Source organism: Anser brachyrhynchus, assembly GCF_964034855.1.
Source record: "Anser brachyrhynchus genome assembly, chromosome: 2".
Lineage (NCBI taxonomy): Eukaryota > Metazoa > Chordata > Aves > Anseriformes > Anatidae > Anser > Anser brachyrhynchus.
In genome coordinates this window covers 25,781,323-26,069,680 of record NC_137695.1, presented here as the reverse complement: position 1 = coordinate 26,069,680, position 288,358 = coordinate 25,781,323, and the positions used below count along the sequence as shown (strand labels likewise).

At 40.3% G+C, this 288,358-nt stretch overlaps 1 protein-coding gene and 2 long non-coding RNA genes across 8 annotated transcripts; 1 reads left to right on the top strand and 2 right to left on the bottom strand.

Annotated features, from left to right (window-relative positions):
* The first annotated feature begins 90,219 nt into the window (after window positions 1–90,219).
* On the top strand, window positions 90,220–273,599 carry CALCR (calcitonin receptor). 6 transcript variants are annotated; one of them, XM_080577825.1, is made up of 15 exons: window positions 91,130–91,228; window positions 179,813–179,943; window positions 183,924–183,993; window positions 190,544–190,631; window positions 200,457–200,610; window positions 203,410–203,520; window positions 212,248–212,360; window positions 216,347–216,438; window positions 225,046–225,172; window positions 239,650–239,803; window positions 245,081–245,141; window positions 245,244–245,310; window positions 247,494–247,712; window positions 255,733–255,774; window positions 263,968–273,598. In XM_080577825.1, the coding sequence occupies exons 4-15, from the start codon at window positions 190,584–190,586 to the stop codon at window positions 264,187–264,189; spliced, it is 1,410 nt and encodes a 469-aa protein (XP_080433951.1). In that variant the 5' UTR covers window positions 91,130–91,228; window positions 179,813–179,943; window positions 183,924–183,993; window positions 190,544–190,583; the 3' UTR covers window positions 264,190–273,598. The 6 variants fall into 6 exon arrangements, with proteins under 6 accessions (XP_080433955.1, XP_080433950.1, XP_080433951.1 ...); XM_080577826.1 differs by lacking the exon at window positions 183,924–183,993; XM_080577827.1 differs by lacking the exon at window positions 179,813–179,943 and having other exon boundaries at window positions 91,134–91,228.
* On the bottom strand, window positions 194,014–200,050 carry LOC308188620. Its single transcript, XR_013945649.1, has 3 exons — window positions 199,798–200,050; window positions 195,782–198,162; window positions 194,014–195,270 (listed from the first exon to the last, which is right to left on the bottom strand). It is a non-coding gene; the product is annotated as an uncharacterized lncRNA (long non-coding RNA).
* Window positions 204,464–206,674, bottom strand: LOC308188622. Its single transcript, XR_013945650.1, has 3 exons — window positions 205,516–206,674; window positions 205,334–205,387; window positions 204,464–205,190 (listed from the first exon to the last, which is right to left on the bottom strand). It is a non-coding gene; the product is annotated as an uncharacterized lncRNA (long non-coding RNA).
* Window positions 273,600–288,358: the final 14,759 nt, after the last annotated feature.

The window sequence follows — 288,358 nt, the reverse complement described above, 5'->3', positions numbered from 1 at the left end:
AATCAGTCCTCATTGCTGTTTTATCTTTTTGGGACATTGACACAGTGCCCACACCCTACTGTATGCAAGGAGGTTAGTCTCTCTGTGTGCAGAGGAAGCGGTGTTGACCTACTGGAGGCACTACCAACAAACTGCTGAATAGATTTGCTGGTTGGGTTGGGTACCATGCCTCTCATGCCTTAGGGAGCAGAAGATGTTGTGTTACGGACCACGTAAAAGTGGACCCGTGGTCCTGCTCCTGAACACATTTACCAGAGTTTCTTGGAGAGTAGGATCTGGATATTGCATTTCCCATGCTCTTTCCTTGGATCAGCAAGTGGACGGTTGTGAGCAAGCATCGGTGGTGCAGGCAAACAGGCACTACGAGGCAAGAACCACAAGCTGTGCAACTTCAGATGTTGATCCCATTATAGGAAAGGGGTTGTATCCCCAAACACAGACTTTGCAGACTTACAGGAAGCCTGCGGAAAATACCACAAGTGAAATAACAGCAGATGCAAGGAAGATCTGGATGGACACACTTCCAAGTTCCTGAGTAAGAAAAAATAGCGCATTTTGAAAGCACCTGATATCTAGAAAGTTCTGAATTCTGGCCCTTTTGGAAATCAAGCCTTATTATTGTGCAGCACATTCTCAAAATCAAGCAAAATGGTTGTTTAACCTCAGCTGGTTTGGATGCTGCAGCAGAACTGAGCAAAAGTAGAGTTTATTAAGCAACTTCACTTTTTCTCCATAGTTGTAGGGGTAACATATTACCTGTCCATCTTTATAAATGTCTCATCAAGCTAAGATGGGGCTTATCAGTGATAATTTCAATTTGTTCTTGAAATGACAAACTAGAGATTAAAAATTCCTTTCCATTGCATAAATGCTGTTGTTAACAACCTTCTGCTGGGAAATGGTAGGTCAATGTTAGGTCGAGAAGCCTTACTAGTTTCAAAATGAAACAATAAAATAAGTAGTAGGACACAGTTGCCTGAACAGCTGGGATCTGCTCTCCAGGACATGGGTTACATCCTAACCTTGAGTTTTGACCCTCGGATGTAATGACGATATCACTGCCCCTCTCATGGTAACATTTTAGGTCTTCAAATAAGGTCTCAGAGTTAGAAGAATCTCATTTTTAAAATCAGTTGTGAGTGAATGTGGGGAATCACCTTCAAGAGAGAAAAATCCACTGACAGGGAAAAATGCTGCTGCCACAAACCACGACTGCCCTGGGAGCCTCAAGTGCTGAGCTGGCTCCTCTGCAGGGGAGAGCTGGCAACAAGGGAAAGACAATTGTGACCTTGTTACAATGATTCATTATTTTTCTGTGTCTGACCCCTTCAGGGGCATCTCCTGTGATCCTTCCCACCTAAGACCTTCTGAAGTATCACATCAAGCAATTTACTGGGCCGATACCAACACAGCTTTTCTGTTTGGTGGCTGGTCCAAGCATTACAGTATAGGTCCATTTTTTAAAGCATAGATATTTCAATAAGACCAAAAAAAATCTGGACCAAACCAGTAACATACCCTGGTACTGACCAGCAGTACCAGTGGGAGATGCTGCCAGGTGGGTGGACCAGGCATGGGCAGAGGCAGTGTGCATCTGTGCACCATGGGCAGTCAGCTTCACGTAGTGGAGAGCTTCTGAAGAGTGGCTGGATTCATGTGGCAGGGGGCAATCATGACTCTGAGAGTGGCAGGAAACAGGCCATCATCACACAGGGGTGTTTTAGTCTTTCTTCCCTGTGCCTGTGATGTTTACTTACCTAAGCTTAGCAGTTATCATTCAGCACCCGAGAATGCATAAATAAAACATAGCCTGCTCTTCATCCCCACCTTAAATCTTAATTTTCCATTCTGTGCACAGTATTATCCGTGCCCAACAGGTTTGCAGGGCTTTCTCTGCTTAGCAGATGACTGACAGCACATAGTTTTCTCTTTCTACGTATACTTGTCATGCCATTTCAGCTGTAGAAAAGTCACTTTCCACTGCAAACACAGAGGAATATGCTGTTAATTTGAAAGATTGTCCTAGATAGTTTTTCAACTGTACAATGGTAGGATAAAATGTTTTCAAGGATCCAATCAAACCTTTGCAGAAAACTAGCTCCAAATGTTATCCAAAAGAAGATCAAACATTTTATTTTAATTATAGCAGGAGCAGAAAGGAAATGAGAAATTCAGACCTGCTCCACTGGGCACACAGTGTTCATGTGAGCCAGTTTTTATTATGTTCGTGATTTCAGCAGAAGATGGGGAAGGTCTATAAATGAATTTTGAGTTTGCTATCAAATGAAAGTAATTTTACTGGGCCAAGACCTTTACTGTACTATTTAAAAAATCAGGGTCAAGAACTCTGGGAAAGATCTGCTTCATTCAACCACAGCAATGCACTTAAACTGTGCCCACACAGCCAGCGTAGCTGCTCCATGTCCCTGCAACGCCAACTGTCCTGGCCAGAGGCTGCCTGGGGTGCCCCACCTGTGCAGTACAGTTCGAGCTTCATGAAATCTGGGGATGGAGGAGAAAAGAAGATCAATGTCAAGATGCAGCAAGGCTGTGTACCTGGACTCGGTGGATGAGAAATTGTTTCATAACCCATGGTTTGCATTTAGCATAAACCTGCAGCGTTAGTCATGTCCTGGCCAGTGCTGGGAATGGCGTGAAGCCACTAAGTCTTGTTTTCTGATGTTGAATGCAAAGCTAAAAGTCTCCAAAGAGACTGTTTTTCAGTTTGTTTGTTTTGCTACAAGGACAGTGTGAGGACTGGCTTCGGTTTCTCCATCCTTCAGGAAAGCCTCAGTGGCATTAAGGTTCATAGGAGAAAGGAGTTCCCACCCTCACTGGAGTTTGCTTCTTGGCACGTGCTCTTACATTATCAGATGCACAAAAATACAGGAAACATTTACTCACCACACCAAGGCAACTGCCTGTGCTCCCTCCTGGAGACTGAACACTGGCAGTTTAAGTTAGACCCTACTGCTGAGAATTTCTCATGGATGAGGAAGAAGCAGATCAGAATGAGAAGTGGTTTATGATGAATCTGACCTGCCCTTCAGCTGGGAAAAGATCACATTCCCTTGCTCTTCTTTCTAGTCACAGTTCTTAGAAACAAGTCATTCTGGTTTGCCTTTTTTTTTTTTTTTTTTTTTTTGCATTTGTGTCGGTCTCACTGTTCATTGCTAACACTAAGTGGGTGTTAGAAATGCAGCGTCACCACCTACTCACTGATGCTGAACAGCTCTGGGACAAAGCCTGGGAATGCTACTGTTCTTGGACCATGATCCTTAGCCACCGTGCCAGATTCACAAATGGGGATAAAGCAGTTTAACCCAGCGTGCATTTGCATCTCACACTGTAACCGGGTTAAAAGAAAAGAATCCAAAAATATTATAGCCACTCAGACTGTTACACACTCAAACTGCCCTGGCACCTCTGTAAAGACCTCTAGAAATAATACATAAAAAAGCAGGTATTCCACATTAAAAATGGGCTCTCAGGATGAGTGCAGCATGAAGACCCTGTTGGCTCTGCCTGCAGTGCTCTGAGAGCCTGAGAATTACTACGCGCACCGTGCACAAGGAAATGCACTTTAGAAGCCTGTTGCCTCAAAACGTACAGCACAGGCACGATGTGGTGCTGGGTACTACGAGGAGGGAGCTTGACTAGGTTATCTTGCAGACTTTTCACCTGAACATCTTTACTTGTTGAAGGATGGAAAGATTTTAAATTTTTCTTCCCATTGGGGTTCACTGCTTGGCCAATGTCCAGCCCTGTGGGCAAGAGTCCAGTTCAGATTGTATTTGCATCTAAGCAAGGCTGGCCTATGACTGAAATACAGATATATTCTTGCACTGACATGTCGAGACATTATCTGAATACCTAAGTGTTTCCTGGGAACATTATGACACTCGACTGTGGCAACACATTCTCCAACAGCCAGTCTTCAACCTGCGTTTTAGAGGAGTTGCTTTACTCATATTTTATCCTGGAGGTATTATGAGATGTTACAATTATATTAGGTCAGCCAAGCTTTCTCCTCTGCCTTTCCGTCTTTGCAAACAGTTACATTAAAAACCAATTGTGCCAAACCTCCATTGAAAGATATATTTAGTGTTGGAATAAGTTCTGCAGCAATGGACATGTATTATTTCTTAAGAAATGGCAAATAAAGAAAAAAACAATGCTGTATTTCATTCTTTTTCACAGCACGTAAGAGTACGGCTCTGTGTAACTCTGTTTAATTTGTGAATTGCTGAAGAATTAGTGTTCCCTTCTCGTTCATGAAGAACAGTAATCACACAGAAAGGGTAAGAGCAAACAATAAGGAAACAGAATTTGTGTTTGCCGACTTGCCATCTTGAACCTGGGCGACTTGCAGTCCCGGCCTTCAGGCCCTGGAGACGATCTGCGTGCACCCTGCCCACTGCAGGCACCGTGCAGGCTCAGTGTGTGGCAGTTCTTGAAGAATGAGATGAGAAACGAGCCCAAGTGGATCGTACAAAGCTCAGAACGTTTCAAACAGACAGCTGCCAGTCTCTGCACTGTCTGCTGTTTGTCACTGGTGTCCTCTGCCACCTGGTTAAGACATCAAAAGTGATGGCTCTGCAAAGCTTGCAGATTTTTCTCTCTGTGTATGCACGTTGTATTCTTCTTTCCCTGAACTTTAAGTGAAAAGAGCAAAACCACAGATTCACTCCCCTTTTAAACAGTCAATATGAAAAATATTGTTAGGCACTCTGTCCAAACACACGTAGTCTTCTATTTTTAAGTTAAAGGTTAAGTTTCAGTTTGGAGAAAGGTTTCAGAAATCTGGGATTTGTAACATTTATCTTGAATCTTTTGAATAATACATTCACTGTATTAGCAATGGTCTTATTTCTACAGGGCAACATTTTCAGAGGTAGCTGCCTCAAGTCAGGCTATGCTATTATAGGCTCATAAAGTAAAAGTGTTTTTGGTTTCAGAGATATCAACACATTGCAGCCCCCTCTCTAGAAGCAAGAGCTCTGTGATTGAGCCTGCATTTATTTGGGTACCTATATCTATATTTAGGAATGAATTTTTAACAGCCAAGTGTGAACATTTGTAAATGTAAAAAAATGCTGCTGGCAAGAGGAGGAGAAAATCCAAGTTTCATAGAAGTCATCAGAAAAATGTAATTGACAGACTGACCTTATTATTTCATGGAAAAACGTGTAGTAAGGGACTGATTCTGCCTAAATCTCGTAGTGATGCAGATAGTGTGACAGGAATGCCCTATCTGCAGGATAAAGCCAAGGGTCAGTGGAGGACACAGTATTTCTTCCCTGATTTCTCCCCGTGTGTCACCTGTCTGAGGGGGACTGTGAAGCAGAGGTAGAGGCAGGGCAGAACAGCTTTTTTTCTCTGTCCTAACTTGTCTTTGTCAGTCACTGAGGGGGCAGCATGCTGCATCTTTCCTGAGAATTACAGACACTGCTCTGGATGTGCATATTGTATCAAATTCCTGCTAACCATATGCCCTGTCCTACCGACCACATCCTCTCCTGGTTCTCAGCTTCAGCACAGGGACTGCTGCTACTTCCCATCTATTCCATCTAGGAGATTCATTCCTAATTTGTTATTTATCTTGTAATATCCTCCAGGAAAGTCTGAGTGACCCCAGAAGTAATAACATTGCTCTACCGCTTAGCAAGGCTCCCCCTGACACGGCTGCATCCCCCCCTGTTTCTTCAAGCCAGCTTCTTTGGGCATTAGGAAGGGGATCACTGCACCATGCATGGCTCCAAAACGACGGATACTTGCCTTCCTCAGACTAAGAGCAAAACAAAGCCCAAGACGGGATGTGGCTCCTCCCTGGCGATGGTAAGTTAAGGACAGTGTTGGCACAAGAAAAACAAAGAATAAATAAATTGCAGACAGTTTAGGATAGAGATTCAGAAATAGTGTTGATCTTGAGGGCCAGGGAGGCTTTGGAAAAGCTGCCCAGAAGGAAAAGGGGGGTAAAACGTCCATATGAGTTTTAAGACAGACTTCAGCCCTTTTATAAAATATATTTTAAGATATGGGAGTTTTTGTTTTGTTTTGTTTTGTTTTTGAGTGGGCAAAAACTCGGTCTCTTCCAGTCAGCTGTGCCATGCTTGGAGATCTCCCTTCCATCTCAGTCCCCCCATTCACGTGGCCTTCTTCCAGCTGCAGGTTTGCCTGGTGCTCCGGCACAGCCTGTGTTCGCATGCACAAATGTCACATTCTTCAGACAGCCAAGGCTGTCACAGACCTGGTAACCACACATATGTGCCTTGCTGCTGCTCACCTTTTGCTCAGCTTTGGCATCCCTTGGAGGAGTTCCACTGTTAAATTAGATGTAAATCCACAGGCAAGGCTTAACTATCATTTTGTGCCCGCGCCTCAGTTACTTCTTGTATCTGGGTCAGGGTAAACCCATTACCCTGCATGCTCTGTACATGGTAGGAATATTTGCCTAACAGAAACTGTAATTCTTTTAATGTTTTTTTTTGTTTTTTTTTTAAGCGATGTATTGATTTGCCTAACCTTGGGGTCACTCTCACTTCTAGCAGTGTGCGTGAACCCATCAGCATCACATACAGCAACGTTTCAGGACCAAAAAAGGGACTGACAGGTGGTGACTCCATCATGCCAAATGAAGGGGGCTTCTCCTAAGCTCAAGGCTTGCACAGTGCGGGGCTGTCCTGCTTTCCTGAGGTAGGATGTGCAGGCGTTGTTTCTCTGACCCATGCATGCTCACCTCTATCCAGACCATTCCCAGTGGGTGCTTTACAACTCTCAGCTTTGCAAGCTCAAATCTAAGAGAGATTTGCTAAGAAACTTCAGCTCCCATTTAAAGTTGAGCAGCCACCGGCAGGGACGACCCATTGAAGCCGGTCTTGCCAACCAGGCCTGCAGGGGACTCACGGCAAAGTTCACCGCTGGGAGGTGTGAAACCAAGGAAGCTTCACTGTCTTCCTTGGGGACTTGCCAATTGCACTCCATTTTACAAATGACACTACTTAGATATATTTAACATTTGAAAGTTTGACCTAATATCTAAAATGTGTCTTCACTGCTTTGGTTTAAACTGATTTTTTTTTCCTTGCTCTACCCCCACAGGCAACCTAGAAAACCACCCAAATCTCTCTTCATATTACTCAATTATGGGCTCACTTAGATGTCTCTTTTCTATACTAAGTTAATCTAATTTTCCTTTTTTTTCCTTTTTTTCCTTTTATTTTCCCTTTTTTTTTTTTTTGGTTTATATTTTCTAAACTTCAAATAATTTATACTGTTCTTGGAATGAAATTTCCTCTGGAATCTTTCTGGGTAAAAAAACTTAGTTGCCTAAGCTGTAATTCTCCAGACCACAGTTTCTTCCACTATTGAAAAGCTTATTTCCCTTAATGACATTTGTCCATTTGTCCTTCTCCAGTCATCTGGGACCTCACTATTTATGTAACTTCTTCTTTTTCTTCTTTTTTTTTTTTTTTGGTTAAAAATAGTAATTATTCAAGCAGATACAGTTTGGCCATTTCCATTAAGGAATGTTCGCCTAAACAGTCTTTAAGCTACTCCTTCCCTCTCCTGGTGTGGCCTTGCCTCCTAAATATTCATCATCTCTTTAAACATCAATCACTATTAATATTTCTGTGAAAGCCACACCAAAGAGGTCCTTAAAGTTTATTCCTCTTCCTAGTGATTCTTTTCTCTCCCTTCCTTTCATAAGAGAGATATAGGTGTAAATTTAGCTTGTTACTTACAATCTTAGGCATTTAGCCAACGTTATTTTCAGCAAATGTTGCTCCATTCTATTTTAGATTAATTTTACCCCTCTCTACTTGCATCAATCAACTGTAGATACCCATAGCTACCAGTTCTGCTTTCACTTTTTATTTCCCTTTGACTTTCTGGTTTTCCAGTATATGCCTTGTGCAGCCTGAGTAGCTACTATGGCATGATCCTAATTTTACCCCAAGGGAGGGCAGAATGGTGCTGCTTCTTTGAAACTGCTTCATCTCTGCTGAACTGTTTTTCCAAACGGGATGCTTCTCCTGGGCACCTCTCCTCCCAGCTTCTGCAGGCTGTTGAATTTGTCCTCTTAAATTAATTTGTTGTGTTAGCAGTCGTTCCTCCATTCAGATTCATTCCTCTGTCTTAGAGTCACGAGCAATACTAGAGGAAGATCATTTTCCCTCTGACTGCTTTTTGTCCATTTTCAAAATAGTCTCGATCTGTCAAACTGAAAACCAAGCCAGCCACGGATGCTTTTAGAGCCTTCAAGCTCTAAGACAGAGATTGTCCCCCAGGCAATCTAGGGGATCATTGCATTGTCTGTGTTGTGCCATATTGCTTTTACAACGAGCATCAGGAAGAGGGAGCTTGCCAAGAAAGCAACAACAGTTTCTCGTTTTTTTTTGCAGCTGTAAGTGCGACAAAGGCATCGCATAGCTGCCTATGCAGAAAAAGTACACAAAATGTGAGTCCAGTTCTTGGAAGGGCTACAAAATGCAGGACATTTGTGCAGATGAAGGGAGGGGATGGCACAAAGATTTCAGCAGCAGCTGCTTACTCGGGAGCAGCATCCCCCTTGCAGCATGGACCTCCCTGACACATGACAAAGCCAGGCAGTTTTCCTATGGCAGCACACATGTAAATGAAAGGTGCTCAGCCTGGTTACCCTTTCTTTTCTCCCTCTTGCCCCTTTTCTATTCCTCGACACTCAAAGTAAGGAGTTGCTTGTTTCTCTATTGCCTTTAAGCATGCAGGGTGCACACAGCCCGGCTGTGGGACAGGAAATCTCCATCAGATGCATTTTTTTGCTCTGTTGTGCACATATCTGTTACTGAAAGAACTATCCTTCATTTGGCATGATGGAATCACCACCTGTCAGCAATTGCGAGGACATAAGAAAAAAATACATTCAGAAAGTGTCACAAACAGCAATAAGATAAATTTGGAATATTTGAAATATTTTGTAACTTTCTTCTTTCCCAGATAGTCTTATCTTTCTACTCTTCCTCCTCCACTTCCACCACAATATCCTACTTCTTGGACAGGTGTTCCCTGTCTCCAGGTGGTAAGGCAGCCACTGCCAACATGACATGAACCCTCTCCTGTTCAAGTTCTTACACAGCTGTAAGCGTGTGGCATCTCAATACAGCCATGAACACTGAAACACAGTGCTGATGCCCCACAGGTTATATTTAGAGCATTTCCTAATTTATTACATTTCCTAGAATCTGTATGAAGGGAAAAAGTGTAGAAATTTTATATATATATAATATATAATATATATATATATTCTGTTTTCAATTGTAAAAACTGTCTCAGAAAACTAATGTTCTTGCAGCGTCCCCGTGCAGGACTATACCAGCAGGCCCTTATCACCTGCTGTCGAGACGCCAGCAAGTCTCCTCTGACTGAACTATTTCAAAGGCTGCTTCTCTGACTTTGGCAGCAGTGTCAGCTACAGCTGATCAAGGAACGTAACAAAAACCACAGTCGTGCTGAGCCAACCCTGCTGTGTGCAGAGTGCCTGAGGTCAGTGCATGGTACAAGGCAGGGCTCCACCGAGTACCTCAGGTGGGTTTTCCTTCTGATGAGGGCTGCCTGGTGCAAGGCCACCAGCATGGGAAAGACCTTTCCCACCCACCCCAGGTCTGAAGCCTTCAAAACCCCTGCTCTTATCTCTATTGTTTCTACTGGCAATCGATATCAGATAATTTTATAATAATGCAGTCCTAGAAACCTGTGACTTTGCTCTTTTATACCATTTCCAGGGAGAGACCTGGTAGATGGAGACCCGCCATGCCTCGCCAAGACAGGGTGGTGCCCACACATTCCCTCTCTGCCTTTATTTTTGCAGTTCTCCCTGCTATTGCCACCGTGCTTCTCAATGTGAATGCAGCTCAGGTATTTTTGTTTGGTCCAATAAATTATTTGTATAACCACGCATGTGTGTATGCGCACAATGAACTTACTGGAGTGGTTGCTGCTGGTGTTTGTTCAGCTAAATATTATTTATGCTTTGGCATAAGAAAGCATTTTATGCCCATTATAGTCTTCAGCTCCAACCTTATTAGAATAAGCATCCTGACATTTAGAAAAAGAATAAGCATGCCTATGAATACAATATCATCATAGACATCAGAGGAAGTTGAAAATATTTAAAAGGAAGATGAGCAGCTGCTTTAAACTGGAAAGGTGGGAATTAGTTCTTTTTTATATGATTTTTAGACAATAATTTCTGACATTGTGTCTTCATTGTTTCTGCACTAGACTATCAATCTTAACACTCAATGATTAGATCCCAGCTGGGTCTTGAGCATTGCTTGTAATTCTTATGTGTAGAATAGTTCCACAACTTGAATGATTTTGCTTCTGTAAACTTCTTTAGGTGTATCTCACTCTCAATGTCTGTTTCTCCCTAGTAAGTCTCATCAAAAGCAGCAGCACAGACACATTACCCTGAAGAGCTGGAATCAGAACTGTTTCAAGCTCTTTCAGGAGACACCCTAAAAGAAAGCCCAGAGTCTCTCTGACTCAGTACTCATCAATACTTCAGCCCTGTGAGCACTGGGTAGTAAATATCTTGCATTTACAGGAGTTTCTTCTGAGCTGCAGCATGCCGGGGACAACTTTCCCACTGTGTCTGCAGGGAACGTGACATTGGTGGCATCCCACAGCATAGCACGGGGAGCTCTCATGCCTGGGCTTCCTGCTCTGCTCCAAACACAGCCATACATAGCAATAACCCAACCTAATTCCTTTTCGTTACCAAGATCTCCCTCACAATAAAGGTAGAATGAAAGTGTAAAGGTTGGAGGACAAGAGGACATTGCAACAAGATCAAGGATGCCATAGAAAGTGGCTTCTTTATGGGAGGTGGGAAAGCTTAGCACCATTTTCACACCACAGAGATAACTATTTGAATGCTGGAATGCAAGTTTCAACCATGATAAAGTGAAACGTTTAAAAAAGAGGAAGTTTTAAAAAGGTTTTTTTTTTTTTTGGAATAAGAAAAGAATAAAACCATACCCAACAAAGCATACTTTTTCCAGCGTGTATGGTGTAGGAAGAGCCACGCCACCAAAGCGAACTCTCTTTCCTAGCCACCACAGCTGCATAAGCTCTCATTTATTTCAAAAAGACAAGATGAAGGGCTTAATCTTTTCCAGATGGATACAAATTGGGCTCAATAGCAAAACGTCAAAACTGTCAAGTTTCAAAAGCAAAACAGTGAATTTTAAAATCAAGTGTCCATTTGCACCTTACTGAGCCTTGAAGAGATCTTGGATCTTTAAGGTCATCTTCTTACTTAGGTGCTTACTACAGGTTTCTGCCTCCCAAGGGGCATCTGCATGGCGATGCTTTCAGAAGGACCATGTGGGCAGAGATCTACACAGATCACTGAACTCTCCCACCAAGCCACACCATGCTCAGTGAGTCTATTTCCTTCCAACTTTCGATATTCCCATTGCACGAGCCTTGGTGTTTCCAGTGTCAATGTTTGCATAGTCCCTCCTGCATTTTACTCTTTTCCTGTTCAGCAGTGCCACACACGTGCAATTTTTTTCCTTTTCACATCCTCTACTAAATATCTGTGCTCTCATCTGTTTTACAAATGCAAATTTCTGGCACTGATATTAGTTTACATCTGAATGTATATTTTCTTTTGAATGTATAACATACATTGAATGTTGGGGAAAATAAGCAACTAATCTTTTATTTTTATCTGTCTACCTAAATTTTTGCAGAACACAGAACGCAGATAGCAGATATCCATGCATTTGGCAGGACAAAGGACTCCTATTCTTTAAGAATGGGAGAGAGGGGAAAACATGCTATTTCCTCCATTTCATGAACTATGTGCTGGTAACACACTGTCTGCCACTTCCTCCCCACAACTCTGCAACTGCAGGGTCTGAAGCATTGACTCAGGATGCCTCATGCCCTGCAGGTTATGGCTGAGCTTTTTGTCCTAAGAGACTGACTCAGTCATGGGGGGGGGGGGGGGGGGGGGGGGGATTAAAAAAAGCCAACCCAGAAATCAGCTACGATTCCTTCACGTCAAAAAATGAAAAGCCTGAAGCATTACTGTACATGATGTAGACTGAGATGAGACACTGAGCCTTCAGCACAGGTCCTTCATTCATTTATGTGACAACCTGTGACAGCAGAAAGTTGGTATCAGGAGTAAATCTGTTTCAGACCACACAAAAAGCAGACTTTAGGCCTGGTGTCAAAACAGCATTTTTACTTGACATGGAGCAGAGTCTAGGCTCCACATTCAGGATTTATTTTGATCTTTTCACATATAGCAGGTGATTGAAGTAACTTGTATGATTTATCAGATCAATGACTTCTGCAAGCTAGATTGATTTATAAGACATTACCTTAAAAATACATTATTATCTCTACAGATTATTCACTTTCTAAGCTGGTTGGAGTGGACCATAAAACAAGTGCAATTATTAATTCCCAGTGTCACACATATAAGAAAGGGATTTTTTTTTGGTCTATTTTTTTTCCTTTGAAATAACAGGAAAAAAAAAAGAAAAAAAAACTGTACAAACCTCATCCACCTAAGGTTTTATAACAAATCTGGCACTTTACCCAATTACACTGCAATTTTTCCCGTCTTCAGAGCTCATCAACATGTTCATACCAAATATAAGAAGTTAAACCTGCCACCAGATGTGTGACCTATGCCTCAGTCTTCTCTTTCCCTACTATTATTTTCTACTACCCATAGCCTCACAAAACCTATGCGCTTCCACAGAGCTTTTAACTACCAGCCTGAGGCAAGCTGGAAGAAGCAGAGGAAGGAAGGCAGTAGACCAGGAAGGCAACAAGCCCATTTCCCATTGACCAAACGAGCAGAGTCTCATATATTTTCCACCTTATCTGAAGCCTCTTTGAGGTGGGGGAGACTGAGATGTGAAAGTTTTTTATTTATCTGGCCATACGTGTGGGTCCCTATAAGCCTGCCCTGTGTCCCATTAAATGCCTGGTGTTTACCAGAGCGTCCATCCATCTGCCCTAGGCACCATGACCTTAGCTGAGTTGTGGCCTGTGAGTTCCTTTAAATACCCATTCCTCCTCCAGCAGAAACATTGGACTTCTCCCTGAAAGCAATTCAAAGTTTTCCTTTCTAGCTGTATTAACTTGTATACATTATAGTGAATATACATATTCACGCTTTTATTTTTGAAATCCTGTGATTTCTTTCCCTTCCATTATTAAACCTTGTTTTTATGTCAGCCACATATAAACAGTCAATGTATATACACTATATCATCTGGTAAAATGAGCAAATTGCCTTTTTAAAAAGAAGATGATCCCCGGAATAAAATAACTAAAAACAGGGTTTATTGTTCAGGAAGAACAAAAAGGAGCTCTGTGAAACTCTGGGGCATACAAAGAGTTTCTCTGCAGTTTCAAATCACACAATGTATGTATATATGTGTATGCATTCACATACGTATGATTTATCCTGCCTTCCTAGAAAGATGAAATGACATAGTAAATCCATTTGGTGCATGAAAGATTACACTTTGTATTAGCATGTAGTGCAACCTCACAGACAATTATCACCATTAAAAGAAAGCAATTCTAAGAAAATCTACATAAAACACTGTTTTTCTTGGACAGAAAGCAACTATTCCTCACTAGCAGCTCTGGAAATCTTCCCAGAAAAAAAAAAAAAAAAAAAAAAGTCACTTTATTCCCTCATCCTGAGCAAGACTTGCTTAAAATTAATGCAAAATTTCTTTCCTGGTCTTCTCCACGTCAGAAACATTTGACTGTGGGCTATACATCCTCTATAGCTTAGCATTTCATTCATTATACAGGCAGCTCAAGGTTCTTACATTCCTGAAAGGAAGAACTAATTGTTCTCTGCTAATCCACACACAAACCCCAGATCTTCCTCTTCGTCTTTTGTAACCAGTAGCAAAGCTAATTTAATTCAGAAGTTTTTGGCCCTGGGTGCTCCCATTGCTTCCCTGGGTGTTTCACTGCTGCCACCACACTCCCCTGCCCCTTCACCCTCACCACTACTGCTGCTGGAGGGAGGTGTGCTGGCAGTCAACTCAGGCACTCAAGCTACGTTTTTAAAAATAAAACTCAATAGATATTTTAACCAATATCAGCCCTTGTTTCCCAGAAAGGCCACCGGTAAAAGCAACATTACAAGGGTCTTATCCTGCAATGAGGAGCTGATGTGGAGAGAAGGTAGCTGAGAGGCTGAAAGCCTGAGTGCTGGATGGTCCCTGGCAGTAGCTGGAAAGACATGTCAGGGAATGAAGACAAACGACAACTACATTTTAAAAAGTAGGCCCCCGGAGTAATGCTCAATGAACTGGATTTGTTAAGTGCTATCATTGTTTTTTGCTGTGCTTCATCTCTAATGGACTGTAGGAGCTATTCTTGACACCTGCCTTGTTAAAAGAACATACCTGTTAAACAGGAACATACCAAAATGCAGCATTCCTAAAATAATAGCATGATGCCATTTGTATCCCAGGGGCTACAAACTGTGGCTGAATTTCCCTTGTGATCTCTCCAGTTAAAGATTTCAAACTTACTTGCAATGCTAAGATTTCTGGTAAAACAGAAAATTCTTCCTCCCATCCCCCAGGTACAGGGATGATCAACAGCTGTATAACAAGTTTCAGAGCTTTATAAGAGTTTCACTATGTGACCTGACTTTACTCGGGAGTCTGCTCAGCTGAATCTGCTGAGGATGCATTGGCAGATATCTGGGATTTGATTCAGGAGGCACAGCAAAAAGCACTTGCTGAACAGCCTGACTCACTGGAGGGAGGTGAAAGAGACTATGAAGGGATGTAGGTAAATTAGACCTCACATATTATCATAAATGCTCAGCACATAAAATGGACTTGATGGGAGAAATATTCCAAGTACAGCTTTACGTGAGTCATTATATTTTATCAGGTGACTGATCAGCACATCCCCGAGGCTTTTCTGTGCCTTCAGTACGTCCTGCCTGTGATTAGACATAGTGTCATTCAGATAGAGAATAATTGGGTTCTTATTCTCTTCCCACATACATCAGTGCACGCCAGGAGGCAACGGAGTTACAGGGGAGGAAGAGTATTAGCTCTAATTCCCAGGCTTTCATATGAGTAGACCGCTACTGAACCTTTTCAACAAAGTAGATTATTTTCAAGTTGTATCTGCAGGATTATTTCCTAAGCTGCCCTCCTATCTCTCGAAGAAATAGCACTACCCAGCATAGAGTCAAACAGGAAAAGGTACGCTTAAGCAGCCACCTGATGCTCTCTGAATAGATCACTGTCTGGGTAGATATAGAAAATCCATTGGTTTTTTGAAAGTGCAGTCAATATGCTTCTGCATTGAAGGTGGATCTCTAGGAGCTACTGATGGGCAAAGTCAAAGTGGAGGCGATTAGAGAGTGTGCTTATGAGCAGGAGTCAGAGGCTAATAACTTCCCTCATGCTGCGAAGGACTTTGTGCTGCAGGGATAGGATGAGCTCTGCCTGAAGACCCCATTTCACTTCAAGTGCTCCTATTCCTCATATTCCTCTTCATGTCTGTTGGGTGTGTCAAGTCACACAGCTGCCACCAGGTCGTAAGCTGTCTCCTCCTTTGCTCTGAATCAAACCCACCACATTTTAGGAGCTACACCCTCAGCAGAAGGGAGGGAGCAAAAGGAAGAGCTCTGAAAGGAAAATCAGTTAGAGAAGTGCTTGCAGTGATTCATGAGGGAAGAGAAGGTTGCAAGGCACACGGAGATGCCAGGAGGATGCGGATGTCTGGAGGAGGTCAGGCACTGTGGACTCACCCCAGGCACGGTGGGGATACTCAGTCCATGCAAATGGGCTCCAGAGCACTGTGTGCTGCACTGAGCACACAGCTCTCCTGGGCAACCCAATGCTCAGCAGGCAAATGTATTTCACCTAACTTCAAGGAAGCACCCTCAGTGTCCCAAGACCTCAGGGTTACAGGGTTTGCTGCCATGGGTCCCGGTCTGATGCTGCTCTGCCTGAGGGCAGTGAGTTCACATCTGGAGCATCTGGGTTTTGTGGGGAGGTGGGGAAGTGACTCGCCAGGTTTCAGCACTGCTCGGCAAAGTTCAGCCCTGCTCCAGGACCAGACCTGGCTTGCTTGTGCAGGACCCCCTGGCTGAGACACAGAAGTGCTTCTGGATAGAGAGGGACCTACACCCCATCCCCACATCTGCCCAAAGGGGATCTTAACCCTATTTTTCTGAGGAATCAGGAAACAAAAAAAAAAAAAAAAAAAAGAGAATTAGAAAGCCTTTTTTTTTTTTTGGCCTGGGATTTCCTGACTCATCCACAGCTGGGGTATGTCAAAACACAGATTCTTCGAAGAAAAGGAGATTTCTGCAACCAATTCAACAGGAATTTTCCATCAGCAGCTCTGTCCTGGCAGAGCACAGCACTGACGGCCCTTTTCAGACGCATTCTTGATATCAAGGGTCTCCTAGACTTTTGGGAACTTTGGGTTTATCCTCCAAGATACAGGTACAGTTCTCAGCTGGTCTCATCATTCCGATGCCAGTGTCAAAGTGGTAGCTGCTGAGCAATGCCTTTTTTCTCTCAGCTCATGCAATGCAGATACGTTGGTGTGGAATACAAGTCCACGAAAAAGGCTAACCAGTGCTGCTTTGGAGTCACGGATCTGATAAAAACGTTCTCTTCATGCCAAAGGAAGTCTGCCTGAACACAAAGCACATTCATTCTCAGCTTTAATAACTTATACATATTGTGATATTAGCCTAGCTTTGTTATAAAAAACACTGAAACACTAAAGCAGAGTATCGAAGATTGGAAGATTAGAAAAAAAAATCTATTCTAGTTTTCTGAAAAATGTCTAGGGGTCTATTTTTTAAATGACCTTATGGATTTTTCTCCCAGCCTTTGTTACATTGCATTAATGTTTTGAGTATTTCTAGAGTTACAAAATGCAGGAAAAATCCCTCATTCTCTTACAAAAGCAGACATTTTCTCAACTATTACCAGTAACTAGGTGTCAATAGAAACACTGATGCTGCAGGTCTCTTGATTACACCAGAAAAGCAAATTGAATTTTGTGTTCTTACAGACTCATGAAGAATATATATATGCACATACATATGCATATATTTATATATATGCAAATAATAGATGTTTCAAATAGAAAATGCTTTGAAATCTATGGCCACAGGTGTTGCTACTATCCATAATGAACAGAAATTTAAGGAGAGGAAAAGAAGATTCACACAGCTGTTCCAGAAGCTTAATGAAGGGCAGTGCTGTGATGGAATCTCCTCAAAGGGCACAATGCTGAAAGGTGTAGAGTGCAGGAAAGGAAAGGAGTTAAATGCACAGAGACTGTTTAAAGCCTTCTGTTTTAATAATCATGAAAAAAGAGCATAATCAGAGAAAACATTATTGTAATAATCTTTGCTGAATGAGTAAATGCAACCTAGTAAAGCACTGGTGCTTTAAAAAACAGTCAGAAAAGTTTGCTCTATTACGTGAATCAAAACCAGCCAAAAGTCCCCAGTCTTTTCTCTAATAAAACTTTGTAACTTGGTGTTTGACAAAACATTCTCGAAGGGTTAAAAGCCTGAACCTCATGGGTTCTGTCCGCATGAGATTTGTCTAGACAAACCAACCACTTCCTTTCCTGGAGGATGTTCATGCTCCAACAGGAAAAGCCACAAGGCCTTGGTCATCTCCTTCTGTGTAAAATCCCACAGCGGGAGGTGGGCTGGGGGTGGGGAGAGCCCCTGCATTGTCTCCCGCCAGCAGTACTGGTGCTGGAGCTTGCTCCTTCTCTATGTACAGCAGATCATCTCACCAAGCTCACCAATACTGCATTCAGTCCACTGTGATCCTTTCAAGACAATGTCAAAAAATACAGGAATTACATTAAAACAACATTTTCCATAGCATTTCCAGGGAAATCCACCCTCTTCACTTCTCAGTTGCTCCTTTCCTTACCTACTCTGCATCATCTCTTCCTTTAAGTGAAGAGATAGGGCTGGAACTGTGAGTCTTCTGCACCCTTTTGCTCTCTCTTCTTCCATGCCCTGTCAAGAGTAAGGCTTTCTTTGGTGTACAAGAATTTAATATCCATAGTTTTGAGTGTTTCTACTATCCCCGATCAGCTATATTGCTTTATTGTCAATGGGGACCAGAACATGAACCTGCAGTAGCAGGTTAAGTTATAAGACATATAAGATACATCACGTTGCAAGTGTGGAGTGTGACTTTTGCCCTGGAAAACGACACCATTAAATAGTGTTGTGGTTGTTACAAGTGTTTTTACTTCTTCTCATAAAAACACCTTTTCCTCACTGGGACACAGTAAAGTCCTGTGTCACAGTCAGTGCCTCTGTAGAGGCTCTCTGCACTGCAGGCAGTAAGCTGAACCCTCTCCACCACTGCAGCACTTCTTCTGAGGTTGCAGAGTCTCCATCTGCTTCCCCTTATCTGGGTAAGCAGGAGTCACAGAGTTAGCTGAAAACCACTGGGATGCACAGATGCAACTGAGGTTGTAACTGAGCTCGGTTGTTCCAGGAAACAGAATGCTGTATGGAGAAAAGACAGAATGTCAGAGCCTCAGGTAATCTGCTAAAAACAAAACAAAACAACAAAACAAAACCAAATGAAAACAAAAACAAACAAAAAAATGGGAAACAAAAGAGAGCAGATTCATCAACATGACCCCAATAGGACAGATCTGTCATCAGATGAGATTTCTACTTAACATATTCTTCTCATCCAAGAAATACATGGTCTCCTCCCTCGACTAATTCAAAGCCACTATGGCCTTAGCAGATGGAAGGTATCAGCACTTGTGCTTGGTGTTTCCCCAACAATTTCAGAGCAAAGGGTCTGTTCCCTGTTGCCTTTCTCTGCCACAATGATTCTCAGTAGACTGCTGAACTATTAATATTTATGAAAAATTAAATCCATGGGGAAAATCAAGGATTAGAAGTCCAACAGTGACCAATTCAGCATCCTGGTGCTGCTTTATGTACACAACAGTACAAAATTCTATTATCACTTAATTGATAAACAATTTAATACACCAGGAAAAGCGCTGGGTAACAAATCCAGATAAATAATCTTCACTACCATGAATAAGTGAGGGGATGAAGTTATCTGGCTCGCCAGATGAGTGGCTTCGCTCTTTGTTATGATCAACGCTTGTGCATGTTCCACCTCCGACTTGCTAGCTACTCCATCTCCATACTTCAGTTTTGCAAACGGACCTAAGAGCCAAAGGGAGAGAGTTCAAAGATAGTCTAGTCATTGCATGAACACACACAGCTTTGAGCATGGCTCAGACCTCAGGACAATGCCTCTTATGAGTCTCTCCTTCCAAAATATTAGTTGATCTTGTTGTTGATTGCTGCAGCTTTCAGAAATGTAGGTGTGCATGCAAGGACACCTTTGTGAGCATGGCAAGTCCTGCTCGTCACCAAGCAGCAGAGGGAAATTTTTTACAGCAGCTCTGAGTTCTCCTAATGGTTATAAAAGGGTGTCTTGTTGGTGCTGTACTGGTTACCTTCAGAGAACAGCTCTCATGAGCCTGCCCCTTATCTGAACAGCATAATTAACACCAGTTTGGGGGATGATTGAAGCTTTTGGAGTCAGTGAAGAAAGGGAGTTCTATCAGCTTTTGGGTATTTTCTCCAGTGTCCATGAGCTGACCAAACATGACCACTTAGAGTCACAAGTGGGAGGAAAGCCTCTTATGGACTCTGGACAAACACGCATTTCAGACTCATGAACGGGATCGAACAGGTCTGATTTGTTGCCTTTTCTTCTGTAGCTGCTTATAATCAGGACTACTCACAGAGAGAATAAATGTTATGATTATATATTCTTCTATTAATTAAAAATGAGAAACAGCAGTGAGTCATCTTCAGTCACAGGGAATAAAAAATAAATCAATAGTTATTAAAACCCAAACCACTGTTTGTCACACTAACGCCTTTTACATTTATCTCCTGCATTCCCTCTAAAGCACTTTGCTGGTTTCCTTGAGGACTTCCTCACAGCTCACAGCTGAGGAGGATTTCACGCTTCCAGGATTATAACCTCATTGAAAGCAGAGGAAGCAGCAAGAACCAATGAGCCCCTAGGCAGGAAAGATGACATTTTCATGAAAGAGGTCAAAGAAATAAAGGAGCTTCTGAGCTGGGAGATGTAAATGTTCAGCGGCACAGGGGAGCACCACCTCTAGGCTGGCCATCAGATGAGCCAGGCTCACACTCAGCATGTGGGTGCTGCCAGCTCCAAGCAGGAGTCACCCTCCATAGGTGAGAGCCAGAGGTTGCTGAACTCAGAGGTGTGTTGGGAGAGGCAGCACAGGCCCCTGCTGTCCTTTGGCTGGGCACTGGGTCACCACTCCATGCCCCGCCTGTGCTCCTGGTGACAACACATGGCCAACATCAAACAGAAGTTACCACAGAATCATAGAATCATAGAATATCCCGAGTTGGAAGGGACCCACAAGGATCATTGAGTCCAACTCCTGGCACCACACAGGTCTACCAAAAAATTCAGACCATGTGACTAAGTGCACAGTCCAAATGCTTCTTAAACTCCAACAGGCTTAGTGCAACGACTACTTCCCTGGGGAGCCTGTTCCAGTGTGTGACCCACCCTTTCAGTGAAGAACCTCTTCTTGATGTCTAGCCTAAGCCTCCCTTGCCTCAGCTTGACACCATTCCCCCGGGTCCTATCACTGGTGACTGAAGAGAATAGATCGGCGCCTGCCCCTCCACTCCCCCTCGCGAGGAAGCTGTAGACTGCAATGAGGTCTCCCCTCAGCCTCCTCTTTTCCAGGCTCAAGAGGCCCAGTGACCTCAGCCGCTCCTCATAGGTATTCCCCTCTAGGCCCTTCACCATCTTTGTAGCCCTTCTCCGGACACTCTCCCTCAGTTTCATGTTCTTTTTGTACTATGGTGCCCAGAACTTTACACAGTACTTGAGGTGAGGCCGCACCAATGCAGAGTAGAGCGGGCAGCTGTGTGCAGATTTCACCTAGTGCTGGGCAATCAAGCCTTTGAGGCAGCCAGATTTTGGGCTGTGCTTACTATGGATGTCCCATCTTCCAGTAACGTGGAAGTCTACAATTTGGTGGGAGCACAGGGTGAAACCTGGCTTGCTCTCTGGCCTTGCCCCAGGGAGGGCTCAGGTGCCTCCATGTCTGGCCGCAGCTCAGGGAGAACGAAAGGAAGGGTCATCTCCTGCCTTGTTCAACACAGGAGTGAGAAACCATTTAAGCAAAACAGAATATATAAGATTCACAGTTAGAGAAATGGGCATAATATTTTTAAACCACTAGGAGTTGTTGTTGAAAGGTATTAGCAAAGACAGGGACTAAGTCTAATCTGAACTGGAAATTTCAGGAAGCTGTTGTGTTTTAGGTTGCATTGAAACAATTTTGAAAATTCTGTGAATGCTGTACATTTCATGCTGTATCTCTGAACAGGTGAATATATGATGGGCTGGAGAAGCTAGGAAAAAATTGTGTGTGGATTATTTGGTAATTATTGACATGAGAATTCTGTTCTCCTCAGAAAGGAGCTAGCCCTCTGCAGAGACAAGATAGGAGCATATACTGAATACTAAATTGTTCCTGTAGGTCAATTTTATTGCTCCTAAGCATTCCCAGTAATATAAAGGATAATAACAAAACTGAAATCTAGCAACAAAATTTCCCTCAAATCCTCTCAGTTTTCCACTTGAGTTTTTAATGCTTCTTTAATGCCTAAAATTGCCTGGAAGAGTAGACAGTATAAGTATTTTCTGGTGGCTATATGACTGTTTTTTCACATTAGTACAAAGTAGTTTAAAAGAAAACTGCCTGTTTTCCTACCTGGCACATTCTGTTGTTTGTTGTTGTTTTAAGGGCATGCTGCCTTCTTTGTGTGCTGTGCTTCATCCACAGCAATAAAAATTCTTATGGTGAGTTTTGACCTCAGTGATATTCCTATAAATTGATTGCTCTCCTGAGCATCTTAACACCTCCAGAGTCTTAACACCCCCAGCAAAACCTGGGGAGTAGTCAGCCCTAAGCAGCAAGAAATAATAAACACATCTAGTTCTCATTGATTTCCACTGGTCACAGTGATTATATTTTCCCTCTAAACTGGCAGTCTCCATAATTTGATTTAGTTTCAATTACATGAACTAGAAGCTCCATATTATATGAGTGGAATTCACATTGGCTGTAACTAGGTGTTAGCCATGATCACTTTGAAGTATTGTGGTTATGCTTTTCCAAGTGTCTCCCTAGAGTAACATCAACTACCATTTGATATCATTTTGCACACCACTATTTGGATGGGCTAGATTGTCAGTCTTTAAAGCACAGTGGGCCCAGAAGCTTGTTTTTTAACAATATGGCAATAAGTCTACTGGGGACATCATCAGCACATGGTGAGACTAGAAAACAAAATGTTGGTTTGTTACTGGAATTAATAATAGTAATAATAACTATACTGATAATAATGTAAGATTGTATAAGCTGTATTCCCTATCAGTCTCAAAATACTTTTACAAATGCAGGTGAGATGTTTCTGCTCCAGTGCAAGGTAAGAGTTCATAACTAGCAACTGAATATCTGCTTTTCCCTGTTTAGTCAGAATGACACCATCTCCCTCTCTCATTGTATTTGTTGCTTTTCTTTCTTTCTGTCTAAAGAAGGTAGCTGCACACTTCATGGTCTGAAAGTTCAAGCTCATAATGTGTTGGACTTAACTGGTAAAGCACAATCCAGTCCCACAAGATAGTCAGCATTAAAAAATAAATATGTGGTAGGGATGCTATATAAAATTTGCAGCTGCTTAAACCACAAAGTCATGGGTAAAAATATCTTGCAGCAGAGCTGAGCTGTATTAGCAGTTTTCCTATTATAATGCTGAGACTGCCCTAGAGCTAAGAGATGCTAGGTGCGCATATTATAAGCAAGGGCGAAATCTGTACTGGAGACATTTGGCCTACCTCATCTACTTAAGATTTAATGGCTGGTTTGTGTATCACACTCTGGTCTTCTGAGGTCACTACTCAGCATTCTTGCTGACACTACCAAGGAGAGAGACTCATGCAAAGCTACTGGAAATAACACTCTTTTCTTTTTTCTCCCTGAGACACTAAGTTCAAGGGTACTTGCAAAATTCCTGATACACTAATTTAAAAGGGGCATATATATCCGATGTTTCTGTTGGGTCAAGGCATTAGTCACCTGAAACATGGGCTGTAAGTCTTGGGACAGACAGACCCTCCTCATTGCCCTGGTATTAGCAATGGGAGCTGGTCACTTCGGTGAGATACAGCGTGGGTTAGGTGCCAGTCCTGCAGAGTCAGAACCACAATTGACTATAAGTGTCACATTTCTGTCCATTTCTTTCAGAGGAGTCACAGACATCAGGGAGTCTTGGTATCAATTTAATATCCGGAAAAATAGTTGTAAGAGCATTCATTATTATTGGTGTTATAGCAGCACCTAGAGACCCATCCCGGGACTGGGAATCCTCTGCCCTGGCAAAAGGCAAAGGGGATGAGCGAGGGTCCCCGTGGTGAAGTAGTTGCAGTCGTAATGGAAACGACAGGTAAAGACTGGAAGGGCAAGGAGGAGAGCAGCAAGACAGAGAATTTGCACCCCCTGGGAGGTAGCCTGGGCTACACCCAGATTTAATGTCACCTAAACACAAGGGGACCTGTGACCTCCTTGTGGGCTGTGCTTGTTGACATGTGTTTTTTTAACCCTGAGGTTTCATAATACAGGGTTATGTTGGGCTTAACTTGTCAGGCAAGGCATTTTTAGAATTTGCTCCTCCTCAGAATTATTGTTAGTAGAGGGGAAAAATCCAACATTACTACAAATCCTTTAATTTCTATTCCCCAAAACAACAAACTTGCAGTTCATTGAAATAATTTGGTCATTGGAAAAGCCACAGATGAGGCTTTATGGAAAGTAAGCATTAAGATATCAGTGTTTATTGAAATCAGCTGGACTTTCTGAGTGTTGGTAGAGCAAGCTGGAACCCTGCCATTCTGGATTTTATCCAAGCTACTGTAAGAATAAATCACTCTTTCTGCCTGCTTGCCTGGAAGGGACAAACATTCATCAGAATGTTTCAGTTTTGCTTAATTCAGCAGATAGACAGAAAACCCAAATAATACTAATTTTCTGATACTGGGGTATTTTGATTCATGATAAAGACACAGACTGTGTTTGTTTTAATTTATTTCCAATGTTGGGATGCTAAATACTCATGTATGGAAAACTAAACAAGAAATTAGATGCTTAATTACAGACACCCATGAAAATATTGGCTGTTTCAATACTGATCTTATACTCAGTTCTTGAAAATTAAACTCTGTATCCTACCACTAACAATACGGCTTTGTGTGAATTTATAGATCAGAGATAAAAAGTATCTGGCTTAGAGTTTATCAACTTTCATTAGAAAGAATATTTTCCAATTTTCATGAGTGTGGCTTTATTCAAGTTAGGAATGTAATGGGTCTTAGTGGAAAGTGAGTAAATCCTATATATGGCTGACTGCTTTTTCAGGAATCAGCATTTCTAGAGGAAATACTTACGTTGGGGGGGGGGGAGGGGCACTTTTAAAATTAGTACTACCAGGAATTATTATTTATTTTCCAAAGTATTACAAAATAATAAGAAAAATGCAGTGTCTTCTTTGATCCTGTGGGGTAACGGACATCCTCTGGTCTAGGGGGTGGGGGGAGTGGGGCACAACACTCAGCTTCTCTGGTACAGTCCATTAAAAAAGCTATATTGGCACAAATTATCAAACTCTAGTTTCCACATTTAGATGATTTAACTAGATGAGAAAAAGAAGAATACCTTGTAATTTTTCATTTCCTAAACACACACTTTCCAATCCTCGACTTGAAAGGTCACCCTCCAAATGCATTGGAATAAGAAAACTGTATAGCCTAACCACCCTAAACAGTTTCCCAAACAAACTGTGTTCCCAGGGTGTCCCATTTGCTAAACCTAATGCTCAAGTCACCGAGGAAAATCTGCTGCGAGGAAACTGGCTCAACTGACCCACAGCTGGTTTGTAGAGTGTATTCCTCTCTGTAAGCACTTTCCTCTGAGCGACATGAGCTGCTTCTGTTTGAAGAATAAGAAGGGCCTTCCGGAGGGTAGTAAGTGCTGTTTCAAAGTGTTTTGGGTGTTTGTTTTTTTTTTTTTCCAGGCAATGCTCCCTGTCGTGGACACACTCTGCTGGCTGGAAGAGCCCCGCGGCCACCACCAGGTGTCCCCACAGAAGAAGGCTGAAGGCCCCCGGCCCGTTCCCTCACCACCCATCAGTCTGCTGGCCTTGCCCCTTCCTGAGATGAAGGCAGGTTTCGGGTACGTTTTGGGTATTTCAAGGCTCCTGGAGCCTTTATTTTTTTATTCCATTTACTTATTCTTGTGTTTTCACAGCTGCTGAGAAGAGCTCTCTCAGCCAGCGTGCAGCCTCCCTCCCCATGGCATCCTACGGTCAGGAGACAAAATGGGGCAGGTGAGGAGGACACGTGCCTGTCTTTCTGTGGGTCTGGTTGGAGATGTGGAGGAATCAGCAGGGCCGCTCAACTCCTGAAAGAGGACCAAGTGCTCTTAGGCACAGAGATCACCGCCCTCCCTCTGCTATGGCCCGCTGAAATGCGCTTCCTTGGGAGGGATCCACTGAAGGTCCACTCCGGGCAACTGTGCAGGATACTTGCTTAGATCATCGCTCTGTTAGTGTTAAGCAACACTTCTAATAAAGTCAGCACGGAAACTTACATTAACTTCATGACAGCTAAGCTCTAGGTTCAGTTTCCGAAGTGGGCATTGCTCTTTCAGTCAAAGGGAGGTACCTTAGTACATTGAGGTACCTCATACTCCTTATAACCAAATCCAACTTTATATGTGGTACCAACTGATGAAGTTGTGATTAAATTTGCTTTCATAGATTTAATAAATGTCAGGTTGTCTTATTATTTGTTTTAAATTTGCTTGTCCTTCCTCTTTTAGCTTAGTAGTTTGCCTATTTACATTTTGCTGAGTTGTGAATGTTAGCATCTTTACACCTATTTATGTTAGAATGAATTAGTTCTTCAGTTAGTGAATAGCACAAAGAATTGTGCAAAAGCACATGCTGGTCTATGTTTGAAATAATCCTTAGATAACTGGTTATCAATTCCTATTCCTTATTCTTTGTATTGTAGCAGATTTTCCCTAAATTAGCCAGGTCAGACGTGTGGAAGGACAATGAAGGAACAAATTCCTGCAAACTGGCTGTTGTGGACATAGTTGAACCCTTCTGCAATAAAAACTGAAATTGAAAAAATGGAGGCTCTACATATACACATTATCTTCTGTCCCAAATAACCTGGGGCATGGGAACATCTGGGGGCTTTAATTTACATAAACCAGGAATAAACCAGGAACCTTTTAAAGTTTTCGTCACAGTTGTGAATGACCAAGAGGCCTAAGAAACAGATGTCTGAAACTTAGGAGTCTGCCACTATTTTGGAATGGAGAAGTAATTGCAAAGTGAGAAACAGGACCTTTCTTGCTGGTGATCCTGCTGTCAGCAGGAACTGGGTTTGCAGTTGTCTCTGCACTCCTGTCTGTAGTTCAAAGGGCAATGCCAGGAAAAGACTTTTCTCATTCTGATGAAGCTCACTGCTAATAAAGTAAAAGGTGGCTTCTCTGAAGAACTGAAGGTAAAATGTTTTCGATTGCCAGTATTTCCCTGGGTGAGTGATATCCTCAGGATGGGAAGGAAGGTGCATGGGATCCAGATGCACAGAATGAGATCATTCAGGACAGAAATAACAGCACAGCAATGCCGTTTGCCAAGTGCAAAGATGTGCTTGTGGAGATTGCATCCTTTGATCATGGGAACATTCAAAAGCATATATGAGTACCTTGAAATAGGTTGGTATCAATCAGGTTGCATAATACCATAATACAGTGTTTTATTCAGGACATAGAAGTGACATTAGGATAGTGGAAAAAAAAGGAGAGCTAGCTGCAAGTGAGCTCACTCTATTGTAGGAATATGATTTGCTACAACAAAGAACTTTGCAAAATGAATTAAAGCACATGAGGCACAGACACAATACACAGTCTTTGTGAGATGCAGACTATGGACAGGAATACTGGGCACTAGTTAAAAGTGCTTGGAGTCTTCAAAAGATTGTGTGATGTTTATGAGAAAATTGGTACCAGGTGGGACACCTGTGGAGAGATGGTAAAGAAAGCATTAGAATAGGTTGTAGGAAAAAAATCCAAAAATAAAGGAAAAAGAATGGTTTGGTAGATAGCAGGAAAAACATCTGTGATCAATACATAGCAAGACTGTATAGCCTTCAGAATCAGAATTGAACTCTGGATGAGAAATACTCTAAAGCCAAAGGGAAAGTCGTGAGGCCAGCCGCTTAAGAAGAAAGGCAATGCTTTCCTAGCTTGGGGAAAAGATGAAACAGGATAGCAAGATTAGTAAAATAACCACATCTTATAAGGATATCAATGCATGGGGAGAGGATATTAACCAAATCTATGTGTGATAAAGAACAAATAAGGAAACCTTTTCATTATAAAAAACTCAATTACAGGAGAGCAAGGAGGAAAACTTTTATGTGCCCACTACAGGGAGATGGCTAAAGTGAATAAACAGATGTTTTCCAGACACAGTAGCTATTTGTGGTAGAATTAAATTTTGAAGTGATTCAAGAAGCAATCAGGAGCTCAGGAACAACAAAACACCAGGTGCTGATAATGTTGCCACTGAATTATCAGAAACAGAAAGAATATGCCAATTCCTTTTCATGATTTAGAGGTTTGAAAAAAGAATTCCAAGAGAGTGGAAGCAGGCAATCGGCTTGCTGTTTTGAAAACAGGGAAGAAATCAGAGAGGAAGAACATCCCCATCTTTTCACTCATCTGCCTGCAGTATCCTATTGCTGAATTTTTTTCATTATCACATTCATTTTACTGAGGAGTATCAATATGTGTTTTGGAAAAACATATGTTCCCTGAATCATCTGTTTTCATTTTGTCATCTACTGGAAAATAAAAAATGTGAAGATGATTAGAATGCCTGTATGATTTTCTTAGATTTTTAAGATGGTTTCTGGGCTGAAATGAAAGTATATGGAAAACATGGTGCAATTACTAGAATGATAGAAATGTGTATTTGGAGTGCAACATACAGTGTAGAATATATGGAATTTTATCCGTCTCATTTTGGAAGTTTAGAGGGAGCAATACAGTAATGCTGCTGCTGTTTTATGTGTTTCCTGAAGGTTTCTGGTAGTACAGTTACCAAACAACTCCTCAAATACCCAGCTTTTGCAAACATAGGTGCTGCAAAGGGAAAGTGAAGACTTAAAGAACATGATGAGAAAACTGGGACCAGAGTACCCAATAAAATAATAAAACCAAATGCACCATGGCATTTGGTTCAAACAAACAGGACAGGGGAAATATGCCTTTAACAAAAAAGAAAGCAAAAGTCTGTGGGAGATGGCAAGAATCCCTAGAGGCTTTAATTCTATGATTTCATGGTATAAGTTTTTTTTGTTTTTTGTTTTGTTTCGTTTTGGTTTTAATTTAAATCATGGTGTATCTTTATATCTCCATATAAATCTTGCAGTTCACTGGACATACTCATAGATCCTGTGTATATATTAAAAGACTGTTACTTCAGAGATAATTTCATTTAACCCTATTAAAATGCTGCAAGCTGTCTATTTGTATGAAATTGCACTAGATTTCTAGCCATGTGTTGTGCCAAGAATAAACAACTTTCTGAACTATTAATCCTTGGGTTTGCAATGATTAAATGTGTAGTTTTCCTTATCCAGTGTTCAAGTAGCTGTAGAAAGTTTCTGTTATTTAAAACTCATCCATCGACCAGGCTTACAGTTAAATTTAAGGATATTATTTTTTTCATTTCTACTCAGATTCCTCCTGGTAATCCAGAGTCCAAGTTTAATGTTGCCGTACAAGGTTGGTACTGGTTTAACTGAATAATCTAGTCAAGTTGGTATTATGAGGAGTACAAATACATTTATTTTTCCAGGCTACAGGACTAATCCCACAAACTGCATTGAAGATTATTATCCTGCCTTTTTTTTGTATGATTACAGTACATGCAGCATAAACCTATTAGCAAATGCAGTGTGTTGGAGCACTGAGCTCCCACCTGCACCTATAAAAAGGATTATCATTTGGATGTACTTAATATCCTCAGCCTGGCTGAGAGGTGAGAGCAGCTTTCCTTTAGAAGAAACAAGGGAAGACAACAAGAGACACGGAGGAGACTCTTTGATGAGCAACTGCTTAGAAAAAACAGCCAGAAGGATGGAATATTATGAGCACCTTCTTTTACCCCAAAAATACAACTTAATTTCTCAAAAAGGCTGTGAAATTGGATGTTGTATGCTATATGTCTTTCTCCTTCCCAGCAAAGCAGATGCTTTATTCTCACCATATGCACCCAAGCAGACGGAAATAAAAAGACCAGAAGGGGCTTTTGAAATTATAAATCATTGAAATAATTATAACTATAAATAGTAAGAATTAAAATTGTAAATAATATTTCTGTAATGTGCTGGGAGGGAGAGTTGCATCTCCAGGAGGAATAAGTCCTGGCCAAGTGGGGCAAGGTGGGGTCCCGGGGACTGTGGCCGAAAGCCAAGCACTGGCGATCACCTCACTGAGGATTTTTCCTTCCCAGTGGTAGTGAAGAGCAGCCAGTTGTATGGGTCTGAGACGTGTCTGAAGCAGGATGCTGCTCATACTCCTCTCTTGTGCGCTAATCGCAGTGATTACCATGGGGAGGGGTCCAGAGGGAAAGGAAAGGTCTTCTTTCCTGAGCTCACAACCCTCCCAGCACAGGCTGACAAGGTGAGGAATGTGAATGGGAAGGGAAAATAGCTACTGGTGAAAGTTACCCAGCAGAGTTTAAATGCCATAGAAGGTCTGGATGCTGGAATGAATTTACATTATCAGCCTGGGGAGAAAGAGTTCCCATGCAGGGAGCAGACCTGGGGCAGCATCTCTGCCGGGGCTGGTGCAGGTACGAATTGCACTGAAAGGACAGTCTGGGCAAAGCACATAACCTGCTCTTGCTGTGTCAGAGAGGGAGTGTTAACCCCCAGTGTTTTCCTTGGTGTCTGTGTAGGACCTTTCTCTCCATCAAAGAGCTCTTTGTCAGCATATTTTGCTTGTGCTATGTTTGCGGTATTTTTAAATAATAACTTGAAAAAAATTTTATTTATTTTATTTTAATCCTTTCCAGAATGCTGTATCAGGAGCAGTGAGGGGTTTGCAGACTCCCTTCACCATCACATTTCTCTTTTCTCCAATGGTACAATTACAAAATACAGAAAACACCGTCAAGTGTCCCATAATGCTTTACAGCAGGTGGGAAGCCAGAGAAGGTAACTCTCTCCAGTTAGAAAGGCCAGTTCCTGCAGGCTTTTTCCACAAAGGCAATTCCAGGCTGAGATCAGAGATGCATCGTGTTTAAACTGAGGATGCTGGAACACGCAGTAGGAGCTTAGATTTTTGGGGTAGGGGTCTGGGGAGCACTTGGCTGGTGTTTGGTGGAGGAGGATCCCAGACTTGCACTGAAGGCTGGAAGGGTTCATCTGGCCCATCCTTTTCCCTGAATCAGTTTTGCACAGGTACTTTTCAGACTGACTATTCAGGGGCCGCATTTCTGCCCTGCCTGAATGCTTGTGGTTAGGTGTTGTATTTCTGACTCATTTCCTACATCAAACAACAGAAAAACAAAAACTCCCTTGGCCACGTAACTGGGGACCTGCTGCTCCCCACACCCCTCAGTGGTGAGGGAGGGAGAGAAGAGTTTCCTAGGAGGTGATGATCTTTAAGGTCCCTTCATTTCATGATTCTAGGATTGTGTGAGGTGTGGGTGGGAGAGCAGAGCTACCAAAGGGTGGTGGTGGAGTGGGAGGGGGAAAGGCAAGGGCCTTGGCCTGCAGCATCTCTGTGCCTTGCTGCACATGTAATTCTGCTCCTGCTTTCTGCATGAAGGGCTTCAAGTCTCCTGGATTTCCTGATAGCAAAAAAGACAGAAATTAACAGTGTATATTTAGACAGTGAGAGAAAGCAGACCAGAATCGAAGGGATACATTTTCTATACATGGAAAACTTTAGGACGGAAAGCTGTAGTCATTCTACCCAGCAATGAAATAGCTTCTTCTGAAAAGAAAAGTGACAACATAATCCAGTTGTCAAAAGGTTAAGGGAAAATGTAAAGGGCAGTACCGAGAAAAGTGATCCAGCTCTTTAGTGGTAGCACGGTGGCTGGGAATACCACTGCATTTAACAGAATCAGAAGAGCTTTTCATTGCAGTATTACTGCCTTATTTGTAAGGCAAGCTCTATTGCTCCTATTTACGTTGATTTTAGTTTTGCTTCTAGTTATCTTGAAAAGCAAAAGTACTGATTTTCGTATATAAAACAGAATTCTAATAGAAGAAAAAAAAAAAGTGTCTTTTTGTTTTCCCAGTGGAAAATTCATTTTTCAGAAAAAAAAAAAATAAATAAAAAAATCTAGAAAGTTAGATTCAAGTCATATTTTTGGCTGAAAACTGAAACATCTAGGATTTACTAGGGAATAAAGAAATCAAAGTTGCCTGCAGAACATGAGCAGTAGTTTTGAAAACACTATTTCTCTAAATACTTGGTTTCCCATCAAAATCAATTTTTAGAGAAGGCCTTTGATCCCCTGAAGTACATAACAGGCTGTCTTGTTTGGCCAAGTGCCGGGTCCTGCATCTGGGGCGTAAAAACCCCAAGCAGCGCTACAGGCTGGGAGATGAGTGGTTGGAAAGCTGCCTGGCGGAGAAGGATCTGGGAGTACTGGTTGATAGTCGGCTGAATATGAGCCAGCAGTGTGCTAAGGTGGCCAAGAAGGCCAACAGCATCCTGGCCTGCATAAGAAGCAGTGTGGCCAGCAGGTCTAGGGAAGTGATTGTGCCCCTGTACTCGGCTCTGGTGAGGCCGCACCTCGAGTACTGTGTTCAGTTTTGGGCCCCTCGCTACAAGAAGGACATCAAAGTGCTTGAGAGAGTCCAGAGAAGGGCAACGAAGCTGGTGAGGGGTCTGGAGAACAAGTCTTATGAGGAACGGCTGAGGGAGCTGGGGTTGTTCAGCCTGGAGAAGAGGAGGCTCAGGGGCGACCTCATCGCTCTCTACAGGTACCTTAAAGGAGGCTGTAGCGAGGTGGGGATTGGTCTATTCTCCCACGTGCCTGGTGACAGGATGAGGGGGAATGGGCTAAAGTTGTGCCAGGGGAGGTTTAGGTTGGATGTTAGGAAGAACTTCTTTACCGAAAGGGTTGTTAGACATTAGAATGGGCTGCCCAGGGAGGTGGTTGAGTCGCCATCCCTGGAGGTCTTTAAAAGACATTTAGATGTAGCCCTTAGTGATATGGTTTAGTGGAGGACTTGTTACTGTTAGGGTAGAGGTTGGACTAGATGATCTTGGAGGTCTCTTCCAACCTAGACAATTCTGTGATTCTGTGATTCTGTCTGATGCCCCTGTCAAGTCTTGTAGTGCCCCTGTTGCTTCTCCTGCTTGAGAGACGTTTCCCAATGCTGAGGCTGTCTCATCTCCCTCCAAATGTTTTCAAATGCCCCATGTAGCTGCAGACCAACACTGAAGCTGTGGAGAACAGCTCTACCTTCAGACTATTTACTAACAGGGAATGGGAGTTGGGAAGAATGTTCTGGAGGTTGTCTTCTCAAGACAACTGTGGGTTCACAAGATAAATTACACCTCACACTTCATCCTCTGCATAAAGATTACAGATGGTTGAGCATTGCACAGGAGATTTCAATCTGTTCACCAGTGGTGGCTTATGGCTTGATGGGCATGTTGGAGAATTGTTTCAGAAATGTGGGGCTGTGCCTTGGCAGAACAGTAAAAGTTTTGGTAAAGAATCAATGGTTTTCTAAAACTGACCTGTGAGACCATCTTTATTAAGAAACGACACACACACACAAAAAAATCAAGTTGTTTTTAAGGTTCCAAAAGGCAGTGTACGTGGAAAGTACAGAGTATAGACCGAAGTGCACTGAAAGTAGGGCAAAACTTAGAAAAAAAAAATATTAACAGATGGTTAACAGAATATGGACGATCTTCTATAATTTCTTTTTCCCTTGACCTTTCTCACACTAATGCACGATCCAATTTTGCATTTCTTGCATCGACTTATTGAAGAGGATGAGTCCTGAAAGGTCTTGTTATTGATGCTCAAATGCCAGAGGTCAGCAATTTATTTAAAAATTCCTTCTGCAACATCAAAAACAAACCTTTTGGGTCTTAGATATAACAAGGGGATGAGATGGAAAATGCCCAAGTGAAACCACAGTCAAATGAACCTGAATTTTAGCCAGCATTTTGGGAGTGTATTCTTGGGGTTGTGTTGGAAACTCAGTTGTCAGCTCACTTCAGAGAAAACCAGAAACAAATTAATTGTTAAAGTTGGCAGGCTATGCTGACTAGAATAACCAGAGACTTCTCAAAACCCCCTCTTTTTTCATCTTACTGTTATGCCATGTACCTTAATTAAAAAAAAAAAAGTGAGAGAGATGAGCTGTTACTTCATTCTTACAGTTTACCTTTTCTCTTTCCCTACCAGACTTAGTCACTGCAACTGCAAACTCTTTGTGAAATGAATATAACTGCAATTTGACTGCAATTACATATAACATATGTATATATATATAACATACATATTGCATAATAACTGCAATTGCAACTGCAATTTGAATGAAGGTCAGCAGTGGAATAGGACCAGGAAGATACATCCCTGGGGACATCCAGAAGTTGACTCAAAACAGCCCTAACAACCTGCCCTAGATGTCCCTGATTGGGGGGGCAGTGGGTTTTGGAAGTCCCTTCCAGACTCAGTTATTCTGTGATTTTTTCTCTCAGAGCAATTGATGCTTAATTAAATCACAGGTTGTATGTGCCAGATGGCTTCTCTACCTACTGTAAAGTTTGAAATTAAAGAAAAAAATAGGTGTGATCAACAAAATTGTCAATTCTGTTGGTAGTGCAGATTAGCGCTGCTGAACAGATACACTGAATTTTGAGATTCAGACCTGCAGTTCCCAAAACAAATGATACCCATGCAGGTCAAAAATTTGAAAATGTTGCTGATGGAAAAGCAGAGCCCAAGTCTCTACTGAAGAGCCCCAGAGGTCCCCCAATGGACTCTCTGCTCTTGTGGTTCCCTCTTGAGCTTCCCTTTGCCAACACCCATGCCCTATGCAGGCTGTGGTATCTGCCCACCTACCTCCTGCTGCGGGACCTGGGCCTGAAAGATTTACTTTGTGCACTGTAACAGCACTACCGAACTCTAAAAATATGTTCATTTTGAAGAAAATGTATTTTTTTATTTCATAAAAAGCACTGAATTAGCTTCTCCTACCAGAGTTATTCCTAACAGCTACTCAAGCTTTGCATAACATTACAGTAATTTTAAAATAGATGCATCTGCCTGCCAGCAACAGAGTGAATTTTCATGCTGAGAGCCTGAGAAATGGACATGAATTAGTGTGACTGCCTTCAGAGAAGTGACGTGCTGCTTTGCCATCCCTGTTCATCCATTTGTGGTAATGGATGAAAAAAGGAGTCTTCAAGGTAATAATAACAAAAAATAATAATAATAATAATAAAAATCACTCAAAACTAAAAGTTTGATTTACTGGTTTGGTACCTGTTTCTGAATAAGAGAGAATCTATAAGAAGACTCTTGGTTTCCATTAATTTATGCAAGCTTGTGAAGTCTTCCAGATATTGATCTCTCTGATGTTGTACGTATAGAAAGACAGGACAAGTTTCTACTCCTGGGCAGTTTGTATTTTTAAGCTTTGCCTAAATGAGGAACAAATAACATACATTACCAGTGAAGTGACTGCAACTTTTTTATTCAAAAATCTGTATATACAGTCTACATCGAGTCTCTACTGTTGCAAAACAATGATTAAAAACCTTTTCTGCATTTCACCTGTCCTTGTTACCCCACTGCCTTCACACCCACCCCAACACAGGCAGCATAACCCTGATACATTTTCTTGACAGACCAGGAGGGTTTTCCCTGTGTCTGTGGTTTGAGGGCAGCAAGCAGCTGCATATTGACTATCGCTGCCTTGAAAGCTGTGTTTGAAGAATTTAGGGGCTCTGAAGGAAGACTTAAAAAATTCCATCCATCCAGTCCATACGAAAAATTCATACCTGTGTTTCAAAAATACAGGACCTCTATTGCTTATAGTTGAGCTCCTCAAGCCTGTCGGGCAATTCTTTCACACTAAGTATGTTGCTGTATACTTTCTACCACTGTCTTCAACTGTTTCTGAAACTTGTGCAGTTCTTGCCAGACTACTGGCCCTATAGGATGTGCTGGTAATTTGTCTTGCCGCAGGTGTGATATGACAGTGAAGTTAAGACAGAGGGTGGAGGAACATACATCAAGCAATTACTGGGAGTAGATGTATTCTCCTCTTGGTTGCATGTGCCAGAAATCTGTTCCAAATTAGATTTTTGTGGAATCCTAGGACAAATGAGACAGATGCAGATGAAAGTGGATTCTTCTGTATTATCTTGGGTACACTTAAGCCTAATTGGCAACTATCAAATTTACTGTCATGGAACATATACAACACATCTTTAAGATTTTGTTTTACATTTACAAATGTTCTTATCCTGTTAATGATTTTTTTCCTAAATAAACTTGTATTTCATTTGAGGGAAACCCATACCCATGTAGCAGAAATCTGGCAGTCAGAAACACTGTATGAGGAAGTAATATGACACAATCCCACTCCCTGTGTAAGGAGCCATTAACCTCTCATTGTAAGCTGTAATTTCTGCTAAGAATCCAGTGTATACTTAAACATAGTTTCTTATAAGAAACTATCACTTTAGTTGACCTCATTGATGAAGATTTTTTTGCAATACCATCAGAGGATCAGAGGTTATGACTGATCATCAGCTTAAGTACTCTTATTTATTAAATGACAGTAGAAAAGACCCAAGAACTGCTCCAGCTGAAGTACAGAATTCCCTTGCTAGAAATAAAGCTTCAGTGAAATTGCATGTGTTAAACATCATTGCCTTTATCTTACAGAAAAATAAGCTGTGATTTTACCTTCGGGGACCTCAGACATTATGCAAAAAGTATGCAAACTGTAGCATGTCAGGATAGGGAGGGGAAGAGAACAAGGCAGCTTGGTGGCTCCAGGTGACCGTTGCTTAGTGCTGCCAAAGCACATGGACATTTTCTTTCCTTTTGGAGGGAATGCTGGGGGCCTCTTGGTGCCCACCTGCATGCAGCTCTGGGGCTGTGTAGCGTGACTAAACCATGTCACGTGTTTGTGTGACAGCTGCATCTACACCTTTCAAGAAACTGTAGTTGCGCACCGATTTACATCCACAAGCATACAGGTTCACTTCCCCTCTTTTGAAGGCTCGGTATGCCCTAGAAGTGACAGCTCTAGGAGTACCATCACTGCTCTGGTGGGGAGTGCTTTATAAAAGACTCACAGGTGCAGCGCTGTTTCTACAAGCACCAGAACCAACTTAATGTATGAGCTGAGCCACCTCTGCTGGGATCCTCGCTCAGAGCATCCAGGGAAACCCAGGATATCTGAATCAGCAAGTAAGTACTGAAGAAATTAGGAGTGGTTGTAGACTGCAGGGTGACTGTACATAGCTCTTTACTGCAGCCTGCAAAACCTTCAGGAACATTTAGAAGCCTGGAGAACGGCATGCAGTGAATATAATAGGAAAAATGAAAACTATCAATGGTATTTTACTTGTCCATTAGTAAATGTTACTTACATAAAGTGAACAGCATTTTATAAGGTTTGTAGGTTCATTTATAGCATCTTAGTTGTTACATGATTATCAGTACTAGAAGATTTCTGAATCTAGATTTTCCAATGGAGTCAAAGGGAATTGATTGAAAGCAGAAAGTGTGAAGCAAGCTGAAAATTATGTATTGGCTCCACTTAACACCATGCTATACATCTGTGATAATTAGTGACAAGTTCTGTGCCCAACCACATGGAAAATGAGAATATATAAAGCATTAATCATAACGTGGTGGTTTTGGTTTTCTGGACAGTTTAAACTCAGGTAGGCAATAGATTTTCAAATTTTACAGAGTGATTCAAATTAGATTTTTAAAATATATTTTTAATAAATGTGTATTTAATTAATCTTCATAAGTGAATCCCTTGTGAAAAGAGGTTAAAGTAGATCTGAGGGTAACAGTATTTCTGCTTCTCACACAGAAGGAAAAGCAATATGTGATATAAATTAACACCATAGCATTAACAGCCATAAATAGAAGAATATAAGAACTTCTCCACCAACATCACACAAAAGATCATCATACTCAACTTTCAGGTCTCCACCAGTGAGCAGCAGTGGAAGTTTACAGACATTTTGTAGAGAGGTAAGTCCAACCAGCCGCTCAGAAGTTTCTAAACTAGAAGCTGAATGTGATCTACTGGGTTTAGTAAGTGTCAAAGGAGTTATATATTTTAATACTCTTGGCCACTGAAATATCCTGGAAAAATGAGCCCCATAATTCGATTGTACATTTTATAGGAAAGTAATTCCTCCTGTTGGTTTTAAATCTGCTGTTAATTTCACCGGGTACCTAACTCTCATAATGCAAGACAAAATGGATGGGCATTTCTTAATAACCTTCACTTTACTATTCATGATCTTATAGTTCATTATTGTAACTTTCATTGCATTCTCTTTTACAAACTGAAGAAATGCAATCTATTTTATCTTTTACTGCAAAACTAAAAGGAAAAGAAAGAGACAAAATGAGTACTCCAGGAAGCCTCTAAATTTATCTTTGGTTAAAACACTGTAGAAGAGGATATGTGAACAGGAGCAAGAAACTCAGCAACCCAAAGCAACAAATAATTCTAAATTTTTAACAGTAGCAGTTTTAATTGCAAACAAGTCTTATGAAAACCGGCAGAAAAGGAGAAGCAGTTTCAGCATATATGCAAACTTCCTATGGCTGTCTTTCCTTTGACTTTGAGGAGCTTGCCAAAATTTATTCACAATCATCTTGCTATCTAGGTCATGATCTCTTAATCAACATTAAGGAGTAGAGATAAATGTCAAACAGGTCCCCTGCACACTCAGCACTCAGATGACAACTGAGAGGGGTTGCAAAATGCTTTCTTATGAACATAATAGATATTAAAACAGAAAGTAATTGCCTGAACCAACCAACTAACCCAGCACTAAACTTTGGGTCAGTAATAATGACATGACTTTAAAATGCCATGATGGCAGAAAAGGAAAATAAATAAAAGAATACTCTGAGACGTTCATTTCGATTTTATCCAAGGTCTTTTTCTAGGGGAAGAAGAGGCTTTGGAGCTCGGTGACTGTTGATTTCTAGACAGCAACAATCTGAAAGAAAGAATCATTTATTTAGAAGGCAGTAAGCTGTCATATAGGGATAATTTTGCTTTCGTGGGTACTGCAGGGTACCATAGGATTGCACCCACATAGACACTTAGGCTATGGATTGCACTAGGAGACTATTAAAACCTGTTTGTTTAAACAGGAAGACGAAACATTCTTTCATGTTTCAATAAAAAGAACATTATTTCATCATTCTTCAATGTTTATATTAATCCTAGAAAGCTGAATTCTTCTTTCCTTTTTCTAATTGGGTTATTTTAAATAGATGTATTTAATTTTTGGTTGGATTGAAAACTTATTTTGAAGACAAGTCCTCTCCTTTGCAGATGGAGAGGACTTCTTATTTTTCCTCCTTCTGAAAGTTCTGTTCAAATATAAAGACAATGATGAAGCTACAGACTTTGCTCTTAAAAGTTCTGCTCTGTCACTACCTGTTTGATGCATGAACATCATAAAACTCTTTGATGTAGCCTTGATGAGCTCCAAATGTTGTTGGGCTCATGCAAGCAAAATGGATATAACTTCAAAGCAGAAATTCTTCCAGCTCTGTTTGTCTATAACAGATGAGGATCACTTAAAAAGAAAGAAAACAGAAGAATTTTACTCGGAAAAAAATATGGGGTTTGAAGATATATTTTGTTATGTTTACTTGTGTGCAGGTTCTACAATGATCTATTTGTAAGGAACAAAACTCTTCTATTCCAGCGGTGTTTGGTTGCAAAGGTATTTCTGTGTGAGTTTTATGTACATTTTTAAACTCAAATATATTTTTTTATCTCTCCATGGAAGTCCCCAGTTGGGAACATGCTTCTGTCTTTGCAGGAAGAGAAATATCTAGTGGTTTGAACATGAAAGTGCAAATCAGGATCTGCAGTTATATCGTCTGCTACTGTTTTGCTCTTGACCTATTTTGAAAACGAGTTCACACTCTTAAATACACATATCAAGAAAATGTGTGGCTGGACTTTCCACCTGCATTAATACCTGACAAGGGTAGTGACATCTACAGACAGTGGACAACTTCAGATAACATAGTTATCAAAACATATCACTAAAAATGAAGCAGTTGTGATTTTAGATTGTTTCTACAGCTGAAGCACTCCAATCAGTCATATGCCTTCTGAAGTCCTGAAAGATCAAAGATTCTGACATTACCTTTAATATGGGGAAAAAAAAATAATCACATTTTGTTTGACAAATTACTTCTATACGTTTGAAGGAAATCTGTTTGACAAAATTCAAGACAGAACAGTTTTTTAAATGAAAAACTAATCTGAAACAATCTTCTCTATGCAATGAGATGTTTAATAATGGACATACTTCAGTTAAAACAATCTATTCAATGGGAAGAGACTGTCGACACTATGGGAAAATGTCCTCTCAATCTACCACTACTTGGCTTAGCAGTAGCTATAAACCATTATTCACTATAATGAAATCAACAACTGATTATGCCATGAATCAAGCTTATCACTTTGCTTTCTCTACCTGCTAGCTGAAATACAACGCCTAGAGAAATTGTACATGCACTAAACTGACGTATCTCAGGATAGTTTTGTTTAGTGAGTGAATAGCTGGGTGGGTGCTTTAGGGATGGTCCCAATCAAGTGGGAAGGAGAAACAAAGTAGATGGAATTTTTTCAGTGGAATGTTTTTCCTACAGCTTACATTAATCTAGTGAAAATCAAACAGACATATTTCCAGCAACATGTTTTCAACACAAATTTATACAAAAAGAAAAGATGAGGAAGCACGGAACATTTTGAAATGGTGTGCTCCAGTCTCTCTCAATTATTTAATTCTGCATTATCTTTTTCAAACTGTTATTTGACCCAATAAGGGGGAAATGCTGAGTATCTTTTACATTAACCTTTCATAATTTGGTACAACAGTACTTGTAAATATCTTGATTGATTCGACATCATGTTTGTTCTCCAAGACTTCTTTTACAGGATGAAATAAAATTTCCCTTGAAAGAAAAAAGTGTATCTTAACTGAAGTTTCATTAGAACGAGGCTCAGTTTTTCTGGCAGCTGGGGGGGATACAAAACATTAATGTATCACTAACATCATCAATGTAGCATCTTTGAGTGACCATTAAACAGTTCAGTTATGAGGAATTTTCAACATTGTGCCAGGCCAATGTCTTCCCACTTGCATGCAGTAGCCAGCGCTGCTACTCCTCTCTGCACGGTGGGTTAGAGGCTCCCAGAGAAAATACTTGCATGATTTTGTGCTCCGTAGACATGGTGTTCCTGTCTTGTCTTACTACATGAAGCAAACAACCTAGGTAAAAAGGGTAAAATATGAACTGTTCTTACAAACTCATGATATTCAGGACAAAGTAAGTCAATGCAGAGCTTGACCTTTCTGATAACACAGCCAATAACTACCATTTTCAGAGGCACAAAGCTGAACTGCCATGTAACACACATAGAGATGAAAAGGAAAATGAGGGCTGTGGGAAACCTTGTCAACAGATGAATGCCTAAGAGGAATCTCCTCACAGCAAGGCAGCACACACCTCCCTCCTTGTCTACAGCCTTCATGTCAACAGCAGCATGCCAAATCGATTACCCTCGCTAAAAGGGCATGCAATAGTATTCAATTCTGCAAGAACTTACTCTAAATTGTAATGATCCACACATTTCAATTTCTAGAAAGCATTGTTGGCATCCTCCTCCATGCTGAACAAATAATTATGTAAAGAGGGACCTCCCACTGTCTCTCTCAAACTAAGAAAACTCAATAGTTTTATCTGAGGTCTACAGAGAGGTTTTAATGTGGTTTTATCTGGGGGCATAGGCCCACTCTCAGATAATGGAAATGAATGTGGAAAATGAAAAAGTAAGTGTGCCTAAGCCTCTAGAAAGTGAGCTATGCTGTTTTCTGTAACTGGTATGAGCTGGAGATGAATGCTTTCTTTCATAAATGTGACAGCAAATCCAAGACGCTAGAAGTTGATTTGCAATTCACCTTCCATGGCTGTTGCTGTGATTCAGACGTGTAATACTTGGTTCACTCTCAGAGCTGTATTGTGTGCTCCAGAGCTGGCTGATTTCGCAAGTTTTCTGCCTGTCTGTGGATGCCTGTAAAGTTACTTTCAGCCTGCAGCTGCTAAGGAGCAGAGCTCTGCTTGGGGCCATAAAAAGTAAGAGAAATCTTTCCTTTCAGCAAGAGAAGGAAATTGCTTGAACAGGTGCTAGTAGGCTACAACCTGCAGGAAAAACTGAGCCTGTTTCTGTCATATTTTTTTGTGTTTAGGGTCCTCTTAAAACATCCACAAATTTTTCAGAGCTCATTTATGGTTCTTTTGTGCAGCTGACATTCTGAGCCTTGCTGGCGAGTTTTCTCTGCTGATCTACGAAGAGTCGCAAGACCACCGATAGATTTCCTCGTTTGAAAGTGTCATTGTACACATTGTTAACAGTTGTTTTATACCTGGTGAAGAAAGCCAGGGGCTGATAAATGATTATTCTGTTACCTACTGTCTATGTTTGAATGCACTGTTGGAAGCAGATGTTGCAATAGCCTTAGCAAAAAAATGATCTTACTCAGCACTGAAGACTTTTCCAGATTACTTAGTCAAAATTCGTGAATGTCTTTTCACTCAACATCATGCCAGAGAACTGTTGCAGCTCCCCAGATCCCACCAGCATTGGTAGAGACCAGTGTTCACTGTGGTAATTTTTACAGCTTAGTGGATGACCTAAGCTGACTAAAGTCTTTCAGCCACATAGATTTCTGATTGCTGTTCCCACATTTGCACAGAGTTTCTCCGTGTCTTTGTGGGCTGGATAGATATGAGCTTAGGTCTGTCACTGCTATCCTAGGAGAATGGGGCACTTTAGTACTTCCTGTCTGCAGAGCCTTGTCTCCTGAGTTTAGCATCAGCAGGCAGTGCCCAGAGGCTATTATTTCTTGTGTTGTTACAGTGCCTAAAAATTCAAGTCAAGAATCAGGCTTGATTGCAATGGGAGTTGTACAAGCACAGCTGGAGAGTCTTGCTGTGGAGGATTTATGGACCCTTGTGGCAGTAATCCTGATTGTAATCATTTACAGACTAACACTAGCAGAGCCTGTGGCAATTTAGCCTGTGGAACATACAGGCATGGTGTGGAGCAACTTAAGAAAATGGCATAAAGGGATATTCACATGAAGCATTTAATCCATGTGCCAAGGTTGAAGAGACTAATCTCACTTTATAGCCACTGGATAGTGGAGAGGATCCAGGAGTCAATTCAGAGCACTTAAATTAGGTTCCTGCACTGAATCACAACCTGAAAAAGCTCCTTCCCTGGCTCTCAGTAAAGAAAGAGTACTTCCAAGCTGGACAAAAACATTAGGCACCAAGCTTGGGCAGATTAAACACCTCCAGAAACAGTTTCATTAACAGTAGATCCTAATAATGTCTGATCCAAAGCACATCAACACTAAATAATTCTGATTAAATGTGCACTTTTATCAAAACTGCAATGTGCTGTCAAGTAAGATGTAACAAAAAGATTTAAAAAAAGTTGAAGCTTTAATGTTTCTTTTGTATTTTTTTTACATTAACAGTATATTAAATGCTGATTTTAACTTGATACGTACTGTTATAGGCATACAATCTATTTCACATTTGAACGTCTAAGTCAAATTAATTGAAACTCTTTGAAATTAACAAAATAAAATGCTTCTGTGTTCCTACAGCATTTAAAAATATTTGTATTTACCCATATAGATGTTAATTACCTATAAAAGATAACCTCTATATAATATATAGAGATTTATATAATAAATCATATTTCTTATTTTAGCTTTTATCATATCATTCTTTACCATACTGGAAGTTTTGCAATGCTGGCCTGTTCATCACAAGTTGGAATTAATAGAAGGTTGACAAGAATGAAAGGTTACAGCAGATCAGACTTAAGGTCTGTACAGCTCAATATCCTCTCTCGTATTGTGTCCCAGAGCAGGTGACTGAACGAGAATACAGACGTAGGCAAGCACATGACTGTGCTAAGCGCAGTTTGGGGGCTGAGGTCTTACAAGCCCAGTGGAATTTCCTGGATTTTTTGAACACATTTCTATTCTACAGAAATTTCTGCAGAGCAGACTTCCAATTCTAAATCATAATTTAAGAGAAGATTGTAATCAGCAATCACATCAACCACTTTAACAGGTCATCCTTTAGTAGCTAGACTTTGGACACAAGAAAATGTTTGTGCATTTAAACGTTTGTCTTATGGGCAGTGTGTGAGGACATTTTGCTGTGTGTATCAGTCTTCTAGAATTGATTTTGCCTCATGTGACCTGCAGAAAAGTACAATGACAACAACAACAAAGAGAAAAAGAAAAGCATGTTGTTTGATTTCTCTGTTAAAGAGAGACAGGCTTGAGAGGTTGGCCTGTGAGAACCTCATGAAGTGCAACAAGGCCAAGTGCAAGGTCCTGCACCTGGGCCAGGTCAATCCCAAGCAGAAATACAGGCTGGGTGGAGAATGGATTGAGAGCAGCCCTGAGGAGAAGGACCTGGGGGTGTTGCTGTATGAGAAACTCCACATGAGCCAGCAGTGTGCGCTTGCAGTCCCAAAAGCCAACCATATCCTGGGCTGCATCAAAAGCAGCGTGGACAGCAGGGCAAAGGAGGGGATTCTCCCCTTCTGCTCTGGTCTCCTGAGATCCCACCTGGAGTGCTGCGTTCAGCTCTGGAGATCCAGCACAAGAAGGGCATGAATCTATTAGGACAAGTCCAGAGGAGAGCTATAAAGTTGATCATAGCATTGGACCAACCCTCCTGTGGACAGGCTGAGGGAGCTGGGGTTGTTCAGCCTGGAGAAGAGAAGGCTCCAGGGAGACCTTACAGCAGCCTTCCAGTACCTAAAGAGGGCCTACGGGAAAGCTGGGGAGGGACTCTGTGTCAGGGAGTGTGGTGATAGGACAAAGAGTAATGGTTTTCAAGTAAAAGAGGGGAGATTTAGATTAGATATTTGGAGAAAATTCTTGACTCAGAGGGTGGTGAGGCACTGGCACGGGCTGCCCAGGGAAGCTGTGGATGCCCCATCCCTGGAGGTGCTCAAGGCCAGGCTGGATGGGGCTTTGGGCAACCTGGTCTGGTGGGAGGTGTCCCTGCCCATGGCAGGGGGTTGGAACTAAATGGTGCTTAAAGGTCCCTTCCAATCCAAGCATTCTATGATTCTAAAGTCCGCAGAGGGAAATCCAAGTCTTGGCAGTTTCATAGCATTCAGACAGTTCCTAAACATGATAGGGGGTTGTAAACTTTTTCACTAATTGCAGACAAAAAAGTCCTTTGTATGCCTTGGGTTTATAATACTACATTGTATCAGTGAAAGACAGAAGACCAGCAAGTTTTGGAGGTATTGTGGAGTCTAGACACTTAGTATTATAAAAAATAGAATAGGGGCTTTCTAGGGTTGAAAAAATGTGAAGCAGCTAACTCTAGTTTTAGGCACAGAACATAACGCATGTTACAGTGTGCACAGGCCATCTTTCAGCAAAATAATTTTTTATCTCAGATGGTTATTAAACCTTTGGGTTGCTATTATGAATCTCACACAGTCTGAATATACTTTGAAAATATTTTCAAATGTTTCTCTACAAGTCCCCCAAAGTTGATGGCAACTCCAAAGGCTGGCTCGTATCTTTGAAACTACCATGAGCAGTACTGAACTATCTGAACCAGCTGCTGGATAAAGCAGGTGGAATGAGATAAATGTCTCATCTGTAGAAATACAGTGTGGTTTTTCATACTTCTTAGGGATGTTGTCTCATATTGGCAAGGTTTCACATAAGTGCTGCATCATTATTTGCTTTTGTACCTATTCTGTGTGGGTCATCTACCAGGATTTTGTATTTCCATATTATTAATCAATAAATCTGGAATGCTATGTATAAGCAGCAGATTTCTGCTGATAAGAAGAGCTTCTCTTGATAAAGATGCTCAGGTTTTTTGGATAATCTATCAGGCAACAATAACTGTGTTGCTGTTGGCTGTAGCTGGAGACAGGCAGGGAATAGACCTGGGGCTGAAGTGTTTGTGTGAGAGTCAATTCTGGTTTTCTTTGGCTCCCCAGAAGCCACAGACTGCTCTGTGTGAGCATCAAGACTGCTGAACCTGTGTGAAGTTTTAGCCAGACTAGCTTTGTCTCCTTTCATAAATCTGCAATGTACTGTGTTATTATTATTACTAATGGTAATGTGTGCTGCATCTGACACATTTATTACTGTTATTACTAACAATGGACGCGATGAAAATACTAATGCAAAAGGAGAAATAAAGCAACAAGTTAAACAACTGTGAAACTGTTCATTGTGTCTTCAATACTCCATTAATCCCAAAGAAGTTCTAAAACTCGCTGCTGGATATTGGCTATGAACCAATATGACAGATGGTGAATAAAAATAAGAGTGTTTTAAAAGAACACTGACAGCAATATATTTCACCTCTACATTTTAGGCCTGCATCTCTGCTCCTAGCCATGGTAGCAGAGTGTAAATATATATCTCTGTGAATAACTGCAATCGAAGGAGGTCCAAACAGCACTGAAAATAAAAGTGGACATTGATTAGAAACAAACTCATTTCGGAATTTATTTTCCAAAGTGGTACGGAGCTTATTTTGCATGATAAGACTAATATGAAATTTAATTGTTACTGAAAATTTTAATGGAAATAAAGAGCTGTCTTTGGGATACTGATTGTGATGTGATCCCCAAAGTGACCTCTTACAGAAGATGTACTGCCAATGAATGTTATAATGTTTATATGAAGGAAGAAACAGGCATTAAAGGCTAGTTCTTCTAACTACCCTGTGCCCCCTCTTCACTTCGGAACACATTCTGCAGTTCTTGTGTTACTGATGCTGCTACTGCCAAGTCCACGGTTGACATAAGAGCACTTTGGATTACTTTTGTCCTCTTCCAGTAATTTTTAACTTTTTCTAATTTTGTGGCATTATGAAATATTCTGCAGTTGATGTGCAAATCCTTTAAGAATTTTCACATTATTAGGCCTACTGATAATGTGTTTATTTTAGAAATAATAAAATTTTTAAAAGATCATTTTTCTAACTTCTACCAAAAATGTTCAGGAATCCAAGGAGAAAAGAGTTAAATATTTTTTAGTTAAAAAATGAACAAATTTCAAAATTTTGAAGTTCTGTTTAGATACTTTTTTGGAAAATTATTCTGATTTCTATTTCTAAATTTTTTATTTTTTTTTTCACATTGCTAGGCTGCACAAAGAAATTGCCCCATGTCATGCTGTCAGGATTAGATGACAAAAACATATTTATGGAAGAAATTTCCTCTCTCTGATGAAACAGCCACTGACTGGTTTGCATCTAGCTTGCTCCTTTCAATTTTGCTATTTGACTCGGTGATACCGAGATCTCCACTTTTAAGTACTGAACTCCTCTAAGCATGTCCCTTATCTATTTCTCGAAGCATCTGTTGCTTTTCAAAGATATACTTATCTAATATGCCATTTAGGATGCTTATTTATCTGTCTCTACAGAGGGATCTGGATAGGCTGGACCAATGGGTTGAGGCCAACTTTATAAGGTTCAGCAGGGCTTGGTGATGGGTTCTGCACCTGGGCCACAACAACCCCATGAAACACTCCAGGCTGGGCAAAGAGAGGGGGCTGCCTGGTGGGGGTGGCCTGGGAGTTTTGGTCAATAGTTGCCTGGGTGTGGGCCAGCAGTGTGCTCAGGTGGCCAGGAAGGCCAACGGCATCCTGGCTTGAATCAAAAATAGTGTGGCCAACTGGACTAGGGAAGTGATTGTCCCTCTGTACTCGGCACTTGTGAGGCCACACCTCGAGTCCTGTGCTCAGCTTTGGGTCCCTCACCACAGGAGGGACATGGAGGTGCTGGAGTCTGTCCAGAGATGGGCTACAAAGCTGGTGAAGGGACTAGAAAACAAGACTTATGAGGCGTGGCTGAGGCGACTGGGGTTGTCTAGCCTAGAGAAAAGGAAACTCAGGGGGAGACCTTATTGCACTGTACAATTACCTTAAAGGAGGCTATAGAGAGTTGGGGACTGGGCTCTTCTCCCAAGCTCCAAGTGATAAGATCAGGGGAAATGGTCTCAAGTTGCACCAGGGGAGGTTTAGGCTGGATATTAGAAGTTTGTTTATTGAAAAGTTTGTGAGGCATTGGAATAAACTGCCCAGGGAAGTGGTTGAGTCACCATCCCTGGAGGTCTTCAGAAAATGTCTAGGTTTAGAACTTAGTAGCATAGTATAATGGCGGACTATACTAGGACTATAGTCCACTACAATGGTGGACTGTACTAGGTTAAAGGTTGGACTAGATGATCTTAAAGGCCTTTTCCCACCTGAACAATTCTATGATTCTATGATCTCTGAGTTAGATAGGGAATATTGGTGTGGTAACTTATGACAAAGATAAACCTTTTGCTAGGAAGATAATGGGCCTGGAGGAGGATGCATAACTCCATCACACCTTTCACTTTACAACCATATGGCCAGAAAATGAATAACCAGAAATAGCTTTTCAGATGGCTTACACATGCAGCTTAAAGCAGAAAGGTATGGAGATACCCAGAAAACAAGGCTTTACCTCTTGAAGGATAAACAACAGACATAGGACAAACACCAGGTTGCAACGAGACCCAGCTGGCCACCCTGGCCATGGGGACAACCCTACAAGCTCAGTGTAAGGTCAGGCCAGTGTTGCTCTCAGGTGTGCTCTCTGTGCTTTGCAGATGGGGGACAGCACAGAGCCTGGTCTGAGATGTCAGTCCTCAGCGGTTTAAGAACACAGACATCATCTGGAGACCTACAGAAGGTGAAATCAAGATCTCTGGTCTTTTTTATTTTCTCTTTAATAGCTGAATAGATTAACAACTGGACAAAATCCTGGTGTCGGGTTTGATTGGCTGAGTGTAGTTAAGGGCACATAGCCCACACTGTCCTGCCAATCTCAGTTTTAGACACACTATGTCCACTGCTCGTTGTACTGCTGTATTATTATTATTATTATTATTATATGTTTAGGTTTATTATGTACCAGATACTTTATTGCTAATGACTTATTTTATGCTTTGTTTTTCTTCCTTTTTTTTTTTCTTTTCTTTTTTTTTCCCCTATACAACTTCCTTAGCAGTCCTCATTAAAGACTAACCCAGTAGCTGTACAGCAGTACTGATGAATCTTCCAGGGAAGCATCCAAAATTAAGGTTCGTTATTCCAGGTTGCTTTACAAGACAATAATTATTTTTTAAAATCCTATTACAAGTTAAGCACCAAAATGATAATTAAAAACAAATTAAATATCTCTACATGTTCAAAAGCTGTAAGAACTTTATATTGTGACTGAACTGTCAACAGTAACCTTTTATTAGCAGCTCTGTGCACTGTAAAACTGCCACTCACATTGGAAACAGAACAGATGCCGTACATCTTGAGCATATGGGAAACAGAGTGTCACAGATTGTAACAGCAGAAAATCTCAATATGCTTTCATTAAATGCCTTTCTAGTCATAAATTGATTGTAAACAAAACATTGACCTTCGGGATACAATTTATAGCCTATTAAATATACCAAAGGTAGTTTGTCCATGATACAAGGACCCACATCATAGTGGTAAAGACTTTTAAAATAAACACAGCATAAAGCAGCTGTTCTACTAACAGAATCCACAGATGTTCCCGGTCCAGAACAGTGGATCCAAACATGATATCTGGTCCAAAATTTAACATCAGCACTGTACTTATTTACAGTGGGCAACATGAGAAAAGCTGAGTGAAATTTCTGCATCCTGTGAAACCTCTGCAGATTTTGCAAATCTGCCCACTCTGTAATTGTTTGACCTTTTGAATGCATCCATCTAACTACCTGGATCAACAGCCTTGGGAAAGCAAGATGCCATAGGGAAGCAACCTACTACAGCTGAAGTCTTCTACTTCTCTGCATCTATTTACATCAGAAACGATCTTGGTACACATCACCACCTGGAAGACACATGGCAGCAGCCTACCCACCCTCTCTTCTCCAACCCCTCCTTCAGATCTGCAGTTATTCATAATTCAAGCTACATCGGCATGGGTTCTCGCTGCAGCACACACAACTCTTTGAGAAGATGCTCCAGTATAACTGCTTGGGCTCTGGGCAAGAGAGGTCACAACACAGTGAGGGAGTAGGACACCAGGACCCCACCAGGGACCTGGAGAACAAGGAGCAAGCAACTCCATCCATATTGCAAGGATGATGAGAATTTGGTGTGCTTTTTTTTTTTCTTTTTTTTTTTCCTCCACTCAAGAGCCCTTAGCAAAAGGAAGCTCTTAACTCATGTAAAAACAGATATAAAGTGAACACAGTCACATAGACAACATGGGCAGCTGGGGATTAAGAAAGAAGCACAAAATGAGAGGCATGTAAATATCGGCATACCGATACACCTGCATGTCTCTAATTTGTCAAACACCACTCACTCGTACTACAGCATCATGACATCCTTTCCACAAGCTGATAAATATTAGAGGGGTAGCACACCACAGGTGAGTTAAATCCTTTCTGGATTGTGTAGTTCAGGTAAAAATAGAACTCAGTTATCAAGTAAACCTGATCTTACAAAACTGGGCTTTTGTTTATTACAGAGTTAAGACAAAAATCCAGGCTTTTGGCCAGACAAAATTATCCAAGCTTTAATAATGCAGCTAAAATGATCCTAGGTCTGTACCTTTATTATCTGGGTTTTGCAAAAAGCCTACAGAGCTTTGCAAAGTTTTTGTGAGGATAAACCTAATATGCAGAGTCAACCATTCTGCCTCAGAGGAAGAGAAATTTTGCTTTCACATTCCTGATGCCTTTAACAAAACAGAGCACATCTTTTTCTCCCTTCTGCTTTCAGCTATATCTGTAATTCTTTCTTCTCTTCTTATGGTGGTTGGCAATAAAAGACTCTCTTTTTCCCCTCTGTGCTGACTGAAGTGGCATGGTGCCTTCCTTCTTTGCCCTCACCACTGCTTGAGCACTGCTGTGTATTAGTGGAGTGTAAGACAAGCCATTAGGTATTAACTGAACTTCACAGAGTGTATCAGTAGCAATATTATGGAGTAGAAGTATGGAAAGAATGAAGATGAATCATACAGTCTCTGACCTGCACGTAGTCCAAAGCAGAACTATCACGAAATGAAGCAGGCAACTTCAGTAAAACTTTAATCCTCTTCACTAGCTTCAGCTTTCTGGAGACACATGCTGCTCATTCATGTGGCTGTTACCCAAATGTCTGTTCTGTTGATTAACCAGTGATCTGGACCTCCAGCATAGTCGACATAATGTTTTAAACCTATCTTTGTAAAGAATGCTCATTAAACAAAATGGTCGTGCAATCGTTCTCCATCTAAAACAGACCGATTCTCTAGAGCCTTATTTGGTACCCTTTTTTGTTCTGAAAATAATTAGGTCCTCAGAGTGAAGTGCCACGCAACTTTGGTATGGACAGCAGGATGACTCTTTTTCTGGTCTGTTTTGTGACCTTTACAGCAGAATGTGCGTTCATAACAGAATGTAAGGAAACAACAGATTAGATCACAACTTCTCACGAGGCAGCTTAAGCCTTTTCCCTGCACCGTTGCATCCAGCTCCCACTAGATCATTCAGAATCAAACATTTGATTAAAAGGATGTATCCAACACGAATCTATTAAACTGTGTCAGTAAACAAAAATTCAGAATCTGGAGCCTGAGGAAGAAACTTTCCTTCTCTGTGCCCCAGCCTGCTTAAGTCAATAATTTGCATTGATTTCAACGGACTTAAGTGGTCAAGTAATTTTCCTGCCAGGAAAATCACCTCTCGGCCCTGAAGAACTGAGCTTCTCTCCTTTAACTTCTCCGAACTGCTGTCCTGGACCACAGCTGCAATCTTATCTCTTTGGACAGGGAGGGCCAGGAGCTTCTTTACATGTGAAACAGATGTTTCACATCTTACAGATGGAATTTGACCCCTATTCTCACAACAGGATAATTCGTCTCCTCTGTGTGTGTGTTGGCAGGGTGGATAGGGACAGATGCTATTATTCCCAACATAAGAAGGGAGAATTTAGGCACAGAGAGATTAAAGATAAATATTTATCAATTTGAATATCCTGTTTGAAGCACTGCATTCTGAATTTGCATTGAGCTTTGTTCTATTTAGAAATATATATGTTCAAATTAAAAATTGCAGAGTCTCCAGCTGCAGCTGTGATGTCTCTGTGCTCTTATAAGTCATAGCTCCCAAGTCAGACAGCTGGAGAATTAGTAACGTAGAGACTGCCTGAGAAAACTTTGGTCTACTGATTTATTCAGGGCCACACAAGACCTCAGTGGAAAAGTTAGAAATAGGCTCCAGTTCTTTGGGGCAAAATCCATTGACATACAGGGACATATTTTCCTTTAATAGTACCTCGATCCTCTGCTCAATATCCATTTTCTTGGACAAATTAAGCAAGATTCATTTGAACAGACCTTGCTTCACTCCCAAAACAGCTCTACACCAGGCAGGAGACCTGAAGTTCAAAACCACAATGACCATGTATGATGCAATTTCCAAAATTTTTGTTTTCTTCATCTTTCTATGCTTTTAAAAATATGTTTTCTCTCTCTCTCTCTCTAAATGTCAATAGCTGTTAAAGATAAAGGAGTTGCAGGACATGGGCCATCTTTTGCTTGTTTGTCAGAGAAAAATGTAGAAAATTCCCAAATTTACTTATATTGATGAATATTGGTCTCAGCAGGAGCTTTCTGATTCACTGCTGCTTGAGCTAATGAATCCTCAGAAACACATTGTCATCCCCCCTGAGGACCAGCCCTACAGAAAGAGATATTCTGCAAACAAGTTACATACATAAGTGCCAACAGGAAAAAAAATATGAATTTGGGAAACTCTGGGTTTTCTCCATGGAAAGGCAAACTAACTGTCACTAGAGAGCCATATCTCTTCCCTCTGCTGACCCTTTCCTAGGTCTGTCTCTTGCCCCTCTTTCTTAGGCAGTTTTTCTGCATTAGGTGAGCCTTGGGTGCTGAGATTGACAGATCGACAAGAGTTGAAAGGCTCTTCTTATTTCTGCATCTGAATGAAGTACAACTGGTGGTGTGCTCCAGCAGGGAAAGTCTTTCTAAGCTTTATTTACTTATTCATTTTTTTTTTCTTCAGGGAAATTTCTGTAGGAAACCTAGTATGTACCTAGTCTGTATGAAATATGAGCAGTGATAACAAAAATTATATCCCAGGGTCTTCATTTCCGTGCTTCGATTCTTTGCTCTGAAACTAGCAAAGCAAACAGAAAACAACCCCAAAACACAATCTCAACCTTTTTTAGGTAACTGAGATAGCATACTTTCCACCAATGGACATATTAAAAAACGGCTAGAGTATCTTCCCAGAAATTATATTAAAATATTAAATCTGTGGTTGATGCTCAAAAACAGAATTTCAGTTAAAGTACTTAAATTCTAGAAAAGTTATATAACTGAAAATGAGGCCTAGTAGTGAGAAACATTCAGTAGATTTATAATAAAGCTGGATCTGTAATAAAAACTCTATTCAACTCTTTTTTTTTTTTCATAAACAAAGCTAATATGGGTTATGAAAATGATTTGTAAATTCATGTTATATTTCCTTTTTTTTCTCTTGAAGTGACACTTTGACAATAAATTTACCTAACTTTGAAATGTTAAAAAATGAAGCAAAAATGTTTAGGAGAAAGTTTACCTTTCCTTTTTTCGGAGTGAAAGATGAGAAGTTTATTTGCAGGCTGGATCTTCAGGAATTGTTCTTTTCCTGCTTACCAAATCAGAAAAAAATCACCCACATGATTCTACATAAGTGTCACGCCTGATCACTGCCTCAATTCTCCTCTTTTATTTAAAATAAAATGGAACCAAATAGATCCACTCATTGGCCCAGATGCAATAAACATTTAAACTTGTATAGATACTCTTTTATTCAAAAGTACCTACACGGTTTTATCAGATGACTAAGTCTTCTTGGCGTTTGAACCTGAATGCTGATGAGACAGATTAAGTACAACAAAACATTGTCTCAAAACGGTGGCCTCCTATTGTTATTTTTCATCAGACAGAAACACTTCATCAGACAGAGAAATGAACACTTAGTCAGAGTCCAGGATAGCTGATGAACCTGTGACAGTCTAGTATTGCAGTGATTTCATTCCTATTAAATCAAAAAGAAAAAGGCTGAGTCCGTGATGTTATTTGAGAGATGTTTCTGCAATGAAGGCACAGCTGTTCTTGGAAAGGTTTCTGTCTCTCTGGAGCCTGACTTATAGGAGTGGCTTCATGTCATTTAATTCTACTAGAGAGGGAAAACAACAAAATAGAAATGCACTTTTATTAATAGATGAGCTTTGTACCTTTAGAAGGTCTTTGTGCTTTATCTGTTGACACAGGGTAGAGATCAAATATTTGGCAGCTATGTATTCCATTTGGTCAATGGGGCCAAGTAATCAAAACAGTACCACCAAAACAGAATCCATCGAAATCTTACCTTTCAGCCAAAATTCCAAGTTCCTTAGAAGCACACCACATGAGTGGTTTATTTTCCTCATTGTTTACAACAGCTGCATCAGGGGTTAGTAATATGTGGAGACGTGTAAGGTATAAAGAAGAAGGTACAAAATCATGAATGAGAAGAGGCAATTGACCTATTGGGTCAATGGATTCATTAGACCAAGAGTCCTTGGAAAAGCTTCTTCTCCAAAGTGCTGGCTTCAGCTGCTGCGTGCTGCTTCGGGGAATTCTGGCAGCCTATTTCATTTTTATCAATTAGCAATTAATTAGCAGTTTCTTACAGAAAACATCTGATAAACAAACATAAAATAAGCTCATGCAAAATTCCCTGAAGATGGCCTCCTCTTCAAAATGCACTTGAAAAGAAAAGCTAGTGTAAGATCTTAAAAACAAAACAAAACAAAACAAACAAAACAAAATGAAACAACAACAACAAAAAAACATGAAGCCAAAGAAAACACTCCGTGGTTTCAAATGATTTATATGAAGTGGAAGGCTGATGGACTTTCCACCTTTGTCAGTTATTGACCTATACCTGACAAATATAAGAACCTCAGAAAAAGCAAAGGCAATGCTGGAACGGACCACAGTTACTCCTTGGACAAATAGGAGCAAAAACCCTTTTGAACCTCAGGGACAGTGCCAGTGCTAAATGTAAAGCAGAGGAGAATTGGGTGTTTTAAGGGAAGCCTAATGGACTCTTTGCTATAAACTGTTTTAATGACTACCTGAAAGGTAGTCTACTGATTTCCTCTTCCCTGTGTACTCATACATGTGACTTGTAACCTTGTAAAGTCTTCTCATCCTGTCAGACACACATGAGCAACAAGAAACACAAAGCTTACACAAGAAATGTAAAGCTATTTTATCTCTTCAAAGCAAAACAGCCTATCCACTACCTCAGCTACATGGTCCTTCATTTCTGGTGCAACGATAACGTTACAGGATGTCAAATTTGTCTGAATGGCAAAGTGTAAATGTTGGGACCAAGTATGGTATTTTACCATATTTCATAGATAGGTAAGTGGAGCTACAAGGGGAGCTATAGGAACTGTGACCAGTCCTCACCTTTCTATTTTCTGAAGAGACACGTGGAAGTTCTCATTCTTTCTATTGGAAGCTCCCTTACTGCTGATAGGAGATAGAAGGACCTCATTCACTCATGGATTCATCACAGTTACCCAGCTGGAGCAAGAGCTGGGAGACCAGCCCCAAATGTATATTTAGAAGTGGAGGGTTGGACTGACACACCAGTGGCTTCTAGGTCAGATTTTAGAATGTCTCTGAGGGAGTCCTTTCCTTCTTTTAGGTGTGTACATCCTTCTGTCTGCTGTCTGCATAGAGCAGCCATTGCCCACTTGGCTGCAGAGTAGGTTAAACAAGGCCTTGTCAACACTGATGCATGTCCGTGGCCTCGTAGAGGTTCAGCATATTCTTGGTGGTGTGATTTTATTGGTTTCTGCAGGCTCAGCAGCCTCTGGAGCCTAGCAGTTTGGGGACATTTTCACACACCGCTTTCTCAACATGCTCTTTTCAACTCTGGCATGCTGTTTCTGGGGGGCTCTTCCTTCATCCAGACTTACAGCCACACACAGAAAACAAGACCTTCAGGACATCCCTTTCTAGGTGCGTGGGCTTGCTGGAGATGTCTGTAGCCATTCATGAAGTTTGTCTCCCTATTAACACAGATGTACAATACCTGCAGGACTCAGCACTGCTGTTTGAGGAGCAATAAGCTGCAATTTCACCAGCGTGGTGTGCTGTGGGTGAGGTGAGAGAATACCAGTGAAGCACTAGGCTGCTACTGGAGACAGAGGGAGCTCCCAGCAAAGACAGAGGCAGACCACCAAGGACAGGGGAGAGCAGGATCCTGCTGGCCCTAGAACTCGATCTCTCTTACCCAATGTCTATGCTGATGATGCTGAAGTGCTCCTCTTCCTTAAAGCTCAGTGTCCCAGCTTAAGCAGCAGTGCTGGCTTGTGGCTGGAAGAGCAGGCCAAAGCCACAACTGTCAGAAATCTCATGCAGCCAAGCCACCAGGCTTTATATCCTAAATTACAGCTCAGCTGCTGCTTTGAAGGATCCTTTTGGACTGCCATTTATGCCCGTGAATTTTATCAGCTTAGACTAATGTTGCTGAACTCATCATTTCTGCCTTTTAGAAGGAATGACTGTTAAAAGGCAGCGCAGCTGTGAGTACTCTGGAGGATCTAGCCATGCCAATACTGACAGAGGAGCTTCAAGCAGTAGCTTTCAAGTCCCCCTGCCACAGAAGAGGGAGGAAGGACATGCTTTACCCAGGTGGATGATCAGGCTGTACATGCAAAAGTCATTATCTGCATACCAGGTGTCTGGGGAGATTAGTAATTCACTCGAGTGTGTCTCTGGCGGCTGAAGAGCACATCTGAATCCCCTGCTATGCCTCATGACTGCACAGTCAGGGATGCAATCAGGAATTTTAAGCTAAAGCCTCTGGATGGTAGTGGCAGACACTTGTTAGTCTCAACTTACTGTATGTGATGCTGAAACCTTAAGACATACAAGCCTTACATTTAGATTCCATACCACTGCCTGTAATGGAATATTAAGGGAATTTAAGGCACCTAAAATCTAAATTGTCATCACAAACACACACCCCTTGGTTAAGAAAGGAACTCCCTGGACACCTCCCTGACTAAAGGAATGCGAACTCCCTGACTTTCACACGTGAAAATGGAGATCCCTCATCTCAAACAGTTTATCTTATACAAGAACCCATCTCATATATTTCCTTTTCAATGTAAGCCTCCTGATTCTCTTCCTAATCATTAATCTCCAGTGCCAGGTTCCCTCTTGTGTGTTTTCACATTGGCCCAATGAACCTTACACCTTCTGCACTGCCGGTGCAATCCACTGGGAAGGGAAAGAGTGCCCTGCATGGACAGCCTGCTGATCCATCTGCAGGGTAAAAAGCTGTCTCTGAACTACCTCAGATAATTAAATCAAACGCCCATCATCCATACAGTGGTTGTCTATTGCAAAGCAGAAGCAGCAGTGTTGTGAGACACATCCTCAATATGTATGGGTGGCTCTTTCATAGGGGGCTGGATGCTTTGCTTCCACCCTAAGACATCAGTGTTTCCCTGTGTATTTTATAGGGAGCCACACTGCTTCTTCCAGGACTCTGTATTTTATCTAAATCCTCCAGTGTATCTGTCCTATGCTTGTTGATGTTTGCCTAAAAACACAGTCACAGCCCTGAAGTATGCTGATTGAAATGGTGGATAAATATCATTACTTTAAAGGTCATCCTGTTAGGAAAATTGCACTACATGAACAAAAGATGCCTGAAGACAAAGTGATCTTCAGTCAGTTTTCAGGAACGAGAAGGACAAGTTAGCTGGGCTTTTTGATGACAACAGTTGCACCTTGCTCTCCAATCTGTTTGACATCAATCCAGAGTACAGCGATCTCCCACGCTAGCTGAGGAACAGCATTTCTCCTCAGTGCCAATGTCTGTGTCAAAATACATAAATCTTTTCAAGATTCAAGCTTTAATTTCACAACTGCTTCATCAGAAAGAATATACAGTCAATCAACCTACCTCATATGGGAATCCCATGCAGCAGCTACATTGATTGTGATCTCTCTTGGCTTTGGGAAACTGTTCCATGTGATGAGGTGACACTGTAAAGATAACAAAAACAAGCTCCCTCTCTCCCTCTGGTTGCTCTCATCTCCTTGTCTGAGTGAATGCTTCTAGCACACCTGGAGCCTTTGAACTCAAGTGTCAGGTTAGCTTGATAGTTAGATGATGTCCTTAAAGCATTGTTAGTTCACTGTTCTAACCACTAGAAATTCGCTCTTAGGGAAGAAGCCCATCTGTTAAATAGACCTGGAATCAGACGTTTTCCTTCAAAGCACCACTCTTAGCATTGGAAGCAGTGATCGTGTTGCTATCACCACTTGGGTTGCAGAGCTGAATTACATGCACTTGTGTCACAGCTCTTCTCTCCTCTCTGGACCCCATCCTGCCCCAAGTTCTTTATAAACTGTTGCTAACATCCCTGCTGAGTGTAGACATAGCATGATGGCATCTGAGGACTAGAAATGACCAAACTTTCTCATCTATTTTATTAACAAAAGTGTTATTGGATGGATATAAATGACTTTAATATTAATGAATGGATGAATATTATACTCTGATTTTATTTTATTTTTTAACTAGACCTAATAAAAAAGAAAAGTTTCAAGATTTTTTTAGCAAGAAGGAAAAAAAAAAGAATCTATCAGGATTTTTCTTCTTCAAAACATGTCCAAATATGCCTAGAAAGATTAACATTAAAAAGAGTGACTTTATTTTTTTTCCTTTCAAGAAGATTCTCAAATCTGTGCTCAGAAATCTGAGTGTTTTCACAGATCCTGTTGCAGACTAAGCTGCTATGAAAAAGTTATGTTATACAATAGACTATACATATATCTATACATATATATATCTATATATCTATACATATGTATAACATGTATATAGCAGTTTACTTGTCTTGTCCTCACTTAAATAGGAGCAATAAAAGCAATAGGAGTAATAAAAGTGTCCCAAAGGTTCTAAGCTTCACCGTATTTCAAGCTGGATTTATAAATTAATGACATTTTATAAAGAATTCTGAACAGTGCTTATTTATTATTAACTTTTTGCCATCTAATAACTGCATGTGGATCTCAGTTTCAATTTTCTTTCTGTATAGGAATTTTTTCTTTCTGTATAGGAAAATCCATTTCTTTTCCATCCTTTTACTATTACATTAGGGAAAATATTATTTTAAAATACAATATGCTCTCCTGGCTCCAACCATGAAAGGAACAAGAAGAATGCATATAAAACACACTGCTCTCTAAGAAGTCCAGATTCGTGTCTCCTTTTATTGAGGACTTATTTTAGATTTGCTATGGTTTTCAGGAAAGGCAAAGCACCAGCCTATTCAACAAAAGCAGTTCCACAGAACTTTATTCTCATCCCATGATTTCTGACTGATGTGAGTACACACACCTACTACTCAGAGCTCTGTAGAAGGTCTTTGTATTGCTGTATTTTTTAGCCTGTTATATTATATCAGCCTGCAGGCAGTTGAAGTAATTAAAGAATGAAGCTGGTTTTGGAACTGTTCTGTTGGTGTCTAGAGACTGTTGGCAGCTTGGCAAGGATGGTGTTGCACCTTTATCATGGCCTAAACAGCCATAATCAAAAAAGCCACACTTTTACTAGAGTAACAAGGAAAGAAAACGTAAATGGGGTTGTGAAGGTTAAAACAGCAAGAAACGGGTTTTCATTTATTGAAAAGAATGGATGAGGATGTGGATAAAGGGAACTTTGAGTGTAGTGATCACACAGTTTCACTCAAAGAAGCTCCAAACTCGGTATCACAAGAAATAAGAATCTAAGGAGACCCATAAATGAACACACAGCCCTTGTCTGTCAGAAACTGGGTACATATGGACCCATATCCAAACATATGTATGGATAACCTATCTGGGAAACCAGTCTCACTTAGATCTTTTCTTTTGAGGCCCTTTCCCACAGCCTTATTTGTCTTTCTTTTCAGTCCTATTTATCCTCCATCATACCCACTCTCAGGTTTCTGTTCCCATTTTCTGATCAAGTCTATTTTTCTCTCTGTTCCCTTTCCTACTTAAGAGTCTTTCTTAAATGGAAAGTGCGTGGCTGTCTAAAATTTTTCTTCAAATCAGGTTACCTGTCTGCAAAATGAAACAGCAAATCTGTTGAGGTATAATTATATCTACTTTTGCTTAGTTAAAATGAATAAATGTGTTCCAATATGGTTAAAATGGTTGACAATGGGATATAAATCTCAAGAACAGAAAGTAAGAGTTTTAAATATCCGAAGAATGACAGAAGAGAGAAGTGGGCTCTGCCAACAGGTTGCAACGTAGGGCGAAGGATTTACATACAATTTATTCTCAAAAAACAGAAGGGGAAAGCTGACATAAGTAAAAGGCATTTGTTTGGTGCCCTCTAGAGATTTAAGAGACAATATTTGGTGATGATGATGATTTGGAAAAACTCTTCTAAACACAGTGTCATACTTGGTAAATAATGCTCCATTTTTATCTTGTGAAGGGACTATATGTGAAGGAACCTTCTGCCAGAACTTGACTGTTTTTGTAGACAATGCTACACTGAAGGTAAAACGGAGTTTCCAACCTGAAATCTCCAAATGACTTTTCTGTGAATGACAGCATTACTCCTCAAATGAAGTGGGACTACTCAACACCTCTCAGGCTTGAGCTTAGAGAGCAGGGCTGAGGAGCTTTATCAGTTTTGCAAATTTAATCTTCTGTAATCCTTATGGGCTAAACCCTACAGAGGGTGTTCAGTGTGCTCCTGAGCAGAGATCAGGAAGACACAGATAACTGCATCTGATGGAGACTATGGCATTGTCAAAGCCTGTCAGCTAAAGCTAAGCAAGGAGGGTGACTTCTGTCTAACAAGAGAAAGCAGATTATCCCTCAGAAAGTATGATAATAATGATATCAGGAAAACACCATAGACTTGATTTGAAAAAAATCACATGTTGGTTAATGAAACTATCCATTTATTGCTGTCATGGTCTAGCCTAGCTGTAGCTTCACAAATGGGAGAACCACAAGATAACTCAGATCTAATGTTAATGGATTATTGCAGAAGTACTTACTGGCTTTGTATTTACAATACATATTGTTCACTTGAAATAATCTATGTTAAAAGCACAGAAGTGTAGCTAGTTTGCATGTTAGCTTGTTTGTGCAGAATATAGGCATGAATGTTTGCAAACTGATCCTATATTCTCTCCATGCTAGGAAATGGATTTTATATATTTACATATATGCTGCTGAAAAACAGTACTTGTTACAGCTAAGGAAGGAATCTTTCTGTCAGTGTCAGCATTAATGGCCAGCTATAACAGACTGTTGCCAGCAAGCTTCAGTGTTTTTTAAGTCCCAAACTTAGTGTCCAAAGCGTGTAGTGATTTGAATCAGCTCCTGTAGTGAACGCTACAGGAAATTTACTGGAGTCTTTAAACTGCAGTACTTGTCAAAGTATTCTCTTTAATTGTCTGCCAATTTTACAGCTAGTAACTCATGTAATGACCTGATAAAGAAAAAAGAAAAGGCATCCATTTTATTTGCATACATTTAAATGAAGAAGGAATTTTTCATGCACTGGTCCACAACTTCCTCTAAGAAGGAAAAAAAAAATGTCTTGCTTCCACCTTACCCAGTATTTTCCTAGAACCTGGCTATAACTCGGTCATTGATTCTTAGGACCCTAATCAGAGATAATAAGAGATTATCGTTGGCTTATTTGATAATAGGAGTAATTTTTATGGTAAATCTGTAAAGTCTCTTTTGCTGCCAAACCTAATAAAAGCTCAAAAAGAAAAATATTTCTTTTAGCTGTAGGCAACCAGCCATAAGCATTTGAGATGAAGACGAAACGTGTCCAGATTAAAAATGCTTTATGCACTTCCAGTGAGCTCAGTCCCAATTTGATCATTGCTAATCAAATCTTTACTCAGGAATATAACTTAATGCCTTATAAGTGGGTACAGCAAAAGGTCAACCAATTAATACTAGACTGAGTTTCACTTCTTAGTCTAAAGTCATAAAGCATATAGGTGTTCAGTCACTATCGGGACATTGAATAAGAAGCTCCTGACTGTAAATGAAGCAAGCAATGAACAGTAGGAATATGGGCAAGGAAAAATGTGGTATTTGAAGGTTAAGGATCTCCAAAAAACAATGAGACTGATAGTAATATTCTGTTAGTAGTGATAAGAAGTGGGTTTTTTAATCATCTGAACTCAAAATACAATTATATGTTCCTAGATATCTACTAATGCCTTTATACATTACAGCAATCAATAGGTATGATTATATAGTATCATGCATTAAAACATTTGGGTTGGAAAACTGAATTCCCTGCCATCAGACCCAAACAAGAAGGCAGAAGAACATGAGTGACACTTGGAAAAGAGCTTACAGCTGAAAAGAAAGCGTAAAGTTTTCAGAGGCTGAAGCTGACACCAAAAGTCTTAAAAGTTTGCCCTTGCTGATAACACTCTGTTCAGATAATGGTCATTCTCAGGAATTTCTTTAACTTAGGTAGAGATGAAATGGAATATAAAGCATGAAGTGGGATCTGCTAAACTGCTAGCGCTAAATTTAGTCCTTGCAATTAAGTTTTTGGTAGTATGCCTGGAAATGGTAGGTAGAGGCAGGAGGCTTTATCAAAATGGACCAATTCCCTTACTCCATTTGGGGAGGTTAACCTAACAAAAAACTATTGTATAATCTCATTAACTGTAAGCAAAATGTCTGACTCATTATGCTCATCCAGAGGAAGAAGCTTCTGATCAGCTATTTGCAACTTGGAAGCAGAAGCAGGGCAGACTTGCTTATCGGTAATCTCTTTTTTATTGAACTTCCATATTCTCTGTAATGCGTGTGCACATCTCCATAACTCATTGAAAGCAAGGCTCAGACCTCACAACTTAACATTAACAACAGCGTAATCAGCAAGCGACGCAGAGCACACGACAGCGTGACAAACTGGAACACAACAAATGACATTCAGCATTTGAATATTTCTCACATATGTCTTGAGGATTGCCTTGGGCACAAACTGTAACTTTGCCAGATATACACCAATTACAATGGGAGCCTGCAGTTCACTTGTATTTTTTCCTCTGCTGTAAAAGTAGGAGACTGGAACACTTGCTGAGATATCAAAATCCTCAACTTGTAACAGAAGACCACGCATGCTCTACTCCCTCATTAAATGAAAGACTAAATACCTTAAAACACTCCTTCAAGCTGAGTCTGCCACAAAACATGCAAAGTAGAAGCAAGGCTGCATTGTGCTAAAATTAGAGCTACAGCAGAGAGCACCAACATAAATCACAGTTCTGCATTGCACGTACACCCGATGTGCTTCAAAGGTATATAACAATTACTCCCTTTCTTAATTGGGGTACAGAGTTACTGTAGAATAGAAGCTTGAGAGATGAGGAAGTAAAGACCATTCAGAAATATGATGTTCAAAGACTGTATATTTCCAGATTTTTTCAGCATTTTCATTACCTTCTTGTCTGACTCTCCATGAATATCTAGATTATTTCTATGAACAGAGACAACTGTCTGCCATAACAAATTCAGTCAACACAGGAAAGGATAACCCTCCACTCCCCCATTTTTTCTTATGTTCAGTGCCTTTCCTTCACACTCAGATAGTTACCATCAGGATACTGTTGAGGTAATTACAGGTATAAAACACATTATCTTGCCTTTACATAAGCAAAGAAATTTCACATTTTAACAACTTTCACATTTTAACAACTCCTTTCCCTGTGGCAATTTGAATTAATTTATTCCCTCATTAGTCAGAACTAGAGACTGCATTCCTGTGTATCCATTTCCTCCTACAGGACTTGTTTGCAAGTTCACATTGCCAAGGGATGCACTTCTGACTCTGACAGAGCCACAGCCAGCCTTGAAGTCTGGAGGAGCTGCACAGCAAATCCTTCTGTAAGGTGTCTTTTCTCAATAATTTCAGTGACTTTCCATTTATTTTCCATGTTGCTCAATTTCTTTATCTCTGGAAATCATAATAGCCCTGGCAATAATCCTAGTACTGACACACAGCAGTACTGATACTATACATTCTGCTATCTTTTTATTTTATTTTTTTTTTCAAGTAGACTTTTTAAAATCAATAGCTGTTTGTGGAAGATGCTGGATTGCTAACATCAGAGAATATCTTTGATTTCTCCACTTAACACATATCGTATAATAAATAAATAAATACAATTTTCATATAGCCCGAGGTATCTAAATAGCAGTTAGGTACTCAAACACCCAAGTTGCTTTGCAATTACAGGATATACATGCATATAATAAATCTATACAATTGTGCATCTGCATGGCACATGCATGCCATGCAATTGCATGCCTGTCCCTTTTGAAAGCTGTCTGCAGTTTCAGAAGAAAATGCTCTTTTGCTGTGGAATTCAGGCAATGATTTGGAATGCTTTTGAAAGTCTAGAGGAAAATGTGAACAAAATCTATCCCGCATGGTCCCTAAGTAAAAAAGGACTCTTTCAGATACTAAAGAAATATGCCTGAAACTGTTAAAAGTAGGTACAAATGCATCCAGAATCAATGGTGCTGAATCTAATTGAATAACAGAGAGCCTTAGCTGGTGTCTTACTATACTGTATATTCTGCTTCTTGCTCTATTTCCTCATTGTCACAATCTCTTTTAAAATGGCAGCATGAATGAACCAGCTGCTGTGTTATATCAGACCCTTCTTTGTAGCATTTTTAATAGTGTATATAAGGTTTCTCACTGAAATTGGCACTGCTGCTCTAAGACCTACTTGAAGTTTTGCAGAGTATCTTGATTATACAAGTATAGACTAAGCACACATATTTCTGTGTGTCTAATCTCCATGTGCCTAATCACATCCTATACTCCTGGCATTCTTGATTGGTAATCAACTTCATTAAAGTAAAATTCAAGAAATTATAGGAAGCCCAGTTGTTGGATCAAGAAGAAGAGATGCAAAAATACTGAATACCTGATGAGTGGAAGAACCTGTGGGACAAGTAAGATACACAAAGGAGTAATTCACCCTCAATAGAAAATGTGAGGAGTGAAGTAATCTCATTGAAGCCAGAAATGAGATCAAGGAACTAGAAGGAATATATTTGTAAGACATCAAAGCAGGAGTTAAAATATCCATGGTTCATTATTAAGATTGGAGCCTAAAGTCCTTTGAAAGGTAAAGCAAAAATACTGGTTAAAATGTCTAATTTCTGCAGAACCTCCGGAGGCAGAATCCATACATTACTGTACAATATATGGTCCTTAACACAGCTGGTCTGTAACTGGTCAGTCTCAATTCTGAGCAGCAATAATCACATGAAATAATAACAATGATATACAGAAAATCAATCAAAGGGCGGGTTGTGGTGTGCTAAAGAGAGGCCAAGAAAAAATTAGTCTGTCTTTTCAAAGACTGCCAACACTGTGACAGGCAATGCATCAATGTTTTATTAGGAGCAATGTGATTCTAGATGATCTACGGTGAAAAACACCAATTTTGAAAGTATTACACAGCTTTACCATAAAAAATGCATTTTATGTTAACAGCTAAAGAAAAAGAAACAGTAAATGAAATTACTCAGTACCCCATGGAGATGCAAGTAGCAAATTCATCCATACTAAAGGCACACCAGGGTACCTTAAGTATCTCTGGGGCTTTTAAAATGGGCAAGCAGTGCTCCTGCAGCATTACTGGCTCAGCAGGCAGACAGCACCAATAAAGCCTACAGCCCCCAGCCCAGCCCGCAGCCCCTCAGCGTACAACAAGCTGGGGGAGACTTGGAGCTTCCACAGTTCAGAGAGGCTCGTGCTTCTTGGGTATTGCAGTCCTTCCATGGAAACGCAATCAAAACCTGAGCAAACAGTAATGTGGCATCCTGGTCTAGCAGTACTGTGGTCTGCTGGTTTCTGTGGAATTTGCCTGTGGTCACCAAGCAGAAGCTGTGGGGAGATCAAGCCACATGGCATCTTAAAGAAGACAGTTTAAAAAGAATGCATTGCGGAGTGGCATTGTCCATGTATATCTGTCAGTGAGTCACAGCCTTTTATTTTCACCTCATCTTATTGATTTCTCCAAAGATAGAGCAGAGCAACTTGATGAGAAAATTTCTTCACTATATCTTTTATATTAAAACAAAGCAAGCACCCCTGATATATAAAATGAATTGCAAATGAATAAATCAATATGTGAGGAACAACCAGGTAATAAATAATTGGTTCTCAGTTAATGCGTATATAAACTCATGAATCAACAAAACACAATAATAAAATCCACTGACCCCTGAAATTAATTACTTCCTTCCTCTGCAATAAACGTTCAGGTATTTGCATACCATTAAACAAGTAGCTTAGAAAACTGCAACAGGAACAGGCAGGAAGAAAAACATGGTGTAGATACAGCTGTATCTGAGGAGAAGACGAGTCAGTCAGACAGTATTGTTATCCAACACTGTAATAGCTATTTGAAGATATGATAGCAACAAAAGCTGTTAGGTAAAAAGAAGCAAATCATTGTTTGCAGCAGTTCAAGGCTGGTGTCCTTTCCAATTTATATAATCTGAGATTAGTTCCTTTATGTTTAATGTTACTGTTTGCATTAGGGAGCAAGATTTGTCCCTTTATTGATTCAAGTATGTCAAGTGAATAAGCAGAGGGCAGAAGCTCTGAAAAGTTGCGTTGTTCGTTCTGATTTAAACAGGAGCATGAGAAATCAATCTTTTTTTCCTTTGCAGTTGATGAGGCTGTTCAGATTTACAGTTGTTTGATGATCTGATCCTGAAAGCCAAAAGGAAATAGTTGAATAGTGAGAAGCAGAAGAAAGTAAGTAAATTTTGTGATGCCTTGCAGTATAGTTTCAGCCATTTCAACCCAAAAAATGTTGATAAAATATGACCTGATCTGCAGAAACAGAATCTATATGTATTCCTTTGGTCAATGCCGTCAAATCTGCACCTAGCTAATAGAATCAGCTGGCAGAAGGATGCTTACACAAGAGAGACATGAGAGATGTGGCACACAGTGAGTAAATATAGCAAATGGAAGCTAAAAGATGTTTGATTGTTAAAATTAATGTAACGTAAGAAATAAGGCTTTTCAAAGGCATACCTTTTTGTCAGTTCACCATCTTTTTTTCCCACATCAAACACAATAACATGAGCAGTATGATGCCATCACGGCATTAGATCTCGCAACAAAGTGGGATTTAGAACATGGTGGTTCAGTCAGCTTTCAGAAAAGAAGCATAGATAACTAAAATGTACTGAAGCTCAATCTTACATGAAGTCAAATATTTTGTGCCTCTTCTAAATAGTCAGAAAGTTTTTGTTTGTTTGTTTTTTGTTTTTGAAGGATGACAGCAATATTCAAGTACAATTGAAATGTGAGATTTTACAACTGTCTAGGTAGTGTTGTCAGAAATACCAGAGTTAATTAAATTTAAAAAGGGAATCATAGAAAGTTGATAGTGACATTATTCTGGTGTTCCTTCTCAAAGTGGTCAGCTGCTTCCTGGCCTGTACTGAGTGGAAATCTGCACAAGGGGTTGCAGACTAGTCTGCATACTTGGAAAGGCACATTATAATTGAATCACATTGAATATGTGAAAACTGCTGTGTCTTATTAGTATGGAGCATAAATTAGATTCTCGGCATCTATGACTAGAGAGAAAATGTGAATGAGGGAAGTAGTCTATAACGGTCTGTTTCTCATACTATTTTGTTTACGAAATGCCTCTCTTAAAAAAGGATGAGGGATAAACAAAGCATTACTAATTGTCCAGTCATTTTAAAATTTATAAACATGTAGTGAAAATGACTTTCAGAAAAAAATAGTTTTGAAGCTGTTTTGAAATTGATAATTGTTATTTAAATGCTTGAATAAACCACCCTTGTAAGGCAACATTTGTTAGACTGTATTTTGTAGTAGATCAGATAATACAGGTGGAAAAAGGAGGAATGTTTTCCTATGTTCAAAGAGAACCACGTGCCTCCTTCAAGTCTGAAACAGAAACAACACATTTCAAGCAAAGTACAGATTGTTCTGAGTACGAGAAATGATGTTAATGACAGTAGACAGTTTGAGAGACAAGGATAACTAACATTTGTGAAGTAGATAAGGTTTACAGAAAAAAAATAAGCATGGCAGACCTAATTTGTAGCTTCTACATAGTAAGCTGTGTGGGACCACAGGATGTAATAGCATATATAATATCCATACAGAGCTGAGCTCATAAGATGTACATTGCCCAGATAAAATCACCTCTGCATAATTCTATTAGTACGTTATATATAATATAATTCTATTAGTACATGTTCCATAAAAGTATATGACAATAGTTATCATAACCTAAGCGTTACCATTAAACAAGATTATATGATCTCACTTATCTGAAGTCTGTGAAAACAGCCTTAACTTGGAGAAAAAGAAAAAGGGATTCCCATCTAATATTTTAATTTTAAAATATGATTATGCTTATTAATATATACATTTATTAATATATATTTAGTAATAATAAAATAAGCCCAACAAGATAGAACCCTCCTTTGCTATCTACCTGACTGACTGACTTTGCTATCTACCTGACCGAATGACATCAACAGTTTCCATATCTTTAACCCATATCCAACATTTCACTTTCAAAGTAATTATTAGTTGCTAGGGCAAGGACAGAGGCTGAGATCTGGATAGCATTAGTTGTTATTTATACATTGCTGATCTAGCAAAGCACTTTATTCCTGACTGAACATTTAAGACACATGATAAATCCCAAAACTGGTTGAGGGCCAAAGTCTTAAGCACCTTTTGGGATCAAGGTTCAGATGTACAAGACATTTTACTGACACAGCAAAGATGGGTCCTGGCCTCTCGAGGCACTCTGTAATAGAGGAAATGAAGAGAGAGCACCAGCTGTAGGCAAAATTTCCAAAGCAAAAGAAAATACAGTGACATTTACAGATTTGTATAGTTTTTTTTTTCTTAATATTTTCCTGATTATGTTATTTTTTCTATTACCCTGAGATAGCAGTGTGTCCTGAACTGAAAAATAAGTGATAAATGGGGTTTGATGACAGCATTTTGAAGGACAGAATGGAAACCATAATGGCAGAGGGCTCATTAGAGGACAATAGCGTGGAGAAAATCTCAGAAGTACTTGTGGAAAAAGGATGTGAAAGCGTGTGAAATGAAATGATAAGGAATGAACAGAAGGTGACTGAGAGCACCTAGATAGAGCTCTGAATACAAAGCTATGCAGTCTGAATGTTTCCCTCAGTACACAAGGGTTGAGAAGTCAGGCTCTGTGCCTTGTACTGCTGGCAGCAGGGAGTAATGGGATTTCTGTCCTGCATACCGCCACCAGATGTGTATTTTACTGCTTAGCTTCCTACAAATTCCTGTCCTGCACTAAAGAGAATTCTTTGCGCTGGGAGAAGGAGACTTGCTGCCAGAGCAGTTACATCCCTACCGATACATCTAGGTGTTTTAACAAAAAGCCAGGTCCTGTAAAAGCAACTGTGTTGTGCAATTCCACAGATGCTTGCAAGATTGGGCAACAGCTCAAGTGTTGCTGCTTCCTTGCTGAAGCTGAAATCAATCAAAATCTCTTAGTTAAGCCTTTGAGCCTGCTGTTCAGGCTGTAGATGCTAAGAGTTGAATCAACGCATTAAGCCAAAAATGAGAGAACACATACAATAAAGTGAGGAACACTGAACAACTGCTCAGTGTCTTAAACCAGCTTTGGAAAAAAAAAAAAAAAAAAGACCATAAACCAAAATAAGCCTGATGTCAAAGGGGCTCTGCAGTTCAGCAGAATTTATGCAAAGAGCACTGACTACCCACGTCTCGGTTCATTGGAGTGGGCCCCATTTATTGGCATGCAAGAGCTTGTCAGAGGGCTCTGGAGTGCAACTGATTTCATAGGAAGGTAGGCCTAAAGGAGGTCAGATCACAGCTTTGATGTACGTGTTTCACTTCATAAGTTGTAACAGAATCTGTACTAATTGGCTAGGATGCTTGTTTGGAACAAACTTTTAAAATCAGGAGAGAGGTGTCCTATCTGTGATGTTTTGACTTGGACAATCACTGTCAACTGCATTTGTTTGGAAAAATGCCTATAAACTTACACGTAGTTCAATCTGACAAGTCTGACTCATGCAACCCTCATGAGAAACGAGATCCAGTCACTCTGAATTAACTTGAGCAATACCCAAAATAATCAATGTAATCCCGTGCTCTATCCTCAGTTTCGTTGTGTTCAGGGCTGAATTTTAAAACCTGCAGAAACATTCGGTTTACACAATGCCTTCTGTATGCTGTGCTCTGCCTCTCCATGCAGGTGCAAGCATTCCCCACAGCAGACCTACAGTGGGATGTTGCTGCAAAGGGGAACCAGCTCTCAGGAAAGCTTCTGCAGCCAGACAGAGCCACATTCACAGAAATACACCAAACAGTTCTTAGGAGATATGAGGGAATGCGTGTAACATAGTCGTGTTCTCATTAAGCCCCCTGGAGTGAGGTAGGTTACAATGAAATTGTTTGAAAGCCTCTGAGGTAAACACCGACTGGTTTTCTGGTCGCTTCATGTCCTGCCTAGAAACTACGGGGAGAGGATTTTGTCCATAAACCAATACCTGTTTATTTAGTTGCTCTCCAATCTGTGGAACAACACCCTGAAAAGGATACATTTCGCTGCTTGTAGGATGCACCTGTGTTTCTGACACTTCAAAAAGAGTAAGTTTTGTTTGCCTTTAGTCTTGGTATATGTTTAAAAGTTAGGCTAAATTTGTGCCTGTTCATGAAAACAATTCCAAGAAATGTAAAATCTAAATATGTAAGAGCCTTAGAAAAAAAGAAAAAAAAAAAAAAAAAAGAAGGCTTTAAACAGTAGGCAAAGGTAAGATGTGGATTTAGACTTACCAACTCCTCATATTACCAATGCTGACAGTAATGTGCAGATTACCCCACATAGACCATACTTCTGTGAAGAGTGAGTTTATCCTCAAAATTTTTCATGGCACAAGGATGTTACAGTGGATCAAGCCATAAACTGGAATAATATATAAAATGCTGGAAGTGTTAGAGCTGCATTTGTTAGAACAACATCAACAACAAAACAAAACAAACAAACAAACAAAAAAAAAACAACATCAACAAAACCCGTTTGATTTCTGTTGGGAACTGACCAGCTGATTTTGCCATTCTTTATGCATGCATTACTTATTTATTTATTTATTTAAATTTAAGCATGCTGTTGGGGCCCTGAAAATATGAGGCTAGATCCTGTCCAAATCTAGTGTAGTTCCAGTGAGAAAAGACAAATAACAGTCTGTCAGCCACAGTCACCAACAGTGGAAATGTGACTTGGAAGAGAAGAAGAGGAGCCATACTTTTATCTGATGAATGTAGGCCCTGATGTTTAAAAAAAGATGCACACTTCATTCATTAATACCAACTCGTAAATTCTGCAGTGTTATTTTCTGTTCATCTGCATTTCTGTATTGTTAAAAAAAGGCATTTCAATACAAATACTGCATATTAGACTCTGGAGAGCGTCAAGCTGATAGTGTGTGCCTGCTACTGAGGCTGGAGGAAAAAATTACAGGTTTCAAACAAAAATTTATAAATAAAAGATTACTTCTAACAGAGAAAGAGGTTGATCAACCTTAGTTTTAAAATAAATAGAAAAATGAAGTGAACAAGAAGGTGGGCAATACATTCAAAATTAGCCAAAAGTCAGAAAGAATTTATGAAAGATGGGTTAGTACTCCTGGGAGCATAACAAAATTAGACACCACAATACCATTTGATGCAGTGGCAAAAACGGAGAACAAAAATGAGCACATAGTTGTACTATTTAAGATTCAGAGTCTATGTGCTTCTTCCTTTTTTTTTTTCTCCCAGAAGTGTGTACTTTCTGGGTTTATCCTAAATGTCCAGATCTAACAATTTTCATGCGATACAACAATGGATCTGTGGTAATTAAGTTCCTAGAATATCTGGTATTCTGTAATATTTAATACATATTCTTACTTCTTGTACAAAAATAGAGAACTATGACCATGAAATCATTTCATATTTTCTACAGACATACCATTATTAACATTAATATTGGAAAACTTTAATACAGGGACTGCCAAAGGTGTTTGAAAGACATACCCATTTTATAGCAAGAAATGGGCTGCTAACCACTGCTTTAGATTGTATGATTTGAAATGCTTAACTATTTCCATTTATTTCAACTCAGCTACAAGAAATATAGTGTATTCAAGCTCACGCTCTGTCTGCCAGGCTTTATCACAGCATTGCAATGTAAAGGTTCCAAATACTTCAAGAAGCTGATTTAATCCAGTCAAAACATACAGTTGCTTTGATTTTTATTTTATTTTTTTCAATCTCTTTGGGAAGCACTACAATAGATCTTTTGGGGAGATGGAAGAGTCTCCATCATCAGAAATGTTTAAAAACATTTTAGACTAGACAAATACCATGGAACCATAGACTTGTGGAATAATTTAATTTGGAAGGGACATCATCTAGCTCAAGTCCTTCTTCACAGGAGGGGTAACTTCCACTTTAGACCTGATTGTTCAGAGTCTATACTGGTTGAGTTCTGAAGATTTCCAAGGTCAAAGAACTTGCAGCCTCTCTGAACGATCTGTTCCAGGGTTTAACCACTTTCACTGTGAAAAATTCTTCCTTACAACCAGTGAGAATTTCTCTTTTTTTACAGCTTGTGACTGTTGCCTCTTGCCCTCCTGCTGTGTCAGTCTGAGAAAAGTCTGTGTTTGTCTGCTCAGTAATTCACTTTTAGGTTAGTTAGAATTAGTTGAAGACAGATATTAGGTCCATCTATATCCTTTTTTCTTTTCTCTTTTTTTTTTCCATTTTCTTTTTTCTTTCTTTTTCTTTTTTTTTTTCTTTTTTCTTTTTTCTTTTTTTTCGAGGAGTTGTAAAGCCAGCTCCCTCAGCTTGCCCTTGCAAATCATGTTCTCCAGCCCCTGGACCATGTCAGCAGTCCTCTGCTGGACTCCCCACTTTGTCAGTTCCTCCTTTGTGACACCCCCCCAGCCCACCAACAGGAGGCCAGTCTGGGCATGGCATGGCAGTCCCAAAGTGGCCTCCAAAGTGCCTCCTAGCACTCAGCCCTTCCTTTGGCATGCTGGTTATGTTTTTGCCCATGCAGCTCAGGACGTGCTTTCATTGCTGCAAGGAGTTACACTTGCTGTCCACCAAGCTGCTCAGGCCTGGCTGCTGTCTGTCCAGGTTGCACACAGATGCATTATTCTGCCTAGCATGAGATATTTTTGTATGTATATTCATTACGTATATCTATATATTTAAACACTGATTTTGACTTAATTTTTTTTTTTTTTGGGTGGTGGTGGTGGTGCTTTTTTATTGCTTTGTTCAGTTTCCATTCTCACTTTACTCTTACATGCAACAGAAAAGCAGATAAACTCTCCTGCTTTGTACACAGAAATGGGTAAGGCTTTTACATCCTCGAGTGAATAAATTCTTTTCATCCGTTTTTACCCTTGACTTGAGTGCTGCTTTGCTTTACAGGAGAATAAGTTAAACTATAGCCTATTTACTACATACATGAATCTAAGCCTCTTTAACTGTATTTCGAACTTTATCAATGTTTCCTTTAAAGCCGTTTTTTCCTATAACAGACCCCCTTCTTACCATTCACTTCTTACAAGTTCTCAGACCTTTGGAAGACCTCAGAACGTTTCGTGTTCAGTAATCAACGGTAAGCAACAAAATGACTTGCTCTCACGCAAGGCATAGCTGAGTCACAGCAAGTTTTTATCAGTGGCAGCTCTCTCTCTCTGTTGAAGGTCTTTAAAGTCATCAGCTTTTCTAAGCTGTGCTGGCAGATAGGGCTATTTTTTCCTTTGTTTAACATACAGTGCACAATAATCTGGGAGATGTTTTAAAAAAGATAGCTATGGGATGAGAATACCAGTCTGAGTCTTCTGAGTGTTTTTCTATGCCTCATTTCTAGCCAGTGGAGAAGTTTTGGAGAGGTCACCAACATCAGATACGGATACCCCAGGTACCAGTTCTGAAGACAGCATATCACTGCTGTGGTACAAGTTTTCAATTTAGTCTCTCAAGTGTAAGATAGGATTGGAGAGAACTCTTGAAGTAACCAGGACAATAAAAGACAAAGTCTTGAAGATATTTCCAAAGATCCTACAGGACTGAGGCCATTGCGGAAGTATCCAAACATCTCACATGATCCCTCCTCTAAGTTGGTGGGGAGCTTGGTAAGCTGAGTTTAACAAGGGAAAGAGAGGGAGCAGAGAAAGAAAGGGTTAAGAAACTTAATGCATCTCTTCCCATCTCCACTGGAACAGTCAAAATGAGTTCATTTCACACTTGAGAGGCAGAACTGTAACCGGAGAATGTTAAACACTTTTTACTGAGAGCCTCTTCAGATAGGCAAGCACCTGCAATAATTCACAGAGTTAAATGCCTTCTGTTCCTATTGCTGCATCCGTGGGGCTGTCACAGCCCCACAATAATTTTTTCCTTGACTGGTGGGTCAGAGTGATAGGCACTCCCCTTGGTACTGTGTCTCTAATCCTACAACTGACAATAAGCTTTCGCCTCTGAACAGTTACATTGTGGGGCATAAATGTTGTCCTAGTGTGGGGCAGTTTCCAGTCCTAGTCTGTATGAAAGAGTGACCAGGTAACTAACCAGCTCGGATGCCAGCTCAAAACCGTGTCCGTTTATTTTTTACAGCAGATCCCTCCACAAGAAAACTGAAAGGAATCTGAAGGAGTCCCCCTGCTCATCTTGCTGCCTAATCCATGACTGGCTGACAAACAGACACAGCCCATGATGAGCATTCTCACTCCTCCCCCCCAGATCATCCGGACCAAGGATCTGCTGGAAGTCATTTTGCCTCCTTTGTGGCCTGTATGCTTTGTTTTACTTTGCTTTGTAAACAGGACTGGAGAAGGAGGGAGATGATGATTATTTTGCTCTGAGATAGAGTTGGGGCCCAGCAAGGGCTCACACCCAGACCTAGGAGCTCAGTGTGTCCTGCAGTGCAGACCATTTTAGCCTGTATAACCAATTCTTCAGACCTTCCAGTGAGACAGATGTGACATCAACATGGGCAATCTATTCCTCTGCTTCACCTGCTTACCATCAGAAATCATTTCCATCCCTAAATCTTGGTTACTTAAATTTAAAATCATGATATCTTCTTTCCTGCAACAAGTAAGCAAGCGATCATAATCTGCTTTCCTTTTTACTGTTTTCCTAGGTCTTCTCTCAGTGTTTTTTAGGCTAAACAAATTTCCCTCGTGGCTCTTTGCTGGTCTGTTTGGATCTGACTGCTGTTTGATAGTTGCATAGAGTTCTTCAAAAAGAAGCAGCTGTCTCATTAAAGCTACAGCCATGGTCCTCCTTGCTTTCTGTTTAGTTTGAAAGCTAAATGACCGTGGAAAGAAGATAATTCTTCACTACAGTTAGCTTCCTAAAGAGGACTAAGCTGGCTCTTCTCATTGTTTGCAGAAAGGTTTGAATTATTTTTTTCTCTTAATGAAACTTGCTTTGAGTTAAAACAGAAAATATTGCAAGTTTAGTGGTCTCCTTTTGGTCAACACCGAAACCAAAATCCTTTCACCTAAGCTATAAAATCATTTGACTTATTGTCATTATAATGAAAAATCAAAATATACCTCTGAATATTTTAATGGAAATTTTAAAAAAAATCCAGGTATTTCCTAGCATAACTGATTCTCAAACACATTTCAAATTTCATTCTTTAAAACTTGAATTCTCTAAACTTTCTAGAATATTATATTATTTTAAAGATTTATCATATCTCTGCTAATGACTTGGGAATTAATTTTCTTCTAAACACATCACACCTTATGGAAACAAACAAACAAACAAAAAAACTATTGCCCCTAAATTTCTGGTCATTTTCCATTGAATCAGAAAATACATTTAGCAACAATATTTTCCCATTCTCCTGCATAATTATTCCTTAGCCAATCTCTCTTCAGGCCTGAGGTCCATCAGATATCAGCCGGCATAAAGCAGCATTGCTGTACATTTGAGATACTGTATGTTCCTGTTTTCCTCCAATTTTCACAAAAAGCTTTTGCTGTTAATGTTGATTCTGTAGCTAACTGCCCTTTAAATTAATACTTCCACATTTTTTGTACTGCCCGGAGGCCTCTGGGGTCAACTTGGTGTAAATAAGGGTGGCTATTTTAAGCTTTTATAGAGGGCGTTTCAGATCGTGGAGCGATTCCCCTCCCTTCCTGGGGGTAAGGTGCTGAGGGATGCTGGCTGCTGCCAGGCTGCTGGCCGCTGGCCAGGACCCGCTGCCTCTCCTCGGGGCACGACTGACAGCATCCCGCTGGTGCCGGAGGAAGCAATCCAAACCGGGCAGCTCCACAGCACCTGCAGGAAGCACCTGATTGCCTCTATCTCATGTCTGAGAGGCAGCAGCTCCCGCTGAGCTCCTGCTGGCAATCCTGAATGCAGCCGCTTTCTCCCCTCTGAGTGGCAAAATGGGTCTAAATGCAAATGGAGAAAGGTGTAGCATGTCACCCCCTTCTGCTTCAGTCTGCCTTGGATCAGGGTAACAGGAAAGTGTCAAACTGCACTGATTCAGCGAGTGAGTCTGCCTTCTCACTATACTGATGCAAAGTAGACAAAACTCCTGTGAAGTCACGACACCTCTACAGAACAATAGCATGAAGCAAGCTGACTAACCCCAGTAAAAAACCTCAATCCCATCCACAGAGCCTGGCACCCACCAGCACTGAGGAAGAGAGAAGCTTGGCAGAGATGTTTTTTCAGCTGGTACTTTCTGAGATGCCACAAGGAGCAGAGCAAGACCATTACACAAATGTTTGTTGGCATTTCTTTTTTTTTCTTTTTCTTTTTTTTTTTTTTTTTCTTCAGACAAGCATCATAAAAAAGACAGTTCAAATCCACTCAGTTTTTATATGGTTTGCTTGCAAGTATGCTTATGGAGTACCTCAGTTAAATGTTTATTCCTAATCCCCAGATGTATCCATTGTGACACAAACTGGTTGCAGTGCCTAGTATTTTCCCCCAAAGTAGCTCCTGTAACAGCAAAATTTCCACTAAGAGCTGTATTAAGGTAAGCTGACAGGTTCTGATGTTAGATGGAGACAAGAAAGAATTCTGTTTGTGAACCATAAAACAGAAATGCTACAGAGCTAATTTTGAGGTCTTGGGCATCAGGGGAGGACAAGGAAGGGAGAGAGCACATGCTGAAGACAGAGGTACCAAGTGCTACATTTGGATTTTCAAATGCAAGAAGAGTTGGGAGACCTCTAGAGGCAAATACCTGCCAGGCTGATTGAAGCATCTCGGGTTCTCCTCAATTTATGCTCTCCCTTGTGGTTTCCAAGCTAACTTTGCCCACAGCAGGACACAGAGTAGTTGGGTAGTTGGGTCAGGAATCACAAGTCACCTTGGTGTCAGAAAATAAATAAATAAATAAATTGGGCCATGAACAAATACGATTTTCTCTCTTAATTCCTAACTTTCTCAAGAGCTTCTCCTACCTTGAAGGCAGAGTGTTTCTGATCTCAAGCAGCTCCAGAGGATGCTAAGGGGAGAAAACTGCATAAAGACAATTACAAACAGAAGATTTAGAGTACAATGACAAAGATTTTCTGGGGACATCATATATAAAAATGAAAGGTGATGTACTTTCAGTCTATGAATGCCAAATTAGAAAAAAATAAATTAAAAAAAAATAAATAAACCTTACCAAAATCTGCAAAATAGATGCAGTAAATAGAATCAGTAAAAGGCTTTTAGGTTCCTGGACTGCTCCAGGATCCCCTATTGCATGTCCAGACTAGGAACCTCAGAGTGGTGAGCTAAAGCAGGCAAGAAGATAAACAAGGAGCTGCTGTATTCTGCCTCTTCAGTATGAAGCTGCCTTTAACTGTCTGGTGAGGAAACAGAGAAGACAAGGATGATTTTTAAATCACTGCCTGTCAGGAATCTTTTTAAGCGTTACAGGGAAATGCACCCATGTAGTCAGCTTCCACAGTCCCAGGCCTTCTGCTGAAAGGAGAGGTGCCACCTTTACTTCCAAGAGCATGAAAATTTTTGGAGGAAGAAGCAGCTCCATGAAGTCAGGTTTCTAGATTAGCTTTGTACATCTTCCTGACTTTAAAATGCATATTTGGCATCACTTTTATTCTCCACTCAAAAATCATTAAATCAGGAAGCAACCTAATTCCTAGAGCACCAGGCAGTGGATGAGAAAATACACATTGTCGTCAGTGCTGTAAGGAGTAAGTGGTGCGTTTAAACATAGCAGTTATTTCTCTAATTTCCAAGCAATAATGAATACAGTAAACAGAACCTAGAAAGAACTGGATTTTTCAAGCAATTTGGTTTTTAAAACATTTGATGCATTCAACATTCAGCTACAGCCTGCTGTAATTGCAGACGGCACTGCAGTTAATGCTCAGACTTTCTTCTATTCAGATCTCAGATGTTTCATGAAAACATGGAACAGACCATTAGTAGCCAACATGTACAATGCTGTTTAAGTAGATTGCTAAGCATTATCTAGAAATTCCCTGAGAGCAGCAAGGAGAATATATCATTCTCCAGAGGCAGCAAAGACATCTTTAGTAGCACCTTTAAGTGCTGCAGAAATTTGGTGGTGTGGAGTGAAATAAATTGGTCTTATAAACAGAAAATAGATGTTCTCCCAAAGCTGACAATAAATGAGGTAAAGCTCTTTTTAGGGAAAGGAAGAAAAGGAGATAAATAGTTGCAAGAAGTGAATTTATTTGTAAAAAGCACATCCTGCAGTCAACAGTTCAAGTTGTGTGGAGAATTATAGACATTTCTAAACTCTGAAATACATGAACATATGCAATAATGTTATAATATTTAACTCCGTTTTACATTATTAATACTTGACATCTTATGTCCTGTTTAATCTGCCTCACCCAGAACATTAATATTTGCGCTACTTGAAGAGAAAAATTTTCCTACTTGTTCTGCTCAAGTCTTGTGACCTAGAAAACATGGCGAGTCTCAGATATAGGTGAAAGCCATCCTCTTTTTTTTTTTTTTTTTTTTTTTTTTAATCAAGACACTAAGTCAGAAACAACATTATCTGGAGCTGCGTAAGAAAATAACTAAGCAACATGGGAGGCAGACTCTCTGATCTCAATTTCAGCATCATTCTGGCCTTCAGTATTAGAAGATAAAGGGTGAGGAAGTGGTACAAAAAGGGACAGCAGAGAAAGGTTACATGTATGTTCAGTTTGGTTAGCACGTAAGCAGTGAAAAAAGGTAGAATGAACTTGCTTGAGATTATATCTTTAATGAATTTATTGTTAACTTTTTGAAATTCTCACTGTAGCAGGAGAAGGGAGATTCCTTCCAACCCTCCATGGAGGTTTACAATTTATTTGAATTTGATTCTTTTTTTTTCAGAAGGACAAGTATCTCTCTGACATCTGTGCAGAGTGCTTACTAACTTTCAACTCCTGTCTCCAAATCTGAAAGACAGCAAAGAGTGAAACAGTCACAAGAGCTGAACACTACCAAGACAAAATAATCTTCCCAGCTTCAAAGTTTCAACTAAAACTCTGCCACAAATCCCCACAAAACTCAACCTAAGGCACAGCTGAATAGTTATTCATCTAGCAAGGAAAGTTTTAAAACAAATAATTAAGGAATAGCAAAGGAGTTGGGATCTGAAAACATGGCCTGAATACAGAGTGAGCTCTATGTATAAAAACTTTTTAAATGGCATCTAAAACTTTTTAGATGCCATTAATATAAAAAACAAAACTGCACTCTTACTCGTGAGAGAACTACTCCAATAAGCAACTGGACAAACTGGCTTTTAAAAATCGATCAGGTAGCTTTGCCTGCAGGAAGAACATGCTAAAAATGAGGGGAATATTGTTCAGAATTTAACCCTGCTGCTCAGGAAGGAATTCAGAAGTATAACATCTGCCATCAAAGCAGAGAAAGGGAGGAAGAAAGTGAGACTGAACAGAAGGGAAAAATGCTAGAAAGAAGCAAAGAATAACAATATATAGCTACAGAATTTCCTACCATTAAAATAAAATTAAAATAAAATAAAATAAAATAAAATAAAGGAAAAAGAAAAAAGAAAGGAAGAAAGAAGCTGCACAAAAACAAAAAAAAAGCCAACACCAAATAGTTTCTTAATTCTGAAGCAGTTCTGACTTACACAGCTTTTATACCAGCGTAGCTGATGGTAATTTGCACACAACCACTCAACATGTATGAAGTGCCCTGTCACTGAAGCCAACACCTACAAGAAGGTGTTGAAAGGAGGCTAAGGCAAAAAATTACCATGCAGTCACTCCTCCAAGCTGGTGTCTTAGTGACAGTTTTAGCGTGTGCAGAGAATGCCTTTATGCCAGGTGAATTACAGGTCTTTGGAAATGGAGAGAACAATCTTGCTTTTTACATGGTCTAAACGAGTCTCAGAGGAAATCATTGCGTCTACAGTAAGAAGTGAATATTTGGCACAACAGCTACTTCAGATGAACTTCCCTGCATGACAAGCCCAAACAGCTGAGTTCCCGGCATCATCACACATCATCAAATCTCCTAGAAATAATGAGAAAAAGTGTTTTGATTCCATCTCAAAGTTAGGAAGCAACAAAATGTTGACTGATGAATTGGTTTTGTTTCCATGTTTTGAAGTCAGTATTAGACTGGGCACGGGCTTCAGGAGAACTGGGAGAGGAGACTCTCTGTATGACCTTAAATTGAGTTCTGGTGGTAAGTTACAAGGTCTGTCACTGACGCGAACTGTGGTCCTACTATTTTAAGACAAAAAGAAGTATCATTCGATTCAACAAAATGAATTTTCATCCTGCATTACTTCTATATCAAGTCTCAAAAATGCTCATTCATTTTGAAAGATACACTTCTAAAGCAATATTGTCATGGAAATAATATAATGGAAATGTTTGAATAATGTCAAAGGTGTCTGGCTGAGGCACTGGGAACAGTACTTGTATTGTTGGTCCAGACCCCCTCCCCCCTGACAGCTAAACCTGAAATATTTGATATGTTCCAAAAACTCAGAAAGAAAACAAGTCCTAGTGGATTTTCTACTAGGGAACAATAACTACAAAATGACTAAATTCCATCAACCTGGAGTTTGGGAGAACGTGAAGGGAATACGATTTCTCTTCTCCCCAGTCTTCCTTCTCAACATATTATTTTGTCCATTTCTGCATCTACCCTTTGTATTCCTCACAAACTGTGAATTTGGCAACTTCAGTGTTGGTTTGCTAGGACTCTTCTTTCAATAACACTATACCTAATAAAGCACACGTACACAATTAGTTTGAAGCATTACCAACAAGTTGGTAAGATATGGCCAGTTTTGAATCAAAATCTTCAACCAATTTCATTTGCCACCTCATTGCTAGAGATAGAAAAATCAGTACTCAAAAGTATAGCAAATTTCTGCTCTGCAGTTCTGTATTTCTCAGTTCTTTCCTCTATACAGAAGTGAAGGGACTGCAGAAGTTATGCTCTTGTCCTGTTCTCTGTAAGGCACCCAAATGTACTTTTAGGCAACTAAATAAGTGTTGTGTTTTTCAGAGGTTATCTAGCACTGATCCACAAAGATTTCACTGTCATCTTCCACTAAGTCATCCCAGCTGGACATTTTTCATTTTGCTCCATTAGACTGATGGCTATATCCTGCTGGGGCACTTTCACCCTCTTTACAATGGCTGGTGAATCAAAAGATAATCTCCTGCCCTGAATGTTGTGAACACAGTAAAAAAAACCAAAATCCTTCCCAACAGAACATGGATGTGGTCGCACTATACAAACCTCCAATATTTGTGTCTTATATCATTTGAACTAAACACATTCTTGTGGTATGAAAATTCATCTTGATACAATGGCATTCCTCTGGGCACAAAGATCTCTAACAGTTTCATAATAACTACTGAAAAACAAAAGGTAAATTGAACAAATTGTGTAGCCCCCTCTCCTGTAGTTGTCTCTCCTAACCATTTCCTCATTCTAAATCTCACCCTCCAAGGAGATCAAAACCTGAGGCAAAAACAGCTAAAAGGGCAGAGTCCAGCACCTTACAGGAAAAAGCTTCCTTTAATCAGTGAGCAGCTGAAAGTATATCTCAGGAATGACTTAGGGGTAGTACTGTACAGTAGAAAGAACTTAAAACAGAAAGTTCAGCCCACTGAAAGTCATGCACATACTGTTACTAAATGATATACAAGGTACTGCTGATGTGTGATCAAAGTTATTTTGGGAAGAGGGGAATTATATTCTGTCTGACTTTCCTTGGAAAGGATTAGAAGCACCTTTGCATTCATTTGCTAGATCTTTAACAAGAATTGGGTCATCTGAAACACATTTCATACCACACACCATCTGATACTCTTGCAGAACTCTGTAAATAGCAACACTGTTGGAAAGAATGAAGATCACAGATGCTTCAGTTTTCATTATAGTTTAATAAATATGGAAATAATATTAGTGTTAAACACTTTATTTGGCTATTAAAAGTTCCTGTTCATCAGTTTCCAATTCAGCTTCTGAAGGCCAGATCCTGTAGAGACATGCAGTTAGCCCAATTCCATGCCTCAACAAGATTCATTAATGGTCACCCAATGCTGAAAGCTGGAGGAGTAAATTACTGGGAAAATAATCTCTGAGCTTTTGGTCAGATACAAGCAAATCAAATTAAGTGAGGTTACATTCAGATAGATGATGTTAACCTGCACAAAGGATCAGGGTTTGTATTGGATTGATACGCTTTCAAACAGGTCCTATCTCATCCCCTCATCCCAAATGCTGTCCTTGGAATTCACCCTCTTTAGAAAGAGCGTATGAAAACTGTAACTGTTGAATTTGTACTCTATCCTCAAACTAGGACCAGAAATTTTAGGCACCTCTCTCACACATTTTCTCATGTGATTTGCAGCCTTCCTTGAATATGCTGCCATCACTGATCACATTTATTTTGTGTTCACAGTTCAGCTGGTAAGATTTAACTGAACGACAAATAGCAAATTATGGATCGATAATATTGCTCCAAAGAACAAAGATGCAGTGGTCTACATGTGTGTGCCTGAGTGGTGCAGAGAGAGGTGAGAGCCCCTGGTACACTTGCTATCTGAATTTGACTGATTTTCACACTCCTTTATAAAACTGCAAGTTAAGTGATGGAAATCAAGCTATGATGAATTTGAAAAAATGAACCTTGTTAGACCCCTACGAGGTGAAGCACAACTCAGAACATAACAGTACTGAAAACGAGGCCATATTTTTATTTTTAGTACATGGCTGCAAAAAAGTAACAGTTTAAAACAGATTTCAGTTTTCAAAGTGTATTAAAAACACATCCCACAGGAAGTTATGGCAGAAGATTTATTTTCCAATTGCAATTTATTGGCTGAGACATCTGTAATTTATGTAAAAAATCAATTTTTTTCACTTACTGGTCTCTGAGAAAAAAAAAAAAAAAAAAGAATCATTTTGCCAATTTCTTCTAGAGCCAAGGTCCAGAACTCAAACAGAGAAGATATTGTGGGCCAAGATTGAAATGCATTGGCAAACCTCTGAATGAAAACTTCCAATACTCTTGCTTAGTATACAGCAATAGCTAAAATGATTGTTTTGGACCTACAAGGGTGACAACTCCTGCATCTCCTCCCTTTCCAACTTCCTGCATCTCCGCCCTCTCCAACACTTTTTTTTTCTTTTTGGAATAACAATGTGTTCAAAATCATGATATAAAGGATTATCCTAGACATGACTAACTGCAAGGACTTTAGGATGATAAGAGGAACTAAGGAGAGAACAGTGGTTTAAAGCCATAGAATATATCGAGAATGGGAATAGAAAAAGTACCAAAGAAAATAAGTTTTCCTTTAGGAGACCTTGTTGCATTTTAATGTCTAGAGCCAGACACCTCTGTATGTACATCTGTACATCTCTCCGCCTAACTGGCTGAAGAAGCACCAACCTTAAAGTGCTTTTTCAGAATTACGGTGCTGATGTAGGAGCTCTGTATATGACTTCACTTATGGATCAGGAGAAAGGGAGATGCAATTAATGCAGACCTCAGAGGCACAGCTAGGACTGCCATACAAAGTGAATCATTAGGTTCAGATGAAGGTGAGAAAGAATTTTACAGTCAGCCATTTTCCTCAAAACTTGGGTTCTGTAATTTGTGGCTCAATCTGAGCATCTGGCCCTCAGTGGCTATGTGTAGTTTCTGTTAACAGTTTGTCTGGTGAGGTTTAAATGGACAACTGTTACTGGAAAGCCAGTGCCAAAGATGGTGCATCAATAACATAGCTGGAATAAGTGTGTACTTGGTGCTTGTGTCTATGTATGAAGAGAGATGAGAAGAGAATAGCACTGAAGATGAGAAGGTGAAAGTGTAAGTTATGTGAACCAACATGATAAGCAGACACCTTGTTTCTAGTGCTTTCCTATTACTTCCTTTTTTCAGGCTAGCATTAGTCCACAACACGTGCAATCCCTTATTTGCCTGGTCATCAGAACCTAAATTTAAGTCAGTTGAGATGCAAATACTCTCATTTACTGCCTTTATGTGCTTTGTATTTACAGATCTGCTCAGAGTTAGGCTCCACATTCCTTACAGCAAGGTTAAATATAAATGTAATTACTGGTCTTCTCATGCTAATCAAACTCTCGAGATTAACATTGGTTATAACTCTGATATTGGATGAAAGGCAGAAATTTAATCCTTATTTCACAGTTTATTTGCAGATGGAAGAGTCAAGAAAAAGCAAAGTCTATGAGGCAATACAGAGGTATCTGCTCTTAACCATCTGAACATTTGGCTCTTCAGCTCAGCTGCACTGTCTCTCATTATTGTATAAATATGTTTTTGGAATAGAAATAAAGAGCAGAAGCATGAAAATGATTTGGATTTCCATTGTAAAATGAAGTGCAAACCAAATCTAGAACCAATGCTTTGGAAATGGCTGCATCTGGTCAGTCTGTTGATTAGAGCTAAGTTCACAAACTGAGTAGCCCAGAAGATGTAAACTGTCCACCTATGTATGGTGCAGTCAGCTCCTATGTAATTTACACTTATGTTCAAACAGCCCTGAATTGTAAAGCTATCTGTAAGTGATGTAAATTTGTTCCTACTTCTCATATTAAAATGCACAGCCAGAGAAACAAGTTACCAATTTGAAATGAATTATACCAATTTCATCTTTATTTAAAAGTTCCGGAAACAAACAAACAAACAAACAAAAAACTAAAAAACCTGAGTATTTCAGTGATACGATCAATAGCATCTGTAAGGGACGGAAACATAAAATAGTTAAAACTGCTGTCTGAAGTTAAGAAAAAATCCAGATTTCTTTTGTAATGTGTCTTTGACATTGAATAATAAACCATAAAGGTAGGTGAAACATCTTCCTGTACTATACAATATTAGGAGAAACCACGTGTAAGGCACCTGCCTTCACATCGCTCAAGTATATACATGCAAATATAGCCCTAAAACTCTGGTGGATATTTTTATTGATCAAAGACAGTAGCATTTCCCGCTAAGGACTATGGTTAATGCCTCCATCTTGCAACTGTCTCTGTATATGAGTAACTCTATGTCAGCCACTCCTCCCACTGCTGCAAGAGAACTTTCTTGGAGCACACGAGGAGATGCAGTTGTCTGGAGGGGCAGGACTTCACTTTAGACATGTCAAACTGAGTGACAAACTAATGACGATAATGCGAATGATTAAGACTACACTTACTGTCAAGAGCTTGGGTTTAGTCAGGTATGTGCCCATTACAGTTATATTTTCCAGGTGATGTGATTTTTTAAAATACCATGCTGGTCAGACTTAACAGACATAATAAAAATTTCTGTCTATTAATAACAGCAGGCAGCAAAATAAAGATTTGAGGTAAAATTCACCTGTATTCATAGTACCAATATGAGCTTAAGCACTGCTTTACTTTTACTTAAAACGTAAGTAAATAAAGCCTAAATGATACTTATCCCTACAAAGATATGTTTTTTTTTTCTGTATAAAAGTACATAGATGAGTCTTGAGTATTAATAGATAGATCCTGACATTCTCTGCAATTCCAAATAATGAGGTTTCTCATATTAAAAACACATTAGTGAATCAACTAATGTAAAGGTTATGTTGATGGGACCTTGCAAATATGCTTGATTTATGAAATATGCCTGCCAGTGCTTTGCAGAAATATGGCAGGGCTCTTGAAATAGTTTCCAGAGAAGGCTTGTATAATCTTTAATGATTTATATACTTACTGTACATACACTAGGGAAGACATTTCTAGCAGCTGTTGGTGCAGTTTATTCTCCTGAAAAGCTCTTCTTTTTGATGCCTGGCTGAGATTCTCCCCAGGTTCATGTACACCTAGTCACTGGCTTAGGGAAGCCCAGAGCAGCAGCTTCTGAGCGAAGCTGGAGAACACCTGCTGAGTCCGAGGGAATCGGATGCTAAGGCTTTGGAAACCTTCCCATTGCCCATCATCCTGTTTGCTTTCCCTTTCCTTCCCCTGTACAGAGCAAGCAAAGCACACTGTGTTGCGGCCACCAACATTTATAATTACTAAGTACTCTGTTAATGAAAGCACATACAGCTGTCTCTTAAATTAAAAGTCTCCTCTATATAGAAAACTGAATACAGTATGAATAATCGTAACTGAAATTTCTACATTAGGAAGTCTACTCATTTTTTTCCTTGTTGAAATGTGAATACAACTAATGTTCCTGCATTTTTCATTCCCCTCTTCTTTTTTTTTTTTTAATTCTGTTTCCTAATTATTGATTGAAGAAATTATATAATAATAATAATAATAATAATAATAATATCTTTCTCTGTTAGAGGCACATGGCTCTTTTTTTCCTTATTCCAAAATATTTTGGAGATCCTCTAAGAATGTCCTGAGATCTGAACTGAATAATCAATACTTGGATAAATTAAGTAACAAATATTAAAACTAGAAATTTAAGCAAGGTGAGTGCAATTACCCATGTTCTATTGTATGTTAAGAAACTAATTGAAATAAACTTATTGTGATAGAAGAAAATTTGAGATGTTTGATGTTGAATAAACATGTACGTCTTGCTTTTCAGATTTTTAAAAAGAAAGCTAACAAAGTTAGACTTAATCCACTAATTTTAAAAAGGGCTGTCTTCAAACAAACAAACAAAACAATAACACTTCCTGGATGACTTGATGGCTTCTGGGATTAGCAATAAAACTCACAGAAAATTCCCATCACTGAGCTGTTTGTGACCCAGATAAGGTGTCCTCCTGACACTTCACCAAGTCGTTTCCCAATCACACCATTTCTTCTCTCAGAATATTTCTAAAAATCATTTTTTGTGTCCATACCATTGTAGGAATTGTCCACATGTGTTCTTGTTCATTTCACACATCTCTTCTGGTCTTTTTAACATGAATTAACTCTATCACATATCCAATAAATAAATAAATAAATAAATAAAGCCATTCCTGCATTCCTGAAGTCTTCTTTCTCCATAATTATTAACTTATTTGGGAGAATTAGAGCTTCACATTGGAGGAGGTTTCAAAGAGACTAGAAATAAGTGTCTATACTGTAGTATAATCAGAATTAATGCTTACACAAGGACGGTGGTTCTTACGTTTCATGAGAATACACCTGGGTCAAAATGACAGTGTCAGACACTCTAAGTATTTTGTCCTGTGGGAAGTTGCTTCACCTACTACAGAATTTCAAATGCAGGTTAGTGATGATTAGTATTGTCTATATTTGCTGAGAGAAGGAAAATAGGGGGAAACGTATTTTTAAGACGTCTTGCATTATGTGGCAGTACATTTCATGCCATGCTCACCCCGTAGAACTCAGACACAAAGTGGTGCAGTGCATCCCAGCCTGATTCCTGAATAACTTGCACCTTGTGCCTCAGCTGGAACATCTCTGTTCTGCTCCTCTGGTTTTACACACCCACATTCACCAACTGTACATACATATCTTCCTATAACAACTTGCCTAACTTACATTTGCCTTTTATGGCACGGCACCCCTAATAATGTTCCCCTAATAACCCTAGTCTAAGTCATTCCTATGCCTTCCGGCCACTTGAGCATTTCTATACTTCTCTTGGTATCACCTTTCATGTTTGGAGCAGACCTCTTCAACTGGCAGTAGCTCCAGAAAGCTGTTTATTTGTCGTTCTTCAAATCCCTAATTCTGAATTGACCTCTTTTTTTTTTTTTTTTTTTTTTTTTTCCTGAAAATTAGAAAGTATCTGGTCGGGGTTGCACAGCCTGAATGGCAGCTATACTGACTCCATGAATTTCATGCTCACAGAGCTGACATTTATAGGCAGGCAGGGTTAGGAAGCCTGCACTGCTGCTGATAGTGCTGTAACTATTCTCAGAGTTTTCAATCAAGTCATTTCTAGGAGTACAGAGTCGTAATTACACGATCATATGCAGAAGACTTAATATTCTCAAGAAGGCTTAACGGGCTGATCTAACTTGTGCTGAAGCTAATGGCAAATTCCTATTCTCTTCTTTCCAAACTAGATTAGGCCAAATTTACTAACGCTTTTGTTTAAATGTAGTCTTTCACTCTTTCCATTTTGTCATCCAAATTAAGTGTGTAGTGCTTACTGAAATGCATTGTTTATTATCTACTTATCAAAGGGTACAGCATGCCTACATGGTCATCTAGAGACAGCTCAGTGCTCACTTTTCCTATGCTTCAAACAAACCAGGTGTGAAGACACTGTGCTCCAGGCAGTCCCTATGTGGTGTGCCATGCCACTTAGGAAAGATACACAAACCGTGAGGAGAAAATGTTCATCTCCAAATAGTTTGCAATGCAGGCAGCCACAAAAGCTTGTGGGAATGTCTCTGTACAACTTGTGAAAAGCTTATAAATCCAGCTGGGAACTTGGATTTTCATTTCAAATTCTGCACCTGAGAAACAAAATTAGGACGGTGTATATTTCACAAGTGGCATCCTTACTTGTAGTACAATTAACTGTAGACAAAATACATTAAAAAAAAAAAAGGTGCTGCAAACAGATGTAACAATATTCACCTTCTCTGAGCTGAAATACAGAAATGCACAACTTCCCAGACTACATGGAAAAATATATATATTTTTGATAACAGAATGAAATTACCAAAGTCTTAGAACCAAGTTTTGACTTTCATAACTGTTCCTGTATGAAGAAACTCCATCACCTCACAACATCAAACAGTAGCTCAGCCACCTCTTTTATACCAAAGCCAGTGTTGTAATGACTCCTGAGCACAAACAGAAATAAAAACATCAAGGCACCATTAATAGTAATTTTCCAGTGGTTATTTATGGGCCTGATCAGCACTGCACATGCATGCCAAATAGTAACTATTCATGCCTGCAGTCCCATGGGCACAATGGAATTGCTTAGAGCAGAACAAGAAGTGTTGCTTCTGTGTGCAAGGTAATGGTTAACAAAATGGGAGTTTGTCTAAAAAAAACCCCAACCCTAAAACAAAACAAAAAAACCCCAACACCTTAGAGAAGCTATTTCCAGATTATGGGATGACAGATTTATACTTCAGCAGATGAACACTGCTCAGTAAGAAAACAGAGCAACATAAAATCTGTTTTGAAATAAGTATAAAAACAGTCGCTGAGAATGTGACTTTTCCAATCATAGAACAAACGCTATTAGCCAGACAACACATAAAAAACTGAAACAGAGGGACTATGGCAGAAACCGCTGGAAAAGAGCCCATCACCTGCCTTCATGTTCAGCTGCTTTCTGTATCTTTTAAAGCAATCTGCACCTAATTGGTGACCCACCCTCTCAGCCTCCTCTAAAAACTCGGGAAAAGAAAATATTCCAAGCTATCATATATACATATATAAAAGCTACTTTTCCTCATTGAATTTGTTGTTAGTGAAAGGAAGAAGGATTCTCCTCCTCTGGCTGCTGGTTTTGCTTCTCAGCTCTTCTTCCACCTCCTGCACTGGAACCGTCCCGCCTGAGCTCCCCTAAGCGCACCCGGGGTGTGAGAGGGACGTGGCCGCTGCTGGCAAACAGTGGTGCTGTTTGGGGGATCTAGACCTGATGGAGCTAATGAAAATCTCCCCTAGCTTCATTGTCCCTGCCAGAGAAAGCTGTGAACAGTGAAGTAATCATGGCATTATGAGAGCTCATAAAAGCAGCTCTCACTGACTCTCCTTGCTGTCTTCACAAGGGAAAGGGTGAACCCCCCAGTGAAAGTTTAAACCTGAAAGGGATGACGATTTAGATCAGTATTCGTTGAGCATCCCATCTTTTATTAGTTTTCCCTGTCCCTCACCCGGGGACATACCCCGAGGAGGACAGATTTCCTTGATGGCAGCATCCAGAGCTACCCTTTAAAAGAACTTCTGAGAGCACTTCAATCGGAGCTAACTTTCCATGCAGCAGAAAGCTAGGCGACGACTTAAGGGCCGGTATCAAAGTCCCTTTCCTTCGGGAAAGCCTTCCAGCCGGGCGGTGGCACCTTCTCAGCCGGTTCGGTTTGCCTCCTGACTCCACCTGCCGGGAGGACGCCCTGCTACCTGCTGCCGGGGCTCGGCGGTGACCCCACAGCCATCCTCGCCCCCCATCACCGTGACTCCGGGACGTTTGAGCACCGGGGAGCTCGGGGCAGGTACAGCGGGGGACTCCTGCCCTGCCCTGCCCTCCCCTCACACGATGCTCTCTCGCCAAGCGGGCTGGGGTGGGTTTGGTGGTTTTATATTTTTGGCTCGCTTTCCTCCGGAGCAGCGTGGGGAGGCTGCGGGCGGCCGGGCAAGGGTCTTTTCCCCGACCTCTCCTTTGGTTTAAAAGGCTTACATAACTTTTGGAGCCGAAACGAGCATTTAGATGACTTTGCCGGCCGGTGAACGCCGCGTCCCCCCGGCTCAGGGGACGAGAGGCAGACACCCCCCCCCCCGCCTCAGACCCCAGCCCTCAGCCTGAGGGGCGCGGGGCTCCCTCAGGGCGGGCACACAACGCTTGGGGGTAGGGGGGAAGCCGCAGGGCTCCGGGCCGCCCCCACCTCCCCCCCGGGGCCCGGCCGCCATCTCACGCCCCCCTCCGCCTCTGCCCCGGCCTCGCCTCAGCGCCCCCGCCGGGGGGAGGTGGCGCGGGGGAGGCGCTGCCGCCGCCGCCACCGGGCGCTCTCCGGCCGCCCCGCTCCGCTCCGCCGCCGGGCCCCGGGGAAGGGGTGGGAGCGGTGCGAGGGGGTGTGGGCACGGCGCGGGCGAGAGGAGGCAGATGCTTGCCGAGGGACGGCCCCTCCGGAGGGGCTCGGCCCTGGGCAGCGCCTCCCGGGCGGCGGCTGGAGCGCTGCGGGGTGTCGGGGAGCCGGACGGCGCCATGCGCCCCTCCGAGGAGTGAGGGACCGAGGTGACCGGAGAAGGGACCGAGGTGACCGGAGGAGAAGGACCGAGGTGACGGGAGCGCTGCCACCGTAAGTCCCGGCAACTTCGCCGCGGGGAAGACCGGCAGCGGGGCGGGAGAGGGGATGGGGAGCCGAGCCCGGGCGGCGTGCGGCTGGGAGAAGGGAAAAATAAAAGGAAGAAAATAATAATTTAAAAAAAAAAAAAAAAGACGGGGTGTTGGAGGAGGTCGGAGCGGTGGTTGCCGGCAGGGAGCGGCGCTGCTGGGGCTGGGGGCAGCGGAGCGGCCCCGGGGGTCGGGGTCTGCCCCCGGTCTGCCGCCGGGGCTGCCGCTGTCACCGGGCGCTAGCGGTGTGCCAGCGGCGTTCGTCGGGCTGAGGGCTGCCGCTGGTGGCGGTGGATTGATGGATGAGGCTATTAGTTCGTGTCCAAGGACAATATAAACGCCTGCCAGGTTTGTCTGTAAATTGCTTGTATTGATTTCATTCTTGCGGGCTTTTTGACGAGGTGAAGGTGGTCGACGATTTGTAAAGGAAAGCAAAAAACTTCTGGTTTATTCTAGTTGCGGAATGTTATTTGTAGCTGAAATGATGAACGGAAGAAAAAATCATTCATAAAAAGAGCAAATAGATGTGTACCCTCAGATCTCTTAAAGGCAGCGTTGTCAGTATCTATCAGATGCCTCCCTGCCACGCTTCTGTGTACATTGGCTGCCACTGAACTTAGGGGTAACACAGTATTCCTCGCAGGACGGTGTGCTTCCCCGCTGGAACAGAGTTACGTAGTCTGACTAAAGGACTTTAGAATGAATTGAGGAAGTCATCGCATTAATACCCGCGTTGTCATTCCGTAGGCACTGAATCAAGTAAAGCTCTTCCTCCTGCTTCTCTCCCCCTGGGTGCCGGTAGGATGGTGTTCGGGTGCAGAACCCTCCTGTCTGGCCGCCCCAGGGCTGCCCAGGGTGACATCCTTTGTTACCAGCAACCCAAACTGCAGGTGGTGTCAGGCCAAAGGGGGATTCAAAGTCGCTGCTCAGAATCCTAAGCATAACTGTGAACTAGGCAAATTAATGCTAGTATTTCCTTTGAAAAAAATCAGACATTTGACAGACTTTACAAGTCGGTAACCTTTGCTAAGTTACCTCTGTGGTGCTTACTGTAGTTGTCATACAGTGGCTGACACAAAATTATTCTGGAAGTGCTAAAACGTTGTGTTTCAGTACCTACCTGAAAGTGTTAAAGTGTGCTAACTTTGTAAATCTTGAGTAAACTGTGGCCCTGTTAAGACCAATGGCAAAATCCCAGTTGAAAAGAGTGGGTTTCACCATAGCTCTTGATTTTCATTTATAGTGAGCACCAGCCAACTTTGGTTAGAAATTCAAGTGGCAGTGTTTAAATTTGGATAGTGATAGTACTTCTAGCTCTCTGTAGCAGTGCTTTAAAATCCTGAGTGATAGCCACACCAGGCCTTAATGATTTTAAAAATAATATATATATAATAAAATATAAAATATAATAAACTGTTTTGTGTTTTCAAGAGGAACAGTCAGTTCACACTTGTCTTATAGTCAGATTTTCATGAATAGTTTCATCAGAAAGGATCATAAGCAAGTTAGATTGCAGTTTGCATATATACCGCATTTCAGCAGAGGTATTCATGCAGTATATGTTGCTTATGGCAAAGACATTCACAAATAAACTGCTGAATAATTGACTTACTACAGAAACATCAAACAATAAAGTTATATGTTAGGGTTTTGTTCTCTACAGCTCACAAGCTTGAAGGGGAGATGAAGAAACAGAAGCATCTTTTCTAAAAACCTTGTTGAAATATTACTGCATAATCCTGTAAGAAGCTAAACGGGCACTTGCGTATATGCAAGTCCTGACATATAACACTGGCACGACCAAAATAACTGCCAATAATTTCCATTAATCTTGTATAAGCAAAAATGGAAGAAGAAAAAGCATACAATAGCTTAGGGTTCCTGAAAAGTCTATACAGAAGAAGGGCTGTTCTGTAGTTATTTTAAAAATGATGCATACAGATACAGTTTTTGGAAAAAATGAGTAACTAATTGAGCTACGCTTGCCTGGAAGTTGTTATAGCAAGTACCATGAGTTTCAGTTCTGCAAATGCCTACCAGTTCTATATGTTAGTAAGCTGGTAAGCTCATTTTTGTCTTATTTCTGATAATTGGTGTTCAGGTCCTAGCTATTGCCACTGAAGTCAATGTTGAAGCTTGTGTTAATGCTAGCATAGGTCACACATGGGCCTTCTGGGGTGATCCTGTTATGTGCCGAGTACTTTCAATTCCCATTGCTTGTGTCAGAGTGGCATCTAGGCAGGTCGCTGCCCAGAACTACAAGCACAGAGTAAAATTCACTCCCTTGAAAAATTTGCACGGTAAACAGTAGAGACTGAGGCATCTTGCCGAAGGCCATGCAGTAGGCCAGCGGATGACCTATGTCTGAGCATGAGTGCTTGGTACTTAACAAGGGTACACTGAGCTCTTTTTAACAGGATTGAGCGTTAATTGATCCTTACATAAAGGTACCCAAAAGTGGATGACCAGTGCCTTAAGGTCCTATGTTATTTCCCTCTGATCTTGTTTACTTCAGTATTAACCTCAATGTTTACTAGCAATAGCCTGCCAAAGAACAGCACATAATTACATATTGTTTGTTCTGTGCTGTTTTTTGGTCATATACACCCACTTTCCATTTGACTTTACTTTTAGTCACTTCCCGACTTAGGAGGGAGTGGGTCTGGCTGCTGGTAGCCTCTGTATGCAAGCACCATCCCAGGCGTGACTCGTGCCCCAACAGCCCAGTCTCGAGAGGCAAAGCACTGGTGGCAAAGCACTGGGTGGCTGATGTGGCTGTGTCATTGCGCTGCTTCAGGTGGGATCTCGGCATGGTGCCATGCTGTAGATGTGGAGTTTTGTATGGGAAACGCTTGCTGCAATACAGGTGCTGTAAGGAGTAGTTCTGGTGCAGAGAAAGCCTCGATGTAAATTTCCATAAGGGGTAGTTCTCATTCTTCTGAAGTAGGTGAAGCAGCTGTGAAAGACCACATGGCTAAATAGCACTGTTAATTAAAAAAAAAAAATGCTTGAAGGTCAATAGCACGTGTTTTGTGCTGAAGCTTTTTGTTAATGTTTTTTAACAGTTATGGCTACAGGAATGCCTTTTGATGGTGGGATTTGGCAGGTGGAAAGAATGGAGAGCCTGTGTACAAGACAATGTTTGCAACTGTCCTTCGTGTTGGATAAAATTTGAGCTGGATTTACCTATGAGCTGGAAAGACACGCTGGATTGCTCACATGTAGCACTAGCTGATACAATATGCCGATAGCAGTGAGATTGGCCATATCTCAGTTCATCAGCAGCACTGGGCTTGGTGTTCATCCAGCAGTTACACCTAGGAAATCCATGCCTTATGCCAAAGGCTGTATTTATGGTCGTGTTTCAGCTGGACACCTTTCCAATTACAGCAATATCCGTGGATGAGGGACAAGTCTTACTTCAGTTGATCTGCTGAGCAAACTGATGCCATGCTGCTGCCTCACCAGTGAGCCCATGAGCCATTCAGTTGGCTCCCTGCATTGGAGGTGATTCTTGGTCAAGGATATGGGTCCCCAGGGTGGGGAGGACTTGGGGTTACTGATTCCCCTCTGGTAGAGAGCTCCATTGGTCTGCCTGTGCTGACTTGTATGGGTATACACAGAGACTTACCATTAAATCAAGGAAGAACAAGAAGTTTTGGTATTCAGCCACAAGGCAAAAGTGGAGTGATTTGACATAGGTGATAGGAAATAGCGCTGTAGATATAAAACAGCTGAGAGCAATGCAGCCTTGGATTTTTTTTGTGGTTCCCCAAATGTCTTCTGGCTTAGCATCATGTTCTAGAGAGGCAAACTAACAATGGCTTTTAGCAAATTGCAGACTGAAGTGATGTAGTCCTGAAAGGCAGTTTCCTGAGAGGTGGATCAGCTTAAGCTGTGCACCACAGACCTGAGGAATCTACAGGGAGGAGCTCTCTTGGGTCAAGGAAATGGAGTGATGGTGCAGTACTGGTGTTCTTACCTCTACGTGCAGTACAAAAACAAACAACAACAACAAAAAAAAACCCTGAAAAATAAAATTCATGCAAATGCATCTTATCCACTGTACCTTGAAATGATTGTAGTGCACCTGTTTTATCACAGTAGTCCTGTGTCATTCAGTAAAGGTAGTAGTGAATGGCATCTACTTTAGAATAAGCTTTTGGACCTTGGCTTTTCCATCATTTATTTCAGTTATGCTGGATAAAAGACTCGGCACAGATGTGGCAGAATTGACTGCTTATACTACGCTTCTGGTAGTCTTTTGAGAAATATACCTGTATTTCAGTTTCACGTGTCACAGTTTCGTGTAACACTGTTTAGCAAATAATTTTCTGCTTGGTCATATTCAACAACTTATAAAGGAACTGTGTCACTCTGTCCAAGGCTTTTGATGAATGTTACTTACTGTTACTAAAAGTTAGATGAATAATACATTTGATAAATTTTGCAGCATTTTTGAATCCATTGTTTAACTATATTTTATTTATAGTAGCTCTAGCAGCATGTACTTTAAAGGGGTATAAAGATACGACGTATGCTTGTTGGTGGCTTTGACACACTAACTTTAGTTTGTGATGTCTTTATTAGCTTGGACAAAAGCACAGGTTAGAAAATTGCTGATATTTAAAAATGTGTGTTTGAAATGCCTTTTTCTTCCTGGATTGCTACTAAGTGCTGAACTACCCCTCTGCAATTGGAAAAGCAGATTTTTATTCTGTTGTTTTGTCCTAGAAATTGGACACTTCTGTAGGCAATGCCAAGTGAGTTCACAGACATATTTGGAGGTTGCTCGAGACAAGATGAATTGTGTCTTGTCTTCAGAGGTGTCGTCTCACAACTAAGTTGACAATAAAAAAGCCTTCTCTTTTAAATAATCTGAAGTGCTTCTGAAAGTGCAGCGTTGCTATTAGAAAGGTGTCAGTGCTCCCCGGTTAAGATTGTGCTGAGATCTACTTGTAAAAGAAAAAGAAACTGAACTTCTATTCTACTTTTTTTATTAGTGACTGGATTGAGACTCCCCATTTGGCACAGTATTCTTCAAAGGTCAACTGAATTTTCAGTACGTGTGTTTTTATGGAGAAATATTTACTTAGTTTTCAGTGCTCACATAACAAAAATTGCTGTAATCCGTGGCGCTGCTTAAGGCTTGATGGAAGAATGAGAAAGGTAATCAAAGACTGAATAAATTCGTAGGGTGAATTAGCCACCTCTGTTTCTCCCAGGCATGCTCCAGAGTGAGACAGCTCCTGTGACTGTAGCATTTCAGCTCTGGTGTGTGCAGATGGGTGACTCCATTTCTGGTAGTTTTGATTTCTCTCCGGCCGGTATCGGTAACGGGTGTTAACTGCTTAGACAAATCGCCCATAACTCTGCAGTTGTATTCTGTTGCTATTGTTTGTATCAGGATCCTCCCTGCAGGATGTGTGTACCGCAGCAGTTTCACGTAGCAAAGTGAGCTGTCTTGATTTAAGTGATCTGTGAAGAAGAAATGTGACCCCCAAAAGTGATGTTTCCATTTAACTTTACCTCTCTTATGAAGCAGTAGTAAATAGGTGATGTTCTACATAAGCTATATGCTTTTGTGCAGAGCTATCACCGTGTGACTTGTACCAGCTTGCTTTCTTGATCTTTTTCTTCATTCATGTGTCTGTTGGCTTCCTTATGTGTGGCTGAGTAAGTGCTTCTTCCCTGGGCTCTTCTCATACATTGTTCTCCCTTTTCATCATTGAAACATGATGGGGTAATTTGCTGTATATCAGCTAGCAAGCAGATGGTAGGCATCTTTGGACGACTGAATGCAGTTCCTCACAGAGGAGGAACAAATGATGTCCCTAAAGTTACAGCTCTTTATGTGTTAAGGGCTGTCATCTCTCATCCATTGGAGCATGGTGAACAAAGGATGCTCGATGCTCTTCAGGTTGTCATGACAGTCCTTCTTCAAACTGTATACAAGGCCCGAAACACCCTGCGAGCGTGCATATTTCTGACTCTTAAACAAGATGTATGCAATCTCGTCCAACCATAAATATTCAAGGGCAGGGGAGAGGATGCTTTGACCTTCACAGCTTTGCCCAATTGCTTAGAGAAACTTTTTCTTTACTTTGGTAGTGAGAAAGGTATCCATGACGGCTGACTTTCCTCATGCACCTAAAACCTGGATCTCTGCAGGTAATAACACCTGGTGACACTAACCAGTCCAGCTCCTAATGAAATCCTCATTTTCTTTTGTCTTCAAGTCTGGACTCTCCAAACAATATGAAGGTATGAGTGAACGAGAAAGTTCTCTGCTGTTATCCTCAGCTGTGCTGCAGGCGTTTAAACACTGAACAGTGGATGGTATGGGATGCAGAAAGAAGCAAGTGAAGTAGATTAGACAGAAAAAAAAATAGAGAGGTGAAATAGTGAAAAATATAATTAGATAACAGAAAATGTAGAGCAGGAAGTGTTCTGCAGAAAAGGGAAAACATTCAAGAAAGTGATGCTTTGAATGGTATATGTATCTACTAAACTAATAGAAAGCATTGTCTTCTGTTTACTTACGTAGTAGCAGGGGAAATTAAATTTGTTTTCCAGTGCTTAATTTTACGTATGCAATGTATTGATAATGACAGATCATTGATGCTGGTTTAGTTGCTTATACAAGCATCAGAGTAAATTATTGAATCTTAAGATTTTATATGGCAACTCTTCCAGGAATTGTATTTCTGGCAAAGGAAAATGGGAAACAGGATTAGTGTGAGGCTGACTCAAAGGGTAGTTTAGTCTCACCAGTTGAGAGTATCTCCAGTTAGTCCTGTGCTTTGCATCGGGCTGTTTAAGAACATTTGTTGAGAGTAACCCATAGACAACTGATCACGCGCTTCTGGCTGTGCTGAGTTGTGATGCTTGCAGTCTAGGAAATCCTTTAAGCCCTGGTCTTGAGAAAGGCTCAGTGATGGGGAACAAATGGGTGCAAGCAGATTTCCTTTGGTGTTCTGAGGGCCACTTCCCTTACTACAGGCTGCTCAATGGCTTGACTCATTTGAGCCCTTGAGTTGTTCGTGTTACAATACAATATTTTCCTCTGTTTGAATGATGCCAAGTACATTTTGGGTTGAAGCAGCATCAAGTAATAAATAATAATCATTGTTACCATATGTTCACACAGATAATGCAGCCCCCGTGTTTTCTACTCTGCAGTTTATTTGTTGTTTCTATCATCTGATGGTATTTGATGGTATGTGCTTCCTAAAGACTAGAGTAATCTCGGCACTGAAAAGAAAACATGTATATTTGGGTTTATCAGTATTTAAATTCTTGCTAACTTTTTTGGCAGTCAGATCTGCAGTGTTTTGTTTGCAATGTGTTCACCCAGTGAAATGCCTAATGTAATCAGAAGTCGTCACTGAAAAACCTGTAGGTTGTCACTGCATAACTGTCTTTCACCTTGCTGTGCCTCACATAACTGTATTCTCTTTCACCTAGCATCCGTGATAACTCACTATGAGATCTATATCCAAACTAAAAACCCAAGATGTGCCCGCTTGTCATTTCTGTAGCTGTTTGAGTTATCTGCACAGCGATAGAACTGACACAAATCTTTGCATTTTAGACCAGTGCTGTGGCCTATCCAAGCAGGCAGCTCAGCACCACACGGCCACTTGCTCGCTCTCCCCAGGTGTGATGGGGGTGGGAATCAGGAAGGTAAAAGTGTGAGAACTGATGGGTTGAGATACTGACAATTTTTACCAGGTAAAGTGGAAGCCGTGTGCCCAAGCAAAGCAAAGCAAGGAATCTGTTCACTCCTCCCCACCAGCAGACAGGTGTCAGCCACGCAAGGAGAGTCCTTGGCTCTGGTTGAGCACTGCCAGCAACAACTACACATCCGTGTGTTAGCAGCATCATTGTCATCCTACGTCCCAAACACAGCATCATACAAGCCTGTATGCAGAAAATTAACTCTGTTCCAGCCAAAACCATGACAACTTGTCCATGGTGAAATATAAAGCATTATTTCCCCTTTATGAAGAAAAGAAGTAGGGTGTAATGGCCTGCGCAGTGTGAGAAATTAGTATGATTAAGCCAGCAGGAGGTATGTATGTACTATGCACAGAAAGGATCCTGTAGAACCCCAGCTGTTAACTAAAGGTAACTTCATACTGTCGCAGAATATTGGGACTGTGTTTTATTAGTATGAACGCCTGTCATTTCTCTACTTAAATAACTGTCAACATGTGGTCATTATCTTATTTATTATAAGGCAGGTCATCAAATATGTTACAGCCATGCCACATGCTACATCAGAGAATACCATTGATAAGAGACTTCCTAAAGTGATGAATTGTGGTATCGCTCTCATATGTAATTCCACATTGAGAAATCAGATGGGTGTAATCATTAAAGGCAGTTAGTTATGCCAATTACTGTAGTGTGGCATTTTATGAAATATATTCAAAACTTTTTTTTTGTTAAAAATGATCTTTTCTTTTTCAATGAAAAAGGAAACTAATGAATTTTATGAAATGCAAATTTTTGCTTCTCACTGTAAAATATTTTTGTGGATGATGGGAATTTCAATGATCTCTCTATAGGTATTTATAGCAAAATACTTTTTTAAATCGAAGGAAACAAATGCACCACAATGTAATAAGCAACTTGCACTTTGGGATGGGCATAGTTTAGATGGACAAAGATGAAACAGCTTGAAAGAGATGCTGGGAGAGAAAACAGTCCTATTTGCAGGGTGTACTTACAAAAAAAGAAAAGTCAGCTGTCTTCGGAGATACCTCTGACCTAGTGTGCACTCCTTGCACTGTGTGACTATAGAAAGGCAGACTCTGGGCAGCACTGCATTTCCTATAGAAGCACAGTCCACCTGGGCAGTCCATATGCACGTGGTCATGCATATCTATGTATGTACGTATACACATATGCATATATAATTATCCATATGCAGTGTATAAAATAATTTGTACAGATTCACACTTTTTGTCAGAAGCCTCTGGTTTCATCTACTTAGTGTTTTGTTGAGCTTTCATCTTTTGGGCTAAGAAATTTCACCAATCTGTTGGATTTATGTGGAGAATTTTAGCCAGATAATTATCATAATCTCTGAAAACCTCATCTAGCACAGGACTTGTTGTTTTGCTTTTGTCTACAACTTCTGGGTGCTCCATTTCTCTGAGAAGTTCTTGTGCTGCCATGTGGTGGGAAATGGACTTGCCAGTAGAAGGTTTCTGAGTCAGGATTGATCCTTGTGCCATTTGTCTAAGAACACCCACGCTTGTGCAGCCCAGATCTTCACAGAGCTTTGGTATGCAGTCAGATTTCTGAGGCAGTGTTAAGGCAGTCTACGCTGCCTAATTGAGGGCAGAAAGAACGAGATCAGCGCACAAAAGATGAGCAGAAAGTGGAATGTAGGGAAGTTTGAGGAGTGTGGGGAAAATGGGAATGATTTCAGAGGTGGTAGAAGGATGCTGAAATAGGGATTGGGTGTTAGTACCGAGAGCCAGAGTGGTTTGGGACAGGAAACATTTGAGAAGGACAAGCTTCTTTGACAAGAAGTTAGATGATGAGAGACAAACTGATACGTGAAAAACACTGACATTCCCAGGAGGTGGCATTTAGGGGCCAGTAAGGATAGGTTCTGGCAGAACACCAGGACAATAGGAAGAAGATGTATTGGAAGAGACAGAATTCCCTCTCCACCTCCCTTTCTTGCTTCTCTCTTCCCCTCCCCACTAAATATACTAGAGTCACGAAGCCAGGAAAGTGAAATAGTTTAGAATGGGACAAACTGAAGGCCAGGGAAAGAAAGAGTCCCTCCATATAGTCTGCCACATGGAGTGGCAGAAACCTTGTAAGGAACAAGGTCTGCTTGGAAATGGTACTAAAAGAATGGAGAATGGAATTAATTGAGAGGAGCAGCTAATGTCTGGGAGAAGACAGGAGTAGAAGAAAAGAAAGTTCATAATGGAACAGATCAAGGTGAGGGAGGCAATACTTGTCACAACGCCCTGGTTGTGCACAACCTTACTGAGTCTTACCAGCCTTATGCTATCAGGAGATATCCGTGAAGATTTCTGGTTATGTTTTATTTTCCTTCTGGACTTCGACATGTACAGGATGTCAACCTGCCACTGCTGCAATTCAACCCTGCTGATATAGATCTTTGCGGTGGGCTTTAGAGTTTTTAGTGCCTTTCATGAAACATTTTCACCATGCATAATTAAAACACTGATGTACTGGTCTTAAGACGATTATATTTATTCCGTATATGTTTCTTATGCCCAGCTTTAGAGGGTTGGGTGCAGACATGGGAGCTATCTGAAAACCTAGCTAATTTGAGCAGTCCTAGTTTATCACATTGAGCGTGTGATCAAAACTCACTGGCTAAGTCCTGCTGTCTTTCTGGGAATAATTTAAACCAAATTCATGGACTGAATCTGGAGAAAAATTTATGTTCCTTTTACAAAGAAAGACAAGAAGTGTACATCTTCTGAATGTCCAGAATGCTTCTTTTAATGCATGGGCTTAGTTGGTGGAACTTTTTTTTTTTCTGAACTTCAGTCAAAGGAGGAGAAAAGTCCTTTGTTTCCCATATTCTTTTGTACAGACAGCTGAGAACATTTATAAATGTCTATAAGGGCAAACTTACTGAAGCAAATGGAAGAAGTGTGGATGGACAGTTGGAATAATTTGAAATATCCTGTTTCAGAGAGAGGAGATCTGCATTCAGAGAAGAAATTGTAGGAAAGTTGAGGATCTACTGAGTCCTTTGATGTAAGCGAATCAGCCAGCTGGAACAGATTGTTAAAAAGACTGTTTCTGCAGAGGAAAATGAGATGCTGGAAACTTCTAATAGGATGAGGCAAAAAAAGAAAATGTGTGTGTTAATGGAGGACACTCAAATGTCCTATAATATCACTAGAATGGCTAGAGCATAGGAGATCCAGAGCAGATGAGAGGGCACCTCAGTAATGGTGATTGTTGACCTCCCACATTTTATCATCTACATGCAATCACTCGTATGCAGTCTCAGAGAAACATCAAACACATTTGAAGAGAAACATACTATAGGGGCACAAACCGAGTAGATTGCCAGCAAACATGGGAGTGTTGTGCAAGGAAAAATGAAAAAAAGGGTTTTTGAGAAGATGTATGCAAAGAAAACTGAGGAGAGCAAAGCCTTCAATGCGTGCAGCTGAAAAATATCTTCGGGGAAAGCAGTCATCGGCAATGCTCCTGTTTTTCTTGTTTGTTTGTTTTTGGTTTTTGTTTTTAAAAAAAAAAGGAGGAAAGGAGGCTAATAATGGTGAGACATGCAACCTTTTAAATAAAATCAAAAGAAATAGTCATACAAATTACCATCAATAGTGCGGTACAGTTTTGGGGACTGACAACAGAAAAAAGTTGAACCCATGATACAAAACAAAACTATCAGGATACAGAATATTCTATGTAGATAAAAGTATATGAATAAGGACCTAGGTATCTCCCAAGTAGATGCTCCTGCAGAATTAATTTTTTGATATGAAGCTTAGCTATTAGTTAAATCTGATTTAAAAACAAACAAACAAACAAACAAAAACAAATAAACAAAAGCCCATCCAAAACATTAAGGGAAGTGAACTGGAAAAAATGTTCCCTGGCAGGCCTGCCTAATACTAAGTATCCATGTGGTTGAAGGCAGAGGAGGTCAACTGCTTGCTGCAGAATCTACCTACAAGGCAGCACCAGAAGTGCGTGCTGCAACCTGATAACTGTTATCTCTACTTTGAGCCTCTTGGTAATAAAGACATTAATTAGAAAAATAAGGAAGACATGGGAAAGGGTGTACTTGATGATGACAATAGAGAAGAAAAATGATAGGGTATTCCATGTATGCATACTTATTAAAGATCTTTAAGGCAGTGAATCAGGAACAAATCAACACAAGAACAATCACGCAACGATACAGGAACAAAACAACCCACTCATGCTAGATGACGTCACTTCCAAGCCTTCTCTAACAAGCATATTCATTATGCTAGATGCACGATTTGGTAGTGGAAGGTCAGATAGGACAAGGAGGGCAGCTAATTAATGCCTTCCAACACACCATCCAGAAGGCAGTATTTCAAAAATTCCTGCTGACATATCATCTGCACAAGATACATCGAAGAAGAGAGGCCTCGAAATAGCAGAATATCTTACTCTTTTGCCAGAGCAAATGGCACTAAAACTGATGGTGTTAATCACATGATGCTGGGGACATTTCTAAATCACAGTCAGATCCAAATCATTAGTGAGCAGATGGATGAGAATAGTTAAGCACTGGAACAGATTGCCCAGAGAGGCTGTGGAATTTCCATCCTTCAGTGTTTTGAAACTAGCCTGGATATGTCCCTGAATAAGCGGGTCTAACTTTCAAGTTAGGCCTGCTTTGAATAGGGGGGTTACTTGGTTATCTTCAGAGGTCCATTCCAGCCTAATTTTTTCTACAGCTCAGGGAATTACTTTGGTCTGCAAAGGAGGCATCCAAACATATCCAAAAAAAAGTGAAAGGGGAAAGGGCTGAAAGCACTTAGTCACCCCAAAAGGACTGGAACTGGCAGGTTTGCAGGGCTATCTGCTAAATAGAAACGATGGGATCTCTGTACGAACTTGAAGGGGGAACCCAATGAAGAAGGATTCCAATGGAAAAGGAAGTGTGAGGACAAGTAATTAAAAATAACAGTAACTGTCCCCAAGAAGGCTAAATTAAGGTTCCCCATACAGTTTCTAACTTCAGTTACCTATATAATCTGAAGAATCTTTAGTTGTCTGACTTTATTACAAGCATGTAGTTTGATTAGTGTAATTCCAAGAGACTCTGTATGAAATAAGGGTATTGGTAATTTACAAAGACAGGAAAATACTTTTTTTTTTGTTGTTTAAAAGATCTATTAACATCATTGAACACAGAGTTTTTGTTAAAACTTTCACCTATTCAAAGGGGGAAAGTAAAAACCATGTAGAAATGTGAAAGCCTTAGGCTTCATTTAAGCAAATAATAATTTTGGAGAGGCAAAGCTGATTTACATAAGATACTACTGAGAGCAAATTTTAAAGTGGTCTTTATAATGCTGAACAGCTAAAGCTTGTCAATCTTAAAGAAGGTGGCAGTATGACAGCCAGTCTATAAGCTTTCACATTTAATGCTAGTCCATGAAGAACTCTCATTTTCTCTGTAGAACATTAGCATTAGCCTGATACTTGAGGTACACCTCAGTTGTTCATCATCAGTGCCCTTTTAAGGCATTTTTTTAAAGAGTCGATTGCACAGACTGCAGCAGAAATGAAGTAGCGCTAGGGCATGAGTTAGCTTCCAGCCATCCTGTCAGTGTGCCCAGTGTGCCACCAGCTAGTCTTGCTGTGTCTGGAAATAATACAAGATGTGACCTATTATTTGAGTAGTTAGGATGTGGGATACTGTAAAATCGAAAAGATGTTTGTTTACCACACTTAAGACACCTCTAGCGTTACTTAGAGTTTGTCATATTTGCTGTAATGTATGCAGAACAAAGAGAGGAGGATCATGCAGGTGAAACCCTGTTTGGTACAGTGACTTCCTCAAATCCTGCTCAGTCCCAGACAATGGCTTGTTTTCATGCAGTTACATGAAAACCCTCAGTTAATGTTTGCACAGGGGATAGTAAAACTAGAAAGAGAAGGATAGTATTTTAGAAAGAGAGGGAAAATATTTCAGGAAAACCTCCACACATTCATTTGAGAGACAAATCTCGTGGGAAACTGCCTTTCCTATTTCTCCTCCTTGCTTAACTTGCATACTTATTCCTGAGCAGGAGTCTCTTCAGTTTTGATGTTTCAACAAGGCATCATCTGAAGTCCCTTGGAAGGGTCAAAGCATGAGGACAAGAAGGGGGTGAATGTGGTGGTAAGTGTTCTTAAAAGATGATAGTTCAGCTGCATCTTATCATTTTATTAAAGTGGCACTTTCCAAACAATTTTGCACTATATCCTCATGCTAAGTGAGCATAACTCTTCAAGCAAACATAACAAGAAGCACTGGCACACAGGTAGGAGGAATGCAGTACTTCTAGAAGTATTGTACAAGCTAACTTGTGCCAGGAGTCTCTTTCCCGCACTACTGGAGGTAGGTCAAATTTGAGTTTTCTGCAGCTAGGAGATACTCTTTAAATCATGGCCTGCACGCATGCTGCACATTCTCCTCTCAGAAAGAAGTTTCATGTCTCATCCATTTACACATCTTGTTTTGCCACCCTGCTTAGAGCCAATCTACTTGGCTAGTAATTGAAAAGTATATGTTTTGCATTTTTCTTCCCATAATTTCTGCCACCCTTGGGCAGAACTTTTTCAGTGACTGGGAAACAATGACTGTATAATGGGCATTTCCATAAATTAGTCATACATTCATACATTTAAATCAATGATTATATCGACTGGAGTCAGACCATCTGTCCTTTTCTGCCTGGAAGTAGAATGGTAAAATACAATAAAAATGCATGACACAAAATTAATCTCCTCAGTGTCTAATGAGGAGACTGGGCTGATCTGAGGTGCTGCCAGCACTGAAGCTGTGTGTGGTGACCTCAAAAGCTGTAATCAAGGGGAGCCTGATGCCAGCAACCCTTTCTGCATTTTTTTGGCCAGGCAGACATGTGAGATGGGCATGTGCCTCTGCCAGCTAAGCTGCTCCAAGCCCACCAGCTCTGAACCAGGTTGCTTTGGTGCTGGTTGGGTCAGAAGCCATGTTCCCAGGCCAGAACAGCACTGAACCCAAAAGACTGCATCCTGCCACTCCTTTTGCTATCGCAGGCTGGGTGCAATGCTCGGACACACGTGTTTACCTGCTCTCGAGTTCAGCACAAATGTGACTGCTCGTCCCTTTGCTGTGTTGCTGTGCTCCTCTGCTACCACTGTTGTGCTGGAGTAGTGGAAATGGCATGGTAAAAATAACAGAGTTCCCATGGAGTGGACACTTAGAACAATATCAATAGGCTCATCCCAATGTGGGTGAGAGGAAGAAACTGTATAGTGATGGATATATGCTGTTACTGCATCATTTTTTGCACCAATTAATTTTTCCAGTTACAAAAAAGAAGTATCACTATGCCTACTATGGATATCCTAGTTCTAAACTACATAAACCAAGTCTGTCACACACTGTACATCATGCTGCTATTATATTAAGGCCTGAATTCTTACATGAAAACAGTTGATTCATGTAAAGTCCTCTTTGTACTTACATATAATCATGGAGACTTTATAAACTTATGGCAGTTTTGGTATTTTGCACTTACACAGTTGCAAGGGGCATTAGGTAGAGCCCGAGTAGTTCCCTATGTACCTAACAGTTTCCTACTAAAGAACAGGGACGGAGCAATGCCAGGCCCAGGCTGGGCGACGAGTGGCTGGGGAGCAGCTCAGCAGAAAGGGACCTGGGGGTGCCGGTGACAGCAGGCGCAGCGTGAGCCAGCAGCGTGCCCTGGCAACCAGGAGGGCAAACCCCATTTTTGGTTTCCCGTGATGGCAGGGTGCAGAAGGGCTCAGAGCAGTGCCAGGGGAGGGCCAGGCTGAACGTGAGGAGAAATGTCAGTGCCATGAGGGTGGTCACGCACCGGGATGGGCTTCCTGGAGAGGCGGGTGGTGCCCTGTGCCTGTCAGTGCTCAAGGGACAGTTGGACAATGCCCTCGGTGACACGCTTCAGCTTGTGGTCAGCCCTGAAGGCTGACTCGATGGTCTCTGTGGGGCCCTTCCAACTGTGCTGTGCTGTGCTGTGCTGTGCTATTCTATTCTATTCTATTCTATTCTATTCTATTCTAATATTTGAAATAAAAAGCAAAACCAGCAATAGAAGAACAATGTAGTGGCAGAACCGCTAAGTAAGAGGGCTGAAATAATCTCACCAAAAGAAAACAAAACAAAGCAAAGCAAAACAAAACCCACGGGAAATTTAAACTCAAAGCTGAAACCATTTTAACTTTCCTTTTTGATCACAAAATATGAAGGACAGCCTAAAGCACAGTATGTTTTTTCCCTAAAGCATGATATTAATTCCATCATGTTTGCTTGTGCATCTCTGCATGTCTGCACATGTATTGCATCTTTTAATTATTTTCAGTGGGAAGCCTGGACAGTGCCTGTTAGCCCAAAGCAGAGAGGAGAATGGAAAAAAACTGGTGAGCAGATTGTTAAGAAACAACCTTGTCAGTAAGAGTACAGGCACCAGAAGGGGAAGAGTTAAGGGAAGAATATGAAGGATAAATGCTCATGAAACATGGCTATTGCTGCTCCTACTTCTACAAGAGGGGAGAAAGAAAAAAAAAAAAGTAGACTGTCAGAAAAAGAAACCCAAGAAACCCAAAGCCCAGGCTTTGGGGAAACCCTGAGCTTAAGGAGGACAGAGAGCTTTTATTTATTTATTTATTTATTTTCAGTTTTAGGGAGCTTTTCTACAAAGCAGGCTTTCTCAGTATCCTCAGACCTACTGATTTACCTTTCCAGTCTTTTACTGGAGGTGGATGCGATGTCCAGTAGGTGGCATCCTTTTAACACTGTGCTAATCTCATAATAATTTTCATCTTAAAAGCATTTTTCTGTAGAACTTAAATTGATTATCACAGAATGAGCACATGCAGAAGTTATGTTGGTATGATGACTATAAGTCAAAACTCTCTGATTTGGAACCCTAAACTGAAAAAAATCTGTGTTTGGGGATCTGAATGAGAGAGAGAGAGGGAGAGAGAGTATTTTCCCCCATTGGTTCAGAGCAATTTTCTGAGGGAGTTTATAACAAGCTGCAGCTTCACAGCACCTACTGGAACCACTTCTGTGGTTTATAATTTGAGGACTCTGGTCTAACTTAAGGACTAATTTTTGGAATGTGGTGATTAGGACATCATGTTTAAATTTGAGCAATAGATGATAGAGATTGTGACATCTTACTGTTTGCATTTAATTTACCTCTGTTACATCTTGTTCATTTTTGAAATCTGTTCATTTTTTTCTTCCTAAGAAATAATCTTGACAATGCTAGCTGGGGAAGTGGATGATGTTACAGAACCACCTCTGCATATGTGTGTCTGCATATATTTCTACACAGAAATGATGTCGATGGATAGTTTGAATGGGCACGTGGTTCAATCTGCTAGCACTTGGCACTGACATCAGTGTCAGGTACCAGCTGTCCATTCAATTAGCCAGTACCCCGACTGAAACCACACAGATAATTCACAGACTGACTGCAAGTGGAAAACAAATTTGCTCAAAGTGTTTGGGAATGTGTAGTGAATCAGAATACTGAGTAGCCAGGGGTGTCTCTGCTCTGCTTGAGAAAGCATTTATGGACATCTGTTCTTCAAGTCGAACAGTCTTCTGGTTTGCCTCCAGGTTCACCTTCCCTAGAAAAGCGAAGTGTGAGAACCCTGCTCCAGTTCAATGTGACTGGAAACAACCCTCAAAAAATCACGGCCAGTTTCTAATAATACAGGGTCTGAAATAAATAACTTTGATAGCTGAGTGGGTATCACTAGGTCTAACTCCCTCTTTGCACAGAACAGGATTGACAGATCTGTATCCAACAGAGCATAGACTGTGGTTTTTGAAGCATTTTGACTGCTCTGAAGTTTGGGATTTGCCACAGGGATAAAGGTAGTCTTGTGCTTATCTGCAGCAGGTCAAACCACACCCTAAATGCTAATAGGGTGACGAGTCAGTTATCCAGTTAATTTGCATCAGATTACCAGGTCAGTCAGAGGAGTTAAGTTTTAAAATGCGAGGCTGAGGTACTGGGCTGTTTTCATTCCTTCTGTTATTTCAGTGAAAAATTGTTCTGAATGTATAAATCGTCCCAAATTGTGTCGTTTGTTGTTTTAAAGGGCATACAACTCTTTTAATACTCTTTACATGTGCTTACTCAATACTGTGTTTCTTACATATAAATCCTCTAAAGAATCCATCTCCATCATTTCTTCCACCCTTGTCTATTCAGCCTGAGATGATTTGTCTTTACAGAGGCAAAACTCCCAAAAAGGCAAAAGTAAAAAATGATGATGGATTATTGCTGGTGAATATACAGAGCGAAAGAATATTTCCAGGGCTAGGAAAATCTCTTTTACAGCTAGAGTATGGGGAAAGGTTTTCAGATGGGAGTGCTGAAAAGCAGTACCACATTAAGTGAATGTGTCTGAGGATTGCAAGGATGATATTCTAACCAGGTGTGAGCTACAAAGTCATCCTCATTCCTGAGTCTGCAAACAGACCATCTCAGGTTATCTGCTACCAACCATAACTTTCCCTAGTTGTACCAGACTGAAACTCATGATAGCTTCATACCTGCCCTTCTGAGGCATGAGTGGCATGTGAGTAGCAATGTATGAACCATGCTGATTTATAAAACTTGTGCTACTGTTTGGAAAAAAATCTCAGAGGAGCTTTATGACTAGGGTCAGAGGAAAGAACCCAATAAACAAAGTCGGACTTGGATGCACTGATGAAGGCTCCTAAAATAAGCAAGATGCTGGAGGAAAGTGAAAGGGCAAAATTCCTTCTCCGCGCCAGCCTACAGCAGGGGTGGGGTTTCAGCATCTGAGATGCACGTTGGGGGTGCAGAGGGCAGCCAGGGCAGTGCTCCCATAGCTGTCGCAGCACGTGCTGTCACCGCAGTCAGAGGTGTCTGTCTCGGCACTTGCTGACTGATGCTTGGGGTTGCTTTAATGACTCATCTTCTCTGTTGATATTAAAGCAGTAGGTGTCTGGTAACAAGGGCTGCCTGCAGTCATAACCCAAGTTCTGCTGCAATCGTTTAACAAGTCGGCGGTCTGGTTGGCGTGTCTGTCACAGGTCAGAGTGTGAGCACGGCGCAGGAACCTCCATAGTTCCCCAGGGACATCTCCAGTCTTCCTACGGTGGAGTTTGCTCTGGGGTGTAGCTGAGAGAGGTGCAGAACAAAGCACTGCCAAGCAAGTACCGAAGGAGGTCCATGTAGGGAAACTTCTTTTCTTTCCAATACAAGGTACCCTTTACTGCTGTGCTAATAAGGGGTGCGTAGGGCCGACACCCCATATACTGAGGCAAACTGAAGTCTGTTTTGAAGAAGGGAACAGTTTTTGAAGCACCTCAGTGCATTATTATCTCAAATTCTATAGGAAACCTTTATTCGTGTGCATTATTACAGTCTGCTTAAATGAGATTGTTACTGCTTTTCAGAGCTTTTCAAAGACCAAACCAAAATGGCGTTTCTCTCCCAGAAGATTTACCATCTGAGCCAGGAGAAAGATGTAGTCAACGTTGATCGAAACAGAGCTAGTTAGCATGATAGGCAGTAGTTAATAGCAACTTATTCAGTAATCCCACAAGTTTATTTGGAGTACTTCTTTCCTGCCAGATGTTTCAGAAAATGTGACAAAGTTTAATTATATAGTTACAGAGTTAATTAAGAAATTATAGCAGGCACTGAGTGAAATTAGGAACTGTAATCAGGAGGGAAAAGGTTTTTATAGAGCATCTTTGAAAACAGAACTGCGAGCAAAGCCAAGAGACAAGAGAGGAGGGGAGACAGTGGGATGAACTAAGTACGTTTTTGATACAAAGTAGGCCAGTCTGAATGGAGAAGACATGGCAGAAAACTAATACTAGATACTAGCCATCATGAGTGCTAAAGAAATCCTAATATTAAAAGAGAAAATATGGAAGAGATCCAGAAGATAGATTGGAGCTAGTACATGGAAAGTTTTGAAGTGAGAATAGTAGTTTTGAAAAGGATCCAAAAATGAATTATGAGTCAGTGAAGTTAAGGAAGGATAGGGTAGAAAGGGTATTGGGCTTTAAGATGTGTCACAGCAAAAAAAAAATCTCTCCAGACTGCTGAGCTGTGGAGAGTGAGCCTTGAGAGGGGTTGCAATAAATAGCTGTGCTGGATAAACTAATAGAAAATGAGGGAACTGTGCAGTCAGTAGTGACTTTATGGCTGCAATCCAGTGTTTATTTTCTCCCTTTTTTTTCCTTCTGTCCTTTCTGGTCTACTATAATACTTTAAAAACACATCTGTATTTAGTGACACCCTAAGTAGATTTGTGATCATTGGATTGTTGAACTGGCGTTTGGTTACACAGTAGATTACTGGTCTTGTTTCTAATTTTCTGTTTCTGTAAATGCCCCCCAAATTTGCCTCATGCTTTATATCCTTTAAAATACTTTTTTTTTTAAAGAATGGATACTTCAAGAGTGTAGTGGTATCACTTCACAATCAACATTTGATCCTATATTTTGCTTTTGAACCTTATGACTTGAAGCACCTTTCAATTGCTTTTTCTTGTTACAGAAAATGGTGTGGTCTCGACTCACAAATATAGCAGCTATTGATGGCACAGCTGCAAAGCAGCACATGGTTTAGAGATATTTACTTGAGCTAGCGCTTTTTTTTTTTTTTTTGGTAATATGAAGCACTCTGGGCATTTAATAATTAATACTGGCTAGACTAAATTAGGTATGTGATGATCTTTGTTTTAGACGTGGTCTATCTGGTTCTTGCTTACAGATCTGACTTGATACTTGGTCACTCCTTGAGTATCTAATGGTCTTCCAGCTGAACTCAGCTCTAAGACCAACACAGAGTAGATGAGGCAAGTCTTTAATAACTCCTTTGCTCCAGAGTGTGTAATTCTGAATAGAAATGATTGATCTCATTATTGATTTATTGATAAGGAATTGCACAAGGTGTGGGTTAACTAAAGAACTGAATAGTTCAGAATGCAGCCTTCCATACTTTATACCATGCTTATCTATTAGCCACATTTTCTGCAACTATCCTTGACTACCAGGTTGGCAACAAACATGAAAACCCATTTAAAACTATTTCACCCCAAACAAGCAGAGGTAATGAGCTCATTTCTATGGAAATCTCTCCAATATTATTATTGTTGCCTGCCTACCAACTCATTTATGAAAATATTTGTACAAATTTAATAGCTTCTCATTTATGAAGATTAAAAAAAATAACAGCATAAAACCACATAGGAGGTAATTGATTCACAAATAAAGTTGTCATTCTGCATGATAATTGATCCAACCTCAATTGAGAAGAAAAATTGGTGAAATCAGTTTTAGTGGGTGTAATGTGTAAGAAGGAGTTATCAACTATAAGACCAACAGTTACGTCTTATGTAGTGCAGTACTTCATCAGTGTGAATCTGTTAATCTTCCTGAATGTGATCCCACTCACTTTTGACAGAATGCATAAGTGATAATCTAATGCAAAGTACCTTTGCCTTGAATAGGACAATCTGCCTGAAACAAACAAACAAAACCTCCAAAAAAAAAAAGCAAAACCAACTCTAAATATATTCCTATTTGAATTTATACTCCTATTTTTTCTTTGGTTCTAATGGTAAAGATATGCAGTGGAAAATTGGTTTCGAAAACAAGACGGAGTGAAGCTCTAGACACTAAGAAAGTGTCATGAAACACACAGATGAAGGGGCTTGTGTATACACTATTTTGGTTTTCCTTTGGGCAATGTAGTGCCAAGTATTTCTTCAGCCTTTCCTCTTATAAGCAGAATTGCCTCTGCCATTAATGAAAGCTATGTCTCTGCTCAAGTCTGAAAAGGTAAAATGCTGAGCTGATTTGTCACCTGATGTGTCAGACAATGATTTTGTCGGTGTTTGTAGGTTTATTGGGTTCAAAGTAGTTGAAATCACTCTGGAAAATCAGCAAAGAATACAAAAGTGTATTATTTGGTTCATTAGATACTAGTTTTTATCCAGAATCAATACTGAACCAGTAGTGCAGGGACTGTTGATGGGTAAACACAGAGAGCAGTTAAAAATGAGATTCTGATCATTTGTTGATGGTAATTAGGACAATACTTATCTTTACTTAGGAGATTGGTAAATCTCCTGTTCAGGAATAATTCCCAGCATCGGAACTTGAAAAAAGTTTCAGTCCTCCAGTGCCATTCTCTGATACAGTCAACAGAAGGCAGGAAATTTTTGAAACTTTATCAGAAAAGATTTTATGAAAGATTATAGAATCCATCTCCTGTAATTACATTGCACCTTTGTATGTTCTTTGTCCATGCAGTTTCAATAAATTGTGAATTGCAGTCTTCTTTCTCTGTTGCCCTAGATCCTGCCCTAGAACATGAAACATTTCATGTATTTGAATGCTTCTAACTGAAGCATGTGCAAAAAATATTGGCAACAGTGGTTTGTAAATTATAGTGTGACATTGTTGTGAAGTGTTAGAAGACCACACTTTATCTCAAAAACACTGGATAGAAATTAACATGATTTTGTTAATAAAAGGTGTAATTTATGACGTACATTATAACCCTTTGAAATTAAAAGTTCAATACCAACTTATACAAACAGCTGGGAAAGAAATTCCTCTATGTAGCAGCCGTAGTGCTTGCTCTATTTTGTCATGTGTGTTCATAATACAGAGCTAGTTTCAATACAACAGAATTAGAATATCAATTGCCTGTTTTTATCAGAGCACATTAAAGTGTTTAGCCAAAGTGAAATTGATTGCATTGAATTGCAAATTTCGGTTGAAAATAAACTCAGGATCACTAGAGAGAAGTTAATGTGCTCTTTAACTTTACTGTGCAATAATATGAGCTTGAAATATGACTGCATATTCTGCTAAAATGGGTTTAGATAGTTAGCTCTGTGTATTCAGGTTCGTATTGTCTTTAAGTTGCCACTTGAAACTTCTCTGGGTTCTGTTGTCACGGGTTTAGGCCATGCATGTTGTCGGAGGGCAGAAGCAGTTCGTTCAGTTGTGTTGAGCCACTATCCCTGGAGGTCTTCCGAAAACATGTAGATGTAGAGCTTAGTGACATGGTTTAAAGGTGGACTTGGCAGCACTATGTTAACGTTTGGACAAGACAATCTTAGGGGTCTTTTCCAACCTAAATGATTCTATCATCATTTAGTTCATGCATACAAAATTCACCAATTAACTTTACTGCTCGTATAAAAATAAGCAAGTATAAGGAGGCAGCACATTTTATTTTAATCTAGTGTACTGTTCAGAAATCTTCAAGACACCGTGCCCTTACAAGTTGCTGGCTCCTGCTCAGCTGTACAGAATACTTTGCACTCTCAAGGTGCCCCAGCCAGCTGAGGGAATGGAGTATGCTTATATGACGGAAAGACAAATCCCACTGAAGGTATATTTTGGGCCTAAAGTAGATTTTTCTCCAGGGTATGGAAAGGGAGTGTTGGCTGCCACTTGACTGACCTGTCTTAGAAGGAAAATGAATCATTTCAAGATGGTAATCAACCAGAATGACTTCTCTATTGTGTTCATTTGTAGCAGCCAGCAAGTAGTTTTACACTTAGACTATTAATAAAAATGAGCTGTGGAAAAACATGGAGGGTTAATGTCAATATTTTTAAGGTTTGGAACTGAAGAACTTGCCACTTCCAAACCATTAATAATGTGAAAAGTTCTCTGTAAAATAGAAGTACAGAAGAAACAGAAGTGATCCGTCCTTCCCTGTTGTTCGATGATGCTTTGGCTTTTTGTACGTCTCAACTTGGCATCAGGAGTCATCTAAAAATACATCTCTTGAACAGTTTAGCTAGCTTGACTCTTTAGGAGTTATTCGCATGTTGTATACTGCTGTAGGACATTATAAAAATAATTGTGTGGACTTTTAACTGTTTTTGTGTTTGTTAATTAAGTTGGCGTTTATAGGCCATTGTGTAAGACTATAAAAGGTGATGTGTGAAAGTGGCATTTTTTTTTCAAAAACAAAAGAAAGCCATACCAGTGTCACAGAATCAAAGGATCATAGAATATCCTGTGTTGGGAGGGACCCACACGGATCATCAAGTCCAACTTCTGGCTCCACAAAGGACAACCAAAAACCCAAACCAAATATTTGAGAGCGCTGTCCAAATGCTTCCTGTACTTCGACAGCCTTGGTGCCATGACCACTGTCCTGGGGAGCCTGTCCCAGTGCCCGACCACCCTCTGGGTGCAGAAACTTTTCCTAACACCCAGCCTGACCCTCTCCTGTCCCAGCTCCATGCCGTTCCCTCGGGTCCTGTCGCTGTCCCCAGAGAGCAGAGCTCAGCGCCTGCCCCTCCGCTCCCCTTGTGAGGAAGTGGTAGGCTGCCATGGGACCATGAGTCCCACCCATGCAAAAGAAACCACCTGGGGAAAATGCATGAAAATGCAAAATATGAGTGTTTTTACAGGAAAAATTAAAAGTATTTTTTTTCAAGATGGCTTACAGATATTTTTTTCAAAAAAATAAGGCGGTCCTTTGTTTGACGTAGGTTGACAAATGCTGACAAAAAACCCACAACACCAGCAAAGAATAAATGAATCTTCATCTTTTCTCAGGATAAGTGGAAAGCAGCCTGGAGGTTGGAGACTTAAAAAGTTATCATTAAGACGACTGAAAACTGAAAATACTAGATGTGGTTTTTATTTTACCTAGCACAAAGGTAAGGTGGAGCTTTATACAAATAGTAGCCAGAGGTCAATAACATTACACATACAGATTAGGCATAACAACAGAAAGGAGTGACAAAAGTGTGTCCTAAATGAATATGTATACATCAACATATTTACAATTTACATGAAATCTTACAATCAAATATTTGATAAGGCTGGAAAATTACGGCTTTTCTCCTTTGATGTCTTATGAGTTGTTCAACAGCTATATCAATTTGTGTGCGTATATGTATATATAAACACATACATGTATGCATATGCCTATATATCCACTTATTATTGATCCGAATACATAACTTACAAAAACAGCATGATTTCTAATGATGTGTAAATTCAGGATTTGATGAGCCAAAGTTTGTATTATTTGCAGGCAAACTGCACCGTGGAGTGGTCTTGCTATCCCACAGCAGCTTTATATTTCAAAAGTAGTTGTCAGTATACAGTTTTAGATACTGTAAAACATTGTGCTTCTGTGGTTACTTGACCAATACAGTCAGCTTGCTTCAACTCAAAATATAGTACATACAACTTTAATACTCTTTTCTTCTATTTTTCCAGTTTAGTTAAAGTGGAAAGAGCTATGTTATTCATTGCTCATTCTGAGAAAAGCACAGTATTCGAAATTATTACCAGCATATTAAATTAGTTAACAGCCAGTTAAACAAAACCTAATTAATATATCTGACTTGCTGGAAAAGTTACTCTACAGACAAGATGAAAGCATTCCTTACAACAAGAAAGTCAATGGCAACCAAGTTGGCTGATTAAGTGATGACGATGGTACTTATGCCTGTATTCAATTGATTTCAGGCTATTTGAATTCACGCTATTAAGCCCTAATATCATCCTTGGTTTCTTAAATCAGAGAGCCACATCCCTACCGTGGTTCCAGACTCAACACTCAGGTCTGTTCATCTTCAGAGTCCTGTTTTACACACAAGCCCTGCTTCATGGCCGTAATATGAGGTGACTCTTAACTACTGTTGATGAGGCAGTCAGATGCAAAATCCTAGCAAAAGTAAAAGCTCAGTTTAGTTTTCAATAATTTAAGGCAAAACACTTTTAAGAAAATCTATTTTAGAATGGAGGATCTGTGAATCAGAAAAAAATAGGAAACAGGTTGCAAATAAAGTGATGAATTTTAGACAGGGAATTTTTTAAAAGTGTTTTCAGTATGAATGTAAAGCATGGAGCTTTTTTGTTTAGTTTTCAGGTTTTCTCTGATGGGTGGCCATGGAACTCCTGTGACACTCAAAAAGTAGATAAAATTAGTTTTAATTCTTACATCCAGAGAGCCTTATTGATGCATTTACTGCTGCTTTATGGCAGTTACAAAGAAGTATAAGGTATCCTGTATAAGTTTTAAAAACAGGTATGCAAGTCTCTGATTCTGTGCGTTTTCACTTTAATATTGTGAACAGTCTTCTTATTCTCTCTAGAACCTAGTTAAGTGTGATTCCTGTTACATTTTTGTATTTTCTGCATCTCATTGCATCTATACTTATGATGTGGTCCATACCACCTGCGGATGGCCTGCACTACCTTCCACTGCTTCTGTACGGGATGGCTCCCCATCTGATGTGGGATCTCTTTCTTGCTGACAGCTGTGTGTGAGGAAGCTGTTACAACTGAAATTACATGGCATGTGGAGCCTGGTTGGAGCTGTGGAGGTGGCAAAAGTTCCTGGAAAGCGCATTTGGCTGAAGAAAGTTATTTAAGGTTGCACCAATACTTTCCTAACCAGTGTCCATATGGAGTACAGTGTGGTGTTCTTGTGGAACAAGCTGTTCTTGTTTCCAGCTGCTAAGTCACATTGAAGTCGGCTAAAAATACTTTACTTTCCTGGTATTAGTTCTTTCCATGAGAGCAACTGATGTGGGGTGAAACAGGATTCTGAGAAGGCGCAGAACCGATTTTTGAGACTGCAACTGGGGCAGGAATGTGGCTCCCTGGTTTCAGAAACGAAGGAAGGTGAGGTCTGTGAAGTCCTGAATAGGAAGGAATTTCATATTTCAGATCACACATGGAAAGGAAAGATCTGTGCAGATTCTCTTTTTGTTCAGATTTGTTCTGGGAAAAACAATCCTTGGGAATTAATTGCGTGAAATCAAAAGCGCCTATGTAGTTTACATGCTGAAAGAAAGGCCTTGTTCAACCCTGAGCAGTTGCTGTTTTGGCTGGACTGCAGTCCAGGAGGAATGGTTCCCCTGCTCTGCTTCAGTTTTGAGTTATGTCAAGACATCTACTGCTTTACGACCATTTTACTGCACGTAGCTCTTGGTCATTCGGTCCCTGCAGCACTAACAGCCAGTCCGGTTCACAATCAGAAGGGAAGTCGTGGTGTATTTCTGGTGTCTGTTTTGGGTGTTTGGTTGTAATTGAGTCTTAATTAATGACAAACTGTTCACATCAAAACTTCAATTAGAAACAACATGAGCATTACTATATCGCTTTGCAGTTGTGTTCAAATGATGCACAGCTGTACAAAAGTACCTTCTGAATTTCATTTTAGTAAAACTTGTAGGAATCATAATTAGCCTCTTGAAGTCAGCCTTTCTGAAGTACTCTGTTGGTATAATTTTGGAGCTCCCTGATTACGTGCATGGGGCTAAATTTTCTTATCTGCCAGAGGAAACCGTTCTGTCTCTCGTGGTAAAGGTGTCCTCAGACCGATGTGGCTGTGAAGCCTTGAACTGTAGTGTTCCTTTGCTGGCCAAGAGACTAAGCCAGGATAGGTTTCACTGTTCCCTGTTCAGGTCTTGCATCACATTGTCTTGCCTAGGAACACTGGTGCAGCTCTAACAGAACTGACATTCTTTTGACTTAGAAAATCCTGTTTGCTATTCAGAACTGAAGAGATGTATGCAAACAGGGTGCCTTCCGTAAAAGCGTGTGACCAAAGTGTCCATAAATTGGAGTGTCTGTGTGTGTAACACTTTCCGCGCTGTCAGGTCTGCCTATATGCTCTGCTCATGCATATCTCTGTATGAATTGTTCCTCTTCATTTGACAGACTCCTAATCTCCCCATGTGGGTTATATTTTCTTGACTCCAGTCTCTATTCTATTCTCTTTTCCTTTTATTCTCTTATTTGTTAGCCCCATTGTAAAGCATTCTATCACATCAGTACTGCATTATACTCTTGTGGTATAAAACATGGCTAAACCCACAATATTTTTTGGTTCCAGCCATCTAATTACACAGCAGCTTCACATGGACCTCTTAGGATAAGTTTTAATCAAAATAACAAAAATATCCTTAGGACTTCTGCAGAACACTTCAGCAGCTGCAAAAGGGTGCTGTTTGTAACCTGTTGCTTCACACTTGCAGGGACATAACTTTAATGATAATTCTTCCCCACCCCACCCCACCCCCCAAAAAAAAAAAAAACTTAGTTAATAATGTTTTTATTGTGACCATTAAGATATCTAGATTTCGATTGATTTTTTTTCTGGAAATGTTACTACAAAGTTACTTCATTAATCACATTTCTGTATCCCACATGGCATCATCAGCCTTAAAAAATATAATTTTGTTATTAATGCAATCTGGGAAATGGAAACTTGACCATATTCCAGTTTAGGATCAGTAAAATTACAATGAAAAAAAAAAAATGTTATCCATAACTTTCTTTTTATTGTGTGTCAAAACTCAGTCTTGTAACAATTTATTAAGTTCTTAACAGATAAATATTATGTGGCAGAACAATTAAGAGAAAAATAGATTAGGATTTCAGATTAGGACTATATAAATTTGCTTAATGCTGGCATATTATATTGGCTACCAGTGTAATGGCTATATAGAAAATCTGACTTTTTTTTTTTTTTCTCGACGTTGGTAATATACAGAGAAATGATGGTGTAGGCTAAACAGTTCTGCATACAACTGTCATCATATATATACATATGTCATATATACAGCAATCATTATATTAAGAATTGTAGTTAAACTTGCTGTTAGACTGAATTCTTTGTTTTCAGTTTGATAATAAGAAATATTTTTTCCTCTCTGCAAACTGTGTAGATTAAATTTCTTTTGATTATAGTAGAGATTTCTCTGTAGTAGCATTTATGTTCAGGTTGGACCGGGTCATATAATACAGACTAATTTATTTGAAATGGCACAAATATTAAAAAATAAAAATAAAAAATGTGGCAATAGTTTCCTAAAATCTCATTGCAAGGAGGAAGTGATCAAAAGAAAAATTCATAAGGAGAAGATAAAAAGCAGGAAGTCAAAATTAATAGATGTAGAATGTCTAATACAGGTAGCCTAACTTTGAGAACAGTCTCTAGGGAATAGGTTATAAAATCTTTGACATTTTGTAGAGTATAATATTAATGGAATAAAAAGAGACCCTGGGGCTCATACGTTTCTAATGAGTGTTCCTAGTGTAAAGTTTCTGTCACTCATCATAGTCATGCTTTTTACTGTGTAATTATAGATGTTGCTCTGATAAGAATACAAAAGGAGTCTGCAGGCTTTGTATATGGTGGTACCAGGGAAATGAGCATACCTGAATTATACAAAATGCCACTTGCTGAATTTATCATGGCGAGAGGTTTTTCTTCCTACTTTTTTATATAAGGATCATGGGCAGCATAGACAGGAAGGCTCCTGTTTGGGTTCACGTTTGTGTGCTTGTAAAGCTATACAGAAGAAAAATGACTTTTCTAACTTATGTCATGGGGTCCAATAAAAGCCTAAAAGTTGTTGTTAATGACTAGCTAAATGTGCAGGGCTGGATAATTTGTCTAGGACCCCTGTGTGCTTACATGGACATAAGTGAATATATTGGATGCCATAATATCTGATTGGGATTAAGAACGATGCAATTTGTGTTGTCTTCTTGACCTGCTTTATCACTTTACACAAGTCATTTAATTATATTAAGCCTGTCAGTTATTTCTTGAACTGAAATGAGAGTCAAGAGATTGTGGAAAGTTCTGAGAGCAAAACTTGATCTCATTTGTCCATTCTGCTGCCTTCTTGTTTGTCCATCTAATGATCTGTGCCTTATAGGGGAAAATTTTGCAGGAGCTTCTGTACTAATTATAGGTGACATAATTTAATATTGGTATTGATTTTGTCATAAGAGAAAAATCACTTGTGCTGAAGGTAGACATCATTGAGTTTTCAAGTGTCATAGGTGTAACAGGATTTTAAACACTGTACAACATTATAATAGAATAATTTTTGAGAAGTCAATTTTCTTTTGTGGTTTCATCAGACATAAGAGAAATGAGGTCAGAAAGTTGCCGGACAGTTGAAATTATTATGGTGGAAAATGTTGTTAATTTTGAATATAAACAGAAGTTTATAGGGAACAAAAAGTTCTGAATGAGAAATGTCAGCAGTAGGCAAATGAAAAACATTTTGATATTCCAAAATAAATTTTTTCAATGGTTTGGTGAATGGAATCAGCTCATAGAGGAAAATGCAGGCATGGGGAAGCTGAGCTCAGCTGACATGAGACTACAGCACCTTAGGCAGCTGTAGAAAATTGTCAAAGGAATCAGACAAGAAATGTGTCATTTAACAACAGAAATATATACTTCTTTTTTTCCCCTGTGCACCCCACCCAGAAGTATTTAGATTTCCCTAAAGGAATCATGCTATCTCCCAATGGAAAATCAAAACACTTGGTGAAATAATGATTTTCCCTTGGAAAATTTGAGGATGCGTTCATGACCCTTTATCAATTTGAAGAGCACCTAGTATTTTTTTGGGTAATTGCCCCCACAGGGCTGAAAAAACTTGAAAGACTGGAATTAAGGTGCCTACACAGTATGCCATAGTTAAACATGGCTTTGATTTGACTCATCATCATTAGTAAACCACCCAGGTTATGTATCCCACACTCCAGTTACTTCCTGATATGATAAAAAGTTGCATGCTTGGTTAGTACTTATACAGTTCTGACAATTAAGTAACTCAGAGCTTTTAAGACTTGTTAAATGTGGATACATCTCAGATGATGCTCCTGGGCACTGCAGCAGCGTCGCACATCAAAGCAGGAGCACAGCCTCTGGTTCGCTTCTGGCCAACATAGACCTCTCCCAGGGATCACAGGGTGCAGGTTGGGAACTAGCGAGGGGCAAGGACATTCACAGTAGGCAATTGGGAAGTGGGCAACCTGTTTTTAAAGAGAATTCAATTTAATAGTATTCATGCTGGATGTTGCTCACCTTAGTACCAGGGAGCTGTTTTGGGCATTTTTAAATTGCAGGTATAAACATCGTCACGGTGTTTTGAATGTGCTACATTTTGCTTTGTGTGCATTCACAAGTTTCATTAATAATTTTCTCTTTCTGTAGACTGTACTTTTGAAGAGAACAACTTTAGCATTGTTCTACAGCGTGCGTGTGTAAATCCATCTTTTTAAGTGCATCTCACAAATATTAATCAGAACTCAAAGCCTTAAAAGCACCCCATGAAATGTAGCATTCTACACTTCTAAATCAAGGACTACTCTGGCAGGAGTTTTATCGTAACCTATGAAAGGCAGAATGAATGGGCAGGTTATTTCAAGATGGAATAAATCTGACCCTGGAATCCTGCAAAGAAAATGTGTTGCCTTTAGTGGAAGTGTATTTCACCACTCAGGCAAAAATAGTGAGAAGGATCCATTTCTCTACGCCATATCCATATGGATGTCTGCCTTCAGGGAAAATGAGATGATGGGGAGACAGAAAGGGTAAAAGGTGGAGAGATTGTGCAAGAAGTCTGCCTGCCACTGTGACTTCTCTTCTTGCTTCTTTTCCCTTGTATTCTCAGTAGGAATGATCTCTGCTTGCCAGAGACCCGGGAACTGGTGCTTTTTTTGCTGCATCAAAAATGCATCTCTGCAAGCATTTATGTTGAATGACCTTCCATTCAGGTGCACTGGATAGCCTGACCCAGCAGTGGTTTTTCAGGGCTCCCAGGAGCTGAGGGGCTGAGAAAGCCATGTGCCTAAGGGCTCCCTGTCTTTCTCTTCTACTGCCAAGTTCAACTGGACATAGCCTGGGGCCTGAAAGCCCTGGGTGTACCTGTGAGAATCAGGGATATGGGATAACTGCTGTGAAATCGCGCACTGGGGTGTAGCTGCTAGCAGACTAAGCTCTGGGGGGTGGGGGAAGGTCCAGCTGGCCCAGGGGGCAACCTGAGCAGCTCCTGCAGCTGCTGAGGACAAGGAGGAGGATGAGCCAGTGTGAAATGAGTGTTGATTTCAGCCAGCAGCTGCTGGGTGCAACCAGATTGTTTCCTGTAGGAAGTGCCATGTGCTGGGGGTGTCAAAAGGGAATACACTCCGAGTTCCCAGTTCATAGGAAATTAAAAAGAAAAAAATATTTTTTTTTTCTGATTCAGACTAAAACTAAATAACCCCCCTGAACTTTTTCACAAGTCAGAAATCCTGCTGTACAGCCAGCTTCACTCCACAGATTGGAGCCTCCTGGGAGAACATGTATTACTCATTTTTGAACTGATATCCAATTTTGCAGGCCAAAGAAAGGTTGAAAATGGAAATCTGATTTTAGACAACTTATCCATTGTAATGCTGACCTTCTAAATCAGCTGATAATTTCTGCATTAGATCAGCTCTTTCATCTTCGCATCAGGTATTAAAACTCAGCTTGGAAAGAAATGCAGAAATGCTGATCAGAATTTGTCCTGATGCTCTTCAGAAAACCAAATTAACATTTGGATTAGGGAGCTTGATACCTATTCCCTGAATGTTCAGAATACTAAAACACACCTCATACTGTGGATGTTAAATGTCAGTTCTAAGAATAATATCTAAATCACACGAAACCTAAGCAAAGGAAACATCCAGATGATGGAGAGCTGCTTTCGTCTTGTGACAGAAAGCTCAATGTTTTTTAGGCAGAAACTGTAGATGTGGAACAAGCTTCTTCAATCTGTATGGCATCTGAGTAGGACCGTCTTCAGAACTTCTCAAATGCCTTTCTGGCAGGTGTGTTTGCAGAGCTCCCTCTGCGCCAGCTAAGAGAGGAGATTAATTTTTACACCACTTACTACTCAGGATTCATTTTCAAACTTAAACTGCAACATTTATATTCTTGGTTTTAGCCATCCCTGGTTCAATGCCTGAAGTATTGGCCAAGAAAACAACTATTCCCGTCAATAGGAGCTTGTCTGGTATTCATCTGTGTGCCATAGATGCTTATGACAGGGTTTCTTTGACCAGAGGATTTGTGTCACCATCTGCTGAATTTGTAATGTAGTTTACAGGGAGTGTGAATTTTCACAGTCCCCTGTAGTAGATGGGGGACTGGAGTATTCACCAAGTTCCTGAGGTCTCAGGTCAGTCCTCTTTTCTCAGCTGGGAGAGTATCGTCACGCCTGCAAGACAAGCAGCTCTAGGCAAGCGGCGTTCGCCACAACTTAATGTTAGCACAGAGTAATCAGCCAGCAAAATCCTGGCACTGTCAGGAACAGCATGGTAGAGGAAGTTAAGCTTACCACAAGGTACCAAACTCACCACTGGAAGTTCTCATTCGTTCATTCAGAAGTGTTGGGAGTTCTTGGCATCTATGGAGGAGGTGAACTCTGGTGTCCTCAGCGCTGTGGTTGACCCTCTGCCTATGCTCCCTGGTGACGTGGTTGGAGGCTGGGGACCTCTGGTTGCTGTAAGCACTTGGGTTGGCCTTGCAGAACTTCCTTGTTGTTTTCCTAGACCCCTGACTACTTGCTGACCAGCAGCCCTTTGTGCAAGTGCCTCTGGCTTCAGACAGAAGATGATACTGGTAATTTAACATGGAAAACTGTTAAAATGTGTCTTGAAGCTGTTATTTTAGGTGGCTTTTGCTCCTTGATAATCTTTTTTATTTGGGGGTAGTCTCTCATCAGCATAAAAAGAAATGTTTTCCTTCCAGAGGTAAAGAGACAGAGAAGAAATTTTTTTGTGCATGCATTACTGGCTGCAAGGTGGCAGTCAGGAACATCCAGATAATAAACAATAAAGGGTTCTTGCATATCTTCAGAGAGTGGGTGAAGTTATGGTGCTCCAAAAAATTTCTTGCAGAGAAAATTTGCAGATATTCCATCTTTTCCTAAAATCCTTGAGATACTGTTATGAAATGTCAGTGCAAACCCTGTTACTCCCCCTGCAGAAAAAATCCTGTAAAAGCTGTAATCTCTTAAAGCTTTGAAACTGAAACCAAAGTTGTGTGCAGTCTTTAGGGGTCATTCTTAGTCTGCTGAACCTCAGCTCTCACAGGACTCAGGCTTCATGGATGATTCAACACCCGCTGATGTCAACCGAGAAAAGTCCATTCAAATCCTTACATAGCAGCCTAATGACATCAGAAGATGACAGGTGCTATAACTCTTGTGCAGACAACAGCTGGTTCAAAATGGAAATGTACTAATATCTGATAAACTGCCTTTTAAAGTTGTTTTCATATCGGAGAGTTAAAACTGCAGCCACTTTCGTTAAGGGGCTTTTTTGTCGAAAATACTTGGAAAATTACTTTAAAAAACAATGTGGAATTATCGCAGCGAAATGGTTCTAAAACATTTTAATTTCTCAGAGACTTGCTTCTTGATAAATAACTCTATAAAGAAGATACTGAAAAGCCAGCACCTTGATTAAGAAATCAGATAAAAGCTGCAATTTACGTCATCGTAAACACAGAACTGAATATTATTTAATGATATTATTGGAAAAAGTAGTATTTATCCATTTTCTCTATAAAATACAAATAGCTCATTTAATAATGGGAAGCAAGCAATTAAGAAAAAAAAAAAAAAACAAAAACAAAGCACTGGATTGGTGTGACTTTGGATCCCTTCCTATCCTTTCAAAGACAGTCAGCTTCCTAACCTTGATTGTGAGAGCTCATCCAGAAGTCACAAGAAAAAGACTAAGAGGAACAGGTATTCAGCAGCAGTATCTTTTGTCTTTATGGAGATAACTGAATTGCCTCCATATAGGGTATTCACAGGTTTTTTTGCGGAGAAGAGTTTAGGAGTATGCTGCCCACTTCCAACTCAAGTTTTCTGCCTTTATTTTGCTGGTCAAATATTTTATTAATGGAAAGACATAAAACTCTTGGGATAACTTCACGTACACATTACTCAGAAATTCTGCTGTGGTTCTTAGGAAAATACATTTTTAGGATTATAGTTCTGAAGTGTTTATAATTGTAGTCCTAAGAGCTGCTCAAAAGCCAGAGCTAGTTATACCTTCTAAGTATTAAGAACAGATCCTTCAGTGCTTATTGAAGAAAATTGCTCAGTGGTTTCAATGGGAATTTAGCCTCATCAGTAAGCACTACAAAGTCAGGCCCCTAGAGAGTGCCACTTCATAAATCAATTACAATTAATTCATCAAAGAAAAAAAAAAAAAACACCGCTAATTCTGATTCAGTTTAGAACATCCAATCTCATTTCAAATCATTGGTTACCTAATCATGAAGGAAATTAAAATATTGTTAGAATTAATCATGTGTGACTCAGCAGTCCATAAGACTCTCAGCTAACAGATCAAGTTAAAACTTTCCATTGATGCAATATGCCAAACAAATATGACGGGGGATTTTGCTAGATCAGATCATCTGTTGTGCACAAGCTGTTGTGAGGTAAGTCTAATGTGACATTATCGATAAGACATGAGGAGAAAGCATTTCTGATAAAGAATGTAGTTACCCGAGGAAAACAAATGCTGTTTAAGATTAAAATTCAGCATTTCCACTAGGGACCTGTGTTGACAGCAGAAGTGATGACAGCAGTTATCTGTCATACCAATGCCATTATAAAAGTGATGGAGAAGCTGTCTCTGCTTTGCAAATGAATTGCGCTTATTTTTTAAAAGAAGTACTAGGTGATGTTTAACACAGGAGCTGTATTATCCAGTATTGGTCATATTGCTTTGGGACTGGTCATAATGCTTTAGGACTATAAAGCAGTGGTTGGTGCAGCCTTGCTCAGATAGGAACCTGTTGGGCTGCTTGTCCTTAAAAAGCTTTGTTCACTTTCCAGAGTAACTAGACAAAAGCAGTAGTTTGAGTTTCTATCTGTAAACAGGACAAGAAATCAAACATATTGAAACTTGTATCCGCTGTTTTTTTTTTTTTTTTACAATAGTTTCCCATGAACTGTCAGAAAGTCAGTATCAGCCTGTTTATAAAAACACATCACAGCTGTGTAAATAAAATACCTTCCTCTGGTAATTGTATAGGCATCGGAACGAAATAGAGCGCTGCTGAATTCTGATTGTACTATAGCAGACTCTGTTTGCTGGGGAGTGCATCTGCAGCCTAACTAATGCTAAGCTGTAAGTTTGACTGTAAACAAACAAATAAAATAACTAGTGTGCTGTGGAGCTGAACAAGGTTAGAAATGGTAACTTCTGCATTTCTCATCTAGTCCTATTTTAAGTGTGGAGCCATTCTACTGCACACAGAGTTTCTTGTGTCTAATGAATGACATTTCTTTTGAATGAATTCATCAGGTAATATTTCAATTATATCTTGATGTTCATGTCTCACTGAAGAGAATGGGATTTGTTCTCTCCTTTTCTGCTGCTGCTGTATCTATTAGTTTTCTGAAAAAGAAGTAAGAATGTGACATCATGCCTAAAACTTAAGTTTACTGCACAGTAGTTGGAATACTCAAAAGTAATAAGAAAGAAATGTGCCTAGAATTTGTATTTACTAAAAATGCTGCACTTGTTAGTTACTATGTTTTCTTGTACTGCTAGTGGGATGACAGCATTGTGGTTGTAGTTCCATTGAATACACATAATTGATTTCATAGGACAAACAAGATAATACAAGTCTTCCTATGAATGCATGCTTTCTTAATTAATTACAATTGGTTCTGACTAGCTGGCTTTATTTTCTTTGCTGTCAGTAACAACAGAACCTCAGAAAGTGTCCATGCAATAGAGGTGCAGTGGGTGTCTGTATGTCCTTTTCCATGTCAGAAGTCTCTGATTTGTTGTTTTGTTTTAGCATATAGCAAACAGTAATGAAAAATATTCCAAGAACAGTCCCATTCTTCAGTATTTCTGACTATGCTTAGCAAATGAGATGAGACCCTCACACAGATTTTTTTGAAAGTATGCTCAATGCATACTCTGCATAATATCTGTATTATTAGTTGTTCCTTACATTTTACCAAGGAGGTCAAAATTCAGATGTTCATGGCAATGAATTGCTTTGTTTGCTATCAGAAATAGCTTAACTCTGATGAACCTGATGCAACCCTGGCCAAAGGACACATCAACAGCTGCTGTCTGTACGTGCAAGTAGCAGGAACATGAGACAGACATTTTCAGTAGAGCTTTTCATCCCAAAATTCTGTTCCCGGAAAATAGACTGTACATTTATGGCACTATTATATTCAGAGATAACCTTCCCAGGAATCTCATGCATAAAACTTTTTTCAACTGAGAAATTTTTACAAGTATATTATGCAGGAGGTACACTACCTGCAATCAAAGCTATCGTCTGCTCTTTCCCTCCTGGGGTAAGAATGGACCCACAAACCGCTGGATCTTTATCATACTCCTGGACAGCGTTAGTTGGACTCCAGTGGACTTTTTTTCGTTCTGCAAAAGCAGCCTGTGCTACTTGACGTAGCTCAGAACAAATTGGAGAGGGAATGAGAAACTGGACTGAAAGGTCTCTCTTCTCTCCCAGTCTTCTTTTGGAAATAGTAGAGGACCTCCTGCTGTCTACTCAACTGGAAAGTAAAATGCATTACTGAATGTCTGGATCTCTGTATCACAGGGGAACAGGATACACTCCTTCTCCTATTTGCTTTGTTTGGCAACTGAGAAGCCAAGTAGACAGGTTTTGTTCTATTTCTTGGGAGTTGTTGTTTTGTCAGTTTCTGTGGAACAAGAAGGAGCAGGATCTGCCTTCTCCCACTGCTGAAAACAGGAACTTCAATTCCTTTGTGCTTCCCTTTTAATTTTCTAAATGTATGTTTATGACATTGTAATTTTCATTGTAACTTTCCTTCTTTCTTATGATGCTCTAAGGAAAAAAAAGTTTTGAAATTATAAAACTCTACAGTTTTAAAGGATGTAACTGACTGAATGGCGCATACATCTCTAATCAAAGACTTGTGCCAATAAACACGGATTTGGCAGTCCAGCTTTCAGCCATACCTGGGAAATGCCAGTCCACTGAAGTCTCTTTCTGCCAGCTGTGCTGGCTTTAATTAGCAGAATTTTATCACTGTCCAGAGCTATGGGCTTAATCCCACAATCAATGAAGTCAACAAGAGTTTTCTCATTGCTTTTGGTGTTGGTTGGTCCCATTATTCCTGCAGAAATACTGGCTGGTCCAGATCCCTTGTAGGAGTAATCTGAAAGCTACTAAGTCAGAGAAAAGATTCCTGATGACAGCAGTGGGCTTCAAATAAGGTTTGAGCACTTCCAAATACTTATGCCAGGAAACTGCTTACAAAGTATAGAAACTCATTTAACAATGGTTAAAATATTGTTTGACTGAACACCCATGTTTTAGTGAACTTCCATTCTTTATGAGTTGAAAGGATATATTCTAATACTACAGCAAACACAGACTGCAAGCTAGCTATTTAGTTTAAAATGATACTTAAAGCTTTTCTATATAAAGTTTTTTTAGTATATTTTCTATATTAAGTTTTTTTTTTCTATATTATTCGTGAACCTGTAAAGTCACTGAAACAAGTAATTTGTCCTTGATGAAGTAAGTGAAAAGTAGTGACTCCCTACCCCCCCACAAAAAAAAAGTATGTTTGGAAAAATAGATTGATTCCCTGCCACAACGTGCTTTTAGAAAGATTTATCATGAAACTTAAATTCCTCTAATACTTGTGTTGCACTCCAGCGAATGCTGTGGGGCTTCTTGTATGAGCAAATATTATTTCTGTGAGTAATGGCTGCAAAGACTGAGCCATCTGGCATTGCCTGACTTCCCTTTGCTTCTTACTGCTTCAGTTCCCTTATTGTGGCAGCTAAATGAGATATTATAATTAGAGACCCACCAACACTGTATTCATTATTAGAGGTCAAGTTCTGGTTGCACTTTTCTGACAAGTCTCCCAGTACTGTCTGTGGGAATGTTATTTATGCCAGGATTAGGGCCTGTATTTGACTGTTAATTTCATGGCACTGTTTTGCACAGCCTGATAATAGGAAAGCTCATAAAATGAAGATGCACACAGCTCTATGACTAAATTCTGAAATGCATGTGAAAATTGTTTTTCTTTTTATAATTACAGCTGGCATTTCAATGCTCTCTGCCAACCGTCAGTTTCCTTCATCCACATACTCATTTCCACATACACATTTCTTCCTGATACTGGCATGCAAATTGATTTGATCACTTCCCAGCAGGTCTGTAAAAAAGAAGATCTTTCATAATATATAGCTGGTCCTGATGGGACTGCTGAAATGAAACGACTGATGTATGTCCATGTAACTCTGTTGACTTTCATTCTGGCTGATGTTTGCAGAAGATACAGGTGTAGATCTGTGTTTTCCTTCCGTATAAACAAACAGATAAATATAGTGTGCTTTTAATGCCTTCTGAAGAAAAGCAGTTACAGCTGTTTTTCCTACCAGCTACACTTTGCAGCTGTAGGAATTATTCATGACTCCAAAAAGTTCCCATTTTTACCATTGCTTCTGACACACAACGAACCTATCCCTCCGTTTCCTGCATCTGCTGCAGTGAGAAACCTGCCAGTTCTCGTACTGATATCTTTGTCTTAGCAAGTAATTTGACACAACAGGAGCAAATGAGCAGATCAAAGCAGCAGTCGGTGCTTATGTTTGTCACATTTTCATGTTTTGGGATTCTTCATGTTTATGCATGTTTGGGGATTTTACTGTGGCCTAGAGTTATTCTAGTCCCCTGACCAAACTTGTTAGCATACAGGGTTCAAAGTTTTTCGCAGACCTTTGCTTGATTGATTGCAGGCACATCTCTGTGGTTTTGCACTCTCTCTTTTCATTTGTCTTGTACAGGCAGGTGATTGACAATGGGAGATGAATAATCCAGACACCACTTTTGCCCACAGAGACTTCACATGTTGAAACACACCTTTTTTATGTTCCTGCCCATTCCCTTTCCAAATAGCACCATGACGTCTCATGATGACCCCTTCCCTATTCCTGTTTGGAGCAAAATTTAAAGGCAGTACTGGGTTGGGGTGTTAGGGGAGATGACGGACGTAAACCTGCTGATGTAGCAGCTATACCTTGAGTGAACTGACTCCTAGCCTACTGAATCTTCTTTGGTGTGACACGCCAATGAGACTTGGTCTCTGAGACTTCTTTGCTTTTCACTGATTGGAGGTGTTGGGCTTTAGAGGGGTTTAAGATCTTACGGAGAGCATCCTCCATGAGACACTTGACAACAAGCAGTGGCTTCCAGACACAAAGGGGTCATAAAGTGTGGATGAACAGCATCAGTAAGGTTGTAGGTATAGACCACCATCTATATTGACAGTAAGTGTAGTTGTAGGGAATTTAAATAAGGATTTCAAGCTAGGACTGTAGAAGTTGGAGGAAGAAGTAGAACCAGAGATTCAAAGAGTCAGAGTCTGACAGCTGATAACAAATATGACAGCAGATATACAGCACGTGGTTCATTTTGTAGCACCTGAATGACCCCAGAGTGTGGCAGAAACACTTGTTGGTGTAAGAACATATTAATGGCACAGGTTCAGCATGTGTGGTAGGAGTTTGTGACAGGAGTTTGTGAGAGCCCACTGTTCGGATTGGGGGCATTAGATCCTCCTCAGGGACAGGTGTGCATTTCTTTTACACTTAGAGCACAATTTCTGGTTTAGTTTTCTTCTAAAGGAGAAACCCAAGCAGCTCTGACCACCAAACTGACATGCACTAAGTGTATATTCAGTGGATTTGTTTCAAAACTGTTTTACTGCTCTAAGTTGAGATACTAATGCAGATGTGGCCAGTGAGACCCTAAAGTGCCTTTTTTTTTTTTTTTGAGTTCCCCTTCACAGCCTTCAGTGTATTATCCTTTTCCTAACTACTTTTATAGTCCTCCCCGCTGTTCTTGTCCTCTCTTCTTTGTGCACACTAGCTCTTCCACCCCCTTGTCATGCATCTTCTGTTTGTTCCTTTTCCTTATCTTTGTCTTCTAGAGCAACAAAGCCATTCTGGAAGTTTTATTATTTTTCATGCCTTTCTCAATGCTTATCTCTTCATCCCCATGATAACGTTCAGCCATAGTCTTTAGGTACTTGTCTTTGCAGAGCCATTTTCCTCTCTTCATCCTGCCCTCAGACCATGCCTGAATTCCATTGTGATTTCCAGCTGCTTCTGTAGTGCTCAGGCACCTTTTTTTTTTTTCCTGTGGGTTCTCTCAGGGAACACTTCATACATAAATAGCTCCTCTCAAGTACCCACTTGATGGTAAAGTACATCCTGCAGCTTCTGCATTCAGTCATCTGCAATTATTTGGTCTCATCTACTGCTACCTTAGCTGACATTTATCTTTTCTCCACTGCCTGTATTTCATAAAGAAAAGAACAAATGTGAAACACATCTCTTTACTGCCCTCTCTTCACGGGGTTCCTTTGTTCAACGTGTGCTTGCTGGTTTAAACGTTTTGCGTAGGGCATCCCAGTTCCTTCATTTAGACCTGACAATTAACTGCTTGCTTGCTGTGTTCAAACAGCACGATTGTTTTAATCCTTTACCTGTAAGGCCTTGATTCTGCCTGCAGCACACAACCCACAGAGCACCCTGCAGACTATATCCAGAGTATGTACCCTGCAGTCTGCAGCTGAAAAAAACATTAGGGCGATTCTTTTTTCACCACAAACAAGTACAGTGCAAACTCTCCCATTGACACTTTGCATCTGATATTTTTATTGGTTACTGAATACTTGTGTACTTGTCATATTGGTTGAATGAACTGCCTCATGGCTGTTGTGGAGAAGCCCTTCTGTATTGCTGGACCTGCTGGACCTCTCATAGGCAAGTAATATAAGTAACAGCACAGTTAAGAAAGTGATAACCTTGGACAGTTCTGTTCCTGTGGCCAATAGTAGGTGTTCTTACTCTGGAACATTATTGGCCACTCTGGAATTCAGTAAAAAAAAAAAAAAAAAAAAAAGCTTAAACTATTTTTATTGCCTAAACGTTATGATGTCTGTTAGCTTTTAATTGGTAAAAGAGTTGCCTGTTTATGCCCTAGATGTAAATTGTACTACATGTGCTAATATTAGTGCATTTTACTACCTTTAAGGATCTGTGAAAATTCCTAAGAACACTTTCTTATGCTCTTTCTAACCACCCTTTAAGTATTTAAGTTTGATAAATTGGATTAGTGTTTTAAAATTCATGTTTGGTGGTATGGGAATATATCTCATTTTCTTTAGGCAAGTGAGAAAATTAAGTCTTCTCTTTGGAGACTTCATTAGTTATAACATGGGTGTGATGATATTCACCCTTTAATAATGCATATAATTTATTTTAACTTGACTGTGATGGCTGAGCTATCCAAACTGATGATTTATAATGCATCTACTTAATTAGCACTTCCAGTCATCTTTGTGAAAATGAACAATTCAGATGAGTCTTGAAAAAAATAAGGTGGTTCTAATTCAAACTTTGTGACCCAAAGGAAACCAGAAGAATGCTGTACTATTTCAGTAAAGCCCACACAATTATATGGTAGAACTTTACCTTTAATGCAATCAGGAGTCATACACCCACAGAATCAAAGGTTAGTTGAGGCTGGAGACCTCAGGAGATCTCTAGTCTAATATTGCTCCTAGTACAGAGCCATGTGGTAGTCCACTTGCTATAGGCATGCATGCAGTACATAACCCATTAGCTGCTAAACTCTGAGCCAGACCATCCAAACATCTAACTGTCCTCTCACCCAGTCCATAAAGTCGTAACCTGGGTACTAGAGACTGTGTGGAAAACCTTGATAATGAAATGATGCTCAAAATTTGGGCTAGGTTCCGTCAGTGCACAAAGAATGTGCAGGCAGGCACCACTTCCTGGTTGGGATCTGCAGCTGAGATGCTTTATTTATACATAGATGTCTGTTCGTTCTTTCCCCCCTTTTTTCTTCCTAACTAAAAATTGCTCACCCTATAAATTTTGAGAATTCCTCTATTTGTGTAATTAATTCACTGTAAATGGTCCAGCCTTCATGAATCTGATATTAGTATGTGCGGGAGCACTAGAACTGAGTCTTGGATTTTAGTTTGTGCACATTTTCTGGTTTACTGTTTTGAGCAATAATATAAGCTGTAGGAATTGTCTAGGATTATGGAAGTGGTTCACCATCTCTTCTGAGTAGGTGACCTCACTACATATGCCTCACAGCAGCATACTCCCATGGGGAGAATACAGAATAACCCAGCCTACAGTCTACAAACTCAGAAAGTATGTGCTTAGGTTTCAAAGTCCACAGGATAAAAGGAGGAAATTAATTATGTTTTTCCTATTTCTTTTCCCCATTGAGCCACATAGCTATTCGTGAAGTGCCTACCACAAATGACTTTGGGCTGTATTAAGTATTCCCTATGATCTGTACCAAGAAAATCTCAAAGAGTGTTAGTTGATAAGGGTCAAATTCATACTAGGATACCTTCCATCAGACATGAGAAAAAATGATTGCAAGAGAAAGAATGCTTGTACCCGTACCCTGGCCCTATTTCCATTGCAAATACAGATATAAGCACAGTGGACTCTGACAGAGGATTTGATAATTTTTGAATGTTGATTGAGCTTTGACCTAAGACAGACACCAAGTAGTTCAGACATGTCAAGAATTATATAGTCAAGGGCAGGCACAGGCCAACAGTTCTAGGTATTGTGGGAACTGGTGAAGCATTTAAGAGTATGAAGTTTAGGTGCTTCTAGAAAGTACCTTTTTTGGGGGGGGGGGGGGGATGTCTGTTATGAGGAAAACAAAAACAAAATACCTTCATTAGAACTGGATACTGAGTATCTAAATCTTTTTCTGACTCTTGCCTTATTGTCTGGTTCCTTTTTCCCCGATGTAAGTAGCAATGGAGAAAGAGTGTATGCTTGTAAACAACACCAGAGTCAGAATCAGAGAAAATTTTCCAGTTCTAGGTGAGGACACCGGTGCCTGACATCAGCTCATTGTTTTCTTTCCCTAGCTCTTTCAGTGTTTTTTCCTGTTAGTGCATCTCTATGAACTTGAGCATGGAAATGCATTTACAGGTCTCAGCAAATGACAGATGTATTTCTAAATTTCCAGTCTTCACTCATAGCACAGAAGATGACAAGATCCTATGTGTACAACAGCCCTGACTGGGAAAGAGATGAGTAGATAAGGATTCAGACCAACTCCCACAAAACAGAAGCCTCTGCCAGGCAGGACTCTGGAAACCATGAAATCCAACAAACGTTCACCTATCTTTGAAAATGCATCACGTTGTTATTATTATTATTATTATTATTATTTCATATTTAGTTTTACAACAGTGTGTCTTTCCATCAGTGTTGTAGGTTACGGACACACATAACTCAAGGGTCAAAGGATATGAATAGTGGCTAAAATTTGAAGATTGATTAAAGATGTAAAGTGCTGAGTCTCAAGCTAACACAAAACTTGTTTAGTGATAGTTTTGTGTGATTGCAAAGCTGAACATTTTGTCATTATGAAATTCCATAGAACATTGTTAGTGAAAATAATATACACAGAATGTTAGGACAGCAGGTTGGTTTTGTGTATTTCATCCTTTCAAAATGTTGTTGGATGAAATAATTGCTAGTAAATTTGTCACAGCTTCTGTTTTTAAGGACACAACTGGTAATTTAAGGTTGCTACAATTAATGACTTTTAAGCTTAGGACTGTAGCTGTGTGATACTGTTTAAAACTTTGCAGCTGCTGTGCAGCATCATAATTGTTTTCTTCCACCTGCCTGCCCCATACCTTTTAAAAAATCCACAGTTAAATATCTTGTGCCAGGAAGAATGATATTTTTCTTTCTTTATATTAATAGTAGAATGAAAAACATTGTATTGACTCCCTTTATATTCTTGCAGTGTAGACATTCCTTAATGCCTGATCACTGGGATTTTTTTTTAACGTGAAATAAAATCTGCTTTTATATACTAGCCAGTTGCAAACTCTGAATTATTCGCTTGGTTTATTTTAGCCTAGATATTTGTGTATAACCTGTGGACCTTTAAAGCATCAATACAATTGTTTAGCTTAATAGCTACTTGCTATCTCTGAAGACAGAAAATTATTTCCCATTTATTTTAGAATTGTGTAAGGTGTGATGGTCCAGTTCTTGTCAGCCATTTGAGCCCTTTTCTTGTTCACTCTTTCTTAGGGCTGAAGGTGTTTCACCATGAGGTTGGGATTCAAATTCTTTCAACTGTTAGGAACTGGCACAAAATCACTGAGTATTGTGAGACACTTGTGTCACTGGGAATTTTAAAGTTCGTATTTCAGATACTTTTAAGATGTAGTCCTATCTGCAAAGTAGATACTAAAAAAGTAGAATTAAACCTGTGACATGTATACACTTCATGATCCTAAGTACAATGGAGTTAGTTAATTGCATTCAAGTTAATAATTTTGAGAGATGGAAACTTGATATTTTGGTAGACTTTTAATGTCATTTATAAGCTGCTACTGCTGCTAAGGGACACTCTCACATTCTGTTGTATTCATCCATCGTTTATCAAGGGACAGCAAAGATAAACAAAATATGGTGTCATGGCTGTGCATTCAGCCATCACAAAGCTGCTCTGCTACAGTTGTCATCACAATATGGGATAGAAAGAAAAGCTACACTACCACCTCTTGTAGGCTAAACGCCTGTTGCTGATGGGGACTTGCACAGCATGCAGTCTTCTCCCACAACATGTGATATAGAGCTGACAGTGATGCTAATCAGGAAAGCCAGAGCCCCATCAATCCTCTGGGCCAGCTGTCCACAAAGACCTGTGCTTTCATGGATGTTCCATCCATAGTAGTATGAATCCTCTTGCTCTTTACCTTTTTCTTAGAACACTTTTAGAACTGAAACTTTAATTTATGGGTTTGTTTCTACACAGGGGTGGCCAGTGTTATCTTAATACATCATAGTAAGATATCTATTTCACTGCCAGACCCTTTGTAAAGCAGAGTGAATACTTCAGTAATTTTGTGAGGTGTTTTCTAATGGTAGTTGCATATTCTCTTCCTAGTGTTTTTGTCTCATATCAGATTTTGGGATCTGGTTTTCATTAAGCAAGAAGTCTCTCACAAGTTTTAAGATAAATATATGCTGGTGTCTCATCACCCTGTGTACTGAGCCAGTCATTTATCACATAAAGGCACCTTTCGTATAATCACAGGATAATACCAGAAGTGCTTACCAAAGTACTGAAAATATGTAGTGAAACTGAATGTAAAACTACAATGAAAACAGACGTGAACAGAATCAGATGAAATGCTCAGGGAATGCAGAGGACAAGTTCCCTGGCTGAACTGAACATACTGATGGGAGAGGGCTGTTGTCCACTTAGCTTCACTCCCATTATCAAGGTATAGTTCTGCACCTGGTTATAATACTGCAATGACCTTGTGCTAAGTGACCTTAGCAAAGCAACACAAATTACTATTTGTTATTTAAGAATATGATTCAACTGATGTTGTAAACATAAGGCCAAAAGCAAATGACTTTAAGTGCTCAGCCACAATGGTGATAGTATTGAAATGGATTATATGAACTGTTCCTCTGACATGAGAGTGCCAGACAATGGCAAAGATAAACAGAACCAACAGACAGATTAGCATTCATTGGCATTATGATTGTGGCTTTGGCAGCATTTCTGCTTGTTAGGTTTTACCTGAAATACAGAATGATATGGCAAATGTGGAAGCTGAACTGTCATTTAGCTTAGTGTATCTACAACATAGCATGTAATCTTTCCCGTAACTTTAAAAAGGGTAGGTTGTGTTCCTGTCTTTCCTGTCATTCAAATCTATTACCCAGCAGAAGGTGGTGTAATACCTAAATCAGGTGAAATAGCCACCATTTGTAGAAAAGCCTAAATGTTTGAAAAGTCTTCTGTTTGCAGAGGAGAAAGCATTGGGTAGATGTTCATGGTTTACAAAATCATGAAGGCAGTTAATAAGATGAATGCCAGACTCCTGGTCACCAAGTAGTCAGGGCAGAAGACTGTCTTGGTTAAACAGGGAACTCCTCCTGGAACTAGGGCAGGAAAAGAAATATATGATCTCTGGAAGCAAGGTCAGGCTTCACAGGGAGATTAAAAAGCTGCAGTTCATATTTGTTGGGAGAAATCAAGAAAAGGCAAAGCTCGACTTGAGTTGACATTGGTCAGCGTGGTGTCAGACAAGAAAAAGGCTTTTTTTAAGTACGTCAACAGCAAGAGGAAGTCTAAGGAGAACATTGGTGAAGATGGTCACCTAAAAAGAGGGGATGAGGAAAAGGTGGAGAAATTTAATGCCTTTCTTGGCTCGTTTTTTAATATTAATTATAGATCTTGGGCTGCCTGCTTCTTTGAGTTGGAGGACCTTGACTAGGGGAGCAGTGACTTTCCATTTGTGGTCATCAGAATTATAAGGGACCCTAGCTCAACGTTCATAAGTCCATAGGGCCTGATGGGATTCACCCCAGAGTACTGAATGAATTAGCAGACATTAAGCTGGACCTTATAAAGAATTTACCAAAGATCCCGGGAGTCTGGGGAGGTCCCTGCTGACTGGGAACTAGCCAACATTATACCCATCTTCAAGCAGGGCTCTAGAGAAGACCCAGGAAACTACGGACCTGTTAGTTTAACCTCAGTACCTGGAAGAGTTATGGAGGTTATCCTGGGGGATATTGAAAGGCATTTAATGAACAAAGTTCTTATCAGATATAGTCAACATGGGTTCATGAAGGGAAAGCCCTGTCTTAGTAATTTGATCTCCTTCTGTGACATAGTGGATGAGGGGAAAATGGCAGATGTAATATTTCTGAATCCTTGTAAGGCCTTTGGTACTATCTTTCACAGTATCCTTCTGGGCAGATTGTCCAACTGTGATGTGAAGAGGTACATACTACATAGGGTGATGAACTACATGGGCTCGATGGTGGAGCTCAAAGGGTTGTAAGGAATGGGGCTACATCTGGTTTACGGCTGGTCACTAGAGGTGTTCTACAGGCTCAGTTGTAGGGCCAGTCCTGTTCCACATTTCTATCAGTGACCTTGATGCAGGAGTGGAGTGCATCCTTAGCAAGTTTGCTGATGATGCTAAACTGGGAGGTGCTGTTGACTCCCTGGAGGGACAAGAGGCCTTGCAGAGGGATCTAGAGAGACTGGAGCACTGGGCAGTCATCAGTGGCATGGAATTCAACAAGGGTAAATGCCGGGTGCTGCAGCTGGGACAGAGCAATGCCAGGCCCAGGCTGGGCAACAAGTGGCTGGGGAGCAGCTCAGCAGAAAGGGACCTGGGGGTGCCGGTGACAGCAAGCACAGCGCGAGCCAGCAGCGTGCCCTGGCAGCAAGGAGGGCAAACCCCATTTTGGGGTGCCCTGAGCACAGCACAGCCAGCGGCCAGAAGAGGTGATCCTCCCTCCTGCTGCACTGAGCGTGGTGCAGCCCCACCTCGACTGCTGTGTGTGGGTATGGGCTCCACCACAGAAAAGGATGTTCAGGGCCCTGACAGCGCCCAGAGTGGGGCACCAAGTCTGTAAGAGGGCTGGAAGGGCTGTCCTGTGAGGAGAGGCTGGGGACACCTGGGCTGTCTGGTGTCGAGAAGAGGAGGCTGAGAGGCAGCTTCATGGCTCTGGGCAGCCTCCTGAGGAGGGGAGCTGCAGAAGAAGGAGCCGGCCTCTGCTCCCTGGGGAGTGATGGTAGCCCATGCCCATCAGTGTTCAAGACGTATTTGGACAATGCCCTTGATAACATGCTTCAACTTTTGGTCAGCCCTGAAGTGGTGGGACAGTTGGACTAGATGGTCTTTGTGCATCCTTTCCAACTGAACTATTCTAATGCTAGTTCTAAGTCCCACAAGACTGGAAATTATGAGCAGTAGTTTAAAAGAGATAAAAGCAATCAGTGAACTTGTGGAAATTCACAATTGCCATAGGAGTTTGTGAAGAGCAGACAACGTTGGGAGGTTCAAAAATAGATCAGATGTGGACAGCAGGTTGATAGACAGTACAGGGAAAGGAGAGACAGGGAGGAGGCGATCTACTGTAAAGTTCCTTTCTCAAACAACTGTGGATACTGGGAGGGAAGGAGAGAGGGAAAAAGAAATGAGGAACAGACTGCAGAGGTGAGCTAGATGGATCATCAGTGTGACCCCATAGGCCATTTCTTGTGGTCTGATGTCTACTTCCAGCCTGAATTCACTTATAGGCTTTTGCCTAGGATGTGAAGATTCTTCCTTCATGGTATCTGTGAGCGATGACCTTTCCTGTGCAGCCACAAAGCAATACCTCTGCTGTAGTCTGCCACCAACTGACTTCTTGGATCCGAAGCTATTGTGTCTTCTGTCAGATGCAAATGAACCCCTCTTACTTTTGCTGCATAATAGCACATGATTTTCCATAAAGGCACCAGGGTACCCATTTGAGTACTTTCTAAATATACACCTGGAGTGCTCTTCCTAATGTACCTCCAGATTGCTGCTGTGGAATGCTAAGCAGATTGTCCCTCAGCCTATCATTGCTGGATAACAGAAAACTAATCTCTTTCCGTTATTTTAAAATTCTGCTGAGTCTTTCCTTTCCTAAATCTACACATCTTATTCTTTCACTGCATCTCATGAGAGAACATTTTAAAACTCAGTTTTTATGTTGCTGTCCTCTGAACATTCGTCTCCATCTTTCTTAAAAAAAATCTGTGCTCAAAAGGAGGCATAGTACTCTGTGAAAAACCTCACACACTGGTGAGGAGGGAGTTTATAATGAAAAAATGAGATAATAATAGGCTCTGGAGAGACTCCTGCAACAGTGATATGTCTTTCTGCGTTGACAGGAAACCCTTTGTACCAGCTCCTTGAATCTTATTTTTTGTGTATGTCTGCATCCATCTTACAGTGCTATCTTCTAGACCATGTTTCTCAGCTTGGCCTATGAGAATGTTGTGGGGGACTGTTAGAAAAGTGATATTCAAATCAACTTATTTGACACCAGCTGCTGTCTTTACTGCTAGATAGCCAGTTAGGAAATTAGACTGGCTTGATATGATTTCTTCTTGACATACTTGCACTGACTGCTTCTTATCAGTGTATTTATTTGTTAGGTAGTTATAAATTGTTTTTATAGTGTCGTACTCCAGTATCATTGTGGATATTGAAGTTAGGCTGACTTGTATAATCTCTCCAATGTCGTATTATTTCCTCTTTTTATGAACAGGTCTTCTATCCACTTCAGGGACATCAGCCCTGCTCCTGTATACCTTTAGGAGTTCAGCCTCCTCAGGATCACAGTTTCTTTTCCTTCACTTCTGGGGCTTTTCTAGCCTGCCCTGTCTTAACAGTCTCATGATAGTCTCATTTCTCAGGCATTATCAGTTAGTCAGCCTCTCCTACTTCTAAATAACCCCAGTGTATTTGAACAATGCACTTAGTCACTGGTAGGGTGTTGGGAGAAAACCTTCATACTGCCCCTCCTCCTTGGGAGTGGTCCCTGGTGAATACCCACTTTGCTGATCTATGAAACCTCCTCTCCCGTGATTTTTATTGAGGTTGGCAGAGATTAGGGTGCTGAGACCTTCTTCCTCCTACTCCATGGTCCCTCTCTGTTGAACTGTTTCTCTTGTGACGTACTTGTTTGGCTGCACAGATCAGATGTTCCTTTGTATGTTTTTACTTTGCTGAACACAAGGGGTTAGTGGTTTATGACTAAGTCTCCTGGATATTACAATAATAAAAATAATGGTTAATAACAGAGTAGGAATCAAGGAATCAGTCTACAAGTTTAAAACAATATATGATTGTAACTTCCTTAGTATATTAGCTCTCATAGCTTCATAGTAAAAGAAAGAGCAAAATACCAACTGTGAATTCAAAACAGAAGTTGTTTTTTTAGTTATTTCAATGTGGGCTATAAGTATGCTGCTGACCATAATACATCTATCTTTATTTAAAAAATATATACTCTGAGTTCTTTCAGAATTCTCATAGATCCCAGTAATACTTGGCTGATCTGGATAAATTCAACTGTCCTTCTAGCATATGACTTTAGCTCTGCAAACCAGTTAAATCAGTTATGAAGTGACATTTCAAAGCTTTTATAGAATTTAAAATAAAATCAACTCCTGGCAGTATTAAAATATTTCACTTAAATATGCTACTGCATTAATTTTCCTGGGAAAATATGTTTTCTTAGAGTTGGTCCCTCTCATAGCATTTCTTTTTAATCTCATTCCCTATCTGCACTTTTACTTTCAAGAGTTATTGTGATAATATTTAAAGTAAACACTCCTTCTGAAATCTATCACTGTAGACATTTTTTTATATGTTTTTATGGAACTTCTCCCTGCTAGAAACACAAACTTTTCCATCCTTTGCTAAATTTTATAGATGGCATAAAAATACTGTGCTACACCATTCTAAGTAAAATAGTTTTTCTCCCTTTTTTTTAAAAAAGCACAAGTCCACCTTCCCAGAAAAAGAGAAAGTTAATGATAGTTCCGTATCTTCTAAAGTGCTGCAAACATCAGAATACCATGTTGATAAGACATGTTTCCAACACAGCTGTATCTCCTCTAACAGTCAGCCAGCTATAGAATAATGTTTCAATTAAATTGTTTACAATTGCAGATTACTCTAAATTAATTTATTCTGAGTTAAAAGCACAGCAAACCTACGATGGTAGCCTAACAATTTCTATTCTGCTGTGATAGTGTTTTCTCTTTCTTCAGCATCACTTGTGCTGTTTTTTAAACCTCATCTTCTGTTGAAAAAATAAACCTGTTGAAATTCCTCTTTTGTAATTCCCTAATCAGTTCTTTTAGAGATTAAATAGCCTATAATGAAACTACTTTGGTTTGGTTTAAGAAAAGATTGTTATTCTGTAATGCAATGAAACAGTTGGATAAAATATCTTTGTAGGACTGTTTTAAACATTTTTGATGAAGTGTTTCTATGTTAGGAAAATTTTACTGCATTAACATCAAAATATTTCATGGAAATACATATTTTTGATGGACTTATTTGGGAATTGCCAAGCGTGCCCAAGGAGTCAGTCACTCTCATTCTGTAAATTTGTGCAGGTATGTGGACAATGGCTAATTTGGATTGGCCAATCCACCACAAGTTCCTGGATTTTCCTTTGTGAAATATAACCTCTCTCTGTATGGAAATTGTGAAGAATATTATTTGTGTAATTAAAAAATACTCGGCTGAAAATATCCTTGAACATTTGAATTTACTACCCATCCCACAGATTTACATTTCAAAATCCAATATATTCCTGAGGTTTTTTGTTTGCTCATTTTGTTTTTTATCTGAAAAATACGTGTTTTTTTTTTTCTTTTTCCCTGTGGGTAGAAAAACACAGATTAGAGTTTTAAAATTGCTATGTGTAGGACAACTACAAATAGCATGCAAATTTATTTCAGAATGAAAGTGTCATTGTTGACAACAAATTTAAATGCACTGTCATGGCAGTACTAGGAAGGCTTCTTTCAATTTCCCCAACAAATTAAAGAGAGAGAGAAAAAAATATCCGTGACTCAATAGTGGAGGGAATTTCTCAAAATTACTTGAGGCAGTTCTTTACTGGTTTTAGGGCAGTGCTTTAATCCAGAGTTCCATTTTCAATCCAATATGTGATTTACATACGTAACTAACATTAGTCAGCTGCCCACGTTTGTTGTCCAAAGACTGAGTCACTCCAAATCAGAAGTCACTTTTGAGAAGCCCTGATTTAAGTTTTAATTCTTTGCAAAGAAAGACTTGGGGATTTTCACTACTGCTTCCCCAGGGGTGCCTACCAGAAGGCGGCACTTCCAATTCCTGGTCAGCAGTCCAAGGAAGGCACTAAGAACGGCTGAAGTGAGTCACTCACCCCTGTGACTACCAGCAACAGCCGTGACGATTAATAGTTTAGGGTATGTTTGCATCACTGTTGTGCCATACCTAGTCTCTTGGTTCGTCTGGCTGGCTGCAGGTTTCCTGGTGAAATGCTAGTCTAGTCTGAGTCTTCGTTTATGTTGTCTTTCCAACAGAGGTGTTAAAATACAGGACTTCAGAAAATTGCATGGTGTGTGCTGAAGTGCGCACCCCACTCCTGAAAGATGGGGCTTTTGGTAAAAGTGAAGACTGGAAATGTGGAAAGCATTTATTTTGTATCAGGTTGGCTGTATAGACCAGCTTTTTCCATAGCAGCACACTGAAATATGCTTCCCTACCTATTTATGCGCCATTTCCCCTGAACCCGTCCTTACCACAAACCCCTCCCTGCCAATGCATCCCGTCCAGGCAGTGATAAACCAGCTTGCCACTGCCAGACAGTTGTAAGGGAAGCTAGTCATGCCTGAGTCTCCCTTCATGAACTTTTCAGTCTTTCTTCTGAAACAGACTGCCAGCAATGAGGAAACTGTTAGGGAATGAGAGCAACATCTCCAAGCAAGCTGAAAAAGGGCACCAGGCACAGGGTTCAGAGGTAGATCTTCCTCCAGGCTTTTTGTATTTATTCCTTGTTACAAAGGGATGGGATCTGGGTTCCAGTTTGCAGGACATTTCAACCAGACAGTAATACCTAGTATCTTTCCCTTAGCCATGAAATAGAGGCCAGACATTTTTACATTTATTTCTTTTATCACTGTACTAAAAATAGTGATGTGTGCAGCCATACTTCTTTTTTCTGCGTGTGTGGGAGGGGAGGGTGGGCAGAGGTAGGGGAGACTTCTTAAGCACCTTTAAGCAAATAGTGAAGAAAAAATACCATTTAAAAAAAAAAAGGTCAATATCCTACACTTACCCATTTTTTTCAGCCAAGACTATACAACTGAGTGAACTCAGTTTTGCAATAGTTTCACTGAACTAAAAATCATACTCTTGGTGAATTAGTGATTTGTCTGATGAATTTTATACAATTTTGATAAACTTATTTTCAGATACAATTGACTTTCTTTTCTCCATTTATGTCCTTTGGTTAAAAAAACTCAGTATTCATCTCAAGGCAAGTTGATGACTGTGCTTTCTGCTCATTATTAAAGAAGAATTTCTTAATCAGTGCTTAGTTTCAGAAAGGTAAAAGGTTCATGGTATTTTCTTTCAGCGGTTTCTTTGACCGTTCCATTCAGCAGCATTCTTCTGTTTTCACAAACATCCCACTGTTGAGCACCATTCTGGGCTCTGCTTACCAGCCTAAAATGAAAAGCTTGAAATTCTCTATTTTGTTCTATGTTCTGCTATTGAAAACAGAAAGAAAAAATGTTCTGGAAGTGTTTTGGATTGCCTGGAAAACAATGGCAAGGTGTCAGTGTCTTCAGTATTCTCTCAGAATAATCCTAAAATGGTGATTTTCTTTCTAGGAAGCAGTAAAATGTACAGGAATTATGCAACTTTTAAAAGAAGGTATCACAAAATACATAAAAAAGCAAGCATGTGGGGGGAGTTTGCTGTCCTCATGACCTGTATGAGCAATCACAGGCTGCCCATTCCCGGAGCTGTCACACAGCTATGCCGCTGAACTGATACAAGCACCACACGTGTGCTGCCGCTGGCCCAGTCCCATGTGGACATTCCTCCATTCCCACCACAGGGCTCTGGGTGAGCTCCTGGCCCCCATGGAGGCGCAAGTCCTCCAAGCATAGCATGTCCATGAGGAAGTCATTTGGCTGAATGGAGCTAGGAATGGGCATTGGGGTGCTCATCTGTACTCCTCCTGAATCAAAGTGATGAAAATTGACACTTTTTCCTTAATTTAGTCACCCCTCAAATGTACACGGTGACAATAAGTAGAAGATATCAAATCCATTTCCTTCACTTTTGTCCCTTCTCCCAAGTGGTCTCTCACTAGTGTCATATAGGATCAATATTAACTTCAGATGAAGTCAGTTTAAATTTTTTAATAGACTTCATAGCTCTCCTTGCAGTTCGAATGCTCTCAGCTTTGACAAAATCATGCAAATCTGTGCAACTGCTTTGTCAACAACCCGCCTGAAATGTTTTAGCCATTTCTAAATTTATCATTTTTACAGCCCTGTGGGCACCGAGTATATCAAACTTTTAAGAAAACTGGTATCAGGAATGTAGTTAAAAGGAAGATTTCATCAGCTTTAGCACTGATAAATAGAAATACTCCTTTCTAGGCTTACCCAAGCTAAAGTGAACCTGAAATTGTGTTTATTGCTTTTCTAAAATATATTCATTTGGCTGTAAATATATATCTGCAAATTCAAGCCCCTCAGTCAGGCCTCTGTGCACCACTTTGCCTGGTGGTAGAAAAAGTAATAATAATAAAAAAAATGTCCTGTAGTACATGGCATTCACTGAACACTGTTCTTAGTTCACTGTCCGTCTCAGTAACCAACTCTCCATCAAATCTTGAGTAAGCATCTCGGGTGTGTAAATAGTCTGTAGAAGACCAAAACACTGGCTTTAGCAGGCTGATGAAAGGAATAGACCTGAGAAAAAAGTTGTCTGTTTTCTTGGAAAGAGGAGTACTGGATACTACTATTGAAATGAAATGCAGTACAAACTGAAACCCAGATCTTACCTCCACACAGTATGGGGATATGAAGAACTTGGACTGAGATCTACCCTTGAATCCTGTTCTTAAAGCTTTTTTATTTTTTATTTTATTTTATCACAATTTGGAAATGCAAATCTTTATTTAGAGACTTAACACATGGAAGAGAAAAGCGAAATGCCCATCAGATGCCATGAAGCAAATTAGACCCTAAGTGCAATTGGTTGGTTTTATTTTCAGCAGAAACCTAAGCTTTGAGCGCCAAATTCTGACCTTTATTAATGCTCAGATCACAGTATCACAGTATCACAGATTTCTAGGTTGGAAGAGACCTCAAGATCATCGAGTCCAACCTTCGACCTAACACTAAGTACTCCACTAAACCATATCGCTAAGCTCTACATCTAAACGTCTTTTAAAGACCTCCAGGGATGGTGACTCCACCACCTCCCTGGGCAGCCCGTTCCAATGCTTAATAACCCTTTCGGTAAAGAAGTACTTCCTAACATCCAACCTAAAACTCCCCTGTCGCAACTTTCGCCCATTCCCCCTCGTCCTGTCACCAGGCACGTAGGAGAACAGACCAACCCCCACCTCTCTACAGCCTCCTTTAAGGTAACTGTAGAGAGCGATAAGGTCGCCCCTGAGCCTCCTCTTCTCCAGGCTGAACAAGCCCAGCTCCCTCAGCCGCTCCTCGTAAGACTTGTTCTCCAGACCCCTCACCAGCTTGGTCGCCCTTCTCTGGACTTGCTCGAGCACGTCCATGTCCTTCCTGTAGCGAGGGGCCCAAAACTGAACACAGTACTCGAGGTGCGGCCTCACCAGAGCCGAGTACAGGGGCACAATCACTTCCCTAGACCTGCTGGCCACACTGCTTCTTATACAGGCCAGGATGCTGTTGGCCTTCTTGGCCACCTGAGCACACTGCTGGCTCATATTCAGCCGACTATCAACCAATACTCCCAGGTCCTTCTCTGCCAGGCAGCTTTCTAACCACTCATCTCCCAGCCTGTAGCTCTGCTTGGGGTTGTTGCGCCCCAGGTGCAGGACCCGGCACTTGGCCTTGTTGAACTTCATACAGTTGACCTCAGCCCATCGGTCCAGCCTATCCAGATCCTCCTGCAGAGCCTTCCTGCCCTCGAGCAGATCGACACACGCACTTAGCTTGGTGTCATCTGCAAACTTACTGAGGGTGCACTGGACGCCCTCATCCAGATCATCGATAAAGATATTAAAGAGGACCGGTCTCAGTACCGAGCCCTGGGGGACTCCACTAGTGACCGGCCTCCAACCAGATTTGACTCCATTCACCACAACTCTCTGGGCCCGGCCATCCAGCCAGTTTCTAACCCAGCGAAGCGTAGATGCTAGGTTTTGGACATTATTTATTTATTTATTTATTTATTTATTTATTTATTTATTTTAAATTTGGGCTTGTTTAGCTATTTTCCACAAATGCTTTCAGACACATTGTAAACTGTTCCTAATGACTAGGGGGAGGCATGCTGAGAAGAACTGTGCTTTGCCCGAGCACGTCTGAATTCCCAAAGCTTCACTGAGCATCTTCACAGGCTAACTGTTGCTTTGGTGCACAGAGTATTTCTATCTAGCAAATAAAGCTTCCCAGTGACATGAAATTGTGGGAGCAAAATGGTTGCCAGAATTCGTCTAGAGAAGCGATTAAGAATCGGTATAAAAATGGTATTTTGAAACTGTGCTTGCTGCTACTTCTCAGTCCTAGTTGATCTGGAGTTGATCTAACACAGGGAAATCGTGTCTTAAATTGCAGAGCTCTGACAGAGATCCAGGACTGTATGAGAGTGTGGTAACTTGATTTATTATTAGCATCCTGAGTTGCCAGTAGTTTAAAAGTTGGCTCAGGTTAAACAAATATGAATAATATGCACGTCTCCTAGTTAAGACAGGCAGGTATATTTAACTATGAGACTTACCATGCATGCAGAAAGCAATGATGGTGAGGAGAGATAACTGAACAGAGCCTGAGTGCTGCTGTATGTGAATGTTAAATATTTCCATTTCTAAATTAAGCCATCTGTCATTTCCTCTACTTATCTATTAATTGGTGCTTACAAGCCCTCATGCTACATGTTCAAAGGAAGATCTCCAGAATAAATATGATGACAGAAGAACACGAAGTACACAGTAAACAATGCTGAGCTCAAAAATATAGAGTAATAGCCCAATTCATGGTCAATATAGTCCTATTAAATTTGGCTCCCATTGGTTTCAATTTAGGAAAGCATTAAAATGCAGTCCTATATCTGTGTCCCTTACATAATTTCTGGCTTTCTTAATTGCAGTGAGGCTTCTGTGCATGTTTACATTTAAATATGCATTTAGATTTTCTCATGAATAATGTTCTCCTGAATGGGGCTGCTAGTCAGAACATACAGAAACTGGCTTCATGGTACCAGAGTCCAAAATCCTGCTCTGTCCTTTACAACTTATACTGACTTAAAAAAGACTTAATCCTAAAGCAAGGGATGTCTGCATGTGGGTTTTCGTCTCTAACCAGTGAACTGTGAATCTTCAGGATGAAGAGAAGAGTTGAACTCTTTTTGTCTGTGAGGGTGGTTTGGCTGCTGGAACACAAATGAAATGACTTTCCAGATCTGCTTTTACATTAATCAGTGTTGTCAACAAGGGTTTATGTCTGTACTCATGGCCGTTGTCACACTGTGAAGACAAATCCATTTCCCTGGACTCATTTTTGTCTGTGGCACAGGCAGTTTGATCAGTGATGATGGGTAGATGCTAGCCTCAGAAGAAATATTCTCACTGAGTGTGAAACACAGGGTCTGCTGCCAGTGACTTCCCTGGATACTGGAAAATGACCACACATACAAAAAGCCTGGCTTTTTACTGCCTTCATGTTTTCTTGTTCTGATAATTAAAGGTGGGTGGATTGATGATGTGTGATTTCTCTACTCTACTCAGAAGGAAGATGAGTGGGGCTGTACCTATGCTAGTGATTTTCTTTGAAAAGTCAGGCATTTTTGAGGCTAATCCTCCCCCCTCACTGCCCCATAGTCCTGCCTGGTTTCGTTCTCAGTTGTAGTTTTGGTGTGCATGCACAAAGCATCCTACATAAGGATGTACACCTGCAAGGTCCCCAAGGTCATACCTAATATCCATGTTTTCACTAAATGCTTATTAAGCATCAGCAGCTGCCAAGACATAACGACACACTTTTTGTCCTCCATAACAGGATAAAGCCATGTATGCCTTCCTGTTAAAGCCATGTATGCCTTCCTGTTAGCCCTTGACATCAAGCTATCAATCCTTTGAGACTACTGCTTCAGCCTCCTCCACCTATCCTTTTGGTTGGAAATATCCCTTCTATGCTGAGCCACATACTGATCCCTTTATTCCTTTTACTGCCTTTTAAAATTGTCCCCCTTTTTCTATTCCCCTTTCCTGCACTGGTGACACATATGGTCCCTACAGTGTCTCAGAAAACTAATAAAATGTGACCTGGGTCCTCAGGGAAATGGTACTTCTGAGAAATCTGTGCAGTGAGAGAGCCAGAAGTTTCTCTAGAAGCTGTATAACTCTGTGGTAATTTCAGGAGGCTGCTCCTCATGAGCAATGGGAGATAAAAGAGGACTGGTGAGCAGTGCCACGTTACAGCCAAGGAAATTAAGGCTGCATTCCTGAAGATGGAACTTTGCACTGTCCCTTTGGGCTGAAACAGCAGACATGCCCCTTATGGAGAGATCAAAGATACTTTTGGACGGGAGCATTGCACAAAACCTCCTGCTGGTCTGCACTCCTACAGCCTGGGTGCCAGAACCACCATGCAAGACAGCAAGGAGGAGAGCATGCCTTCCGGTGCCACCCCAGGATACCATCTCTTCCCAGCTCTTGCCCAGTATCTACAGAGTACGTTTAGGGATGTTTGGCTCGCACCCACCACAGCCACTGGCAACAATGTGATGAACCAGGACTCCAGATCCCAAACCAGGTAAGTGAATTACTGTTTTATGCACGTCTGGGTTTAAAGAATAGGCAGTGCACAAGGCTTCAAATGGAGTTAGGGGTGGGCTGGGCTCAGAGCTGTGGCAAAGAAAGCTGTTTATAACCTGCATAACAGGGCTGCTGTGCTTTGTCACAGCATAGAAATACACACTTAGAACCATAAAATTCCTCTAGAAATGTAAGCTGTGAGAGAAGTCTGAGCTTGCAGTGCTGAGCAGATGGAGGGATACAAGTATTACCCAGCTGTGGTAACATTCTTTTCTCTCTCCACAAACACATACTGTTGGAAAGTCCCAGGGTCACCTGCCTTCGGTCTGTGGCTGAGTGCAGGCAGAAATGGTGCAGCCCTGCTTCTTCACCCATTCCCAGTCGCCAGAGATTGCCTGGCACTGAATTGTTGTGGCAGTGGTGCTGGGGGTTTCGTGGGAGGACACTGCTCATCTGCCCACATGAGAGAGGAAGATGAAGGCAAACTTTTGTGTGGACAGGAATTGGCTGTGTGGCAGCCACAGAGGGCCAGTGCAGTGTTGTGCACAGTATGTATAGCACATGAGCACATCAGGCTTCATTCTCTGTCCGCAGCTCGTGGAACATAAGGAGGCTCTTGGCTCACCTTCCATGCAGAGCAGGCTAAAAATCAAGGTGGGGAAGGGATGTCCTTATAGGACTGTCTTACGACTCTCACTGATTAGCACCGACTCTCCACCGTGCTGTTCACCACCACTGTAATGCCTGAGACCTCTCATTCCCCCTCCCCTGCTGCAGAGGACAGCAGGTCACGAGATACAGCGTCCTGGGGCACAGCAGGCTACCAGTTACCCACTCCTGTTGTGGGGGCTAAGGGAGAAAGGGTCACCCTAATCAGAGCCCAAATCCATTTGCCCCTCACATGAGCTGTTCAGGGCAGAAACAACTGACACCACCCTGCCCAAAATGGGTCCTTGAAAACCTGGGGGCTGTGCTGCAAAGGTCACTCAAGGATGGACAGACTTGTTTTTCTCTCCTTTTCAGGTTCCTCAGATGAAGAGGAGGGTTGTAGGAGCTGCACTTTTCCTTACCTCAGCACATTGTCTCCATGCTGCTGCAGGTAGTCAAGAGGGCATGCACCAGGAGGCCATGCTGGAGTCTCACAGCTGAGGATGCACTACAGAGGGAAGAGAGAAAAGTGGGAGAACATGGAAACTGTGGATGAAAGGTGCCCAAACACAGCTGGTGGCAATCCTCAGTCTACTTCAATCCAGACTGGCAGAGCCTCAGGAGCAGCTGGATCTTCAGAGGCAGCAGCAATGGCAGCTTCCTGTGGACGCCTCTTTGGCCTTGTTGTTGGGACAGCGGCTGAAAAGTTATCACAGGAGCTTGTCCCAGTGCTGAGGGGAACCTCAGCAAGATTTGATGGTGACTTTGTGAGCCCATGCCAAGCCTTTACATAAACTTACAGGTCAGTGTGGTGGGAAAGCAGAAGCCAGACAGTGGCTTTGGGGCTTCTGTTTTTTGCTGCAGACCTTCAGTTGTTGTGCCTTCTTCTTTAATTAAGCCATAATGGTCAGATTGTTTTAATGTTAGCATCCATTACGTCCTGTTGTTGGTACTGTTTGGCTACATTACTTCCAAGTCCCTTTTCCCCTGGACTTCTTCTTTAGTTCTCTTCTCCTTCTGATTTTTAAATCTCTAACACTCACTTCTTCCAGTTCTTAGGTAAGGGCATGTTCCCTTCCCCTTCCATCTGTCTCCTCCTCTTTGATAAAGTTTTTGTGTTCATTTGAACTGTTTTGCAGTACCTTCTCAGTTTAGGTACAGCATTCTTCCTGTTCAGATAAACCTTCACCTAAAGCCATGTGCTAAGATTTCTTTTCTGTTGCCAGACTGACACCACAATTCAGCTGAGGTTGTGGTAGGCAGACCCTCTTACTACCTATCGAAAGCAACAAGTCTATATGCAGTGTCCAAACAGAGGTCTGGTTCTTGTTCCCAAACTGCAATCAAAACAACCCAAAAGTAGAGGCCCATCCAGCACCCATCCTTAAAAAATTGTCCTCAGCCCTCTCCATAATCTCACAAATACTTTGTACCTCTCCACGTTGCTTTTGCAGCAGCTATCAAGAAGGTTAAATTCCTCCTTGAAGGCCTGTGACCATAAAGCTTCTTCCAGCTACTTATGGAAAGCCCATCCACTTCATCTCCTTGATCAGGCAATCTGTAGCAGATGCCTACCTCTTCTTCTTGGCCTCCTGTGTGATGATGATACATAAGTTGACAGTTCTCACAGTGAACATCTACAGGTGGAGAGGGACATCCTAGCTGCCAAAAGTCACAAGCTTTCATCTCCAGTCATGCTAGAAGTCTCCATTCTCAGCCTCTGGCCATACCTTCTCCTGTGTAATGTGGCGTTGCATCTCTGGTCCTTGCAGAACCTGTTAATCTGTGCATCCTTGCTGGTGCTAGTCAGTCTGCTCACTGTCCTCAAGTCCTTCCTCTAGCAGCTCAGCAACTCAAGCAGAGCACGCCTCCATCTGCTGAGGCCACCAGCCCACCGGCTGGTGGGTTCTCCCTGTAGGTTGGTGTGTGTGTGTGTGCGCGCACCTGCTTTGAGTATTGGCGTCCTGATCTAGGACTCTGACTTGCCAGAGGTGTCACTTCTGCCACTTGCGTCTCTTTAAATGGTGCGCACTTCATAGCTTCCTGTTACACTATGTCAGTAATGTGTGCATAACTGATGGAAAAAAGGTGTTCTGGGGCATGATATATCTTATTATTCTTTGGATTTGTTTATAGTAAATACCTCTTTCATTCCTAGAATTATTGCTGTCATATTTAGTACTAAAATTACATACTAAATGATAGAGTGATGTATTTTTACAACATTCAAAAATAACAGGGTACCAGACTTACAAGATATTGACCTAAGTATTCTGTGCTGAAATATACTCCAGTGATTCTATTCTTAAAATGTGCACTGGGTCTGATTGTGATGGTCCCAGGGGAAGGACGGAGTTTTCATGAGTGTGTGGTGAGAGCGAGTCTCGTAGATGAGGAGTTGGTTGGACCTATAAAGACATATTTCCCTGCTGTGCTAGAGATTACAAGTACAAACTGAGACAAATCATCGTAAAATACCATTGACTTCAGTGGGCTAAGTTATTAGGGTTTGTTCTGGAAAAAGGATTTAGGCATTTTAAGAATGAGCAGCCAGATTTGTTGCTCTCATTTCACCTATTTGTACCTATTCAGAGGGCTCTCAGCACTCCCTTTTCACCTGAAACCTCATCTTAACCTGCTGAGACACATTCTTTTCCTTTTGCAGGGGTGCTTAGGTGCAGGGAGAAAGGCCCTAAGAAGCAGGATGTTTACAACACAGAAACCTGTGGGCTGAACGACAAGGCACAGATCAATAGCTGTTGAAAACTTAGCTTACAGACATACTTTGCTAATATTATCCCTCTCCACAGGTTCCCACAAAGTTCACAAAAGTGTCAAAAGGAGGGTAGTATCCTGAGCAGATCTAATTTTAGTCCTTTCACCTCATTCCCCTGTCTGCTCCAGTGCTCTTCTAGGAGTAGGCTAAGGGAAATTATCCTGGACTTTATTTGGAAACGAACCTCATAGAAGAGGATTGCAGGTCTGGCACAAGGAAATGTTTGTAATGCTGTTGGTGATTACATTTTATGAGATGGCTTTCTAAAGCAGGTGACTCACACCTTACATTGGCTCTGGTTCTGGGGCAAGACGTGAATTCTAATTTATGAAGTAACCTGAATTCGTGAAGTTGAGAACGCTTTGTCTGGCAGGGCGACACACCTGCACAGGGATGAACTCTTCCTGTGTTGGATGCAGGGGAGGTATATATGACTAAATTTATTTTGGGAGCGTTTCTCACTGTGAAATCCTTTGTGAGGTCTATGGTTTCTTTTTCAAAGACCTGCCCTTTTCTGTGTACATGTTGATTACAAATTAGGGGAAGTTCAGCAAAATACTGTAAACAACTTTGTCAGTTTTGTAGTTTGAAGCAACTCAATGCACAACACGACAGCTAAGAGTTGTGACTATGCATTTGATTTAATTCAATGTAGCCTCTGCATCCTTCAGGCCTCCTGAGGCAGCACAGTAAATATAAAGGCATTGTGGATAACACTGTTTCAAGCAAGTATGAAATGAGTCCACTGTGTGTAATACTAAACAACTTGAACAACCAGAACTGAATGTCACAGTTAAGTTGTGTAGTTGCAAGCATGTGATGAGCTATGAGCTCTGTTTGTTTTATTGTACTCTTTTCCTGTATTTTTTCCACTTGTGTCTTCCTATGTGGTCTGTGTTCTGTGTGTGAATCAGCACTCTCTAAAACAGAGTTTTGTACCAGTTTGTGTCACAGATATCATGTTGGGGCTATGGTCCAGATTTTGAGACCTGTGTCATTACATTAATGGAAATTAATAGCCCACTAGCTACTAGATATCCTGATCCTGCTCACATCGCTTTCCTCCCTGAAGCAGAAGCAGTCATGAGCTAAATGTCTTTATCATTTGGACAGATAGCAAATTGGAAAATTAATAGAATGAAAAGCTATTTCCAGAAACAAACCGGTTCATTTAATTTATGCTCCAGGATTGTTTTTCAGATCTATGAGTACACTGAGCTGGTGAAATCAGAAAGTGATACTGAAATGTGGAGCCTTTTTGGGGGGATAAGGCAGACTTTTTGTTTCATTTTGCTTTATTTTCAAATATTCAGAAGTTCTCTAAGGATTATTGGCTCATATTCTTGCTGTGTATTCATCTGAGTGTAAAATAAGACCACTGGGGAAGCAAAGTAAGCCTTAGAGGTAGCATAGCTAAATGTTTGAACACATCCTTCCTTTCACTGATCTACCTTATCCCACTACCCAGCTTTTCCCCAGGGAGGAACCATGCCCCAGAGAACCCCCTGGGCAAGGCTGAGTGGGGCAGGCAGTCCTGCTGTTAATGGGCTTAAAGAGCAAGAGCACAGCAAAGAGCTGTTTGACTGGAGACAAGTTCAAACTAAATGATCTGCCCACATTATCAATTACAAATATTTCACTGGCTGGCTTTGTCCCTCAGGGCTGTACATGTAGGAAGTAAACAACTCCTCGATTTTTCGAAGATGGATGTAGACGAGGACTTGACATCATGCACAAGTCCAGAATTTAGAGAATTTGGTGATTAGTAGCCAACAGTACATGGAGCACCCAAGTGTGTGTGATCATGCACAACAATATAACATCAGGTTTTCTGGAAATGCTTAGGTTGTTCCTTTCTTTTCAACTTTTCATGGGAATACTAGTGCTCATCAGCCTCATCATCGACAACAACAATGGATTAATAATTCTGCACCAAAAGAAGGCAAAAATATTACATTGGTATTCATAAGGGTAATCTTGACATCAATTTGCAATATCTTTTACTTTTTGGGACCCCTTATTTCTTGTTTTCCATTTTTATAATTTGCTTATGGATTTGATTGTTGAAACTGGAACCAAAACACTCTCAGCAGATTAGTTTAGAATTAGCATATTTGAATAGCTTCATACAATGAAGATTCATTTACTAATTTTTGAATTAATTTTATGGAGTGCTTCCAGCCAATTGGAGAGGGTCCCTTATCACTAAGGATTTAGTCAGATACTATATTGCAAATGCCATATTTAAATAGCAAAGTAGGATTGGTAATAATATCAGGTAAACTTCTACAGTATTTCATTATGTTTACAAACCCACATATAGTTAAAAAAAAATTCTAGAAGGTCAGTAATCAGTATGATAGTGCAGCAATCTGTTGTATATCTGTTCTTACAAAAATGTATTTGGTTAAATTATAATTTGAGTCGATTTATGGTTTCAAGTTCTCAGCTGGCATAGATTAGTGAGAGGGTAGGGGAATTTGCACCAACAGAAAGTTTTTCTGATGACATACAGACAATGAAAATACTACCGTCTTGAAAATACTGTGGAAGGAGAAATGAAAACATAATTCTTTTAACTTAAGTTCATGAGTAGCTATTAAAAATGGCCACGTGATACTGACAAAGACTTAAACTAAACAATGTTATTAGCCATAGTTCAAAAGTAGTTGATATATGCGTTTATTAAGTGTAGTTAATCAAAAAGAAAGACCACTTGCCACGTCTTTTGGTCAAATTAAAGCCAACCAGTTCTTTCACAAAGTTAAAAAAAGAAAATCCAAGTTGTGATTGCTGCACCTGCTGCAGGAGGACTATTCTATTTCAGTGTTCCTGTAATCACTTCTCTTGTCTCTTTCAGGGAAATATGAATTAGTTTTGCTAAATTGATTTTTGTCTGGGAACTACGTGACGAATTGTTCAGATGAATCAGAAATCATAGTTCAAATGCTGTAACATTAGTAAGAATGAAATTAATTTCTGAATATAGTCCTTGTTTAACCACTCAGATAAACTTTTATAAATATGTGTAGGATCTGTGCTGTGCTTTAGGAATAATATGCAGAATATTTTTTCTACTATGCAGAACATTAGACTTTTGAAAATATTCCAGTTCTTTCATAACCAAGAAAAAGTCACCTTTTTGAAAACTTTCTGTAAAAAGGGAACATAGTCTGCATATTGTGTTTGAAAAGTCATCCAAAAAAGCCCTGTGTGCTGCTTCTGGCTTGTTCTGAATTGATATAATTATACTCTGCAGCTTTCTATTTTTCCCTCTTCCTAGCAGCTCAATGCTTTTTTTTTTTTTTTTTTTTCCAGTTAAAATGGGCAGGTTAAATTTATAAGCAAGGCAAAAGAAAAAAAGAAACACAACAACAACAACAAAACTAACTTTTGCAATCTTGACGGCTTCTCATGTTCATAATATTAAACAGATAGAGAAGTGCTTTCAGATTTGAGGCCTTAAAATGCTCTTGGCTAAATTCTCTTCAGGCTTTACAGATTTCTCTGAACTCCTGCTGAGATTTGCTTCAGTACTGAGTAAAGACATTAGGATTTGCTCCTTGTCATGCAGTCTTCTTTGTCAGAATATAAAATGGCATTAATAAAAACTACAGGCAAGTAATCAGAATATGAAAAGCTAGAATAGGTCTTCATTATAGCATTTGTTCTCTTAAAAGGAGAAGCTGAGCATATTCCCACAGAACTGATATGAATGGAAGTGCTACCTTCCACGCTCACGGTTCTGGCACAGGTTAAGTCTATGGTTTTGAGGACTGAGAATAGAGATAGTGAGAATGAATCAAACTCATGGTGGCATTACTAACAAGAAATTCATTTTGCACTATTTTTATGTTTCTTGGGACTTGGTATTGTTCAGTCAAACCATAAATAAAATGAACTGACTTTTGTGTCTGATTTTTCAGTTTTTTCTAGTTATAGAACCAAGACCTGAGGCCACTTGTTCTTGGTCTCTGCTAATGTGAGTTCAAGGCAGCCTGGTCTTGCAGTTTCCCTAGCAGAAACGGCAGGATTCACACCACTGTTCAGCCCCATTGGCAAGTGCACTTAAAGTACAAGTTTTCTATTGCAGTCTGTTCAAGCAGCCACTGCTGCTATTTAATATAACAACATATGTTCCCTTGTTTACTTGAAATAAATATACCCAGAGCTTGACTGAACTGGTGGCTCCTAGGAGAACACTTGACTGATTCATGAAATGCAATGGCTGACTCCAGAATGGATGTTGCTTTTCTCTGGAGTAGGGCTGTCACTTAGCAGCGTTTGCCTTTCACTCGTTGCAACTTCTTGACATAAAGTACATTTCTGAAAGGCAGAGGTTGGCTTTGAAGAGAAAAATAAAGACTCAGAAATAGGAAAGAAGGTTAGGAAGGGTTTACTAATTCTTGGTATGGTGCTTCAGCTTAATACACGCTTATTAGCAAGCAGGAAAAGAATTGCTGTATCATATTTGGCTCCTGTAATTCTCCTGAGATGGAGCCAATTACAGATGAAACTGTGTTGCTGAGTTTATATGCTATAGAATTCTAATCTAATGTTTCACCTAATTAAATTCTAGAAGGATAAAAGAAAAGCACTGCTCCCTGGAGATAAGGGAGGGTGCATATTTCTAATATTCATGTATTCTATGCACCACTGACTTCAAGACAAAGATTGAAGTAACTGGGTAGAAGTTCTGATAAAGCTGTCTCCTACCTGGATAATCAAGAAGCTTTTCCTATGCCTGTGATCAAACAATTGTCTCATCTTTCTTGCCATACCTCACCATAGTCGCTGTAAAAGGCAAAGGATGTGAACCCTGGTCCCAAGCTCAGTGAAGGGCAAGCACAAGTTCTGAGTGAAGGAGTTAGATAATTCTTTGAGGTTAAGTCAACAACCTGTATAGAACAAATATTCTACAGATGACACAAATTCCAACTAGCAAGAAAGGCATTAACTGGAAACCAGGTTTGGGGCAGTCTTTCTTGAGACATCTCTTGAGAGATTTACAGCTAGGATCTTCTAAAGCACGTAATGTCCTCCTGTCTCATGTATGGCTTCCCATGCATCTGGGGGGAGAACTGGGAATGCAGAACCAGGCTTCACTGAAGAATACTGAGGTGAGTTATGTGTCTAAGGAAAATTCCAAGTATTGGAGCCCGGGTCTCTGGTAACAGAGGACCTGGAATCGGTCTTGGAACACGTCTTTGCTAGTAGAGGCTCACATCAGCTCTGCCTTGCAAAATCCTGCTCTTCCAAGCCTTGCATGGCTTGCAGGTGACAGGTGACTCTCCCCGGGATTATGAGTAATATCCAGGTAAAGATGGCATCCTTGCAACCTGAACTTCTGCCACTCTTCAAGCATATTCAGCAGTGAAGACAAATATCAGTTACAAATGTAGAAACCCAGAATAAGAGGATTCCTATGCATTTGTGGTAGTTTGTGGCACACTGCTTATCTGTACATTTATGTATCAATAGAGTTGTGACTCAGATTTCATAGGTACATAAGTATAGATATATACATAAGTATAATACATAATTATGTATACATAAGTATACATAAGTATAGATATGAGCAGTATGTCACAAAATAATACAAATATGTAGGAAACAACACATAGATACTACAGGTTTATTCCAGTATTATTTTACCACAAGTTAGCAGCACAGTCTTTACCTCTGCTCTTGATTTGATCTGACAGAGTGAAAAGAGCTGTTCACAAACCATTCGAATATTCACAGATGTCTCACAAGTGTACTTGAAAGAACGTGCTATACTCAACACCATGCACTTGCACCTGTCAACCATGAGATGAAAGCAAACCTGAAAGCTGCCAATATCTTTATGTACAACTATTTGCCCAGTCGCTGTGATATGTTGTTCTGCTTTCTCATGTCTTCTTCATCTGCAGCAAATAGAGCTTGAAAATGTTATTTTCATAAAAACAAAGCATCCAGAAAAGGCTGCCTACTCATGCAGGCTGGCTGCAGCATGAGCTGCTTGTCCGCAGCATATTATAGAGCACAGAAAGGGACCATCTCAAGTAAAAATAGCACTAGTAAATGGTGATTTATGTCTTAAAATATTTTTCTTTAAGGTTTTGTTTTCAAAATTTCATGAGATTTAAACAGACAGAAAAAGCTTGCTGTTTTTTTATGTTTCACCAAGAGAAATCTCAGTTGACTGACTGAAGTGAAGTTTAAAACCAACTGGAGGCAAAACTAATGTATTTGTTCAGATGTTTTCAGGCCATCTGTTTAAGTTCAGTGTTATAGTTACCCTTTTCACTGGATCTATTCTAAGACAGGACCATTTGTTCAAGAAAGGAACAGCAACAACAAGAAAGTAACATAAGAAAGGAGATTTTTTTCTTTTCTTTTTGTTTCTTTTCTTTTTTTTAAAGAATGCTGACAGTCAAACTCTACTTTTCAGTTCTTCCAATCCAGACACTACCATGTTTCTAATATTCCAGTTCAATATTCTAGAAACAGAATCACTTCTGAAGCCCATAAGTAGACCTCTCTATAATAAACAGTGCCTTCAGAAATTGCTAGCAAACTTTTACAAACTCTACCTGCCCAAATAACAGATACCAAGAGAAGGGCTTGAACGTATGAGAGTCAAATGAGAATGAACTCATTTCATTTACATTTAGTAATGAACTGAAATGTGAACTGTGCCTAGACAGGTAGGACTAAATTTTCTCACAGGGATTACAGTACACACCTTAGGCATACGTCAGTGTAGCAGCTTCTGCATGCTCTGGAAAAGCTAGTACTATAATTTCAACCATAAGAAAGACTGATGAAACCCCAAGTGGCCCTGAAGAGCCTTGTAAATGGAAATTTGCAAGCTCTTTTCTGTGCCAGTACAATATCCAACTCTATTTATCCCAGAGGAATGAAAAGATGCCTTTGAAGTTATGTTTGATCCTGTCTTCACCTCTTTGCACATTTTGACCTCTGAAAAATGTAATGCCATCATTGCCACTGCGCCCTAGTTTTCAGTGTTGCAAATCCCACTGTGGCCACTAATGCATTGTAGCTGAAAATAGATTCATGAAGCACAAGGGTGAATACGTCAAAAATCATGTAACGTATAATCGCAGTACAATGACTTCATCACCATTAAGTATCAAAGCATAAATAAGAATGTTGCCAAGTCATGCATATCTTTGTATTTGTTTAAATTATCTGTAATATCATGGAATAATACACCTTGAGAATTAATACTGAGAAATCTGGGCTGCTTATTAGAGCTTCCTTCCGGCAACACTCATAAAAATGTAATTATTATAGAAATTGTTTCCAATAGGAACATAATAGAACAGGTGAAATGAATGAATACAAACTGTGTTCAAATAGCTCAAAAGGGTATTGAAAATCCTTGATAGAAATCCGGCTTCTATCGTGCACAATCTTTTTTTTTAAAATGAAATGGGCTGTTTTACTGTAACCAACAAACAAATTACTGATGGATCCTTTGACAATAGAGGTTGGTGGTGCAGTGCAATCATTTCTTCGTGTGTGATCTACAGGTAGCTTATTTGAGGGATTTCATCTTATAAAACTGCATTACAGTAAATTGCTGTAATCTATGTGTTGTCTCCTAAATAACTGCATATATGGGAATGTAAATATATTTCTAGTCTGAATCAGACATAACTGATAATGGGTCATTCTGTTATTTCTAAAGTTGCTTGGGTATTTTTATCAAAATGTTTTTTCCTGCCTCGTTATTTTGGTGGCCTATGCCAATTTGTTGAAATAAAAAAACCTTCAGGAACATAAATATTTCTATAGCTTTCTTATGTGGAAAAGTCTATCAGGTTCAGAATGGACCATTTACAAGGAAACGGAAAAGACTTCATGTCTTTGCTTAGACTAGGATGTGTGAGATTGTAAGGGTGTACTCTGAGTCAGATACAACAAGATGTAGGAAATATATCCCCTACATCTGATGCATATATGCTAAATACATAGGTTTTAGCTAATCCTCTTTGCTGAAACTCTCACTATTTGTATGAACAATAAATTATTAATTGAACCAATTGAGAGAGACTGATTTTCATGAATATAGGATGTAATGTTGTGGCATTCAGCAAAGCCCAATGGGAGACCTCAAGTGAGGGGAACGTGGCTTTATTTTCACATGAAATTATGTTTAACTCAGTCACATTCTAATACCACATATTCACAAGCAATAATATGTGTGTGCCCAACTTGTCTGTTCAGCATGCAGACACCACATGGTAGGCAGGTGGTCTGTCCAGAATTTCTTGCAATTGCTTGAAGGACAAGGGGTGGCAGCTGTTGAATCCTCCTCACTTCACCAGGGTGCTTCTTAGTGTAGAAACCCTTTCCAATAATAGGTGTGCCTGTTTGTACCCTTTAGGAGTGAACAGCAGTTTTGACTTTTCATCACTGACTTGTCCCACCTCTGTAAATGATCCAGGTTTGTACACCAACATTCGTCACCTTATATGGGTTATCTTATGGCTCCCACTCTGTTCACTGTCATCTCCGAGTTTTTGCTTTACTCTGCATGTAGGCTGCCTTTGTGTTAGGATGTTCTTTCAGTCTGTTCTTTGTTGCCTTGGTGCTGGTTGTCCTGAAAAGATGCATGTAGATGTGCTGGCATCTTGGTGACCTGCTAGTGTATGCGCCATCAGCACAATCCATTCCCATAGCCTTTTTTCTGTCAGTTGTTCTTCCCACTGCTTCCAATCCCAGATATTCCCATTCTCCATCAACTGATCTTAACATTTCTGTGATAATTCTCATAGAATCATAGAATTGTAAAATGGTTGGGTTGGAAGGGACCTTAAAGATCACCCAATTCCAACCCCCTGCCATGGGCAGGGACACCTCCCACCAGACCAGGTTGCTTAAAGCCCCATCCAACGTGGCCTTGAGCACCTCCAGGGATGGGGCATCCACAGCTTCTCTGGGCAGCCTGTGCCAGTGCCTCACCACCCTCACAGTAAAGAATTTCTTCCCTGTACCCAGCAAGGGCAGTACTTGCATAGATGTTCCTGATGTTTCTGAGAAGATGCTCTTTTGCAGTTTCATCAGAGCTATGGGCTAGTGTTCATGTGATCAGTGTTGAAATTTGTAGATGATGTAGAAATAGACATATAAAGGTAACAATTTGTATCACCTAAAATAAACATTGAAAATAGAATGTGAATGAATCATGTTCTACAAGTACCTGTTTATCTCAACTGATTGTGAATTGATCGATGGATGCATAGCTTAGATACAGCCATCTCCCTGTGAGGTTGTAGTGCTTCTAATATTCACCTTAAAAAAAAAGTAAAAAAATAAAAAATTTAATACCAAGCACCAAGTTTTAAGATTTTACAAACATCTTTCAGAGAAGACAATTTCATATTCCTGGGTCCATCTCTTCATTTCAGGCACCCTTTGAGAGTGCCTTCAGAGACAATGGAATAGGACATGCCAGGGGAAGGGGGATAAAATATGCTTTTATAAATAAGATATTCCTAAAAGATCAGGCCCAAACTTATTAGCATAATCATTTGAGCATATTCACTTTGTTCTCTAAATTTTAAATTGCTCAGAAATGTTACATACTATAAAATAACAGCTACAGGAGGAGAAGTAGCATTTCTTTTTTGTATGATGCTCTACTTTCCCTCAGAGAGAAAGAGACATTTTCCCACCTGCAGTTTTGGTAAAGCATAAAGCAATACAGTACAGCTTTATCTATTTATTACTACTGTAATTTGTATCACTAATGATGTCAGTCTGGTTCTGGGAAGAAGTTTTGTTGAAGCTGATTGTGCTTCTTCTAATATCTGATTACTCTGGATAGGTCTGCAGTACCACCACAAAAGAAATGCTGGCCAGATCCCACTACCTTTGCTCATGCTGAGATGATCTTTATGCCTTGAATGTTGACATTGAAATTGATGTGTCTGCTTGGGAAGTAAAAGGCTATTTAGCATGAATCATTGTGTCACAGTTCAGACTGCAGATAAGTTCTATTATGTTGATTAATCATCTTCATTAAGCATTAGATTAAGCCTGCACACTTATCTCTGGATAAAGACACTGTCATAGATGTCTCACAATAGAGAGGAGAAGCTTTGGGATGCAGTGGTGATTTGGATTATCTGTTCCTGCCAGCCTCTTTTTTTTTTGTTCTTGAGAAGAAATTTCTTGCAACCCTGCATGCAAGTTTTTTTTTTTTTCCTCTTCTTGGTCAGGACAGTGCTGCTGGTCCACTTAGCTGAAGCCAAGTCTCCAACTTCCACATTCATCTCCTAAAGAAGGAAGGGTTTTGTTTTTATCTTTTCTGCTTGTGTCTAAGAAGGATGTACCAGCATTACAAGCGTTACTAAAGTCAAAGATGTAGGACTTCAGAGGTAACATTAAAAATTTAAGCAAGAGAATCTGTATTTAAAAGAGGAAGGGATATCAAATCTTAGAAACATTAGGCCGTCACATTTCTGCCAAAATCAATTACTGTCACAGAGGTTTTCCTACCATTGAGATAACGGTGCCTGCTGTGATTGCCAACTTTTGACACTAATTTGCATGTCATTGGTATTATACATTTCTAGGCTATTCTGTTTGCCAAGATTTTGCTTGTTTTGAAACCAATGCACTGACTTCCTGTGCCAAGTATATCTGTCTCCTGTGTGACATAGTAAAAAGCAATAACATAAAGTCACACATATGTTACAATTAGGTGAATTCCAAGGGATTTTGAATTAAAAGGATTTACGATAAGATACATACTGTGGCTAGGTTATAGTAACCAAGATGGTCGTCTAGCACACTTTGTCACAGTATCACAGATTTCTAGGTTGGAAGAGACCTCAAGATCATCGAGTCCAACCTTCGACCTAACACTAAGTACTCCACTAAACCATATCGCTAAGCTCTACATCTAAACGTCTTTTAAAGACCTCCAGGGATGGTGACTCCACCACCTCCCTGGGCAGCCCGTTCCAATGCTTAATAACCCTTTCGGTAAAGAAGTACTTCCTAATATCCAACCTAAAACTCCCCTGTCGCAACTTTCGCCCATTCCCCCTCGTCCTGTCACCAGGCACGTGGGAGAACAGACCAACCCCCACCTCTTTACAGCCTCCTTTAAGGTAACTGTAGAGAGCGATAAGGTCGCCCCTGAGCCTCCTCTTCTCCAGGCTGAACAAGCCCAGCTCCCTCAGCCGCTCCTCGTAAGACTTGTTCTCCAGACCCCTCACCAGCTTGGTCGCCCTTCTCTGGACTCGCTCGAGCACGTCCATGTCCTTCCTGTGGCGAGGGGCTACAAACTGAACACAGTACTCAAGGTGTGGCCTCACCAGAGCCGAGTACAGGGGCACAATCACTTCCCTAGACCTGCTGGCCACACTGCTTCTTATACAGGCCAGGATGCTGTTGGCCTTCTTGGCCACCTGGGCACACTGCTGGCTCATATTCAGCCGACTATCAACCAATACTCCCAGGTCCTTCTCGGCCAGGCAGCTTTCCAGCCACTCATCTCCCAGCCTGTAGCTCTGCTTGGGGTTGTTGCGCCCCAGGTGCAGGACCCGGCACTTGGCCTTGTTGAACTTCATACAGTTGACCTCAGCCAACTCAGCCAAGACCTTTATATTTTATTCTGGGAAAAATACATATATATTTAAGCCACTTCCTTCTCTTGGCTGGGAAAATCCTCCAGTGTATAGTGAATGGATTAAAACATGCTCAACTTTTCAGTGGGAATGAAGAAATTAGGCTGTGGAACAGCAGTCCCCATGTACAGGGCCTTTCACACTTAAACTCCAAGGAAGGTATTTGAGAACTGTTCATCATGCTTTCACTAATCTGGACACGCATATTCTTAGATATAGCTAGGGTTTAATTAAGGGATCAAGCACTCCAGATTGTGTGCTTTAGCCTAGCTGTTTTTCTCTTCAGATTAAAAAGTGTATCTATACATGCAGTGATAGTACTGGCGTGGATGGGATTAACTCCCATTTATCTGAGATAACGGATGAGTGTCTGTCCCATTACATTTCAGATTGTTCACACCTATGTCTCCAAGGCAAAGGTTCTGTGTGGGACTGCAAGACTGGTACTTTTTTTAAAGCTTGTAGCATTGATTTCTTTTTTATTTTTTTTACAGGCTTTGGCATTCAACTGTGATCACTTCTGAACAGTGCAATTTGGTTGGACAGATATACTGGCAGGAAATTGAATAAAGCATGTCAGTGCATTTCATAAACCCACTGAAGCAAGATTTCTCTACTGGCGGTTCACTTTAGCCTGGATATACAGGAAAAAAATAGTTATCCAATTTATAACTGTATAACTACATTTATAAACAAACTGATCTTGAGACCTCAAACAGATGAATTAGAAAGAAATGTTAATGAAAAAGAGAGCAAATTTATTTAACAATCTAATAAGAAATGAATGCCTTGAGGGACTCTTTTCAGCTCTCTTTGATCTGTTGCCAGAAGGAAATCCTCTCTGTCTTGCTTCGGGTCACCTGCAGGTGGGAGGCTCTCCATCCTGCTGAAGCATGGTGGTGCCGTGCCAAATGGTGGGCAACCCAGGGTGGCCTCACTGTTGGCATTCACCTCCATGGCATGGGTTGTGCTCCTTCACCCCCCTTATGCATCTCTTTCCTGGGACTGCTTGGTATGGGATAGAGGACTGATCAGCTGCCTCCATATAGGCACGAACCTATACATACATAGATATGCATTCTTTAGATGATGGTCCTAGTCTTCTCTACTACACGGTTCAGGAAGAAACCAGGGCAGGAGGTAAATTTTCTAGACGATGAGAAGAGCTGGATCATCTTGTCACTAAGTCTCCTCATGATACACATCTCTTTCCCTCTGTATATAAAGCAAAATAGTTGATCTGGACTGTTATTTCTTTTGCCAGCAGTAGGGCTGACTGCATCTTAGAAATTAAGTCTTTCTCGTATATTCCACCCATTGGAGACAAAACAGTTTTTAGTCAAGATTCGTAATTCAGAATTTGTTGCTCTAGCTCAGCTCTATGTTTCCTTTAGTCTGGTGGCTTTTCTGAAACTTTTACTAGCAGTAGGTGTTTCAGTGCAAGCAGTGGTTGCTGTTCTGCAGGAAAACAGTTAAATGTGATTGAGAGATGTATAGAAGGAACTTGTACTGTTTTTATTCATGTCATGTCCAAAAGAGCAAGAGTCTTGCTGACATCTGTGCCTCACCCTGCAAGGGCAAGTTGTACTACAACTTCTGCATGCAGAATGGAGAATGGATCCCTTCCTTTCAAATTAGCCCCAAATCAGTCTCTTTCCAAAGTCTTTTCATGTGCCTTTTCCAGCTTCGCCAAACAAAAATAAGGTTTTGCACAGTGTGAGAAATTACATCAGTCAAATGAGACCATGAGATTTGCCAGTCAGCTAACTAAAACCCACCTGAATCATCTGAGTAGCACATTTCTTTTAAAGGGTGCAAGTGGGGAGACTATCTGGAAACAAAGTAAGGAGTAGTTATGTCACTTGCACTTTTTATGTCATTCTTAGTAAAAATAAATAAAATATCCGAAGTAAAAAGAAAGATACTGATTCCAGATAGGTATGCCAAGTGTCACTGTACTTGAAAAGAAAAACAAAAACCATGAACAGGAAGAAGATTTAATTAGCTTCTTTAAGAGTATCCCTGTTACTTGCAAACAATTTTGTGTAGATACACCTCAACACATCTGTTAATTCAACAACGTTACAGACAAAATGCTAGCTAAAAGCATAGATAGGTATGTGTGTACAATTGTGAACATTATGTAGTTTGCAGATGGGCGTATAATCTCTTTTGACTGTACTTTTATAAGTCAGTTGAAAAATTGACCCAAAAAGTAAAAAGTACTCTGTACAAAATTAGAATAATAAATAGAGAATGCAATATTTGACTTCTTTCTTGGGAACCAAGGCTTCTCTGATGGTGTTGCCTGGCTGTACGTGTATGGACCTGTCTCTCTGCTGTTGATAACTTTTGAATCTATTTGTCCATTTATCTAAAACTGGATGTATCTCAAGGGTCAATAGATTTCCTCACAAGTTTCAGAGAAAACTGCCACATAAGTTCTTTGTTAGAATACAGGCTATCTGCATGGAACACAATAAATGTCTCTGCATAAAAAAAATCTGTGTACGCAGATTGTGATCAATCTTAGGACATGAATAAGAACCAAAACTTCATTAATTCTGGGACTTCAAGAAAATATTGTGTGCAGTTTGCTTATTTTTGGTATAATTTTGAGGAGTAGAATAAGGATTGTTTTTCTGTGAATTTTAAACAGCTTTAGTTAATTTGGCTAAATCAACAAACTAAAAATTTGCATATCAGCTGCTCTAAAAAAATAATAATTACATTTGATATTAAAAAACAGTTTTTATTCCACTTTGTGCAAACAAAGTGAGCCTGTCTCTCAGTTGGCTTATACTTACTCGAACATTTAACTTTTTTTCTCTCAGCTGTCTCCCTGGTATATTTGTTAGCTAAATAAATGACTTCTAAAGATTATGCTGGAATATTTTTTTCCAGGGATGCATAAAAGTCAGATTTTACAATAATTTCTTATATTGCATAAAACATAGCAATGCTATGTGTAGCAGATGTTAAGTTTAGTTAAATAAAAGCAGATTGTTTAATGACAATTTCGACATACTTTGGTCTTAGTTTTACATTTCTTGTTAAAACTCACAACTCTGTGTATCATGTCCTGTATTTTTCCCATTCTGAAGAGGTGTCTGTAAATGATAAAAAAAAGATCAGAACAATACCACCTTTCCCACCGTCCTTCCTTCCTCAGTCAAAGGCTCTAGTTAGCACCATGCCCCAATATCACTCTTGTCCTGAAGTAGCTTATTGCTTTCCTTGGACAAGGAGAAGAATTGTGCAAACCTCAAGGCTGTTGGAATATGAGGGTGACACGTATTTTACATCCTCAATGCCAACTGTGCAAATTGCTTTCTTCTTTCCTCGTGGCTTTGAGTAATGAAGGAGATACTCATGTTTTTGTAAGAAAAATGAGTTAACACCTCTCTACATAACACAGAAAGCTGTGGTTCAGGTCTTCTGACTATACTGGGGAGGAGGGCATAGGGAGAGGAATTTTCAAAGTTTTATCTTGCTTCAGTTCCCTATACACTAAAAAGGGACTTTCCATTTCCCTGAACCATTTTCCTTCGTTCATAAAATAAATGGGAACCAAATATTGGACTGGTAATTCTGCTGTGGTACCGTTCAAAGACATTTGCTGTCCTTGAAGAGGCATACAGTTATCTAACATAGTTCTTTTCTGAGTGCCAAAAACAGCAAACCCAACTAGACTTTGGTCCCTTCTGTTGCCGTAGATGGAGAGCCATTGTGCCGCCAGCTTTCATAACTTCAAAGAACATGGTATACAAGTCCCGTAGGTGTTCTGCAAGAATGCATTTTTGATAATAATTACACAATCTGTCCAATGTGTTGGCATGCATCCCAAAGCAAATGTTTACTGCTGGAAGCCCATAAATAGAGTTAAAATGATGCTAATTCCCATGTTCTAATACCTCAAATGATCATAGTGACCAGAATCTTGGGGCAGCCTGCTGTACATAAGCAAGACATATTTCTGACCATCTCTGTCAGGTTGTTCTTGAAAGTGAAGTTGTTGTTAGGAATACTTCCAATAGTACAATAAACCTTTTGTTTTAGTTCCAAGGAAAGCAGGGATTTAACATGACTTTATTAAAAAACAAGTGTCAAGGCAGGAATGACAGTCTGCACATATGAATATAGAAAGCAGTCATGTAAATTCAGAAGAATGTAACTACCAGTATTGATAGAGTGTTTAACATTACTATCACAGTACTACCTCATCCCCATTTTAGACTTTGTTTTCAGTCTCTGAGCTCACTGGGGAGTTTTTCCATTATTTTTTACTGACTTATCTTGAAGTCAGGTGCAACATCCTGTCCAAGTCATAGATAGTAAACTGGAAAAAATCCTTTATTTGCACCCAGGCAAAAAGAAACAGCTTATCATCAGTGGTGGGATTAGAAATCATAACTGTTCTTTTTGATACTACACTGTAATAATCTACAAGCTTTCTCGTCCTATCTCTTCAGAATAAGAAAGATTATTTCCATGGCTGACATCAAACTTTGGCAAGCTGCCAATATAAAATTTTGGTTTCTGAAAGCCATTTTCTAGAAGAAAACTAGGATTCACACAGACTCATCTGTCTGTATGAGAATCTTGTATCCCCAGAAATAGCTTATCCCCTGCTATTAGCAAACTGCAGGAACTAATCTCTGTTTTGGCTTTGCAGCCTCTGTTGGGCTTTGATGGAGCTTTAGCTCATACAATGTGTGGAAAGAATTTGGAGGGGGAAAACAAAGTTCTTGCAGACCAACTTTTTGTAGAAAGTCAGTATGAAGATCTTGTTAAAATTTGTAAGACCTCAGTTAAACAGGATAGTTAGATTTCTCCCAAGCCCTCGTTATTAACTGTGGTTCAAGCAAGGCATAGTTGTGTGGGCAGTGTTGTGTGCCCCAGCTTAGAAATGCAATTATCAGGGAAAACATTTTCGGAAGAGTAAAAGTGTTTGTCTCTTTGTCAGCTTTGCTCACTGCGGGAGACCGGCCTTTCTTTGCAGCATTCTTCTTTTCCTCTGTCTGCTCCAAACTGCTTTTCGTTGAAATCAATACCAAATGTTGACTTTGTTTGAATGGCACCATTGGCCTAAAGTAAGGCCGAAGTTAAATCAGCAAAAAATCTTCTTACAACTTTAAAATTGATAGCAATTAAAAAGTTGTTTAATTTCATTTACATTTTTGGGCCAAAATTTTATTACTGTTTAATCAGCAGTATGTAATATAATTAAGGACTGAGACCTGGAATTAAGTCCTGAAACAGCATTCAGAAATGAATCTACTTCAAAATATTTTTCACTTAAAGATCAGTTCAATTAAGTGCACATATTCATCAATATGGAAATAAATAGAACATAATCTTATCCCAGAAAATTGGCCATATTTCAGATATTTTGCATGTCTTTCAGTCTTTGTTCCACCTTCACAAATTCAGAAGTTCAGCAGACGGAGGTGGTGTTCAACCATTATGAATGCTGCTGGACAATGCTCATTCCCAAACTGAGATCAGCTTAAAGAATTTAATATTAAAAATGAAGTTGCCAAATAATTTCATCCTAAAATGTTATTTCTATAATTTAAATGCCATATGAGATATTTATTATAAATGTCTGCTTGAACCACTGCTACCTATAAAGGCAGAAAAACTCCCAGTAAGGCCCCAATGTACATTATGCTGCCAGTATCACTTATCTTGCAATGGTTAATACCTCCTGTTCAAACAGAAAGATGCAAACTTGCTGCCTGAAAAAAACACAGTCCTGCTCTTCCAGAAATGAGTCCTACCAGTTAAGCAGTTTTTCCAAAGAGCTGTCACTGCAACTACTGTAAAAGGGACTCAGTACAAAGATAAAAGGGACTCTTTATAAAGATAAAACACTCAGGAGTTCTGCTAAGATGGAGCTCTGTATTTCTGAGTATCCAGCATCAAGAGCAGCTCCAAAATAGCACCATCATGTGTGAGGGACTGGTAGTCATCATCTTTCCTTTGAAAATAAAAACTGAAAGAGCAACTTAATGACAGTTAAAATCTCAGCACTGAGTATACATCACAGATTGTTAACAAATCCAAACGGAAGTTTCCTAGAAGAAAATCAAGACCCCTTAACATGCAAAAGGACTTTTTAAATCACTTTTGTCTATCTGCCAGTAACTCCTTAACTACCCCAGAGTAAATTTGATGGCTTTCCAATCAATATTTATGGAAAAAATAAAAATAAAAAGATGCATCTTGTAAAAAGATACAATAAGCAGACCCATTAAGTAACCATATTCACAATGAAAATGAAAAGACTGATTTATATATATCTTAGGATAGGTAAGGTTAATAGAGACAAGAAAATAGAGCACAGATAATACCAACCTGTTTGTAATTCACTGTGTTAGATAGTCTAATACGTTACTAAGATTCCAAAATACAATGATAGGAAAATAACACATTTGACATTGTTTACCTGGAAATGCTGCTGAATTCAGGTCTTATTACCGCAGGCCCTGCAGGAGTACAGCAATTAGAGCATTCAGCTGACCCGTACAGCAGCATGCAGAAGTGACAAACATGCCATGAGATGACAGTGGTTCATGTGCAATCTGAGCATCAGTCTCTTACCGGTTTTAATGTCGTCCATTTCAGAGAAATTACCTTAAATCGAGAAAGGAACACATAAAGTGCAAATAAGCCCAGTAATATTTAACTGAATAATTCAGTAAGTATTTGGTTTGAGTTGATCAACATAATCGTTTAAACAAGTCTGTTTATGAAACATCTTTCTCACATTGTTTCTGCTCAAGTGTATAATGCAGGACTGTTTGATCACGTGTAGCCTGATATTATATTCAATGCTACCTGTGTGCTAAAAGAATAAAAATAATGAATAGGCCTTGGTTTGCAGGAAGTCTGAGACCTGTGCTTACTGAAATCAAAGGGAAATATATTCCTCCAGTTTCAAAGGGAAGGAATTCAGCTACTTCTATCTGAAAAATAAGAAGGTTCAGATGTGTATTAGTTAAAAATTACTGAATAATGCACATGCTTCAATACAGGAACGAGAAAAAAATTAAAGCTGATCTTTAATAGTCTCTAAATTTTATTTCGCATTTTTGTGTTTAGCATTTACTTACATTTGTAAGAATTTGGTATTTTCATGATGGGCATATATCTGAAAAATTGCACACAGTGATTTTTATCAACTCCTAGGGCCAAATGCCTAGGAATTGCAATGCCTGGAAGTTCAGAGTATAATAAGCTCAGCTGAACCAAGTGTTTGCCTTGTTCTATATTTCACAGAAAACGAAAATTTTTAAAAAAAAAAGTATCATTACTCTGTTTCAAAAGAGATTGAAAACATCCTAATCTTCCAAGCTGAATCTTTGCTTTCATACAAGCTTTCCTTTATGTCTTTTGTTGTAATCAACAGAACTTGATCACATAAAAAGAAATTTTCTACTCTTTTAGCTAGGAGGTATTATTCAAAATTTACTTGGTATATATGGTATTTATAACTTAAATGGTACCTTAAATAAATAGCTTAAATAAGATGGAAATATAAAAATAGTTAATTTTGTTATTAATTCAGGTTAGAGACTAATACTCCTCTGAGAAATCAGGGACAGAAAATGCAATTGCATAGGATTCATATTCAGAGCTTTGACACATGCTGTTTTAATGTACATGGGGTATCAGTAAGACCTCTTTTGAAAAAGCAGGGCCACTAATTGCACCACTTTGCTTTCTACATCAAGACAAAACACAGATGATTTATTTCATATGCAATGGAGCACCTTCAATTAAACATCCTGATGGAAGTTCTACTGTCCTGGTATAGAGGCAGTTGGTCACTGTCCACCCAGCTCTGATCCCTTAGTGAGGAAAGAGTTTCAGTAGGGAAGTCTTCCCAACAATAGTAGTAAACATCACGCAACTTACCCACAGTCAGGCGGTATTCTTTAACCTTGAGGAGACTTCAGATGTCATCAGAAATCACAGCACCTTCGTGTGATGAAGCCTGCCTCACTGTTCAGGGTGTAGGTGGCTTTCAGCTGCCCTTCTGCTTCTGCTGTCCCTGCAAGGCTTATGGCTGCCTAGGCAGAAAGGGATACCACTTACAGTGTGGTGCTTGGTGGACTAGGAATCAGTCACTTCACTAACATACAATACAACAGCCACATGTGTAATGCTTACATCTCCTGAAATACGACCATAGCAAATAGGTGGGATGTACGTTAATGCTGTACATTCCTCTTAAAGACAGGAACATTGTCGGTATCAGGATACCAACCTGTATTTCATCCTGTTGGCCATTAGCCTAAGGAGTTAGTTCGGTATTCGTTACTAGAAGCCCTGGTAGTGTCTGGGACCTATTGTGAGAGCTCCAAGCATCTGTCTTTCTATTGTCATCTTCCATGATTTATGCACCTGAATTTCCCTATGGAAGTCTGGTGTGATGTTATTTTGGTTTCAGCCCAATCTTCCTGATTATGCAAAAGCAGCTTTTGCTATGGATTCTCATTTATACATGGAAATCCTCTCCTGACTTTTGCATTTTGTCAGCCAGAATCCACTGCATGTGAGCGTACAGTACAAAGGTGACAGATGCATGGCTCAATGTCTCCCCATCAAATGTTTGTAGAGGGAAAAAAAACAAAACAAACAAAAAAAAAACAATGTAACTCCATTGGCTAGTGTTTCATGATGTACATTGCAACAAACAGTCAGACACACTTAGCTTAATGGTGCACCTATATCTCAAGGTCAAAGTTCAGAATTTTCCATCTAGATCCTTGCAGTGGCTCATTCCAAAAGGACAGCGTCTGTAGATCTCCCTTTCTTTCTTTATGCTCTGAAGATGAGGGCATGGGAGAACAGAAATGTGGTACAAGACAAATAGTGGAGAAGCTGGTCTGTCTGTGCTCTGTGACTACTACAGGTGTGTGTCTATGCTGTGCCAGAAATTACTATACACAGAGTGGGATACAGATTGCAATGCTGTCAGGGCTGGAGGCAATCATTTGCCAGGACTACATGGCTGGAGACCTATGAAGTATCTTTAACAACTGCTGTTACAGACAAACATATGGGTCAATAGCAATAAATAAAAAAACAATGACATCTTTTACTTCAACTTGTGTGTATTTTGATTTGTTGTTAGCTTACAGACCTTGCTCTAAATGGAGTGACATATGCTATTTATCTCATTCGATTAAAAGTCCAATTAGGACATGCTCTCCAGTTTTCCAGAGCACTCAAATTTCACCCATTACTGCTACCAAAGGAATCATGAAAGAGTGTTGTTGCATTTAATAGAGCTTTTTACATTTAAATAAGCTTCCAAATTTATGGCAGAAAAGGGAGCAGACATGGTTCAGTGATCTCTGTAGCAATATTGCCAGAAGACAGGTTAAAAGCTTGGTCCACTACAGTAGTTGTTTGTATCATATTTACATCATATTTATATGTGCAATTATATATTTCATTGATAATTCTTTGATGGTTGCATGTTCTGTACATACCCATTGATTTGAAAGCACGGTAAAACCCTGTAGTTACTAGTGAAAAACAATGAGTATTTGTGCTAATTGATGTTAGACTATAGGTATTGCCTGAAGTCTTGTAGGCAGTTGCCCACAGTTTTTGACCTCTGTTGAATTGCATTCTAAGCACAGAACATGTGTGTACATTCTCTCTTGTGGTATTGCAGAAAAGTTTTGTGGACATTTTCAGCTGTATTTCTGCCCTGTTCTGTAGTTGAGGAGAAAAAGTAGCTTGAAGAGAAAGTACGTTTGCTCAGGTGAAATCCAGTCATGCAAGGGGACAGCAAACAACACCTGAGTATAGCACTAGCAAGAGCAATGTGCATTTTCTCTGCCTGTAATAAAACTGTATTGGTAAAGAGCAATCCCAAATACCTCCAGTGGAGCTTTTCTAGTACTCGGTAAGACTTTTTTTTTTTTTCTTTCAGTGACATGACTTAAATAAAAAGGCTCTGACAAATCTTTTCACTGCATTGGCCTTCTCTCGCAATTGTACTACATTGTTTTCCCTGAATGGAAGCTAATAGTCTAGCCTAAATATTTTGTGGGCACATGAATTTATAATTGTCATTGGCTGGGTCTGAAAGTAGGTCATGGTGAACAATCTGCTCTATTCCTTGTATTTTTTACCAGATATCAACCCCCTAAAATCTGTATTATTATAATAAACCATATTAATGGCAGAAATATATTATCTTAATGTGTCTTACACTGACTTTAAAGACAAAAGTGATGTCTGTGGTTCATTTCCTGTATAGGCTTTTTCCCATGTATTTTTGACTTTTTTCTTGCAGAATTCAGGTCATAAATTCTTTCATGAAAATAAAGTCTTGTTTGTGCTGCTCATTATCAAAAAGCAAGTTCATGAGACAGTCACAGGTATTACCACTTTTGAGCCAACATCTGTTTTCTGTTGCACAGTCTAACACTAATGAACTAAATAGAGCAGGATTACCGATCTTTTCATTAGTTAGACTGACATTGGTAGTACTATACCAAAAGATAGTTTTACGGAATGTAGACTAGATTATTCAAGAAAGACATGCTATGAAACCATGTTACGTTACTGGCAGAAGCAAAATGAGCAGATTATTTGATTTTGGACCATTGTTTCAACTCAAATGTCAAATAAGGAGCCTACTCTAGTAAAATTACTCAATATAGACAAATGGTTGGGCACCAGTTCTACTTAAAATTTCAAGAAGCAACCCTCATTTGTCACATCATAGGAACAGCAGGATTGTTCAGATACTCTGCCATTAGTATTGGCATTTTTGTTTTCAAAAAAAATGTGGGATTCCTCACTGACTGCAACTCAATCTGGATTATTGACTCCATTCATTAAGAGCAGAAGTAAAGTCAAATGATTTAAGCATGATGTGATTCCTGGAGTAGAAATCTATAACCAGAGCTCAATAAGCCTAGCCTAATTTTGTAGCAAAAGGCTGAGGAATTTGCAGACACACAATACAGCCATTTATATATGCTGTTAAACTTCTGAGATAAATTTCAGACAGGTGTTTTACTAAATAGATATGGAAAGCAATTAGCACAATATTCACTGACAACAAATTAAATCATTATAATGTTGCACAAGATTTTCCAGCCTCATATGTTATGGACCTCTGTGCTGTTAGTATGGGCTTGCAGTATGAATATATTTAAAAGAGGTGTGAATAGCATCTTCTGGAAAGGATCCAGCTGGAAAAGAAAATAAAGGGTAGGGAGAAAGTGCTAAATTTAAGGAAGGGTACTAAGACTACAAGGGCTGAAAGAAGAGGTTTTAGGACATAAAACCATGAAAAAACAAGTTCTACTGCTTGCTTCTTTGCTGTGAGCTGTGCTCTTAAATATGAATAGTTGAGATGTTTTTTCACAGCTGAAATATCAGCTTCTCGTGTAACTCATTCTACAAAGAGATTGCTTTTGTAGACCCTTTCATTCCTTGCTTCCCAAACAAGACCACCCATTCCCTGTCAGATCCAGGCAGCAGAGCTATTCAAACACAGAACTTCTTGAGTGCTAACTCTACTCCTGAGTTCATTTGTCATTTTAGTGACATCTTTGCCTTGTAGCTCTGTGAAACACCTGCTCAAATGGGATCAACATATGAGGCTACAAAAGTGGTATTATTCTGCTCATGCTGAAATCAATTGAGTTAAGCAAAAAACAATTAAACTGTGTGAAAAACTTTTCTCTCAGTAAAGGAATAAAGGAAGAAAACATCCAGATGCTGTTTGCAGTCCACAAATAGTAATATGTGGATTTTACATTGCTTTATTGCTTGTGCATATGTAATGTTTGAGCAATCAAACGCAGGACTAGATCTTACTCCAAGAAACCAAAGAGAGTTGGGCCTCTCACTACCTTGGTGACTTGGATGACCCATCAAAAATAACCTTTTAGGTACTTTTCAAACTGGTGCTGTCTGAAAAACATACTGCATAGGAAGGTGAAGTGCCTCATCAGGATGAATGCATGGCAAGCTTTAGGCAAAAGCTACAAGCTGCTTATAAGCAAATAAATCCTGAACTCTGCATCACCAGCAGGCCAAATCAACACTGGAAGGAGGGCAAAAAGCCCCAAGACACAAACTCTGCAGAGCCCATAAAAGCTAAGCTGTCTTAAATTCCCTGTATCTTGAGTTTTTATACAGCCCTTCAGAAGTATACACACACACGTGGATTCAACGAGACAGTCGGGGTGTCAAGCAAGGTCAGCCCTAGCTGCTGTTGAATAGACTGTGCTGACTTCTTTCCAAAGCCATCAGAAATCTTTTCTGGATCTTAGTGCTCATCCAAATAAGCTTCCCTTTTGTCCTCTGTCTGCTATATAAAGTACTTTCCATATGAAGGCACTTTATCTGGCAATGTAATTTATGGAAGAGACCATCTATTATTTTTCCACATGAAGCTTTTGATCATGGATGGATATTTGAAGTTATTAACAGCACTGAGAGGCTAAAGTTTCAGGTCTTTTTACTCGTTGCCAGTGAAATAAATGCTAACATTGGCAACCCATGGTTTAACAGGAAAAATCTTGCTGAGAATTACAGACTACTTCCAGGTTTTTATTTTGAAAAGCTTTACAAATTGGCTGCTATATTGGAGTCATTTCTTTTCCTATTTGTCTCTATCATTTGTAGTCCAGATTATCTTTTATCTCAGCAGCTGGATTTGATAGGAATATTTGGGGCAACCCTATTCCTAGCTGTCCAAAAGTGTCCAAGTGCTCTATAGGCTAAACTGAAGAACAGCCCCATGGCACCTGCATGTGTCGAGGCTGTGCTCAGAAAAGCAAAATTGCCTCTGTATTTTCAGCTGACTCAAAACTTGGAAGCTAATCCTCATTAGTGACTTCAGCTGACATTTTGGATTTGCTTCTGAATTCCTTGCCTAATGGAGCCAGAAATTCAGTTTAACAGCCCCAGCAAAATAAATCCCTGCTAAACACAGGCATTAGCCAGTGTGTATCAAGATTTTACCAAAAGCAAACCTTGGCACAGGGAAGCATTCAGAGTTAGTTTTGGCAGCCTTAAAAATACATTATGTTGGAAGTGATCATAAATGGGCCTTGTCTGATTTGCTTGAGAATTGCAATGGCCCCGCAGGCTTCCAGTCCTAACAGTGGAGCAGGTACAAGCCAGACGAGATGCTGATTTACCCACCACCATGTGTCTCATTGGCTGTGGCTCACTAGACGCTTCAGAGCAGGCCTTGCTCCCCACCCATGCCCTAAGACAAAATTAGGCTATGCATTTTCTGTCTGACTAGAATCTCATGTACAGAACCGATGCATGAAAGGAAAGGAAAATCAGAAAATGAATTTGAAATAACCACAGTAAGTGGGACAGTGACAGTGCCAAGAGGCCAATGAAATGATCTGTATTACATGTAACAGGTTCTGAGGAGCCACTTTTGCCAATATTGACAATAACAAGTCATTTCCAAGTTCTGCCATGCCATTTTCCTTTTGAAACTGAGTGGGTTAGCTTCCCATAGCTGTCCCAGAGCTCCATTTAACAAGTATAACGGAAGAAGGAAAACCCTGGGCTCACAGAAAAGCAGTCCTGCTGGCTTGCATCTATGTTGCAGGTTTTGTTGAAGGTGGTGAAAACCTTTACATTCAGGAGGATCCAGCACTGAGACAGCCCCCAACATAGTGAGCAGCAAGAGCAAAATGTCTATCTGCAGTCTGAGAGGCTGCCCAAATTCTCATTGTAACTCTGAGTTCCTGTTGTCTTCAGATTGCAGGACAGAAAGAGTTCTTAAGTACAGTTTAAAGTAAGCAAAGCTTCACTAAATCCTCAAGAACTCATTTGTGGTAGCTCATCCTAGTAGAAAGGCGCAGTCAAACATCTACAAATCCAATGCCTGTAGTCTGCCCATCACAGGGTCCAGCATTGTCCCTATCTGTCCGGCTGTGAACGGGCTTATTTCTCTGTTGTACTGCGTTCCTCCTACTTCATGATGTTTTTTTGTTGTTGTTGTTGTTTTTTGGTGTTTTTTTTAGGAACATTACATCCACCTGTATTTTCTGGCACCTGGTGTGCCAGAAAATAAAGTAACTTCCAAAGACCTGAATACCTGGGGACCAGTAAAGCTTCTGTGAGAGGTGGTTGGCCATTGATAGTCCAGTGTGTGCAGATCTGTGCAAGGTCTTTGCTGAGACTCTGAACTCCACAGGTGGAGTTTATGAATATTTAAGAGCAGAAGAAGTTTAAGGTTTTTTTAAGAGGTTGCCAGAGCTGCTGTATCTATGCCTTGGTTACAGGTCTGGAAGGACGTTTGGGACAGAGAATCAAGTCTTTTTATAAAATTTTCCAGGAATATGTGAGTGATTTACACAAATAATGGCTTCTCTCACTGTTCAGGTAATTCCCATTCCGTCATCTCTTTTCCGTGCTAATTTACAGAAGAAAAGATGAGCTGTAAAGAAAACACTAATCTCCTCCCTGCAAGTCGATGAAAAGACCCGTTCCTCCCCTTATTCTAACCCGAGCAGGTGTGTACACTATGAGACTTGCCTGCATATTTATCATGGAAATAAAGACTTTTTGTGTGTGTTAGTCTGGAATTCATCATAGGATTTTAATTTAAATGGCTAATAACTACCTCTTGGTAAAATAGCAGTTCATAGTAATTTATCATGTGTAAATTGCTCTGTTAAACTTTTGTAATGAATGCATAATGCCATAGTGAAAAATATGCAGGTTTTTTCAAAATCGAAACTAGGAATTTAGACTGCTAATATTCAATCTAAAGCTTTACAGTAACACTGCTGCAATTCCTGGCAAGGACAACATCGTAGTCAAGCAGTACTGCTGTGTTATTTAATTATTCCACAGCAATTGATGGAGATAATTTTGTTTTTACTGACTTGTAAAAGTCATGACCATGTTTTCTTATATGTGCATCATTACATCATCATATCTTCATCTGTCATTACATTGTTTGTAAAAATAATGTAAAATGTAATGACAGCTTTGGGTCACATCTATTTATTGTAGTTTAGGTATGGTAACAGAAATATCAGTGCTGCAGTAGACTCAATAGTTTAAGAGTATAGGTAAGGTAAGATTTGCCACCAGAGGTAATATCTCACCAAGCAGACCAATTGGTGTATCTGTAAAAGTTGGCCAACGCCTCAAACATGCAAAGCTTTCTTCAGAGACTGTCACAAGATGACTTGCGTGCCCCGAAGTTTCTTTGTCTCAGTTAGGTCTTTTAAAACATCTTGTTAGAAACAGCCCTTCCAGATCAGTGGTAACATATTCTGACTTCAAATCACATTCAGGATTTCTAATCATTATTAGCAGAGTTGCTATAAAATTAGAACCAGACTTGAGAAAAAAGTGTTAGTGTTTCAACACAGGCTCATTTTTGTCAGGATAGAAATGAAACCTACATCCAGCTGTTACAGGCTATGCCAAAATGGGAACAAAATGCTCTAAATGTGTGTCATGTGCATTTGATTTATAACAATCCACTCACATGATTTTTCACACTTCATATGATTTATATAAAAACAGTGACATAATAAGAAAGTATAATATTTTACTTGCTATTTTGCCCACCCCATAGAATATTCACTTACTTCAAATAATCTATAGGAATGTATGGTTATGAAAAAAATGACCAGTGGGAGTTTGCCTGGGGAAGGATTGAATGGAAAACTGAAAAAGAATTGGCCACAAGTAAATATTAAATAGATGTTTTTCTTTCCAGTATATGCTGAAGCTGAAAGAAAACTTTTAACAAATTTTCAATGGATGGAATAATAATTAAAAAAAATGTATCAATCCAAAAAAGTATTGATCCTAGAAGGAAGAATGTCACATGTTTAGTTGTACTCATCCACATAAATGAAGATTCTGTTAATGTGACGCAGAAAGAATCTGGGAACTGGAAAAAGTTCAACCCTTATTGTGCAGTTTTTCTTGCTTCTCTTAAATTTTTCACATGTACTTTCGAAATGCATCTAGGACTGCCTTTTCAAGATATTGTTATTCTACTGAACGTGTTAAAATATTTCCAAACGCATTGACTGGCATGGACTGTGCTGTACATACAGACTAGGTCTCATTTACAGTACAGTCATGATGCAGGTCTGGGAGAATCATAGGACAACCAAGCAGGTGTTTTTTCCTTAACTCACTCACAGAGTTTTGACTTAACCTGTTGTAATATACTTCAGTATATTTAACAATGCTCGTTTAGCTCTACCCCTCACAATTCTCTTTGAATTTTCTCTTTATACTAACATTATTAATGTTAGCCTCAAATGCTATTTTGCAGATGATAAGTACTCTGAAAACTAAGAGAATGATAGATATGGATTCATCCCAACGATCTGAGTTAATTTTTCAGGATATTTAAAAGATTATAATCTGACATAAATGTATGCAACTCCACTGAAGTCACTGCTCTGCTGCATGGTAATATTTGTCCCAAGCTTCTGGAGGTGTGCAAGCTGCAGTGTCACCAAGATTAGATTATAGCATACCTCCTGTTTCTGCAAACACTGCTGTAGATATCTCCAAAAAAATTGCAAGCACTTTAGAAAACACTTGTTCTTACTGTGCTTAAAAGACTAAGATTGTTCTATGCTACTGTGTGCGACGATAAACCACAGCTTCACAGCATAGCGAAATGGCAAGGAAATATTGTGCTTTAAGGAATGTTTATTGATGAACTTGACATTTGTGCAGTATGGTTGCTTTCATCCATTGTGTGGCAGACCACTAGCCAAAGCTGCTTCATTTAATCCCATTATTTAAGCACTCATAAAGTAGCAGAAATGCTACTCTATAGACCTTGCTCATATGCTTTGTTTCACATCTTTTTCTCCTTCTTTTTTCTATAGCTAGAAATTATTTGATTTTAACATGACAACATTTACTGGCACATAGTAGGGTTTCTTTAAAAATTTGATGATGTTGTTTGTTTGTTTAAAAAGTTTATTTAAAATGTTTTTATCTTATTATCCACTACTGAAAAAAGAGCTACTAAAATGATAAGTCATACTTGAGATATTTAAGGATTTTATTTAACATTAGCAACACAAATCTGATTGTAAAAAACAAACAAAGAAAAAGGCCTCAGCATCTGCTATGAACAAAGTTGCTGAGAATCTGAATTAATTCTTGCATGAACCGTCATGGCTTTGTTACAGTGAGATTATTTTAAGAGTGTATACTTTGAGTACAGACTAAAGAGGATGAGCTCATTTTCCAGAGACAGTGTGATCCACTGCCTGTACTCCATTATGGCTTGTGTACAAGTGTAATTGCACATGTTGCACACCGCAAAAGTACCAGATTCATTTTTCTTTTAATTTCTATTTCACAAAAGCTTAAACTGACCTTTAGCAGGGCATCTGTTCTCCTCTTCCTCTCCCTCTCCTGCCAACAACATCTTTCTGCACCCTTCCTTTTACCAGTGCTTGTATCACTGGAGCCTGTGGGAAGTCCAGAGTGCTGCAGAGGCAGAAAACATCACTCACGCCAGGGCACTCCAGAGTTCAACTTCTGCTGGAGTAGCTGTGTGGGACACGTGTTCACAACACCAGCACGAGGAAGAACTAGGGACATGTGGCTGAGGCACAGTAACCCCCAAAGCAATAGGTTATGATATTTATTGCAGCTGTAAATGCCTATCATTTATATTTAAAGATCAATTCTACAATATCCTATTCTATTCTATTCTGTTCTGTTCTGTTCTGTTCTGTTCTATTCTATTCTAATTCCATTCCATTCCATTCCATTCCATTCCATTCCATTCCATTCCATTCCATTCTATTCTTTTTTTTTTTTCTGTTTTAAAAAACAAGGAAACAAGGATGACTTTTACTTGGGATAGCTATAGCTTCATGTCCAGCCAAAACCGGAGATCCGTTACTATGATTACAAAATAGGATTTTATACATTGTTCCTACACCCATTCCTATGTAAAACAGAATGATTTTACCAACTTCAGAGAACTGAAAGTACAACAAGGGACAGGGAGTCCTGTGGAGGCTAACCTCCAGAAGTCCTTCAAATACTCCTGTTAATGGAGGGCTAAAATATGTCCTGGGCTAAAATATGTCATGTTTTACACCTTCCCAGAGTACATTTGAAAGAAATGACAGAATCCAGTCTTTGTAAGTACTGCAAACCTTGTGTACCAAGAAATCCGCCAAAGTACTTTACTAGTCCCTTTGTGAAATTTTCATTCCTTCCACTTTCTTTTAAGCCTCATAAAAGCTCTTGACCAACAGCCAGGAGGGGGATGAGGGATAGCTTCCTAAGTACTAAAAAAGTAGTAGTTTTCTTGGCTACTATTATGTGATACAAATCCTGTCCCTTTGCATCAGCCATTAGAGGATACAAAAGCACAGTATATAATTCTCATTCAAAGCACGTTTCTTGTATTTTTTGTTCTTTCAAAATACAGTTGTCTGTCATCTAGTCTAATAAGAGCCATCTTCCTCATTTTCTGTAGTGTGTATGATCACCTTGACCGCCCAGATATGTAGTGTGTGGGCTTTTCAAAACTTGTGATTACCCCAAAAGTAAGTACAGCCAAGTTTGCAGCTACTTTCTCTTTCTTCCTCTGTTTGTTCAATTTATTGTCAAGGATTTGGTTAAAGAGAAGCCTAGGGTAAAACAGACCCTTCCTGTTCACTATGTTTCAATAGGAAAATGAAGCCTCAAACATTGCACCTCCCATGTAATCCAAATGAATCGATGAAGTAGATTTATTTGGTCACTTGATCTGTGCAGCTCTGAAATTGCCTATTTGCCATAGCTAATAGTTTCCACTTGTTAACATAGCACTTGTTAACATAACACATAACACCCACTCAGCTCTACACGTGAAATTCACCGTCCCCAACAGGCAAGATAATGGAGATTAATGGCCTGAGTAACAACTGGATAATCATCAAACCAATCATCATTTGGCTCCCTGATAATGAAATTATCTATCTTCAAGACTACCAAAGGAATGAGATAAGATCTAACAACTGACCTAGATGTCTGCAGTTTTCATGTAGCAATACCTTTAGGTGCCCAACACCAAAAATCGAGAATATGGAACCTATATTTCTAAGGTTTTCGTATGAAAACTTCAGGAGGATTAGACAAAAATACTGATCAAAGAGCTGTGTAAAGGTAGCCAATACACCTTCAGCCTTGCCTCAGCTTCATAGATGCTTGACTAAACATTGTAAGGCGCCTCATTTCTCCACCTGGGACAGATGGTCACCAGCTTTCTGGCATGTTAGGAAGAACTGAGAGAAGCTTACCATTTCCTTCAGAAATATGGCCTGTCAGAAGATCATGGTGGCAGTTAAACCACTGGTAGATCATTGCAGGCTAATGGTTAGAGAATGTGCTTGGAAAAATAGGAGGGATTTTCTCTCTTTCTCACAGCTGGGATCACACTCATGGTATTTACTCTGCCTGAAGGGCCTGTAACTACTGTGCTGCGGTACTGGTCTGCACAGGACCTGGGATTATAGAAGTGTGATTGCACGGCTGACTCGTGGCCCAAAGCAATAGCCTAAATTAGGAAACTGTTGGTAAAATATCCAGTTGGAAATAAGAGGAGAATTTTAATACTTTTTACCCTAGACTGTGTGTTTGGCAAAACAAAAGCAAACTGGAAACTATGGTAAGGCACATGGAAAATAAGCACGTGATTGTTGACAGCCAACATGACTTCACTAAGGGCAAATCCTGCCTGACAAATTTGGTGACCTTCTACAACAGGGTTACAGCATTAGAGCATAAGGGAAGAGCAACTGACATCAGCTACCTGGACTTGTGCAAAGCATTTGACAGTCCCACGTCATGCTTGTCTCTAAATTGAAAAGACATAGATTTGATGGATGAACCACTTAGTGGCTGTATGGTTGCATTCAAAGAGTTGCAGCCAATGGATCAATGTCCAGACAGAGACTAGTGGATGAGTGGTGCCCCTCAGAAGTCAGTATTATTTGCCATCTTTATCGGTGACATGGACAGTGGGATCGAGTGCACCCTCAGCAAGTTTGCTGATGACACCAGGCTGCGTGGTGCAGTTGACATGCTGGAGGGAAGGGATGCCATCCAGAGGGAGCTGGGCAGGCTGAGAGGTGGGCCTGTGCAAACCTCATCAAGTTGAAGAAGACTAAATGCAAGGTCCTGCACCTGAATTGTGACGATCCCAAACATGAATACAGGCTGGGCAATGAGTGGATCCAGAGCAACCCTGTGGAGAAGGAGTTGGGGGTATTGGTGGACAAAAAAAAATGAATATGAGCTGGAAGTGTGCACTTGCAGCCCAGAAAGCAAACCGTATCCTGGGCTGCATCAAAAGAAGTGTGGCCAGCAGGTAAAGGGAGTTGATCCCCCCCTCTACTTCACTCTCACTAGAACCCACCTGGTGTGCTGCATCCAGCTCTGGGGCCCCCAGCACAGGAAATACATGGGCTTGTTGGAGTGAGTCCAGAGGAGGGCCACAAAACTGATGAGAGTGCTGGAGCACCTCTCCTGTGAAGACAGGCTGATATACCTGGGGTTGTTCATCCAGGAGAAGAGAAGGCTCTGGGGAGACCTTACAGCAGCCTTCCAGTACATTAAAAGGGTCTACAGAAAAGCTGGGGAGGGACATTTTACAAAGGCATGTCGTGACAGGACAAAGAGTAATGGTTTTAAACTACAAAAGGGTAGATTTAGCTTAGGTATAGAGAAGAAATTCTTCACTCAGAGGGTGGTGAGGCACTGGCACAGGCTGCCCAGAGAAGCTGTGGATGCCCCATCCCTGGAAGTGTTCAAGGCCAGGCTGGATGGGGCTTTGGGCAACCTGGTCCAGTGGGATGTGTCCCTGCCCATGAAACTAGAATTTGGAACTAGATGAATTTAACGATCCATTCCAAGCCAATTCTATAATTCTATGAAATGGACCTGCAACCTCCTCCTAGGATCCAAATTCCCTAAATGTTCATCAACAGGGGCTGCTATCTTGCCCGTGTCTTCTTGAGTAGCTTCTCCCTTTTTTTTCCTGCTCCAGCATTGATGCAGGCAGAGCAGGCTGATGTCCTCCTGCGCTGGGTGGCAAGATTCTCCCCAAGAGGATCTACAAGCCTCTGTGCTAGTTTTGAAATCCTGGAGACCTTGGGGTTAGAGGTGGCTACACAGCTATTCGCCTTGAGAAAACTTCTCAGCAATGGTACGGAAGCCATCAGAAAACATGCAGGCCAAGAAAGGAAGTAGAAAGTGAATTTTCAGAGTCTTGAGGGGTAAGACAATCACAGAAAAAGTAATATTTTCACGTCATTCTTCTGTACTTTGTCACAAATCCTCCAAGTCCTGTTTTGTGCTATTAAAATCTTTTCTTCTTCCAAAGGTATTGTGAAATATGGCTTTGCAGAATTATCAGAGCAGAATAATTAAATGAGTTTTTTCCAGTTCATCCTTCAAAAAGCCTTTCTTTCTAACTTTTTCTTCAGACCTCAGCAAATAAATGTTGATCTGCTGCCCTCTCTTGAATCTTTCCTCTTACACCACTTTCTGACTAAATTTGACCCTCCTTATTGGCCATCTCAGGCCACTTGTGCAAATGACTGAGGTGGTAGTGTTGTAACCCTTTTGGGTAAACAGATTATAATTGTAATTAAAGCCCTTTTCAGTTTAATATTACAACTGAGAAAACCAGGACAAAGCCAAAAAAGGTGCCATTACCAAATGGGATATTGTGCTGGTCCTTAGATGAGCTTCAGGACTAATCCCAAGGTGTCCATGTCCACTATAATAGCTGAAGCAGGAGGAATATCTTAGCACATAATGAGCTATGCTACATTAACAAAGAAATAGAGAACAATATTCTAGTTTAAAAAATAGACTGGGATTTCATACATTATTATAAGCAACAAAGGATGAAGAATTAATATAATCATGGAAATGTACTGGGCTTTAACAGTGTCCCTATGATTAATCACTACATATGGATGTTCTGAACCTTAAATGTATGAAGCACATTATATTATCTTAACTTCAAGCAAGGATATTGCTTGACTTGAGGAAAAAAGATAAACTGTAGAGAAACATGAACTGAGACAGCACCTAAAACCTGCTTGAAAACTTCAGCAAATGAAACAAAATTTGGGGTATTTGATCCACATAATAACCATTCTCATGTTAGCTCCAGTGATCCCAATAGCTATCAGTATATTCTCTAAAAATCAAGATGTTTATTGCAATAAGCATCGTCTCAGGGAATCCTCAGGAATACCTTGAAACATCTGCAGTGAAGAATCATCTAAAATACCTATGCATAAAACAGCTTAAAATTTTAGAATTTGTTTTTCCTCCCTCTCTATTGGTAAATAACAAAGAAACAAGCAAACACATGTTCTCTTTAAAGTGTAGTTTAAAAATAATTTCCTGACCTACTTCATTGCATGGTCCTATCAAGTGGCTGTGGGGGTAGCACAAGTCAGGTGGCAATAAGCAGCCAGAAGACAAAGGAAAGACATACCAAAGCCAGAATGTGGTAGAGTCATGACATGAATATGTGCTAAGAACCAGGCTCATTTCTGATTTCTCCCACTGTGTTCATGGTAGCACAGTTCCAGTGCAGCTATGCCCTGCTTAAGGCTGCTCTGGGCTTCCCAGCCTCCTTCAGCTGCAAGGAGGCTGCCCATAGCAGCAACAGGAATAGATGTAAATGAGCCATACTTTTTGCACAAGAGTCTCAAACTCAAGGCACTTAAGTGTGCCGCTTTGCACACCCGAGTTTACCTGTCTTGTCACCCCTGAGCCTGGATCTCTGGCAATGGGGCAGAGCTGTGGTGAAGGTGGTCCACCCTTCTGTCCAGAGTCTGACAGGGTCCATCTCGTGGGGCTCCCCTTTCTGTGAATCTTTCTGCCTCCACGCTGTTTCTGCCCTGCCTATATATCACCACTTTTTCCCCGTACCTGCCTTTTCATTTCAATGTGCTCATTATCCTTCATCCAATATTGATGCTAACCCAAGCGTGTGTAGTGCTATGGCCCATTCGTATGGTTGAGTAGAGAAAAGCTACTTCTCAGTCAGGAGCTTTATACTATCATTGTTAAAATCTAGCCTGTTGAAATTGTTGTCACTGGAAAAGACTCCTATGAAAAAGGAAAAAAAAAGAGGTACTGGATTTTAAGTAGCATGTCAGCCATTCTTGTGGTTAGAGCTGGCTCGAAGAAGAAAGACTAGAAATACCAAGACTATATAAGATTTTGTGTGGGAAATAATTCTTACTCATTTACTTGCATGTAGTATCATGTGGCACAGTCATCACGGTTGACAAAGGGGAAAAATAATGTGTTAAATATTTTACAGATTTTTTTTTTTTATAATTAGGAGGTATGGGAGCAAGAAGTATTTTAAATAGCTTCTTCAGTACGTAGCTACAAATGTTCACAGAATCTCACTAGGCTAAAATTTACATGTAGCTACAGCTGTAATCCAACATAGTGCTGCAAGCACTTCCAGCATTAAGAGCAGGAAAAGTAGATGTATCACAGGTTAACTTCAATTGATATTGATTTGGCTTATGCTTTCTAGATCACAACATTGTGTTCATCTCTGTGCCATTTATAGCAAGTGGTGTATGTTTTAAAAATGTCAACTGGTTGTAGGGCAAAGTCCTCCCTTTACCTACTGTTTAGTACATCCCTGTAGGCGCAGCAGAAGTAACAAGGCTAGCAAGAAGAATAGAAGCACCTGCAAGACTGGCTTTACACCACATTACAGAATGCTTTATACTACAGTGCATAATTGTATGGATACACATATTTATGCATATGTGTCTGCTCATTGGGCAGCTGACCAAGGCCCACTGTTTATACGCCCATGATTTTTTTTGGCAGTTTTTAACCAATATACACTGCAGGAAACAGTATACAGAAGATGGCGTTTTCCAGGCGTTTTCCTCAGATCTAGCTGTCCAATTTTTGCTTCAGTTGAGTTGTCTGTCATTGCAGCTCAAATACGAATATATGGCTGACAGCATAATTATGTATTATTTCTGTGTCATTTGCCTGTCCCATTACCTCTGGCACACCAGAATGTTTCTGGCAAGGCTCAGACAGTAACAAGACCACTTCTTATCAGAGGCAAATCCTCTGAACCCTCTTTTCCATCATTTTGTGTTCATGTAATCTCAGTGACACATGACTGCAACACTCCCATTTGTAGGAGATCACATCCAGATGTATTAGAATGTAGTGGAAGTGACACACCTTTATTACATTTTGAGATTGCGTATTTCTTCTTTAGATAAGGACAGTTGTCTCATATTTTAATTCCCTCTGGAAATGGGTGACATTCCAGACCATTTCAAGATGAAAAAAGCTGTTACAGTTCTGTGGCAGAAACAAATGTTATACAAGTGATTGTGTTGCTCACTACATGTAAAGTAGACTAAGCATCCAAGTTGGTTTGCCTTTTTCCCATTAAATTTCTAGGGTTTGGATATGTAGGGTACTCTCTACATTGTTTGCTCAGGTGGAAAACACCTCACTCTTAATTTTTGAGATGCTTCAAGAGTAAGGGTGTGGTAGACAGATCCCTTTCTTACTGTGACAGAAAGTGACCTAAAGATATGTTTCTCACCTGTGGTCCACACACTTCGAGCAGTCTTTACAACATTAATAGGCACAGTGTCTTCACAAAAGCCGTGTTTCTCATTCTAATGCAGAAGTTCTGTTTTTATAAAACTGCAAAAGATGTGTTAATGCAAAGAGTTCCGCTCACTTTAACTCACACAACTGCCATGCGGTATGATGATGTAAGGTGACCCATGGATAGTTTTCCTAGAAAGGAGAGATGGGTGTTGTTATATTAAAGAAAAAGAATAACAGAAAGTTGCTGATCAAGTTCCCTCCAAGCCTGTGGAGTCTTGGCCATGCTCTATTTCTCCAGTACTTTTTGTGGCTGAAGCAGTCATTTTTGATGTTGGAGGGTTACTCTGCCATGTGTCTGCCCACAGTTCAGCTGAGCTAGCTGCACTGGGTAGCGTGAAAACCCACTATTTACCTATAGGAACTTATTATAACAAATAAAGTCTAATGCTGGTTTTGTTTTTGCTCTTTAATTCCCAGAAGGGTCAGCTACAACGTGTCGCTCCAGGAAGACTCCACAATGAAAAAAACAACCCACAGTTGCTTCTTACTGATTATCCTTCTTATTGTAAGTACGAGAAAAATGAACTGCTTATGACACCTGCCAAATTTAAACTTGTGGTGATGTTCAGAAAACTAAGGAGTACTGGATTATATTTGTTATAGAGTACAAAAGGAATGAGTTCCTTTGCTGATAAATTTTGAAGTAAGGTTTATAAAGTTTCTAAACAAGATACCTCATAAAAGCTTGAAATTGAATCTACTGTTCCTTGGTGAAACAGAACTGCAAGTCTGAGAAGGTAATGCACATGATTTTTCATTTTCTTATTTGTAAGAACTGTAGTACAGACCACAGCATATCATTGACTTGGAAACTTAAGTGTTTGAAAACTTCCTTAACATTGTTGTGTGAGACTTTTACTGACTTAAGTAATTGTGGATTTTCACTGTTTATGGTTACTCTGCAAAAAAAGCAATGAAAGCAATAGAAATGGCAAATTACAATGTAAAGTTTAGTTATTTGGTTCAAACACTACTTTCAACTGTTTAATCTCAATATTTCTGTTACTCCAATATCTGCCATGTGACCAGGTAATTATCATTCTAAATATGTAGCAAATTAATTTCTACTTGACTAAATACGTCTCGTGTAAGTTGAATGGTTTCTCTGACCTCTGCTTGTGAAACCTCAAATGGTTCACAGTTATGATAAAATCAAAGACATTGCAGGTAGTCAGAAATGAGGACACTACTCAGATCCTCGGCTGCAGTGCAGTCAGTATATGTCTGAATGATGTTACTGGGAATAAGCATCTCTCTGCCTCAGTGTTGTCTGAGTCACTTGCATGCCTGATGCCACCTTTTTCCCCAGTTGTTTCTTTGTTCCTGAAGAAAGGTTCATGTCTTATTCTTCTTGATTGTGTTTTGTTGGCTAGCTCCTCATGCCCCTCTGCTTCTCATCTTCTCTTCCAGCAGCTGAATGTAGAAGTCTCCCCATCAGCTCACACCCTTTCCGGGAATAAATTGTAGAAATGGGGCTATAAGACAGAGTGGGGAACAGCAGACTGCTCTCCCTGATTTGTTTGTTGGATTGTGTCCCTCCTTCTCTTTCAGACTAGCATAACTTGCCCACAGTGCTGTTCACCACTTGCATTTATGTGAACAAAAAGTAGGTTAGGGAAACAGAGAACAGTAAGAGAACAATGGAATAAAACAGCGAAATGAGATCATGGAGAAAACAGAACAGCAAAGAACACCTCACGTTGGTAAAATACTGAATTCATAGTTCAGGATTAGGACCTTCAACCAAAGAAGAACTAGAGAGCAGGAGGAAGAACAGAGGAGAGTTAACATATTTCTGTTAACTTGGTCTCAAAAGTAACTAACACAGAATTAGTTAATGATCTGAAGAATCATCCTTGTGATTGGCAAAAATCTTCTCCCTTGATGCATATCAGAGTATTCTGGTTTTTGTGGCATTTTGTGGCTGTTACATATAGCCCTGCAAGGGACGCACGTAGCAATGCTCTGGCTGGGACATCATGCATGTTCGGAGATCTCTCTAAGCCAAAGAGCCCAACAGACATCAGCTTCCTTCTGTATTTGAATAATCCTGGCTGGTCTACATAGCATAACAGGAGCCTTGGCAAAGAACTGCAATTCTTCCTATAACAAAGTGAAGCCAACTGAAGGAACAATTCCAGGTTATTTTTCTTCCTCAGACAAATGACAGGACTGTAAATATCCTGATAACTAGAATTGTCAACAGATCTTATTGAGTGAGGTGTTCTGACCTACAGCATGGATTTATAGGTCAGCCCTGAAGGACTGGGCTGATCCTTCCCCTGTTATCTACAATTTTTTAAATCTCTTACCCATGGTATCGTGCATGTAGTATTGGTTCTGTGCTCCTTAACGCAATGTTCCGGGGCTAGGACTTTAAGAAACTCTGCGGTGAGATCTGCATCCCCTTCCTTTTAGACATCTTTGCACCAGAGGTCCTGTCTGGATAACTTAAGCACAAATTTCTTTACATTTTCACTGTTCCAATCTCAATATTCCATCCTTTTCCATTGCAGTGGCCATACTGTGATCTAGTTAAACACCTCTTAGATCAATTTATCTTCTGGTAAGGGATAAGCTACAGTCATAGAAGGAGACCATGAGCAAACTCTGTTTTCTTGATAGCACTTGCCAGAACACTGCTGTTAAATCAAATATGAAAAATATTTGGCAGTAGCCATCCTTCCAAAAAATTTCTTCACCTGTAGCTCGTAGAAGGCATTCATTTTTTACATTTTATTTGTGGCCTGTAATAAGAAAAAGGTGTCTCTTTTTCTCTTCCAAAAAGACCGCTCCTGCTCTTTTGGATCTTCTAATCACTTTTTGGTTCCCAGAGCCACAAGCCCATGGGAGTTCCATGTCAGCCACTGTCTGAGGTTGAGGAAGATGGAGTAATCAGAGTGATTTGTGATATAGGTTATTGCCCCTTCCTCTACCCACCCCACAAACCATTCTCCAGATTCTCTTTTTTGGTGGCACTGATAGTTTACTGTCGTCCTATTGTCTGTGTCCTGCACTCCCAGTGCACTGATGAATGCAAATTCTTCCAAAGCAACACAGCCTAATGTGGTCCTAGCTTTCCCTCAGGGCTGCAAGCCCTCTGATTATGCTGTTTGTAAGTGCCAGTCCTGTATCTCTTCTTGCATGTTTTGTCCTAGACCCTAGTTACAAGGTGTCCATAGGGTCCCTTCCCCACAGTCTCCAGCGTTTAGACCAGTCCTCAAGTGGTTTTGGTACCTTATGATAGAAACCATCTCTCTTACCTATGTAATTTTTACATAGAATGGATAGCATTTTATCCTTCTATGAAGAGGTCAATAATAATTGTCCTTTGCCAAACAAAAACTATTTAAAGCACTAGTTGCTCCAAAACTCACCTGTTAAAAATGAAGATTTTTTTAATTGTCTCTCTGACGGCTCCCCTTGCTTTTGGATGTACAGTGATGGCAATGCTTCCACCATCACCAGATATTGCTCTGTAATTCAAAGTGAATTCCACTAGAAATGTTAACTGTTCTTCTCAAGGAGTATTTCTTAGTTCACTTTATCCCTGGTAGTATTTTTTCAGTAATTATTGAGAGCCACAGAATGTGACTGAGATACGTTTCATTAAGCCCCTGGGTGCTGGAGGAATTAGTTCATCTCCTAGGTGCACATTTCTCTCCACAAGAAAGACAGAACATCAGCACGGTGTGTCCAGGGGCATCAAACTGCAGAGAATGAGAGGGACGAGGAAACAAGCCTGGGTCTTTTTCCTATGTGACTGATCAATTTTGCAGGACATTGGGAAAAGGGAATTGTATTTTCTACCTCATTTTGTCAAGTAAGAATTCTCATCTAGTGAGAATTCCATCTCTACAGATGGTGGTTTGGTCTTGCCCTGTAAATGAGGATGGATGCAGTAGTTTTTCTCACATATTGCAATTTTGTTGTCCTGAGCCAACCACAAAGTGCTCAGTAAGGACAAAATGAATGCTGTAGCTTAAGACCACACCATTATTCAATTAGATCAATTTGACCAAGATTGTATTTTAAAATAAAATCATTTTGAGTAAAAAACAAATTGTACAGCTTCATTAAGTCCAAACCTGTCAAATTGCTACCAAGCCTCGGTCACTAAACTATACACGGTCTAGTGCATTGTGTCAGATCCTGAAAGGCTTGTGAATAATTTCAATTCATAAAACATGGAACATTAATTACATGAAAGCCTAAATGTAATTTTAGGTAACTGCAAAAACTGGCTTATTTTGGAGCACGGCTTTAGTAGGTTGGAGTCTCCAGAAGCCAATTAGTAAAACATTTGCCACCGTGATGAGGGCATAGCTCATGGCGCACGCGTCTGATCCCTCACAGCTACCAGTCAGATATATTCACCAGTGAGGTGGCGTGTCCATGTCCTTCCCTGAGCTCCTGCTGCTGTCCAGCTTTCACCAGAGGTCTCTAAAAGCCGTGTCTGTGCAGATAATGTACGGATAAGACTCCTCCTGCTTAAACACTCTTCCAGCATCTGGTCCAGAGCAGGTCCCACCCTTCAGAGGGCAGAAGAGGTGCTGAAGAAGTGCATATTTTCCTATGTAGCTATGGGTTGCTTCAAGCTGTAAGAAAGTGGACTTGCAAATTCCAGAGCTCTTCTCATGCAAGGAAGATTTGGGAAAGTACTTTGCTGATGATATAAAGTTGATGAGAATTATTTTGAGAATTTCAGACACAGGCTGCCCACAGTTTTCCAGGAGAGAGAGGAGTGCCCTGCTCTGTTCTGTTCACCTGAGGTTCTGGGGTGAGCAGGACCTTTTTGTCTCTTTGCTTTTTAATAAAATAAGAATGTAGCTGATTGCCCTAAAGAGGTCTCTTGAAAGAACACAATTAGAGTTGAAGACAAAATCTGTGAAGCATTCTGCAGCCTGCCTTTAAGCCCACAGTTTGCATCAGGCTTTCCTGAGAGTAAAGCTTCCTCGTGTGAGCAGTACTGACTGCTGCAATGGAAAAGAACTGTCAGAGAGTCGTGAGCTGCTTTTCATTAAAAGTGCCTTGTCCTCATCTACTGCAGATGATAATCTCTTGCTTTACACGGCTGCCAAAATCGGCAATATAAATTGTATGGGATCTAACTGTGAGATGTTTCCATCTTGCTTCAACAGCAACTGAGGAGGGAAAAAATGTAAAATTCAGAGGTTAAGCAAAACATGTCATGTTGAGGTACTTCCCCAAAGAAATTGTCTGCTGTTTCTAGGCACATTTATAATGAATAAGAAATCATTGCTATGTTTACTCAGTACCTTCTGCTAATGACCTTCCTAAGGCATCACAGTGGTTTTCTTCTCTGTCCTGACACTCGTAGCTGTGAATAGTGTTTCAAACACAATCGAGGTACAATGGGGGCTCTGCAACTAGGCTGAGTCATGCTGAGCACTCACTCAAAGATGTGATATATTGAAGGATAGGGGTTTAGTGACCCACAAAGTGGTGACTAAACATAGCAGTTTTAAGAGAAATGTGCCAAGTGTGTTTTTGAGCTATCAAAATCGATAACAAACAGTTGTAGCATCCAGAATCTGAAATATATTTTGACTGAGCTCAACAGTAAATGTTGCAAAATTGCTGCATTTAATGGAAGGGGGGGGAGGAGTAAAAAGGAAGGAAAACTACAAATACCTTCTTTTCCATCGTGTCATGTACAGTCAATAGTTCAAGCTCCTTGATGGTGGAAGAAAAATATTTGTGGATCGTATCCAATATTGTATGGGAAAAAAGTTAATTTTATGCTTGCTTTATCTGGATTCTCTCTTGCAGAAATGGACACAGTCTTGCATATGTTAATAGCAGGTGTCTGTCTTACAGCAACCGGGGCACTATTTACTATTTTCTGCATAGTTTAATAATGAATCCAAATTGCTTTTTTTCTACCAATTCTACGTATAAAGTGACCTTCAGCATTGCTATCAGCCTGTTATTTCTCTTTGTCATGATAATTCACTTCCTTATAACAGTCATTTGTCAGGTGGTGGCTTGGTGGTCGTATGTATGACGTCATTTACTTGGACTTCTAGGAGTGACATCATATGTACGGCTGCTAAACTGCTGCATGGGACATCACTTAAACAGTTTTCATCTGAAGAAATCACACCAATCATTTTCAGGCTCTGAACACCACATCCTGATTATTAAGTTGTGAATTATTTATTTCTCTTTAATAAAGAATATTTGTAAATGAGTGAGGAATTCTTTTATTGTATCGACACCATTTACACTTCCATCTGAAGTAACCAGTGGATGGATGGGAAAGGTTTTTAACTTGCAGTAATGAATGCTGAGTATTCAAGATTTATCTATACTGTAAGTACTAAGCAGGTGGAAATGATTTAGTCTTGGATTTTAATGGCAAAAATACATATTTTAAAACTTAAGTCCCAATGTAAGTATATATAATCAAAAAAAAATGTAATATGAGGTGTGATATATACACCTAGTCTCATGGGACATTCCCAGTCTTTCCCATTAGCATACTGCACATGAAGTTTTCCCCATACGTAGCCATGCCCAGGCTTCTTCTACCTCCAATAAGAGAATATTGACCCAGATATTTCTTTCTGCCCCATTTGCCCTTTTCTCACCCCTAAGGTAAGGAGTGCCAGAATAATAAAACAAATCAGGACTGTACTAACATCTTTGTCTGACTGAGCCCCAAGAAGGAGTACCTGGCTGGATCATCACCCCACTGAGCTGAGTGGGAAGACTGCCCCTGGCTTCAGGGAGGTCAGGTGCTAGGCCCCAAGCACCGGAGTGGTGGTGGACACGCGATTCTCTTGCACATGGTAGAAAACACTAATATTGCAAACAGAGGTATGATTGCTCACCCTCCAGCAAGCCAGCAGAATTATTTTTTGTTAGTCAGCTGAAACGGTCATCTTGTTTTAAGGTAGAATTAAATACTGTTCAAACTTCCACAGCCAGCTTTTCAATTCCAGGCAAACAGAAATGAGTAATAACAATCAAAGAGTATATTTGGAGGGCATATCACAGATGAACAATACCAGTAACACATCTATGTATAACCCTGTAATTTGATTTCACCCACAAGCTATACAATTACATCAAAGTTGTCTGGAAATGTGTGTGCAACTAACTTTGAAAATCTGATTCTGTGTTTGATAATAAGTAAAAAATGAGATAATAGACAGCTGTAATCTAACAGTAATATTTCATTCTTTATCTAAGTTGCTTTAGATTTACTGTAGGCCATTAAGTGATTCCCCTTGATGAAGTAATTTCCATTGAGTTTTAGTGGCATATTCTCATCTATCTTTTTAATCTGAGTGAATTCCTGGCCCAAATGTGAGCAATAGGAATTTTGCTGGCAATTTAATCTGGGCCATGATTGCTTTGCTCAGAGGTAGTAGGATGGTTACGTGGTTGAGCACTTCAGATAATTTTGGCACACTCCAAAAGGTTCATCCTATCCACCACCACAGGAACTCTCTGCCTCCAAATATTAAAGTATTCTCATTAATCTATACCCAGTAAGAGCCGATTTCTTCAGGAATTGAATTAGTCCCTCACATACAGCAAGTTATGAAACTGACTTTGAAGAGTAAGGTGTCTTCATTCTGTATTGTATCGCACCCTACAGAATTATCACCCCTCATTACAAACTGTGTCATCTTCACCAGTTAAAAGATACAAATAGAACATTCCTTTTCTGATGACATTTTACTTTTGATTTAAATTTATGTTTCTGTACTGTGCAATCTTCTGGGAAAAGTCTGTCCTTTTAAAAATGGTGGGTAAAAGATGATCCAAAACAAGTTAAAGGGAGGGAAAGATGTTCCAAAGCACTTTGAAAGTACTTGCAATTTCTATCTGTAGCTGAAGTTTGCCAATTATTTCATAGCTATGTTGTGGTTTATTCTGTACAGATAAAACAAGAGAAGCTGCAATGGTATTTATGACCAGCAACCCCAGTCTTTCTGGTCACTTAATCAGTGTGAATTGATCTCGTTTGGTCCAACAGATCTGAAGAACAGATCATCTCCTTCCTAGAAGGAAACAAAAATCAAATAAAAATAATGCTTCAGGGGAAAGAAAATTGGCAATGTTTTCCAAGCATAATCATATGGTTATGCTTTCAAAAAAGAGGTGCCTTCCCAGACTGGCCCCCAATAGCAGAGGAATCATCAAGAACAGAGACAGTGACATGAAAGTCCCCCTAGTTATCTTTGACTATAGCATTATTCCTTTCTTAAATACAAACTGTTTGTAACTAAGGTATTATTCAAAATAAGAATGAAAAAAAAAAAAAGCGTGGGCTATCTATGAATCACTTCAGGGAAGCACCGAAGCCTGTGGCTATACATGGACACAAAGGCAGACCCAAGGAAGAATGTCATTTTTTCTTTCCTGCACTACTTGCTGGATTTGGGACATTGCTTGGTTGTTTTTTAAACAATCCACATGGACACCTACTAACCCCTTTAATCTTCCCATAAATGAGGGATCCCAGATATGTTTGGCTTTGCTTCTGTATTTTCTATTCTGGCTTTCTAGATTCTTAATATTTTCACTTGTATGGCCAGATGAAATACTTCACTGTTTAAATTTATCTATACATGCACATATACACACACAAGTACACATTAAATTGTTATAAAATTGTCTCTACCAGGAAATACCTTCTTTCTTCCACCCCATCCCACCCACTCCTCCACTCCCCCACCCCCCCTTTTATTTCAAGCTCCTATTTAAGAACAATGAGATAAGCTACCATCAGTGTCTTCCAGCCTTCACATAGTAGCTGTATACAGGTCAAAATTAAAATAACATTATCAAAAGAGATTGGGTTAAATTATGAAAAAATAATTGGTGAGATAAAAGAGCATAAAACGATTAAACTGAGATGGTTTGGCACAGAAATACCTGTATAACATAATGACTTTTTTTTTTCACCTAAGTCAAACATACTGTGTTTCGCTATGTATTTTACAAAGGTGTTTTAGCTGTGCTAATGGAAAAGAAATCAATGAAATCAATGTATTAATGAGATACAGTTGCTTTGGATGTGCAATAAAAGAAGGGAAGCAACAATTTAAAAAGTAGGGTGATATTTGAACTTTAAAAACCTGTCATGTCTTTTTGTTTGAACTGTAAATGCCTACTTAAAGATTTCTGTAACAGCATTTGGTGTTAATATGAATCTCACAGACTCAAATATATATAATCAATATAATCTGAAGCATGCCCCTAAAAGACCTCAACACATCCGTTCATATGAAGAAAATATCATTAAAAATATTTAGTTACATTATTTACATGACTTGTCTAGGGAAATCCAGGCTTTAAATAAGAAAGATTCACATGAACTTCAAGCCTGTGTGCTTACAGGAGTCCTAAGCTTTGAGGCAGGCTGTAAATGACTCTGTATCTGTTTGCAATGGCTTAAGTATAGCTTTGCAGTAAAAAAGTAAAGGGTCATACAAGAAAAGTGCCACAGAAGCATTGATTTTGCTTGGGAAAGCAGAGGAACTAATCCTTTCCAATCACCTTCATGCAGAGAAGTGTCCTTATACAGGATTAAGGCAGAAGAGCATTAACTGGAGCTCCACGCTCTCATTTCCAGCCTGGCTCACAGACCTGGGCTGTGCAACAGAGGGACAGATAGAGAAAAGATAACTGACCTCTCTACCTGAGATCTTTGCCTTAGAGGTCCTTCTCTATGCCCTCCAGGCAGCTCAGAGTAGAAACACCCAGAAGAGGCCACTTGATCAAAGAGGACTGTCATTCAGGCTCTCAAATTTAGGAACACTTTGATTAGGTGCTTAATTAAGAACCGAGCTCAGGCTGTGAGGGTTAAACTCTGCTTTGACCTTAACAGCTGAAGGAGCTCAAAGCAAATGACAGAAAATATGGAAAAAAAAAAAAAAAAAAAAAAAACAGCTAGTTTCTAGACTGTGGCACTGAGGTATTTTTGTCTGAGTAGTCTAGAGAGAAATCAGCACCATTGAGAGGAAATACATGGGTGTAACTTTGGGCAGATTCATACAAAGATTTTTTGCAGATCACTAAACTAAATGAAAAGATTTTAAAGACTTTATCAAGAATTTAGTGGTCCTCCCTTTTGCCAGGAAAAAGGGCTTGGTTAAAATCCTGAGTTTACAGTGAGGTGAACTTAGTAAAAATTCAACATTTACTTTGCAAGCACTAGAAGGTCTAACATAATACTAAACACATGTGTAAATAGGTCTTTGAAGAATGCATAATAGATATTTCTGATTTTTTTTTTTTTGTATCCTACTGGTTTATTCACTGGTACTAACTGTTTTTCCTTTCTGTACAGAGAATGGTTCCAAGTCTTACTGCTACTGTAAATTATACTGATCCTACATTAGAGCCTGTAGTAACTGAAAATTCAGTCATACGACAGAAGATAATAGATTCACAGTTCAAATGCTATGAGAGGATGAACAGAGCACCTCCATATAGGAAAAAAGGTAAAAAAGATTTAAAATTTCTGTTTGTATATTGCCATGTTTGCTTTTATCAATATAAAGAAGCCTTTTGTTATATATATTAACCCATAGTTTTCCTTGGGGTTCAGTTGCCATCCAGCACGCAGCAGTCAAGTCCACACTAACTTTCCATCCTCTTAGATGCTGAGAAAGAAGAAAGATTAGAATGACCCCAGGGAATGAACAGCTTTTCCTTCCTCCCATGCAGACGATACCTCCATCAACTAGGGGAAGTGCATTTCTGTCTTAGGGCTTTGCTGCTTGAATTTCTGTGTTCCTGCTCAGGGAGTACCACTCTCCAGAATGGTCTGTGTGGTACCTTCCAGCACACTTAAGTGAAGACCTGGCTGTGAACTTCTATGTGTTTTTCTCTGGGGCAGAGTTGTCCCAGGAGGTCAGCAATAGCAGACCAGCACCTATCTGAGACAGCCCAGCAGCTCCTGCACTCCTTTGACTGGCAGCTGGATTTAAGTGATGCCACTGGGGACTGCTGTGATCATAGGAACATGCACTTAATTCATATATAACTCAGAGTGAAGACAATAGGTGAATAGGGAACGATGCCAACACTACTGAAGTTGTGCTTTCATTGTAGACTTGCCTCTGTGAGTCATGACTGAATTACAGGGCTCTCAGCAGTCCTCCAACATCTATATCTCATAAAGGGTTGGAGGTGAGTAAGGGTCTAAATCTCTTGGCTGTAAATTTGAAAGGGAGCACGCTATGAAATGGGTAATTCCCTTAATGCAAGGGGCAACTGTAGGGGTGTCTCCTGAGAAGAAAAGCCCAACATATGAGTTGAAAGCATACACTGGGTATGCATTTTCGTCACAAGCAGTTGTGGAGTCTCATACTGAGATGTCCAGGAAAGCCCAGGATCTGGCACAACTTTACAGAGCCAGCCCAGACATGGCTAACTTTTCTCTGTCACATCTGCAGTCCCCGATGTAGCCAATCTGTAGACCTGCACAAATGTAGTTTAAATGCTTCATAATCCTGGGGCTCAAAGTTGATGGCAATGAACTGCCAGGAGCTGCACGGTATCCCATCCCCAGGAGCCCAGGAGATGGTGTAATACAGGTAAGCTGCAGCAGCATTGCTGTGGCCTTGTGTCAGCAGAGCCAACGTCACAGATTTTGTGCACACATTTATCTTGTCCATTTCAAGGTAGAATTGATTACCTTAAACAACAATGAAGTAATGAAATGTGCAGCTCAAGCACACAGAATTGCCTAACCATCCCTCTGGGACAGCACAACATTCCCACGCTCCCTGTCCATCCAAAAATGCAATAGTTTCAGCCAGTGATTCAACAACATGATGTTCAACTCTACCTTTTCTGGTTTATGACTTAGACCATTTAATTTTCTGCAGGAGTTCAAAAGCACATATACGTTATGTATTTTTAATCCATATATTTGTGTGTGCCTATTTATGGATGGATGGATGCATATATATATATATATATATTGTTTCTGACCTTGAAAGAGAGATTCCACACTGTATAGATCAATGTCAGTGATTTTTTGTCTTTATAAGGCAAGCCAAAGGATTGAAAATTAAAGCTTGAAATCCCTACCAACCCCCTCCTGCACTGTCTTTCAGAAACAAGCTCAAGTTGCAAACATTTTCTACTCTTCTTTTTCTTTGATGTTATGAGTCCTAAAAGTCTTTCAAGTTTATCTCAAAGACAGAGAAGAACATGGGAGTGCCTGAAAGATAACAAATTGTTGATACAACAGCTTATTAATGAGGTGAACAAGTAGTGTTTAGCACATCTAACTTGACAATGGCAAAATATCTGTGCATAAAATCTTAGCTAATGTAGAAGTTCTCATAAAAATATGCTTTTTGCCATGCATCTAATCTGGAAAGAATTAATTTGGAATGATTTATGTTTTCCATTTTTAATCCACAGCTATTTTGACTTAAAACAGTAGTTACCAGTGCAAATTTCAAAAATCCAGACATCTTTTTACAGCTTTGTAAATCTCCTGTGAATATTATGTTTTCTAAGAAAGTCTAAATAAGAAGGACTGTCTGAGGATAATTCCAAGTGCAGCTAGAATTCGTTGACCGTATTTTACTAAATGTAAATGGCTATTGGGTACCTTCCATATGGATGTTTCAAAAACAACCTACATGGTCATAGCAGCAATTCTGAAATTCCCTTGGGACCAGTGCAAAAAAAGGCAAGATGTGTCTTCTCACTGTATTTCCATACCTTTTCTGCAACACAAACTGATTTTAAATGGAAAATAACCAAGATTTTTTTTAACGCATTACTTGAATAAACCCACAACAAGTGAGGAAGTCATATTACTGCAAGCAGTCTCATAGTGCAATTTCTGTGGACCACGTAACATTTACATAATGGGAATCAAGAGTGAGTAGTATTCTGCCTCCCTAGTTTGGCAGGAAATACTTTTTTTTTCTCATCCACTTTGCCTTTTCTGGGTCAATCCTTGTAGGGGATACAGCCCCAACAACGCTACTTTTACAGAGGGGAATTTACAGGTACCTGTCTGTTGCAAATGTTGAGAATTGAGAACAGGAACGTGTAGGATCAGATCCTACACTCGAAGTTCAGTTCAAACAGCTTTAGCAAAAAACAAGTACACTTTAGCACCTGAATGCCATTCAAAGCATAGCAATAGCAAGGGTTTTTACTGCAAAAGCTCTTTATTGTCTCCAGATGGCAATATTCCTTGGGAGGCTAGAACAGAATGGGATAAGGAACAAATCTGTTGAATTGACTACTGAATTCCTTTAAATGTCCAGGTCTGTTCTGCAACCGAACCTGGGATGGCTGGCTGTGCTGGGACGACACACCTGCTGGCAGAGTCACTGCTCAGAACTGTCCAGATTACTTTCCAGACTTTGATCCAACTGGTACAGTATTTCTTTTTATCATCTTATCTTTCAGAGGAACATTCATGCCATTGAGTGGAAGCATGTTTCCATAGGCATTTTTGCATCATTGTGAAATTTCAGAGAGTTTGACTGAGATGAAAATACATTACTTCTTTGGATTGCCTAATTTATATAGTTTTATTTTACAATATTTTGTATGCACTTCTATGTACGTAATTTTGACTGCTGTACATATGGAACCCATTTTATTAAATATGGAAGTATTAACTATAGCCCTGTCCCCCAGGGCTCAGTACTGGGGCCAGTCCTCTTCAATATCTTTATCGATGATCTGGATGAGGGGATCGAGTGCACCCTCAGTAAGTTTGCAGACGACACCAAGTTAGGTGCGTGTGTCGATCTGCTCGAGGGCAGGAAGGCTCTGCAGGAGGATCTGGATAGGCTGGAGCGATGGGCTGAGGTCAACTGTATGAAGTTCAACAAGGCCAAGTGCCAGGTCCTGCATCTGGGGCGTAACAACCCCAAGCAGTGCTACAGGCTGGGAGATGAGTGGTTGGAAAGCTGCCTGGCAGAGAAGGATCTGGGAGCATTGGTTGATAGTCGGCTGAATATGAGCCAGCATTGTGCTCAGGTGGCCAAGAAGGCCAACAGCACCCTGGCTTGTATAAAAAGCAGTGTGGCCAGCAGGTCTAGGGAAGTGATTGTCCCCCTGTACTTGGCCCTGGTGAGGCCGCACCTCGAGTACTGTGTTCAGTTTTGGGCCCCTCGCTACAGGAAGGACGTTGAGGTGCTCGAGAGAGTCCAGAGAAGGGCGACGAGGCTAGTGAGGGGTCTGGAGAACAAGTCTTACGAGGAACGGCTGAGGGAGCTGGGATTGTTCAGCCTGGAGAAGGGGAGGCTCAGGGGCTACCTTATCGCTCTCTACAGGTACCTTAAAGGAGGCTGTAGCGAGGTAGGGGTTGGTCTATTCTCCCACGTGCCTGGTGACAGGACAAGGGGGAATGGGCTAAAGTTGTGCCAGGGGAGGTTTAGGTTGGATATTAGGAAGAACTTCGCTGAAAGGGTTGTTAGGCATTGGAATAGGCTGCCCAGGGAAGTGGTTGAGTCACCATCCCTGGAGGTCTTTAAGAGACGTTTAGATGTTGAGCTTAGTGATATGGTTTAGTGGAGGACTTGTTAGTGTTAGGTAAGAGGTTGAACTGGGTGATCTTGGAGGTCTCTTCTGTGATTCTGTGAACTACTTATTTATGATTTCAAAACATTTTTAACACCTCATTCTGACTTTTTCTAATGAAGAGAAAATGCTGAAAGAAAGTACTCATAGGCATGAAACATCTATCAGAATCTTCTGTTTTTATTGCAAAATATCATTTTATGGAAGAAGATAAGCAGAAGTGATGTTCTTTCAGTCTCAAAGTTTCAGTTGTTCATTGAATTCTTCATACAAATACTAGCAGCCGTGTAGACTACGAAAAGAAGTAAATTAAGAATCTTTAAAAAGAAAAATGAAAGGAAAAAAGACAAATATTGCTGAACAGATATGAGGAAATATTAGACAGAAGTAAAACTCCAGGGAGGGTATTGCTTGAGGAAAAACACAGTTGTGTGTTCCATTCTCAGGATATATTGCTTATGGGCAGTGGTTGATGCCACGATGTCCTCAATCATCTGGAAACACAGCACACCAACTGCAGTTAAAAAATATGAAACTAAATATTTTGAACAAGGTTGAAACAAAATTTATGTGCTGAATTGGAAAGTAAAGAACATACTATTGCATAGCTGTAAGTTACCAAGTACCATTAGCTAAAACTATTTTTGTTGAGATTACCTATTTAGAAACAGAGGCGTTTCCAGGTAGGATCAGTATGTATCTCACTAAATCCTATTTGCAATAACAAACAGATTTATTGATATTCCTGTTTTTTTCTAAATCAAGCTATCCACAGTTAGAGAATTCACCCTGGAAGTGGGAAACTTCCAGTATCAGCCCCAGATTGAGAGGATTCAAACCTGCATCCTAACTTGGATGAAGGAACCTCCCCCTTTCCAGTGGACAACTGCTTCAACCATTAGGTTATTTGTACCAAAGATACCAGAAGAGCACTGTAAAAGAACTGACCAAACTTGGTTCAGTTCTCAAAAAGAAGTGCCTGCATTCAGAGAGTTCAAGGCTCTGGATCCTGAGGTTACACATGCTTTTTCCTATGTTCATGGCAGGGGTGCCTCTTGGATGGGGTCAGTACTTTCTGTTTCAGCCCCCATTTTGTTCATGATACCGTCCCCAGGTGGCTACTAGCTTTGATGAATAGAACAACTTACAAGTTTTCTGCTTTCCCTGCTTCCATGTTTTTCTTAGGGGAAAAAAAAAAAAAAAAGGCAATACCAACAGCACTGGTTTATGTATACTCCATACATTCCTGCAAAAGCAGGTGGTGGACAGCTCTGTAATCACAGAAGTCTCCTCACCACTCCCAGGTCCTCATCCCGCAATGAGAGGGAGTGATTATGGAGCCACTCTCCAGCTGGTGCCCAAGCCACTTATTCCCGGCTTTTCTGGTTGCCCACTTGTCTCCAGCGACTTGTTCCGAACTAATCACTCCATTCCAACAGCACTCTTCAAAGTAACACTTAAGCCATCCATGGAGAAGCACCTCTCTCGATCATTAATGCTTATTTATGTTGAAATCTGTGACTTGTTGGGCTGATTGAAAATGGCTCCTTAGTGTACAAATGTGTGCTGCAGTCTTGCCTGTGACAATAGGTACATACTGTGTTTTTTCCTTCTGCTGTGCTTTAAAGTTTGCAGATTTTTTTTATTTTTAAGTGTTCCTGTTACCTGTATGAAGCCACAGGGGATAGAAAGCCTTGTCCAGCAATTTCCTCCTGTTCTCACTGCTGTCCTGCGTAGGAGCAATACCTGTGGTCTCCCACGCTCAGCGTTTCCCCCACACACACTTTCCTCTGATCCTTTGTGGCACCTCTGTCTGTCTCTTGGCTGGTGTTTCTGTGTCTCAGACACAGCTCCTGGTTCAGCCAGAGCTGCTTTCCTGGAATATCTTTTCAGTACCCCAGGACACAGCTGCAGCATAAAACCAGCACGGAGCCTGCCTTTGCCATACAGGTGGCTGATTGTCACACCAGGGCTTAATAATGCAAGAGGGAGACGAGAAACTGTAGGGGTGAGGAGAAATCTTTCAGCTGCTAATGGAAGTGGCTGCCACTTGGAAGTGGCCAAAAGTGCAGGTTAAACTGTCCTGAGAAAAGTCTACCAAGTTTGTGTCACAAGTCATTATTTCGTTCAGTAACCTCTGCATGTTAAACATAATGCAGCCAGATTTTCTGCTGAGAAGCAGAAAATTCATCCTAAGGAACAACGATTTTACAAGTTGAAAACCTCACTGCCTGTCAGGCTTCCTTCTCATTAAGGCCCTACAATATCAAACCACCTCAGCATATATTTTAGGTGTGCAAGGAAACTCATGGACTTCTGAAACAAGTACTTTACACCATGCTGCTTTGGGCTGCACTGAGACCTGCAGAACTGCTGCCTATCAGCTCCCTGATGTCTACTTCTCTTTGTGTCCAGGTATAGCTTCAAGTCCTGGAACAAAATATCACTCAGCTTTCTTTTTGTGCTTTGAATCTTAAGCCATTCATACTGGAAAAGTCAAACCTTATCTGGCAACACAGGGTCACATCTTCCTCCCATCTGCACCTGTGGGTGCTGCATAACATCTCGCTGTATGCGAACCCTCAACATTCAGTATCCAAGCCAAGAGTGTGTGTTAAAGTCTGTTAGAAAATAAATCAGATGAAATCATTTTCTGGAGAAAATGACTCAGAAGCACAATGAAAGGTGGAAAGAAAGAACCAACATGCTCAGTGCTCAGTTAGTTTTCTCTGACTTCACAACTAATTCAACCAAATGTAACTCTACTTATTTCATTGAATTTAAATCCGTTCATACTAGGCAGAAATCGGTGTGTTGAGGTAAGAAAGACCACCATGGTAACCTAGTCTTCTCCATTAGCTGGGGCTTCCTACATTTCTTTTCCCACCCAAAGAAGCTCTATCTTGTTAAAGTGAGTACCTTAAAGCTAACAAACAGAAATCTCTCTCTACATGCTGTGACAACTGTGTCCTTTTCGATAAACAACTTGCCTCTTGCAGCAACCTCTTTCTTACAACGAGCATTGTGTGCAATGTGGAAATGCATGAAAACAAATCAATTTTTTGGGAAAGCATACTGAGATCTACTGGTTTAACTCCAGTGACAGCAGGAAATTCATTGTCTCATCCGCTCCTGACTGAGGCTCTGAGAAGGGCTGAGCTTTGTACTCCCATATTCAGGCAACGTGCACAGTTTCCTTTGAATGGTATTTATATTCATGTTTTATTCAAGTGAATCTCTTGTGTAATCCATTTGAAATGGTTCCAGGTCATGCTGAAATTGATAGGAATTGAATTTGATCGAAATATATAGTATGTAATTCATGCTGGTAATACTCTTGCTAATAAAATAGAAGGGAAATAAGTTGCAGATGTAAATGGCCTTCCATCATAGCAGGTGGACTGGGGCCACTGCGAGGGGCAGGCCATTGTGCCGAGTACAGCCTGTGGGGCTTGTGGCAGGGCACTGACATGTTGTCACCGTCCTGTATTTGGTCAGGATGAATTTGGCACAGCCACATACAGCAATGCAGCTGAATGTACAAGTTGTGTTGTGACAGCCTTACCCTATGACCACAGGGGACTGGACTTATGGGCACAGGCACATCGTGCTCACAGCGGGCAAAATGCACAAAGCATTCAGCTGAGTAGGCCGCCACGCCGACGGAAGAAGTCATTGCAGATGAGAAACCATGGCCATAAACCACAAAGCAGAGAGAGACAGAGACCTTCTGGGTCTCAGCAGCTGCTGCAGCTCCAAGCAGGCAGGGAGGCCACTGCTACGGGCATCCCGTAATTCAAGCAGCTTCCCAACCCATCTCCCCTCCTTAGTGCCCAATCCATCATTTGCACCTTACCACCCGGCAGCATGCCTCAGTGTTGCGATGTCCCTGTGAGCAAGGAGCAGCAGCAGGAGTCCCCAGGAGCTGCCTGAGCACCCTGAGAGGCATAGGGAGGGGATAGCCCTTCTCTTGCTGCCACTAAATCTCGTTTTGTCGACTCCGCCTAAAAAGCCAGCTCTAGATTTCTGCTGGCTCTGCTTTTTTTGTCTTGAATTAATATAGACAAGGATAGATAAAACAAATCTGAATTTTATGGCTGCTTCTTTTGCTTCCTACCCGTCCATGTATTTCTGTCATGCTCCATAGAAATCTCAACAGCTACATTTTAAACATCATTTCTTATCCCCCCAGTGCACAACTTGACTTTATTCTACTGACTCTAATTCTGCAGAATAAGGCATTTTGATGATAGTAAGAATTCTTTACTTACTAGGATGCTGGAACTGAACTTTTTTAAGGTCTCTGTTGTATTATATCAGATGATGTTTTCATTTCTGAAAAAAAATCTTCTAAAATATTTCACTGAGGAAGTAAATCAGATGTGTTATAGAAGTATCAGCTATTCTCCCATCTGCAAAACTAAGTACTGTACAGGTCAATCGAAACAATGGCAAATAATCCAGTGTCTGGTATGTGCTGAGCATGCACTGCAACAGAGGAAAACTTCTTTTTACTTCCAGCGTATAACTCAGCAATAAAAAAAATGGTGTTCACTCTTTTAACATCTGCTAGCCATAGGCTTTGGCTAATTGTAAAAAAAAACAGACAAACAAACAAGCAAAATGATTGTGAGTGCTCATGTTTGTTCCAAAGTTATTGGTTAAGATATTTGTTACATATAATTGACCTATTTGTTTTTATGAAAATAAGATTCATAAAAGCACCATTGGTAGCACAAGCAATGACATATACAAGACAATTACTAGGGGTTAATATTTTTAGACACCTCACTACTCCAATGAAACTTCTATTGTGGATAAGGTTTCTCTCATACAGTTTTCCCAGACAACTCCTGAAGCGTCTGCCTTTCTCAGCTAACTACAGCAAGCCTGTATAACTTTATAACTAAAGTTAGGTGAAATGAATCCAACACAATGCCACCATTCTTCCACTCTGAATAATGTGATACCCTGGTGGTATGCTATCCAGGCTGACAGGGTACAGACAGAGCCCAAAAAATTATTTAAAGAGTATTTCAATAATTTTAAAGCACATACTTCCATTTTGCCTTACTAGTATTATCTTACCCATCCTTACGCTCTTGGCTGTTTCTTCAGAGCTTTTTACAGATGGTTCTGGTCAGCATAAAAAACATGTGCCCAAGTTCCTAATCACAAACCTGCCACCACAGAAGAACTTGCAATAGAACAGTGGTTGAGTTACATACTCACTGCTTCATTTCTCTATACTATAAAACCATAGAAATGTTCTACCAGTGTGAGTCACTGGATTGGACAGTACAGAGGCTTACAGTGCACAAGGTCAAGCATCTATTTTATCATAAGAGAAACACATATGAAGCTTCTTCAAAAGCCAGTCTGTTGACAGCCCATCGCACTTCAGGGACACCACAGTTGATGGACACCCAGGTACCTAAATGGATCCCCTTTATTTGTGGTCTACCAAGAAGAGAGAACAGTAAAATGAAAAATTGTCCCTTGTATCATAAACTTTAGCCCACACCATTTTTGCAATCTAACTAGCATCTCATAATTAAATATTTCAAAAAGACACGTACCATATTTAGTGGGTATGTCACAATCGCATATTCTGACAACAGGACCCCATGATCTAGGATTCTGATCCCCCAGACCCTTTTTCTGACATTACAGCAAGAAATCAGTGGGCCATAGCAACTTCCAGACTAAGATTAGTTGTGTTTGTCTGGCTTCAAGGAAAGGCATGAGGCAACAGATTTGCCTCTGGCTTACAAAGGTCACATTATACTTAGGCAGAGTGCCTACCTAGGCATTAAAGTACAGAGATGATAGATGGTATTACCATTATGCTTTATAGCATATTAACAAAAGCCACGTACTCTGCACAGTGTATGGGATAGTAGGCATGATGTTTGTACACTGTGTTCCATGGTAGAGTAATGATTAATCTTTTATCTATGACTGAAAACTTTTTCCAGCTTTAGATAATATCTGGCAAAGAGCACAATGGGAACATCGCTGCACAGGCAGTCTGAGATTATCTCCAAGCTGCAGTGATGGAAGGCTGAGATAGCATGTACTGTTCCTCTTTGTATTGTTGATGCACATATTGATTTTCAGCAGTTCCCCCAAAACAATGATTTGAAACTCACAGTAATTTCAAAAGTATGCTGTGTTCTGGAGGATTGTCTTCTTTTTGCAACGGTACTATGCAAAGTGTATTTCTAGTCAGAGGAAGATAGCTTGTTCTGTACGATCCTTACCTTACCAATATGATCAAATGCTCTTCTTAGCATGTAAAGAGGGAATATGAATCTTCCAAATTACTAGAACCATTATTATCAAAACTGATTAAGAAAAATAAATGCAGATGTTCAACACAAACAGTGAAAATGTATAAGTTCAAATGGTAGTAGGCTCTTTAAAAGTAAATTGACTGGAAATGCTGATAACCTATATATAGGGCCAATATCTATAAAACTACGGTAGACAAAGGGTTGTCAAGAGAGAATTTTTAGAATGTCAAAAAGTCAGACTTGAAACACTGTCCTTTTCATAAATAAACAGTTGTGTCACTATCTACGAGAGCATCAAATAATTTATGATCTTATCCATTTCCCACTTTTGTTACTCAAACAAGTTTTCCACTGACTCCCCTGTGGCCAGCGGTTGAGGGAAGGCCAGAGGAATTAGTCCAAGACTTGACAGGTGATTAGAAGTGACTGTTTGTGGCTCCACGTCCAGGATTTCCCAGACAGAAATGCAAATGTGGACAGCAGGATGCCTGCACGGCATACATCTGTGGTTCCAGACATCCCTCCAAGCTATCCTGATGGTGCTGCGATCACAAAAAAAGGACGCGTGCAAAGAAGCATGAAGCTGTTGCACGTTGGCGAGGATGTCAGAGCCACCTGTGGTGCAGAGACACACGTAGAGGAGCTAAATGCACATCAGATTATTTAAACAGAGAGCCTGTTTCTCTCTCTGCAGCCTCAAAGGGAAATAAGCAGTGTTCCTGCTCACCATTGGCATGGAGCTTGGGCAGCACACTTCCACCAGTCTGTGCAAACGCACCGCTGGTGTCGGGGCTATCACCATCTCCAGCACCTGGGCTCCAGTTCATGCACTGCTTGCTACTCTTTTACTACACATTGTCTTTAACTAGTTATTCAATTATTCCCCTTAATATGTGAAACACTGCTGCAGGACTCAGTCTGTTAGTGTCTGTGTAGGGATACCAGCATCTTGTTGAGAGTGTCAGGTTTGAGCAGTTTTCAATAGCCTCTTTAAATGAATTATTAACACAGAAATAATTGCATCTGAATGAAAGTTGGATATATATACTCTAGTGCATTCATTCAAGACAACAGGAGACAGATAAATGACAAATTTTGTGTCAGATAAATCTCTGAGAGACAAAAATGAAACAGAAAAATGTATATTAATTACACAACTTGAAAACCCTTTGGATTTCGTTACGCAGGCATTTTATTTCTAAACATTAATTCTTTTTAATGTTTTTTTAAAATGTGTAACATGCTAAAATAATTCTAATTGTGCTTTATTATCAGAAAGAGCTTCAAAATATTGTGATGAAACTGGAAACTGGTTCCGCCATCCTGAGAGCAACCGCACTTGGTCCAACTACACCCTGTGCAACTCTTTCACCTCTGAAAAACTGAAGGTATTCTACAGTTAAAAACACAGTGATTGTCTGGGAATGGCTTTAGGCTGGGCTAGCAGCAAGGCACATATGAATAGGTCAGGATTGTCTTAATCGTTTACCTTTATTTGTTGCCCAAGAATTGAATAGCAATGTCCTCCTGATTTTAACCTATTAAAATTATCTGATGAATTCTCAAACCTAAATATAGGTTTGCTACAGGCTGGATAATTTAATAGCAATTCATGTGATCTGTTTTGCTGTATTTTTCAAATGCATTTTTTCATTCCTGTGATTTTTTCTCCTGATTGTCCAACAGCTGTAAAATGATCCTTTAAAATTTCAGTTTTACTTTCTGTAATAAGTATCTTCCAAGCTGTAGATATCATCTCTGCAGGGCTGGAAATCCTAAGATATGTTAAGATTATTTTTCATAACAAAAGAACATTGCTCTATATTCATTCCCTTTGAAAAGAAATATTTATGACGGTACCATCATGCCAGAAAATCCTACAAGCCTGAATACATTTTACTTTAATAGTTTGATTGAAGTCAATGTGACTATTTACACTAATAAACTAAGCATTTGCATCAATATTTCCAAAATTGAGTTGCTAAGCTGAAAAAGGAGAACAAAGTCTAAAAGCACCAAAAGAAACAAGGAGAGAGAAATCTGAGAAAGCTTTAAAAAAAGAAGTTAGAGAAGCTCATGAAAATAAACATATTTCTCAAATGTGAGTGGAGCTCCAGGAAAATCTGATTACAGATTTGTGACAGAATAATTTGTGACTATTTGGAATTGTGGAAGGAAAAGAGTCAGAAAGTGATTTGATTTGGGGTTTGTCTTGGAGAATCTTTTTTTACGCAGCCAAAAATCAGTATGTGGTTATATTTAGTAATGATCCAGCATAAAGGGCCTTGGAAAAGTCTACTGGACTAGGCAGGAGGTGAATTCTAAAAGTTTTTACAGCATGAGGAATCATCTTGGTAAAATGGGGCTCACCTATGTGTCAGACAGAGTATTAGTAAAAAATCTTAGCTCACAGAAGCATTAAATGGAAGCACCATAAAAATATAATTTTTCCAGATGTTGGCCCATGTAAGGAGGCAAAAAATGTAGTTCTGTTGCCTATTATCCATGCCTTCCAGAAGAAGAATTTTGAATACCATTCAAGCGAAATGCAGATAGAACACAAAGGAAAATTATATGTACCTTGAGATTCTTCTGAAACAAACAAAAATAATAATAATGGAAAATACAGAAAGAATCTATCTTTACGGAAATGCCAAGTTGGATTATGACCTTTAGTCTAAGTCTTCAAAAACCAGGAGTATGCTTCATTTCTAGAGTATTTTCATGCACTTACAGATAGTTTAATTAACTGAGTATGAGGTATCTCTATCAGAGATTCTCTTTCCTCAAGACAAGAATTCTAGAGAGACAGGGGGAATATCAATTATGTGTTTCAGTTTCAAGTATTCTAAGCCCAGGATGAAAAAAACATGTATAAACTAAAAATTTGGTGAATCAATATAAGTCCTATATATGAGAAAGAACATCAAAGGTTGCCATTTCAAGGAGTGTACAGGCTAATAAAATAGTTGCTTGTTTGAAATTAACTGAAAATACCAACATGCTATACTTCTGAGATGGATTACAGAGGCAGAAATAAAACAAAACATTTATGAACAGTTCTGTAAATTGAATTCAGGCTTTAAAATTATATCAATCTAATATCATATTTCAACCACTTAGTATGCAGTGGAAGAAATGTCACATGCACTCTCCCACTACTCTGTATTCAGAAATCTGTCTCATCTCAGCTCTCCGATCTGCCTTCTCTGGGGTTTTGTGGACACTAGCAATGTTGTGGTTAGTCATTGTGGAGGGAAAGTAGGAGACCTAGAGCTTTTTCAGTTAATGTGCATGGATACCCATAAATCTTGGTGAATGATACTTTGTTGTAAATAAGAACTAGGCCACAATATCACTTAGGTTAATGAAAGCAGGAGCTGATTCCAAAGTTGGGCAATGACGGAAGAATAAGCTAGATAAGAAGATGTGCACTTGTGCTAAGTAGAATAGCTTTGTTTTCTGAATTTTATTCGTATCTGTTTTCAACTGCAACTTTAAGCTGCCTTGGAAATTAAAAAAAAAAAAAAGCCATCAGCAAAACTCAGGACTACAGAAATCAATTAGAAGCTTGCCAGATATTAACTGAGTATGCCTGAAATAAGAGTTGTATGAAACATTCCTTATCCCTTTGTTCTTCTCCCTTTGCCAAAAACACACAAAAGATGCAAAGAGGGAGTAATAAAGAAACAATGTGCAAAATGCTGCACTGGTAATTGCAAACTGTTCGTGGAGGAGGGTGATCTTAAAAAATTCATCTAATCGTTGAAAAAGGAAAATCACTCTTGCATAACAAAAGAAAAATGAATGAAATAGAAGATAAATCCAAGAGAGGAACCTTCTATCTGGTCTTTTTTTCAGGACAGGCTGATAGTATATTAGTGCTTTCAGAAAGAAAAGGGACTGGTGGATCTTGGCATGCCATTAGCCTCCTGCAGTATTCTGACAGCTGGATGATGCTTAAGAGCTTGGCTGAGACCAAAGTATGACATTTAAATACCACAGCATTCTGCAGCCAAGGCGATGTCCTGTGATTTTGCTTCACTGTTGGCATACAAAATATGCATAGGCCTATCTTAGATTTCAGTGATATTAGTCAAAGTGAAAGCCTGATTACCTGTTTTTGTTTGTTTGTTTGTTTTGTTTTGTGTGTTGTTTTTTTTCCAGCAATGCAAGACTATTGAGTTGCCCAATGGTGAGGTTCACATTAGTGTCAAAACCAGAATTGTCACTGGATGTCTTGTTCTAATGTGGTTGGAGCTGCTGAACTGTTTTCAGCTCATCTACTGCCTTCATGACTTCACAGACCTTAGTCATAAGCTCCAGGAGTCACTGGAATTGTACTCTCCAATAGGGAGAATCTGACATTTGCACCCATTTGTCATAACACAGCTACTCTACCTCCTCAGTTACTTTAGTTGAGTTTTTTGCATGTTTTCCAGCTGTGACGTGTCCTTCTTAAAGTGAGGAGGCCAGAATCACACGTTTGAGATGTGGGATATGTTTTAAGTAGAGACAAAATGACGTTCTATCCTCAGTGCCTTTCCTGATCATAGCTGACATTTTGTTTACTCTTTGGCTGTCACTACAGATTGAGTCAATGATTCAGAGAACTGGCTGGATGACTTCAAGATCTTGTTCCTGACTTTGGTTGCCAGTTCTGAGTTTAGCATTGTTTAAGCAGGGTTTAGATTGCTTATCCCTACTTTTATCTATGTTGAAGTTCACATAGTATCTTCTTGTCCCCTTGCTTAGTTATCTGAGGCCCTTCTGGGATCCATTACTATTATCTAGAAGAGCTAAGTATCGTTTGGGAACTTAGAGATTTCTCTGCATCCTCTCATCCCCAGGTCATCAATGAATCCATTGAACAAAAAGCCAGCCCCGATACCAGTCCTGAGGTCACCTAACTGACTCATCTCCATCCGAAAGTGACCATTAAACTTTTACTCCCTGCTGTTTAAGCAGCTTTCAGATGATAAAACCTTTCTTCCAATCCTGTGGCAACCTGTATTTTCCTTAATATTTTTTGGTGTGGAAACTTGTCATGGGCGTTTGAAAACCCAAGTGTGTTATGTCTGCTGTGCTCCCCTAGAGCTCAGGAAAGTTAGTGACGCATAACGTGAGCAAGGATCTTGCCAGTGACTTCAGTGCAGCAGAAACACATCAACTTATGTAAGAAACACTTATCTCGTCTTTAGACCTTGAGTCATACTATTTAATGTATTGCTGCTATTAAAAGAATATTGCAAAAGAACTTTTTAAAGAAAAGAAGTACAAAATAGGATGTTGATTCTGTAGATTCCTCCTCAATGAGAAAAAAATGAGTGCCTGCAAGTTGCTCATGTTTTACTTTTCTTTTTTTAAATTGCAGATGGCGTTCATACTTTATTATATGGCGATCGTTGGCCATGCTTTGTCTATAACATCCCTGTTGATTTCCCTGGCAATTTTCTTCTATTTCAAGTAAGTGTTTCTTACAAACACTCTCTCTTCTTTTCTTGAGGGATCTCATGTGGTAACCAAAGAAAAGCTTGGAAGGGGACATGGCCAGCTCTTCTGAGTGCCTTTTTATATAATCCTGACTATAAATAAATAAATAATTAAATGAACTCAGCGCAGTGTTCTCTCACCACTGTGACATCTCCCAGTGATATGTAGCCAAAATCGTGATGTTAGATTTATCAAGAATTGTGTAGAAGTGCAACCCATAGGGAAATGGCATAACTGTGGATGTGGTAAGGCCCTTCATTTACCATTTGCCTATTGTTCCTTGGAGGGCATGTCCAGCCCAGCCCCTGGAAGTTGCAGTGACTGCACAGAGCAGTAGCTTGAAGCCCCCAGCTCCCAAAGGACAGGAATACCCTCATCTGTTGCTGAAGGACTGATCTGCTGATTTGGGCAGGTGCTTACAAAGACTTATTACTATGGATGAATCTGGCACTAGTATGTAGCCTCTCATTGTCATTCAAAGGAAAGATAGTAATTTGCTAAATCAGAACTTTAAAGAAAACTAAAACGATATTTGCTGAAAGTATTGCAACTACTGTGTGGGAACTCAAGCATTTCAGTCTTGTCATTTAGTGAACCTGTCCGCACACTATTTATTATAGCAGTGAAGGAGTAGAGGGAGCTCAGATTTGCCCTCAGACACGTAGTCACAGCTTCAGTCACTATCATTTATGAGGGGCAATCTGTTTTCAGCTCAGGGAGATGGTAAGCACACTGGAAGACACCAAAGGCACCACATTTGTAGCAGATTAAGGTCTCCAATTGTTTCTTTATTTTCAAATCACGTGACACGTTGAAGTATCTAGACATAGCTAAACCACACTCTAGCTAAAGAGGATTTCTCAATGCCAGTCACTGTAAACGTGTATGTTAGATGGCACTGGGAGACTACTGTGGGGAGAATACTGGAGAATAAACACTGGACATGGCCATGAACTACTGTGCATTCAGAGCTATGGTGACGTGCATAAGGTATATTCTTCCCTAGCTTTTAAGCAAACTTTTTAAGATATGTCATTACCTTACTGTAACGTTACTGTGAACTCCAGACTTCCAAAAAATGGGATTGTGATGTCCATTCACAAATACTTTGGTGCAATAGAATGACATATCCAATAAAATGGCCCAGGTGGGATTGTATTATCTTACTGATTTCAGCCACGGTGCATCTGTTATTTGCAGTAAGAGTGAGATCATTACTTCATGACCAGACATAGGGAAGCACCCACCAGGTGCAGAATATATCTGGAGATAACTACAATGTAGTCTAAAAGGCCAGGTAAAGTTTTCCAAGTTGATAGCATACTGCACATTGGGAAACAAGGCAAGAGTAATGTAAGAAACAAATACAACTGCTTCTGAATAAATAAACAGACTTGTAAACTGCTGGAATTTTATTGCCAAAAAGATCCTATCATTCGAGAACATAGAAAAATCCCAAACTCTCTGAAGAATGCAGTATTCCTTGAGCAGTTAGGAATACAAGGTAAAAGGACCACTTTTTTTTTTTTTTTTAAAATCCACGATCTTCTTTATAGGGATTAAAGAAGAATAGTTGCACAATAATGGCAGCCTATGGTAATTAAAGTCCATCACTGTTGTCATTATAAGAGTGTATTGTTAAGAGATTGCAATTTAGGCTGCAAGAAATTATTTAAAGTTAAGCTTGTTGATTATGCTGGCCTGTGTGACAGTAGCATTAAGCTTTTTTTACACGAGTGTCAACAGAGTTGAGACCTTGATGAGCATTCAAAATACAGTTTTTATTTATTTGTCATCATTCTTATAGAAAGATAAATGATATTGATTTGTTACCCATCAATCTATTTCAAAAGCTCAGAGACATATTTGTGATTCAAAAGTGTAGAATACTTCTAAAGATACTTTATTATCTTCCCAGCAGACATATAAAGAGCATGAGTTTTGTATACAGGCCATAATTTATTATTTGTTTTTATTTGGTTGATGTTTCTAGAAAAAATAAAAAAAAAAAAAGTCTCAAATCTGTCAACTTGGAACTCAAATATAATAAATACACCAAATACATTTTTTTCAGATCTTAGTGATGAAAATAGTAACTGTGAATTATGAGCAGGTTCTAAATTAACACCTTCCCACTCATGCCAAATCATGAATCTGTATATGCCTCGTTTTCAAAAAGAGAATACATTCTCCATAGAATCTTTATTTTCCAAAGCAGTTTTTCACATACTGAAATTTCCAAGTCTGTAAAGGGAAGAATTGGCATTTTTTTTTCTATTCCTTTATCTTGTAGCCTTAACCCTTACAAAATGTATTTTGGTAATCATTCAACTTCCTAACACCAGTAAAGCCAAGTAATCATTATGAAGTACATGTAGTACATATTCTTTTATGACCGTTTAGTTAAAAACATTTCCTATCACTCTTGTAGTGCAGAGTTTTTATATGTCTAGATGTGCAGACTTTTTATATGTCTAGATCAACTGGCATATGTTAAATGTCTTGGAATTGGTAGATCTAATGTGTTGCTGCATAAGTGAAATACAACATGACAAACTTTACATGCTGGATTGTGAGATATCATCAATTTCATTAGCTGAACTTCTGAGATGTGCTTTTGGCCACAAATACATATATGAAGATTTGTAGAATCATTATCACAGACCAAACACAAAATTCCAGCTTACATGTGCATAGTAATAGCAGAAATTTGGGGATAAAAAGTCCCCTTGCAGAACCCCTATATCTAGAGCACAAGGGATGGTTGTCTGGCTTTAAAAATCTGCAATGAAAGGCGCTCCACAAGATACCTGTTACAGTGCTTAAATTGTAATTTAATTGTAATTGCTTTCAATTGTAGCAAGATAGTTCCTGTATTATTTAACCTAAATCTTACATGAGGGACCTTAGCCTATTTCTGGTCCCAACTTTGATCTATATTTACCATGGCTGTCTTTTGAAATCTTCATTGCATTTGTATTATGATAGATCCAGGTGCAAATCTGGGAAATGTATCTCTAAACAGGCCAATAGTTAAAGCTTAATGGTGCCAAATACATCTGGATCTTTTGCATCTTTTTGCAGAGGACTTATTTCCTCTTTGAGATAGTAAAGAAATGGTACATACACATGAAAACGCAAAGAGGGAATAAGTGAAACAGAAAACAATGGCTTGAGACAGAAGAGAAAAAAAATTAATGAGAGAGGGTACAAAACCAACTAATACTGAAGGAGGATATTTTCAGAAGAGAGGTTGAGATGCCCTATTACTCAGTGAAAAGCCACAAATCAGGGGTCAAGGGGACCTGGATATTCTGAACAAATTCAATCAAACTCCAGGTAATTTTACTGGCTGGGTCACTGCAGAAGTGTGGTAGGATTGTTTTTTTATATCTTGGTTGGAGTCATAGATACATGGGTATGTTCAGGTTATGTGCTTTCTAATAGTCGTTGTCTTAGTAGTGTAATGCAAAGCCTCTACCTGGTTACTTCATCTGCTGCTGGTCCCTGAAAAGGTACACCATAGACGAGGGTGTCCATACATGCTGGAAAAGGGTATGCTTAGTAAATTGAGAGGCCTGTTAAAAATAGGAAAAAGCAATGGCTTGACTCTGCATAGGCTATAAGAAGAGTCTGTAAGACTACAAGCTCAAAGAGGTGAATCAAAAATACAGGTTATGAATTCTGCTGATTTCCAGAGGAGTACTTTGATGAGTGTCTGTGATAATGTGTGTTAATGGGATATAGAGATAGCTAGACACTGCCTAATGAATGGATGTATTCCCTTCCCATCTAAGATACGGAGCACAAACCACAGCCACAGTAATGCTTTGAGAAAACTGGGGATATAAATAAATAAATAAATAATAAAATTTAATCTGATTGAAAATCTTCTACCCAGGTTCTAGAGTTGTTTGGGGTAGTAAGGACAGGATCTGGTTTAAACGGCTGCCCAAAATGGTCCAGAAAGGTGATTCCATTCTTCTGAGACCTTGCAGTGAGCAAAGCAAGGTGAGGCTGACTCACTCCGAGCTCTGAGTCATGGACTCAATCCTGACCATTCCCAAGCCATGCTCAAAGACTCATCTTGCAACAGCCTTCCTGACAGCAGCACACCTCCTCTCTTCTCCTCCTCCTCCTACTTATCCTTTGCTTTTAATGACTAATCCATGACACAAAGATTACAGGAAGAAGTAGAAAAGGGAATTAAAACAAAGCACTGCAAAATGGGAGGACAAAGAGGAAACCAAACTAAGATCATAAGAAAGTTAGAGTAAAGCTGCACAGGAGTAGGCTTCTTGTTACCTTCACCTATTTTCTCTCATCTGGATATGGCAGTGATAGATTATTTGACCTTCAGTAGAAGGCAAGCTGCCAATCAGATGGTTGATCGAATAGCAAGAGATGGTTTCAGAGCTTTACAGTAGCCTTTGACTGTAGAAGCAGCAATGAATAGCTTGCAGAGGTTGCTGTTTCAAAATGTGAGAGAAAATTCTTCCCACATAGAAGTCTTTCCTGGCAGAAATTTATTTTTGTTTCAGTTTGGGGTATCTAGAGTTGTAATGATCTGGCACCACAGATGTTGCAGTAATTTTGGAAGGGAATACTGAATCAGTAGCGATGAGCATTGCTAAGCAATACTCAGTTATAACAGGGGACAGAGTATTCATGAAGTGGATTGCCTAACAGTCACATGCACCATAATAGTGTTGCAATATTTTTATAGTTGCAGACTGACACCCCATTATCTTATAAGATAAAATGCAAAAGCAAAAAGGGACTCTTGCTCCAAATAACTTCCAATTGAATTATTAAAACAAATGCATTTTTGTAAAGATAGTTTGGGAGTACAGTAAGTTTAGATTTGCCAGAACAATAGATGATGTGTTGTAAATGTACTTGCAGTTTTAATTGTTGGTGTGGCTTTTAAAGGAAGTTGAAGAAAAATAATGTATGGAAGAATAATTTGTAGTAGTTTGCTGGGAGTTTTCCCCAGGGAGAACATAGTAGAAAGCATGAAAATAATTGTTTGAAAACTAAACGTGTCTAGGAGATGGAAAATAACTGGCTGGGGGTGAAAATCAGTGTTCTCAATATTCATGAATGAGAACTGATGACAGATTCAAAGAGCAGATCTGTAAAGAAAATAATGTCAAAAGCCCTTGGTGGTTGATATCATAAATGCAATAGAGAAGTGGAGACAGGAACTCAAAATAAGAGTGTCTGTGTGTAGGTAGGAAAAATTGGACAAAAGTGAAACACAGGAGGAACATGAAAAACTGAAGGAGACACCAAAAATCTGAGCTAAGAGAGATCAGAGAAGTAGAACATTACAGATGATTGTCAAAACCAGCAGCGAGGATGAGCTTGGTTTTACTAGGAAGGTAGTATTACAAATATTACAAACTTAGCTGAGAATAGTTTCATGGGCAAGGCAAGATGGGTAAATGGGAAAGACTGGAACTGAAAAAGATGATTTACAGACAGGAATTGCTGTTTTTTGTTTGTTTGTTTGTTTGTTTTCAATGAGATAAGAGATGAATAGGAGAAAGGAGTTGGAATTATAGAGGGTAGTTACCCTCTACAACTGGTAAGACAAATTGGACCACAGGTGCAGCTGAAAATTAGAAAAGGCAAGCTTTCCTTTGTAAGGGGAGAAGCTGAGAAAGAGATGTTAAAGAGAAGATTGATGTTTTGAAGGACACTGGATGAGATGGGCTTACAGAAGTATGGGAAGTATAGAAAATGAGAGTGGATGTAGGGTATTCCATATTTGCAACTGATTTCCAGTTTCCAGGGGGAGGGGGAAGTGCAGTCCTGTGCAGAGATAGAAAGGTAAAGGAAAAAGAGGAACTGAGAAGTAAAACTAAGTGAACAGATCATTTGGGCAGAAGATAAGAGATTAAAGAAGAATTTACCTGGGGGATGGCGAAGATGAGGGAAAAGAGAACGGTTTTGTAGGCAGAATTCAGGCTCACTGCAGACATTCCATGAGAAAATTGCATAAGCAGAGCAGAGGCAGAAGTATTGGGGCATGGTGGCATTGGGAGTTGGCAGGATGGACTTTGAAGGGAGGAAAAAGACAAGATCAAAATAAAGCAGGGAGAAAATCAGCAACCAAATATCTCAGGAAGATGAGACTGAGAGCAGCCGATGGACCGGGAAGGGCAAATGTGTGACAAGCATGATTCAGGAGGCAACGAGCCAGCTGGAGAGGGAAAACCCTGCAGCAGGCAGGACAGAGCAAAGGGAGTTCTCTTCTCAGTGCAGACCAAGTCAGGAGGGTTCTGTTGCCATTTCGATGGAGAACATTAAGAGTCAAATAAAAAAGTGAGGTTAGGGAAATATAAGCTTAATGGCCCAGATGGATCATTAACATGAAAGCTGGAATCAAGGAAGAAAAGTGGGGGAGACTGTGAGGAAAGGATGAGGACAACTCAGGAGTAAAACTAGGAGAGGAAAGCAGGCAGGGAAAGGAGCTTGGACAACCGACGAAGACAACGTGCATGGAAGGACAGTCCAATTTCATAGAAGAGTAAGACTGGGAAAAGCCGAAAGAAGAAGTGAGGAATGACAAGAATGGGAGTGAAAGCCCATGTACATGGCAGAAATTACCACAAAAGACTGTCCCTCCACACCAGTGGCCACATAGAGAGGCATCTGGACAGACAAGGGCTGTCTTTGTGGCTAGGAGCTGAAGCTGCTCTAAATGATAGGGAAATATTATTTTACTGGGGACTGGTTGGGGGTTACCAGGAGTGCGAGAGAAAGAGAGAGGGTAAAGCGTACAAGGTAGTGTCTCAAGACAAGTGGCACCAGAAGTTTCAATAAAGGTGATGGAGAATGGGAAGAAAGGAAGAACCAGGACTAGACAAATACTACCAGAGCCAAGGAGCCGAAAAAGAATATTAGGCTAGATTTGTGGTAGGGATGAATACATGTGGAACAAGCACAATAACACACTGTAGGAAAGGTCAGTCCAAAGAACAGTGTTTTGCCCAACATCCTGTCCTACAGTTGGTCAAACTAAAGGAGCGCCTAGCCCCATATCTTGTGTGCAACAGTTCACAGTAGATGATGCTGAAAGAATACAAAATCAGGGCAAATGTAAAGAGATACTCTTCCTCTTAGTCGCAGGAGCCTCCATCTCCTGGACATTCTGAACCAAAGAGGTTCTTGGTGAATAAGGAAAATGACAACACTGATAAGCATTGCAGGATGATGATGACCATAACCAGGAAGAGAATCTCAGGCTAAAGGAAGAATTCCATCCCGTGACTCAGAAAAAAAGTGCAAAGAGAAGTAAGGATAAATGGCAGGTGACTGAGGAGGAGAAAATAAAATAAAATAAAATAAAATAAAATAAAATAAAATAAAATAAAATAAAATAAAATAAAATAAAATAAAATAAATAAAATAAAATAAAATAAAATAAAATAAAATAAAATAAAATAAAAGAAAGAAAGAAAGAAAGAAAGAAAGAAAGAAAGAAAGAAAGAAACAGGCAAATAAGCAGAAAAAAAAGTTCAGTTGGTTAGATTAGCTCTCTGATTTTAGAAAAAGTGCATTCTGCATTAGCCTCCACACACAGAGCAGCTGAAAGTCACAGCCAGCGTACAGCTCCAGACCGTAAAAGACTGAATTCTAGCGCCGAGGGTGAGGCTTGCCTCACTAAGAAGCGATATTTGCTCTTCTTAGCTGTTCTTTTACCTACAGGTTTTGCCTGCTTAGTCTCAGCGATCACTGAAGGCAGACATCACAGCATTATCTAACAACTCCACAGTTGCCTTTCTGCAATCACCTCCTGCCAGACCTGGGCTGAGCTCCCGGGTGTGGAGTGCTGCAGAGGCGTTGTTCTCTACTCAGGGGTAGCCGAGGAGCTGGCGTGAGGATTTGGGTAGGAATTAGAAAGGCAAGAGGGTTCAAATCTGAAAGTGCAGTCACGATTTGGTTGCACAAGAATTCTGTGAATTTGTGAAATTCTGCTACCCGCAATAGCAGGGATCCCTCCACCCCCGATTGCTGCTCCCTCTGAGCTGGAAAACAACCTCTTCTGGCTTTGGATCTCAGCTGCCATCGGAAACATGCAGGATACTATCCCAAATCCCCCTGAAATTTAAGGGGATTCAAGCACAATGTTCCCATCCTGCCTCGCCACTAATTCCTAAAGTAGCAAATAATTTTCATCTGAATATTTGGGAAATCAAGTCTCCAGGGAACAGTTACTTATCGAGCAGTATTCCTGATGTTCACTGCTTGCATCACGTGAATCTAATAATTCTCAGGGTTCTGCTTCAGCACTTAATATCTTGATTACCATGAAATAAAGAAAGTCATCAGGGGCTGAGAAAGTAGCTGGATGACTCTTTACACCATGGTCTAAAAAGCATGTGGTACTAAACAGGTGTAAAAACAAAAACAAAAGAAATTTGTCAGAGGTTATGGCTGCAATGCAAGGCATGTATTTTCCAATTACGACTTGCCAAAAGGCATTCCTGAGAAACTGTTGCCAGAAAGAGCTTGTTAAAGTGACTTCAGAGGAAAAATACTAATTTACATTGTGTGCTACATATTTTTCAGGAGCCTCAGCTGTCAAAGGATAACGCTGCATAAGAATTTGTTTTTTTCTTACGTGCTGAACTCCGTGTTTACAATTGCCCACCTCATCGCTGTTGTGCCTAACCCAGGCCTTGTAAAGAGGGATCCAGTAAGTACTGCATGACTCCTTCTTTTCCTCTTAACCCCCAAATAAAATTTCTATGGCCACAAAACCAAGCATACCCATTCACCAGTTAATGATAGCCATCTGGTGAAACAGGCACAGAGGGCACAGATTCTGAGAATCTCACTCGACCTTTCTCAGATCTTTCACCCAGCAATAAAAATCTTTGAATTTGGTACAAGAGGAAAAAGCCTCAGACTTGCTCCAGCCTGCCTGTTGATGCAATTTTGTGTCAGATCCCCACTGCTCTCATCAGCAGCTACCTGACATTTCCCAGCAAAGCCCCCCCAAGGATAGATGCTTGGGCTGGCCAACTGGCCTTTCTCACAGGCACACATGGCAGGGTTGGAGAGGGATATGGCTTTCTTCAACCCCCCCTCAAAATCTGTTCACTACATTTTTTCTTAAATCAGAGCGGTAGCTCGGTTCCTTCCTCTTAGATAGCAGTACAAACAGAGCCAACCCTCAGCTGATAAATATTCATGGCAGATCTCAGTCACCCAGCTCTGATCTTGCTCTCTAACAGAGCCACTGCTTTGTGCTCGCAGCCCTGGCTGATGAGAAATTAATGCAAGCCTGGGAATCTCTCAAGTTATGTCACAACACTGATCAGCTCGTCTTCTAATAAGATCGTTCAATTATGGCTCAACCATTTATCTGCTTCTAATTTTGTGAAAGCAATTAAAGATTGGCACCTGATATTATCTGATCGCGTGCGTGTCTCAGACGTGTGCTACCATTTAAGTAAGCTAATTAAAGCAGGAAATATATAGACTAAAGAAAAGATCACCAGTTCCAGGGACCATATGGAGATTAAAAAAATAGAACAGCAAAAGAATAATTAAAATATCACACATTTTGTTTCCCCTTACTGCATAGCATCATCTGTGCATGTCCTCTGCAAGAGATGAAGTGAAAATACAGTTGATATTTGAAGATACAATGCTGGAACATAGTATCGGGCACCTAAATTGAAGATCTTTACCTCAGGGTTAAGAATGATACTTTCTGACAGCAGAAGTAAATAATCTGAAGTGGTTTCAATTAAAAGCTGAGGTCACAGCAAGGACTCCTGTCCTCTAAGATTTCATTAAAAATCTGTATCCAGTGCTTTGGGGCTAGATCCTTCTTTGGAGTGAATGCTGGTCCCCAGTTAAGTCAATGACAGAAAGCTCTCAGAGGCTTTGTTAAAGCCACGTAGGCACAGGACAGATGATGGGGCGCTAGCGTCACCCGATGAAAACCCCCACCTCCATTGCTATGGCAGTGGGCACTATAGGATTACAGAAGTGATTATATTCGGAGCCAGAGCTGCCCCAGAGCAGTGCAGAGGTTGATGCGTGCAGTCACCTTTCAGGTCACGGGCCGGGCTACAGAGAGGGCCCAGGCTGCTCAATGCACTCCAGATCCCAAAGAAATCAACAGATGGAAATCAGTCAAGTGAGTGCCTTTCACTGATGTTGGGTTAGCAAGCCTGGCCTTGGCTGTTCAGCTAGGCACATACTTAATTGCTTTGATGAACAAAGGCTTTATTTTGCACTTTCTTCTTCCAAACACAATTTGTATGTGTTTGGCTCAGCAGAGAATTGCTGTCTAGAGGTGAGATACAAAACTGGGGGAAAGAGGACCTGGAGTCTACTCTTTTCATTCTGATACGGGATGAGAGTACACTCACTGCTTGGTCTTACCTCACTTGCTAATCTGTTCAAACCAACGTGCTCAAACTAGACCAATGTGTCTACCAGCATGACTAGAAAGTGTATTCTGTTATTTTAGTGGACTTGTAAACACATGGTTGGGAAAAGAAAATGAACTGCCATGGTGAAAACACATCTAGTCTCAATATGAGTATTTGAAGACTTAAATTTATGTTAAAAAAAAAAAAAAAGATTCCACCAGATAGATTCCCATAGCATTTTTATTTTAAAGCTGATTAAAAGTGCAAATGAAGGCTTTATAGTTTGTATTTTTCCATGCCTGCTACATCCTCTGCTTTATTAAGTCCATTTTAAGACAATTACTTGTGACTTTCTGTAGTTTGCTGCATTTATCCACTTTCCTCCTGTGTGTCTTCTGAGCTTGACAGGCCTGTGTGTGTGGCTCCTACTTCAAATATACACAGAAATACTGAAGTCTGTAGAAGGAATTTCAAAGAGTCACAGATACCATTTATTTATGGCCATATACAAAGATGAAGTTGATAGTACTTACTCAGCAAAATAATAAATGTGTTTCCACCCCAGTATCTCCTGCTTCTTTTTCCTGCCTAAAGTTTCACAATGGATTTTAAATATGCAATGTCATGGGAAAAAATTTACAATGAATACATACTTGCAAGGATATCAACAAATCCATACCCTTTGCAAAGAAGAAAGAAGGTTCTGTTAAATAACCAAGAGAAAAGACAGGAAAAGAGGAAATTCATCTGCAACACCATTGTCCCTGGATCTAGATACAAAAGACATGACACAATCCAAAGAATCATTTACATGAGGAGAGCTCATATTGCATCCTTACATACTTTTTGCTGCAAAGATTGTTATGATTGTTCTACTCATGTAAAATGGTAAGTCAAACCACTTTCTCAATACATCTTAATTTTATTTTTTTCCTCATTTTTCCTGCTTTCTGGTTATGTAATTCTCTCTCTCTCAGATTTTTCTGGATCTGAAATTATGGAAGAGAATGAAGATGTGAGCCCAGATGGCTGTACAAGAAGCAAAGAAAAAGGTTCAGGGGCACTTGAACAAAAAGAAACAGGAACACGTACATGAACACTTGTATAAATATATTGAAAAGCATTGTGTGAGCTAATTTTTTGCATCTTGTATCTGAAGTAGCAACTGCATTAATTATAATGTTACTGGAACAGATTTTATAGGAAGGTGTATCTTCTTTTTTGGGAATGACATACTGAAGAAGGGTGATCTGTGAACAACACATTATGTTCTCTATTAAAAAGTCTGGAAATATAAATAAAAATCTTGCTGCCTAATCTTTTAATTTCAGCCTCGTATATCAGATCTGTACTTGTCATTTTTCTAATTCCACAGACTGGTAATTTTAATACTGAATACTGATGGAGATAAAGGAAGATACAGCTAAAGACTGGAGGGATAGCTCTGCTAATGAGAAACCGAATGATTGATCAGCTCCATGGGCACCAATATGTTTGTAGATGGGACTATGGCCACAAGTCAGTATTTAGAAATGCTTAAGGAAGAGCTCTAAGAGATCTTATTGCAATTTTATCCCTCTGTTGTTCTAATGGAAAGAATACCCGTTCTTTCTCGAGGCAGTTCTGTAGCTTCTTCATCTTTTGTGTAGGAGTTTCCCCCTTGCTTCTGGAATTGTGAGGCATGAAAGTTTCAAATTCAATTGGTTTTACAGAGTCAATATCAAGGAGCAGTGCTCCCCTGGGAGCTCCTGGGAGCCCTGTGTGGGCTCAGCTCTTGCGGAGATGGAAAATGCCCCGGACATGGAGTATGAAACACTGATGCCTGTTCTGGCCTCCTTGTGTACTTTAAAAATCCTGAGCTGGTTTACCACTCTACCTGGTGAAGCAGTGTGTTCTTCCTCCCTCTAACAGGACCAGCAGCATGCAGTCCCTTCCCTTTCCCAAGCATTTCCCATTAGCATTTCTGTCTATAAAGCAAGGCCACGGTAGTAATAATTTTTAAAGAATTAGTATTCCCATGGACACTAAAGCACTGTCAATAATCTCACCAGTGACTAATTAAACTGAAAATTATGACTGCCCAATCATATTAGGCTTTCCTTCCTATCAGGGTAAAACAGTGGAAATAAAAAGCTGAGTTGTGTGGAAAGATGGAGTGTACAAAATGTAGTTACTGTGATTTGTAGGGTTTCAACACTGTCGACTTTCCCTATTCTCAAAGGAATAAGCAGGGAATGAGAGCCAAAAAGACAAAGGAGATTCACAGCATTTCAGGAACAGTGTTAATTTTAGGTCTTTGTACCACATAAGTGTTATCTTCCTCAGTATTACTGACACATTTTGTATCTTGTTTTCAATTCTTTCTGATGTAGACTGGCAGAGCCTTGGGGCTTTTAAAATGTGTGTTTCTTAAATGGGAAGTCCATGGCTGATACCAAGGAAGATAAACGGAAAAATGCTGGTCTGTGTGACTTGTGTTTGCCTCAGTAGTCCCAGCAGTGCCCAAGGGAGACATCAGGGTAGAGCTCCACAAAGGAGAAGGGCACTTTGATCCTCTGAGTTATTTCACGTGCTGTGCTTGGGGTAAAGCTTCAGGAGGCTCCATTCTTGTTAAATTAAATTGATTCTTCATTGCAGTAACTCTTTCCAGAGCTTTCCTGTCACTCTCAAAGCATCTCCAGAGGATTTCATCTTAGTACATCTTTTTCTTCATCCTATTTGTAGGTAGATTGCTTACAGGGACCTCTGCAGCCAGTGTAGCCCCAAAGAGATTACTGAAAGCTCTTCTAGAGTATTGTATACATGCAAAAGGGAACAAAGACCAAACTGGTAGCAGGGAATTAATGACCAGCACCTAGCGGTCACGTCTCCTGAGTCTTCCAGTGTATCTTCTACAAAGGGTCAATGTTCTTGTGAAAACTGTGGTTGTCTTCCCTAGGAGCCTTTCATGAAGGCTATATGTGAAGATATATGTGAATTTGTACAAATTAGTACAGATTTTGTGCATTTGCAAATTATATTTGTGTATTAACTTCACTAGTACAAACTGGCTCAGTAAGGTTGGCCTGGGGAGAATAAAATGTATTACTTGCTTTTGTGTAAGTCAAAGAGGGGCACAGTTGGTCTCCAGTTATGCCAGTTGCAAGCTCTGTTGAACTCGAAGGGTTTCCACCAATTGTGTGTCTCACCAACCTGTATTCAGTGATGAAATTCTGGTACCTTTTGTTCTGCTCCCAAGTGAGCACAAGTGCCTATGTGGGCAAGTGAGCCAAATGCTTTAATCCATCGATTACAAGCAAAGGACTAAGGCTGTGCTTAGGACTCTACAGGTGCCCCAAAATAATAATTTTTGACATTTCAAATAAATAACCAAATCCTATCCCTTTTCCTTTCCCTGGGCTGGTACGTGAACACCAGCATTCAAGCTGAGACTGGTGCATTCAGAATTCAGGTATCCCACCCCTCCCAATTTCCCCAGTGACAGCTGCCTGTCTCGTAATTAGCATTTGCCAGGAAAGTAGAGAAAAGCAGGTATTTGACTGGCACAAGGTCTTTCCTGACACAGTAAATGCTATACCGTAGATAGGAGCGTCACAAACTGTCTTTTGAAACAGGAACCAGTGTAGTCCCTAACATCTTTATATATATATATATATGCATATATATATATATACACACACACATTTATTTATTTATTTATTTATTTATTTAAGAAAAAAAAAGGATGTCACAGGTAATGACATGGGAAATCAGTAGAAAGAGAGGGAGATCAGGAACTAAGAACCATTTCCAAATTGTACCACAAAGCACTATGTCACATTTCTGAGGTTCATCAGTGCAGTGGCTGAGCCCGTGAGAGGTGCAGACAGGCACAGTCCCTGATGTGCATGTGTCTAGATAAGAGGGGCATCATTCACTATCACTGTCCCTCAGGAGGCAACCATCCTGCTACCGTTGCATTTCTCTAGCATCATCAGAATTGCATTTCTCAGGGTATAATTCACTTCTTTTCTCAGAATTGCATTTCTCAGGGTATAATTCACAGCATTCACTGTCTCTCCCTCACCAATCCTGCCCAGCCCTGCTAAGACACAGAGGTGAGGAAAACGGAGCAGTACTGTGCAGGATGTGCAGGGACAGGATCTCCTGCTCTCCAGCTCCTGCTGGAGATCTGCTGCTGCTCTCCTGTGCCTGTGAACAAAGGCAGGTTTCCTCCAGGGGAGAGTGACCCTCCTCAGAGGCAGAGAATGGTTGTGGCTTTGGTTCAGGAATGTATATTCACCTTCAAGAGGATGAGTATTAATGGCATAACACTGCGGTAATTCAAATGTAAATCCGAATTTCTTCTTCCATCCTCAGAAAGATCAAGTCTTCTCCCTTCCATGAAGTTCAATTAGATTAATGCAGAATAAGGAGCGTTGTGAATTCAGAAGCAGCCAATATTCAAAGAACTCCGACAAATTTTCAGGCTGGAATAATATCTGCATTCATTTTAAGACAGAGCTGTCAGGGTCTAAATGGCATGAAACAGAGCAGTAATTCCCATCATTTTTTCCCAAGGTCTTTATATTCTTGTTTATATGCTCAAAACTCCCAGAGTAATGGAGGAAACAAAGTACCGTGTAATCCTGGTGGTGTCAGATTCACTGATGGGATGTGCCATGCCATGCCCAGAATATGAAGTACGGATGATTAAAGGACATTCACAGCATTCAGAAATGACACTTCTGTGAAGAACACTTGTGGTTTGTATGGAACAACTATATCTGGACTGAAAAGAAGTCAGCCAGCCACCATCTCTGAGAAGGATCTGAGCTTTCTCAACAAAGTTATCATGATTGCTTTCTCAATGGGAAAGCACCATCAAATTAACAGCTGGCATCAGGAAGGGAAAAAAAAGAAAAGGTTTAAGAGATTAGGAATAAGTATTTATTTTGGGACAGATTTCCTCATCTTGCTTTCCTCAATAATTATTCTGTCTACACTGCAGTTGCTTTCCCTTCTTTTAAAGCAGTATCTTTTAGTAGGCTCAGGTATAAAAACTGTTACAGCATCATGAAGGAAGGGATGATAACTTTCATGTAGCCCAGCCTCAAGTTGTTTCTTGTCAAAATAACCCAGACTCCATCAGGCCCATTGGGTGGTATTTCTGCAGTGTTTTCCTTATATATGACCACTCATTTAGAAGGCTGAGTGATATTTCCTCAAGAAATGTGACACCGGAAGGCCTCTTGTACTGCAAAATCCATCACAGTCCTGAAGCTGAAGGTATCAGATGCTGGGGCTTGTTCCCAGGTCTTTGGGCTGCATCTTTTCTGCTTAGGTAAGGAAGACCCACACACTCAGCATGGATCAAGACCAAACTGCAGATTTAAATGTCCCTGTGAAAAGTCTGATTTAACCTGTCGGTCTGCCAAGTCTTTACACATCTGCACTGTCTGTGGACCCTGGAGGTGCTTCCACTGTGGCAGTGAGAAGTGAGCACACCCAGAAAAACCATTGCCAATATCAGCAAAGTCTCTGCATCCCCAGTCTTGCTGTGTCACACCTTTTGTTAAATTTCCTGCTGTTGTTTCCCAGGAAATCCTTCCTAACGTGCTGCATGTTTAGCAGCTCCATTAAGCTCACAAGGCTAGTCTAGTATGCAGAAGAGGAAGCTACCTCTCCAGTTTGCTGTCCTCAGCTGACCCAGCAGTTCTCCTGTCTGGCCACAGTGGCCATGAGCAGCCACCAAGGTTTTCACATGAGCTTGTCATAGCAAAGCACTTTCTGGCTGTATGTGCAGGATGAGTGGATCTTCTATAGATTTGTGCTCAAATTCATGACGTTCACTCAGAACAGCTGTGCAAGAAAGGTGTGCGTATTTTACCGTGAGAAGTGAACAGCAGTAGTCTCTGGAAGGCTGTTGGTACTTTATGGTGTGGAGTTGTGCTTGACTGATTTCCAACACCAACCCCTGGCAGCAGGTCACCCCAGAAAATACACTGGAGCAGAGTCTGAATGTATCTAGAGAGTTAAACATCCATAAGTGTTTAAGCTCAGGTGTGGCTTACTTACACTCGGACACCTATAGTGAAGACGTGTACAGCTGAGCTACTCACCCCATGCTCCTTTTAGCCAAACGTAGACATAAGCACACTCAAGGCACAATCTATCTCTCTTATTTTGGATATCTCATTTAGGATGAGCTAATTTTTGCTTTAATCTCCATCAGCCGTACTGAGTCAGTATCTTTTGACTACAGGAGAGACCACCTAGGTATCTGTACTTCATCTCACAGATCCTAGTTGTAGCATTAGAAAATCCCTGGAGCATTTAATGGGATCATGGAGTGGTTATAGCCATGTCATCAAGCTTATATATGCATCTAGTCCCCAGGAAATGCAGGCCTACATCTTACACCTCAAACCTAAGCATAAGTATAATTATATAGGTTGCTAGAGGTACTCCATGCAACATTAAACTGGACTGGCTCAGGGCATGACAACAGCATGTCCAGAGCAGACAGAGCTTGGGTACGGCTGTAAAACTAGCTCAAGGCACTGCATGAGCATTTTTGGGTAGTAGCTTCTTCCATGTCCCAGCCCCCTTTGTCCAGTGACTTGTGCTCAGGTGTGACAGTGGAGGAGAGGTGCCTGAAATAATGCAAGCTCTTACCCCTTTCATTGAGGGTGACCTCCCATCGCTGTGATAAGATGGCAGTGGATCTTGTGAGTGCTTTGACTCCTTTCCAGTTCAAATGAACAGTAGGTCAAGTGTTTACTATTTTTTAGGTTACCCTGACTGCCTCTGTCAGTCCAGTTTCTTTTTGAGATTCCTTCCTGAAAAGCTGCCTGCCTCTGACAACCCCCATGCCTGCTCAGAGACCAAGCTAATAAAACCAGCTGAGCACGAGGAGGCTGCCCTTTGCTCCACCTCGCACCCTGCTTGCTGCGGTACCAGTGTCCCTCGCACACCAGCAGTACTGGGTGCACCACATGGACCCCACGGGAGCTCAGCCCTGTCCTGAAGGATTCAAAGCTACAGCCCCAGGAGAGTAATCGCTATGGCAGGATGCATGGATGAGGCTGGATTAATCACTGTCCAAGATGCCTAATTCTGGGCTGGCTGCTTCTCTGGAGTGTAGGCATGACAGGGATGCTGTTAAAAATACCTCTCATTGCTTAATTCCATATTTTGTTTTCTTGTAACACAAAACCTAGGATCCCTCTGAGCAATTGTGTACATTTTGTTCTGTAAATGGTTTAAAAGTATATTAAAACATTAATCTTAGCCTGAGCCCCTGTGTGCCAGGTTTCTGACTGGAACACAATTTAACAGATGACTCATAGTAGATAAATTGTATAATGGTATGACGTTCTGATAGTCGGTGATTTACAGCTACAATACTTAGCACTGTCTTGCTTTGGAAAGTCCTTTTATTGCTTATTTGTGTAACATATGGATACTGGGAATTAAAGAACATTTTCATAGAATAGTGTTCTAATAACCACAAAAATAATATGTAAGGCAGGTCAATAACCAAACTTCGCATTACTCCTTCAACATGCTAAGTTAAGAATGTCTGAGAATGCATTTTATTGCCTTCAGACTGAATTGGAATAAATCATGTCTGGCCTCTGTGGCAAGCAGCATGAACTCTCCTTGAGAAGAGCTGCTGTGCACTGGGGTGTTTTGCAGAAGTGAAGAGGAACCTCACTAACTGATTTTCAGAGAGGGTGAATATGCTTATTTCCCTTTAAACAAAGAAATGCACGACTTTAGTGATGGCCCATGTAGCTGGCTTGGTTGAAAATTAATAACCTTATTTGGCCTATTCTTACCAATTTATTTCTTTCAAATGTCAGCCTGGGGCATTTCAATAGATGGAGAAAACTGAGAAGAGAGGCTTCATTATGCACACTATCAGGCTATCTTGCCCTTATTTTTCATAGGCCAGGCTCTGCAGAGCTGGCAAGGACTGGTGTGAAACACAGACCTCCCAACATGCCAGCCTCGGTCCCCTCACCCATTGCAGAAACATGGACATACAGGAATCTGTATGAGTTTCCTTTCTTATGCTAAATCTTAGCGGTTTTATTCTAACTGAATTACTAGGAAGACCTGCTCAAAACCAATTAGCAGTTAATTTTATGTTACATTTTGTTATTATTGTTGAAAGCAGTATTCTGTCCTTTATGTGGTCTGAGTGTTTTGGTTTGATTTGCCCTAATGGGTAGCGATGGTGATTAATGCTGATGCTTTCTGTCCATAAACTGTCAACCAATAACAAGGGAGAGTCCTAACATAGAAATGACATTTACCTGCATGTGCGTTGCGGTGAGGGGCTGTTAACTTAGCCAAGGAGAGTGTCATGCCAATTACACTGCAGTGCCATTGCAGGGTCCTGCACAGGCAGATGGAACTTTGGGATTCCCCTGACAGGTCTGCAATATTAACAGAATTTATAATACACTAATAAAACCTGAAAAACATCACAGGCATCAGTTCTATCTCCTTCTTGTAAAAGGAGAATGTTTTGGTTTTGGTTTTGGTTTTGGTTTTGGTTTTGGTTTTGGTTTTGGTTTTGGTTTTGGTTTTGGTTTTGGTTTTGGTTTCTTTCTTCCCCATGAAATTGTTCCAGCATCTTTTTGAAGCTCTTTCATTAGCTCATTCTGCAGCTGAGGTGTTCATAAGAGGTACAGAAATCTTAGCAATATTTGCAAGACAGGAAAATATGCCTGACCATATTCTTATTGGCCCCCTTTCCCACTGAGCAGTTAGCCAGAATTTATCATAGAACCACAGAATCACAGAATAGTTTGGGTTGGAAGGGACCTTAAAGAACACCCAGTTCCAACCCCCTGCCATGGGCAGGAACACCTCCCACCAGACCATGTTGCCCAAAGCCCCATCCAGCCTGGTCTTGAGCACTGCCAGGGATGGGGCATCCACTCTGGGCAACCTGTGCCAGTGCCTCACCACTCTCTGAGTCAAGAATTTCTTCCTATTACCTAATCTAAAACCTACCCTCTTTTAGTTTAAAGCTGTTATTCCTTGTCCTATCACCACACTCCCTGACAAAGTCCCTCCCCAGCTTTCCTGTAGGGGCCCTTTAGCTACTGGAAGGCCGCTGTAAGGTCTCCTTGGAGCCTTCTCTTCTCCAGGCCGAACAACCCCCCCCCCTAAGCCAGTCTTCACAGGAGAGGTGCTCCAGCCCTCTTATCAGTTTTATGGCCCTCCTCTTGACTAATAACTTCCATGTTAACTTCTAAGACTTCCATGCCCTTCTCGTGCTAGGGGCTCCAGAGATGAATGCAGTGCTCCAGGTGGGGTCTCATGAGAGTAGAGGGGGAGAATCCCCTCCCTTGCCCTGCTGGCCACGCTGCTTTTGATGCAGCCCATGATATGGTTGGCTTTCAGGGCTGCAAGAGCACGTTGCCAGCTCAAGTCAAGCTTCTCATCAACCAACACCCCCAGCCTCTATTTGTGCTTGGGACTGCCAGCCCAGATGGCCAATTCAGACCTATTTAGGGCCACTGTAGGTTGTTTTCGTGAGGACAGAAAATAAATACTGAAGGAGATCTTGGGTGCTGTCCTGCAGATCTATGAAGAACTTTCTTGAACATTTGTGTTCATCAGTGCCATGAGAACAAACAGCAGTAGGCCACTTCCCTGCTCACAGAGCCTGTCTCTTGCCAGGCAGCATTCTGCCAAAAATAATATCTCATTCTTGCCTGTCCTCTCAGAAACACAAAGGAGCTGCTTTCTGAGCCAGTTACCTGGTTTGGGGGATTTCCTGATAACTGTATCCCACTTTCCTTTGCTGCACAGCCACCATCTTGTGCAGCATAACTGACCACCACCTTGTGCAGCATAATGCTGTCTGTCTCCACTCTCTTTACAGGAGGAGCATTTATCTGTTCCTTTGCTGAGGGTGCAGGCACACCAGCCAAAGCAACAAATTTACAGAGCTGCAGGAGAAAGGACCAGCTATTTCCTTTCAGCCTGCCCTGCTTGTGAATTAAACACCAGTAGCTTAAGTCATTTGCACACCCACACACCAAGAGATGATGACATCTTACTCTCCATCATGAGTGCTAGTAGTAGCAGTAGTAGTAGAAGTAGTAGTATTGGTGTTGTGATAATTCTTTGAGTCCTGGATCTGACTGCTGCACATTGTATGAGACATAAGTGCAGAGCCTCTGCCTCAAAGAACTTACCAACAAAACATGTTTGATTTCAACAGAAGACAAAACACCTAGACCTTTTTTTATTAAAAAAAAAAAAAAGTTATTGAGCATGGAGGTGATGGAAGATTTGCTCCTGTATCATCTTGCAGTTTCATTTTACTCGTTTCTGTAAGAATAAACAATTCATAAAACCTACTAGTTCTGCAATTTTCCTGGCTAAGGCTAATGTATGCTGAGATGTGCAATTACATTTGTCATGTTTTGTTCACACCATGTATGAATCCAGTTCTCATCAGTAACAGGTTCTTTTCATTTACATGCTCTGATCTAAGAAAAACACTCTCTTTTCATTGTAGGAAAATATTTCTACTGCTGAACTTAGCCACAGCTGAGGCCTGCTGTGTTTCTTAGCTCATCCAAAGTGAAGATTAATTTTCACTGTAGTTTGATTAATAGAAATTTAACATAATTCATCTCAGTGCATTGCTGTGCTTAAACTATTTGTGTTAACTTTTTCAGATTCATTCTAAAATTAATGTGATGTGGATCCAAGTACTAATCATGCACATCCTTCATGTCTTGCCAACGGTAGTCTCTAACTTACTGCATAGCAAGTGATTACATTACTAAAAGAGTCATGAGCTGTCTGCATAGCCATTACTCTAAAAAATAGGTACTTCATTTTATTTTTAAAGCCACAAGTGATAGTTCATGTGGAGGGCACAGGAAAGAAAGAAGTGCTCAGAGCAGCTCCTCCAAGGAGAAGCCCACAGGGGACCATGGGACCAGCCCTGGACGAACCTGAGACACGGCCGATCTTACCGGACCTGTCTGGGGAACAGCTGTCATTGCTCAGAAAGTTCACTAATTTTTTGCAGACTGATAGAGCTGGCTTATGTCAGGGAGAGGGCCACCTGAGCATGGCCAGGCTTTGGGAAGCTCCTGCCAGGCAGGGCAGTCCTTGCAAGGATTGCTGATTGATGTGGGAAATGGAGGGAGGACAGAGGCCAGCTGAGGGGCTGCATCATGCCCATGCAAGGGAGCCAGGCAAGAAACATTGACCCAGACATGTGAAAAACAGTCCAAGCATGATTAAAGAACCGTAATGGACACATTTGCCATCAGAAAAGAGCAAATCCTTCTTCGTCCTTTTTTTTTATTTTATTTTAATCATCTTAGACCACTGTACAACCTTTTTTTAAGCATACTCTGTAGGAACTGTTCTGACACAGTGTAGAAAAAAAAACAAAAAACATGACTGCTTTGCCCTGTGTGATGAGCAGAAAAAAAAATGAAATGGCAAAAACAAAACAAAACAAAACAAACAGTCCTTCAAGTTATTCCTGTCTGAATCCTTTTACCTATCCTATCAATATTTCTGTATTTTCATGAGCACCAAACTGAACTGTAAAATTGAAACAGAACTGCAGAACTAAAGGCCCATGTTCTGGCAATTGGTTCAGGAATGTTTTTCAGCAATAGAAGATGGTGCATCGTATGGCTCTCAAACACACTTCTCTGGTCCAGAGGGGCACCCTGAGTCCCTCAGACAAACACAGAGTGCACAGTCCTCTCCTTGCTGAATGGACGAAATGTCACTTCAGAGAGACAAGTCAGTCCTAAAAACTTTGCTTCCAGTCCAGGTAATTAGCTTGGGAAAATCTGCAGAAGTGAAGGGGAAGGAATATTTTCCTGTGGCCACAGATGACAACTGGCACTTTGCCATCACTGCAGTGACCTCAGATTTCTGCGTAGCTGCTGCTGGTCCCTGAGGAGCTCTCTGCAGGCACAGCATCACCCTCCTGCTCCTCCTGGGCTGCCTGGTTGCTGGGGACATGGTGGAAGTGGATGGACATCAGATCTTTTCGGAAGAGGAATGGTGTTGTCCCACACCAGCTGGCGAATGGACACGGCATGTTTCTCTCCACCAGCAACTCAAAGCCACAATCTCTCACTGTATGTCTGCAAGCTTATCTGAACCAAAAGTGGGAACCACTTGCCAGCTTCACCGACTCCATTTACCTCCATGTATATTTTCATGATGTGGACAAAATAAAGCTATATTATCACAAAGAGGCCAGGCCAGTATCCTGTGTATCCTACCAAAAATACGTCTGCTGCTCGCGGCACTTATCCTTCCCAAACGAGTGAGTTCAGAGCTGGGTGTCACTTAAAGAGTGAGCGATTGGGAGAGCTGAGCAAGCCTTAGAAAAGTTTGATTAAAAGCAAAAGAAGTAATCCAAACTGGAGCTCCAAGTTACTGTTTTTTCTTGTCCTTCTAGATCAAGTTGCCTGTTTCACTTCTTGAAATCATCAGACAGCTTTTGAAAGTTTTGTTTTTTTTTTTTTTTTTGCATAGTAGTTTTTGGAGTGCTGTTACATTTTTTACAATTCTGTGAAGGTTGTTTGTTCCATTCATCTCATTTACAAAAGTTTAAAATCCCTGTCACTGAGATGTTGAACAAACCCAACAAGAGCTGGGCATTTTTGTTTCCCTTTGTTTTCTTATGTTAGCAATCTTAATTTTCAAATGTTAGCATTAACATTTATCGTTGCCTGCTTAGATGCAAAATGCTGGTCAAGTGTGTCACATTTTCTCATTCGTCTCACAGGTAAGCTGCAAAGTGCTGCAATTCTTTCACCAGTACATGCTGGGCTGCAACTACTTCTGGATGCTCTGCGAAGGGATTTACCTTCACACGTTAATTGTGGTGGCAGTGTTTGCTGAGGAGCAGCGTTTGCACTGGTATTACCTCTTGGGCTGGGGTATGTATGGCGTGATTTATAGCAAGCTAGTGAATTCTTTCAGATGTTTGAATTCTTCTAGCACTTACACACCTGAATTGTTCTATTTACACTAGTAGATCATAGCCTAGGGTTGAGTTCTTGGGTCCTAAATTTGAGTGCATTTATTTGGATCAGCCTAGAGACTCATGAAAATCAGCAGGAGTCTTTATCCATTATTTGCTGCATCTTGGGATTTTCTGAAAGAAATGCTGAAGTTTTGTTAAGCAAAGCTTTGGGAGAGAAATAGATTTTTATCGAAGCACATCTTTTGTCTGAACAAAACTTGTCTAGTTTTGTCACTTTACATGCAAAAATATTAAACTGCAACATTACCTATAAAAGTATTCTGGAAAAAGAGGAAAATCAATATCTGCGTCTCCCAAAGTGAAAAACAAGGTACATACAAAGAGGAACCAGAGCTTCTCTGGAACTGAATCCAATATTGGATATGCTTTGACAGATGATATTTTACCCACACAGGAGTAGATAATGTCTCTACTTTTATTTTGTCTTACAGCAGTGATCTCTAAAGCATTTCAGAGAACCGTACAGTCATCATTGAAGCAAATCTCAGTGATATTCTATGAGAGAGGTTACAAACCCACGCACTATGCAAACTATATGTAGTCGTGTGCATTCCACTCAAGAAACCATGACTAAGTCTGGTTCAACATCTCCAAGTATGCAGATCTCTTCTCCTTTCACTGAGGGAGTCCTTGCCTTTCAATTAGTAGCAACAACAGGTATCTACCCTTTGGACTGCCTGGCCCAGTAAAAAGCCATGTAAATGCAACCAGTATATTAGAGTGGAGTGCAATCTCTTTTACAGTTAAGTCACTATTGTAAATCCAGTCCACACCAGTGCTGACAGAAAATCATTACTAATAGGTTTTTCCCAGTTTGGGAACTGTGAATTTCTGGCCTCATTCCAATTTCTGGTTAGCCAGGCCTCAGATCTCAAACCCCACTGGTGTGGCCAAGCAGCAGTGATGGATCTTTTTTCATTGTCCCACAGCACTTAGGGATGGTCACTGGCACTTATCTCTTGCAATTCCAGACTGAAGCATGTAGAACTTACTCTGTATTTTCCATCCTCTTTGCAAATGTTTTGCCTGTTCAACATTATTTCATTTCCAGCAAGAAAATAAAAAACAGCCCTTCTGCTTAGACAGAGGAAAATTAGGAATTAATTAGATGGGAGAAAAATGACCTGGTTCTGAATGTTCTGAAGAACTTTAAAACCCTGACATCAGCTGCTAGTTGGGCATCCAATACCAGGTCTTATATAGATGGTAACAGCAAAATAGAAAGTTGTTCCCCCTTTATTTGGATTTTTCATTTAAAAGACTGGTAACGTATTTTCCTCTTATAGCACAAGACAGTACTCCCTGGATACCTGCATTAAATACCTAGAAAATTAAGCACAATTTTCTAGTTTATGTGGAGTATAGTGCCAGATAACAGTATCCAAGCATGTAAGAATTTATTTTTTTTTTTTTTTGAGAATGGCATCTTTTCTGAGAAGAGAGGGAGCTGTCATGGTCTTGGAATGAAAATTCTATGGAACATCACCAGCTGTTAAAAACTTTCCTGAAGAACCATAAATTGAGTTAAGGTTTCTGGACTTTTTCTGTCAATCCAAATAACTGAGCCCTTGTGGAGCAAGCAACTGTGCTATCGGAAAGTTTTCACAGTTCAGAATATTTGAATATACAAAGTCTGGTAGTGCTCTAGTTTTGAAATGGAAGCCCTACCTGAAGAGTAATTTCAAACACTTCCTTCCAGATAAAACTTTTGCTGTTTTCATGTCTTGTAGCATAAGCCTTCTGGAAGTACTGTCGTTCTGTATTGAATTATGCAGGAGAAAAATGGGCATTAACATATTTTTTTTAAAGTAACATTCACTTTAGGCAGTGCAATTTAATGCAACTGGGACAGATGGCCTGCCGTTAAAGTTTATGAGCTAGCGGAAATATTGTTGAGAGCATCATGGTGGGTAACTCAGTGAAGATAACTGGTAAGATGCTTATCACTATCTGCAGCACTGCCCTAAAAGTAAATAGGGTGGTCGCTGTGGGAATAGCATGATGATATCTTGAGAGAGAAAAGGTTAATAGAAAAGGACACAACTCTGTCTATGAAGTCTGCAGCCTTATTAATGAAACTAAATTGATACTGCCACACAAAAGTAATCATTAGCACCTTGTTTCTAAAGTAGAAGTCATTATTAGCAATATGATCTAATTAGGGCTATCTGGCCACCCCTTAAATTTGCATAAATCAGTGTAATTCCACTGTTTCCAGAAGCAGTGCTCACATTAGGTCTAACTTTAAGCATCTAGCTATGTTAATCAATGGATAGAGATACATTTCTCCAAAGGGCAATGCAGAGCAAACAGAGCAGGTTGTGCTCTGAATTATAATTCAAAAGATCAAGGTAAATGTACAACATGAGATGAATATACTCATTATTCATTGTTATAACTAATCCCTATGCGAGAAGATCTGTATTATTTTATTTGGAAAAATCACTAATGACATTTGTAAAATGGCTTTATAAAAAAAAAAATCTGAGCAAATATAAAACACTTCCACAAAAGGTTGCAGATGATTGAATGGAATCTGACATGGACAGATGTATTTCAAGAATTATGCCTTCAGGTGACATCCTCTCTGGCAACTGCTGCTGCTGGGAATGTCCTTTTCATTTGTTATTGTTTCAGCAGGTCAGGAAATCACCCTTATGCAGTGCAAGAAAACAGCATCAGATGGGTGCATCCAGCTACAGTGTACTCTGGGTGCTTCAGGCAGCTTCATCCACATAAAAGTGAAGAGGGAATCATGTATTTGGACAGAGCTGAAGCAGATTGTCAGTTCAACTGGAAATACAATTAAGCATAATTGCCAGATTTTATTTATTTATTTATTCTATATAGAGGACTTGGCATGACCTCAAGGGACATGTCATAACTTTTCTTGTGGTGGCTGGGGTGGAACCTTTTCTACATTGCTCACTGTTCATGATATAGGTGGGACCCCTGGAGAGATACGGTACATGTTGGGCCACCAAGGCCCAACAGGCCTTCTTGGCGCTCCCCTTCTTACTGCTCATTGCTTTCTGACCCTTGAAAAGGGAAAAATGACATCGAGCTGTATGAGCTAGCCTGCAGCTGGAAATTTGAGCCATAGATGGTCAAGAGATTCTTACCCTGCAACTGATTAATGAAAACTTTCCGTCGCGTTCCTCAGATTTGCATGTGAATTTGTTGAGCCAAATATTCTGGGCTAATGCATTTAACAGAAGAAGGAGGTCCCATGGCATCATGTCGTGCACTCTACTCACAATACTCCAGGCCAGAGCTTTCAGATGAAGGCTATTTGCTATTACAGATTGGTCCCTTAAAAATGCATTTCAGTCTATGTTGTCCATCAACAAAACTGGCTCAGACTTGATTCATTTCCAAAGCAAAAGGATTTTCTTAAACTGTCAATCCCATAAGGTCACCCTGAGTTTGGAAAATCCTTTCTTTTTGTTCTGAGCTTTTTGTTTTTCTACCATGCATCATCACTCTAAAAATTCATTCTGCAGCCAGCAGCCCAGTAATCATTTTCTAACAATATATAAAAGAGAAGGCAATCCGCTTTGTTCTCCCACAGCTGCATTGTCCTCTCAAGTACAACTGCAGTAAGAACTTATTTTGGAAGTAGAGCAACAAGTTGTTGCTTAGAGATACCTGGATACCACAGAGTGTCCTATTTATATACTTTTTTGACCTCAGTCTCTTTCCAGCATTGTCTGGCCTGTGCTCTGCAGTAAGAATACTCGAGAATTTGGCTAAGGATTCTCTGCCTCATCTAAAAGTGTTTATGAAATCACTAACACCTGAAGAAACAAGGAGCCATGTTCCTCCCTCTGTGACTAATCACTGTATCAGCAGGACATTTTCACATGTTTTTCTTATAACTACAGAATATCCACTGGTCGGAACAAACATGCATGGTTTATAGGGAGCAGGCAGCAGTAACACCAAAGGTGTCCACAAAGCCCTCTGCAAAGGACAGACAAGGCAGTAGATGACTCCAGCTGTCTGCATATGTAGGATTATACAAGGTGGGGTCAGTATTTTAGCATGGGTTCCCCTATTACAGATTTCTAGCCTATTGGAGAGGGAGACTGCATACAAGCAAGCTGAAGGAAGATCGACAAGAGTGGACCACATTGCCACTCTTAAAATGTCGGGGTGGAAACAAGCATTTTACGGCATGAAGCTGTGACAGGGGAGGGTCAGGCTGGGTGTTAGGAAAAGGTTCTTCACTGAGTGGGTGGTCGGGCACTGGGACAGGCTGCCCAGGGCAGTGGTCACAGCACCAAGCCTGCCGGAGTTCAAGAAGCGTTAGGACAATGCTCTCAGATGTATGGTTTGTTTTTTAGGTGGTCCTGTGTGGAGCCAGGAGTTGGACTTTATTACCCTTGTGGGTCCCTTCTAACTCAGAATGTTCTGTGATTCTACGGTTCTATGATTCCGTGATTCTATGATTTGAGGTGTTCAGTATAGCACGGCGTGTTCCCAAGCCTTTGGCCTCGTGCAAATTTGCCCTCCTCAGCTCCCTGTCAACACAGTGACTTCCCCTGGGGCATCAGCTGGGCTTCACAGATAAAGCAGGAGATGTGGAGTTACAGTATCCCCAGCTCCCCTCCTCGCCGATATAAACCTGCATGGGATGTGCTTGATGGCACAGGGGATGGGAATCTGCAGAAGCTATCCCAAATCCCCACTGCTGTGAATGTCCTGGCTCCACACATTTTCTCTTGCTGTGGGCCTCCAAAAAGCAGCCCCTCTCTCTGTTGTTTACTGCTCCATAATCTGGCATGCAAGTTAATGTGCCTCTGTCTTTCTCAATCCCGATTTACATGGTTATAACAAGTATCCCTGGTTTCCTGAGGGAATGCCATACTGAGAACCACACTGCTTGCTCACACTCCCTCCTGCACGAGCCACAGTAGCACAGGGGAGCCTGGCAGGAGCTTTGTGGAGCCCCAGGAGAGCCTATGGCCCATGGACTTGGTTTCTTCTGTTGGCCTGCCTGGAGCATCACACCATGCTAGAGTTCTGAGTGTAATAGGATTACAGTTCTTTGTGAAAGCTGGGATTTCACATATATGTGTTTTATGGACAAGAGATGTTGGTAGTGTGAGTGACACCTGAAATTCAAATCAAAAACACCAAGTCTGACCTATACCTTTAATCATTTCAGGGTTCCCTTTAGTGCCAGCATCTATTCATGCAGTTGCAAGAGCCAAATACTTCAATGACAAGTGAGTAGCATGTCTGATTTTGAAGGAATTTACCATTATTTTATTGTGTAACACATTTTATTTGAGTAAATAATAAACTCTAATGGTGTATTTCCCTTCCAGCTGCTGGATGAGTGTTGACACTTACTTGCTTTATATTGTTCATGGACCTGTAATGGCAGCTTTATTGGTAAGAATATTATTTGAAATCGACAGTTTAGTAATTATTTTAGAAATGCTGCTAATGTGTAGAGAATATAAATTTCTGAACTTTAAGTATTTTGGTCAAAATGTCAAAGTAGTTAGTGATTTCCTCTATTCAGGACAGGTTCTTAATACTTTTCATAAATGGGACCTGTAAAAAGACCTCCCAGAAAATAATCAGATTTTAAAGCAAACTGAACCATTAATTGCTTTTGAAAATCCGCGTGGTCACTCGACTCCATTGTAATATTTTTGTGACAAATGTACTGCATTTAAGTGACATCAGTGAAACATCAATGCCTTTGCTGGGCTGAGTGGAGTGCAAGCTGGTTATTCAGTGCTAGTTTTACTGGTTTCTGCACAGGTATGGTCCAGTGGTAGGGCCAGGAAAGGGACTGGAGTGGGCTGTCAGGAGCAACACAGGATGAGATTCAAGATGCAGCTCAGCAACGTGTACACATATAGCATGTTCTGTGCCAGTGGTGATGGTTGGCATTGTAACACTGACCTTTCTGAAAGGTTTTATTCAACCCAAGTCCCAAACTCATCTCAGTGTGTCACCCAGATTGTTGGACCAGGTGATCTTGGAGGTCTTTTCCAACCTTAATGATTCTGTGATTCTGTGGTCACCAAGCTACAAGTATGCATCTTAGCTACAAAGAAGAGAGGAGAGGCTGCTTTTATGGAAGAAGAACAATCTTTAACTGTTTTAAAAATAAGTCATTATAATTTCTGGCTTGTTCTTATGCCATTTCCAGTTTTATTTTTCTTGTAAAGATGTCAGTGTTCACAGAATGTCCTGCTTGATTGGGCACAAGAATCTCATAGTGACAGCCTGACTCAGAAGAGCTGAGGAATTTCACCTTTGCAGAGTCTTCTTTCCACCTTTCGCAGTTACTTCAAGAAATTCTAAAACTGAAGGTTAAGCAGAGTGAGTGAAGTCAGAGGAAGATGGAGAATAAGGTTTAGATTTAATGCTGAATGAGACCTCAGAAGTCATTCATTATTCCCTTTTTCCAGTAGAGTACAAATGTAAAATAGTTGAAAGGTCTCTCAGTAGCTAAGAAGTTATGAAATGCTTTACTGAAACTTACTGATTCATGGTTTATTGTTCTGAAAGATCCAAGTGAGATTTCTCATTTATTTATGGATTTGGGGCTATTAAAATATCTATGTTAGTTATGCAATAAGAGGATACTTATTTAAAAAATAATAATTTGGAGAAAACTCTCTTAATGTTCAGAAGGACAGGTGCCTGATAACATTGTAACAGATCGGGAAAAAGTGAACTGGTTACACTGGAGCAAAAGCCTGTGATACCTGTGGTATTTACTGGGCTCATGACTGGCCCATGTCTGCCATCTCTCTTCCATCACAAGCTCTCAGCACATCCCACAAGGAGCTGTGAAGCCAGGGCCAAGAGCAGATACACATGCGCTAAGCACCCACAGCTGGAATAACTCAGGAAATCAAATATTGAGCTACTCAGAATAGATGACCAAAATGGTCACAGGCAAAACTTTCTCAGTTATTTGGCATTTCTTCTGTGATCCAGCTCATTTTAAGTTTTACCTGGGGGCCTTGTACTGTGGGATCCCTACAGTCCCATGGAGGCAAGGATAAGCCTAGATTTTTCTCAAGAACCAACTTGCCAGAAGTAGTGGCTCACGTAAGCCAGAGCATGTTCCTCAGAGAATGTGCATGACCCTGCAGGCTCCATATGTCCAGGGATGCCCGGGGGATTTTGTCTCACTTGGCTGTAGACATCTTCAGTGCAGACCAAAGCAAGATACCTTGGGGACCTCCCCAGTAAGAGAGAAGTGGTTACTCTGGGAACAATTCATCCACCCTACTGAACCTTGCGACATAGATATGAGGTGTTTTGTTTCTTAGAAATCCTGAATTTTACCACATCAACATTAAAACACCCTGCCTGTCCTAAACATCCATTCAGGCATGTCTCCAGGAAAACTTGTAGAGCAGCTTAACATCTGTTTTCTGAAGATATTCAGGTACTTTCCAAGGCCTGACTTCCAAGAGGGTGCCCATTATGAGCAACGATGAAGCTAGAAAGTTGCATTTTAAAAAGTTGCATTTATTTGTCCTGCATTTTCTGTTTGAATGCCTGTTTAATTGAATGCTTTCACCTATAACGGTTTTGCTTTACAGGTCAATTTTTTCTTTTTGCTTAACATTGTCCGAGTTTTGGTGACAAAGCTAAGAGACACCCACCGTGCTGAGTCCAACATGTATATGAAAGCTGTCAGAGCCACATTAATCCTGGTGCCCTTACTAGGAATTCAATTCGTTATTATTCCCTGGAGACCAGAAAACCGCCTTGCTGGAGAAATATATGACTACATCATGCATATATTAATGCATTACCAGGTATGTTATATAATAGCAACTTCAGCTGTGGTGAGGTGCTTGCTGTTAAGCTAATTTAGCCAAAGCTGCTGATGCCAGTTGTTTTGCACTGAAACTGAGAGTGACTGTGGTTTTGCATTTCTTTTCTAACCACTTTCACATTGCTGGATTATCTGCCTCAACACAAGTAGCATCACTGTATAAAGAAGAACCAGGAGATAGAGGAAACAATGAACAATGAAACAAAAATGATCAAATGGCACTATTTCTGAACAAAGTAGGGAGAACTGAGATCACAGAGGGCTTTTATGTTCAAAGCACTGTTTCTGCTGAAGTGTTGAAATTGACTGAAGCTGGTGTTGTGAGATTAATATTAAAATTAGCTGTGTATGCAAACTATTGTACAGAGGGAATGCCAATACACAGAAGAAAAGATGGAGACAATGAAGCTTCGTTCAGGAGTTAAAATTACATTATTAAATAGTTTAAATTAAAATGCAACACTGACATTTTGAATTCATAAATGCTTTGAAAATATATCATCATTCAATAGGGCTGGCTTGTTTTTGTTTTTATTAAAAAAAAAAAGCTACAACAACAAAACCAAAAAGAAACTAAAGTACTTCAAATGCTTGGTTATCTGGTTACTCTCTGTAACATCCAGTCCTATATTGACCAGGAAAGACAGATTTGTAATACATTTGTGAGTAGTGGACAACATGGGTGATCACACTTACCCACTTCTTGTTTCCTTTCATGCAGAAGCTAAATGGAGAAGTTATTTTACCGTTGTAGTAAGTAAACAACTCTAAAAATTCAGTGGTGTTTTTTCCTTAAAAGAGGTGATAAAAGATGCTACCAAAATCTATGCATCCTGTCATCTGAGACTATTTTCTGCATATCACCTGTATTCCTTCAAAATTGTGGGTGTGCATGATGCTGCATGTATAGAATAGTTGAAGCGATAGGTCTGTTTTTGCAGCATATGCCATCTTATTTTACAGTTCTGATTAACAGCAATGAGAAAATCTCTTTCTTGTTTTGTTACCTGTACTTTGCCTTGTCACTTCAGGGACCTCAACAGCTACAATGGAATATCTCCAAAGAAGTTTTCTGGTGACAAGTTGCTTACATTTTTAGTACATTAAGATAAGACAGAGTGTAACAATAATTTCACTCTTAAAATATCTTCCAACTCCTGCAAGATTGCCAAAGAACTACAAAATAAATGTTAATTAATGATCCTAATGATGATCATTTTGCAATACAAAGTCACCAAACTTGGGTTAAAAGGCAACCAGCAACAAAAGCAAAATATCATGAAAAGCCAGGGCAATGATGCAGAGCCTTGGCTGGGGCATGCTGGTGTAGACGTAGTGCCTGACGCTGCAGAAGAGCTCTTGAAGCTCTATAGGATAATATCAGTGTGCATCCAGAAGCAGGTAAAATTTGGCATTTCAGGAGACTTATGAAGTTGGGCTGCCAACTGCAGCTAATGGTGGTGCTCCCTTTTCTACCTGGAGTGCATTTTTAATTGTATTCTGAAATAAACCTCCTTAATCCTTTCCCAGGCATTTCTTGCATGCGTATTTAGGATAGCCAGCTATATAATCTCTCCTCCGGTGCTCATTTTCTTCTAGGACTGATTATGTAATTAGCAGGTGTTGTATTAGCTTGTGTAATGGTTATATTTCCCTGCTAGCTATTGCACTCATAAACTACTGCCTGTCTCTCCATAAACTAGCAGCAGCCATTATTGTCTGCATCCAGTGGTATGTCAGTCATACACAAGCAGGCATCATGTCTGCATTTTTATTTTATTTTATGGAAAATATAATACATTCTCCATCTTTGCACTGGCTAAAGGATGATATTTTATGCTTTTTCTAGAACAGAGAGACAGATTTTCAACAGTGCATCACTGCCTTAAGTGACCACAATAGATTGGCATATAAGCTACATCTTCATGCACATAGAAATGGTGCAAGCTAGCACTGCAGTCTGTTTTACAATTCAGATGATTGAAGATGATGAATGAGTGAGAATTTACTCACATGAGAAACTATGTAATAGTATTTCTTTCAGCAAACATGTTTCCTAGGTGAAAAACAATACATTGAGGTGTTACATGCTAGGTTTCCTCTGCTAAAGTCATTTTTGAATAACAGGAGCCTGTCTGGTTTTGAATTGTCCTGCCCTTTTTGCAGGATTATCATTAATGCCATTTTCAGCCAAAGTGTTTTTTTTCAAATAAGGCTATATGAGCAATTCACAGATGCTATATATCTAACCTACCTTGCTCAGTGTGTATTTTTCGCTACACAGACCAGAATCCTCTTAGTAGATCTGTAGAGTAGATGCATAACAAGTGATAAAAATCAAAACCTGGCTGTTGTGCTGCAAATATAAATGTGTGTACTTTTACAGCACATCCAGCCAGCCCCTCATGGATGCTGTAAAAGTAGCAATTATTAACTCCCCTCACCATCACCGATACTGGCTCTTTGGCCTCCAGGCTGTGCTGAAATGAAGATCACACCAGACAAAAGAAAGATATTTCAGCCATTAGGTGGAATAAATTATGCACAGAGAGGCAAGCTGTAGGTGCACACAGCAGCTAATTAAACACAGCTCCTAACGTAGGCACCACAAAGCAAACATTTGCACTCCAGAACAGCAAGTTGCAGACTTTCCCTAGAGGACCTGATTTTCAAAAGCCTGTTAGATGATGCAGAAAGCATATGAAAGATGCAATCTTCCTTGGGGTATAAAACCCCAAGGTTTTTTATGGTATGGGATGCGCTGGCTTCTTGCACACCTCTATGTGAGAACACATTCATTGCTCAAAAGCCAGAAAAGTCCCATCATGCTGCCCAGCAAAGATGAAATGGTGCACCTGGGCAAGCAGGTGCCTCTTGTGAAGGGATGAAGCAGCAGCCCTGTTCCCTGTGTGTAACTGCTCACAGGTGTCTCCCCCAGCCTCAGGAACCACCGAGCAGGCCCACCAGGTTTGAGAGGCCCAGGTACAAAGAGATGGAGTGCTCAGCTTCTGCAAGTAGGCCTGCTACCATAACAGAGGCCTCACAAGAAAGAAGGAGCAGTGGGAAGATGATATATCAGTTAGTCTCATGTATGGCCCCCTCAGCCAAATGCTCTCAAACGAGCCCAGTATTTGACACATTCATGCCTATGGGCTCATTCCACCAACCATCCCCTCTTACTGAAGCCTCTCTCCAGCGTCTTTTAGTTGGGTTTGTAGAGACTAACATGGCACTGTCGCTAGGCCACAGAAGACCTAGACATGGAGGTCTGCTTGATGTGATACTGAAACAGCCCACAAATCTACAGTGCTTAATCATAGAATCACGGAACTGCTCGGGTTGGGAGGGACCTTAAAGACCACCCAGTTCCAACCCCCCTGCCATGGGCAGGGACACCTCCCACCAGACCAGGTGGCTCAAAGCCCCATCCAGCCTGGCCTTGAACACGTCTAGGGATGAGATAAGGTTACTTATGTTCTCCATACCTTGCTGACTATGGCCATAAACATGCAATTCTGTCTCTAATGAGAAATGACAATGCTATTCGGTATAATGGCCTTGTTATTGGCAAACAAAAGATTTTTTTCTATTACACAGAGCATAATCAAAGTTTTCTTTCTCCTCAGGTGTTGCTCAGCAGCTTCCAAGCAGCACCCTCAGGACAGCACCTCCTGTCCTGCTAGGCCAGGAGGTCCAGTTCATGAGGGCCTCCTTTGTATCACAGTTATTTTGCATTTTTCAGGCATGGGTTTGAGACACATCTATACCCAAGTTGTAAATTTAATTCCAGCTGATAATCTTGATAACACCTTTATGAAGGACAAAAGTAACCCATTTAAAAGTAACCTCTAAAAAATACTAAGATATTTCAATCCATTTGAGAAGGAATTCATTTCATCTGTTTCTCCATATAAGGGGAAATAAATATCCTCTATAGTGCCAAACCAGACAGAAACATTCTCTCCTGTGCAAAGTTAAGGTAATAGGACTGCTTTTGAGAACATAAGTGTTTCTTTTATTTGTCTTTCTTCTTCTCTTTTTTTTTTCCTTTGTATTATTAGTAATTTCAAAATTTTCTAAAATTTTGAGCCAATAAAACTTTGGGACTTTTTTTTTTTTTGAAAGCTGAATGCTATTTTTTGTTGTTGTTGTTGTTAACCTAACATAAATGAACAATTCCTAAGGTAATCATTTACCTCAGAGGTGCTGTATGGATGTACTATGAATGAAAATGATGAAGAACACAGCATTGTTTTTCTCAAAGCTCTTTTCCGAAATGGGAGAGAGAGAGAATGGGAAACACTTCACTGAAGCACATTGGCCATGTTTTGTTTTGTTGACTGTTGTTTTTTTTTTTTTTATTTTTACTTTTATTTTCTGTCCATTCAGATCCAGAAGTGGATGGACATGGACCAAAGCCCACAAAGAGAAACAGAAACTGATTTTTTTATACAATAGCCATCTGTACATTTACCTCTACCCTTATCTTCTACTATTGATAATAAATATATTATCTCACAAAAGCCTATAGGGTGTGTAATTAGAGCAGAGCCTGAAGTCATGGAAACTCAGGAAAAACAAAAGTAAGCATACTTATATATGCTTTATTGGTTTTTTTGGAGACATAAGCTAGAAGAAACACAAATGAGGTATCAGTAACACACAGAAATCTGCAGTATCCACATAATGATTTTTTGTTTGTTTTTAACCTCAGCAAATGTAGGACAGTGAAATACAAGTCAAATACCTGTCAAGCAGAGAATGTCCTTGGACCAATACTGGGACTTAAACACGGGGAAAAACTCACTGAAAAACTCACATGAAGATCTGAGAGCTGCTGATTCTGAGCAGTCCCTTGGGTATGATTCGCTAGAAAGACATGTTCGTTTGATCTTCACATGGTTCCAGAAATAAAATAAAGAATTTCAGAAACAGTCTTTAAAGGCCTCAATCTCAAAATAAATGTAGTCCTTGTCCCTGCTTTCAGTCCTACAACCATTGGTACCCTCCTGTCAGCGGGCAGTATGTCACAGGTCAGTTTATCAACCCCACACAGTGTCAGAGAGATGTAATTGACCTAGAGATCTTGTTCTTAGAAAGGATTGCACCCTGAGCAAAAAACAGTAGTGGATAGAGAGAATACAGAAGACATGTCAAAGAAATAGAAGAATTAACCTGTGGGCCCTGCATGGCATGATCAAACTTCATCCAGTCTCTTACAGGTTATAATATATCCCCTGTAAAATTATCAGCATCCCAAACCTTCCTAGCTCTGAAGAGACAAAGCTGATATCTGCTACTGATGTCTCTGTAGCTTTGCAAGTGAAGATATACATAGTACTCTGAACTATGAGAAAAATATATGTAGAAATCAGAAGAAATAGAAATAGAAATAGAAATAGAAATAGAAATAGAAATAGAAATAGAAATAGAAATAGAAATAGAAATAAATAGAAATAGAAATAGAAATAGAAATAGAAATAGAAATAGAAATAGAAATAGAAATAGAAATAGAAATAGAAATAGAAATAGAAATAGAAATAGAAATAGAAATAGAAATAGAAATAGAAATAGAAATAGAAATAGAAATAATTGTTCATGTAACAGCATTTTTGGACTCTAGTGGAAAGCATGTTGGATGTTAGAATAAAGGCACGATAGAAATGAGTGGGCTTGAAGAATCTTAGTGCCAGAGCTTCATGTTGTAGCTGTGATATATGTATTTCATAAAACACAGTGAGGTGGCAACTCTTAGTGAGGCTAAGCATCCTACAGTCTTGAGATATTGCTTAAAATTCTGGAAAGGCACAGGACCATTTTAGTATTTACTCTAATTAAAAGCAACAAGCAGTTTACTTGCACTTTTAATCTTCCAGATCTTTGCTGCATGTTTTCTTTCGTTCTCATGTTAATAATTTTCACCAGTTGTGTGAACATCGCTTCTGTGTTTGCACAGAAGGCTGACTGATCCCATAGTTTGCTATCTGTAAATGGGCAGATGCCATATAGGTTATCCATTATTCTCCTTCAGAATCATTAGACTCCTATCTGCCATGAAACCTCATCCAACTTCAAGAAAGGTTATCTTACCAGCCCTGCATAGTGATCAGTCCATTTCTGTTCCTCACAATATTTATTTGGGTTTGGGGTTTTGATGGAGAATTCTTTGAATAAAGGGGCAACAATTTTGTTGAAGAACAGAAGTAGCAAAGTTACTTCGCTTCTTTCTCTCATTCTGATGCCTTTCATATCTGCGGTGTGGATATGGGATATCCATCAAGCTTCTCTAATCCTAGAGGACATCAAAATCCATCTCATTCCCCATTGTGGCTGGTTGCTGTTCATATAGACACATTCTAGCAGAATGGTGGAACCCCTGATGTGACCATATAGCATGTAGTTGAACAGCAGATGTTTTGCAAGACAGTGCAAATTAATGTAGCACACACAGTGCAGGAGCATAATCACTACAGGAAAGTGCAAGGTTTGCTCCCCTTGCATAAATTTTGGATGTCGGCATCTGTGGTCTGCCAAAATTCTGCTTTAGAGGCATAAGGTTTGGCTGACTTTGTGGTGTTTCTCAAACCAGAGGTTAGGGAAAAACTATTAGGCTTTACACACTGTGTTCTGGTATTTGAGTTTTCTGAATATACCATTTTTCCAAAACATGAAGAGACTCTCTTTTTATCACTCCAACTATCCTTCCTCCTTCTTTGTCTTTACATTTGAAGTCATGCCAAATTACATGTTACGTACTAAAGAAAATTTATTAGAGTAAAATAATTGCAGAAATTCAGGTGATCAGCACCTCTTTGAACCAGCCTCTGTGTGTTCCTGATATATAAGCATTTTGTTACAACATTTATTTTACCCTAAGTTTGCGGTCCATAATATTCACTTGAGAGTCCAAGACATTTTACAAAGTGTTAGCTACAATTTAAATGATAATCAGTTAAATGAGGATTTATAAAAAAAGGTACAGCTGTAAAGCTCTTAAAAGCAGCCCCTGGGAAAACAAGCTATTGTACTGGATAGTTTTTTCCCTCAATTTCATGAACTGCTGTAAGTTTAGTTTATAATAACTGCTTTAAATAATCTAATATGAAAGCATTTGGCTCCCAGTTTTGCTATGTACTGCTATTTTAATAACAGCTAGTGCTGCTTAGAAAACTAAGTGTAATTGCGTGACTTTGAATGGCAGGCCCTATGCACAATAATTTTCTCTCTTACCTATTTTATACTTCTTCACCTCATGTTCTTGGCTTAGCCTTCTTTAATCTTATAGAGGTAATGAAATACCTGAATGACCATGGCAATAATTAAATTAATTTAAAGCAGTTTAGGTCCAAGCTAGGATCTGCAATCTCTCTTTTGCTTTTTTTTTTCCCCTCCCCCTTACCTTCTAATTCACCCAGTTTTGTGTTGTTTGTTTTATTGTTTGTTATTATTTTTTCCCCTTTTTTCTGACCACTAATACCTCTTTTCACATCCTCTCCATCCATACCAATGCTGCAAATATAAAAGTCCACTTATCCTAACATACACTTCAATTTAAAGCCTTCCTGGCACAGCTGGGTTTCCCTTGTCTTTTAACTGGGTAACTGCACTCTCACAAACAAGTGTCAGCATGTAGAGAGAACTCCTCTGCCTTCTATTCAGCAAAGCCAGTATCAGGGGATTACTCCATTGTAAGCAAGACGTCTATCTTACATATTACTTAGTTTTCCTTCTCCAGACCTCTCGTACAAAAATAACTTTATAGCTGGAATAGATCATCTAGAAATGTCAGTAATATGGAAGAAAATGGTAAAATGTGTTGATAAGAAAAGACAAAAATCAATGTAATAACATAACTAAGAGCTAGGAGCAGGTTAGGCGAAATGTCCACAATGCAGAAGAAGTAGACTAAAGATTTTTTCTTTCATCCCTCAAGTCCAAACTTCCAAACAAAGCAGAAGCATATATATGTAAGTTCTGATCTCTAAATTTTTTTCTTTTAGGGCTTACTTGTGGCGACTATATTCTGCTTCTTCAATGGTGAGGTAAGTAAAGTATGGAGAGTGTATTTCCCACAGAAATTTCACACATATTTCACACAGATATATGTGAAATTGAACAAAACTTGAAAAATAGTCACTTTGATGTTTATTGGTACCAAAATGAAGCATGTAGAGGTACAAATTTTGAAAGCATAGAAAGTCATTTTTCAGTCTGTATATACACGCAGCACTGCATTTTTCAAAGCTCTGTGTGGAGTGTGACCTGAATGTCTCTGTGTCAGGAGAGTTACCATTACAAACCCAATGGCACCAAATGCAGCACAGATAAGGAACTCTCCCCCTACCATCTGCAATATCACACAAGGTAGAGGTCAATGTGAAGGATTAAAACACTGCACTTCCCCTCCTATTCTATATTTAGTATTACAAAGGTACTGTCTCCGGTAGCACTGCAGAGCAGAGGAGCCTGCAGGGCTGCCAACTCCCTTTCCTCCTCTGAGGATTAGCACTGACCTTTTTAAGGTCAATGTTTCTCAAGTTGTGATTAAGAAATAAAAAGGCATAAGTCAAAGCTGTCTCCCCTTCTCCTCCAGCTGAATCAATGTTTTATATACTTACAAGTGGTTTTAGGTCCACTTCACTATGTTGTGTTTTTTGTTGTTGTTGTCATCATTTTTGTTGTTTTGTGTAAAAATAGTTGTTTAAAACATGTCAATAGCCATTTACCCACTGTAGGAGAAGATCAGATTCGAGACCAGCTAAGAAACATGAAGGTGCACGAGTCCATGGGACATGATGAGATATATCCACAGGTCCTGAGAGAAGTGGCAAATGTAGTTGCTAAGCCACCGTCCATCATAGCTGAGAAGTCGTAGCAGTCTGTTGAAGTTCCCACTGACTGGAAGAGGAGAAATATAATCCCCATTTTTGTAAAGAGAAAGAGGAAGACCCTTGCCAGTCAGGCCAGTCAGTCTCACCTCTGTGCCCAGCAAGACTGTGGAGCAGATCCTCCTGGAAACTATGCTAAGGCACATGGAAGATAAGGAGGTGATTGGTGACAGCCAACATGGCTTCACTCAGGGCAGATCGTGCCTGACAAATCTGGTGGCCTTCTACGATGGGCTTACAGCACTGGTGGGTAGGGGAAGAGCAATTGACATCATATGCCCGGGCTTGTGCATTTGACACTGTTCCATGTGACATCCTTGTCTCTATAGTGGAGAGATGTGAATTTGATGGATGAACCACTCAGTGAGTAAGGAATTGGCTGGATGGTCGCACTCAAAGTGTTGTGGTCAATGGCTCGATGTCCAGGTGGAGATCAATGATGAGTGGTATTCCTCAGGGGTCAGTATTGGTACCAGCACTGTTTAACATCTTTGTTGGTGACATGGACAGTGGGAGTCGAGTGCACCCTCAGCAAGTTTGCTGACAGACACCAAGCTGTGTGGTGCAGTCAGCATGCTGGAGGGAAGGGATGCCATCCAGAGGGAGCTGGACAGGCCTGAGAGGTGGGCCTGTGCGAACCTCATGAAGTTGAAGAAGACCAAGTGCAAGGTCCTGCACCTGGGCTGGGACAATCCCAAGCACAAATACAGGCTGGGTGGAGAATGGATTGAGAGCAGCCCTGAGGAGAAGGACCTGGGGGTCTTGGTTGTTGAGAAGCTCAACATGAGCCAGCAATACGCGCTTGCAGCCCAGAAAGCCAACTGTATCCTGGGCTGCATTAAAAGAAATGTGGCCAGCAGGACAAAGCAGGTGATTCTCCCCCTCTGCTCTTGTGAGACCCCACCTGGAGCACTCTGGGGTCCCCAGCACAAAAAGACATGGAAGTATCAGAACAAGTCCAGAGGAGGGCCACAAAGCTGATCAGAGGGCTGGAGCACCTCTCCTGAGAAGACAGGCTGATATACCTGGGGTTGTTCAGCCTGGAGAAGAGAAGGCTCTGGGGAGACCTTACAGCGGCCTTCCAGTACCTATAAGGGGGCCTACAGGAAAGCTGGGGAGGGACTCTGTGTCAGGGAGTGTAGGGATACCCTTTTTGAACTAAAAGAGGGTAGATCTAGATTAGATATAGGGAAGAAATTCTTCACTCTGAATGTGGTGAGGCACTGGCACAGGCTGCCCAGAGAAGCTGTGGATGCTCCATCCCTGGAGGTGTTCAAGGCCAGGTCAGATGAGACTTTGAGCAACCTGATGTAGTTGGATGTGTACCTGTCCGTGACAAGTAGATGGCCTTTAAAGTCCCTTCCAGTCGAAAGCACTCTATGATTCTATGGTTTAAATTCCTACAGTAAGCCATTTCCAAAACATATTGAACAGAAAAATGCTCTTTCACTACACCAGGAGCATTTAGCTATAATGAAATAAGCTCCCACATTAGCTTAGAAAAGCTTTAAAGTCCTTTGAAAAGTAAATTTTGAATCCAAAGCAGATGAATTAGACACAGAGCAAGATCTGTGATGCTAACACTCAGTGTGTTACCCTAAAGAGATACTTATGCTTCTGTTTATCCCTGTATGTTATTAGCAAGTAGCAAATTTCCAGCAATGATGTGACCGTGGTGATGTTTTGATGGTGACTTGAAGCAAGTTATCTTATTGATAAGGTGCTACCAGCTGGTTTGCTAACTTTTGGGATGGCAGTGAGTATTAAATTCTGCCATCTCTTGTTGACATCACTGCACATTGCTTCTGGCTGGCTTGCTGCATAAATATACAGAGAAATGAAACAGTAGAAACGATGAGCAGCGTCCTGCTGAAATTCTGTAGCATGGCTTCTCAGGCGACATGAAAAAGTATTAACAAAACATGAGTAGTTAAAGACATCAAAACGTAAAATGAATTGGTAGCTTTAAAGATCGTGTTACAAAAAGTTGCACTTTCATTTCAGAGATGGGTCCAATTAAGCAGAGTTGGAGATGTGCAACTCTTTTTCCATACCAAATATCTGTCCCCAGAATCTGCAGGCTGCCACCACCTTTCTCCTCCTTCCTCACTGTCATCACTTTCTGTCAAAGTCCAGTCTCTGTGCCCTGAAAATACAGAAAGACTTTTGGTTCCCTCTGGTAGGGAGGAACTGGCATGAAGAAGCAAGGGAACAGCCAGGCAATTTTTGAAACATCGTCTCCCTGTAGGAATAGCTGCAGAGCTATGTACAGGCGGTGTTCCAGTATGTCCTCACTTGCCTCCAAACAATGTGTTACCCCCCCATCCTGGTCTTCGGCATTACTTTCTTTCTCCTTCATTCCCCCCAGGGTCACCTGCAACTTTTTCAGATCAGATTTTGCAAAACATACTTGCTTTATATTTTATAGCTTTAGGGTAAAAGGTCAATTACTCTGTAATTCTCCAACTCTAATGAAAACATATGCATTTGTGCCTAGATTAAAGGCTGTAGCAGTGCTAAAATGAAGAAAAGCAACAAGAAAAATGAACAGAAAACATAACATATCTTAAAGACTGTTTGTTTCTTAGATATTTTTAATCACATATCTAATTACAAAGTACTGTTGGCAAAGCCACAATGATAGAAAAACATATCCACCTTTACAACTTCAGTAATACAATCTTCAAGTCTACCAAGTTATCATGGTAGACATGCATGTCAGTTAATTCAAAATATGATTTCAGGGTACAAAGGAGTTTACCTGTCATATGAACTAACCTATAGAACATTAGGCAGAAAACTAAATGCTACATTCCAGGAATGAAGCAGTGTAAAATAAATGCATGGGTCTCCTTTGTTTATTAAGTAGTGGATTACATTTAATTTAGAATTCATAAAATATTTATTTGGATTAAGTAAATACACCGTATTCATACATGATATTCAGTTATCCAACCTCAGAGACACTCTGCACTCTATGGACTTCTGCTTTGATTGAGCTGTTGTTAGGAAGCTGCAATAACAGCCAGTGGTCCTTACACAGACTGATGATGCACAGTCTGAATACAAATCCCAAATAACAGCAATAGGCACCAAACCCCTAGTCACCTCCAAAAGCCATTTTGACACATATGGTGGTCCATACACTCACACACATACACACACAGACAACAAAACTCTTCCTTGTGAAAGGCTGTGGTCTGGACATCCACTTTTGATTGTCAGTGAGGCATCACTGAGGGGACACATCTGGAAAGGACAGAGCCCAAAATGAAAAGAAAAAAGAAATATCTGCAGACTGCATGGAGGATTAATGACTCCTCGATGGAGTGGCTGATCAGAAATGTTCATCAGGGTCAGGCAGTAAGAACGAACAGCCCTGGGGGTTCAGGTTTCCCAGACATACTGAGTGTGTTTTTTGTTGGTGCCTGAGTTCTTTTCACCGCTACTCCAATTTTCAAAGTTGTTGTATCTGCTGCAGACATGCAGGCTGTCTAACATGGCCATCAACAGAGATGTTGGGAAACCCTGACATTATTTTCTTATAGGAAATGTTATTCACCATTCAGGGGAAGCTTTTTTAGAATTTCCCATTAAGGTGGGCAGAGAGCCAACACTGACGCCTCTCTCATGTAGCTTCAGACAGTTTGGTGCTACTTGCATCACCACATTATCAATAAATATCAAGCAATCACATACTAGAGTAGCTGTGTTGGGCTGTGCCAGAAAGAGAATGAAAAGATTATGACCCCTTTCTTCCAAGTCCATTTATTCCTGCAGACAGATGAGCTGCAGATATAGAGAGCACTGGAACAGGCTGTGGAGTCTCCTTCCCTGGAGATATTCAAAAGCCATCTGGACACAATCCAGGGTAATGTGCTGTAGGGGACCGTGCTTGAACAGGGGGCTGGACCAGATGATCTCTGGAGATCCCTTACAACCTCAGCCATTCTGTGATGCTGTGATTAAATACAATACCACAGGAGACTGGATACTCAGGGATTTGCCTTTTTTTTAGTGGAATATTTAACTTCAAGGCTGAAATATACAAAATTTTCCAGGACAAACAGTGCTAAACTCAGTACCACCTGACAGTGTTTTATGTTGCATTTGTTGCATGCTACATCACCAGCTCCAATTTATTACCATAAGCCTATATACAGAAGGAAATGTAAAAATACTAAGAAGAAGTTGTACCAATGCCTGCATGCATGTGGAAGAACACATAAACGATGGACTTCCCCAGGACTTAATAAATTATAGATTTCTCATATAAATTAATAATTATAATTATATATATGTATAATATATAATATATAATATATAATATATAATATATATAATTATAATAAATTATAGATATTCTCATGCATTTTCATATAAAATCTCAGTGTCCAGCAGCACGGTAGTTTCTCTGTCCAATAACAACAGTGTTGTGCAGATGATACAGGGTCTCTTCAACAGTCTGCTCACCAGACCATATTTCCAGGCCTGAGACTACTTCTAGACTGCACGGCTGGCCAACAAAATGGAAAGTCTGTTTGGAAAAAAAACAGCCATGTGCCAAAGAGGCATGAATGGATAATAGAGAACAGGAAAACCTTTAAAGTATTGAAGAGTAGAGAAAAAGAAAATCAGACTCCTCATTTCTTTAGGGTTCTCTTCCCTTCATCTGCAATCACAGAGGAAAGCATGGCAGGAGCCTCTGTGGTTAACACATTATGGCTGTGCATGTGATTTTCAGTAATACTGCTTACACATTTTAAATCCATGCATGAACAGTTTTAGTTGGCGCTGAACTCTGATCATCTGAGATCCTTGGAACTGGGGCTGAAATCTAGATTAACACGTTGTTTTACTCAAGTGCAGCAGCTCTTACAGCCTGCTAGCCATTTTCAGCCAGACTCTGGTATGGGCCAGAACTGCAGTGGAGAATAAAAACACAGCTGCTTTGACCTGGTGCTCTCGCTGCTCCATGGAGCCTTTTTAATGCAAGCAGTTTGAGAGCTCAGCACGAGCTCATCACCCCACAGTGTCTCTTCTCCCCACGAAAAAGCACTCAAAGCCTTTTCCATTGACCCTGGGGTCTGTTCAGGGTGCAGGGGAAGGGGAACTGGGGGAAGGAAGTACAGGAGGGCTGTTAAGTGCATGGTGTTGCCACCTGCAACCAGCTCCTTTATGATACTAGGAAAATTCACTGACTTAATCTTTATGAAGATTTCTTCTGCCAGTCCCTCCCCATAGCTTCTAGGCTGACCAGTCCACAATATTTGTATGGAGCACTGCAATGTTAAAAAGACAATTTTGAAGAGTCTAAAATCTGTACAGGCTTTACCTCCTGTACTTCCTTATCATATGCTACAACTGCATTACTCTTTCATCCTGTTAATTCTTTCTCACTAATAAACTTTGGCATGGGTGTGATATGAAACATCCGTGCATGCATCCATTTTCTTAAATCTCGATATTAGCGTAATAATCATAGAATCATAAAGGTTGGAAAAGCCCTCCAAGATCATCTGGTCCAACCATCCCCCTACTACCAGCGTCGCCCACAAAGCCATGTCCCTAAGCACCACGTCCAACCTTTCCTTGAACACCCTCAGGGATGGTGACTCCACCACCTCCCTGGGTAACCTATTTCAATGCCTAAATAAGCTCTCTTCACAGCCCTGGTAATTAAAGTTCCTTTGCAACTATATGCCTTTTCTGTGCTTGATATCTAATTAATCTGCATTTTCTTTATGTGTTAGGAGAAGGTAAACAGGAATATATTTCTTTAGATGATAAGAACTCCTAACTACTTTGCCTTGAGCTAAATGATAGCAAAAAAAGATCTAGTATTGGAAAATTGTCTTTGATATAATTTTCTGTTATTTTTAAAAGACTAGTCCAGCAATGATTGTTTACTAATGAAAGTAATATTCCGAAGTCAATGCAACTACTTACATGCGTAAGGATTTATAACATCAATCCCCATGCCTTGGTTTGTGCCTTGGCTTAAAAACAAAAAGCCGAAGCAATTGAAATATCCATTCTTGGCATGCTGCATAGTCACTCAGAAAGCATCTCGGATTCACAGCAATTCCTTATGAAGCCTTGTCCTTATGTGACATGAAGCAGCTTTCTGGCAGGCAGCTGTGGGTGGGGAGTAGATAGCATTTTACTATATACATATTAATGGAGTGATTAGGATTGTGAAGACGTAGGAAATATTAAAGTTGTTCAGACTCATCTACATGAATCAAAGGTGCTGTTCTGCACAGAGCCTAGGGAGGGACCTCTCACAACTCCCCGAGCAGGAATGACACACAGTGCCCACCAGAGCAGGCGCACGGAGCTCCGGGACACTGCTGAGCCTCAGCACATCACCTGCATCCTCCTGCCTCCAGAGGGGTGGTAACTTACAGCACATTGTTACGGCAAACTGCTCCTGTTCTCACATTTGGCTGGCTGGAATAGCTGAACTGAATGAACAGAGCCAGGTTTTGCCCACTCTCTGCTCATGTCTCAGCACTTCCTTTGGAAAGGAGCTAGCCAGATGCCAGCACACCCAAACGTGCAACTGGAGAAGGGCTTCTTATTCCCTGGCAGAACTCAACAGTTTAAGTCATATCCTAGTGCAGCGTATAACATGACTCTGAACGTAAATGTTGAATCAAATGTTTTTCTCCTAGAAGATGAATGTCTAAAAGCTGAAATTCTCTGCTATGCAGAGGGCTATGACCAGTGCTATTTTTTTGCCAGTGCAGAACCTGTTCTTAAATTACCAAAACAAAATCTCAGTTTATCTGTACTAATTTGCCAGCTGTTTCTCTAAAAAATTAGCCCTGGCAAGCTCTTGAAGTGTACTTATATTTTGCCATTCGTGGCCAGTTTTACTCCAGGTTAAGTTTCTTCAAGCAAGATGATCATTTGGCATTTGCCATTCCAAGGGCACGGATCCAGGTGCAGCATCAGATGGGTTGTAATATTCATCCCTTCCTCTTCTTCCCTCTTCTGCCACAGCATCCTGCTGTGTTCCCATGCAGCAGTCTGCACATTGACCTCATGGGAAGAGCTAGCACCTACCCTCTCATCACAATCAGTGACCATTGCAGAAACTGTAAAATTGCTGCCATAGGGTATGCAGGAAGGGACCTAAGGCCAGGACCTGAGCAACTGCTTCTGCTCCTGGAGCTGTGAAGAGAGGGAAGCAGAGAGGCAGACAACCTGATAGAATTAGACCTGGTGTTGTTTCCTATTTTTTTTCTTTTTTTTTCCCTATTTCCTGCAGCAAATTTTAAAATTGCTACAATTTTAGGAGTCTAGGTCATGCCTCACCCTAACTACACATATCTTTAACAGGTACAAGGAGCTTTGAAAAGGCAATGGACGCAGTACAAAACCCAGTGGGGCCAAAGGCGCCGAGAGCACTGTTCCACCCGATCTACCTCCTACACTGCAACGTCAATCACAGAGGTCCCCGTGTACCTGTACCATCATGACTCCAACAATGAACAGCTAAATGGAAGATACATAGATGACTCTGAACTTGTTGCATTGAAATCTGGCGAGACGTCTGCCTAGCTCAGCAGCAGCCACTGCAAACACACCATTTCACGTCCTGCTTGTGAGCAAAGAGAGGGAAAGGGTGGAAGTGCAGAAGCCCAAGCCACTGTGGGAGAACGCAAGACCAGGTGAATGGACACGTCATATCCAAACCACATCAGCCTTTGACAGCGATGGCCTAGAGAGAGTCTGACGCAGAGGTGGGAATGGCATTTATTCCTATTGAGCATGGACCTGCCCGCCAGGCTACATAATTCCCACTCCTCCTGACACTGGCCATATGAAGTGACAATCTGGCAGAAGCAATGGTGCCAGGGAGCCCACAGCAAATAGGAAAGAAAGAACCAGCATGTGGCAATGGGAAACTTTCAGCACTTTTTGCTTTCAGTACTTTTCTTTAACACGAGATTTTAAATATCAACTTTCACATGATGTGACTGGCTTGGAGTCCTTTACTTTTCCCCTTTTAAGGAACTTGGTGACTTCCTAAAAGAGTTTGCACGTTGCAAGAAAAATCAAAGAGATGAACAGAAAAAAAGTAATTACAAAGTATTCAAATCTTGATGATCTCCAATGGATACCCCAAAATATTTCCGTCCCGTTAAGCAGGTGCATAAAACAACTGAAGGTAAAACAGTAGTTGTATAACGAGATCTCAGACAACCTCAGAGGAACCAACCAGGTCTTTAGGCTGTCTCACACTCCTCCTGAAGGCATCTGAAAATAATTGCTGTTTAACTATACTGGTAGTTCAAGAGTATTTATTTATAGGAAAAAATTGTCACCCTATTACTCTACCCAGAAACTCATCATTAAGGCACAATTCTTTCATTTTGAATAAACTGTGAAACTTGTTTGGAAATAATGATTTTCTTTGATAGCCACTCTGAGATGAATGCTAAATGAATGCTTGCTTCTCTGATAAAATTATGATCATGGCAGTAAGGGGCACCAGGTAAGAAATGAGAAACTAACGTCATAGCACAGGAAACATCTATTTTTAGAATGTTTGCTGTTCTGAGTCCCTTACTGTTGAAGGTGACAATTTCATGTGTTAGTCTGTCACCGGGAAAACAAGATGAACATACAGTTTTGTGAGTAATAAGCACCTTTTATCACACATTCAAAGCATCATTAGAGTCTCTATGTGATTACTGAGGCAGAAATCAGGTCAGGTAGAAGCTGATTTGCAGTTGGAAGTTACAGCACTGTCACTGCAAAAGTTCTGTAAACCACAAAAGAAATAAAATAGGTGAATTTCCCACGTAAAGCTAAACAAAAATAATCAGCAAGCAGCAAAAACAGTGCCAAGAAAGTTTTGCAAGTATATGACTGCTTTGACATTTTGTGCATAAAATGTTTATAATGTCATTCCTTCTTGTATCTTTGAAAAACTGTCCTGCAGATCACTCTCTCCCCCCCACCTTTGCCTTCTGTTTAGATGTGCATGGGGTATTTCAAATGCTAACAACTTCAAGGTACTAATCAGAGTCTTTGGCTTCAGTGAAGTTGTAAAGTTATCAGTCCTCCTTTGTTTTCCTTGCTAATACACTTGCATATGATGCTTCAAACCCAGCCTACTCAGGAAGACATGGTCAGAGGAGGAGGCAGCTAAGAGTGCCAGTGTTGGTACTTGCTCAAATGTCTAAATGCCATCCCTGACATGGGAGCTGTAAAAATGCAGCCCGAAGTGGCAGATGAATAGGAAAAGTTGGGATGCCGTCTCTTAAACTGCAGCTGTATTCATGTGGGACTTCTTTCGCAGGTGTAAAATTTCTTTCTTTCCTTCACTTGCTTCCTGTGATTGCATCCATAATGATTTTTTCTCCTTAGTATTGCATAAGGTATTTAAAATATTATGGGTTAGAATAGTTTTTAATCCAGATCTTGTCAGATAGTAAAGGAGAAAAGAAAAAAACTGCAATAAAGTGCTTGAACTGAATGTCAATTAATTTGTAGTTTTAGAGGTCACAGAGGCCCTAAACCTGCAGGTCTTGCTGTGCCAAGGAAGGGCTGCAGGACAGTCTGCATGCCACAGAGTAAAGTGCATTCTAGAGAGTCCCATGGGAAGAGGTCATAGGTAAATCCTGACATAAACCTTCATAATTGAATTAAGATTCTATTGAGATTAGCAGGTAAATCTCTGCTGATTTAGATGAGTGGTGAACAGCTCTATTTAGCGTTTAGGTGTGACTTACACAATGCAGTTTGGCGTAGATGTCAAAAAACAGAGAGAAATTCATTCCTAGTGATTTGGAACCATTTTAAAATATTATTCAGCTAGGCTGTTTTCCCTTCACTGACACACCTAGACTATGACAAGAAGCTTTACTATTGATTGAAAATTTTAAGTGGAGATATGCTGAACATGTCTACCTACATGAGATGCTGGAACAGTCCCTACCGGGAATGAGTTGGTGAGGGGTATTTGCAATCCCAGTGCTACGAGACAGGACCAAATCCTCATCACACATACATGAGGCAATGCCTTGCAGGAGAGGGATGTGCTCCATTTGTGCCACAGGCACGCACGCAGCCATTGCACACCACCAAAGCTTCCTCCCCGCAGTGAGGAGCTGCTGATGTTGCCACCACAGAACAGGAGAGGAGCAGGGGAACAAGAAGTAACTGCCCACCAACACTGCAATTCATTGCATCGTTTATCTAGTGGAACATCTGCAAGAAAATACAAACCCGTGTGTTCATTCATTTTTTCTTCGCAGTTCAAGGAATCCAAAGGCAGTTATTTTTTATAACAGTATTCCACATATTGATATTTCTGCGTTTACCAATGAACAATGAGAAGTGGAGGATTAAAAAGGCAAGGTGGCTCTACTATGAATGCTGTATTTCTAAATAGTTCTGAGGCGCACTGTGCTTCCCAGGAGAGCTCCAGAAAGTATTCTTTGTTTCTAAAGACACAGATGAGCTGATTGTAAAAGAAGCGTGCATACCACAGAGAGTTTAATGATGATCATGTACGCATAAGTACAAGTTGTTTTACAGCCTGTTATGTTTATGTGGATGTACAAAATTGAAATGCTTTACCATTATACTGATTGTTTTCTTTATTGTCTTTTTTTTTTTTTTTTCTTGTTCTGTTCAGTACAATGCTCTGAAATGCCAAATTCGGGATCTTGGTTTTGGGATCTCGTTTTTAGCTTCAGGTGTAGGAAATGCTGCACAGATATGTCAGTCTTTGTGGCAGCTTTGGCTTCAGTGGAGTGGTAAAGACTCGTAGCCACTGAAAATTTGGCGTAACATGCATACTGAGTTTAGTGTTGGCATCACCCTAGAGTTTGCAGGAAAGGCTTTGTTTTAAAGCTACTTAACAATTTCTAATTCAACATCTTTTTTTCCAATGGGAAGTGCTACCTTTCTTCATCTCAGAATGGCTTGAAATGTTGTCATTGTGCATATAAGGTGAATCTCACTTCTGTGCTTTATAAATAGCACCGTATACTAGTGACAGTAATATTGGGAATACTGGTATGACCCTAATAATTACAATGTCTTGGCAGTAAGGAGCTCTGTCTTTAATACATTTCACAGGAACAGCATAAATACATAGTTAATGTATCAGTGTATCAAAAAGAAGGAAAAGGATCCGATGCTTGGATCAGTGGATTCAAGGCGTATTTTCAGACGAAACCAGTCTTAAATTAAGCAACACTGCAGTATCTATTTCCTCTCAAACACCATATCCAGTGCATGAAAACTCAGTTTAGTGAACAATTGCTTTGGCAAAAAGCTTTGTGCAGTTGCTATGTTTGAACAACTGAATTTATGAGAGATGCTGGATGTTATCCTTTATTAGGTACAGAAACAGCACAAAGGAAAGACTTATTGTGGCATGGGATGCTGAAGGAAAGCCTTTTTTTATTATTTGATTTACTTAATAAATAAGTTTTAGTTGAAATAAAAGAGAAATAAAAGAAATAAAACAAAGGTAGAAAAGACAACTTTGTCTATATAAAAATTCTTAGTAACAATTCTACCTTAATTAAAAGTCTGCTGGTATTTCCATTACAAAGTGCTCATGTGTTTATAACACAACAACATAGCATTGTTTTGGGATGAAACCAACCACACAAATGGGGTGAATTTCTACCCTCTTTTTATGAATCCTGCTCCATCCTTTGCCAACCTTAATAAACAAAATCCGAGATATTTTTCAAGATGCAAATTCTAAACACTAACAATGTGGAGGGATCTGCATTCCAGGGCTTTGAATTTTAAAAGTCAGATGCATCTTCTTAAAGCTACATATGCATAGCTATTTGATTACTGCTCAAAAATATAAGCATATGTGACCTAAAACTCATTTGCATTGAAGCAGTAGTTGATCCCACGCCAAAGAGACTCCACGCAGGGTGTGAGCATACCCACTGTGCCCTCTGGCAGCAAGGAGATGTGCATGGAAGGCCTGAGCCTGAGCCCAGCCACATGCTCCTTGGACCCAGTCTTAACCAAATGAAAAAGAAAAAAAAAAAAAAAAAGGAGATTTTGCAACTCACAGTAATGGCAAACTGGGAATTTTGTGTTCCCAGGGCAGCTGGGTTTCTGCCATTTTGTGTGTTCCAGGAGCACCCACTTCAGAGGGACTGAGGAATGGCCTTCAGAAGGACTTGGCAGAGGGAAGGCATGAATCCTCCACAGCAAATGTTGTTGGGCAGCAGTGAGGGAATGTCAGACCTCCAGCTCAAAGCACAGGCCTGGGAGGAAGCGCATGATTAGCTCCTTAGTCAACGAGTGAAATCTAAGTGCCTGGCCCACTCTGTGACTTAGGAAGGTGCCAGAGTTATGCTGCTTTGACAACTCCCATTCTTTGGCATCTGTGGCAATTATGGCACCTATAAGGTTTAATTTTAAATTATTGTTTTCGTGAGCTGTGTATCTTTCTGTGCAGCACAGTATTTTGCAGATACTTCCAGATGATTCACAAATCTATATTTAAGCACCCCTTTATTGAACACTCAGAATCACTGAGGAAAAAAAAAAAAGTATTTCTCAGAGTTTCCAACATAGATCACTATGTTCCTCTTAGCTCCGTTCTTCTCTGGACAGATGTTTTATCTGGTAAAATTACGTGGTGAGAAGGTTGTCATTACTGAGCATGTTACACTGCTGCAGAAAAGGAAAGCATCACACCAAGGTGACTAACTATGTTGTTGTATATGACTGTCGTGAAGCACAGATAGTGTTAGAGATGATTTAGGCCTTGATCATCCTGCCTTGGCAGAGGGATGACCTGCCAATATCCTGTCAAGATGTATTTTCCATGATTTCATAACAGCAGAGGTGGGCACTGTGCTCTTGTTGGGGCAGGAAGGTGCTTAACTCTCCGTATATGCTGAGATTTTCTTCACAGTCCAGTTTTAGGATCTTTAAAAGGATATTGAGTCTAAAGAGTATCAAATCTCTACACTGAGTTTAAGAATCTAATTCCTTTCCTGTCATTGCAAGTAAATGCAACTTTGAGAAGTGACTGCTGGAGGTTACTTCATGTGATGTGTGATGGGCAGCAGTGTGATTAGATGCAACCTCTCCTTTACCAAGTGCTGGTGATCTTAGTTTGCATAAATGTGTTCCCTCATCTGCATTTCTCACCACCACCACAAGAAGTGTTAACTCTCCAATCTGTGCATCCTACAAATTTTCAGGAGGAACGTTTTTCCTGTAATGTTTGCACGTTACGTTGACTTGCTGTTGATCCAGACTGACAGACTGGAAAGTGTGCATTTTGATCCAAACCAAGTTATAGCTTTCAGGTGCTTGTCCCACATTGCTTTTTTGTTTGTTTAATTGAAACAAAACAAACAAAAAAAAAATGAAATTATAGAAATGGGAAGTGCAGATTTAAAACTAAATTAGGGGCAAAATTCTGAACACATAGATCAAGTATCTTTAGAAGTACAATAAAATCAGCTTTCTCTTTTTAACAGAATGTAGTCGTGTAACCTGAAAAAGCAACATATAAAAACTCTTGAGATGTTGAACATTAGATAAAAGGCACAAAAAAGCAAACAAATGGAAATTATAGGCAGCATACATACATATATATTAATATATATTAATTATATATATGAATATATGAATATATGATGTATATGAATATATGAATGTATATAAGAACCTCTGTCCACGTAGAGTATGACCCCCTAGTGGCCCCACAATGCACAAACCATACGTGATGAATGGGAGACACTGTGGGGCCCGTAAGGTACATCGCCACCTTTAACTACCTTCATGCTTTCCAGGGACCCTGTACTGAGCACAGGCAACTGGGGTCACCCATCTGCCCGCTCCAGCACCAGACTGGTTGTTGATGGGGATGACTGGGCCAAGAGATGCTGGCCACACTTGTTAAAACAACACTGAGCTCATGACGGGCTGGTCAGGAGACAAGCAGAAATTATCTCTTTCCCAGCTGTATGTCTGCTGTCCAACAGGTAACCTCATTAGTGTCACCAGCATAAGACCCACTGTTGTGGAGAAGACTAACCTAAGATCAGGCACTTACCTGACACAGAAGACCTCTTATTTCACAGTACCCTGTGTAACACAGAAGAAATTCTCACTGACTTCAGCAGTGTAGCTCAGGACAGGCTTTCATCCTTTCTGATTTTAGAGGTTAAATATCTAGCAGACATTGAAAACACAGAGAAATACATTATCACCTTCATATTTAACATGAAAGATCTTAATCATCACTATTGTGCTACATACAGACTTCTTAATGTAACAAGACACTATTTTTATATTTCTGTGGTTTTTGGTAGTGAAATACCTGATCTCTATTTATGCCATGTTTATATCCTACATAAGAATTCACAAGTTACAAGACTACTAATATATATTTTTCAGTGTTGTATTTATAGATAGAGACAAGCAGTTGTTTTACATTGAAGGCTTAGCAAATAACAGCTTCTGGAAGATCAAAATAAAAAGAACAAAAAAAGGCCTTCCCCTGTCCATGCTGACCCCGTGGAAAACCCTATGAGGTGACAAACCCTTCTAGCCTACTATCTGCCCTTACCTCCTAGAGGTTTCTTTAGTCCTGAACAAACAAGGGCAGCATATCTCAATGCAGATGGAGGCATGGGGCTGATCACCAGGATGTAGCACTGATGGGAGCTCCTGACACGTGGCTGGTGCGGAGGAAGATGTACAGCCACGATCCCACTGCAAGGGGATGAACTTCTCCCAGGGTGTGTGTAATTTTAATATGTAAGCCCTTTATGAATACCACCATGATTAACGTCCCTTCTGAGAAGGACCTGAGCAAGTTCTGTGCAGTTGGTACAATCTGTGAAATATGACCTGTGAAGAAAGTGGCCATATCTCGGGCTTTAGTGATTGCATTGTCAGCGTAGACTTCCACAGGGAAAAAATGTTGTTTAGAATAGCTATAGATTATCTGCCTGTGATGAATTTTGCTTTATGGTCAGAACCCATATTCTGCTTCTTTCAGATTGTATGGGCAGATTTATCAAGTTCAGGCCCACAATAAACGAAGAGGAAATAGCTGAAGAAAAGATTTTGCTTGTTCAGTTACAAGCTTTTTACAAATTACAATTTTTGCTTGTTGTACTACAAGCTTTTTTATTAATATTTTATTTTACAAGCTCTTTCATTGTCTTTGGGGATGTATAGCAAGTATTTAACTCCCAAGGACTTAGCCACCATGCTCACAGTTGGCTCTCCAGCAAGGAGGGAGGTGCCCCTCTGGCAGACTGTAGCTTTGAACGGGCAGCAATTCAAAGCATGCACAAGAATTATAGTATGAATATGTCAAACACACACACACACACAGAAGTAGAAATGATCCAAACTGTGGCCTTCACTTTCAAAGGGAAGGAATGCAAGGATTTTTCATTTTATTCCTCTGCTGTACATTTTTTTCCCTGTTGAAAGATCCCTGGGAAGTCAGAGTTAGTAAGGATGTGGAAGGATAGCAGTCCCCCCAGGTGTGCCATCACGTACACAGCCACTACCACACACACGATGAACTGTTTGTCGTGACTTGTCAGGTCTGGGAAAATGCCAGAAAAGAATCAGAGAATTCCCCCTGTTAGCTACAGGAGTTACATGGTAACAATTGTTCTTTCTATAAGGATATTGTAAACCAAGGTCTTTGTTCTTCATCCATAAAGTCCATTGGTATTATATTACACAAGTACTAAAATTCTTGAGTACAGAAAGGTGCATAAGTTACTAACAATGCACTTCAGCAGAAGAAATGAAGGCACTCAGGACAAGGGAACATTGTACATACACTTTATTCTTAGCACACACAATCTTTGTAAATCAGTAATAGACCTTCAGGAATCAAAACATAAAATAAAATCCGGATATATTTTAAATGATTCCCTGTGTATATGAAAAACTTTCTGGATTTTTTTTTTTTTATCATCTAAATAAAATATCACTGTGTGACGGGAAGTTTTCTGTAATCAAGATTTATTGGATTATGCTTGAAATGCATGATTCACAAAACTGAAGAGGCTTGAAAATGTAGCAAGACTTTCTGTGTCGGCAAATCTGAGGAATGGTCTAAAAGCCACAAATTCATTACTTATGTCTGATATGAATGAAAACACAGCTCTAATTGAATTATTCTTTTGTTTTTATAAACACCAGGAATTTCATGTCTACTTTAGCATTTACTGCATAATGTGTTTTATGTCATAAAAATACATTGATGATTTTCTACACCATGACATGTGTATTTCTGATTATAAACCAAATGTTCTGCTGCGTCATGCACTGTACATAAGCTGAACCTGGCTGTAAATACTTCTCCATATGTCGAAAACCTTCTTACCAAGAAATACTGACTGAAGATGTGAATGAAATCTCAAACTTACTGAGATCAACAGCAACAGCTTATTTTGTTCTGTGGAAACCAGGATTTCACTCTTTCCAGCTCATGTTTGATAGAAATGATAACTGATTGATAAATGATAATGGCTACAGACAGACCAGAGAGGAGATGCTTGATGCTGCCTCCCACTTCACACGCATGGGGGCTGCTGGCATCTTTTCATGCCATTTCCCTGAAGGGCTGGGGAGCTTGCTCAGAAAGCAGCATTGGAGGAAACATCACAGAAGTTCAGCCTTGCTCGAACAACATCTCCTATCACAGCAGATACATGAGAACAGAGCCCTGGAGGGGTTTTGGGTGCCCTACAATGCCTGCTCTGCTCTAGCCCCAGGATCAGGTGGGGTCTGTCCTGAGCTGGGCATCAGTCCGCTGCCATCTCTCTCTTCATTTATTTCAAGTGTTGCATGACAGTGTTTTACTTGCAATTTCTTCGTTGTAGAACTGAGCATTCGCGATATTTTGGCTTTGTGAGAGGCTTATATTTTTTCAATAAAAGAAAAGTCAGACTCATTTTAAAACCCATGGAATCTCTTCTTCTCTTAAGGCTCCAGCAAGGGCAAGGTAATCAGATATAAATAAACAAATAAATAAGCTAGTAGCACAAAAGCATTAAAGGTCACAGAAGAATCTATTAAAAATCAAGCAAAAATCTGTGGTTAAGACACTGGACTCCACGGACTCAGCAGACCAACATTTGGCCCACGTCCCTGCCACAGTCTTACTGTGTGGCCCTGAGAAAATTATTGTAACCAAATGCTAGCCTCACTGAATCCACTGAAACTACCACTGAAAGATTTAGGTTCCTACGCTCAAAATTTAGACTTCACCCTAAGCATGTTTTGATTGGTAAAAACTCCAACCTGTCAAATCATTTCTTTGTAGAAACATCTAAAGCTGCCTCTAAGTTACACTGGAAAAATATATTTTTCAAATCTTCCAGAGTCAACAAATGTGCCAAGTATGTGATGGGTGGCTTAGGCCAAAGTTCCCACAAAAGCCAGTGGGAAAAAACTGTCCCTTTGTCCCCAATACCTTATATGTTCACAGTGCCTTATATAATACCTACTCATTATCCAGAGTGGCTGACTGGACCTTCTGCTGTCTGATGGGAATTTTATACCAAGATCTACTTCCTTGCAATTGTCATTATCAGCCATGAGCTAATGCAATTCAAGGCTAACTGCCTCTTCGGGGCACCAAGGCAGCACTGAAAATCACTGAGTACTATCAGTGACAGAGTCACCAAAATGTTAAAATCTCCTTAGTGTCCCAATAACTCAATGAACACACCTCTATTGGCAGAACAAAATAGACATAGGCAACATATCCCTACATAATGTGTGAATGTCAGCAGTCCTCAGAAAGGCAAAACTCAAAAGCCCTTTCCCAGATTGGTTCTCTAACATTTAAAGATACCAGTTCTGCAGAATTAATTTTGGCAAAGGTGTTTGTCAGTCCTCCAAAAGAGATCTGCTTGTGAAGCAATCCAGCTGAGCTGCATAAGTCAGCTAGCGTAGGAAGACATTGGAAGAGAAAAATATGTCCTGGCCCAGAATAATTTCTGTTATTAAGAAATGTTTCACATTAAATGAACTATCACCCATAAGCAATATATACAAAAAACATCAGGCAACTACACATGCATGTGACATAGTGGTGGTCAAATGTATCCTAAGATTATTTTCATCTAGTCAGGTGGCACCTCCTGAATATAGCTGCATTTGATATTCTGCTCAGGGAATTATGAAGCTGCTTGGGGGAGGCTGGAGCATTGCTACCCATCAGGTTCCATGGGCTGGCAAATGTGCCTCAAAGATAAATGCTTTTTTTGGCATCAAATACATATTGCACTTATTTAATGAAGTCTTCTGCATCTAAACGTATTTTTTTTCATATCCTCTGGAAAAATGACAAGATAAAAGGCTTCAATTAAGAGTTACACATTATCAGTCTTGGAACTGGAAAGTCTTTTGTCATCTGGGGAACAGAGGGGCCCTAGAGGTTGCCGTATATCTTGGAGAGTTATGTTATGGGCAGGTTAGGCAAGCAAAATCTGAACTGATAGAAATGGACCTAACTGTTGTCTTTAGTAATACTGTGATAATAAATAATTACTCGCTACTAATATCCCATTTTCAATGGGGGAACTCCCTTCCAAGCCTCAAACATCTACTCAACTTTTGGAGTGTTGTTTTGTGTTTCTCCCAGTAGCAAAGCGTTCATAATTTTGCCCAACTCCACCAATATTTTTCATAATGCTCCTGGTAGCTCTGATTGTAAATACAGGATAATTGCTTGTGTGGACACAATTTGCAAACAACAGGCAAAGATGATTGCTCCATTTTCAAATTGAAATGCACTCTGCTCCACACAGAATTATTATTTTTTTATTGTTTTCAGGTATCTTTCTGAGATTCTTCTATCCCGTGAGACATTAGTGACTTTCAAAAAGGGCACTTGAGCATAAATGAATTTTGTAATGCTATAGACCACCAAAAATTTTTACACATTTGGATTTGAAGGTAATATGTGAGGAATGGTTTGTGTTCAGTCTGTTTGGCAGAGACATGTAAAATTTGCATGAAATCTTTTGCATCATGCAACAACAGAGAAAGCCTAGCTCTTCCAAGGTGTTTTGGTACCATGAATTTCCAAATTTCAATTGAGGACTGGGTGTAGCTTAGAAAATAGTCCCACTGACCCTATTAGGTCAAATGTCAGTACTCTTATCCCTCCTGAAGACTACTGTATTTTCCTAATGACATGTGACACACCAAGAAAGAGGCTGTCAACATTATTGTAAAGCAATTATCTCCAAAGCAAGACCATGCTCCTCAACGGTGCAGAAACAAAGCACTGAATATTTTTTTCAGGCTAATTTTAAAGTAACCCACCAAATAACCTACTATAGCAAGATGGATTCATAACAAATCCACAGACTCTTTTGTGACTACAGCTTTTTCCTCCTTCCCCCAAATAGCTGCTTCACTTCTCTTCAAAGCCCAAACTCTTTCCTGTCATGAAAGTCTTCAAAAATTCCCACTGCTTCAAGCTGGAGATCCCCCATCCTTTTGCCTTTCTCAGGCTGATTTAACCAGGGACGTTCTACTTGACATTAAAAGTGCTGTTTTTCCTTCACTGGCAAGACATATGGCAGTAAAAGTCCTAGCTAATCTCCGTCATCTTTCTTTGGGTTTGCAGGCCATCTACACCATTGGTGCGTTAGCTGGTAGTTATCCAGAATAGGCAAGGACCTGCACATTTTTCCTGTACATTTCTATTTTCTCAAAACCAAGCTGTGTTGGATGTAGCACCTTGGAAAACATAACTGAAATCAACGGAGGTTTGCTATTTTTATTGTACTTCAAAAAGCACAACTCACTTGATTCCTTGGGAAATGTATTTGTCTTAGTAAATAGTAAAGCCAAGTTTCAGTGTGGTCAAATTAAAAGCAGCTGAAATATTAAACCCTGATTTCCAGGATGGAAACTACAATAAGCGAAATACTTTGTTATGATTGGTACTAAGAAACAACTGGGATTACAAAGAAGCCTAACCAAAAGTCAAAGCATGTTATTGAGGGCATTTTCCAAATGTCTCTTGAACACTGACTGGCATGGTGCATCAACCACCTTGCTAGGAAAGCTATGACTGGGACAATCATAGTCTCTGTTATGATTATTTTTTTATTTAAATATTTCCATTGTCAAGAGAGCCTACACAATGACTAGGAGTGCTGTTACCTGGGTGCAATAAGGCAAAAACAACAGGAGATCCTGCTCCCTGAAAACCTCACAGAGATTTAATTTTCAGGCAAAGTGAACTGGAGACAACTTAGGCCTCTGTGTAGCCAAGTACGATCTGAATGAACAGAAGGTTTGGGTTTGGGTTGACTAAAATTATAGTTTGATGTAATGAAGCTTTTTTCCATTAAAAATAAGTGTCTAGCCACTGCTAGTTGGGGTGGTTTTTCTTTTTGTTTGTTAGTTTAGTTTCATTTGGACTGTTCTTAATTGGCTCCCACCTTAATTTCAAGAGGCTCTCAGCCTCTGCAGCCTTGCTTGCAGCCACTCTCCACCCCACCCTGCAGCTTGGTGTTTTTCTGCCTGATGTGCTTTGTTTCATGAAAGTGCCAGCAGAGGTTAACACTTCATTAACAAATTTCACTTCTTCTTTAAAGAAACATTTTTATTTTCTAAGATCTGTCACTTCCTAATTAATTCCTCTGACTTCTTTTTTTCAGTGCCTCAGCCAGGGAAGTATAATGTTTAATAAATTAAAACACACCATATTTTCATCTTAGAGCTACAGGTGTATTGACTATTTCTTTCTGATGTATATTAATCTATGCCACCCCCCTCTTAGGCCAGACTGCTTATCTACGAAGAACAGCAATTGCTACCAACCTGACTAATGATAATTTATAAACATACTTCAAGAGTTTCCTCTCTTTGCTCTCACAGCTCAATAGCCATTTCCATGTGATCTAGTTGAATTGTAGCATCTTGATTCTTTTCTCTATAAATAAAAAATAGCTACAAATAGGCCCAAAAGTGTGTTTGGTGTTTTTTTTTGTTTGTTTGTTTGTTTGTTTTTTTTCTTTCCTCTGTCTCAGCTACCTGACAGACTAGGTTGGGCACAACCCAGTGAACATTTATACCAGTGCAGTCAGGAAATGGTGAACTGCAGCGTATGAAGGGAGAGGAAAAGGAAAAGAACTGCCTTTGGCTCTTTTTCCAGAAAAAATGCAGTATGGATCCACTTCTTCAGTTGACTTTCCTTCATCCTGAAGGACGAACTTGTGAATATCCCTCCTCAGTTAATGTGTTGGAAGAGAAATATGCACTTCACACTTCTTTTGCTTGGCAGCAAGAGAAGGACTAATTATCACCCGTGGAAGTGAGATGGACTGGCAGAAGTTGAGAGTAGGGAAAAGTTCAGGGTGAACTGAAACCTCTCCTTCTGTTGAGGTCCTCTCTTGGTGCTTAATAGTCTAATCCTCAACCTCAGCTTTTGAAGATATTTAACAATCTAAGCATATGTGTTGCACTGTAAAGGGGGGATTTCACAGGTTCTCAGCATTACAATGCCATATAGCAAAGAGAATACGTGATATATAACCGCCTGGAAGCTACGGATAGAAATACAGCATCAGGGACTTGGAAACATGTTTTTTCTCCACAAAAATAAAGTGTGAACTTCCTGTCATTTCTCAAAGCCTCTTCTCTATTTATTGCTTCCCTCCCCTCCCCCAGTTGAAGACCCCAAGAAACCACTCATTCTTCATTTTCCATTAACACGAATTCTGGGAACTGTCTAGGTTCATTCATAACGTCTTCCACCATTCACTGCAAAAGGTGATCTCCAGAATTTCATTATGATATGGAAACTTCATCAGTTGTACTAATGACAGATCTTTTGTTTAGGTCTTTAGATCTATGGTTCAAAAGAATTACAACTGCCAGTCTGAAAAATAGGACTCATAAATGAAAAAAACATAACTATATAGCTTCTATAACACTGAGGCACAGGAGGGACTTTTACATCACTTGCAGCTGGTGATTGAAATAATCAGGATTTATCAGGACTGAGAGGTTGAGACTCTATCTGATAGATCGACCCTCTTAGTTATCTATTTCATTAATTAGCTATATAATGTTTGCTACTGTTTCCATTTTCAGGAGCTTCAATATTAAATTCTAGGTGGGTCTAAAACCCTCTCTGACGTTAACTGAAATGTGTTGCCCTGTAACAGGTGTCTTATAAATTCACCAAAGAGTCAGACAGATAAGACCAAAATTAGGTCAGCCCCCAAGCACTGAAATCAAGGATATTGCTGGAAGACCTCTAATAATTATTATTATTTCCATGTTGCATACCCCTCCTTCTGCCAGATGTTACTGCCCCCATAGCCAGTACAGCAATATATGTGTATATATATATATATATATATATATTGATTAATTAATTGATTGATCGATTGATTTTGTCAGCATTAAATCAAACCAATATCAATTTCAGGCCACAGACTAAGCTGCAAGCAATTCTACTGTTTCTGATGGGTGACAACATCCTTCAGCCCCCCAGACAATTATCATTGTTTTAAATGATACTGAGAATAAATGAGTATTTGATGAATATTCTGTCAAATGAGGTACAAGGAAACTGAAGCTACGTACACTAGTATGTTTCATTGAGTCATTTCACCATATGTACGAATAACATAGAACAAAATAAGCAAATTTAGAAGCAAAAATCACCCTACTTTGCTATATGATTACATTTTAAAATGGTAACAGAAGATGATATGTTGACATATTGTCAATCAATTTACCAAACTCAAAAACTCTTAATCCAACACAAAAAAGCTAATAAAAATATTTTGGGTACGTGTTCCAAAGCTCTCCAAAGTCATTGCAATGGGAAAAACTCTAATAATTCCATGAAAAAAAAAATACTGTCACCTACTTTTATTCAGAAATATTGCAATGGAAGCCAATAAATATTATTTTATGTCTGGTTCTAAGTCATACCATATCCACCATGAAAATGTGCTTAACATGAAAATAAACAACAAATGAAAATGTTTGTATGATTGCCTTGAGTGAATACAGAAAAATTATTTGTGTAGGTTATATAAAGAACAGGACTTTTTTTGCCTTTTTTTTTTTTTTTTTTTTCTTCCCCAGAAGTTATTAGTGACTTTGGATTACTGCAATTAGGATGCCCAGATCTGGATCTACTAGTTATGTTTTTCCTTGGTCAAATCCTGCAGAAAGTCTGGGTGGAGTATGTCTGCTCTGAGGGCTGTCTCAAGGAAGCCATCAGGACCGCCTGTCTCTTTTTAATAATTTTGGCCAAGTATCTTGCAAATGGAGTGGAAACAGCCCTCACCAGATTCCAGGAAGAATTTGGAGGAGGATACACAAAGAGGGAGCTAGGGTAAGTTAAATAAGAGAATGGCAGAGTGCTCACCGGCCGCACTACCCCGGGAGAGGAACCATGGCTGGAACTGTTCAAGCACCAGAATCTGCATCAGAAACCCGGGAACTCCTAAACCAGGCAAAACAGGGCTGAGCCTCATTCCTACAAGCCCCGCTGCCCATGCAGCCCACGAAACCAGCTGTCAACGGTGGCAGCAGCTGAATCCTTGCTTTGCCACATCTGGGGCACGGGTTTCTGCGCTGTTCCTGAGCAGGCTGGAAGAGGCAAGAGCGCTGTGGTCTGGTTGCTGAACCCTGGAGGGCTTTGCCACCTTATGCAACACTTTTGGCCGCCCTCAGGGAAAAGCACCAGTAATACAACTGAGCTCGTGGGAGAAAAATCCATATTGCAGCTCTTGCAAGGAAATAAAAACACACATAAAAATTAACGTCTTTTATTTCATGGGCATAGCCTCAAAGCGGCAAGTCAGCAGAGCAGGAAGCAGACGTGTTCTAAAACAATCTGGGATAAATTGCTCATAGCAAAGAAATCCACTTCAAACACATGAACAGGAGCTTGCTTCCAAGCCTTCTTCCCTTTGCTCATACCTACCTGGGCCTTTGGAGATGAATTTCCTAATGAACCAACCAAGGACGTGGTAAGTGAATATTCTGCATGCTGGAGATGGTTAGATTAGGGTCCAAGCTCTACATCTGCACTGCAGTCTGCTGAGTACAGTTAGGAAAAAGAAAAAGAAGAAGAAAAAAAAAGAGAGAGAGAGAGAGAGAAAGAGAGAAAGAAAAAAAAAAGGCTTGGACAGCAGCACTGCTCTTGAGGTGAAAGTCATGTCTCACAGGAGCTCAAAGGTTCAGAAAAACAGAGCAGAGCAAGCAGATTCCTTTCTTCAAGGGGAAGATTCCCCCTTTAGGGGGAATCTCAGACTTAGCTTGAACACATTAGAGCAGGGAGCAGCACTAGCTGGATGATGGCCAGGCTGGTTTGCACAGCCTCACACAATGTAAGGCAGACAGCTAGCAGGAAGTCATCCTGAGGGGGCAAAAGTGGGAACCTCTAAAAATCAGTGGGACAGATGAGAAGGGAAGGGAAAATCAAGGCAGGAGATCTTTGCTCAGATCCAGAGCCATGCCTCCTGCAGCAGAGCCACACCATGACACACAGGCCCATGAAGTAACCTGCAGTGGCCTTCAGCTCACTGCAGCCCTTTTGGTGGCTGAGCTGAGCCCTGTGGGGACAACAGTGAGCCTGGCAGCATCTGCCTGGCCCTGATACACAGCATGGGCTGCCAGGCCTCCTGCTCCAGAGCTGTGCTGGGAGAAACGGGAGAAACAGAAGAAACAGCTTAGCCCACTTCCCCGCGGGCTGTGAAGCCATCCAAAGCTTCCTGCTGGGAAGTTGGGGGGGGGGGGGGGATGTTTAGAAGGTGGGCAAGTGTGCTTAAAGCTAAATCTTGAAGAATTAGGTTATACAAGCAATGAGTTCTCTGGATCAACTAAGCAGTGCTTAATACGTAAAATCTCATTCTGCTGCTGCAGCCTTTTTATTAAAAGAAATATGTAACATCTGTCATCTTACAGCAGATGTGAGAAGTCTGTGAGGTACAAGATCCCGCAGGATCCTAGTGGTGTTTGCTGAAATCTCCAGGGATCTCTTGGGTCCACCCAGGACAAATACCTCCTCAGAAGCTTTGCAGCATTCTTGGAGCCAGTGACACAGAGTACATTTGATATAAAAGTGTGAGTAGAAAACCAGATGAATGAGGTGATCAAACTGTCAGTGCAGTTTTTTCTGTTTCAGACACGACAAGAACACCCACATTTGGATGCTGCTGCAGAGGATAAACTACCCTGTCTTCAGCAGAACAGGTTTACATCTGCTTTTATAATCATCTGATTTTCTTTTTATCAAAGGGAAGCAGCACCACTGCACCAGTATGTTTTTGTTGCATTTTTTTTTTTTTGAGGTTATTTTAACATTACTTCAAGAGATCAATTATTCTTAAGAAACCCGTGACTATTTTATCCCTACCTCTAAGAAAGATGAACAGGTAATCCTTTGTGATGGATTTATGAAAATAGATGACTAGGCAAAGAGAAACATACACTGTTGAAGGTTTCATTTGGCCAGGCACTGAGAGGGCTTAAGAATGATGCTTTGCCATGTCCCTGCCCCTCTTTCCCAATACGAGTGACTGTGACTGCAACAGCCAGCACCACAGGGCTCACCACCAGAGAGACCCCACTTCCAGGGCTGTCCCCTGCTCATGCCAACACTTTCACGCCTTTGTTTTTTTTTTTCCAAGGAATCTTCAGGCAGCTTTGCAGGTTCATGAAGAGCATGGGGCAATTCTGCAGAATTTGTAACATTAGCTGTAGAATCAGAACATACAGCAGATGGTATTGCAACGGAGTTGACTGCAGGCAGTTTCTCACAGTTTCAATCAGTCTGGGTTTGAGGACACAGAATTTTTTTTTGCTAATTAATTTACATTTGTATTTATTCAGAGGACTCCCATAAAGTTCCTTTTTTCTTCATCTGCATATTCAATGGCCCATTTCTTTCCTATTCTTTTATAGCTTACAGCATAGGATAACGTATCTTGCAGTGCCTATGCGAGGAGCACACCACACCAGGATAAAAACCTGAATAACCATTCTGTAACCAACAGGATAAACAAAAACCAAAGGGTGTTTTAAGGACAGTTAAAGTTTTCTTAAAACTTTGCAAATTTGATACACTCCACAAAAGTTACCAAGGCTAGGGAAAGTTTACTGTCTTTGGATCATTTATAGATAAACTCGATGACAAGGTGGAGGAAAACGGCTTCAGCTTTCTGACTCTGCAGTCAGCCACGTGGGCAGAACCTTAGGACTGAAATAACTCTGCAGATGCTTTTGGATCTAATATGTCCTTAGGCAACAATCAGCTCTCCATTTTTCCACTGTCTTCAAAGAATGTATTGACAGGCAATTTTAATTAATGGGGTGAGGGAAAAAGCTGTCGATTTTGCCTCTGAGAAATCTTCCCAAATGGCTATGTTACTCAGTCAGTGCAGGATATTATTGCAGACTGTGGTACAAAGGCCTGGCATATTTGCCAGCTGTGACCAGGACGAATGGCTTTAGCAACCAACAGCACCCTGGGCACTTTCCAGCTTCCCTGTAATGGCAGATCCCTTGGTGCAGCGAGACTCTTGCTGTAAGGCAAAAGGTCACAAATATGATCTTTAAATAACATGTAAAGAATTATAGCAGAAGACAACGAACAACTGACATAAATTGGGTACATTGTGTAACACTCAGTTTGCATGCTACAGATCTTACAGGTTGTTACCTGCATTCAACACCTAATTGCATACAAGTTCACAAATAATGTCAATGGACATTCTCATTATACTTTGCAATGATGAGGTGTAGGATTTCACCTCAGGGGAGCCACTCCAAGCAGTTGTGTTTCTGTCCTCCAAATCAGCTTAAGTCCCTCTGCTTCAGGGCTTTGTTAAACAGTGGAGGGTTGGCATCTCTGGAGGGCTGCTCAGAAACCATGCAAGGCTCTAAAGAGAAAGCCAATATACAATCCAGTGTTCAGAGACGTAGAGGCAGTCTAGGATGTCCCAGTGCAGTGATATCCCTCTGTGTACCATATGCAGTGAATTCAGAACTGGGACCTTGCTGCTAAAGGAGATCTGAGGCTGAGATGTGAAACAGCATAAGGGAAGAAACAAATCTGTTTGCTGGCTGTTTTTATTTTATTTACCTAAAGAAAAAGTAACTAATGAAAAAGACTCCAACAATATGAATTTTTCCTTTCAGTACCCACCCCACTCAGTTCTTCATTCAGTATGCCTGAAGTCCCAGGTTTGAAATCTGATCTGGATATAAAAAAGAAGGTATTCATTTAAAAGGTATTAAAATAAAATAGTTTTGTTCAGGTAAACATTCTAGTGGTCACTAGATTTAAAATGGGCAGACGAAAAACCTCGGGGATTGTCCAAAGATTCTTCTGGGAAATCTTGAGAGACTCTTCTAGTAATACATCTTACTTTGACAGACTCTTCTAGAAATACATCTTACTTAGAGCTTTTGATAGTGATCATAATGTTGTGAAGTACCTTTTTTTCATCATCATGTTGTCACAAGCTACTCCGTGAAATGAGAGACAACTTTACTTTATCTACCTGACGTTTGCAGAGCAGAAATTCTGTATAGCAATAAGGAAAAATAAAACATGCAACAATCTTCCAGAACTGCTTACTCTAGCATGTATTTTTTTCTTATAAAAATAGGATGAAAGGTTGAAATTGATGTAAAAGACAATATTTACTAATTTCATTTTCTCACCATATTTTGAAATGCTTGGAAGGAATAAGGCATTTAAAAATATAGGGGGAAAGAAATTTCATGTGGCTTTAGTTTGTTGGAAGAAATTTTTCACACTCCCCTCCACCTCTGAGCCAATTAATGCATTTTCTATTTTTCATTAGTTCTGCCTTCCTCTCTTCAGTTCCATCAGTTAAACTGGGAACATCACAAAGATGAGAATTATTTGCTTGTAACTTCTTCCTCCTGAATGCAGCCGTTTGACAGGACACCCACTCTAGGCTGGACGTCTCTAACACAGCAAGCTCATTCGTGTGTTTGCACGTAAGAAGCTGTCTACATTATTCCCTACCTGTCAGTGCTGATACAAGATGCCCTACCCACACAACAGCCTTGGCTATAAAATTAAGTTTTGTGTCCTTTTTCACAGTGAGCCCCATGCTCCTCTCAGCAGCAGTCACATGACTGTGTATTTTATCAGTATTTTAATGCACAGTCAAATAAGAATGTTGGCTTGTAAATTCCCCGAAGCCAGACCCTGCTTTCACCAATATGCAATTCAGGCAAGTCTTTCATGGCAGCAAAAGTGCCAGTCAGGGCTCATAAATCATCTCACTCGCTCTGTACCCCACAGCTCCTAGGCGAGCACAACACTCACTTTTTTGTAGCTCTTACCACAGCTGTCAAAGCAGTGCAAACAGCAAATAGACAGCAACAAGTCATTGCCTGATTTTGTCCTTGTCATTTTACAGTATATACATTCTGATGGCCACCAACTCTTTAAAATTCATTTTCCTAAACATGTTTTCACAAATGTTGAAGACAGCCTGCTGATTTACTGTCATTGCTCATTTTTTACTCATTCTTTCCTCTCAGAAACCAAGCAAAGTGTGGCAATGCAGAGCAGGCAGTGTCTAGTCTGATGGATTTCTTTATATATATATTTACATCTCAAATGCATCAGTGAAACTTGGAAGAAAAAAAAAAATGTTCAAAGTGATCATCCTTTATGCAGAACAAGAATCCATCAGCCCTTGCTGCAGTGAATAAAACCGCTCCACTCAGAGGATCTTATTGATTTACATCACCTTGAAGATATGTGAGAGGCAGAGGTGAGATTTATCTTCACCTCACTTCAACTCCTTGTTCACTTTGTTTTGTATCTAGTCTAAGATAATCACCTAAATTTCATTCACAGTTAGTGATGAGAGAAAGTGAAAAGATGTTTCTAGAGGTTACTTATGGCCTCTGACTTCACATGGCTAAAGCTAGAGGATATCAACTTTGCTTTTACAACGTATTGTTATGTTAACAATTGGAGAAAAGGGGTTGGGAAGAAGAAGAAAGGCAGGACTCATTAAGGTGGCTTAAACCACTTCATGAAGGCTGTCCCTGAGTTACACCACGTTGACTAATGGATCTGAAGTAAAAATCTCTGCTTCCTTGGTTCACTGCAGTGAATTGGAAAAGGAAGCCTATTCATTGGCCTTACCAATCACAGGTTTTGAATCTGAAATACACCTGGACATACTCCGTCAGCACTGCAAATCATCAGCCTGATGATTCCTATGAACCTACAATGGAGACTTGTTGACTTAGTTCACTCTTTGTGTGCAGTGCTCTTGCTACAGACCTAATTTCTGTCTGTAGATCTCACATCTGAGCACCTCATACAAGCATTTTTGCAAGTAGACACTCATAAAATTTAAATTCCACAGTTCCTTACGCTTTCCTTTCAGAGGCAAGTCTTCTTTCCAGCTGAATCTTAAGTTGTTGGCTCAGTATATTAAATTAAATGTAGATTGCTACCTTCCATAAAGGTGAGGTTAGGTAGAGGGGTGATCTGGCAAGGCTGTTCTTTTATCATTGTGCATGCAATATCTAACACTAATGCCTCACCTCTGCATCATCAGCAGAATTATGCCCCATGTTCCCTTTACCGTGGGGGCAGAGAATAGGACAAAGCTTATGTGCTTTGTGTCAAGCAGCGCAGTAGAAGTCTGAGGTTGAGCTGTATTGTAAAATGGAAATTGCATGAAGAAAAAAAAAAAAAAAAAAGACAAATGACTTAACGGCATTAACCAGATGTCTCATGAGCAGAATTTGTGTTACTTCAGAGGCCCAATGTGTCTGAAATGTCTGAGTGGGGCTGGTGGAGGGGACACAGGATCAACAGAGTATCCATGCCTTTCTGGAGGGGCAACAGTTGGCAAGGGTGTACCAGGGCATCTAACTTACCATTAAATATGTCTTCTGCAATGAGCAATAGACCTGCTCTCGTTTTCTAGACATCAGTTTGGGGCTTTAGGCAAACAGGAAGTTTTACAGGATATACAGCGCTTTCTGTGAAATTGCTTTGGCAGTGAGGTCTTTTAATCCATCAGTATCTGTAAATTATTGTCATCTTTGACAATTGCAGTTTTCACATGCCAACATTATAATACAGTTTTAGGATGTTGTGATTTTAACTGAACTAAACGCATATGATACCAAACATAGCAGCCTATAGATGTGCCATATGCTCAGTTAAAATGTAACATATGCTCACTATCACTTTTCAAATTCCTCTCTCTTTCTTCCATGTTGTTAAGATTTTTTTTTATATTTTATTTTTTAGTTTTAAATGATATATTACTATAGTATTGTAGGGTAATCTTTTAAATCACTTAACTAAAGTTGCTGGATGGGGCAAATGATTTCCAGAGCATACGATGGAACCATTATATTCTTCTTGTTCAGCAACAGCTGTAAAAAGGGGAGCCAACACCTGAAGCTTCATTTCATGAAGGTTTAAACACAGGCTCAGGAAGCTGATTGAACAGATTGCTTTAGGGACCTGTGTCTTCGGTTTACGTGGCAAGGTTTTGGTAGTGGGGAGTTGCAGGGGTGGCTTCTGTGAGAAGAGTCCAGAAGCTTCCCCATGTTAGATAAGGGCTGGTTTCAGCAGGCACCAAAGGGACCCACTGCTGGCCAGAGCTGAGCCAGGGAGTGACGTTATTTGTGCCTCTGGGAGAGCAGATTTAAAAAAGGGGAGGAAAAAAAAAAAAAAGTAAAAGAGGGTAGATGGAGGGGAAGGTGTTACAATTTCTACTAAATAAATAAATAAATTCTAACAAGCAATATGTTAAAAGGAAATGAGAAGAGCTAGAAATGATTTTGCTGAGCAAACAATAGCAAATATGAACACTGAAGGAATGATGCATGTCTGCTGGATACAGAATGATGGAGGAATCAGCGGGGACATTTCATGGAATATTGCTGAGAAGACAAATTATTTTCTAGCACAGAGATATTCCCACTGGGTCTACTCCTCTTCTGTATATTCCTCAGAGAGATCAGTACAGCACCAAGAATTCTTAAGGAGCCAAAGTATTAAAGAGCTAGAATTAAAATGCCCATGTTAGCCACTGAAGTTAGGAATCACCAGCGTTAAAAGAAGGCACAAAGTGCTTACAAAGTCATTCAGAGTGCCAATAACACCAGCAGAAGTAGGCATACAGGAAAATAACGTTGGGTATCAGGCAGCAGCAGGCACAGTCCTGACGGAGAAATCACAGGCACTTTAGCCCTTCATAGGACTAGAGGGAATGGCCTCAAGGTGCTCCAGGGGAGGTTTAGTTTGTAAATGAGGAGACATTTCTTCTCAGCAAGAGCAGTCAGGCACTGGGACGGGTTGCCCAGGGAGGTGGTGGAGTCACCGTCCCTGGGGGTCTTCAAGGAAAGTTTGGACGTGGTGCTTAGGGACATGGTTTAGTGGGTGACATTGGTAGTAGGGGGATGGTTGGACCAGATGATCTGGGAGGTCTTTTCCAACCTTAATGATTCTATGATTCTATGTGGTGCTCTCCATTTGGGATCTAGTCTGAACGTAGACCTGACCTAAGCAGGATGGCTGTCCTGAAGCTGGGCCTAGCTTTGCCTTTTGCAAGAAGAACCCTAAAGACCTGAGCTTTCTCACTGGAATTGAGAGAACAAGAATTAAGTCCCTCTTCTCAGAAAGACAGGCTAGAAATGCTTGTGTTGGAAAGGGGATCACTAA

Bases quoted from the DNA above. Each gene is read 5' to 3' on its own strand.
- CALCR (XM_080577829.1), top strand. From the start codon at position 190,584: ATGAAAAAAACAACCCACAGTTGCTTCTTACTGATTATCCTTCTTATT. The intron at 190,632-200,456 runs GTAAGTACGAGA...CTTTCTGTACAG, and splicing joins TACTGATTATCCTTCTTATT to AGAATGGTTCCAAGTCTTAC. The intron at 225,173-239,649 runs GTAAGTACTGCA...TTCGTCTCACAG, and splicing joins GCCTTGTAAAGAGGGATCCA to GTAAGCTGCAAAGTGCTGCA.